The 288,358-nt window shown below is 44.8% G+C and overlaps 1 protein-coding gene and 1 pseudogene across 4 annotated transcripts; one reads left to right on the plus strand and one right to left on the minus strand.

The window, feature by feature from the left end:
• Nucleotides 1-22,518: 22,518 nt before the first annotated feature.
• asap1a (ArfGAP with SH3 domain, ankyrin repeat and PH domain 1a) lies at nt 22,519-194,543 on the plus strand. 3 transcript variants are annotated; one of them, XM_084327854.1, is made up of 30 exons: nt 22,519-22,699; nt 23,036-23,122; nt 24,598-24,724; nt 71,335-71,407; nt 114,506-114,651; nt 125,528-125,602; nt 126,018-126,067; nt 128,202-128,331; nt 131,672-131,757; nt 133,430-133,505; nt 135,637-135,723; nt 137,251-137,351; nt 139,005-139,074; nt 145,721-145,808; nt 151,279-151,327; nt 156,970-157,139; nt 169,921-170,054; nt 170,662-170,753; nt 172,047-172,224; nt 172,543-172,628; nt 172,849-172,964; nt 174,274-174,341; nt 177,242-177,349; nt 177,766-177,991; nt 181,793-181,951; nt 182,978-183,053; nt 184,309-184,373; nt 184,494-185,305; nt 187,211-187,333; nt 190,254-194,543. In XM_084327854.1, exons 2-30 carry the CDS (start codon nt 23,064-23,066, stop codon nt 190,326-190,328), a joined length of 3,705 nt encoding a protein of 1,234 aa, XP_084183980.1. In that variant the 5' UTR covers nt 22,519-22,699; nt 23,036-23,063; the 3' UTR covers nt 190,329-194,543. The 3 variants fall into 3 exon arrangements, with proteins under 3 accessions (XP_084183980.1, XP_084183982.1, XP_084183981.1); XM_084327856.1 differs by having other exon boundaries at nt 187,211-187,329; XM_084327855.1 differs by having other exon boundaries at nt 137,260-137,351.
• Nucleotides 194,544-205,954: 11,411 nt separating this feature from the next.
• Nucleotides 205,955-242,250, minus strand: LOC311239460 (dimethyladenosine transferase-like; annotated as a pseudogene). The gene is made up of 5 exons: nt 242,161-242,250; nt 239,608-239,700; nt 238,300-238,364; nt 237,527-237,588; nt 205,955-206,065 (listed from the first exon to the last, which is right to left on the minus strand). The product of its transcript is annotated as a dimethyladenosine transferase-like (transcript).
• Nucleotides 242,251-288,358: the final 46,108 nt, after the last annotated feature.

A 288,358-nucleotide genomic window follows, 5' to 3' on the forward strand; every position in this document is an offset into this window, starting at 1 on the left:
GATCTAACAATGTCTTGTGCCCCGTTGCCTGGACAGGTAGCGGGCCCCTCCCAACAACAGGCTCAAAGAACTGTGACTGAACCAAATAGGTACGTGGCTTTCTCCCCAGAACAGGCTCAAGGGAACCATGGCGGTGATGGCAGACAGCAAGGACATGCTCTGGGCCCGATGACCCCAGGGCCATCCGATCACAGGCGGGCGGCCCACCGGGTCCCACAACCCAGGGGACAAGGACAGGTTTGCTGGATCTGTGGACTGAAAGGTCATTTTCAAAGGTCATGTCTGCAGAGGCCACCGGCAGAATAAAAATATATACAACTGATTAGGGTAAAGATGGAATAGATTGAATAAAAAATATATGCTCCGGATTAGAATAAAAATAGAATAAAAAATAAATAGAGGGGTTAGGTGATTAGGTTATGAATGGAAGTTACTCAAATGGATGTGTGATTAACTGACAGATGCATGAACTAATCAGACTAACAAGAAAATCAAATCATGTTAAACAGTTAATATTAGGTATTCAATATTAGACAGTGTGATGATGTGACACTGCGGAAGCTAGTGGTCAGTAGATTATCCATGCTTGGTCAACATTCAGATTGGTCAAAGGGTGGACTGCATGATTAAGAAATTAAAAAGACCCATAGTTGTTCCTAGGTTTTTATGGTATTGATAGATGGATATTAACAGTTATGAGTAATAGATATAGGTGTTTATTTTTATTTCTGCAGAATTTCTCTTTTCTAGTGTGTTACGAGCAATTCCTGACTTAGGCCGGGAGCGTTCATTTTGTTTATTCATTTGATTTTTCCATTTTTGTTTCTTAGTTAATACGGGGGTGCATAAGCCCCTAGATAATAGGTTAATTTTGTTTCTAAGAGTGAGTTGAAAAGAAAAAAGAAATGCTCACAAGTTTGGTTTATTTTTTTCAATTATTGTTTTGGGCATGTTTTTTCTTTGTTTGTTTTTGTTTCTTTTCTATAAATTTTTTCTTAGGGTACCTGACAAGCTGGGAGTGATCTCGACACATCAGGACTGGGTAGTATATGTCTATATAATGGACTGAGAACAAAGTGAATGGACATGAGCTGATTCATGGATTTTTGTTCTCCGCCCATTAAAAATCCGGATCTAGGATCTGGGGGTGTGTCGTGATTGGTGAAAGTGTTGGGAAGCATGATTCTCTGTACATTGATAAGCTCAGTAGGTTTTGGTCGCTATTGGCCAAATAGTCTTTGTGTAGGGTGTGGACATGTGCAATTGATAATTGGCTTGTGGGGGACTCTGTTGGCTTGGTAAAGGCTGACAGAGCATGTGGAAGATGTGTGTTTAAGGCGGACTGTGATTTGTTGCCATATATGTAGGACTACTGGGAGAGAGGGTGTGTCAGTACTGGCTGTCCAAGCCCGGAGGCAGCTGTCCAGGGACGAAGGTAATGATGTTTGAATGTTATTCCACATCAAAGGGTGGTGGGTTATACTGTTTTGACAGCATAATATAAAGAGAGCCATGTGAATTTTTCTGAATTTTTGAATATTAACGATCTAGAAGCCATGAAATATATAGAAAAATGATTTGGAAAAGAAAGTTGTCAGAACTCAGACCAGTAAAGAGTGTCTGAGGGAGGAAAAATATGGATTCTCAATCAATTGTTGTGGTAAAAGTAACCTGCACTGTCCATCGAAGCGATATATATTCACTGCAGGATACAAATGGGAGATTGGGGAACCGACATGCATCCGAGTGTGGTACGAGGCAGACCAAGGATTCCATCAGTACTGGGGAACCATACACTGGCTAGTGTCTACCCAGAGGTCCATGGGGAATCACAACACTGCAGGGACAAAGAGATCCAGGAGAAGCCTACCTCTCAAGCGTTGAGAGGTCCGGCCAACGCAGTGACCGGGTCTTGAGGTTTCGGAGGGGAACGAGAGAGGCCAAATGACAGGAAACCTACCAAGAGACAGGCTGCTAGGCCTCATCAACAACTCCGGCTGTCAACAGACAGGCTGCAAGGCCTTAGCAATTGACCAGGGTGTCAACAAGCGAAAGGGTGGAGCTGCTATCGCCCCTATCTACGACCAGGCGGAGGGGGGGAGAAGCAAACCTCTTCCACTAATCCGAGGGTCAACGGGGGTTGAGCAGCCAGCGACGACCTCCTCACAGCTGTGACAGCGACAGAGCAATACAGCAGGGGGTCATACCCCTATAGAGTTCAGCACGAGGCACGAGGTCGCGACAGAAGACGGGGTGGGAGGATGTCTAATTCCACCTCCCAGAGTTGGTTGTAGCATTCAGCAGTCGTGAACTGCACCAGCTCTGAGAAATAAGGAGGAGGCCAGGTCAATCTAGAAAACATTGACCCCCCCCCTCCTCAATACTCCAAGTCAGAATTTGACATACCACAATGGAAACCAGTGGAAATTGATCCTGGTACGAAAAAGCGTGTCAAAGACTGCACACAATAATTAGAATGGACTGCAAATAAAGATGTTTGAGGTTATAATTATACATAAGAAATAGATGTAAAAAAGAATGTGGGGTTGATTTTTAGGATCCGAGTGTGGCAAACCGTATGTATTTTATATTTTATCCAAGTATGATTTAAAATGTCTTAATTCTTATCCAGGTAGTAGTAAGCAGAAGTTAAGATCTATGTTTGACATAATTAAGGATAGATAAACTATCCGAGTGTGGAAACTGTAGTAGCTTTTAATAGAACATAGATCCTAAATCTCATTGTCCCATAGAAAAGGTCATAAGATTAAGCTTTGATTAGGAAAACAGCTGCCTGAGTAAGTCAACGCAAGAATCCTCTCAACAGGTTGTGTCCCGGGCCACTTAAAATAGCCGGCTGTAAAAGCTAAAAGAAACTGTTTGAACAAACCAACCTTCTTCCCCTTCGGGAGTGATTGAACAATAGAAGTCACCTGGTTCCTAGGGTGGGACAGGAAGGATTTCAGATAAGTCCTAGCGAACACAATGAGGTGATAAGGTTAAAAGGGTCAAAGCGCCCATGAAGTGTTATCAGCTGTTTTACGGCCTGGGGGACACAAGGACATGCAACTGTTAACTTATGTGTGTTTACTGAGGTAGAATGTTTATCATCAATGTGAGACTATTAGGCTGGAGCTTGGTAAATCATGGAGGAACATATTATTAATGAATGCTAAAAGTATAAACTGTATAAAAGAAATTGATGTAAGTTAAATGAATGATTAGGCCTGTTAGCTTCACTGAAAGTCAGCAGACTTTGTGTTACAGACTTAAATCCCCTGCAAAATAAGACTAGTTTCACTTAAGGTGAAATTAGGCTTAAATGGTAACAGAATGTGTTCAAGTATGATATCTCTGTGTTTATGTAATCAATTAAAATTCAAATGTATATAGTAGGAGATCAATATCCCAAGTATTAAGTTGTTAGAAGGTGTTTGTTCTTGGACTGGAGAACAGAGGAAAGTTCAGTTGGCTGTGTAAAGCCAACCCCCAATTTCACATTTAAACTTAGCAGGCCTGGGATTGGAGGAAAATATTTTGATGATGTCACTTTGATGACGTCACTCAGGGACTCTAGGTTTTTGGATATAAGCTGGGGTGTGGTGACGAGGAAAAACTCTCTGAAAACCAAACCACCAAAGGGACCACACCCATCTCTTCACACAGGACGACGGCGGAAGCAGAGGAGCAGAACAAAGAACATCATTGTGGAGGGAGAATAGACCTTTAGCTTTGTTCATCAGCCAGAGAACAAAGCCCATCAACAATTTATCAAACTATCATTATTTAATCTGTATTCTTAGTAAGGACGAGCGGCATAGGGCTCCGGTACCTTGAATCTTTTCTTTAATTGTAATTTGTATACACTCTTAACTTTGATTAAATAGCTGCTGTTATACACCTTCTCCTCCATTTCTCCTGCTGTGCCGCTGGTCGTCATAACAAAGACCTCCAGTCTTTGTTAAAAGTACTTTCCAGGGCTTTTAAGGTTTTGAACACAACGTAGAGCAGATTAGATATTAGGTTCTGATTAAATCAGAACAATAAGCTCAGGAAAGTACAACACTAGCTAGCAGAGGAGGAAATGGGAGTCTGAGAGGCGGGGTGTTTAAAGACAATGATAGGCGTTTATTCAACATCCAAGAAGGCTAACATACAACTGTGTTTTACTAACTCCAACCGGGACTATTGCCGCTTTCCCACTGCATGCCATCACCTCCTAACGTTACCGGAGCTACCGGAGCTGATAATAACATAGATAGTTCCAACTCACCGAATTACGTAATCCACCACAGTTGCACTCAATATTTAAATAATGTTAGTCTAAATAAATGTAGACAGATACATAATAATTTTAAGCAGAACACAAATCTTTCCATTAAGAACTGACAATCAGGGAATTTAAACATGGTTGACATTGTTTTTTTGTGTTTATATTAAAGAAAGGAAAGTCTAGTGCTGGCTGAGCATATTGTTTGTTTGCACTAAGTTAATACTACAAATGTAGCCTATATTTTTCAGTCAGTTCGGTCTTTGTGTGCCAAACATTATTTAAGGCTGTAAACACTGTAACATTATAAACTTTTAAATTTTTTTTAATAAATGAGAAGCATGTTTAGATTTGAGTGTTAAATTTTTTTTTATAAAGATTTACGTATATCGAACCGAACTGAAAACCGTGACCCCAAAACCGTGATACGAACCGAACCGTCCATTTTGTGAACCGTCCCACCCCTACCGTTTATCATAAAAATTCAGTGCCCCCGAAATCCAAAAAAAGCCCCCGAAAATCAATTAAGGGGGGCAAAAAAAGCCAGTGAAATTTTTTTTTTATTTCTAACCCTGCTTGGCGGTCAGGTGGCGTAGCGGAGATTGCGCTCGTCACCAATGCAAGAGGCTGCGGTCTCGACTCCCGGAGTCAGCATTGCCTTGGCTTGGGCTGATCGCTATATTAACTCATTTGGCTGGGTTAGGGGGAGGGAAGCCGTGGGTGGGAAACTGGCGTTGTGGACAGCGACGCCTACAGGTCAGGTCTGGGCGCTTGCTCAGTGGAGACAGGACTTGATGAAGGCAGCGTGACCTCCCACGCGTTACGCTTCACCAATGAGAGCCCTCGCTGCCAGGTGAGAAGTGAGCCACTGGCTGTCGCCGCACGTGTCGGAGGAAGCGCGCGGATACTTCAGGGTTCCCTTGTACCGACCAGTAGGAGAACATGCGCACAACAACCAGGTAGGGGAGGGGGGGAATTGGCATAACGACTAGATTGGGATGGGGAGAAAACAGAGAAAAAATCGGAGAAAGAGAGGATAAAAAAAATAAAATGAAAAAAGCCTAGTAACAAACACAATATTTCTGACACTGGGAATACATTCCTCCCTGAGATCCATAGATGTCCCTAGACCTAGATACCAAGAACATGCAAATTGACCTTGTAGAAGTGGAGCAATCTTTCATTTACTTAGGTATGTATTTTTAGGCGAATTTTCTGAAAATATGGCTAGGGCTTAAGAGGTTAATAGATACCACAGTGTAGAAAGCAGGAATCCCAGGGTTTGCCGGATGCATAGAACACACAAGTATGATATGGCACCAGATTCAATCTTTTCGAGTGCCAGCCAGGGGTGATTGTAAACTTGGTGAAAGCAGACTTCCAATATATTAGAATGCGTTTTAGTACTACAGATTTGACAACAGCATGGCTAGAGACTAGAGATAGGCATTATGGCAGGGTGTACTAATTCCCCACTAGCATTCACAATGGTGATGGAAGTAATTATTAGAGCCTCAAAATGGGTGGTAGGTGGGAAGAGATGGCAGGGTTGGCTGTGCCTCCCACCAATTAGGGCTTACATTACCGTCAAAATTGCAAAAACAGCTTACATTTCCAACTTAGTCATAACAAATTCAAACAAACCCCAGGCCCTGTTCAAAGTCCTAAACTCCCTCACCAACCCCTGTGCCACCCCCTCTGTTGTACCTTCATTAGCTCTATGTGAAGGCTTCCAACACTTCTTCATCAGCAAAGTCTCTGCCCTTAGATCTCTCTCCCCCTTTCCCCCCTTGCCCCCCCCACCCCCCCTCCTCCCCCCCACCCATTCCCTGCTGTTTTTGACCAGTTTGCCCCGGTCTCCCTCTCCTTCCTTTCCGATGCCATTAAACACCTGCGACCAACAAATTGCCCCTCAGACGCACTCCCCTCGCGCATCCTAAAGGAAGTACCTGACCCTGTCCTCCTCACATTATTACCCCTACTAAACGCCTGCCTCAGCACTGGATGTGTCCCGGCTGCCTTCAAGCATGCTGTGGTCCAGCCCCGGATAAAGAAGCCCAACCTCGATCCCTCTGTCTTCGCCAATTTTAGACCCATCTCACAACTACCATTTTTATCAAATATCCTGGAGCGCATAGTCTACATACAGCTACAATCATTCCTTGAACACAACAACATCCATGATAAATTCCAATCTGGCTTTAAACCACGACACAGCACTGAAACGGCCCTCCTCCATGTCTTAAATGACCTGATTTCAGCTGCTGATGCAGGAAACTCATCCCTACTACTACTCCTTGACCTCTCAGCCGCCTTTGATACGGTAGATCACCACATCCTTTTAGCTCGCCTCGAGCATTACGTAGGCCTTAGTGGCCCCGTCTTAGACTGGTTCCGGTCCTACCTGAGTAATAGGACCTTCTCTGTCCAACTCGGTGACCTCACTTCCTCTGTGGCCCCCCTCACCTGCGGGGTGCTCCAAGGCTCGATATTGGGTCCCACTCTCTTCCTCCTATATATACTCCCCCTAGGCCATATCTTGGCAAAACACAATATCTCATTCCATTGCTTCGCCGATGACGTGCAGGTTTACCTCCCCTTAAAGCCCACCCAAGGGAAGACGTCAATAGAACCACTGCTTGACTGCCTGGCAGAAATCAAGTGCTGGAATTCCGAAAACTCCCTGACATTGAACGAAGGGAAAACCGAGGTCATTGTTTTTAATAGTGCCCCCCCGTCCCCCTCATTGACGCACTTGGTCCCCTGGGTCCAAACCTCTCCACCTCTGTCAGGAACCTCAGGGTCATCTTCGACAGCAATTTTAAATTCGACAAACAGGTCAGCGCCGTAGTTAAAAACAGTTTTTACCACCTTAGACTCCTGGCGAAGACAAAGGCATACCTCTCCCAAAGTAACCTAGAGACGGTGATACATGCCTTTGTCACCACTCGCCTCGACTACTGCAATGCTCTGTACACGGGCATCGACAAATCCCTCCTCCGCCGCCTACAACTGGTGCAGAACGCAGCCGCGCGCCTCCTCACCAAAACAAGAAAACACGAACACATCAGCCCAGTTTTGGCCTCGCTCCACTTGCTGCCTGTTAGCTTTAGGATCGATTTTAAATTAGCCCTAAATGTTTTTAAATCATTAAATGGCACGGCTCCTCCCTATCTGTCCGAGCTCTTGCACCGCCACACCCCCCACCGATCCCTCAGATCAGCTGACCAGCTGCTATTGGTGGTGCCCAGAACCAGGCTCAAGACCAGGGGAGACAGAGCTTTCTCCACCGCAGCGCCTAGATTGTGGAACAGCCTCCCCCTCAGCGTACGGACCGCCCAGACCGTGCAGGCTTTTAAATCACTCTTGAAAACCTACCTGTTCTCCTTGGCCTTCCCCCCTACTTAATCACCACTAGACCCCTGGCCCTTCTATCCTCTTTGTTTTACTGTGTCCTACCAGTTTTTATTGCTTTCATTGCTTTATTATGTTTTTAATCTTATATCTTGCACCATATTGTTTTGTTTTTGTTGCTTTCATTGCTTTACTATGTTTTTAATCTTATACCTTGCATCACATTATTTTGTTTTTATCAACTTGCTTGTGAAGCACTTTGGTGCCAGCTGCCGCTGCCTGGAAATGTGCTATATAAATAAAACTGACTTGACTTGACTTACATGGATGAGTCTGACATGACATCAGTGAACAGAACAGTGCCTTGTACAAAAAGGTTACTAGATAAGTACAATTATAATATCAAGTGGGCTAGGATAAAGATTAAGGGCTAGATCCACAAAGAATGGATTGCACGGTGCTAATTGCACCCTTACTTACAATTCATTATGAATTGAAAATGGGGGACCCTGATGTAAACAAGACGAAAGTCTTTCTCTGGTCTGCATCCCCTTAACAATTGTGTGTATTGAGCCGTACTGTATTGTACTCATTCTGCAATCTGTTAATAACATTTGCATTCAATCAATCACCTGCGCTGTGATTGATTGAATGAACATTTGGGAAGTGCCCTTGGGAAGTGGCTTTTTGTTCGGCTCCCACACCATCTCGGGGCAAAGGATAGATGCCATCGGACTATCAAGCCGTGGCACCCCCTCCTTTAACCCCTGGACCAAGCCCACCACCTGTGTGAAAGGCACGTAGGTGGGGGTGAGGCCGATGATGCGGGGGATTACCTGTCCCCGCGACACGTAGGCCTCCATTAAAGGGAAGAACGGGGAAGACAACGCTCGCCTCCCTCACAGGACGGCTTTGCCAGAGATGACCTATCATGTCATCGGGAACAGGTGCCGGCGGTTAGCACGGGCCGCTGCCGTCATGAGCTCGGGGAACAAAGCATGCAACTCCCTTTGCATACTTTCTTCTGCTTCGCTCGCATCCCTCGCGTAGGTGGGAGCCAACGTCCAGTGCGGATGATAGCAGGGCATCTCGTCTCGGAGGTGGTGACTGGAACCCAGTCTCGGAGTACGAGGCTCCCCGGGGAAACACAGCATTCTCTGCCACTCCCCGAGGCGAAGAGCTTGCGTCGCAAATCACCGCCCACCAGAGGGACCGTCAGACCAGCTGACTGCCCTCTGGCGGGGGGACCAGAGCCGGAACTCGGCCATCTCACAGGAGATGGGAGCTCGACGGCCCCTCTGCGACGCGCACTCTTCTCCGGGCGCCGCTGAGGCGCACCTGCCTGCCACAACCGTGGAGCCAGGAACGCCCCATGACGCACGGAGGAAGCCGCGACTGTGAAGCGCCGGTGGAGGTCTGAACGATAGTCGTCTAAACCCTCCGGTGGTGAAGACATTATATTTTTCTTTTCTCGAAAATTAGCGAGAGAGAGAAAATAAAAAACACAATGTCAGCACAGCTCCTTAACTAACACTAACTACTACAGCACTGATCTGAAGAGGTGCACTGCAGCACATACTTCCAGGTGGTGAAAGTAGGGAAGGAGCTAATAGTATGGCCATTACTTACTTACTTTACTTTACTTGGCCACTAGTATGGCCATGACCCCGCTTATATGTGAGCGGATGTGGGCGTGGTCAGGCAGGTGTAGGTGCGTGCATGTGGTTGAAAGTTTTCATGATAGCATATGATTAAAGGGACAGTTCCAATAGAGCAGAGCGTAAAGCCATATGAAATATAACTACCACATGCCTCCTCCGATACATGAGTCACCAGCTGCTTCATGAGTCTGTGGCTAAAGGACGCACTTGCTCATAATTAGACTATAGGAGGATGTAGGAGGAGGACATGGCAACCATGGGTTTTGTGGTGTCCTGTGGTGCCAGAGGACATGGGCGTGGGCGGGCACCTCTACACTTGTGAGAAGACTGTCAGGCTCCAGCACCAAGGACAGAGGTGATCCACATCAGAACCGGCCTCACCTGTTCAGTACGCCTGTACGTTAATGCCAAGCAAGCAGTGCAAAAATGCTTCCGCATTCGTCACCGCACGCTAGTGCGGTAAAGCGCCCTTCTTTTCAGACAAATGCTACCGTGCGTGCACCGGCGGCGGCGTGCTCGCTCAGGTGCGTGCGTGCGCCGGCGTGCTCGCGCGAGGTGCCCGCGCATGCGACACGAGCGGAGCTCAATATATATAAGTCACCGCCCCTTATTCAGTATCCAACAAATAGCTCAATTGGCAAGGACACATGGCTGTGGATCCTATGGCTTGTTTGCTGGCGAGTTCGAATCCCATCGAAAATATTTTTTAACGTGATTTTTTTTTAACGTGTATTCTTTCGCCGATTAAGGTTAGGCATTGTTTCGGAGTTGGTTAAGGTTAGAACGGTTAAGTTTAGGCGCTGTTAAGGAGCTGGTTAAGGTTAGAGTTTGTCAAAGAGAATGGCAATATAATTTCTATGGTTAAGGTAAGGTTAAGGTTAGGCATTGTTTCGGAGTTGGTTAAGGTTAGAACGGTTAAGTTTAGGCGTTGTTAAGGAGCTGGTTAAGGTTAGAGTTTGTCAAAGAGAATGGCAATAGACAGCCTATTTCCGCGAAAATGAAAGGCGCATTACTGCATGCCACTACGGTAAATTTTTGCACTGCTTGCTTGGCATAAAGCTACACGCGTTCAGTACCACAGCCAGCTCCACTCGGCTCTACCCTACACAGCGGTCACCGGCAATCAAAACACCTGAGTCACACCAGCTCAGGCTCACACACATCAGCCGCTGCTCATAAAACATACAGCAGGCTCCCCCAGATCTTCAGTAGGCTACAGGCCGCATGAGAAGATGGAGCGTTGACTGAAGAGAGGGAGACTAGATGACCTGGCCATCGAATTCACTGGAAGGGAAGGTGCCGCCTAAATATGATTTGAGAGAGGAGGAACTTTTTTTTTAATTTAGTTGGGTCAGTAGAAAAGAATGACATCAAACGTGTAGAGATTTATAATGAAAGCAAACTGTCTGAGTTCCCTACCTGAAACATGTCTGTTGAAACAACAGACTTTCATTTATGGAGCTGTATTTGGAGTAGATTGCTAGTAGTTCAACTAAATTCTCATTTCCATAGTGATTTTAGTAGTGAATTACTTTTCTGTTGCCATTTTGCAGTGTAGTGTGCAATTTAGCTGTGAATTGCCTATTCTGAACTGCTTAATGCCTATACTCAAACCACACTTGTCTACTGCCTACACTGGTCTGTACTCATAACTACCTACCTTATTGTACTCATAACTCCCTACCTCAATCAATTTATAGCCTATCCATATAACACTGTAGGATAGCAATGTACAATAACTCTGTATACAACATATATCCATATATATCTGCATATATACCCATACTGTACACTGTATATACTTTTACCTATTTCTGTATATATTCCATACCTACTCTTATTAGTTACACCGCTGGGTAGTATGGTTTAGTATTCATACTTGTATTTAATAATACTGTACATACATTAGCCTAGCATATTTACTACTTGTCATACTCCACATATTCACATGTTACACTGTATATTACTGTGCACTCTGGTTAGATAAGATAAGATAAGATGAGATATTCCTTTATTGATCCCTTTGGGGAAATTCAGGCATCATAGCAGCATGGGGGAGGGAGAGGGGAGGTACAGGTAGTAAGAACAAGCAGTGTAAACAATATAACAAATCAATATAATTAATTAACTAACTAACTGAAATATACTGTAGAGGAGCCAAAGCTATATATTTAGGTTATTGTATTATATGAATGTTTATATGTTTATTTTTATAACCTTACATTGAAACGGCATTAGGAATATTGATTGGATTTAGATAAAGTCATTGAACGGTCTTATTTGTAATCAAACATTCTAGAACATTTGTGATGTCACAGTATGATGTCATAACCAAACATTCTAGAACATTTGTGTATCAATAAGATCGCAGGGGGCAAGGAGGGTCCCGCGGAGGGGGGCTCGGACAGTAAGTAGCAGCAGTAGCTGCACTCCAATGGACAAAGTAGGGGATGACGGGTTCCAGTGGACTGCGGGAAAAGAAGAAGGAGAAGAAGAAGAGCCCATCAAAAGAGGGCAGTAATACGCCACGATGCGTCTACACTGCCGGAAATTCAATTAAGAAGAAGAAGAAGAGCTCATTGTGCATCTTGAAACAGTGCTGAGCAGTACTGAACAGATAGACTAAACAACATAGATTGAAGCCTGCATTTCTAGACCAGGGTGCCTTGCCTACCGTTTTGCTGTGGAAAGAGCAGGCAAGTTGATTTACGGCTTTCAGGTGTGGAGGAATTTTGTCATGTGTCGAGTCGGCTGTGGTTTTGGAGACTGGGAAAATACAGTTTTCTTACCTTGTAGTACTAGTAGTGACGTGAATATTTAGGAAAATAGCTTTAGGATCACTTCTGTAAAGAAAGACTTCGCTGTGGAAGAGAAATAAACCATTTGGATATCTTTGTTTTACACCGGAGCGGCTGTGGACATTATTTTTCTCTATCAATGAACATACTACTCACGAGTAAGCAACTTTAACCAGTAGAGTGGAACGTCGCCCTCATATGTATTCACACATAAGGTGCATAGGTGCCAACTAAATGTTGTACTGTACTTTGTAACAATAGGATTGTTCTATTTAAGTGCTGTTGCACGTAGGACTCTTTTAGAGGTGACACCGAGGGTTCACTTGTGGTGGAACCAAGCTTATGTTGTAACTATAACAACGGTGAATAAAGTACAAGTAAGCAAGTCTGCTTTAACCCTTCATTGTGTACAGTCGGGACACGGACAGAACATAATGAAACATGGTGACAGCTGGGTACAGATCGGGAAAGTAATTCGTGTGGTTTTCAATCAATCAATCAATCAATCAGGCTGTGTCCGGTGCTGCTGTGCCGCTGCATGTCGCTGCTCTGCAGAGGAGCTGTGGTCCTGCTGCCTCTGTTCACTTATCCTGCAGAGCCGCAGAGCAGCGCTCTCAGGGAGGAGCATCCAGCTGCAGAACGGCAGACCATCCCAATAGGGTCCAGCTGCATCCCCGGAGATTACCGCTCAAGGGCAACTTCCGCCAGCCACACTACATTTCTGCCGCTGACAGGACACGCGCTGATTGGCGGAAAGTACGGAAGTATCTCGAAGTACGTCTGACGTTTCTCTACGTTAGCGAACGTTAATTGAACGTCAAAAGCAAGTACGTCTGCGCTGACGTGCGGTTGTTGAGAGTGAATTGATTGAAGAGTTCCTTGTTCCGTTATCAACATGAGAGGGGGGGGGGGGGGGGCGAAGTTACCGAACGTAACTGTGTTGTAACCCAACCCCCTCCAATGTACAGTACATTTTGTCAATATTCCAATGTACAGTTTTGCTTGTACAGTTGTACAGTGTCCCCCACCCACCCACCCACCCCTCCTACCCGACCCCCCCCCCCCCCCCCCCAACCACCTCCAATGTACAGTCCCCCCCCCACCTACCCAACCTCCTCCAATGTACAGTTTCTACGTCAAATGTATATACTCTCTTTTCTGGACTCTTTTTGTATCACAAACAGTACTGTATTTGCAAATCTGGTATGTCATAAATGTATAGATGTAGCAGTACTGTCTATCTGTATGTCGTGTATGTCATATATGTTATGATGAATTGAAAATGGGGGACCCTGATGTAAACAAGACGAAAGTCTTTCTCTGGTCTGCATCCCCTTAACAATTGTATGTATTGAGCTGTATTGTACTGTACCCATTCTGCAATCTGTTAATAAAGTTTTCAATCAATCAATCAATCAGCTAGAGAAGTAAAGAGTTTTGCTGGCGAGCTGTGGCTAACACGTACTTCGGGGAGAAAACTCTTACTAGCTGTCGGCGATGGAAGGGCTAAATGCGCTGAGACCCCCTGGAATTCTACTTTTGGACTCCAACAACTTGGCGAAGGCATGGAAAAGTTGGAAGGAGGAGTTCACATTGTATACAGACCTTACCATGCCCGACGCCGAAGAGACAACAAAAGTCAAGCTGTTTAAATATCTCGTCGGAGAAAAGGGCAGAGAACTATGGACAACTCTGCCGAGTCCGTCGGCAAAGACAACGGTGACAACTATCATCAAGCAGTTTGACGAGTACTGCAATCCAAAGGTAAATGAAACAGTGGAAAGATACAGATTCTTTATCAGGAACCAAGGATTGGATGAAAACGTGGACAGCTATGTAACAGACTTGAGAATGCTTGCTAGTAGTTGCAGCTTTGGGGACATTAGAGATTCCCTGATCAGAGATCGAATTGTATGTGGTACACTACAAATAGCTCAGAACTGAGAGAGAGACTGCTCAGGGACGATAGGCTGACTCTGGAAACATGCCTGAAAATATGTAGAGCTTCTGAGCTGTCAAGGGCTAATAGCAGGACACTGCAACAAGGACAGGCAGTGGAAGAGGTACATGCGCTAAAACAGTCAGAAGAGTGGAAAAAAGACAGCGAGGTTGACTGCATGTTTTGTGGGAAAACACATGAGAGGAACAAGAAAAAATTCCCAGCTTTTGGAAAAAAGTGTAAAAAGTGTGGGAGAGAAAATCACTTTGCGGCTAAATGCAAATCAAAACAGGAGAGCAGCAAGAAAACTAGGAAAGTGCATGCAGTAGCAGAACAGCACAGTGATAGTGATTCTTACGAGGAAGACCTCTGCTGCATAACAGAAGTAAATAGAGAGGATGAAAATGTTAAAAGACAGCCACAGGCAGGGCCAACAGCTTTTTGCAGGGATGATGTTGGGGGAAACACTAGTTAACTTCCAAATAGACTGTGGGGCCACCTGTAATGTCATCCGTCCCCATACATTTGTTAAACCCTGACACACAGCTAGAACACACTGAGAAAGTACTGGTGATGTATAATAAGACTAGGGTGATTCCTCTGGGTACATGTAAGGTTAAGATCAGAAACCCCAGAAACAACAAGCGTTACAGGCTAGAGTTTCAAGTGGTAGACCAGAGTAGCAGAATCCCTTTACTGGGCAGGAAAGACAGTGAGGCTATGAAGTTGATAAAGGTACAGTATGAAAATATCCTAGCTATAGACAGCATAGTGAGGAAAGAGCAGAGTCCAGTGACAGGGGGAGAAAGTGACAGTCACATGACAAGGGACAGAATAAATGCTGAGTTTGGGGATGTGTTCACCGGAGATGGATGCATGGAGGGGGAGTATAAAATAGAGATAGATGACAGAGTGCCGCCAGTGAAACTGCCAAAGCGCAGAGTACCTGTAGCTATGATAATACTGATACAGGAGGAACTCAAGGATCTGGAGAGAAGAGGGATTATCACACCAGTGGAACGCAGCACTGACTGGATCAGCAGCATGATCTCATTAAGGAAGCCGAATGGGAAACTAAGGCTGTGCATAGACCCGAAACCTCTGAATCGGGCACTAAAGAGAAGTCACTATCCACTCCCAACTATAGATGACATCCTGCCGGAGATGTCAAAGGCAAAAGTATTCACAGTCTGCGACGTGAAGCACGGTTTCTGGCACGTCAAGCTAGAAGAGGAGTCAAGCTACCTGACCACATTCGCCACTCCATTTGGTCGCTACCGTTGGCTCCGGATGCCGATGGGAATAAGCCCAGCACCGGAAGTGTTCCAAAGAAAGCTCATGCAGGCCCTAGAGGGCCTACCAGGAGTCTACGTCATAGCAGATGATATGTTAATCACAGGGGAAGGAGCAACGCAGGAGGAGGCAGAAAAGGACCACGACAAGAAACTCTGAGGCTTTCTAACCAGATGCAGGGAGCGCAACATCAAGCTGAACGTGGACAAGTTCAAGCTTCGACAAAAAGAGGTGCCCTACATAGGTCATCTGCTCACGGCTAAGGGGCTGAGAATTGACCCGGAGAAAGTACGGGCGGTCAGAGAGATGCCGAAGCCAACAGATGTAAAAGGAGTACAAAGACTGGTTGGGATGGTCAACTACCTGGCGAAGTTCTTTGACCACCTGTCAGATGACTGCAAGATTCTTAGACAACTCACACGGAAGGAAAACATGTGGGAATGGGCAGATGTCCAAGAGGAAGCGTTTCAAAGGCTGAAAGACAAAATAGCCAAAGCACCAGTCCTACAGTATTACAACAGAGAAGAGGAGTTGACGCTACAATGTGATGCGTCCGACACAGGACTGGGGGCCGCCCTGACACAGAAAGGTAAACCTGTAGCATTTAGTAGTAGGGCGCTCACACCAACTGAAAAGGGCTATGCCCAAATAGAGAAAGAGTGTTTAGCCATAGTGTTTGGTATGGAAAAGTTCCATCAATATACATATGGTAGACCGGTGACCGTTCAAAGCGACCACAAGCCTCTAGAAAATATCCACTGCAAGCCACTGCTTAGTGCACCGAAGAGATTACAAAGGATGCTACTCAGACTGCAGCACTATGATATTAGTGTGACATATGTGCCAGGAAGGGATATGTTGCTTGCAGACACGTTGAGTAGAGCATACTTACCAGAGAGCACTAAGGGAGACAGTGAGACAGAGGTAGAGACGGTAAACATGGTTAGCTATTTACCCATCTCAGCAGAGAGGCTGAGCGCTATCAGAGCTGCAACAAAGGATGACCTAAAGTTACAGAGTGTGGCAAATAGAATACTGTCAGGGTGGCCCAAGAGGAAAAGAGACTTGCCAAGTGACATCAGGCACTACCACTCGTTCCAGGAGGAAATGAGTTTCCAGGACGGCATCGTTTTCAGAGGAGAAAGAGCCGTGATACCAGATGCACTCAGGGGTGACATCACGTACAGGATCCACTCCTCTCATCTGGGAGTAGAAGGATGTCTGAGGCGAGCGAGGGAGTGTGTATACTGGCATGGGATGAACGAGGAGATAAAGACCTTCATCGCTAAATATGGTATATGCAGGTCAGTGGACCCAAGGCAACAGAGGGAGACACTACACCCACATGACATGGCCAGCAGACCCTGGGCCAAGGTAGGGACAGACCTTTTCTCGTTCCACAACAAAGACTACCTGATCACTGTAGACTACTTCTCTAACTTTTGGGAGGTTGACTATCTGTCTGACTCTAAGAGCAACACAGTAATCAGAAAACTCAAGGCCCACTTTGCCAGGCAAGGGATACCTGATGTCGTTATTTCTGATAACGGGCCACAGTATGCATCACAAGAGTTTCGACACTTCAGTCAGAAGTGGGGTTTTGAACACAGGACATCTTCGCCGGGATACCCACCAGTGATGCCACTAACTTGTAATTTGATTACTTTTCCCCGAAAATAGTAATCTAACGCGTTAATCTTTACAAGCCAGTAATCTGATTGCAGTTACTTGTCCAAGTGGCTGTGCGTTACTATTTCGTTGCTATCTCATCATAATGCAGGCGGAATGCAGTATTTTCTTTCGTTTTCGACAGTCAAATATACGTTTGGAGAGCTTTTCCTAGTATTGGGCAGTGACGTCACAGCACGCAACCTCGCGTGTTGATCCATGCTGGTGGGCGCGGCTGTTATTGTTATTATCAGGCTGACCTAAACTGCGAGCTAGCAGGGAGACGCTCGCGCTGGTAACGCTTTCTTGCACTGGAAGTTCACTAGTCTACTTAACGTTTGTGTCAGCTAAGCCGGGTGAAAAAAACATTCACTTTGCGGAGGAAACAAAATACTGTCTACCGCATATGGAATATACAGCACAGCACGACCATCGACTTCTACAGGACTCGGAGCATCGGAGGTGCACCAGCCAAACAGTATGTTCCACCTTTGAGTTAAACATCTTTTGCATTGCACTATTCATGAACATGGAACACCATACTGCAGTATGTAGGTTGTCAGTACAGCTACATATCAGCCTACATGTGGTGTTATTGACCATTTATCTTTTGTGAAATCTATAGATCTATAGATTGATTGATTGATTGAAAAGTTTATTAACAGATTGCAGAATGGGTACAGTACAGCTCAATACATACAATTGTTAAGGGGATGCAGACCAGAGAAAGACTTTCGTCTTGTTTACATCAGGGTCCCCCATTTTCAATTTATCATAACGACACACACGACATAGAGATAGACAGTACTGCTACATCTATACATTTATGACATACCAGATTTGCAAATACAGTACTGTTTGTGATACAAAAAGTGTCCAGAAAAGAGTGTATCATCTTCATCAGTCTCCTCCCTCCCTCTGTCCATGCATTCATTTGGGGGCATTTGAGTGGCTCAGTGTTCTGGGGTGCATTTCAAAAGTGTCTCATGACCCCTCGTCACCAGGATTGGTAGGGTTACTCTATTTAAATGTATTCCGTTACAATTACAAATGACCTGTTGAAAAATACATTCAGTCCTGCAAATTTTGCATAAAACGCCTGTTGATTGCATACCCAAAGTAAATTGAAAGCTATTCTTGAACCATTTATAGCACATACCTGAGTCTGGCCTCTTTTGAAAGGAAACATTCTGAATTTTCTAATAGTTTGATTGATTGATTGAAAACTTTATTAACAGATTGCAGAATGGGTACAGTACAGAACAGCTCAATACATACAATTGTTAAGGGGATGCAGACCAGAGAAAGACTTTCGTCTTGTTTACATCAGGGTCCCCCATTTTCAATTCATCGTAACATATATGACATACATGACATACAGATAGACAGTACTGCTACATCTATACATTTATGACATACCAGATTTGCAATTACAGTACTGTTTGTGATACAAAAAGAGTCCAGAAAGATAGGCCTACATGCCCTATTAGTACATTTTACTCAAACTGAGTACATTTTACTCAATTTTTTTTGTCATTCTTATGTTGTGGCAGCAGCAGGGACGACGACTTCGTAACCTAGTTACTTTCAAAGTAACTAAGTTACTCTGATAATCAAGTAATCAGTAAAGTAACTAAGATTACTTTTTAAAGGAGTAATCAGTAATCAGATTACTTTTACAAGTAATCTGTGGCATCACTGATACCCACAGAGTAACGGGAAGGCGGAGTCAGCGGTAAAGACAGCCAAGGGCCTGATGCTGAAGGCTGCAGCGGCGAGAGAGGATCCGTACCTGGCTATGTTGGACCATCGTAACACGCCGAGCCAGGGCCTCAACACAAGTTCAGCACAGAGACTCCTAAGCAGGAGGACCAGAACCCTGCTTCCTACAAAAGACACTCTGCTGAAGCCAGAGGTAACGGACAATGACCAGGGACTGAAACACAACAGACAGAGACAGGAAAAATACTACAATCGCACAGCAAAGGACATGGACACTCTGAAAAGAGGAGACAGTGTGAGAGTACAGCCTGGTGACACACACAGGACTTGGAGAGCGGCAAAGGTGATCCAACCAGTGAGCCACAGATCATATGAGGTGGAGTTAGAGTCGGGAGGTGTTCTGAGAAGAAATCGTCGCCACCTCAGACGCAATCACACCACTACAGACACACCAACTACAATCACACCTGCATCAACAGTGACTGAGAAGGCCGCCCCGCCAGTCGACCCTGTAGGGAACCAAGGTGCGGCCACTACCAGGGCCCTATTCCCCGTACCTGGTTCAACTAAGTCGATCAAGAGTCCCATCATCCAGATTCAGTTAACCCGATGTTTGAAGCCGGGATTTTCCTGTTCCTGGAACGCTGATTCAGTCTCGTTAACTTGAACCAGACTTGAGACTCTGGATAAGTGCGCGCGGCCGCTTAATAATAATAATAATAATTTAGGACCTGCTCCGAGGTCACCATTTGGCACACATGCGAACCATGCATACAATGCGTATCTGCGATTAACCCATCCCGTCGTCCTTCCCCCCCAAGGGCAGCCGGGAGCAGACAGGCGCCACGTGAGCCGCGCCAGGGGACCAATCCAAGTGCTCCTGTCCGTCTTCGTCAAGGACGCCACAGCGTTAGCGATCTTGTTGTTGTGCATGTTTTTCCATTGGGTTTATCTTATCGGGGGGGGAAACCCTTGCGAGCACGGGGAGAACATGCAAACTCCACACAGAAAGGCCTGGGAGATACCCCACCTGGGTAACTGGCATCATGGAAACCTGGTCCCCAAGCGGGATTCGAACCCTGGACCTTCTTGCTGTGAGGCGACAGTGTTAACCACTACACCACCGTGCCGCTTCAGTTGAAAAGACGACCGGGGTTCGAATCCTAGTCTTTTCCTTCTTTTTGCAATGTAGGAATAATTCAATTTGGTGCACGTTGAGAGCTATATAAAGAATGACATCCTCAATGCATGTCGATTTATAATATTTTAACTTAAAACTAGGCTACTTTTGCGTATAATCATTAATATTATATTCCAAAAAAATTATATTGGAAACACGGGGTTTCGAACACCGGTCGCCCGGTTGCCAGGATTCAGCACTAGCCGCTGCGCCACTGTGCCAGATGGGATATACTCATTGTTTATGCATTAATGGACGAGAGACCCGTGTTTAGAATATTTTTCTTACCAAAAAATGAAGTTTTATCTCTTTATTCTCAAATGCATTAATGTGACGTCAACGGCTCATTCAATTTCTCAAATCCGTCAAACAGCGCATCTCATCAGACATTTTAATCCCAGTTACAATATCACACAAAAACCACAATCCCCGCATAGACACTTCAATTTTATGCTTGAATGAAACACAATCCGGCGCTCCGTTAAGCAAATCTACAGCCGAGAATATATGAAACTAATCAGAGCCAAACGGCCGATAGGTTTCATTCATTAAAAATATCCCAGCGGGATTCACATTTGCAATGCGCCGTTATTAAAATAACCACATGCAGCGTGTATCGCGACTCCGAGCGCCGTATATGACGTGCATTATTTTATTTAGGACAAAGTAAATCTATAGGCTCAATATGATTTATTATCAGCATTTAGTTCTATTATTATACATTTCAAAAGCTCCCTCTGGAAGAATGGAGCACAAAAACGTAATTCAGAATGGTATAATGCAGATCCTAGACTGTGAGAATCATTTCAGGAAACGAGCTGTCACTTCTTTGCGGGGGCGTGGCCATGGTTCATCCGGCTAACTGAACTTAACCCTGCTCCCGACCAGGCTCAAACTTTTTTATCTGTTGTCATGGTGATTTAGACAATCGCGCGTCGGGGAATGGGAAGGTCCGGCTTAAGTCAGGCTTGACCGAAAGTTATCCGGCTAACTCAGTTATCCAGGTACGGGGAACGGGGCCCAGGTCTGGTCGACAGGTTGTCAGGCCTCAATACCTGAAGGACTATACTTCGTGATTAGAGAATGGACTGGAAAGAGAGAGAAAAGAAAAAGAAAAAAAATAGTGAAATGGGTTATGTGTGCACAATCATGTTTTGATCTGTTGATTGTTGGAGGGGTACTAATGAGTCATTTACACAGTGTTGTTGTTGTTTGGATCTGGTGTAAGTAAGTAGAACACAGGTTAAGTAGCTGTAAGTTAAATATCTATATCCTGTATATATCTGTACTTGGAAAAAGAAAAAGAAAGATGTAACAATAGGATTGTTCTATTTAAGTGCTGTTGCACGTAGGACTCTTTTAGAGGTGACACCGAGGGTTCACTTGTGGTGGAACCAAGCTTATGTTGTAACTATAACAACGGTGAATAAAGTACAAGTAAGCAAGTCTGCTTTAACCCTTCATTGTGTACAGTCGGGACACGGACAGAACATAATGAAACATACTTGTGCTATGCAATGACAATACATTTGTATCTAATGTAATCTATGAACTACTGGGACTACAAACAATTGATTTTCTATAAAATATGTATATTATTGTTCATAGGACATTCAGGCCTGTGTGATTTTGCTGGCAAATGCTAAAAGGAGGCAGGCGTTTTCTCTGATGTGATAATGTAAATTCTGAGGTGTGAGTTTTGTCTTAACTCTCGATTCTATCTTGGAATTCTAGAAAGGAGCTATCAATGACCAGTGGCCATTGTGATATGACATCATCGTTAGAATGTACTGTATTTGCAACTGTATGTACTGTACTGTATTTGCAAATCTGGTATGTCATAAATATATAGATGTAGCAGTACTGTCTATCTGTATGTTGTGTGTGCCATGTTATGATGAATTGAAAATGGGGGACCCTGATGTAAACAAGACGAAAGTCTTTCTCAGGTCTGCATCCCCTTAACAATTGTATGTATTGAGCTGTACTGTACTGTACCCATTCTGCAATCTGTTAATAAACTTTTCAATCAATCAATCAATCAATCAATCATGTTCAGTTCTCAACATTGATCATAAATCATCCATAGATATGCTATAGGCCTATAATGATCATACACCGTGACCTCAAGGGGTGTTGGTTAATAGGACATGTTTTTTTTTTAAAACACTGAAACGTCCCTTTAATACAAAAATAAATAAATAAACATTTTAGGTCATCCATTGAAAGATGGGTCGGTCCTATTTTCAGCTACTCAATGCTCTCTATGCAAGTGTGTGAGTCAGTGCGTTCGTGTGTGTATGTATGTGTGCGTGTGTGTGTGTGTGTGTGTGTGTGTGTGTGTGTGTGTGTGAATGAGAGAGACAGTCACACACGACACACACACATCCGTATAACTTGGATAATGAGAATATTAGCGTGTGTGTTCATATGTTTTTAGATATTTCCTCTCCAAGTTGTCTGGGGATATGCTCAGTCCCGTGCCTTTAGCTGCCAGAGATCCTGTCCATTGTAAGCCCCCCCCCCCACTCACCAACCCAAATGGTTGACTCTCGTTTCCTGTCCGCCTTGCAACTAATCTTTCCTCTCAGAATCCAGATGAGGAGAACAGCTTTACGCGTCCAAACGTCTAGCGTCTACTTTATCATATAGTACACGTTGCAGTGCAGTATTGGAGATGCGCGCCCCCGGGATTTATAAAATGACATTACTATGATGTTCCCTGGAATTACTTTTACACGCTTATACAGATTGCTTGTTTCTAATTTCCTACTTTACAAAGTATCAGAGGGGGGTGAAACCGCCGCGGTCTTGGTAAGTTATCTAGGCGTGGCTTGCTTTTTTCAGAGAAGAAATTCCATGAGAAGTACAGTAAGATGCTGAGCTGTGTGTAGGTAGGCTGTAGCCTAACTTTGAGTGCCGAGGTACAGACGCATAGGCGATAGATCTACTGTCTTTAAACAAAAAAAAATTATAGTGAGCAGTACACACTTTTTTCTCCTTTCTTTTTCTGCACCAGCTAATAACAGTTATTTTAAAAGCGTAGGCCTACTATACGTGTTTATTTTAGGCATATTCTATTCTACACGTACCCGTCAGCAGAAGTGGCCTACATTCAAGATACCGTTATGTTTGGATTTTGTCGTGTAGGATACTTTGGTGAGGTGACAAAAAAGACATGAGGGCCTCATCCTCCCGTTTATCCAGCTTCTCTTCCCGAGACTCCCTATGGAACCGGTGAGTTGTCTCTGCACAGGAAAAGCACCCTCATCGTTCATGATGACCTATTTAGGCTATAGGCTCAATAGTTTCAGCGTTTACATGTAGGAGCCATTCCTGTGAAATGGGGTCACTTGTAAAAGTCAGAATGTGGTGCCAATTGGCCCATTTGCCAGCACAAGCGGTTTTTTATTACCAATTTGAGCACATGCGCTACAAATTATAACCTTTAGGCTGCGCTATTGCAACGCATGTTCTACAAGCCTGTCTTGAATAATGCAATTTATTACACATATCAATTTAATATATATTTGTCCTACTTTTGTATAAATTATTACAGGATAATGCTATCATTAAATGCTTGTTTGGGGGCATGTTTGTTTACATTTCACAATTCACCGACCAGTTGTAAAGTTTCTCTATGATGTAAGCCTTTCTCTTATTGTGGCGTCTCTGAGAGAAGAACCTAGCCCTGGAATAAGAGAAACAACCCGATTACATAATATAACATACAACAATAGAACATTGACTCTAACAAATTCTACTCAGAATTATCCAGAGTTCGTTTTATTGTATTTTATACAAGCCATCTTGTCAGTGACCATGCCTATGCCTATACAATTCTCATAATCAATGTACAATTCACTAAAGCCTTCAATACAGGCATAACAGTGTAGCTACAAATTATACGAAGAAAAGGCAGACACTCTGTCTGAGTTCGTTGAGCAGAATAATATTTTTGTGTGTATCAATTTGGATCTGTGATGATAAATGACATTGATTTGGTCATAACCAGTCATGGGTCTAATCGAATTAATTAAGCTCGTCCTCCTTGCCCCGATCAACGTCCCCAAAACGTAATATTCCCCCCACAAAGTAAAGAACGATAATAAATGGTATCAATTAAATACCTACAGACCCCCCGCCCCCCCCCCCAATATTTCCGTCACTCTTCAAGTCCGAGGCACGCATGCGCAAAGCCTCCTTGTTTATACTCGTCATCGGCGCGGGGAGGGAGGAGAGAACATGCGTGTGCGCGTTTAGTGTCAGCGCACAGCAGCAGGGGGAGGAAAAAAGGAAGAGAAAAGGAAAGGTAAAGAGGGAGAGAGTGAATGAAGCGAACGGCCACCGGACCATCCAGCGGTAATAACATAAACAGACTCGTCCTGTCTGGCTCGACCGGACTCAATCCAGACCATCATCGGACGCAATGAAGACAGTAGTCATCTCTGCGCAGCGTTTGGTCTGCAGGAGCTGCGGAGACAACTGATAGAAGGGTGGGATCTGAGCTCAGGACTAGAGAACCCCCCCCCCCCCCATTATAACCGACCGACATTACCGTTCGTTGTCACAGCTCGTCGTGTGTCACTGAACAAACGAGGCGGATTTCTTTAGTTTCTTTCGATTTCTAATTCACGGTACTCTTGATTGTTTCCCCCCAACCTCATCCATTCTTTTTGTCCCTCGGTCGGGGGGCGACTCCGTGGTTAAAGGATGCCAGACCAGATTTCGGTGTCCGAGTTCCTCTCGGAGACCACAGAGGACTACAACTCTCCCACGACCTCCAGCTTCACCACCCGGCTGCAGAACTGCAGGAACACGGTTAACGTTCTCGAAGAGGTAAGGCTATATGGGGGAAAAAAACTCTTGTCAATACAAGTAAAGAGCAGCGCCATCAAATACCTTTCAATAAAAAACGTGAAAGCGACAAAGTATTTGGAATTCAAATCAAAGCAACCACGTAGCTCATATTGACCTATCGCACGATGATGACAGAGCCCAAACGATATTGATTTCCACCGCAGCAGCATCTTTAGGCCCGTATAACGGTTTAGCCCGTATAACGGTTTAGCCCGCATAACGGTTTAGCCCGCATTCTCAGTGTGAGCAATAGGGGCCGCATTTACCGCGGATATGTGCCCATGGACTGGACGATTAGTTTCTCAGGCCATTGTTCTGGTGTGTGGAACTGGCTTTTGTACGTTATTACAGAACTACACAGCTACTGTACTGTCCCTGGATAGTGTCTCAATTCAACCAATAGTTTTGCTCTATCGCCTATACAGCATGAGGGCTATACAGCAATGGCCTACTCTACTGTACCATCCCCTCTCCTGACTGCAACAGACCTATAGCTATTTATACTGTAAATATGATCTGCATATACCCACATGGCTTCTGAGTTGATAGCCTACTAATTGACGTTCATGCATGTGTAGCCTACAGACTGCAGTACCAATCTTAAGGCTTCACTTGACTTGAAAACAACATTCAGTGTTTCTCATACCACAATACCCACCGGGTCCATCACAAATAGATTTCCCAAGCGGATACATTAATGTGGCACATGTAGGCCTCTCCGCTTGACTCTGTGTACCTTGACTGTCACTCACCACAAATAAGCTTAGAATCTGCGGGAAGCACTGCCTGAGGTGGTGCTGTTTTATATTGGATTACCGCCACAGTTTGCAAGTGCACTGTATTGCATATAGCAGTAATACTTATTACTCTTGGAATGGAAAAGGTTGTCAGTAATAAAATACATGTAATGCTCTCCATGTAAACCTAATGTGTGGTCAACATACACATGTGGTTGAAGTGTTATTGATACAATTGTATTAGCTTTGCACCATTTCTGTTATAACCCAATTGCACTTAATTGTAACAAAGTGAGATTGTGGCTTAGAACAAGAGTTTTGGCTAGGGTTATGATATGATAGGGATAAGTGATGAAGTAATAGTTGGTAGGACTGAATACTATTGAATAAATGTATGTTGGTTTAGGGTTTAGGCCTATTCCAATAGAAAAAAAACCCACTAACGGTATCACAAATACAGCAAAATATAGAAAGTGAGATAAAATGTGATTAATAAGAGCCTGGCAGATGCCCTTCACTCAAGCCCAGTAGCACTAGACGATGTATGATATAAAGAGAGGCAGATGAATGTAATCCCACAATAGAGGTTATGATAAACAGCATCCTTTTGTCACAAAATCCTTATTGTCCATTGAAAATGCATAGCAAGTTCACATGTTACACCAGAAACCATCAAACACCAGTGATGTTCTTTTACAGAGCCAGAGACATTTGTTCACAGCAAATCAGAGTGCTGTATTCAGGTCAGGTGACACAATATGGCTGCTAGATCCGGAACTGTTGCTGTCTGAAAGCGAGTTGCAGGGTAACTTTGGCTCAAAGTCATCTTTAAAGACTTTATTTTAATTAAATGTATTATTATTATTTCTTTTTTTGTACAAAATGTTAGTGTGACGTGAGTTTATGTCCTTTATGGCATATCCAAGAAGAGAAAAGCTGAAAATTGATTAAGGTAACATAGCGAAAATGTGGTTCATGTGTAACTTTGGCTCCCAATCATCTTTAACACTTCCGGTGCCGTTCATGTAGAACTACGTTTCTGTCGACTCGCCCGACGGTTGAGTGCCGGAAACCTAGATCTATGTTTTTCTCACAGTATTTCTTTTAAACGCTATTGCCATTCATAATTCAGTGGGGCACCTTGTGCATACTGCTCTGAGTGTGTCTGAGCCTGGCAGATGGTCTTATACCGCCTTCGCCCATTATTGCACCCCGTTAGAAACGGGTTCGTTTATTTTCTCTACTGAGCTGCGGAGTGGGGGCGGGTCCTAAACACTCCGGCAAAACACACGCTTGTAGGGATGGTTTGGACTACTGACCCCGCCCGCTCGTTGAAGTGCAATGCCCAACAACGTGGGAGACAGGATCGCTGTGGATAACTGGAATGTCGATGAGATAATTGGATTCTTTTTTTTGCATTACATCAGATACCAGGTAAGGACACTATATATGAAAGCTTGCATTGATCTGATATTTATTTCTACCACGATTGAAACTATCTGTGTTTTATGTGTGTGGCTGTTTTCCGTTGGGTTGCAGGAGGGGGGGGGGGAGCGCCGCGCTCCAGGGCACATTTCATGTATTCACGAGTAAGGATAATAATGATAATCTAGCGTTGATTTCAGGAAGATCCGATAATCAGGCGAAGAATGACAACGTGTTTATTGAATTACACAAAAACGCTGTTTTCGCGTCTTTTCCCTGGAATTACTCAGAAGCAACCAAACTATTCATATTCAAAACGGTCTAAAACTGAAATGTACGGATGAGAAAAGAATCTGTTTTTGCACGTTGACCAGAAGCAACTCACTGAGACTACGCCGTTATTAGACCCATAGCTATACTATAAAATATAGGTTTAGCTCTACAAACTACAACTACATTTACATGGGGTTAATGGACGGCAATGAAGGGGTCACTTCCCGGAAGGGGCGTGGCACTCAATGTGTTAAAGATGGATTGTTTGGATAAAATGTTAGCATAACGTGAGTTTATGTCCTTTAGGTTTAGGGCAGAGCCAAGAAGAGGAAAGATTAAACGTATTCAGGTAACATAGTGAAAACGTGGCATGACATCTGGTTAATTTGCAATCTCCATGGAGTTATCTGCTTCTGCAGATTTTTTTTTTTGATTTGAAATAAAACTAGTTTTAAATAAAGTTTGATTTAGTAAGTTACCTGTATTTTGTTAAGGTATTTGATATGATCTGGAATGCATAATAAAAAAAAAAGATTTGTGAAAATGACTAAAAACGGAGATATAGGTTTTTTGTAAATTAACTCTTTACATGAAAAAAGAGTAAATATTCTATTGTAGAGCAATTTTGACCTCAATTTGGATTGATTTGAGTTTTACTTTGTTTTTACTGTGTTTAGATTGATCAGATTAATTAATTAATAAAACAATCACAAAAGCGCACAGAATACATTATATATATAGAGGTTAATGAGTAACCTGGCAGATACATCATGTTATATAGAGGTTAATGAGTAACCTGGCAGATACATCATGTTATATAGAGGTTAATGAGTAACCTGGCAGATACATCATGTTATATAGAGGTTAATGAGTAACCTGGCAGATACATCATGTTATATAGAGGTTAATGAGTAACCTGGCAGATACATCATGTTATATAGAGGTTAATGAGTAACCTGGCAGATACATCATGTTATATAGAGGTTAATGAGTAACCTGGCAGATACATCATGTTATATAGAGGTTAATGAGTAACCTGGCAGATACATCATGTTATATAGAGGTTAATGAGTAGCTTGGCAGATACATCATGTTATATAGAGGTTAATGAGTAACCTGGCAGATACATCATGTTATATAGAGGTTAATGAAACATTCACACCCCTGGCTGACTTTCAGACCTTCTGTCAAAGTCAAAATCAGATTCGAAATGTGTGTAAAATGTTGTTGCTGTGACGGACAAAATAACACACACACACACACACACACACACACACACACACACACACACACACACACACACACACACACACACACACACAAAGTCGATGAACAGCATTCTCGCATAAACTCTCATCCAGGTGGGAGCAGGCGAAGGACCAACCGCCTTACGTGCATTAGTCCTACTCAGTGCCGTACACAACACCGGTGGGGGAGAGAGTGAGGGGTTAGCAGGGAGAGCAGCCTTGGTGGTGGGCGCCTCCTGGTTGTCCCTGTCAAAGCAGACAACTGAGTAACAACAGTAAAACAACAGTGAACAACGCTTACCATTCCAGTCATATCCTTTAATTTTAAATGAGGGCTTGCAATGAGATCCACATCAGCTTGGCTAATGAGGAGCTGGCAGCAGAAGCAGTGGAACGTGAAGGAAGACAGATGGGCCGTGGCTGCTGTGTGACCCAGTTGTCCGCCCACGATATTTATTCATGAACGCACTCCGGTAAATAGGCAAAATATAATTTCGGGTCTGTGTGTGTTCCTCTATAGGAGAACCAAGCTAGTTCATAAAGGAATGCATTGGGTTATGTCCTTTTCTCAATAACAAAAAAGTGTTTCAGTATATTTTCCAGTTGACATTTTATGAGTTTTTGTTCATGTGTTTTTCATTGGCTGATCCCACTTCCATTCAATTCAGTAGCGATAACTGCTTTGTGCTCTTGTGCTGTTTTGGTTTTGAGTCTATTATGGTTTTAGAATTGTATCAGTTTATCATTTTGGCTTCAATTTCCTGGTGTACCAACTATTGAATTGACTTGGTGTTTGGTGTTTTTATTTTATATGTAAATGTCTGCTATGATAATATTGCTATTCAATTTTCTACTTATATTTGGGATATTTTCTACTGATATCTGGGCTCTGTTGACCTTAATAGAGCCAGTAGTAGTAACCAGTTCCTTAAATTAATATGATAGTGTTGTTCTGTTTTTGTAGCTTTGTTTAGAAAAGTGTGTGGCTAAGATGATGATGGTGATTCACATGATTTAATGAAACAATGTAATACTAAAGCTGCCCCTCTTAATCGATTAAGCAGTTAATGTGATTTTAATTTAGATAGACTTTAGACTGAAAAATGATGAGCTCATCTCTGGTGGGCACTCAATGTAAAGACGTGCTTCTGCAGGACTGCATGTAGGAAACACAGTTTTACAGATTTGTCAATTAAATAGACTCATTGATTTGTCGACAAAGTGCTATGACTCATAGTCTAGTTGACTGAGAATAATTCTTTAGTCGAGGACAGCCACCATAAAAATAATTTTAATAACCACACTACAAAGGATTAACCCTTTCACTACGACACTACAGAAGGTTAACCTTTCACTACCGCACTACAGACGGTAAAGGTTAACCTTCTGTAGTGTGGTAGTGAAAGGGTTAAGCAGTATGTTTGAGTTCAATTTCACTAGTTTGATAGCCAGCTTCTTTTTTCTCAACCCCCCCCCCCCTTCTTAAATTACATATTGCGATTGTTTTTGCCTTTGGCTCTGAAGTGAAGCGTCATGGTAACAGTACTTTGAAGTTATGACACCATGGGCTCAAGCTGTCCCCCTTCCTCCGTCTCTTAAGCCAACGTCCTTCTTCCATAGACAACATAGTTAATTATGAATGGACATGCAGTGCATTTTTAATGCTGTAACTCGAGGAGGAAGACGTGAGTTGGCATGGATTACATCACATCACTGTTCCTTCCTTAGCTTCATGAACATACTCAGTAGCTCAGCAGTACTACTACTACTAAAAAAGAAACTCAGAAGTCTTACATAGACATTTATGGAAACATAAATCCCCCCCCCCCCCCCCCCCCCCCCCTATCCTCCATCCATCAAGAATTCCAAACTGAAGAGAGGGGAAACAGGTAGTCTTGTTTTAGAAGAAACTAGGCATTTCCCTTCATTGTAGTTCACACGGACAGAGGGTAACGTGTAAAGTCAAGAAATCTCGTCTCATCCTCTTAAGGAGTGGAGATTTGTGGTGCAGGGTAACTATATATAGAATCCCGTAGTGAGCTTGTGTACAGCGGAGTGTTTCTTCCCTGTCCCGACGGAGTTGTGGAGAAAGGATGGAGGGAAAGCAAGAGAGGATTAGCTTATTTCTCCAGGCGCTAGCAAGGGTCCTGCTTTCACCTGGCTCCGCTAGCTACTGCTGGGCAAGTGAGTCGAGGGAGCGCTGCAGCGCACCAGTGGGCGGAGAAGCCCTGTGGGGCATTCTGGACTTGTACCAACACCAGCGGCTCTGTCTGAGCAGATAACATCTCAAGATATCATCCCGAGTCCATTTAGTGTACTGGCCATTCAAATGTGATGCGAGTGCTTGCAACAAAACAGCTCAGAGAAAAAGCTCTGCTCGATTCTCAGATGGATCAGTAGTGTTTCTAGTTTGCTTTTGAATGAGGAATGTATTTGTAAGCTATCACGTTAGGAAAGGCAGATAGTCGAATGGGGAGCCCGTTCCTGAATTGTTCGAATTACATCCAAACCTTTAATAAAAAAATTTAAAAAAAAAGTTATTTAAAGAGTGTTGGTAAATATCACAAACCTGTGAGGTTTAGTCAGGTTAACCTTACTTTACAATAGGCTGGGAGTTGCCTTTAATGCAACCTTGAGTGAGGAGGAGTTATGGGTGGGGGAGAGTAAACACAGCTCTAATGGTGTAAAAGGGGGAGCCGTGATTTTAGTTAATGGCGTCCCTAGTGACCACGGCTGACTGCGCCACTCGCCTTCTGATACGATGACTCATACTCTTGTCTCAGTGTTTTTTTTTTTCCATCTCTTGTTCTTCCCTCCGTCCACTTGTCTCTCACTTCAGTCTTTCTCTGTGTCTTTAGGAGTGTTATGTTGCCTAGTTGCACGGAATGGGAGTGCGAGATGAAAATGGTGGGGGAAAAAAATTATCACGTCTGTGTGTGATTACATGAAAACCTGTTCACATGTGTATGTGTGTGCAACTGAATGTATATTTCAGGGTTGGCTTTTGGCATTTAATCTGATGGGTCATCCTCCCGTTATTGTAAACAAGATTGTTATTTATCTTAGTCGTCCCAAACAACACAGCCTGCTCCCAACACCTTGAGTCAGAGACAATGTGGAAATGAATCACGACCTCCTGGCATTATAGCAACTCCAATGAAGGCTATTTTTTTTAATTATTATGGTGGTAAAATATGATGGTCTCATATGAGGGAGAACACTGGATTTCCATCGGTCATTAGCATAACAACAGTACCACTGTCACTGGTAGGTGATAGAAGGTGGAGGAGGTGGAGATCTCTTTATGTACAGAGCCCTGATATTACTATCTCACAAACCTTCTGGTCCCAGGGATAGTGCAATCTGTTTGGTGCTGCTATCACAGATATTTAGCTCTGTTGTTCATTAATCCACCTCGCCGGCATCATGTTTCACTGTCAGGAAGAACACTCCCGGTCGCTCTTCCAGCTCTCAATGTTTACAATAACAAACGGATGGCGGGCGGAGAGGTATTATGGGTGCTGTTTCCGCACAAATCACATAATAACGAGTGCAGGCTTTAAAGGTTAGGTCTCGGAATTGGTATCAATGGTGAAGAAGTGGTATCGGTGCATCCTGAATTAAGTCTCCAAACTCGGAGAATCAAGGAAAGAGGGTGACATTTGAGGTCTATTATATTATAGGCATTGTACAACACTTTGTTCTGAACGAGCAATATAATTTGCTGAGAGGCATTTCCAGCCATAGTTATTTGTGGATGCCGCGTCATCACACTATTATGACTGCAGTGGCTAATGTGGTTTAACCCTTTCACTACCACACTACAGAAGGTTAACCTTTCACTACCACACTACAGACGGTTCACCTTCTGTATTGTCGCAGGGAAAGGGTTAACCCTTTGTTGTGTGGCAGTTAAAGGGTTAACTTAAAACACATTTTTATTCCAGGGGAATCTCTTAGTTACTGTATGTGTATATTGTACGTCTGGTCTGAGATAGTAGGGCTCTTATAGGTGCGGCACACAGTGATGTAAATACATTTTAGGAATGCCATGAAGAACCTTTTGGTAACTTCAGTGCAGAAACTGTGCCAGCTGCCCAGACAGGACGAGGTGAACCAACGTTTAGAGTCACACCCAGGCAGCACCTGTCAGCATCATGTCCTGTCATTCATACCAACACAGTGTGAGATGGTTGATCTTAGGTGCCGGTCCATGGTTTGAAGTGGTATTCTCTATTCTGAGATGCTCCATGATAGCGTTCCAGAAGGTGATAACTGGCCAAGCAAACCACAGTAGTGAAACGGTTTGGATTGATGGTTTTCCCCATAATTCCCCCATGTGAGGTAGCATATTAGTTTGATTGTCTGTCTGAGTCATTCATGGCCTATGTGTGTTGGCAAGATGTGATACAGGCAGAGCTCCTCCAACTAGTCAAGGAATCTTTAGAAAGTCATCGAATGTAATACATTCTCTAGTCATGGAATATCTACACATCACTTTATGAGAACAGATCTGGACTGATCCTCTGAGCTCCTCTCCAGTCAAGCTTTCACTGCTGCAGGCTTTAAATCCAAAAGATTGCCAAATCCTTTTGTCGCCTCTAGAGACCCTTCGTTCTCTCCTTCATGTGAAGTTAAATCTACTGTCTACTGAAGTATTGATAACATATTTTACAAATTCGATTTTTTTATTTGATGAATGTGGGCACTGATGTGTGAAAATGAACTAAATGGGTGTAGTGTAGTACATGTCAGGTCCTCTGTGATGTGTGTATAGTAGGGCTGCAACTAATGACTATTTTGGTAGTCGACTAATCTGTCGATTCTTTTTTCGATTAGTCGACTAATCGAAAAACAATTATATAATTTTTTATTTATTTTTTGCACTACCTATCTTTGTGAAAGTGGCTTCTCAGCTCTGGTCCAGCTGAAGACAGAGCAGAGGAACAGATTGGACATTGAGCATGACCTCAGAGTTGCTTTGAGACTCTTGTCAGGACCAAACAACATCCCCAGTTATCCCATTAGTTCCCCCAAACTTACTGTCGGTCTGTTATGTTAAGCTAAGAAGTCTTCAGCTGGCTGGACCAGAGCTGAGAAGCCACTTTCACAAAGATAGGTAGTGCAAAAAAATATTATAATAATTTTTTGTAATGACTAATCGACGCAACAATTCCTCGTCGACGATTTTTTATAATCGACATCGTCGATTATGTCGACTAATCGTTGCAGCCCTAGTGTATAGTAGTACATGCCAGGTCATCTGTGATGTGTGTAGTCCATGCCAGGTCATCTGTGATGTGTGTAGTACATGCCAGGTCATCTGTGATGTGTGTAGTATATGTCAGATCATCTGTGATGTGTGTAGTCCATGTCAGGTCCTCTCTGTGATGTGTGTAGTCCATGCCAGGTCATCTGTGATGTGTGTAGTCCATGCCAGGTCATCTGTGATGTGTGTAGTACATGTCAGATCATCTGTGATGTGTGTAGTCCATGTCAGGTCATCTGTGATGTGTGTAGTACATGTCAGGTCCTCTGTGATGTGTATAGTACATGCCAGGTCATCTGTGATGTGTGTAGTACATGTCAGGTCCTCTCTGTGATGTGTGTAGTACATGTCAGGTCCTCTGTGATGTGTGTAGTCCATGCCAGGTCATCTGTGATGTGTGTAGTACATGTCAGGTCATCTGTGATGTGTGTAGTACATGCCAGGTCATCTGTGATGTGTGTAGTCCATGCCAGGTCCTCTGTGATGTGTGTAGTCCATGCCAGGTCATCTGTGATGTGTGTAGTATATGCCAGGTCATCTGTGATGTGTGTAGTACATGCCAGGTCATCTGTGATGTGTGTAGTCCATGCCAGGTCATCTGTGATGTGTGTAGTACATGCCAGGTCCTCTGTGATGTGTGTAGTCCATGCCAGGTCATCTGTGATGTGTGTAGTCCATGCCAGGTCATCTGTGATGTGTGTAGTACATGCCAGGTCCTCTGTGATGTGTGTAGTCCATGCCAGGTCATCTGTGATGTGTGTAGTACATGCCAGGTCATCTGTGATGTGTGTAGTCCATGCCAGGTCATCTGTGATGTGTGTAGTCCATGCCAGGTCATCTGTGATGTGTGTAGTACATGTCAGGTCCTCTGTGATGTGTGAGCCAAAGTACCTGAAGTTGCTCACCCTCTTCTCTAGAGCCCCATTGATCCAGAGAGGGTTGTAGTTCCTCATCTGTTCCCTCTGAAAATCCAGTGTCAGCTCCTGGGTCTTGTTGATGTTCAGGGAGAGGTTGTGTTCTCCACCTTCTCTTGGTAGGTCTTCTCATCATTGGTTGAGAATAGATCAGGTCCACCACAGCTGTGTCATCCACAAACCTGACGATGGTGTTGGAGCCATGCTTGACCACACAGTCATGTGTGTATAAGGAAAGAGTGGGGGGAGGGGCCTCAGAACACAAACCTGGAGGCGTGAATATTTTCCCTAACTAGTTGCACTTCCGCGTTCGGTTTGCGCGATCTGATTGGCCACTGACGTTTCTGGTCATGTGACATCTGCGCCAATCGTGTGACGCCTGTTTCTATCACTGGTTAAGCTTAGGCACTCTTTCGAAGTTGGTTACGGTTAGTGTTTGTCTTAGAGAAGGGCGATAGAACACCAGCCCTGATTCCAAACTCTAACCTTAACCAACTTCGAAAGAGTCGCCTAAGCTTAACCAGTGATAGAACTAGGCGTTAGGTAGTTTGCAGGGTGTTAGAGGCGGAAATAGGCGCAGAAACAGGCGTCACGCGATTGGCGCAGATGTCACATGACCAGAAACGCCAGTGGCCAATCAGATCGCGCAAACCGAACGCGGAAGTGCAATTCCGTTAGGGAAAATATTCACGCAACCTGGAGGGCCCCCTTGTTGAGAGTGATGGGCGAGGAGGTGCAGTTACCCACTAGGGGTGTGGACATTTCTCGATTCTAAGATGCATTGTGATGCGGACGTGGACGATTCAGCATCGATGCAGTGACAGAACATAATCGATTATTACATTTCTTTTTAATAATTTTTAACTAAAATTCTTTTTTACTCTCCTGCTAGCTTCTATGTTCTGTTACAATGTAGTGCTTTGGGATTTGCTCCACAACTAGCACCCTACAAATCAAATATATTATTATTATTATTATTATTATTATTATTATTATTATTATTATTATTATTATTATTATTATTATTATTATTATTATTATTATTATTATTATTATTATTATTATTATTATTATTGTTGTATTATTAAAGCTAATGCTCTGGTCATGCATCCACTCAACTCATAGCAAATACAGCATCAGGCTATTTTTATTTTTTTTTAAACTTTGACCAGTCAGCTGGTTCTTTTTAGCGTTTATCGCTTTTTCATCGCACTCATACTTGGTCAAGTTCGACCGACAGAAGCAGGCTGAAAGGGTTCAGATGGGGGGGAAAGACACTCTGGGAAAGGCACGGCTGCCGTCCGGGATTCGAACACGCTCTGCCCCAGATCCGCGCGAGCGTGGTTGTCCACGGCGCTGAAATAGCACTCGCGGTACGTGGTGAGCTACTGGAGCTCCCCTGCATCAGGCTATTCTAAAAGTATTGATACTAATACTACTAAAAATAGTATTGAACAATTTTTAACAGCTGGGTATCGAGATATCTATATATATTTCTAGTATCTATCATGCAACACTAGTAAAGACATTTATTTTGACATTCTGATTTAAGAACTTTCTAAATAAAAGTTAATTTATCTGACTCTTGTATTCATTGATGAAAAAGTAGCCATGTGCAGTAATATAGATTATAAAATTGAGGATGTTAATATATTATTGAACTGCATCGAGATGCATCGTAGAATCGAATCGCGGACAGCTGAATCGTAATGGGATCGTGAGGCCAGTGAAGATTCACAGCTCTATACCCACCCTCACAACCTGAGGTCTTTCCTGTGAGGAAGTGGAGGACCCACTGACACACAGCGAGCAGTTCAGAATGTGTGGGGGACTATGGTGTTGAACACTGAGCTGTAGTCAATGAATAGCATCCTCCTCACATAGTAATCTCCTGCCTGTTGTCCAGATGGTAGAGGGTGGGGTCACTGAGGTCACTGGGGTGGTGTGTTGAACATAGGCATCATCCGTGTATCTTCTGGGTCAGTAGATAAACTGCAAAGCATCTATCAGGGTGCTGGGAAGTGAGGAGCAGATACAGTCTTTGACTAGCCTTTGAACACTTCATATCATAGCTTGTGACCGGAAGGTTGGCGGTTCGATGCCTTGGACTGGCAGGAAAACTCTGGGCAGAAAAGTGAATGAATGAATAACTATGGAGTGCTACAAAGTGGTAGTCGTGCAGGTCGGCAGGTTTTGTTTTCTTGGCCACAGGGAAAATAGAAAGACACCTTAAAGCAGGTGGGTACAACAGACTGGGAGATGTGGATAGGATTGGAGGGAGGGAGAGAGAGGACCTTGAGTATTTATCCATCCTTTGACGCCCGTTTTATCTCCCCCGGGAATTCACAGCCATCATAACAACAGCAGTTTACATCCCACCGCAAGCCGATACCGCCAGAGCTCTGGCAGACCTACAGGACTATTTGAACAAGCATCCAGACGCGGCTATGATCGTAGCCGGCGACTTCAATAAGGCTAATTTAAAAAAAGTTATGCCAAACCTTTACCAATACATTACATGCAATACTATGGGGGGAAATACGTTGGATCACTGCTACACCCCTTTCAAACAGGGCTATAAGGCAGTACCAGCTCCTCCGCTAGGTAAATCTGACCACGACGCCATCTTGCTTTTGCCCGGCTACAAACAACGAGCCAGAGAGGCTGTTGTGTCGCGAGAGGTTAAGCAGTGGTCCGAGAGCTCAGAGGCCACGCTACAAGACGCACTGGAGGACGTCGACTGGGGGATGCTCCGGTCGAGCTCCAGTAACGTCAGTGAATATTAAAGCATTACATCATGCGCAGGAGTGGGTTATGAGAATTAGACCATGCCTAAGGGGTGGTTGTTAGGCCCGAGGCGCAGCCGAGGGTTGTTAGACCCCCCTAGGCATGGTCTAATTCTCATAACCCACGACTGCACGTGGTGTAATGGCTTTTATACAATGGCCGATGTCATCCAACCTTATTGCTATACAATAAACACACATTAATTGAAGATTTATTGACAAAACCATCCGCAGAAAAAGTAGTTCCCAAAAAAATAAAAACAGAAGTTGCCTCCATGTCAGGGCTGTACAGTGCGACATATATATCGCACGTGCTACAGCAACAGCGGTCTGTGCGATGAATGGATTTACTTCAGTAGCACTGGTGCGATAGGCATTCGGTTCATATTGATACTCTTATTTTGAAAATCCTGTCACGGGTCTCATTTCCGCCTAAGCGCAGTTCCAGTCATGATATATCTGGGCTCCGGCAGCTAGCAACAGTCAGGTTCATATGATACTCTTATTTTGAAAAAACCCATAGCAACTCTGTGATGTCATATCCGCCCCAGACCGTGCTTCTGCTCTCAGCCGAGCGGAGCGGAGCTGCACAGCAGACTGCGGCTATTTTGTGATCCGAAATAAGTCTGTGGTGTTTTTTTTTCTCACAACGGGTCAAATGCATCTAACACGCTTTGCATCGTCGCCATTCCTTTATGCCCACATCGCCCGAAATGAACTACATTAGCATAAGCTAACAAGCTAATCCTGATCAGAGGCAGAGCCATAGAGAATTAGAGACAGTGTGGACTGGGGAAAGGGTGTGTGTGTGTGTGTGTCGAGAGGAGTGGAAGTTTGAAGACAGACTAGACTACAATATGATGCGGGGGTGGTGAGTTGAAACAGTGTGAATGAATGAAAACATTATTTAACAGATTGCAGAATGGGTACAATACAGTACGGCTCAATACACACAATTGTTAAGGGGATGCAGACCAGAGAAAGACTTTCGTCTTGTTTACATCAGGGTCCCCCATTGTGTGTGTGTGTGTCCCAACCAACCCCACTTCTATGTTTCAATAAATTATTTGCATTTAAAACTATTAACGCTGACTCATTCCTTCAGTCCACTCAAAATTATGCTAATATTCCTTATGTTGTTTATGATATTAATTGAAAATAGCATATGAGAGTATTATAGTAATAATAACACATGGCGATATACTAAAAAGCAATTTATAATTTTTGGCTGGTAAAAAATCTGCCTTTTTTAAATCTACCAGCCAAATGGCTGGTAAGTCAAAAAGTTAAGTTTGTTCCCTGACTGCAACTAAATAACACAAATACAATAGGCACATTTGTGACTGTTACAAATATAACACGTTTTATACTTGTGCTACAAGATTTTGGCCAGTGCTACAAAACTATCAACCTCTGTAGCACCAGTGCTATGTGCAAAAAAAGTTAACGTACAGCCCTGCGGAAGCAGCTCAGAAGTGCATCCAACTGTTCTCAGTAAGACATCCAACAAACTAACACATCCAACTGTCTCTCAACTAAGACATCCAACAAACTAACACATCCAACTGTCTTTCAACTAAGACATCCAACAAACTAACACATCCAACTGTCTTTCAACTAAGACATCCAACAAACTAACACATCCAACTGTCTCTCAACTAAGACATCCAACAAACTAACACATCCAACTGTCTTTCAACTAAGACATCCAACAAACTAACACATCCAACTGTCTTTCAACTAAGACATCCAACAAACTAACACATCCAACTGTCTCTCAACTAAGACATCCAACAAACTAACACATCCAACTGTCTTTCAACTAAGACATCCAACAAACTAACACATCCAATTTTTTTAACCTACTTTCTATAGAACTTCATTCTTAGATGCTTCTATAGAAAGGTAAAACAAAAAAAAGGTTTTCTTTGCCCTATAGGAGGGATTAAAAAAAAACATTTAACTACTTTCTATAGAAGCAGCTGGGAGGTGCGCTGTTTTAAGTGAGCGTGGATTATTGAATTGATTGATTGATTGATTGCTAATTTGATTACTGTCCGGCGCCGCCTTGTTTCCAACTGGTTAAGCTTGGCGACTCTTTCGAAGTCGCTCTCTTTCGAAGTTGGTTATGGTTAGAGTTTGGAATCAGGGCTGGTGGTCTATTTCCCTGCTCTAAAGACAAACTCTAACCTTAACACTTTGAGTGCCACGAGGTGCCAATGCCACCATCGGCGCCAATGTTACGCTTAATATCGCCTAATCTATGTTTTAAATTATGGCTATGTGTCTAATCTGCCCGTCGCTTATCAAAGAATCCTTTTCCAGTCAGTGCTGTCAAGGCAGATTGGTTTTTTATCGCTTCATTTCCGTTTGAGAGCATTTTGAAAAGCACCCGTTTTGAGGTAAAAAACAGTCCATTCTAGATCATTCTATGATAATCGTCTTTTACTGGAATATTCCAGAACGTTGATATTTGTCGGCTTATTTATGAATCGTTTTCAAATAAACGCTAGATGATCAATATTATACATACACGCACGCCCATTCGAGCCGCGCACGTTTAATCGCCGTGTTCATTTCCTCTTGGACTTTTACAGTGAAACCGAAAGAGCCCATTTCACAAAACAGCTTATATCTTCATCAAAATTAGTCTGATTATCCTAACACTGATAACATAGATTCCTTACCTGACATCAGATGGTATCCAACTGGTATATTCCAATTCCTGATCACCATTCGAAAAAATCGATAAGTGTATGGATCCAACGTGTGTACAGTGCAGTACATGATTCCGCGGGTCTCAGAGGCTCCAGAATGAACTGTGATAACCCCGGCTGCATCAGTGGACTGGAAAATGTGGAGTACAGGATTTTTCCCCCCATCCATTTTCATTGAGTCCATTCCAAAATCCCTTATGTCATCTGGGAGACGATAGGGGGCGCTTTTTTCCACATCTGATCGCCGGCGGCACTCGGGTATACTAGGGTAGGCTCGTGTGATGCAATATGATTTCAGATCGCTAAAAAAAAAGAAAAAAAGGAATTCCCTTCAACGAGATATTAATAATTCCGAGATATCTCGTGAGTGGCAGTGAAAGTGTTGACCAACTTCGTTTTACTTTGCAGTTGAAAAAAGGTAATAAATTACATTTGGATACTCAGCGTATCGCGATATATTTAGTATCGCGATACTATCGTATCGTGACGCAAGTATCGCGATAGTATCGTATCGTGAGGTCTCTGGCGATTCCCACCCCTAATAAACACCCTGCTTCTTTCTGTGGGAGAACGTCTCAGTGCTTTGTCTCCCACCTGGCTATTTATAAGAGTGCACTCTGCTGTTTGTGGCGTGGCACACTGGCCTGGCTGGCTGGCTGGGCTCAGCTGTGTCATGGTGGTCAGCAGGGCTGGTGGCTCAGGACCTTGTCTAGCCCTTTCACTGCCACACTACCAAACGGCTAACCCTTTCACTGCCACACTACCAAACGGTTAACCCTTTCACTGCGACAATACAGCATGTTGTTAACCCTTTCACTGCCACACGACAGCAGGTTAACCCTTTCACTGCAACAATACAGAAGGTTAACCCTTTCACTGCCACACTACAGAAGGTTAACCCTTTACTATTACACTACAGACGGTTAACCGCAGTGAAAGGGTTAACAATCTGTATTGTCGCAGTGAAAGGGTTAACCGTTTGGTAGTGTGATAGTAAAGGGTTAACCTTCTGTAGTGTGGTAGTGAAAGGGTTAAAGGAGACAGGCCACAGCCACGGTCTCCGTCATTCATGGCGAGCGCCTTGCCCACTACGCCACGTAGCCGCCGCAATAATAAGCATTACTAAACATGAGCACAGAGTGTTCATTATAATTTTTTGATTGAAAACAGCAAACATAGTTTGGTTATGTAGACCTGTTCGCTGTATACGTCAGACTCAGTGTGCGTGCGCATCACCGGGGCAGAAAGGAACGTAATCCTGGTCAGAACAACGGAGCAGACTACAATATGTTAGCGATCTAAACAATCAATATCCCAAAACTCAAAATTTTGCACACATTCATTGTCCAATTATCTAGCAGTCTCAGTCAATGAGTCAACTAGATATCCCCCTTGGAAGGGTGTGGGCGAAATGACTTTACTTAAACCATAGAAACAATTCAGACTTTATAAGAATGTTTGTTTATTTGGACCTTGATGTCCAGCATCCAATTCATCCTTTGTTACAATAATCACCAGGTGGTCAATTAAACAAGGGGTTAGCTTGTAGCTGATAGTTGGTAGTAGCTTACATCCAAGCATTAGTGGATAATGTTAGTAGAGGTCGATATGGTGTCGGTAATGTTCAACCAAGTCGCCTCTGTTGATAGTTCGTTGATAGTTAGGTTGCAATTTAGCAACCGGTTCTGGATATTGTAGCCAGACATTAGTTGGTCTGCATGTAGTTGGTCTATAGTCGGCATGTACATTCAATCAGACGTTAGTCAGTCTATATATTATTTACCTATACAAAAGGAAAGGAAAACAAACAGCATTAATTAATAACTAGATATATGAATTAAAGAGAAATGCGGATATTAACGGCGCATATAATGCTACGTACCGTTGGCCAGTCAAGAGTTCGCCCACAGGGCTTTTCACCTTACAGTCTAGACTGAGAGTGTCACTTAAATAGCGCGACGCGCCGGCGCAGAGACAGCTCACCTGCTCAGAGTCGCAATACGTACTCCAAGTGCGTCCACTAGGCGGCACCAGATAATAATTAACTCATGCAATAAATGTGTACAATAAATGTTACTCATGATAATAATGAAGGATAATAATGATAAATATATTGGGAAAAACGTCGGATAATTCTCCATTCATTTAGTTTGACATTTCTAGAGACTTTGATGTCATCAGGAGAGACTGAATCTTTGTGTTGATTACAACTCAATGATCTGAGTGACATTCTTCCATCTGTGTATGTAAAACAAGTAATGGATAAGAAAGACAGCATCTCAACATCACATAGAGCGGTACAGCTCCACAGTTCTGGGTACAGTAGCTGTGACCTTCGCTGACACCAAATGTAAGTACTTTAGTCTGATAGTCAGGCTGATACCTGATATCCTGCCTACCACCAGATATCGCTGAAAGTGAAATGTGTTAAAAGGTCAGCAACGTCTTACTAAAGTCCTCCCTCTCTCTCTCTCTCTCTCTCTCTCTCTCTCTCTCTCTCTCTATCTCTCTCTCTCTCTCTCTCTCTCTCTCTCTCTCTCTCTCTCTCTCTCTCTCTCTCTCTCTCTCTTTAAATTAGCTTACTGTCTTCTCCAGAGAGAGACAAGAAGATAGATACCAGTTTCCTCTCTCTGCGTTCAGTAGAAAGCTATCTGGCTGCACGTTAGCTTAGCTTAGCACAATGAATGGAAGCGGACAGTGCCGGTTAGTCTAGGCATTGCCCAACTAACACCTCTCCCGAAGGCTCACCGGCACTGTCCGCTTCCATTCATTGTGCTAAGCTAATTTCCCCAAATGTTGGCGTGTTCCTTTAACTGCTTGCCAGTGTGTGTGGAAGGCCATACCTTTGCACAGGAGTAAAAATGTGTGTGCCAGACAACACTGACTCCATGTGAAATTATATTATGGACTTATGAAACGGACTGGATTTGATAGGTTTCAGTGTGTGTGTAGCCTACTGTGTATGTTTGGATGAAAGCCAACACTCTTAGGTATTGTTTGTGTAGCGCTATGATTAAGTGTGTGACTGTGTGTGTGTGTGTACTGTGTTAAGAGTGTGTATGCATGCTTAGAAAATGTTCACTTAGTATCACTTTGTATGCTTGTCCTTGGCAAATGGGCTGTTGAGACACCATCTCCTAAAGAGAGAGATACTGCACATAGGGAATCAAAGCAGATGCCAACATGAAGAATTGGTTGCTGCTGTTGCATTATGTTTGATCATGAGCTGATGGGGAGGATTCCTTTTCTTCTCTCTCTCCTTCACTATCTCACCTTTATCCCATTCAAAACTAGGGGTAGGGGAAATAATCAATACAGCGATATATTGCAATATTTTGCCTGCCGATATTATAGTGATACACTGATGCCAAGTATCAATGTAAAAAAAATCATATTATTATGGCTTTTTTGCTGCAATAAAAATTATTGGACTGTGATGCAGCATACCGTGCGGCAAAGGGAACCGCTCCCGCCTACCTCCGGTCAATGGTCTCTAACTACACACCCTCAAGACCCCTACGCTCTGCGTCTTCTGGCCGCCTCAGATCTACTCCTATCCAAGCTCCCGGAGGGTCATCAAAGAGAAGCCGCCTATTCTCAGTCCTTGCCCCACAATGGTGGAATGAACTACCCATCCCAGTTAGGACAGCCGAATCCCGTCCAATCTTTCGCCGTCGACTAAAGACTCACTTCTTCAACCATTATCTGAAATGATAAAAAAAAAAAAAAAATCTAACCCCGACTAACCTTAATGTCATGCACTTGTCCTAATAAACTAACCTACACTGTAACACGCAACACTTTGATGAACATTGTTACTCAGCTGATAGAGTTATACCCTTCTTGCTGTCTTGTCGCACAGAACTTGTAAGTCGCTTTGGATAAAAGCGTCAGCTAAATGACTAAATGTAAATGTAAATGTAAATGTGATGAACAGACTGAAAACGATATATTACAGTATCGTGACTCTAATATCGTGAGAATATCGTATCGCAGAAATCAATCCTGTCTGCCTTCAGAATTTATTTACCATTTATTTCTGGCTTAAAACAATTTGATCTGACAAGCCATAGACAATGTGGCACTAAGTAGACGTGAAAGTAAAGATGTAAAAACAATATTCTATGAAAATCTGTCTATAAAAATGCAATGAAACAAGTCAAAATCAATCATGTTAATTAATTCATAGACATAATACTGTGTGAACTAATACCTTGTTGTAAAGGTTTATTATTATTACTGGCTAAGTCCCATCACACACTTGTACAGTATATATATCATTCCAATCTTAACTAAAGTGCCACAATAATGTTTAATATATAGTGCTGAATCGACACGCGTCTGACAGCAGCACAGCGCTGTCTGCTCTGACTGCAAGTTATCTAACCTACAAGCCGTAGCATAGACTCAATGATGGCAGCGTGGTTTCTGTTCAGGATCTTAAATGCCCTGCCGGCAACATGCAGACTGGAGCGGCTTCACAGGCAGGGATGGGGAGACGTGGGCAGGGAGGGGGAGACGTGGTCAGGGAGGGGGAGACGTGGTCAGGGAGGGGGAGACGTGGTCAGGGAGGGGGAGACGTGGTCAGGGATGGGGAGACGTGGTCAGGGATGGGGAGACGTGGTCAGGGATGGGGAGACGTGGTCAGGGATGGGGAGACGTGGGCAGGGATGGGGAGACGTGGGCAGGGATGGGGAGACATGGTCAGGGATGGGGAGATGGGGAGACGTGGTCATGGATGGGGAGACGTGGTCAGGGATGGGGAGACGTGGTCATGGATGGGGAGACGTGGTCAGGGAGGGGGAGACGTGGTCAGGGATGGGGAGACGTGGTCAGGGATGGGGAGACGTGGTCATGGATGGGGAGACGTGGTCAGGGATGGGGAGACGTGGTCATGGATGGGGAGACGTGGTCATGGATGGGGAGACGTGGTCAGGGATGGGGAGATGTGGTCAGTAGGGATGGGTACCGAATTCGGTACTTTTGAGGCACCGAACCGAAACACGTCGGTACTACCGAGTATCGAATGAAGTGAGAAACAAAAAAAAAAAAAAAAAAAATGTTTTTATTGATTTTTTTTTTTGCTTTTTTTTTTTTTTTTTTGCTTTTTTTTTTTCATGTCAACGTTCACACGCACAATATATGCTTACCTAGGATTTGACTTGATTCAACAACAAAGCAGTCGGAGCAATGACAAGCCGAAAACTGTCGAAATTGTAGTTATTTGAAGTTTGGATTTTTTTTTTACGACTGAGGTAGGTAAATTAAATTTCTTGAGACTAAAGTACCGAAAAAAGGTACCGTTGGGTACCGGTATCGATTCACAGGTACCGGTATCGGTTCAAATGTGAAAGGTACCCATCCCTAGTGGTCAGGGATGGGGAGACGTGGTCAGGGAGGGGGAGACGTGGTCAGGGATGGGGAGACGTGGTCAGGGAGGGGGAGACGTGGGCAGGGATGGGGAGACGTGGTCAGGGAGGGGGAGACGTGGTCAGGGATGGGGAGACGTGGTCAGGGATGGGGAGACGTGGTCAGGGAGGGGGAGACGTGGTCAGGGATGGGGAGACGTGGTCAGGGATGGGGAGACGTGGTCATGGATGGGGAGACGTGGTCAGGGATGGGGAGACGTGGTCATGGATGGGGAGACGTGGTCATGGATGGGGAGACGTGGTCAGGGATGGGGAGATGTGGTCAGTAGGGATGGGTACCGAATTCGGTACTTTTGAGGCACCGAACCGAAACACGTCGGTACTACCGAGTATCGAATGAAGTGAGAAAAAAAAAAAAAAAAAAAAAATGTTTTTATTGATTTTTTTTTTGCTTTTTTTTTTTTTTTTTTGCTTTTTTTTTTTCATGTCAACGTTCACACGCACAATATATGCTTACCTAGGATTTGACTTGATTCAACAACAAAGCAGTCGGAGCAATGACAAGCCGAAAACTATCGAAATTGTAGTTATTTGAAGTTTGGATTTTTTTTTTACGACTGAGGTAGGTAAATTAAATTTCTTGAGACTAAAGTACCGAAAAAAGGTACCGTTGGGTACCGGTATCGATTCACAGGTACCGGTATCGGTTCAAATGTGAAAGGTACCCATCCCTAGTGGTCAGGGATGGGGAGACGTGGTCAGGGAGGGGGAGACGTGGTCAGGGATGGGGAGACGTGGTCAGGGAGGGGGAGACGTGGGCAGGGATGGGGAGACGTGGTCAGGGATGGGGAGACGTGGTCAGGGATGGGGAGACGTGGTCAGGGATGGGGAGACGTGGTCAGGGAGGGGGAGACGTGGTCAGGGATGGGGAGACGTGGTCAGGGATGGGGAGACGTGGTCAGGGAGGGGGAGACGTGGTCAGGGATGGGGAGACATGGTCAGGGATGGGGAGACATGGTCAGGGATGGGGAGACGTGGTCAAGGATGGGGAGATGTGGTCAGGGATGGGGAGACGTGGTCAGGGAGGGGGAGACATGGTCAGGGATGGGGAGACGTGGTCAGGGAGGGGGAGACGTGGTCAGGGATGGGGAGACGTGGTCAGGGATGGGGAGATGTGGTCAGGGATGGGGAGACGTGGTCAGGAATGGGGAGAAGGGGAGACATGGTCAGGGATGGGGAGACGTGGTCAGGGATGGGGAGACGTGGTCAGGGATGGGGAGACGTGGTCAGGGATGGGGAGATGGGGAGACGTGGTCAGGGATGGGGAGACATGGTCAGGGATGGGGAGACGTGGTCAGGGATGGGGAGACGTGGTCAGGGATGGGGAGACGTGGGCAGGGTGACTTTGAGAGCATCCAAAGGGCTTCATGGGGATATGGGTGAATTCCTTGGTACAGATGAGATTAATAAATACAAAAGCTTAAAGGGGAACTATCTTATAAATGGCCTTTTTGAGTGTTTAGCATTGTTTCCTAGCTATGTGAACTTATATTAATATGATCTATGTCTCAAAATTCTCATATTGGCGCATTCTTCCAATTCTCCTCTCACAATATTCACCCTCACTGAACTGAGTCATTTGAAAATGTGCCCTATATGTGATGTCATAAAGACACCGCTGCATGTTAATGTTCAGGCGAACACGACGCTGCACAGTGGTTTAGGAGCCCAGCCTCAAAACAGCTCGAGATCTTGAGGTAGAAAAATGCTGTTTTTGAGGACTTGATTAGAAATACAAAACAATTAATAAATAAAAAATATATATTACAGAGGTGTTCCATAGACTCACAGGAATTGTGTAAAAGTGCCCAAATAGTGAAAGAAATAGTAAAATAGTTCCCCTTTAAAACTCATTTGGGTCTGGGGCGGCTACGTGGCGTAGTGGGCAAGGCACTCGCCACGAAATGCTGGAGACGCTGGGCTCGTCATTTCGAGCCCAGCGCTCCACATTTGCTTTCAGTTTAGCTGGTCGTCCGTACTAATACACATTGGCCGTATTAGGGGGTGGGAAACTGATGGGTGGGGATCGGGCGTTGTGGACAGCGACTCCTACAGGTCGGTTGGTGCGCCTGCGCAGTAGAATCAGGAAGTGTCGGGGGCAGCGTGAGCCTCCCACGCATTACTCCTCGCCACTGAGAGATCGAGCTGCGCAGGTGAAAAGATGCGACTGCTGTTACCTCAAGTACCGGAGGGGACTTGTGCTATGTATGACTTAGTCCACATTGCAGCCGGCTTGTGGGAGGCAAGAAACAGCGTCCGTGACAGGGGAGGGTTGAATTGGATGATACGAAATTGGGATGGGAGAAAATATAGAGAATGGGAGAAAAAGTGGATAAAAAAAAAAAAAACTCATTTGGGTCTAAAATCTCAAACATCCAAAACAAATCCCACTCATGCCGACATGACAGATTATTATTATTAAGGCTGTCACAGTTAACGCGGTATTAACGCGTTATCGCCCGATTCTATTAACGCCACCATTTTTTTTAACTCAAGATTAACTTTTTCAACAACATTTTTTTTTATTTTTTATTTTTTTATTATTAGACTTCACTGTATTATTGATACTCTCATTGATACTATGTTTGTTTCTGACTCAAAGTGTGTGTGTGTGTGTGTGTGTGTGTGTGTGTGTGTGTGTGTGTGTGTGTGTGTGTGTGTGTGTGTGTGTGTGTGTGAGAGAGAGAGATAGAGAGGGGGGGTGAGAGAGAAAGAGAGCTGGGAGAGTTCTCAGCCCTTGTGTGGGTTAATGTAACAAGTTCCTAACGTTTTCTTTCCCCTATTATTTCATGCACTTTATTCATTGTTTTAAATTATTATTTTCTTTTAAGTTATTTTGTGCATCACTCTGTTTTGAATTTGATGCAAATTTGCAATGCATGAGGGTCATCCTTTTGTGTTAAATGGCTGCATAAACCAAGCATTTGTTGACTCTCATGTTGATAAGAGTATTAAAACTTTCAGTTTATGGTAAAAAAAGAAAATGCGATTAAATTGCGATTAATCACGAGTTAACTATGGACAATCATGCGATTAATCGAGTTAAAAATTGTAATCGATTGACAGCACTAATTATTGAGATCAAAACCGCTTTTACAAATGGCTTTATATAGTATAGCGTTATTCAACAAATACTGACTGGACTATGCTAGACCATAGGGATAATATACAGTATAGTTACGTTTTTAAAATTCTAATAACATGGGTCCTCGTACACCTGAAAGGCTTTAATTGAGTGGTGATGTTGACAGTGCCGTGGTGTGTAGGGAGAGATGTGTGCCATAGGCACTAGGCAGATAGCCACACACACATTTCTTCATACAGTCTATGTGTCATAGTAGTATCTGACCACATACTGATGACCCGGTCTGGTTGCCATGGCAACAGAGGCAGCAGTCGGCATGGGAGTCACGTCTGGCCATGTTTACATCCCTGTTACTGTCCCTCCCCCATCTTTCTTTCTTTCTTTCTTTCTTTCTTTCTTTCTTTCTTTCTTTCTTTCTTTCTTTCTTTCTTTCTTTCTTTCTTTCTTTCTTTCTTTCTTTCTTTCTTTCTTTCTTTCTTTCTTTCTTTCTTTCTTTCTTTCTTTCTTTCTCCTTATTTTTTCTTTCAAGCTGCAACACTGAATTAATTATTCACACAACTATACACCCTTTATCCACACTATATACCCTTTATCCACACTGTACACCCTTTATCCACACACTATACACCCTTTATCCACACTATACACCCTTTATCCACACTGTACACCCTTTATCCACACACTGTACACCCTTTATCCACACACTATACACCCTTTATCCACACACTGTACACCCTTTATCCACACACTACACCCTTTATCCACACACTACACCCTTTATCCACACTATACACCCTTTATCCACACACTGTACACCCTTTATCCACACTATACACCCTTTATCCACACTATACACCCTTTATCCACACTGTACACCCTTTATCCACACACTATACACCCTTTATCCACACTGTACACCCTTTATCCACACACTATACACCCTTTATCCACACTATACACCCTTTATCCACACTGTACACCCTTTATCCACACTGTACACCCTTTATCCACACTGTACACCCTTTATCCACACTGTACACCCTTTATCCACACACTGTACACCCTTTATCCACACTATACACCCTTTATCCACACACTATACACCCTTTATCCACACTATACACCCTTTATCCACACTATACACCCTTTATCCACACTATACACCCTTTATCCACACTGTACACCCTTTATCCACACTGTACACCCTTTATCCACACTGTACACCCTTTATCCACACTGTACACCCTTTATCCACACTATACACCCTTTATCCACACTATACACCCTTTATCCACACTGTACACCCTTTATCCACACTGTACACCCTTTATCCACACTATACACCCTTTATCCACACTGTACACCCTTTATCCACACTGTACACCCTTTATCCACACTATACACCCTTTATCCACACTATACACCCTTTATCCACACTGTACACCCTTTATCCACACTGTACACCCTTTATCCACACTGTACACCCTTTATCCACACTGTACACCCTTTATCCACACTGTACACCCTTTATCCACACTGTACACCCTTTATCCACACTATACACCCTTTATCCACACTGTACACCCTTTATCCACACTGTACACCCTTTATCCACACTGTACACCCTTTATCCACACACTATACACCCTTTATCCACACTGTACACCCTTTATCCACACTGTACACCCTTTATCCACACTGTACACCCTTTATCCACACTATACACCCTTTATCCACACTGTACACCCTTTATCCACACTATACACCCTTTATCCACACTGTACACCCTTTATCCACACTATACACCCTTTATCCACACACTATACACCCTTTATCCACACTATACACCCTTTATCCACACTATACACCCTTTATCCACACACTGTACACCCTTTATCCACACTGTACACCCTTTATCCACACTGTACACCCTTTATCCACACTGTACACCCTTTATCCACACACTGTACACCCTTTATCCACACTGTACACCCTTTATCCACACTGTACACCCTTTATCCACACTATACACCCTTTATCCACACTATACACCCTTTATCCACACTATACACCCTTTATCCACACACTGTACACCCTTTATCCACACTATACACCCTTTATCCACACTATACACCCTTTATCCACACACTATACACCCTTTATCCACACTATACACCCTTTATCCACACTATACACCCTTTATCCACACTATACACCCTTTATCCACACTGTACAACACCCTTTATCCACACTGTACACCCTTTATCCACACTGTACACCCTTTATCCACACTGTACACCCTTTATCCACACTATACACCCTTTATCCACACTGTACACCCTTTATCCACACTGTACACCCTTTATCCACACTATACACCCTTTATCCACACTGTACAACACCCTTTATCCACATTGTACAACACCCTTTATCCACACTGTACACTAGGGGTGGGGGAAAAAATCGATACGTAGTAGTATCGCGATACTTTGCGTGGCGATACTGTATCGATACAGGGACGCCAAGTATAGATATTTAATTATTCATAATTCTATTTTATTTTTATTTTTTTTATATAAGGAAGTTGCATTGTTCTAGGGCTGGACGGTATGGTCTAAAATGTATATCACGGTATAATTTGAAGCATAGACGATAACGGTATATATCATTCACAGTATATTGATTTATCTTAAAATGTCTATATAAATGCTTCTGAAGGGGTAAAACACTGGTATGGCAGCTATTACTATACTCTTGTATTACTAGGACATATTTCACATAGTACAGAGATATTTTAAGAACATTTATTGTGCAAAACTGCAATAGAAAAATGCAAAACCTTTTCTCAAGTTACTTCCATCTCTGAAAAACACTTCATGAAATACAATCAAATCAAGCGGCACAAAGTGAAAATAAAAACTACAGCTACAAATAACTCAAACTACAACATAACTTAAAGGGGAACTATTTTACTATTTCTTTCACTACTTTTACACAATTCCTGTGAGTTTATGGAACACCTCTGTAATTATATATTTTTTTTAATTCATTGTTTTGTATTTCTAATCAAGTCTTCATAAACAGCATTTTTCTACCTTTTTCTTAAAGGACAACTCCACTTTTTTGGGAAATTAGCTTATTTAACATCTTCCCTGGAGTTAGACAAGAAGATGCATACCTTTTTTGTCTCTGTGCGTGCATTTTAGCTTTGGGAATAGACGCTCCGTTAGCATAGCTTAGCTTCATCACTGGAAGTGAGGCAGGACAGTAGCCTTACAGTGCCTTACAGTGTATTGCAAGGTCTGACATTGACCAAACTTGATATGCATGACCTTGGTGGGCTCTAGGTCAACTCCTGAAAAGGGGGTCAATGTCAGACCTTGCAATCAAAAGTTAGGGGGCGCACTGAAATTATGGCAAGGGTTATTAGCCCCCTAACTTTGATTGCAAAGTCTGACATTGACCCCCTTTTCAGGAGTTGACCTAGAGCCCACCAAGGTCATGCATATCAAGTTTGGTCAATGTCAGACCTTGCAATACACTGTAAGGCACTGTAAGGCTACTGTCCTGCCTCACTTCCAGTGATGAAGCTAAGCTATGCTAACGGAGCGTCTATTCCCAAAGCTAAAATGCACGCACAGAGACAAAAAAGGTATGCATCTTCTTGTCTAACTCCAGGGAAGATGTTAAATAAGCTAATTTCCAAAAAAAGTGGAGTCGTCCTTTAAGCTATTTTGAGCCTGGGCTCCAACCACAATGGTAAACCGCTGCGGGGCATGATGATTATCATGCAGCGGTGTCTTTCTGACATCACAAATCATCACATTTTCAGATGACTCAGTTCAGTGAGGGTGAATATTGTGAGGGGAGAATTGGAAGAATGCGCCAATATGAGAATTAGAGACATAGATCATATTAATATAAGTCCACATAGCTAGGAAACAATGCTAAACACTGAAAAAGGCCATTTATAAGATAGTTCCCCTTTAACTTTAGTGTACATGTTTGACAACGTAGAGAGCGTGATGTAATAGGTTTGAGTTTGAGGTTTGAGCTTCCTAAGATGCCGTAGGTGATGATGTCACACCAGGATTGTCAACACACAGAGTTGGAAATGGGAGCAGTCCCGATGGATAAAGCGATATAAAGAAACGAATAGCCAAATAAATGTGAAGTTATCTTTGAACCTCGGTTGTCAAGCCTCTTCAATATACCCCCCCCCCCCTTTCCTCACGAATGGAACTGGTGCCACAGAGTCACGTTAGAACGTTAGCTTGGCGGCTAACGTTAGCTAAAGCAAGTCTCCTCTCAGCCTCCTTAGCCAAATTGAAATGCCCAAACTGTTTACATCTGTCTGCTTGAGAAAATACCATATTCTGCAATACAAATTATTGAAGTGAGATGAACAGACTGAACTTTATTTTATTAGATAAAACATGTTGACAAAAAAGGTAATAAATTAAATTTGATAAAAAAATAAATAATAATAATTTTTTTTTCGCAATACACAACGTATCGCGATATATTTAGTATCGCGATACTATCGTATCGTGACGCAAGTATCGCGATTGTATCGTATCGTGAGGTCTCTGGCGATTCCCACCCCTACTGTACACCCTTTATCCACACTGTATACCCTTTATCCACACACTATACACTAGGGGTGCACCGATATATCGGTCGGGTATCGGTATCGGCCGATAAGTGCCTTGTTGACTGCTATCGGCCTATCGGCCGATAAGCTCAGATGTGCCGATAGCAGTCGCCGATAAATAACCATCAATTTTTGTAGCGTCAAAAGGCACAAAAAAAAAACGCCCGCCGTCCCCCACACACACACACAAGCTACTGCATCAAAGTTACTTTATGATTAACAAGGCATTCGTTTTGTGGCATTAGCGTTATATAGTTAGTGTTACACGGACAATAACATCAGCATATTATTATTACCCATAGCAGCAAGGCATTACTCGGAGTCCGTTCATTAGCTACCGGGAGATGCAAGACTAACGTTACTGGTGAAAATGTGATTTGCGTTGGAATATTCCTTTGCCAACTTGCTGTACTTTGCTTGCAGGTCTGCAGCCATTATTGCTGGATTATGAATAGCCCCAACTTTAGCCAAGGTAACGTTATGGCTAAACCTTTAACAATAGTTAACGCTAGCTTTCGGTTAGCTGTTCAATGCTATTAATAACACAACTCCCCGTCAACACCCTCTCTCGGGAAGATGGCATTTAAGAAAGTATCTGCTGTTAAAATGACACAAACATTCGTTTTGTGGCATTAACATTATATAGTTAGTGTTACACGTTCAATAACAAGCATATTATTTACCCGAAGATAGCAGTAAACAAGGCATTACTCCGTTAGTCCGTTCATAGCTGAGTTCCATTCCGTTGCTCATTCCGTACCAAACTACCCATTCTGCAATCTGTTAATAAAGTTTTCAACCAGACAAATGTATAGAAAGGCTTTGTTTTATTATAACATTTGTTGCAGTAAAATCATTATGTCTCATTTGGTCATGCTGTGGAGCGCTGGTCGGCGGGCCGGGCAGCTAACGTTGTGCTCTCGCAAACAGAACAATGGCGGCATGCCCGAAAGTAGAAAATGAATAAACGCTTGCCGATTGGTGGTAAGGACAGCAGGAGGTGGGTGCTAGCGGTGTGGCGTAATTGGCCGAATCGACTGTCAATCAAAATGGTTCCATTGCATTGGTTGAAAGCTCTGGTTGAGAGAATAGTATCCCGCTGCAGGCCGCCAGAATGGTTCCATTGCATTGGTTGAAAGCTCTGGTTGAGAAAATAGTATCCCTCTGCAGGCCGCCAGACGATACTGGGAGAGAGATAGTGATACCATAAACATATTTCTTGATGTTTCCTTTTTTTAAGTAAGTAAAGAGGCCTACAAATACAAACATACACATACAAATATACAGTAGTTTCATTAAAAAAAAATTTAAAATTAAAAAGAAATTAAAAAGAATTACAAATACTTATATACAAATATACAAATATCGGTATCGGTATCGGCCGATAGTGTTAGTTGAACAATCGGTATCGGTGGCCAATTTTCATATCGGTGCATCCCTACTATACACCCTCACCCACCGGAAATGCCCAAAACCCCCACCACCTCCTAATAGACAGTCTCCTCCCCACCGCATGTATATATTCCCTCCCCGCCGTATGTATATTTCTCTCCCACCCACCCACCCCCTCCTCCTGTACAGTCCCCTCCCCATCATATGTATATACTCTGTCAGGATCTAGGGGTAACAGTACTGTATATTTGAATACCGTTTATGTCACAAATGTATCAGTACTAAATACCTATATGTCCCTATGCCATAAATGTCATGTATGTTGTGTATGTCATAAATGTCTATATGAATTGAAAATGGGGACCCTGATGGAAACAAGACAAACGTCTTTCTCAGGTCTGCATCCCCTTAACAATTGTATGTATTGAGCCGTACTGTATTGTACCCATTCTGCAATCTGTTAAATAAAGTTTTCATTCATTCATTCACTCACCCTTTATCCACACACTGTACACCCTTTATCCACACTGTACACCCTTTATCCACACTGTTCTTACAGTTCAGTTCAGTCATGTAATCTCTGGTTCAGTTCAGTCATGTAATCTCTAGTTCAGTTCAGTCATGTAATCTCTAGTTCAGTCATGTAATCTTTAGTTCAGTTCAATCATGTAATCTCTAGTTCAGTTCAGTCATGTAATCTCTGGTTCAGTTCAGTCATGTAATCTTTAGTTCAATCATGTAATCTAGTTCAGTTCAATCATGTAATCTCTAGTTTAGTTCAGTCATGTAATCTTTAGTTCAGTTCAATCATGTAATCTCTAGTTCAGTTCAGTCATGTGATCTCTGGTTCAGTTCAATCATGTGATCTCAGGGACATCATTTGCAGTTGAAAAAAGGCAATAAATCACAATATTACAATATCGCGACTCATGGGGCCTTATGAAAACCCTGTTCTCTCTCTCTCTCTCTCTCTCTCTCTCTCTCTCTCTCTCTCTCTCTCTCTCTCTCTCACACACCTCTTGGCTCCACTATTTTGTAGGGCTGTCCCCGACGAAGGATTTGGATGGTCGACTAGGATTGGCCAAAATTTGCCGTTAGTCGATTATTGGTCGATTTAATTTTTTTTTTTTTTTTTTTTTTTATCATTCCATTTGGGCTGTGGGGGTGCTTAATGTCTGAAGGAGTCGACTGAAGGCTTCTTGTGCTCTGCAAAAGCATGCAATTGGTCCACTGATGGATACATCTTGATATTTGTCTAGTCTAGTGTGTTCATTAGATGGGTGAAATCCTCTTTCAGTGCCTCTGTGCCTGTTTTCGTAGGCAGTTAGCCTCTGGTATGTGTGCCATTAGCCTCTTTTCTTTTGGAAAAAATGATAAAAAAAAGAAAAGATATATATATATATATTTTTTTGTATTCGACTAAGAGGTTGGCAGTCGACTATGGCTCCTTTCGACCGATTAGTCGACTAATCGATTAATAGGGGTCAGCCCTACTATTTTGTCACTTTTCTGCCCAGAGACCAAAAAATAAAAAGGATTGTCACAGGAGTTTCTGTGGACTTCCAGGCACTTCCTCATCTGGTTCACAGAACAGAAATACTCTGAAGGAAATGAAGAGGCACGCAGCTTCACGCCTGCAGGCTGCGGGACCTCTTCTGTTTGGCCCACTTTGAGCCCGCTTGTGTCCCTGTGCCCCTGTTTCACTGGCACCCCGTGGAGAGGACGTGTCAGCGGGGCAGAGGAAACGCAGAGCCCTCTATGGCACGGGGGGTGGATCTGTGTTTTCTAGCAGGAATTGTGATATATAGGCTCAATTTATTTAGGATTAAAATCAGGGCTGCATGATTTGGTGAAAGAGTGCGATTATTGTGGAATTAAATAGCAAATCGCAGCCTTTTTTGCAGTTATATAATTGCACAGGCTGACATCACAATTGCGATTAGATTAATCACACAGCAGCACTAATTAAAATAGTGGCGCACTAGCAGGGTGAACAATTCAACAAACAATCAAATTAGAGTCCAGCTTTTTTTAGGCACTGATCTGGCACATCGTAATATTGTACATTTTTGCAATCGTTCGCTTAGATTACTTAAACTGTTTGACAAATGCCACAAGACTTGATTCAGTCCACAATAACTGAATGTATGCAATTTAAAATCTTTCAACTTCAAATCCATTTATTGTTTGACAGCATTATGCTTATAAATTGAAAAAACAACAACAACACAAACAATTAATTATGAATCAATTGACTGATCAATTTAACAAATTGGAATTGATTTTCACATAATGATGCACCCCAGGGTTAGAAATTAATTTTTTTTTGCCCCCCTTAGTTGATTTTCGGGGGCTTTTTTTTGTATTTCGGGGGCACTGAATTTTTATGATGAAAATTAACATAAGGATTATAAAACATTAAGGCGGCTAGGTGGTGTAGTGGTCTAAGGCACTCGCCACCAGTGTGGAGACGCTAGGATTCGCGTGTTCGAATCCAGCTCTCCACATTGTTTTTCAGTTTGGCTGGTCGTCCGCAGTAATACACATTGGCCGTATTACGGGGAGGGAAAAACTGAAGGGTGGGGATCGAACGTTGTGAACAAGCGACTCCTACAAGTCGGTTGGTGCGCCTGCGCAGTAGAATCAGGAAGTGTCGGGGGCAGCGTGAGCCTCCCACGCGTTACTCCTCGACACTGAGAGGTCGAGCTGCGCAGGTGAAAAGATGCGACTGCTGTTACCTCAAGTACCGGAGGGGACTTGTGCTATGTATGACTTAGTCCTCACTGCAGCCGGCTTGTGGGAGGCAAGAAACAGCGTTCGTGACAGGGGAGGGTTGAATTGGATGATACGAAATTGGGATGGGAGAAAATATAGAAAATGGGAGAAAAAGTGGATCAAAAAAAAAAGGATTATAAAACATTGTTGACACTTTTTTTTACAGTCTTCGTCCCTATGTTTGATAATGTAATGTTAATGTCTCCATATATAGGACTCTACGCTAACCTTTTTCCCAAGGAGCACATGTGCTCCTAAATAAAATGTTAATAAATAAAATCTAAATAAAAATTTAGGAGCACACAAAGAAATTTAGGAGCACAGTGAAAATTGTTCAAGTAACACAGAGTTTATTAACTATTTATCTCATGCATTATTATACTGTGCGTGTGCACACTATGAATTGAAAATGGGGGACCCTGATGTAAACAAGACGAAAGACTTTCTCTGGTCTGCATCCCCTTAACTTGTGTGTATTGAGCTGTACTGTATTGTACCCATTCTGCAATCTGTTAATAAAGTTTTCAATCAATCAAACGCAAAGGATATCGGTTGTCAAGCTGCTTTTGTATGTTGTAGTGTTGTTATGATACCAACATTTTGACTTTGATACAGATAGGAAAGGTAATGGAATATATTATTAGATGACAGAACATTGAAAATTCTTTATACAATTATTTAATTCATTATGAAATAGAAATTCCGTTTTTGGGTGGAACGTTTGTTGCAAGGAGGGAGGAGGGGACCGCTGCGTGTTACACACAACACGGAGAAATGTCCAAGCGTCTAGCTGCTTCGGTGCGTCGTTAACGTTAACGTCGGAAGAAATTCCCCACTAAGCCCTAAATTCAGAGCAGAGCAGTATCCTAATGACTTTTATGCTTCAGTCGATAAGGTGTTTTGCGAATTCTGTCAACAAAACACGTGCGAAGATCACTTCAAAAGCCATGTCAGCCGGATTCCTCTCCTTCTCCTCGTCTCTCTTTTGCTCAAAATAAAAATGAATGGGCTTCATGGCTGGCTGATTTTTTTGCGTTGTCTGATTCTGAATGTATAACTTGCCTAAGCCGGTACCGTGACTTTGTTTTCGGGCGCTACTGTGATTGGACGTTTATGCGCCTTGTGTAATGTGGGACTATTATAACAGCGGAGCTGTTTTGTAATCGTCACTCGTCTTGAGTAAATGCTTTTTCCGGGTGGCGCACACACACATATTATTAGGGGCAAATACAAGGGAAATGCTCGCACTGTAGATCATATATATAATTATATATATAATTAGTAAACTGTCGGGGGCATTTTCTGCCCCCCTTAACTGATTTTCGGGGGCATTTTGTCCATTTTCAAGGGCATTTTGCCCCGAGCCCCCGTTAATTTCGAACCCTGCTTGCAGGGGAGGAAACTAACTGTTTGGCTTACCAGCCAACTGGCAAGTATCTGATTTTTTTTACCAGACAAACTGATTTTTTACCAGCCAAAAAAAATCGCTAATTGTGATAATTACTTCTTTGTATGTCTTCGTCTAAATTGATTTTCAATCATAGTAATAATCACACCGTGTCTCTACTCTTTAAAATATTTATTAGCATAAAACATTAATAACAGTCTCTACTCTTCACAATATTAGCATAACACATATTAACATGAAAGAGGGATCTATTCTGGACTGGGTTGGGCTGAACTGGGCAGTGAAAGATGCTGGGTTGGACTGGGTTGGGCAGTGAAAGAAAAAAACCGAAGTATGTTGTGAAGTGTATAGATAGATAGATGTGAAATGTATAGATGTAGCAGTACTGTCTATCTGTATGTCGTGTATGTCATATGTTATGATGAATTGAAAATGGGGGACCCTGATGTAAACAAGACGAAAGTCTTTCTCTGGTCTGCATCCCCTTAACAATTGTGTGTATTGAGCCGTACTGTATTGTACCCATTCTGCAATCTGTTAATAAAGTTTTCAATCAGTCAATCAAGTTAACTTTGAACCTCGGTTGTCAAGCCACGTCAATGTTGTGTATGCATCCGAGTGTTCACTGTGCCTTTAAGACGGCACGGTGGCCTTACGACAGTGCTGTGAAGTACCGGCGTCAAGTGTTGTGGTAACGTCAGTTGGGTTGGTCTGCTGTTGTGCACTGGTTGAGCTAGCCCCTTTCGTGACTGCGATGTGCAAGCCAGGGGCTTTTGAGCATGAAATAAAATGTCTAACCTTACGTCGTAGTCCGGTGCGCAATAGACTAACATACACCTCTGTAATTTAAATGTGTCCTTGCCTTGGACTCGAGAGTTGTACTAGGGTTGGATGCAGTTCCCCGTTGCTCAGTCTGTCTGTTTTCCATCTTCTGTGTTTAACGTTATCTGTTTGCGAGTGCTTCCTTGACTGTTGGCCAGTACTGCAGGAACTTTTATTAAACATTATATATGTCCGCGGGTTGGCCAGTACTGCGGGAACTTTTATTAAACATTATATATGTCCGCGGGTTGGCCAGTACTGCGGGAACTTTTATTAAACATTATATATGTCCGCGGGTTGGCCAGTACTGCGGGAACTTTTATTAAACATTATATGTCCGCGGGTCTTGTGCAGTGCTCTCGTGGCACTGTCAACTCGCCAGACTGGCGAGTGGTCTTCATGAATCACTCGCCAAACGTAAAAAATACTCGCATTTGGCGAGTAAAGTGGCCTAATTTCCTCCCCTGCCTGCTTGCACCCCTATGGTTTGATTACCTTTACTCCTCTAATGGCACACTCTAAAGCTGGACATAGCCTACATTAAGTTGATGATTAAGCATTGAGCATAGCGATCTCTATGGCAACATAGAACAGAAGAAACCCTTCTTTCCAAAGGAGTCAGTTGTGTGTGTGTGTGTGTGTGTGTGTGTGTGTGTAATAGTGTGTGAGAGAGAGAGAGAGAGAGAGAGAGAGAGAGAGAGAGAGTCCGTTGGGTGTCAGTCCGTTGGGTTCAAGAACTTCAAGTGCATTTTTCCCTTTGCTACTCTCATCTTTTCATCCTTCACTCCAGACGAATATCCTTCTAAATAGACCACAGACACACACACAAGCCCATCCGTTGCTAGGCTGCATTCTCATTTAGCTCTCCTCCTCGGTGGAATGCCAAGTGTTCTGGCCTTTGACCTGAATTAGCTCATTCTATTCTAGCTTACATGCTAATCAGTGTGTCTGTCCGCTATTGATGGAAGTCCTCTCCCCGGCCCTCCTCCAGGACTGTGGGTCCAGGTGTTGTAGTCCTCTCCCCGGCCCTCCTCCAGGACTGTGGGTCCAGGTGTTGTAGTCCTCTCCCCGGCCCTCCTCCAGGACTGTGTGGGTCCAGGTGTTGTAGTCCTCTCCCCGGCCCTCCTCCAGGACTGTGTGGGTCCAGGTGTTGTAGTCCTCTCCCCGGCCCTCCTCCAGGACTGTGGGTCCAGGTGTTGTAGTCCTCTCCTCGGCCCTCGTCCAGGACTGTGTGGGTCCAGGTGTTGTAGTCCTCTCCCTGGCCCTCCTCCAGGACTGTGGGTCCAGGTGTTGTAGTCCTCTCCCTGGCCCTCCTCCAGGACTGTGGGTCCAGGTGTTGTAGTCCTCTCCCCGGCCCTCCTCCAGGACTGTGGGTCCAGGTGTTGTAGTCCTCTCCCCGGCCCTCCTCCAGGACTGTGGGTCCAGGTGTTGTAGTCCTCTCCCCGGCCCTCCTCCAGGACTGTGGGTCCAGGTGTTGTAGTCATCTGAAGATGACTGTGTGAAGGGTTGAGGACCACATGAGGACCACACCACAACTAGCCGTGGGGCATGCTGGCGTTAATCAACCCTCCTCCATTTCAGCACTCTGCCATGTTATTTGTTGTCAAGCTCTCGTTTTGATTCATCACTTTTGTGATTGGAGTGGAATATTATTCCTTTCAGTTTATGCTGATCTCTCCTCGGCATAGGCCTGTGGATCTTTAGACATTTAATCTAGAAGAAGATTTAATAATAATAATTCATTACATTTATATAGCGCTTTTCTAGACACTCAAAGCGCTCCCTACAATGTAGGGTGGAAATTGCCTCCTTCACCACCACCACAGTCTTGGGCTATACGAAGGCTCAATGGCTGCCATACACTGGCACCAGGCACACATCACACTACACAGTGGCTGAACGGCTCAGGAGACAGGGATTGATATCAGCCAATTAAGGAGAAGCCTGGCCTGCAGGCTTGATTAGGCTTTTCGAAGTTTAACGGAAACAAACTGGAATATCCTGGAATCTTTTTGCCATGTTTTTAAACACATTTTTTATTGCATTAGTTGCATTAATGTGAAGGTGGAAATCCAGCTGAATCTCTTATTTCTTTTATTGAAAAATTTAACAAAAATAATATGTGTGTGTGTGTGTGTTACAAACATAATGCTCTGAACCGACACGTCGATGTCAGACTTTAATTTCCATATTCATTTTGGTCATTGCTTACTGAATGAGCTCAGTCACATTCGTATACCTATTACACTTTCAAATCTTTGCCCAACTAATCTGAATCCAACCCTCGTAGGACCGAATGGTCGTCATATATACGGCCGGTTCAAACCCCGGTGAGACCTTGTCAACTTGAGAAGGAAAAGGAGCTTCTAAAGCTTCTTGTTTCTTAGCTCACAACATCGTCCATCTGGTAAGACTTGAGCTCCAAGAAAAGCACAGGCCGGCTCAAAAGAAAGAAGGAAGGGGGGCTGCTGTAGCTTTTGTTGCTATAGTTACGATGCGCGAATACCCCTCCGCCCCTCCGCCAAGCCTCATTCTGTGAAAGTAGCCCCATGGGATCAACAACACTACCCCGCTGAACACACACACACACACACACACACACACACACACACACACACACACACACACACACACACACACACACACACACACACACACACACACACACACAAATGCAGTCCTCGACATACATACGGCATGTGTTCACGCTTGGGCACATGCCAACCACTATGCGTCCCATGATTTTCATTTGTTCATAACATGACGATGTTGTCCTCCTCTGAGTCTGTGCCGCACTATACTAAGCATAATGGAGAGTTGTTGTTCAGGACCATTTGCCTTGAATGAGCGACGGCAGAAACTGTGCTCTCATGTCTACTTGATTATTAATGGCCATGGAAGTGGAATGCACTCGCTAATGAAGGGACAGGGTATTTTGCTCTGTGCAGAACACACACACCGCCAGCCACCCCCTGTCTAACATTTCTGTTTCCATGGAGTTTTTCATAGGCCACAATAGTTACATTTAGCAAATAATATATAAATAAATAATAAATTCTGTACAGGTGGAAAGTAGGGATGCTTAGTATAGAGCAGATACCGTGCTGAAACAGGGTGAAGGGGAGAAGGTGATCGGTGACCCCTCTCACCCTGCTCTTTAACCCCCTTCCCTCTGGTAGAAGACTCCAAAGTCTCAGGTGTAGGACATCTCGTTTTAAGAATAGCACATATCCCGAGGTTGTTCGTCAACTGAACTCAAGCCCTGATGCACAGGCACTTTGTACTATAAGGGCTAGCACCAGCTGACAGGCACTTTAAGGCAATATGCACTTTAAATGGAGCACTGAGCTCTTTTATGCACTGTAGCATTTTTTTTTAATGTTTTTTGAAATACTTCTACTTAAGGGATTGCATTGTATGTATTCTTGTATGTTTTTATATTGTATGTTTTTATACTGTATGTTTTTTCCACTGTTTTATGATGAAATGAGCATTGCGCCGAGACAAATCCCAATCAACCATGTGTTGAAATGGCAATAAAGTATTTATCTATCTATCTATCTATTTTATCAGGAGCACATCCCTCCTCCACTACTAAAACGGTGGGAAATACTCGTTCACTACATTCTCATTCATTATGCTTAATTTCCATCATCGGTTTTATGCACTCATTCATGAATATCCATAAATTGTATCACGAGTCATTCTTTTACACCACCGGTGTTGAGCAGTCCCCTCTTGGCCATAAACGTAATTACTGTAACACGTGTCACTTTTATGACCTGAGAGAACCCACCACAACCACAACCACACTCAAGAGGCTGTAAGCTAGAGGTGTTTTACGATCTCAATATGGCGTATAGAAATTTTAAACGGTATCGACGGTTGTCTTCTCGCTCTATTCCCTGGGTCTCAGTTTAACTGGTGGTATGGTGTGGCTACTTCTATTAGTGTATCTTTTTTCCCCTTCAACTTATAATTTTTATTCAGCACACAATGGACCTGTCTCAAACCCTGCCCTCTTTTCTTGATCCTCCAATCACAACTGTCGCTTACCGTAAGCGACAGTTGTGATTGGAGGATCAAGAAAAGAGGGCAGGGTTTGAGATAGGTCCATTAAGACAGTACAGACATACAAATACCTTGTATATAACACATTCTTAATTACCAGCCTGCCTGTTATGTCTCAGGGCTCAGGCCAGGGGAAGGGGGCGGGGCGTGGGGACCACGACATAAAAACAGAAAATAGTGGATGAAAACCACCAGTTCTGTATCGTTAGTGGCTTAGCTTGGCATCGCTACTGCACTATCTCGCGTACGTGCACGCGTACTGAATAAACCACAAATGTACCTCTAATACCAGTATTAGTCTGACCACACCCCTCATCAGCTTACCTTCATAAGCAGGTGTGTGGTCACCTGCTCTCCTCCTTCTCGCTTTCACCACAAGGAAGAGGTGCCTCGGTAGATCCCCACACTTGACACCATGATGGAAGAAATTGGATTAGGAACAGCTTGGGAAACAAGGATACGTTGACATCATATCTTTATTTTCTCTCTCACTATTTTCGAGAAAATACGGCGATATTGTCTTCGTACTGGAGTGTCTAGAAGATGATGATCATTCTACAAACCCTCCACCGGTTTTCGTATTGGGAGCACGCCGCTGCATGCTTCTCAACTGCAGTTCCTTGCTGTGTTTGTTGGGGTGAAACCTGTCAGGCCACAGCTGAACTGTCGGACATGCCGCTGTTGTGAGGAGCGGTGCGTTCCAGGTTGGGTGAGTAGTGTTTGCTGGCGGGCTCCACTTGTCTGTTAGTGCTATGGGGGCTACTTGACAAAGTTTATGGAAACCGGCCCCAGGCTAGGGTCCTTTGTTTAGCCGTCTAGGCGACAGAAGGCCTTGGTCTGGCGACCATTATAGTTTTAACTAGTGGGCCGCGACCATTGACACTGGTGATCCCTGTGTGTTCTGGACGAGTGGATTCTCTCTGTCACCGTGTTAAGACCCCATCTTTCATATCCAAATGAGAGTATTCCTTCACGAGGGGATATGTGCATGTAATGTGCGATAGCGGCAGATTCATGTTCAAAGTCAGCTATACAGGCCAGTTGGTACTGTGCTGATTCCGCCGGACGTGGTAATATCACCGTTGTGAAGCGGTGTTGACGTCTTGTTTTCTCTTTTCTCTTAAAAAGTGAGGAGGGTTCAGAACGGCGGCCTGTCTGGGTGAGTGTTATGTCATTGTTTACATGTTCATAGCTTACGGTTAGCCGGTCGGTGGCCTGGCGCGGGGTAGCTTGGCTTCTCGCGCGCCGCCGGGAGCTCGCTCCTGATCGCGTGCGTCGTAGATCGGCGTCTCGCGAGCGGAAGCAATAGCACCCGAACGGTTGGAGCAGCCGTTAGCTTGATGCTATTCTGTTGAACGTGCTTTGATTTTAACATGTTTTACACTCTTGACCACGACGTCATCCTTGACAGGGGATGTTCGTCGACCCTGCCTGAGCCTAGACGGGGATTGTGTCAACAAAGAGGACTGTAGCGACTGGTGGAGCGGCGACGCTGCCCGGATCGAACAACACAGGACGGCTGTGTTCTACGGTGTCTGGTGACTGCACTTCGCTGATCTGCGTTCCGGGCAGGTACGGGGTTGGCCAGACCTCATAACACGTCTTCTGGTTTTACCTTGCTAAATGTATTGTGAATAACGGTGTTTTTTCCCAAAACGTGTGTTGTTGCAGTGCATTTGGGATACGTTGCGGGTTGTGTGTGAGCTGTTTTTGTCACTGGCAGTTAGCTTCTCCGTGCAGATCGTGATGTATTGATCTGGTTGTTGTGTGAGAAACATCATGGTGTTTATGTGTACCGTGTACTAGGGGTGGACGGTATAAACGGTATACGGTATAAACGGTATGAATTTGCTCTACGGTATGGATTTTGCCTATACCGTGTAACCGGTAGTGCAGCTCTAAAATAGCAATGACGTCATGTAACCACAGCGCGACTATTTCACTGGCATTTGCCCCTAAAAATAGATAGAATTAGTCATAGATAATAGATATGTGCGAACTGGAAAAAGTTATTTAGGAGGCTTCGCGCAGTGGGCGTGCCAGCCCCTCCCGCACGCATGTAAACACGGGTCTACAGTGGGACGGGACGTCTCCCTGAGCTAACGTTAGCTTAGCTACCGTTACAAAATGACCCAGTCAACTATTCACTTTTAGTTTAATACATGATGAGGCATTGTCTAACCGAACGGTATCTAGTCGGCCAGCTACCGATAGCTCCTGACATCAACAAACGCTCCATCAAGTCTAGTAGAGAGTAGACGTGTATGATAGCTCCGTTAGCCGTTAGCTCACGTTAACGCAAGTTGGTTCACCGTTCAAAACGAAATGTCCCATTGAACTAAATAATTCACTGAGGCGTTGTATTAACGTTATATATCCGGCTAGCAGTAGCTACAGATAGCTCCTGATATCAATGTCTTATAACACTGATTCGATGCGTATTCGAGCTGAGGGCTTGTGAATGTGATTTAACGTTATACCAATACTAGGGCCCAGCTGCAGCGCCGGTGAATCCTGGCCGTAGCTCGAGGCTACTCGAGTATAGGTCCAGCTGCAGCTCCGGAGAATACTGGCCGTAGCTGGAGGCTACTAATGTACACACAGACAGTGGAGCTTGTTGCGTGGTGGCGATGTCTCGCAGATAATACAAGTACAAGTCTAATTATATAATATATATATTTTATATAAAAAAAAAAAAAAAATTATATAAAATTTAAAAATTTTTTTTAATCAAAAACGATGATACCGTGATATATACCGTTACCGTCTATGCTTCAAATTATACCGTGATATAAATTTTAGACCATACCGTCCACCCCTACCGTGTACTCACTACTAAGGCAACTAACCTATGAAGCTATGCTTGGTGACGAGTGAGTAAAAGAATGTTCTTTCTCAGACTGTAATGACAATGAACAGTGAGTTCACACATTAACAGGTTTTCCTGTTTTAACTGGCCGTATTGAGGGTAAAATAGGAGGATTGTGTTTCCCCCCCCGGTTCCCTGGGGACTTTATCACCTCCTATCAGACATGTTGTGCATTAATTGTGTCTTTTGTGTGGTAGGGATACGATGTAACTCTCAGCTTGATTGCTGAGGTTGTGCTAAATCTGCTGGAGAAACTTATTTCCTAAAGGGAAATTGGTTTGGTTGCTGTCATGTGTGCTTAGCAAGGCCTGTGGTCGATACTAATCAAGAATGATGTATTCTCTCATTGTGAAAAAAAAAAAAACGGCGTTCCTCTGTTGAGTGTTTTTGCCATTTTTTGTAGGTGATGATGGGTTGTGTGTGTCATGTGACCTACAACTGGGTTGTACTGGCCACAGAAGCACATGTGTATGTTGGACCGGGGTTCTTAGAGCCCTCTCTATTCTGTGTTTTTCCTTAGTAAAAATCAGATAGCAGGTTAGCTCGTGCGCTGTGTGGAGCTGTGAAACGCTTCATAGAGCTGACTATGACTGTGTCATATTCTCTTTTTGTCGTTACGTCGTATCATGGGTGTGGGGTCGTAAAGGGGTGAACTGGTAACCTTTCCTCTCCCCATTGTTCTGTCGGTCAGGGGTACACCCCCTGTCCTTCAAGGTTCCCGTCACGTGGCGGTTCGGCACGTTACGGGGGGGGGGGGGAGGGAGTTCCTGGTCCCACGGCCTGGTATATTGGGCGTGTGCACCGCAGGAATTCCCCCGCCATAGAGTACGTCACCGTGCGCGTCTCTGTTGGTAGGACTTCCGTGTGCTGTTCAGGTCCATGTGATGGATCTGTTTTCAGGGGGGGTGGTCAGGGCTCCTCCTCACCAAGCGCCTACTCAGGCCTTCTGTGAGTTCGGACTCCTTCTTCCATGTGAGGAAGCCTCCATCAGAGTACAGAGCCTTCCTCCTCAGATTGTCAAAGTGAGTGGACCCTCTAGAAGGGTCCTTTTCTATTGTATGTATATTCGATTCAATTCGTTTATTGAGTGTGTATGGGTTCGGTGCCTCTTCCCCGGAGGCCCTAAAACCAGTTTTTTACATGGCTCAAGGTGCAATATATTCTTTTCAATCTGTACAGCTCGCGTGGGAAGTCTCTCTGGGGATCCCCGTCTCTTTCCTATGGGAGGGTGGTGGGATGTAAAAATGTGAACATTTTTTACCCCGGCTGTGTAGACTGGGATACATACTGTTGATGCTTCCTTCTTTCTATTCCAGAAGTGTTGGAGTTAGGGAGTGTCACACCCCTCTTGTCGTTCCCCTGGGCGCCTTGGGGATTCAATGACGGGTCTAAATAGCCTGTTCATTGATGGGGGTGTGTCCCGACGCACGTATAGTGCTAGCTCGCTGTAAACAGGCGATTGACTGGCACGCCTTAGTTGCTTGTGGTTGAAACAGCGTTTTTATAAAGCAACTGGGATGGGGGTTTTTCCTCTTCCGGCGACCACATCCCATGACCTGGGTGGGTTGTCGACGGATTCTCGTTCATGTCTGGGGGATGATGACGGGATGGATCTGAACATATGTAGTGGGGTCTCACGCCCTTGGGGTGGGCCACCAGGCGCGGTTCGTCCGAACGTCTGGGTGGCGCCTTCTTTTCATGTTAAGATCAACACGCATATCTGCCCTTCTCCTGGAGTAGGCATGTCGGCGTGGTTAGGGCACGGGACTGGTTCTGGTCACGCTGGTCCAGATCAGTTGAACCCGTTGTCCGCCGGGGATGCAGATCTGCTGTTCTGGTACCCTGAGGGACTTGGGCTTTTTTCAGGGGGAAAAATGCCGGGTCGGTCTGGGTGTCACAGGGTTAAGCGCTATGGAGACCCTGGTTGGGTATGTTTTTACTCAGCACTGTCGTCATGGCTTACAGCCATGCCATTCTGTACGCGCTCGATCTCGTCGGATCTCGGCCGCTACACAGGTTGGTCCTGGTTAGTACTTGGTTGGGAGACCGCCGGGGAATACCAGGTACGGTGTGCTTAGGGGCTGGTTCTCCATTATTTTTCGCTCCTCTCTCACGCATGGCGAAGAGGGGCCTGTGGGGGTGGTTTTTTGACCTCCTCTGGTGACCCTGTGCTTCCCGTACCGCCAGGCCCGGTCCGAAGTGATGTTTGCGACCCGTAGGCCTGGGTTAACCCTTTTTGGAAACTGAAACGCTTGTACTGCGGTATAGCCGGTGTATACCCGCAGGTGTGTTTTGGAGTTTTTTCTTGAGGGGTTATAGGAACAACCACCGCATTGGGTAACACCGAGGTGGTTGATTCCCTGGTGTGTTGGAGCAGTGTCAACTCCCGGGTTCACCGTTTGAGGGTGCCCCTGCACGTTCATGACGTCTGCCAATCGTGTCAGCCTTCTCTGCCTCGACCCCTCTGGGTGGGGGTTGTTAAATGGAGGCTTGGTCATGCAACACCGCCAGCTTACGCTCCTTCCGCCGGGGCGGCTGTGTTCAGCTGTCCCCTCTGGCGCCTGTCTCGTCCGCAGTCTCCAGGCTAGGGTTAACAGCCTGTTGCCTGGTTTTTCCCCGGTGCGCTGCCTGCTTCCGTTGGTTAACCTTTTTGTGTGCTTACGGCCATGCTGACTGCCTGTTCTGCAGGGTCAGTGTGCCAGGCGGTGTGCTATTGGGGGGACGGGGCCCGCTCGGCTTACGGCCATACCGACCTGAACACGCCCGATCTCGTCCGATCTCGGAAGCTGGGCAGGTTCTGGCCTGGTTGGTTCCGCCTGGGAATACCAGGTGCAGTAACTGAGGGGCTTTTGTCCGAATACGCTGGCGATGTGGGGGGCGGGGCACTACGTGCCCACCTGGTGGGGTCTTGATGCTGGCATCATGGACTTCTCCGGGCCCCCATTCTAGGGAGTCCAGTCCTTTTGGTGGGTCTGGGTCTTCCTTCGTGCTCCGCTGCTACGGCCTTGCCACGGGGTTGGGTTTGCCCTTGACCCCGTGATTCTGGGGGCAGTAACGAGGTTGTTCCTCCGTTCGTTCCCGGGTGGCATGCGGGTTGTGCGTGTGTGTAGTCGTGGGGTCGAGCCACGGTCTGCTCACCCTGTGCGTTGAGTTGCTTGAGTGCCTCTTCGCACGGTCGGGTCCGTCGCCCTCCCGTGACGTCCCTAATAGGGGGGCTACCCTCCATTAGGGGGGGTCGGGGGGGCTCGGCCCTCCCTGTTCTGATGGTTTTGGGGGGCTGTCAGCGGGGTGTATTTGTCAGCCAAGTGGCTCCGCTTGGCCTCCCTTGTGCAGTAGCGATGCCAAGCTAAGCCACTAACGATACAGAACGTTAGGTTATGACTATAACCAAGTTCTGTTAGTTAGGGGCGATGCTTGGCATCGGACGACCGCTGCAGCCCTTGTCCTCACCTTGTGGTGAAAGCTTGGGAAGGAGGAGAGCAGGTGACCACACACCTGCTTATGAAGGTAAGCTGATGAGGGGTGTGGTCAGACTAATACTGGTATTAGAGGTACATTTGTGGTTTATTCAGTACGCGTGCACGTACGCGAGATAGTGCAGTAGCGATGCCAAGCATCGCCCCTAACTAACAGAACTTGGTTATAGTCATAACCTAACGTTAAGCTGGGTAGCATCATGGTTGAAACATAAAGACAGATTAAGAAAGAAATTGTATAATAATAATAATGATGATATAAGAATGAAGTTAGTAGTACAGTTTAGATGCAATCACAGTTGTGTATTGAAGGAATGAAAAACACATTTAGATTAGGTAAGTATTAATGAATTAGTGTATCGTTAAGGGTCCTTTTCGTTGTTTATGACTTTGAAATAAAACGTTTGTTTCTCTGAGCGAAACCAAGCTGTGAATACCTATGTATGTATGTATGTATGTATGTATGTATGTATGTATGTATGTATGTATGTATGTATGTATGTATGTATGTATGTATGTATGTATGTATGTATGTATGTATGATTGTGTATGTATGTATATATATATTAATATATAATTAGAGCTTCGTAGTAGGAATACATTCTAATCCATAAAGAATATAAAATCGTAAAATATAAAATTCATATAAAATCTGAAAACGTGTATCATTCATTACACACCCCTACTCGTAAGCTGTATTGCCTACTGTAATCAATCTTCCACTGCGGCCTCCACCCATGTCCTTGCTCTGTGCTGCAGTATGCTTAAAGAGCTGCCATTGATTTGGTGTCTGTTCCTCTTTTCGCTGCTCAAAGTCACCGCTACCTGTAGGAGCTCTTACCTACAGTGTGCATGTAGCGCCCGGTGCCGGAGGTCACCCTGCTTGGAGAGGAAAAGTGCCACAGTGGGCAGCTATAGCTACTGCTTGTAAAAGCACTTTGCAACAAGAAAGTGGTGTAATTGAAGCCGCGCGGGGGGAGTTGGTGCCTCGAACACAGAGTTTGTGAGGAACTTATTGAATTGTTCCCCTTGTTATGCATGATGCAGCATTAGTTTACTCAGCGGACCGTCCCAACAGTAACTCCATCTATATGTCCTCTCGTACTTAAAAAACTCAGACGCAGTGTTATTGAAAAGGCGTCGGATAATGTGCTTGTTTGGGCCACATGATGTCCACTCTTGACTTGACATTCAAGCGGTTCAATCTCTGAACGGTTTCTCTCCTCTCCATTGTTTGCAGGCTTTGGATCAGGACCGAACAGCCTTGCAGAAAGTCAAGAAGTCTGTGAAAGCCATCTACAACTCTGGTCAAGGTATGGATGTCAGGGGTCGACACTAAGGTCTCAAAAAGGGGGGGGGGAACAGGCGCTACGTGAAAGTGTGACTCGTCTCTGCCAACTCCCAAGAACCATCAGCGGCAGGGGTGTTGTAGCCCTTTAGAAGGTTTATTTTATTAAAGTAGCATCAGGGTGGGCTACCGGCTTAGACTTAAAGGAACATGCCAACATTTAGGGCGGCTACGTGGCGTAGTGGGCAAGGCGCTCGCCACGAATGCGGAGACGCTGGGCTCGCCTGTTCGAGCCCAGCGCTCCACATTGCTTTCAGTTTAGCTGGTCGTTCATACTAATACACATTGGCCGTATTAGGGGGTGGGAAACTGATGGGTGGGGATCGGGCGTTGTGGACAGCGACTCCTACAGGTCGGTTGGTGCGCCTGCGCAGTAGAATCAGGAAGTGTCGGGGGCAGCGTGAGCCTCTCACGCGTTACTCCTCGCCACTGAGAGATCGAGCTGCGCAGGTGAAAAGATGCGACTGCTGTTACCTCAAGTACCGGAGGGGACTTGTGCTATGTATGACTTAGTCCACACTGCAGCCGGCTTGTGGGAGGCAAGAAACAGCGTTCATGACAGGGGAGGGTTGAATTGGATGATACGAAATTGGGATGGGAGAAAATATAGAAAATGGGAGAAAAAGTGGATAAAAAAAAAGGAACATGCCAACATTTTGGGAAATTAGCTTACCGTCTTCTCCTGAGAGAGACAAGAAGATAGATACCAGTTTCCTCTCTGTGCGTTCAGTAGAAAGCTATCTGGCTGCACGTTAGCCTAGCTTAGCACAATGAATCGAAGTGGACAGTGCCGGTTAGCCTAGGCGTGCAGCCAGATAGCTTCATAGAGGCACAATTAGGCACACATTTTTACAGTCTGGAACACACTAATTTCTTTGTTTAACATCACAATTTACTCACTTCGGTTTTGAAGGGGAATATGACATATCAAATCCCAACATGACAGAGTGTGGTCTTGAGGGTTAATTATTGTCCGCAACTTGCAATCACTGGATGGAGTTAGTTGGCTCAGGAAAGTCCAAGGCTTCATATGTGGCCTGCTTAGGCTTCATATGTGGCCTGCTTAGGCTACAGTTGCCCCTACAGCAATTGCCAGTTATTTCCACAAACTCACAGTGTAGACATATCATTAAAGATACTTGTGATGATTAAGTGGTTAAACTTTAAGCCCACACTAGTTAGCTAATGTTAGTTTGAACGTGGATCCTCATAGTGGACTGATACTTGCTAAATCTACAAATGACAATGTACCTCCCAGGGCTTGACAGTGCAATTGTTTTTGTGTGTGAATCTGAAAAAAGAATGTAGGAGCACATGTGCAAGATGACAGTTAAATGATCTTTTTTCCCCCGCTGCAAAAGCAGAGGCTCTTGTTTACTTTTGCTGGACCATGGCAACAGTGGTCGGTGGCTAACAGCAGCAAACGCTTCAACGTTTGGTTGGGGGCGGTCAGGTGGCGTAGCGGAGATTGCGTTTGTCACCAACGCTGGAGACGTTGGGTTCGCGTGTTCGAATCCTGCTCCCGGTGTTGTCACCAGCTTGGCTGGCCGTTCACACTAATACAATTGGCAGTATTAGGGGGTGGGGAAAGCTGGGCGTTGTGGACAGCGACCCCTACAGTTCGGTCGGGGCGCCTGCTCAGCGAGGGTAGGATCTGGAGTGAGGTAGTGCGGCCTCCCACACGTTACACTCTCCCAGTGAGAATCTGCGCGGCCAGGCTGGCTGCCGGCTGGCTGCACATGCGTCGGAGGAAAGCATGTGACAGTCTCCGGCCTCTCGGACCAACAGTAGGGGAAAGTGCGCAACAACCAGGAAGGGGGTTGGGAATTGGCATAACGACTAACAGTGGGATGGGAGAAAAATTGGAAAAAGGAGGGGGAAAAAGATAATAAAAAAATAAAAAACGTTTGGTTGAGCTTCACAAAAAAGATGGAATACAGCTAAACGCAATACCTGCGGCAAGTAAGGAAGCACCTCCAATACGACAAAGCATTTGTTTCAACTCTCTATGCACCGTCCCTTAATGGTAGCAACGTTAGCTGCACTCGGGTTATAATATCTCCTGTGCTGGAAGTGGAGAGACACTCGGGTTATAATATCTCCTGTGCTGGACGAGGAGAGACACTCTGGTTATAATATCTCCTGTGCTGGACGAGGAGAGACACTCTGGTTATAATATCTCCTGTGCTGGACGAGGAGAGACACTCTGGTTATAATATCTCCTGTGCTGGACGAGGAGAGACACTCTGGTTATAATATCTCCTGTGCTGGACGAGGAGAGACACTCTGGTTATAATATCTCCTGTGCTGGACGAGGAGAGACACTCTGGTTATAATATCTCCTGTGCTGGACGAGGAGAGACACTCTGGTTATAATATCTCCTGTGCTGGACGAGGAGAGACACTCTGGTTATAATATCTCCTGTGCTGGACGAGGAGAGACACTCTGGTTATAATATCTCCTGTGCTGGACGAGGAGAGACACTCTGGTTATAATATCTCCTGTGCTGGACGAGGAGAGACACTCTGGTTATAATATCTCCTGTGCTGGACGAGGAGAGACACTCTGGTTATAATATCTCCTGTGCTGGACGTGGAGAGACGTCTGACTATGTGAGAGACACTCGGGTGTAACAATATACTGACAGCTGGCATTCGTCTTCTATATTAGAGGTACCCAACAAACGATAATCCTAGATACAAGTTCACAGAGCACCTTACCTCCAGTTAATCCCCAGACACTCCTATTATAGAAAACTTTCACTTTAGCAATGCTGATCTAACCTACCAGACACTGATCTAGCCAGCCTGTTGTGACTGGTGCACATGTCTACCCTTCCTTCATTCTTTCCCTCCTTCATTACTGCCCATCCACCTACTGTTGTTGACCTTACAGTAACTGTTAAATAAATCATCAGCCGATAAAGATAATTGTATATTCACTTAAAAGAACACGCCAACATTTTGGGAAATTAGCTTATCGTCTTAGCGGACAGTGATGGATGGCCTAGGCATTGTCCAACTAACACCTCTCCCGAAGGCTACCCGTCACTGTCCGCTTCCATTCATTGTGCTAAGCTAGGCTAACATGCAGCCAGATAGCTTTCTACTGAACGCACAGAGAGGAAACTGGTATCTATCTTCTTGTCTCTCTCTGGAGAACACGGAAAGCTAACTTCCAAAAATGTTGGCGTGTTCCTTTAACACTTTGAGCGCCACGCCGGGTTTTCCTTTTTACCGGCTGAATGCCACCATCGGCGCCAATGTTAACGTTAATATCGCCTAATCTATGTTTTAAATTATGGCTATGTGTCTAATCTGCCCATCGCATTATCAAAGACTATTTTCCAGTCAGTGCTGTCAAGGCAGATTGTTTTTTTATCGCGGCATTTCTGTTTCAGAGCATTTAGAAAAGCACCCGTTTTCAGATAAAAAAACAGCCCATTCTGGAGCATTCTATGAAAATCGCCTTTTACTGGAATATTCCACAACGATGATATTCGTCTGCCTTTTTATGAATCGTTTTCAAATAAACGCTAGATCAGGGGTGGGCAATTATTTTTCCCGGGGGGCCGAATGAGCAACTGAAAATATGTTGGGGGGCCGGGCCAAAATTCCAAACTCAATTATGCATAATATAAATTTTATTTCTATATAAAAAGCAGTACATGGCATTGGTTTGACCCCTGGTAAGAGTGTATGTTATTATTTGGTAATTAAAAGGTGAGGTTAGCTTTCAAAAATATAATTTATTCAAATAGAATTTATTTCCAAAATGATAAACAAAATGTGAAACATTAATAACAAAGGGCATTTTGAGTTTCATATACTATTGAAACAAGGATTTTCTTAGCTTTCTAAAGACATCACATCATCTTATAGCAAAAATAAACAAGACATGTCACTGAACTGTGTAAAGAAAAGTGTCCCAGTTTTGTAGCCTTTTTTACTTTACATGCCTATATTAAACATTTAATGTTTTCAGAACTGTGCAAAAAAAAGAAAAAAAAATATCAAGTGTCCCATTTCACTTGTTATATTTCCACATTTTAGTGTTCTTCAGTTCTTTTTTTTTCATTCAGTGTGAGAAATCCAGTCTCTGTTGAGCTTTAACAAGTCCATCAAAGTCAGGTTGCATGTCTGAGGTGGAGATGCGAAGCACAGCTGCCAGATGTTCATCAGTGAGAGAGGATCTGTACCTGGACTTGGTAAACGTCATGACTGAGAATGTCTGTTCACATATGTAGGTGGATCAAAAGAGAACCAACATCTTCTGAGCATGTCTCCTAAGCGTATACTGTGCGTGTGAACGTTGACATGAAAAAAAAAAAAAAAAAAAAAAAAATTAAAAAAAAATATATTTTTTTATTTTTTTTTATTATCATGTAATCTTTCGCGGGCCGGTCAGAATCATCCCGCGGGCCGGATCCGGCCCGCGGGCCGTACAATGCCCAGGTCTGCGCTAGATGATCAATATTATACGTGCACGCAAGCACATTTGAGCCGCGCACGGATAATCGCCCCGTTGATTTCCTCATGGACTTTTACAGTGAAACCGAAAGAAGACATTTCACAAAACAGCTTATAACTTCATCAAACTTACTCTGATTATCCTAACACTGATAACATAGAGTCCTTACCTGACATCAGATGGTATCCAACTGGTATATTCCAATTCCTGATCACCATTCGAAAAAATCGATACGTGTATGGATCCAACGCGATACAGTAGAACTCCATGATCAGCGGGGATCTGAGGTTCCAGAATGAACTGTGGTAACCCCGGCTGGATCAGTGGACTGGAAAATGTGGAGTACCGGATTTTTTTCCCCATTAATTTTCATTGAGTCCATTCCAAAATCACTTATGTCATCTGGGAGACGACAGGGGGCGCTTTTTTCCACAATGATCGCCGGCGCCGCTCGGCTATACTCGGGTGATGCAATATGATTTCCGATCGCTAAAAAAAAAAAAATCCGAGAAATCTCGTGAGTGGCTTTCAACCACCTATAAAAAACACGAGATATCTCGTGAGTGGCACGGAAAGAGTTAAGACTTAAATTAAGAAATTCTGTGTTTTTAGCAGTTATTCACCTCAAAAGAACTAAAAGCTAAGGTGTTGTTTTCATTGTTTGTTAGCTACTGGTCTAGCCTACCAGATGCTGATCTAACCTACCAGACACTGATCTAACCTACCAGATGCTGATCTAACCTACCAGATGCTGATCTAACCTACCAGATGCTGATCTAACCTACCTAACCTGTGGCTACTAGTGGCTCAAAAGATAATTTCCCACCCTGGTGGAAGGGGTTTTTGATCCAATGGGCGAGGAGGACAAATGTTCCGTCACTTCTGTGGTCTGCTGTAGTTTTTCATCGGTCCATTCCATCCTAACCCCACCTCAGCCCCTGTCCTCTGATCAGCCCATGCTCCTTTTAGTCACAGCGTGCACCACAACCATGTCTTTCCCCCCACTCAACTCTTCTCTCATATCTGGAGTGGCTGGCATGATGCCACACTAGGACCCCCCCCCCCCAGCATCTCAGGCTGTGGTCTCCAGGGATTCGCTGTGTCATATTTGAGAGATACACATCAAATCAAATCACATTTATTTGTAAAGCCTGCAATCACAAGTTAATGTCCCCATGGGCCGGACAAGTCTTCTTTAAACAGGTCAAGAAGAAACATCACAATAAATCAAGAACAAAAAACCCACCATGAAATCCAAAATAAATGTTAAATAAATAAATGCAACACTCCCAGATATACCCCAGCGAAGGTAAGGAAAAACTCACTAAAAACCTAGGAATAGGAAAAAAGCTAAATGTGGAGGAGAGAAACCTTAGAAGGGCCGTTCTTCATGACTTGGCTTCCTTTTGCAGTAAGAAAGAACACTGATCACACTGTGCTGTCGAAGGACATGTTGGGGGTGAGATGCCGAGGTGGCAGCCTACTAATGGGGGTTAAGGAGAATGACATGTTCAGGGGATGGTATCTTGTGGCTGAGGAGAATATAGTGTTTCCCACAAGTAATTTGTGGAAAGATGACCCAGGCAGGATACACAGTGGAGCATGTACATGCAAGATGAGACATTATTAAAGGTGGAATCTGTGATGCTATCAAACCTCTAGGCAAAAGAGCCCGCTTGTTATTGCTTTTAGTTTCCTGTTTTCTGTTTTGGTCTGACGTCTGGGTATTGTAACTTAGTATACTGTGAATTTCTTCAGACCTCTCTTGGTCTGAGGTGTGGCCAACAATTGCGATACCCCCTATACCAGGGGTCACCAACACAGTGCCCGCAGGCACCAGGTAGCCCCCAAGGACCACATGAGTCGCCCGCAGCAAGCCTTGCGTTTCTAATTAAATTTAGCCTCTTTCATTTCTCCATCACAGCAAATCCGCCCTCAATTAATATCGCTGCGGGGGGGCATAATCCCACGGGACAATGCATTGGGAATTTGTGTCCCACGACGAGATCTACTCATGAATATTATTGCACGGATCGGAATATGGGAGCGCGCGTGGAAGGCCGCGCAAAATCTGCGATATTCTTCCACGTTGCGCCCTGACCTTTTCCCGACGTTTTCGCTGATGGAAGTGCATTGTGAAGTCATGCCCCCCACCGAGATCTACCACCGGGAGAAATCTTGCGTCGATCCGCGCACGCGCGTGGAACCTCGCGCAAAATCACCCAAATGTTTCGACGTTGTGCATGTCGCAGCACTTTGCTGTCGTCTGCCGGCTCCGGGCTGCATTTTTCGCCGATCAACCAATACATTGTTGGAAAGTTCAATTTGAGGTTACACCCCAGATTACAATACACTGGTGCACAGCATGCAATGCCAGTCTTCCCACTAACAAAGAAACTAGATGTTGTCAGTAGCAACATGGCAGTGCCATGGCAAAGTTGAATACAATATTACAAAATCTTGTTCAATTCAAAAGTGTGTTCATGAAATCTAACAGATATAATTTTGTTAAAAAAGCAGCAGTTTTGGTCATTAGTTAAAAATGTGATAAGATTTATAAAAAAATATGTAAGTAGATTTTTCTAAAACATTACATAATTATAAACATTACATTGCACAATGGTGCAACATAGTTCATGATTTGTTAAAAGGGTTTGTCAGTGGCTTGTGAGAATGGGAAATATTTCCTACGAAATGTAGAAGTGATCATCTGAAAATGTAAACAATTGCTGAGATAAATAGCAATACAGTATTGAATATTGATATTATCTGTTTCCCACCTTGTTGATAATTATAGTGAGAAATCATTAACACATTGGGTACCAGCCATTAGACTGGGCCCGCTGTTGTCAGGCCAGCTATCACTGTGCGTCACGTTGTTTGTAGATCTTTTTTCCATCGATACATGCCTGTTTTATACCGTGTGAGTGTTATATCGGAATGATCTGGGATAATTCCTGTGAGGCTATTTATAAGGTGCAACGCTAATAACGTTAAATCCATTGGCGTTTCCTCCCTACACACGATACAGTTAAAAATCCAAATGCATATGATCGGTATTATGTTCCATCATGAATGCATGAAGGGGGGGCGGGGTCGTTTCTGATTAATTGATTGCCAATAACGGCATTCGTTATTACCACAACATACGCTGATCTGGGGGATGGCTATGAAATCCTTGCACGATCAAGCTTGACGTCAAATTTCTTACCTTTGGTCGGTTGGATTCCAAAAATAATTTTCCAATTATTTTATCGCCATCTGGTAGATCATATGTCCATTTGGCCCACGCCATAACCCTCTACAGCATAATGAATCCGGCGTCCCAAAAAGTATTCCATGCGATCGGGTGAAGCCCTTGCTTCAGGCTAACAGAAAAGTCCGCCCGGAGCGTTTTCAGTGTGACACCCGGTCTGCAACAGGGGTTACTACATTCTCAAGACAGCGCCACTACCAGGATCTGGCCGGTTCTGCACCTTCGGAGTCCCAATAAAAATACAGCTCCGTGACATTGAATAGGATATTAAAATCGGAAAAACGACCCAGACACGAGAATCCGGCACTCAACCGCTGGGCCACAGAAACGAGAATTCTCGTGAACGGCACCCAAAGTGTTAAGGTGATCAGTGTCTTCACAAAGATGAGTATCATTTATCATTGATAATAATATATCACTAAAGTCAAACTGAGCAAATTTGTTATTTCAGAAGAGCGTATCAAACTGGTAGCCATTCGTATGACTCAGTACCCATGAAGTAGCTCTCAGTTTCAAAAAGGTTGGTGACCCCTGCCCTATACCCACCGAAATCTAACCCACACATCAGACCCAAACATACAAAGCCCAATACCAACAGGGGCAGTGCACCATTTCTTCAAATCGTTCCTACACACACACACACACACACACACACACACACACACACACACACACACACACACACACACACACACACACACACACACACACACACACACACACACACACACACACACACACACACACACACACACACACACACACTCCAAGGTCTTCAGACTGGCTGGAGTTCTACTGTAGGCTCCCAGCCAGCAGGCAGAGTGGACGGACAGATTAGTGCATCAACTAATGCAACAACAGCAACACTGCTGCCCAAAGCAAATAACAACTCTGAGCTCTGACCAGCTCCGGCACACTTTTTTAGCCACGACCAGCAGCTCTGTAGTTCACTCTGTTGGTTAGTTGGTCAGTCCACTAAAGCTTCCCCACCCTCTCGCGACCACAGTTTCACCCTAGGAGGCTGCAATTTTGGCATGGATGTCAAGTTTATGCTAATTGGCAAAAGGGGGCGTGGCAGTGGGAGTGGCCTATCACAAAAAGGCGTATAACTTCCAAATGGATTCATCATGTAACATGGCCCAACTGTGTGGAAGCGATGGGGTAAAGGACACACACACACATAAAGATAGAGTTCGAGCTGCTGCGGTGAAAAGATGCGACAGGCTGCCTCCTCGTGTACCGGAGGGGACACGTGATGCAAGGCTTCTGTCCTCACTACAACCGACCTGTGGGAGGCATAGTCTAGCAACGTTCAAGACAGGGGAGGGAAGAATTGTATATACGAAATTGGGATGGGGAGAAAAATAGAAAAATGGGGAGAAAAAGTGGATAAAAAAAAAAAAGATAGACAGACATACAAACTGATACACAGACAGAGGCACGCACACACACACACACACACACACCATTTTGCTATGCCCCCTTTTTATAATGAACAGTTTGTGATAGAGACTTGCGGGAGGCGTCATTGGGGGTATAGGGGGTATAGGTTCGCCCCACCCCCTATACTTTAGCCACACCCCCTTCCATAACTCCTTAACCATTTACTGTAGACACTTGTGGGAGGCATTGTTATACTCAGCAGAGCGTTCCGTTGTAAAGATGCTCACAGTTCCCACTAGTGCATGTGACAAAATGATCTTCTCGCATAGAGGGTGTTACAGTAGCCTAGAGGAAAGTGGACTCATGACTAGAGATGTTCCGATACCATTTTTTCCTTTCCGATCCGATTCCGATACCTAAGCTTTGGGTATCGGCCGATACCGATATTTATCCGATACCAGTGCATACATAAAAAAAAAAAAAAACGATATTATATAAATTTTTTATAAATATAATTTTTTTTTTTTTTTTTTTAACAAATACTGTTTTATATATACTGTTTTTTAGTCATAACTAGAAAGTAATGGTATTTATTCAACAACAGGTGATTGTATAGATTTGTATTAGTATCATTAATCAATGAGTATGGGGCTTCAGCACTGCAGATATACCCTACTCCAATGATCCACACGGACATTATACGTTGCTGCACTCGCTACCCACTGGCTCTGCAGATATACCCTACTCAGTCTGTCTACAAGGCTCCGTTCAGTAGCAGTCGCATCTGTTGTGATTTTTGCACAATAAATATTCAACATTCTCTTTTGAGACTCCGCCTCAGACTCTTATCATTTGGCACTAAAAGCTAAACATTGTCACCGATATGGCTGTCCGCAACATGTCATTAATTGTGTACGCGACGTGCAATTGTGCAATGACGACGTTACAGTTAGCTAGCATGAGCTACCGGTATATGGGAAGACCATAGAAGACTGTAACGTTACTGGTGACATTGTGATTTAACTTGGAATACTCCTTTGCCAACTTGCTGTACTTTGCTTGCAGGTCTGCAGCCATTATTGCTGGATTATATGAATAGCCCCAACTTTAGCCAAGGTAATGTTAAAGCTAGCTTTCGGTTAGCTGTTCAATGCTAATAGTAATAACACCAGCCACCAAGCGAACCCATGAGCTCTCCGTCAACACCGCTCTGTCGGGACGATGACATTTAAGAAAGTATCTGCTGTTAAAATGACAAATGGCATTGACACTTTAATCGATTAAGCACACGTTTGTTTTATAATGCTTACTCAACAGACCACAGTGTTGTTGATAAATTACGTCATATGGTATCGGAGCGCAGCATTAGAGGGTACTCGCCGATACCGATACCAGCATTTTAGCCAGTATCGGCGGCTTTTCCGATACTCGTATCGGTATCGGAACAACTCTACTCATGACCCGGAAGGTTGCAGGTTCGAGACCCTGGGCTGGATAGGAAAACATCTGGGGAAGACTGTTCCTCGACCACAGCTCCAGAGGTGTGGCCAGCAGTGGTTGTACTGGGCCGCTCCCAGATGTCTGTGTGTGTCATTCAAATAATAGTATAAAGGAAAATGTTACTGTCCATCGCACATTGAAACCGTCTTTTGTGGGAAGGATAGCAAGCATAGGGACTAGCTGTTATGGTTTGTAACCGACCTCAAACGCAACGGCACAGACAGGAAGTTCAGAGTTAGCCAAATGCTAGGGCGTATTTATTTACAGAGTCAAAAGATGGAATAGGTACAGTAATCAAACAAACGGGGAGACTGCCTCCGGCAGAGTCATCAGCCGCTCTGCAGAATCCTCCTGGCGACAGTGGTGGGAATTTGGCATATGATGTTGTAGCGGCTCTGCAGATACTCCCAGCTCTTCCTCGAGGTGGGAAACGGAGAAAGAGATAGGTATCAGTGTTTTCCCCAACACACAATTAGCAGAGTCAGTGCAAACTAAAGATGTCTTCAGTGCTTCTTCTATAACACACAATCCGGCTGAGTCCAGTGCAAACAAAATTATATCTTCAGTGCTTCTTCAATAACACACAATCAGAATTATCCAGAGCAAACAAAATGATCTCTTCAGTGTTTCTTCAATAACACACAATCAGAACTTATCCAGAGCAAACAAAAGGATATCTTCTGTGTTTCTTCAATAACACACAATCCATATTATCCAGAGGGGTTTGATTCCACTCACCCAAGTGCAACGCGTAACGGGTAACAAGGCGCAGCTCCAAACAGTTCTCCACAGAAAGGTCCTGGAGAGAATATAGACCAGGAAACAGCAACGGGAAAAAAGCAGGCAAAGCAGTTGTATTCCAGAACAGTAGTACTCAAAACGACCCGGCATCGAATGACAGAAGGTCAGAGTATATGAAGCCTCTGGGGCGCTGATTAGAACACACATCAGGTGCGTGATGGTAATTGATACTTGACTTAGAAGTGTGCGTTCGGCAACGGACCAATCATCACAGAATCCTCACAGTACCTTAAAGGAATGGAGCGTGTGGCGGGGAACGGACCAATCATCACAGTACCTTAAGAAGCCTGTGGCGGGGAAAGAACCAATCCTCACAGTACCCCCCCCTCCACGGGAGCCACCCGGCGACCCACTCGGCCCCGGCCTGCCCGGACGGGACCGAAGGAAGCCGGCGATCAGGGGCACTGGAGAGAGGGACAAAGACAGAGGCCCAGAGAGGGGGACCGGAGACGGGGACAGAGGACCGGCGAGGGAGGCCGGAGACGGGGACTGGGGCCCGACAGCGGAGGCCGGGCACGGAGACAGGGGCCCGACAGCGGAGGCCGGGCACGGAGACAGGGGCCCGACAGCGGAGGCCGGGCACGGAGACAGGGGCCCGACGGCGGAGGCCTGGCACGGAGACAGGGGCCCGACGGCGGAGGCCTGGCACGGGGACAGAGGACCGGCGAGGGAGGCCGGAGACGGGGACTGGGACCCGGTGAGGGGGCTGGACGGCACCTGAAGACACTGGGCACGACAGGAGGGGCCCCACCCCCTGATGGTAATTGATACTTGACTTAGAAGTGTGCGTTCGGCAACGGACCAATCATCACAGAATCCTCACAGTACCTTAAAGGAATGGAGCGTGTGGCGGGGAACGGACCAATCATCACAGTACCTTAAGAAGCCTGTGGCGGGGAAAGAACCAATCCTCACACTAGCACAGTTCATATGAGGTCATGGTTTGACATGGTGTCGCAGAAAAGGATATCTGTTAGATTCAGAAACGTTCATTTGTCTGTTACCAAAATAGAATGGATGGCACTAACCCTGTCAGTTCTCCCTCTGACTCTCTCTTCCAAACATCGCTTAGCAGCCAGCAATATAGGCACACCCGAGGCATACACACACACACGCACGCACACACACACACACACACACACACACACACACACACACACACACACACACACACACACACACACACACACACACACACGCACACACACACACATATATTCCTTACACCCAGTGAATAGGTTACTTGATATGAACTTCCCAACCCCCCACCCCTCTACCACCCTGAGGACGACCTTCTAGGCGAGTCAATATATGGTTTAACCCCAAAAAAATTGATACAAAAGGTTTTTCAATGGATTCTGGTAGTATTGGGCGTGCTAAATAACATACTAAAAGTCGACCCCTCCGAAAGCCGTCATTTCCAAGATGGCGTCCCAGATGGCGCCGGGGCGATTAAAATGGCTATATCTCAAATTAAGAAAATGGTGCAAAGGATTTCTCAACTGATTCTGGTACCTCTGGGCATGTTCACTAACATACTAACAATCTAGGAAAATACACCTTCCAGAAAGGCTTCATTTTCAAGATGGCGTCCAAAATTGCGGCTGGCCAAGCTTAATTAAAATGGCTATATATATGTCAATATAAAAATTATATAAATGATTTTGTCATTTGATTCTGGTACCCCAAGTACCCCTAGACATACTTAGGAACATACTAAAGTTTTAGGGAAATACACCTTCCGAAGAGGCTTAATTTTCAAAATGGTGTCCAAAATGACGACTGGGAGCTTAGAATGCCTGTATCTCAAATGGGAAAACATTTCTAAAGGATTTATAAACTGATTCTGGCACCTCTATACATTAATAACGAGCAAAATATCTAGCTAAATATATCTGCTAGGAATGCATCATTTGCATCATCAAAATGGCTGCCTGTAGCTTATTTTGGCTAAAATTAAAATTGGTTATTATATTCAACCTAGAAAGCTGGCTTTGGTGTTGAACACAAAATAAATGACCCACTTATTGTGGTCTTTAGGCCTACTCATCATCATCTTCAGGATCCTCTGGGAGAAACTTGTTATGTGGATTGTCACATTCATGAAGTTGACATGGTCCACAGACAGTAGTACAAGGTAGTCCATATTTTCTGCATGAGCAGCGAAGTGTCTTGCAGGCAGTGGTACAGTTACAATGAATGACCTTCAAGAGACTGTCTGGAGCAGCATTCATTGTTGACATGAGTGGGACAAATCTATTGTCCTGCAGGTTCCAGCCCCAGTCTAGAGCATCTATACCATCATCTGTTCCCATCCAGACCATGACCTGGTAGTATGCTCTACGACAGTGGAATTTGGTAGCAGATTCAGTTGGTGGTAGACGTTCAGGCGTTACCGTTGATGAAGCTGAGACAACCTTCTTGCTGAAAATGTTATATCTCATTTTTGCAAGCGAATCTGTGCACTTTCCACCAAAAAAGACAGCCATTGCTTGGCACCCAAGGTCATCGATCACATCTGTTGTCTGGTTTGGTACAGTGAATGCATTGGCACAAGCCTGAAGGACAGGATCCCCTCTTACAAGTTTTTGGAATGCTGTCTTTTTGCCAACTCCGAAGATCCGGGAAGTTGTGTCACAGCCAGTCACAGCATGGATGAACAGCAACTGAGAACACACATCCTGTCCGAGTACTTCTTTCAAATGGTTTATTATGGCGTACACTTTAAAACTGCCATCAGCTTTCGACTTGTCTGATCTGAAATAAAGGCCCTTGCTATCTCTCTGTGCATAGTAAAGAAGTAAGACGAGGAGATCAGTATCTTCTCCAATCAGCGTTGTGGTGTGAAGAAGAGATGATCCCACTGCGGCCCTTACTATGTCTACATCAGCATCTCCAAGTGAATTGACCACAGTGCAATCCCGTTCTTTCTGTTCATCACTTATCATGTGGATCAGTTTCTGTTTATTCAGATCTCTTGACAGGAACTCCTCCTTCTTACCTGAGAACTCTGTCTCAGCAGTGAAGTTGACAATGGGATGAATATTGTTTCCTCTTCTTTGATGTGTGTTGTCTTGTCTTTAATGGATGGCCCATCCTCATAGCCATCAAACACAATGGTTGTAGCTGAGTCATAATGTTGGATGGTGAAGTCTGCATATGACTGTGCAATTTTACCATAGCTTTGTCCGTGCTTCCATTGTATTCGGTGAAGGAGTGAACTAGGGCTGGGCGATAAAACGATAACGATAACTATCGCGATAAATTATTTCCTCGAAATAAACATGAAACGTGGTCGAAAAGTTTCGATATATCGATTTTCCAGGCTTGGCTCCGTTCAGCCTCGGCTCAGCACACTCACTAACAACAACCAACGTTACGTGATGACGTGGTTACGCACAACAGCTAACAACCAATCAGTGAAGGAGATGGCCGAGAGCGAAGTAAACCCGGAAGGAGGTAGGACTCACTCAACAACAAGGCTTGCTAGGCTAATTAGCTTGCACGGCGATGTTTTATATATTTACGTGCCGAGTATGTGTGTGGCGTGAATTCTGAGGCCACGTTTATAGTAGTGGGGGTATACAGTGGACGTCGTTTCAATATATTGTGGCGGAAAATAGTATTTTAGTGTCATATTTAGCACATTGCCATGGAATACACCGCTTAGATCAGGGGTTCCCAAACTTTTCAGGCCAGGGCCCAGAAAATAAGGCGTCAGAGAGCCGCGGCCCAATGCACATTGTCGGCCTTTTTTTTTTATTTATTTTTTGCCAGACGACCGATTTTTTAAGCCAAATATCACTTCAATCCTATTAAGTTAGTTCAAGTTAGTTATTCATTTATATGTGCTATTTATGAAAGGGCTAACTTGTTGCAAAATAATAATGATAATAATAGCCTCATTAAAATACTATTGTTGCTTTGGTTGTTTTCAGCGTTTTATGTGCATAATCTGTTATTTAGTTTGAAATGTTCGTTGAAATAAGTAGATTTTTCGTTTTTGTTTATTTATTAAGTTAATATAAAACCATATAGTCACATTTTAGAATACAATATAATAGAATTTTAGAATACAACTAGAAACACTGTCCTGGCCTGCTTCTAAGTTCAGTGGCCTGACAAAAAAAAAAAAAAAAAAAAAAAAAATGTAAATAGTCTCGCGGCCCACCAGTGGCTGCTCGCGGCCCACCTTTGGGTCGCGACCCCGACTTTGGGAACCACTGGCTTAGATACTACAGGCTTGCTAGTAGGGCTGCAACGATTAGTCGACATAATCGACGACGTCGATTATAAAAAATCGTCGACGAGAAATTGTTGCGTCGATTAGTCATTAAAAAAAAAACTTTATTTAATTTTTTCTTTTTTTTTTTTTTTGTGCACTACCTATCTTTGTGAGAGTGGCTTCTCAGGGTTCCAGACAACATCATAACATGATGATCCCATAGCAAATTTTGGACATTGAAAACATTGTTCCCCTGCAGGAGATGATGATCAGACTAGACACACAATACATTACACACGCACTCCTCTCACTCACACACAGCGATCAGAGTAAGACACACACATACACACTCCTCTCACTCACACACAGCGATCAGAGTAAGACACACACACATACACACTCCTCTCACTCACACACAGCGATCAGAGTAAGACACACACACATTCACACTCCTCTCTCTCACACACAGCGATCAGAGTAAGACACACACACATTCACACTCCTCTCACTCACACACAGCGATCAGAGTAAGACACACACACATACACAAATTACACAGTACACACCTCTCACTCACACAGCGATCAGAGTAAGACACACACACAAATTACACAGTACACACACTCCTCTCACTCACACAGCGATCAGAGTAAGACACACACACATACACACACACACGGACTCCTCTCACACACAGCAAACAAAAGTTATTTAAAGTACACTTCCACTTTAATTTGTATTATTTAATTTATTTATCTTATGAGTGATTGCTGTATTGTTCTTCAAATACATTTTCATTTAAAGTGGCTTAAAGATCCAAATTCAAATGTTTCATGAGTCATTATTTTAATTTGCTATGGGATCATCATGTTATGATGTTGTTGTTTGGTCCTGACAAGAGTCTCAAAGTCTGGGGTGATGGTAGACAAGCAACTCTGAGGTCATGCTCAATGTCCAATCTGTTCCTCTGCTCTGTCTTCAGCTGGACCAGAGCTGAGAAGCCACTTTCACAAAGATAGGCAATAAAAAAAAAAAAAAAAAACACTATTTTTTTTTTTTTTTTTTGTTGTTTACATTGGTTTTCGATTAGTCGACTAATCGAAAAAATAATCTGCAGATTAGTCGACTACCAAATTAGTCATTAGTTGCAGCCCTACTTGCTAGGCTAATTAGCTTGCACGGCAATGTTTTATATATTTACGTGCCGAGTATGTGTGTGTTTTGAATTCTGAGGCCACGTTTATAGTAGTGTGGGGTATACAGTTCGTTTCAATATATTGTGGCGGAAAAGAGTATTTAATGTCATATTTATTGTCATGAGATACTCCGCTTGTCGGCTAACTGCTAACGTGCGCGGACTGATGACGACATCAACTCGACTTGAGACATTCGCAGCAGCATAAGAAGTTAATTAAACTTGACAGACATTATATCGACGATAATTATCGATATCGAATTATATGAAATTTTTTTATAATTTTATCGCGATAACGTTTTTGGTCATATCGCCCAGCCCTAGAGTGAACCACCATCAAGAACATAATGCTCCGTTTCTGGTACAGAATCTAGGATTGCATCACTTGCATGATCACAGATCGCGTGCGCTAGTTGTGGTTTATCAGCTTTGCGGAAGACGTTTCCGGCTTCAAAGAGGGCAGGAGGGAAAGGACTGAGTTCGTAACGCATAACCTCCTCCAATGACAGCTCTCCAGTTTGGGAGACAATAAGGAAACGTTGAAAAAGAAGTGCAGAATCAATGATTCGATCAGGAGCAACCTTGATAGACGATTTTTGTCCAAGGGTTATGGCTTTATCCTTTCTACTAAATGAAAATGTGAATGCCGGCTGTCCGATCATTTTGTCATAAGAGTCATAATCATGCACGTTCACTCCATCCTCAGCGACAACACCTGTAACAACATTCCTTAAAGAAGAGTCTGGAGAGAAAGGTGAACATATAGCACGTTTTGAAGTGATCTTCTCCAGGTCAGCAGCATCCCTTTTCATCCTTGCCTCTGTTGAATCCTTGTGCTGTTCTGATGTTGTGTATGTCTGGTTTGAGAACTCCTGCATTGCGGTGTTATACTCTGATGTTATGCCCTTTGACATTGTCCAAAGGGATCTCTGATTGTCGGTCATTCCACTTCCATGTGTCATCCCTCCTGTAGTCTTCAATGACCTCATCAATGTTGTTTCGATTACAAGATCTGAGCTGAGGCCTGCCCATGATTGGCTGCTGCGACGGATAACATGAAAACCCTTTTCAAATTGTCTGAAGACATCTGGGTGGTTGATGTGAAGCTGAATCATCTCTTGGACATAAAAGTGTGCCGATTTCAAGTAATTGTAATGCCCAGCCGCAGCGAATATTGGCATGCATTCAGAAACAGCGCGTAGGTGCAAAAGCCAGGAACCTGTGCGATCTGCTGTTATCAGTGACCTAGCAACTTCTAACATGTGTTGGTAATTTAGCCACAACTGACTAGTTTTGGATCTAGCACACAGTTCAATCTTCCTTTTTCCCAGCTCTTCATTTATTGTAATGAGGGTCTCTGATGTGAACACTGTTTCCAATGGCATTTCACCCTTAACTATTGAGGTATACATTGCTTCAGACTGTTCAACCATTGCTGCAAATTCATGACTATCATCTACCATTTCTGATATTATCATGCGGTTAAGACATTTGTCAACCAGAAGATGGCCACGGAATGCTCTCTGAACTGATTTGCCTGTCATCATATGGGCTACTGAGTTCTCCCCATAGACTACCCCTAGAATGTCCTTAAGTCCTGTACCGTCCATCAGTGTACCAATTGCTCCTAGCAAATTCATAAATGTGTGAAATCCTCCTAGGAGCAGGACAAAGGACTTGAGGTGACTGCACTGTGGTGAATCTAGGATTATCTGCTGCTTTCCAATATAGGGGTTGGTCAAATGTAACTACTGGGGCAAGGTGGTGTTTGGATGCCAGACCACAAATGAACTCCAGTGTTGACAGAATGCATGTTTTGTCTCCGGAGTACATGTCTATCATTGGTAAGTATCCCACTGAAGACTGCCCTGGATGTTCATCTCCCTTATGAATAATGTGCATCATCCCCTGCCAACCAGGTGCAGGCTGTTTGAAATTGAACGATAACTCCCAAAGCAGATCAACCATCTTGTTACATTCTGCGAGTCTTGGAAGTTCTTTAAATGTGGTGTCTCTGCAAAAGTGTTTGGCAAAGTGATAATCTATTATCACAACTTTTGACCTCTGCACAAGATTCAGTTCATTAATTCTGAACCTCGGAATCCTTTGGTCTGTCTTCTGTCCTGGTGTCAAGGCAGCTATCATGCCCATCCCATGAAATGTCCCTTTCCCATCAATTGTTAGAATATTATGATCTACATTGTCTGCAGCAAATAAGACGGTCGTGTTCAACACATCAATATCCTTACCAAGCATGTTTGGTGCAGTACAATTTGCAGCATTCATTTCAAACCTCTGCAGTTCAGAATAGGAAGAGCAGAATCCCATCTTCAGCATATCTACAATGAACCGAGACCGGTTTAAGTGGTGCATTTGCACTGCTAGGCCAATTTGCAAAGGGGCAAGGACAGCTCGTGGTCGGACTGCCTGTATGATTGCGTGGCCAATACTAGCAATTTTCTGCTCTGTCTCTTTACCGACAAACAAAGCTTTTAACACAATGTGGAGTGATTGTGGAATATAATCAAGGGCATTCTGTAGTTTTAGTGTCTCTGTAGTCGGGTACTCATTAACAGGTGGAACATTAGTCATTATGTCACTTTTTATGAGTTTTGCAGCTGTTTCAACTAAGTGTCTCTTCTCAGACTCTTCATCACTGTTTTGTTTTGTGTTGTTATAGTAGGATCTGAGTATGTCTGATGTTTTCTCTCTTATTGTAACAATACAATCCAAGCCATCTCCTTCTGCAATAAATATGCTATTTGCATATCGTTGCATCAGCAATGTTTTTAGGTATTGATTACTATATGGGATGGAATCGGCCTTAGACAAATACTCTTGCATTTTACACCTAAGTGCAGAAACGGTCAGCTGTCCATCATCATTCGTTTCAAAGTAAGCACACATTTTTGAGAAGGCTTGTTCTTGGTCCTCATTCTTTGGCCTTCCAGACTTTCTCCGCTTTGGATTACAATCAGGCTGAAATTCCATGGGAACATCACGGTCACACCGGAAATGTGTGCTCCAAGCATTATGATACACACAGTCTGCAGCATGTAGATCACTATTATAGTATTCAATTCTACCTTTGACTTTGAATGACCACTCATCATTTCGTTTATCACAGCTTTGCAATATAGACTTTGCAAAGTTGTCTGTTTTCACGTAACTGTAGTCGGCACGTCCTTCATGAACATTTGTGCCGCAGAAAAGGCAATCAGTTTGGCTATTGAATAGAGCTTCAGACTGCCTAGTACTAGTCCTTTTATTAGTGGTACTTGATTCACCGCTCTGTTTCCTCTGTAAATGTAAATCAATATCTCGGCTATGTATGTACATTTTGCGGCATTCTGAATGTACTTTCATGCCAGCAGTCACATGAACAGTGTCACCTCTTTTAACACTAGCTTTATTGATCCCATCAGCACCTTTCTGACGAATCTCAACAAAATCACTTCCATCTTCCAATTTACAAATGGGACAGATCTGGGCACTGAATTCACTCATCACTTTAGAAATCAGATAATGGTCAAAAAGAAGGATTCAACTATGCTAGCTTGAGAGCTGGAGAGTGCAAACACCTCTGGCAAAGACTAGGATGAAACTGGGGCTTAAATAACACTGCCAGGTAGGCCTGCCGCGATAAGCAATAAATCGATTAATTGCTGCGATAATTAAAATGGATGCAATGATTTTGACGGGCGCGATTAATTGCTATTTGCGCGTTTGTTTTAATGAGGCGGAACCAGTGCCGCTTGTCAGTCACTGTCCGTGTTGGGAGGCGGGCCGCTGACGTTACTAGAGTACAGCACGGGAGCTCCGTGGGGCAACGCCACAGCTTAACTACATTTCTCAATAGTGTTGCTCCTTTTAACCAAGTAGCATTATTTGTAGTGTAACGTTAGCTATTTTTAGACCCAAGTAGTTACTCGCTACTGCCCGGAGAAACTGGACTGCTAAATAAAGATGAAAGATAGAGCTTTGATTCTCATTCCATGCTAACAACATTAGCTAAATACCTAACAAACGAAATACAACGTATAGCATAGCTACAAGTACAACACAGAATAACGTTAATACAATTACATGCATCATTGTTTACAATGAACGGGTGGGGCTAGTCAAAGGACTGGACACGGGGACAAGTTAAACATGAATTAATTTATTATAACACTCCGGTAGTTTCGAGTCGTGCTGCAGTGCTTACGCACCACAGCTATTCTATTATATACTGCTTTGACGCTTCCTCCTCATCGTTGATTGCCTGTAGTAGCTGCATCTAACGTTAGTAGCTAACGTTAAAACTACCTAAAGTTAGTTGTTCACCAACAATCTCAACATTTGTTATTAGCTCAAAAACAACCGGACGAGACAAGTTGTCGGCTCATATGTTCTGCTTAGGATAATCACAACAATACTTCCGGTCCGGTCGGTGGGCTTCAAAATAAAAGTCTAAAACCGGAAAAGACGGAGCGGTGGGCTTCAAAATAAAAGTTTTGGGAAATAAATTTCTCAAAAAAGATTCTCTAACCGGTCGCAATAATATCGCTTATCGCGATATTTTCGGGGGCAATTAATCGCCCAGCAAAATGTGTTATCGTGGCAGGCCTACTGCCAGGCCAGACACGCCCAGGCATGCCCAAACACAGGACTAGGTCAGAAAAGAAAGAAAGAAACTGATTCAGAAAAAGAAGGCTTCAACTATGGTAGTTTGGGAGCTGGAGAGTGCAAACACCTCTAACTATAACAACTATAATGGTCAAAAAGAAGGCTTCAACTATGCTAGCTTGAGAGCTGAGAGTGCAAACACCTCTGTCAAAGACTAGAATGAAACTGGGGCTTAAATAACACTGCCAGGTCAGACACGCCCAGGCATGCCCAAACACAGGACTAGGTCAGAAAAGAAAGAAAGAAACTGATTCAGAAAAAGAAGGCTTCAACTATGGTAGTTTGGGAGCTGGAGAGTGCAAACACCTCTAACTATAACAACTATAATGGTCAAAAAGAAGGCTTCAACTATGCTAGCTTGAGAGCTGAGAGTGCAAACACCTCTGTCAAAGACTAGAATGAAACTGGGGCTTAAATAACACTGCCAGGTCAGACACGCCCAGGCATGCCCAAACACAGGACTAGGTCAGAAAAGAAAGAAAGAAACTGATTCAGAAAAAGAAGGCTTCAACGATGGTAGTTTGGGAGCTGGAGAGTGCAAACACCTCTAACTATAACAACTATAATGGTCAAAAAGAAGGCTTCAACTATGCTAGCTTGAGAGCTGGAGAGTGCAAACACCTTTTTTAGTAAGCTATTTGTATTTGTATAGTCATTTTAAGCTCCTGGGCGCCAGTTTGGACGCCATCTTGAAAATGATGCCTTTCCGGAAGGTGTATTTTCCTAGATTTTTAGTATGTTCACAAGCATGTCTAGAGGTACCAGAATCAAGTGAAAAATCATAGTTATATATTTTTTTCTATTGAGATATATAGCCATTTTAAGCTTGGTCTGCCGCCATTTTGGACGCCATCTTGAAAATTAAGCCTTTCTGGAAGGTGTATTTTCCTAGATTTTTAGTATGTTAGTGAACATGCCCAGAGGTACCAGAATCAGTTGAGAAATCCTTTGCACCATATTCTCAATTTGAGATATAGCCATTTTAATATCTCCACCACCATCTGGGACGCCATCTTGGAAATGGCGGCTTTCGGGGGGGGGGTCGATTTTGGTCGACTTTTAGTATGTTATTTAGCACGCCCAATACTATCGGAATCCATCGAAAAACCTTTTGTATAAATTTTTTTTGGGTTAAGTGCTTTTTTTTCATAGATTGACTCGCCTATTCATGTTTGTTCTGTGATCTGAGATAGCTGTGTTTCTCATGCCACCACAGTCCCGTTCAGCTCGCACTGTTTCCAAAGGTTTCCAAATTCAAGAGCAATATCTTTAGCCTCATACAGGGAGACCACATCACCCCTGTCCTTGCCTCCCTTCATTGGCTTCCAGTACGCTACAGGATAGATTTTTCCTATTTGTTTTTAAAGCCCTTAATGGTCAGCCCCCCTCCTACATCTCAGACCTCCTATCCCCCTATTCCAGCACCAGGTCCCTCAGGTCAGCCGATCAGAGGCTCCTGACAGTCCGGAGGTCTAACCTCAAGCTCAGGGGGGGCCGTGCATTTGCTGTTGCAGCCCCTGCACTGTGGAACAGCATCCCCACCTCCATTAGGCTTGCCCCCTCGATAGATGCCTTCAAATCTAGGCTCAAAACCCACTTCTACCTACTAGCCTTTCCCGTTCCCTGTTTTCCTGTGTGCTTGCCTGTGTGCCCTCTAGAGCTGCCGCGATAACCGCATTACCGCGGTATCGCTGTTGCATCACGCTCACCGCAGAGTTAGGCTGAATACCGCGTCACCGCTGTTTTTTATCATAATAATAAAGTTGGCTTGCGGCTTGCGGCTCTGCAGATATACCCTACTCGGTTCCAAGCAACCCTATTGGGTAGAAGTGGTACCAGAAAAGTCATGTGAAACATTGCAGACCACTGACTGGTCAGAAGAGAGACGCGTCACACTTTGTAGCCTCAGTCTGAACAAAAACAGAACGCCGGCGCCGCCATCTTTACTGCCTCGCTAAGGATGCATTTCGTTCAGGATTTGTTTGCGACAGAACCAAGCAATAAACAAAAAAGAATGGATTCACTGTGTATTCTGCCTTATTTATTGATGAAACAAAACCGACATCAACCCAATTTACCACCGAGCGGAGAGTTTAGTGTCACAACAAGATCGCTGATGTGTTAAGTTTGTTGTTGTTAATACTACCGTCAGCCGATATACACGAGAGGTAACGTTAAACCCGGGTTTGCTTGGTAGAATACACAATGAGAGGTAACGTTAGCTTTGGCAGAATAGACGCAACGAGAGTCTGGTTAATGTTGTTATTGATTGATTGATTGATTGATTGAAACTGTGTTAAACTCTGGCTTGCTGCAAGCCCTCGGACATCTATGCCCACGGAGCTTTCAGTGTACACAAGCGAGCGGCCCCGCCTGCATTCCCACACGGAGACAAACGGAGTAGTACCTGGCTGCAGTGGAAAAGGAACGAAGTACCAGGTGCCTAAAGCGGGTCGAGTCGAGTAGGTACTATGCAGTGGAAAAGCGCCATTAGACTAGAGGCAGGCTATAAGAGTAGACTACTAAAAAAAAAAAAAATGCATTCAAACTTTTTTTTTTTTTTGTGCGCACTGTGCGGTAATTACCGCGGCGGTAGGAAATATTTCGCAAATTCGTGCGGTAAGGAAAATATCAATACCGCGGCAGCTCTAGTGCCCTCCCATAAAACGGAGTTGTGATTGTTGTCTATATGTATCTATGTATTAGGGCTGGGCGATATAACGATAATGATAATTATCGCGATATATTTTTTAATAATCGATATCTAAAGAAATATATATATATTGATTATTATTATTTAAAAAAGATTTGTGACCTGCAACAGGGCAGTTTTAAAACCAGAGACAGTGGACAGATTTGTATTTATTGCCTGCAACTTAAAGTAATGGCTTTGCTTGTCCAAATGACAATACTGACCAAATTGAGATTTATCTTTTTTGCTTTCTAATTTAAAATACAGTTTGAAACTGTCTGTACACAGTAGGCTATGTGTGCTAGCAGAGCTAGACTCCAGTCACGAGTCACGGTGCACACCAAAAAACCGCCAAAAGATCGAAAAGAAACTAGCAGAGCCAGAACTGTTCAACTCCCCTGGAGCCACAGCCAGCAGAGAAGCCGGTTTACTTTCGCTTTCAAACCAGCTGCAGCCTGAGAACTGGAGTGTGAGGGGATGTAACACTAAAGATGGCGGCAACGACAAAGAATTGCTGCAAAATAAAAAATTAAAAAAATTGTTATATATATATATATATACTTATAACAACATCGATAATATCGAATAACGAGTGATATGATATTGTTATCGATATCGTTATCGCGATATCATTTTTGGCCATATCGCCCAGCCCTACTATGTATCTACCCTCTGTACAGCACTTTGGTTGACACGTGTCATGTTAAATGTGCTATATAAATAAATCTGATTGATTAATTGATTGATACAATAATTGCCTAAGTAAATTTTTCAAGATATTTGGAAAAAGAAAAAAAAAACATTTTCCATTTATTCATTTTTTTTGTTTTTTATTAATATTTAGAAAATCAGTTCCACAAGGCGTATCAACACGTTTGCAAAGATACAAAAACACAACAACCATTGCATAACAAAATAAGGTGACTTTTAAACAAAATGTGTCGCATTTTCTCCTCTTACAGTTGTTTTACTTGCCTATGGTCATGCAATCGCCGTCTGTGTATGTAACGTTAAAATGCACAAGTCACGCGAGTGAGTTAGGCAGATGGGGATTTTTTTTACGTAACAAGCGTTCTGATTGGCCGAGGACATAGGCACTAAGCCAGGGCAATGCAGCAGTGTGAGGAGATTACAGTTATTAATTTGGCAAAAAAATTACTTAGGCAATTATCGTATGAGGCTAACGATATGTTACAGCAGCTGTGTTGCCTCCCCACGTCATTCCTCCCAGAGGTTCAGTGAAGAGTGAGCTCATTTGATTTGACATTGTATCAGCAGTGGCGGTGTAGGGTGTGGAGCGGGCAATTACCTACAGTGTCTTGGCTCCGGCAGTAAAACTGAGTGGGCCGGGGGCCGGCGGGAGCGCTGGCACCTCTCTGGGTTTAACAGGGTTAACGTGGCACTGTGAAGCGCTGTGTGGAGCGCGTTACCGCAATGGTCCCACCTTATCAGCTGTCATGGCGGCTATGCTAATAGCTTCCATGCGAATGAAACAGCAGTGACCAGCTTGCTCCCTGCTATGAGGACATCGGTTTCTGGACATTTAGAGTCCAGTGCCTTTGGGCCCGCAACGTTTTCTCATCGTCAGAGCTTTTTTAAACACTTAGAACAATAGAACGTAAAGTTATCCTTCACCCATGTATATGCTGCTATTTAAAATTCATGTAAGACTTTTGATTCTTGTAGATATCAATAGTATTTTGACCATGGATGTGTGAGTGTTTGTAGTGCATGGATGTGTGTGTGTGCGTGTTTGTGTGTGTCTGTTGGCAGCGCATGGATGTGTGAATGTGTTTACAATCATGTGTGTATTTGTTTGTAGTGCATGGATGTGTGAGTGCATGTGTGTGTCTGTTTGCAGTGCATGGATGTGTGAGTGCATGTGTGTGTCTGTTTGCAGTGCATGGATGTGTGAGTGCATGTGTGTGTCTGTAGTGCATGGATGTGTGAGTGCATGTGTGTGTCTGTAGTCGTGCATGGATGTGTGAGTGCATGTGTGTGTCTGTAGTGCATGGATGTGTGAGTGCATGTGTGTGTCTGTAGTCGTGCATGGATGTGTGAGTGCATGTGTGTGTCTGTAGTCGTGCATGGATGTGTGAGTGCATGTGTGTGTCTGTAGTCGTGCATGGATGTGTGAGTGCATGTGTGTGTCTGTAGTCGTGCATGGATGTGTGAGTGCATGTGTGTGTCTGTTTGTAGTACATGGATGTGTGAGTGCATGTGTGTGTCTGTTTGCAGTGCATGGATGTGTGAGTGCATGTGTGTGTCTGTAGTGCATGGATGTGTGAGTGCATGTGTGTGTCTGTTTGCAGTGCATGGATGTGTGAGTGCATGTGTGTGTCTGTAGTGCATGGATGTGTGAGTGCATGTGTGTGTCTGTTTGCAGTGCATGGATGTGTGAGTGCATGTGTGTCTGTAGTGCATGGATGTGTGAGTGCATGTGTGTGTCTGTAGTGCATGGATGTGTGAGTGCATGTGTGTGTCTGTAGTGCATGGATGTGTGAGTGCATGTGTGTCTGTTTGTAGTGCATGGATGTGTGAGTGCATGTGTGTGTCTGTTTGCAGTGCATGGATGTGTGAGTGCATGTGTGTGTCTGTAGTGCATGGATGTGTGAGTGCATGTGTGTGTCTGTTTGTAGTGCATGGATGTGTGAGTGCATGTGTGTGTCTGTAGTGCATGGATGTGTGAGTGCATGTGTGTGTCTGTAGTGCATGGATGTGTGAGTGCATGTGTGTGTCTGTAGTGCATGGATGTGTGAGTGCATGTGTGTGTCTGTTTGCAGTGCATGGATGTGTGAGTGCATGTGTGTCTGTTTGTAGTGCATGGATGTGTGAGTGCATGTGTGTGTCTGTTTGCAGTGCATGGATGTGTGAGTGCATGTGTGTGTCTGTTTGCAGTGCATGGATGTGTGAGTGCATGTGTGTGTCTGTTTGCAGTGCATGGATGTGTGAGTGCATGTGTGTGTCTGTTTGCAGTGCATGGATGTGTGAGTGCATGTGTGTGTCTGTTTGTAGTACATGGATGTGTGAGTGCATGTGTGTGTCTGTTTGCAGTGCATGGATGTGCGAGTGCATGTGTGACTCGACGTGGCCAAACCCGACTTGTTGCGGCGCGATACAAGCATCAGAAATCGCGAAAATGTCTCGCACTTCAGATTTTTTTTTAACCTTTCACTACCACACTACAGAAGGTTAACCTTTCACTACCACACTACAGAAGGTTAACCTTTCACTACCACACTACAGAAGGTTAACCTTTCACTACCACACTACAGAAGGTTAACTCTTTCACTACCACACTACAGACGGTTAACCTTTCACTACCACACTACAGAAGGTTAACCCTTTCACTACCACACTACAGACGGTTAACCTTTCACTACCACACTATAGAAGGTTAACCCTTTCACTACCACACTACAGAAGGTTAACCTTTCACTACCACACTACAGAAGGTTAACCTTTCACTACCACACTACAGAAGGTTAACCTTTCACTACCACACTACAGAAGGTTAACCTTTCACTACCACACTACAGAAGGTTAACCTTTCACTACCACACTACAGAAGGTTAACCTTTCACTACCACACTACAGAAGGTTAACCTTTCACTACCACACTACAGAAGGTTAACCTTTCACTACCACACTACAGAAGGTTAACCTTTCACTACCACACTACAGAAGGTTATATATTCGTACTGGCATCGCGTCCCGCTCTTAAGCCATACCGAGATATACCTCATCTCATGTACCTAGTGTACTCCATCAACGAATAAAACCAATACACCCAGCACCTGCCAGGCCCCGCCCTACTGCCGTACTATATAGTACTAGGCGTGGCCACCACTCACTCTTCCTCTATTTTCGTTTCCATCATAGCGGATGCAGGACACCCTATGCAACTAGTTGATATGAAAAGTTTAGAGAAATTAGGTTGAGTGCTTACCGAAGATTTGCCTACCCCTGAAATCTTCGCGGCATGTTCTGGCGGCGCTCGTATGGGTTCTGCGACTCTGCAGCGGGATGCATTCGATGCATTTCAGCATCGAGTTCTGTAGTCTCCTTGTCTTGTTGACAGCAGACAGAGGGACAGCATGTGAGGTGTAGCTAGGCCTAACAAAATTAATAGTTGGTTTCAGGTTGGTTGTCAGTTTGGCCATGGGTAGGTAGGGAATTTATTTAATTGAATTTTTTTATTTTATTCTTTTAAAGGGATTTTTTTTTATATTCTCATTCTTGACATGCCAGGACTGCACTTTTTTACTATTTAATTAAACTTGATTGTAAAAAATATTATCTCAAATTCATACTATTACAGAAACAGTGCTTGCATGAAAATGAAACGTACTATAATGTTCTGCTGTTGTGTGTGTCACTGTTAGCTGGGGGTGTGTTTCCGCCCGGGAGAGATAGGGGGTGGCACCGGAAGTTAGTTTGTTGTCGTTGAATACACGTGTAAGCATGCATAGATATATAGAACAGGGGTTCCCAAACTTTTCAGGCCGGGGCCCAGAAAATAAGGCGTCAGAGAGCCGCGGCCCAATGCACATCGTCTGTTTTTTTTTTTTTTTTTTTTTGCCATGCGACCGATTTTTTAAGCCAAATATCACTTCAATCCTATTAAGTTAGTTCAAGTTAGTTATTCATTTATATGTGCTATTTATGAGAGGGCTAACTTGTTGCAAAATAATAATGATAATAATAATAGCCTCATTAAAATACTATTGTTGCTTCGGTTGTTTTCTGCGTTTTATGTGCATAATCTGTTATTTAGTTTGAAATGTTCGTTGAAATAAGTAGATTTTTCGTTTTTGTTTATTTATTAAGTTAATATAAAACCATATAGTCACATTTTAGAATACAATAGAATAGAATTTTAGAATACAACTAGAAACACTGTCCTGGCCTGCTTCTAAGTTCAGTGGCCTGACAAAAAAAATTAAAATAAAAAATAAAAAAATAAAAAATAAAGAAAATATTTTTTTTAATTTTTTTTTAATTTTTTTTTAATTTTTTTTAAATCATCTCGCGGCCCATCCGTGGCTGCTCGCGGCCCACCTTTGGGTCGCGACCCCGACTTTGGGAACCACTGATATAGAACACTAGATAGCTTAAGGCGGAGTCACCAGCGTTGCTGAACCGCCGCCATTTTGCTCCAGTCAGCCTTGAGTGAGGGTTATCGGTAGCTGAGCTGCCTGGAGCAAGATGGCCGCCCTACGACGACGTCGCTCTCCATTGGCCGGCAGCGCGGGCTATCTAGTGTTCTATATCTATGTAAAGCATGTAGCTGTGTGTGATGACGAGCGAGGTATTCACCTGTATGTAACCGATATCAATGGAATTAAACAACCCCAAAGAAGCATAAACCCCTCCTCATTCTTCATAACAATTAGTATGACAGAACGATACAGTACATACAGACAGACTCGTTCCATTTGAGTAAAATAGTTAACTCACCGTCACCAATTCTGAGCCTTGGTTTGTGCTCGCCTGGACAGAAAACCCCACTCGCCTGGTTTGGAGGCTCTTGATGATGGCATTCATCAACTCGTCTTTTTTATTTTGTTCAGTTCTCAGCGGAGGCAAATGTATACGTTGCTGTGCACAGCAAGTCGAAGGCAGACTGGCTTGTGGAGGGTACAGGTTCTGGCGCTGGAGCCTTGCACTTCAGTGCTAAGTACTTGAATTGAAATAAGCTTAACACGGCGCCGGCATGGGACCCAAGCTGGGTGGTGGTGGTTGACAATACATCGTTGGCAATGTCTGTCCATTTGTCCCCTCTATCCACTTTTCCAGCTGCTGATATAAAGCAACAAGTGCACTGTTTTACCTCTAGGAGCACGTCTTCAAATGTTTTTGCACCCAGTCTGACTATTTTAGGAGGCACACACCGCACAAACAAACAATGGTTACCGTGCACACATCAGGGGTGTACAGTGCGACATATATCTCGCACGTGCTACAGCAACAGCTGTCTGTGCGATGGATGGATTTACTTCAGTAGCACTGGTGCGATAGGGATTCGGTTCATATAGATACTCTTATTTTGAAAATCCTGTAGCGGGTCTCATTTCTGCCCACGCGCAGCTCCAGCTAGGCTCCGAAGGCTAGCAACGTTCAGGTGCATATGATACTCTTATTTTGAAAAAACTCTTGTGACAACTCGACGAGTCGTATCCGCCCTATCCGTGCTTCTGCTAGAAGAGCAGCGCGTTGGTCGGTTGGTGCACGTTAACACAGCAGTGCGCCTACACGTCCCGAAATAAGTCCGTGGTGTTTTTTCTTTCTCGCAACGGGTCAAATGCATCTACATGCTTTGCACCGTCGCCATTCCTTTATGCGCACATCGCCCGAAATTAACGTTTATGTACCATTACAATCACTACAACGTTAGCAAGCTAACAAGCTAATCCTGATCAGAGGGCGCAGAGCCAGCAGACACAGTGTGGAAAGGGAAATGGGGGGCACTCTCTCCCCTTCCCTGTGTGTGTGTGTGCGTGCGTGCGTTTGGAAAGACGATGAAGTCACTAGTCAAGACTCAGGACAGGAGTATATTATAGTAAACTGAGGATGGACAGATAATGATGATATTCAAATACAAGTTTCGAGAGGAGTGGAAGTTTGAAGACAGACTAGACTACAATATGATGCGGGGGTGGTGAGTTGAAACAGTGTGTGTGAATGAATGAAAACTTTATTTAACAGATTGCAGAATGGGTACAGTACGGCTCAATACACACAATTGTTAAGGGGATGCAGACCAGAGAAAGACGTTTGTCTTGTTTACATCAGGGTCCCCCATTGTGTGTGTGTGTGTGTGTCCCAACCGACCCCACTTCTATGTTTCAATAAATTATTTGCATTTAAAACTATTAACACTGACTCATTCCTTCAGTCCACTCAAAATTATGCTAATATTGTTTATGATATTAATTTAAAATAGCATATGAGAGTATCATAGTAATAATAACACATGGCGATATACTAAATGACAGCCAAACATGGCACTGCAACTAAATAACACAAATACAATAGGCACATTTGTGACTGTTACAAATATAACACGTTTTATACTTGTGCTACAAGATTTTGGCCTGTGCTACAAAACTATCAACCTCTGTAGCACCAGTGCTATGTGCAAAAAAAGTTAACGTACAGCCCTGGCACACATCCATGTTGACACTGTAGCTTGCGACCTTTTGCTGGAGTCTGGCGCTCTCTACTGGAACAAATGGCGCTCTACAAAATGCGTATTTTTTTCCGCCAATAGAAACTCTCATAAAATAAATTGGGTCGCACATAAATCTGCAGGGTCGGTCGGCAACCTGAAACCAACTATTAATTTTGTTAGGCCCTATCGAGCTACCTCGCACAAGGTAGGACTTGCGCCTCTAGGCATTATCGCTGGTGTTAGTAAATGCTGCTTGTTGTGAGTTGTATGTTTGCGCCAGGGGCAGGATGTTTGGGTAAACGTCCCTCTGAGGTAGACGTTTCCCAGGCTGTCCTGGAGCGCGCTGCTAATACTAAATGCTATAAATGCTGGGTCACTGTTCTACTGTTCCCCGCTGTGGGATGTCACTAGGCATGACAATGCTGGCGTTTGTGATGTGCTCGAGTTGTCCCGAGAGACAACCGAGTTGTGTATTGGCGCAAGCGGCGGGATATCTGGGTAAACGTTGTTGTTTTCCCCGTTATCCTGGAGCGCGCGGCTAGCGCTATTTGGGCTACTGTTACGGGAATGTCTGTCTATACTACAGTCTTCCCTCCTCTCAACCATTCATGCTGACGGTCAATCGGTGTCTACTGGGGGAGTGTTGCGGGGGGGCTTTGTTTACCTTCATGGGTAAATGGACTGAGGTCTAGGGCTGGTGTGCTGTTGTGAATATTATGAATGAATGCGGCACTGGTTCTCTCTGGTCCGCCTCCCCTTAACGTTGTGTGCATGGGCTTGCCTATTCTACAGTATATTCGTGGTGTTAGTTCATTTATTCATTAACCCCTTCATGGTGCACACCACAGTGGAGGTTGCTGGTTGCAACCACCACTGGTGCTCCGTGTTAGCATCAGTCCTTTGCTTTTGACATGTTGAAACAGTGCCCCGCCCGGCCGACGCCATTAGGTGGGTCGGCCCGGCGAGTGGCTGGTGGGCTGCTAAAGCCTGTACCGCCAAGCCTGGCAGCGATTAGTAACTGTGTTCGAATTGCTGTTTTTTCTATCAAAAAATGGTGTCTGGTGGCGGGGCCTTGAGGGCCAGCCGACGTCGACACATCGCGCGAGGTTGTTGACGTTATTAGCTTTGACCTAGCCGCAAGCTATAACGGCTCAGGGCTCCCCTCTCCGCAGAGGATCTTGGTCTTCTGCTGGAGCGCGGGCGGTATTGTCCTAGGCCCCACACCGCCTCACACCGCGCAGCCAGAAGAAGAGAGAGCACGGCCTCGTCAGCGGCGATGACGAGGCCCTCGACAGGCGGCTATGTTTTCCCCCGCCAGAGGTATCCTGGGCGTTGAATCGACAGGTGTCCACAAGGCCGACAGCCTTGGCGGCCGAGGGATCGGCCATGTTGGATGAGCTCGGCTTGGAATATACAAGCCGTCGCCGTCCTGCCGCGAGCAGCCCACTCTCCCATCACTCCCTCCCCCAACACCAGTGGAAAAGGGGCTCTGATTGTTTCCTTTGGCTGCGGGCCGCGTGCCTTCGTTGAAGCGCGTGCGGCCCCACTTTTCGCTTCTCATGGGGACAGGGGCTGACACCCAGTTGATGGCTGAGCCTGGGTCTGTCCGTGAGAATGTTGTGCTGTCAAGCGGCTCCCACACCATAAGCTGTGTTTGGTTGAGCCTGGTGTTACGTCTGTCAACTATAAGTGTTGTCAGCAGGGGGGCTCGAAACCTTTTTGAGGCACACAGTGCGGGCTTCCCCGACCTCACCTTCGCCAGGCCAGGTATCATGTTGGTGCCTCCCACTCCTGAAAGATTGGCAGTGGTCTCGCAGGCGCGCGTGATTTGGGTGGTAGTAATATCACTGCAGGGCTACGTGTGTAGGAACCCATGGGGGCCTCACACCTTGCATGTCCGGCTGCAGAACAACACCTCAGCATGTTCTGGAGGGGTGTTCAGTGGGGGAGCTTTTGTCACCTAGAACTGATGTCAGCTTCCCCCGTATCAAACCGGCCCTTTCTGTCGGGGTCCCCCCTTGGGTGCGATTGCCTCGTGGGTAGTGTCAGGGTCAGATGTCCCGACACGGAACGCTCTGCTCGCACGGGTCCAGGGTTGGCTACGCACAGCGGGTGGGACCGGGCCGCCTATCTACAGTTCCTAGCGGACCTGCGCCACATGGCGGCGGGTGCGTTGGGAGTGTCATCACATATGGCTACAGCAGTACCATATGTCGAGGTGGATGGAGAGAACGCTGAGGCGGGGACTTGTGTTTACACAACCCCACCCGTTTTCGGGTTTGGTACAGACCCTATTGTCAGGGTCACCAGCAGTGACAGCTCTGGTCAACGAGATCCAATCTCTGTGGACGAAGCAAGCCATCGTCGTGGCGTTTTCCTCCCGGTGTTCTCTGGTGCCTGAGAAATCGGGAGGGGGGGTATCAGACCCATGCTGGACCTGTCCAATGGGAAGGTTCAGCATTTTTTTGATCGTCTCCTACCTGTTGAACACTGTCAGGTGGGGGTCTGGTTCTCCTCCATAGACCTGTAGGATCAGGGCTGTACACTGCGACGAGATGATCGCGAATTGCCCCTTTAATTGGCCGTTGCGATTGGTAAATATTATCTGGGGGCGGGCTTGCGAGTAGTGCTTTCAAGCCTTGCATTCGCATTTCACTCTAAATTATCCAAGGCGTGTGATGACGCGATGTTCAAAACGAAACGTCCCATTAAACTAAATAGCTACAGATAGCTCCTGATATCAATGTCTTATAACACTGAGTCGATGCGTATTCGAGCTGAGGGCACGCTGAATATAGTCAATAGGGTCCAGCTGCAGCGCCGGAGAATCCTGGCCGTAGCTGGAGGCTACAGTATAGGGTCCAGCTGCAGCTCCGGAGAATCCTGGCCGTAGCTGGAGGCTACTCGAGTACACACAGACAGTGGAGCTGGTTGCATATAGCGAGCATTTTGACTTGTTGCGTGGTGGTGATGTCTCGCAGATAATACAACTACAAGTATGATTATATAATATATATATTTTATTAAAAAAAAATTATATAAAATATTTTTTTTCTTTTTTTTTTTAAATCAAAAACAATCGATATAAATAATGGTAAAATTGTTATTTAAAAATGTGCCCATAAAAAATATTTTTTGCCCCTAAATTTCTCATTTAGGGGCAAGTGTGCCCCTAGTGAAAAAGCTTAGCGTACAGCCCTGAGGATGCGTATTCGCATCCCCGATCTTCCATCCTAGGGCTTACTTACGCTTCCTTTGCAGGGTTAGCGTATGAGTACCAGAGGCTGCCGTTCAGCTTTTCTCTGGCTCCCGCATCTTCACCAAGTGCGTGGAGGCCGCACTGGGGCCTCTGCGTCGTCAGGGGTTACGAAATGTATTCTGCCCTGACAACGTTCTGGTCCTTGACGGTCAAGGTGGATCGTCGGGTCTCGTACCAGGCAGGTTCCTACCAGCCTGGGGTTTGCTGTAGACTGGAAGTAGAGTACTCCTCTTCCCAGTCAACGGTTGGAGTGCTATGGGCATCCCTCTCGGAGCGTGTTGTCGACACGCTCGGGAGGTTCCGTCCTAGGACGGTTACGGCGCTGTCCGTGATACGCCTGCTCGGTATGATGGCATCTGCTCATTCCGTGGTCCCTCTTGGCCTCCTCTTCACCCCAGGAGGGGGTTTACGGAGGTGGGTTTTCCAGTATGGAAATAGACCCGGTGAGAGGCAAGTGGAGCGGCTAAGGTTCCCGTGTCAGTACTGGGGGACCTCGCCCTGGGGGGTTCCTCACCAGGGGGGTCCCCATGGGCAGTAGGCTGTCACACGTCACCTTTTTACACCGACGCCTCCCTCGCTGGAGACGCGTCGGGCCAACGCAGTAGGAGGCAGCTGGCAAACCATGCTGCCCGGTCTGCGCTACGTTCAATGTGTTGGTATTGAAAGCGGTCCTTCTGGTCCTCAAACGGTGTTGATCAGGACGGACAATACGACGTCAGTGTCGTATATCGACAGACAGGGAGGAGTACGCTCCCCCCGTCTGCACCGGGCGGCTGGCTATGGGCGTCCTCCATCTGCGCGGCCTGAGGGCTCTCCACATCCCCGGCAGGGTGAATGTGGGTACAGGTGTAATGTCGCGGGGCGGTCCTCATCCTGACGGGTGGGGATTACGTCCGGACATAGCCAGGCAGGTCTGGGACCGATGCCGTGCCGCCTGGGATTCTTTCCCCATACATCTGTTAGGTCAGTTGTTGGGGCGGGTACGTTGAGGAGCGCATGTCCTTGATCCTGATTGCGCCGGACCGGGGCGCAGCTGTGTGGTTCCCGGTCCTGATCCAGCTACTGGTAGCTCCGCCATGGCCTATTCCTTGGTCAGCGAAGGCCCTCACTCAAGCACACGGGTCGCTGTTCAGCACTCGGTGTTGTGCCAACGTCTGATGGTTTGGCTGGTGAGAGGGTAAGTCTGGAGAGGATGGACCCTTCTGTGGTTGATACCATCCGGAATGCGCATGCTCCCTCCACTGTCGCGCTTACGCGGGCAGATGGCGTATGTTCCAAGAGTGGTGTAAGGCGGGGGGCAGGGACCGGTGTCCTGCCCCCTGGATACTGTCCTTGTTACCTCCAGTCTCTCCTTGATAGACTGTCGGCTTCAACGGTGAGGGTATATGCAGCAGCTATATCCTCTTATAATAAGGGATTTGAGGGTGATGTTTTGTTCAGCCACCCTCTTGTGAAGCGTTTCCTGCTTGGCGCCCGACTCGTTAAGCCGGTAAAACGTTCTTTGGCTCCGAGTTGGGATCTTCAATTGGTCCTCGGTCGGTTGTCCTTGGCCCCGTTTGAGCCTCTTGAGCAAGCGCCGTTGGAACAGCTGTCGTTCAAGACCGCGTTCTTGCTGGCCGTCACCTTCGCTGAACGCGTGGGTGTGCTTTGTGCTCTCGGTACGACCAGAGTGCCTGTCTTTCGTTCCGATTGCGGTGCCACTCTGCGGCCTAATCCTGCCTTCGTGCCGAAAAATATCCGGAGTTCCTTCCGCTCCAGGGATATTGTGGTTCAGGCGTTTCATCCACCTCCTCACGCTAGTGAGTTGGAGGCGGGCCTTCACCTGTCATGTCCGGTCCGTGCTTGGGGATTTACCTCAGCCGTACTCAGGGCCTCAGGGCCACCGATCAGCTTTTTGTCTGTTACGGTGGTTCTCGTGCCGGTAAGGCACTATCGAAACAGCGCCTGTCCCATTGGTTTTGCGAGGGCATTGCCCTCTGCTACACGTTGGCCGGGCTGGATCCCCCTGGGGGCGTCAGGGCGCACTCCACTCGTGGGGTGGCGGCCTCTGCCGCTCTGCTGGGTGGGGCCTCGGTGGAGGACATCTGTGCTGCAGCTTCATGGTCCTCCCCGGGTCCCTTCGTAAGGTTTTACCTCATGGACATGACCGGGGGTTCTGTCTCCCAGGCGGTTCTGAGGTCTGTGGCCTCTCCTGCTTCCCGTCCTTTGGTGGGGTAGCAGGGGTGTGTGGGTATGGGCCACAGTGTGTTGTGTCACGTGGTTCCGCCTGTGCTGTGTGTTCAAGGGGTTCTATTTCCCTCTTGTTCGCACTCGGTGGAGTTGACTGCGCCCCCTCTTCATTAGGAAGGATGGGGTGACGGGACTCCCCTTCCCCCTTGATGTGGGCTTACGGGTCCTCAGGGGGTGCATCTGTCGGGCCTCGCGTCCGCTCTACCCCATATCTCGGTATGGCTTAAGAGCGGGACGCGATGCAAGTACGCTATATAACGAGTTATATGAGTACTGGCTAAGCGTCCCGCTCTTAGCGTGCCCTGAGTTCCCTTGGGGAAACTTTTCTTTGGAAACGTTTTTTTCTGAGGAAGAGTGAGTGGTGGCCATGCCCAGTACTATGTAGCACGCCATTAAAGGGGCGGGGCCTGGCAGGTGGTGGGTGTATTTGATTTTCTTCGTTGATGGAGTACAATAGGTACATGAGATGAGGTATATCTCGGTATGGTTTAAGAGCGGGACGCTTAGCCAGTACTCATCGTTAACCTTTCACTACCACACTACAGAAGGTTAACCTTCCACTACCACACTACAGAAGGTTAACCTTTCACTACCACACTACATACGGTTAACACTTTCACTACCACACTACAGAAGGTTAACCTTTCACTACCACACTACAGAACCTTTCACTACCACACTACAGAAGGTTAACCTTTCACTACCACACTACAGAAGGTTAACCTTTCACTACCACACAAATTTTTTAATTACTATCATGACTATTTTCATTTATCCTCTGGGTAGGTTGTGTTGGAGGTTTGCAGTTTGCAAAGGCTAATCACTGACACTATTGTGATTTAAATAGCTATGTAACGTTACAGTACATAGGACTATAGATGGAAATGATAGCTTCTTGCTAAATCTGGTGCACCCATCTACAGTATTTGCAAATTATTGTCAGTAGGCCTACACTGTCCTTTATAAATGAAATAAACTAAAGCTGCATAAATTATGCATTACTATATTCCATCACAATAGAATATATATAGCTAGGCTACTGACATTGTGATCACTTGAAATGTGTATTTTTATTTTGTCACAATATATTTGAAAAATATTGTGTAAAATTGAACTGTATTTCTGAGTTGCTGCACTTAAAAACATTAAATGGACTGTTATATCTTATTAAATTGTGGACATTTATTCATTCCCACTTATTAGACACTATTTCTGATGGTAAAATGGGCGTAAAAGGCAAAATACAGAATTCTGAAATATTAAAATGGCAAAAAAACGGAATTTGGGAAAAAATTTAATGGAATTTGGAAAATAATAAAAATGGATTTCATATGGCTCTACGTATCTGTGTGTGTGTGTCTCGCTCTCTCTCCCTCTCTACATCTCTCTCCTGAACCTATTTAATTCAAAAGGAAGACATTGATGGACAGTAGCTATAGTATAAATTATAGCTCAGTTGTAGCTGTAACAGAATAATTGTATTAACTATTAATTAACTATTATTCAATAGCGTTTAAATTATAATGAATTAAATAATTGTATAAAGAATTTTCAATGTTCTGTCATCTAATAATATATTCCATTGCCTTTCCTATCTGTATCAAAGTTAAAATGTTGGTATCATAACAACACTACAACATACAAAAGCAGCTTGACAACCGATATCCTTTGCGTCTAGTAGGCATTGGCCAATTTGTGATTTTGGTGGTATGTGCTATTTGCACAGATGTTTAGCCCTTGAATGAATGAATGAATGAAAACTTTATTTAACAGATTGCAGAATGGGTACAATACAGTACGGCTCAATACACACAATTATTAAGGGGATGCAGACCAGAGAAAGACTTTCGTCTTGTTTACATCAGGGTCCCCCATTTTCAATTCATAGTGTGCACACGCACAGTATAATATGTTAATAAACTCTGTTTTACTTGAACAATTTTCACTGTGCTTCTAAATTTCTTTGTGTGCTCCTAAATTTTTATTTAGATTTTATTTATTAACATTTTATTTAGGAGCACATGTGCTCCTTGGGAAAAAGGTTAGCGTAGAGCCCTATATATGGAGACATTAACATTACGTTATCAAACATAGGGACGAAGACTGTAAAAGAAAGTGTCAACAATGTTTTATAATCTATGTTAATTTTCACCATAAAAATTCTGTGCCCCCGAAATACAAAAAAGCCCCCGAAAATCAATTAAGGGGAGCAAAAAAAGCCCTGGAAAATAATGTTAATTTCTAACCCTGATAACGACTCATTCAAAAAAGATACAATCACCTGGAATATGTTAGTTGTTTACACAATGTTGGATTATGTAATTGGTTTGTCATGACCCATTGTGAAACAAAATAAAAATCGCGGGGGGGGGGGGGGGGGGGGGGGGTCTGAGGGGAGTGGCCACTGGCTGAGTGCTCTCTGTCTCGGTGCCGGAGAGGAGAGAAGCACAGACAACATGAGAGAGGAGAGATGAGACGCACCTAAATCCATTGCAGGGTGAAAACATTAATATCTTTGGAACCGTGTGTGTTAAATTGTATCTGAATCGGGAGATGATCTTCTCTCGTCACAATTGAAATTGTATTTCTCCGTCGCGCAAAAGCTGGCTGGCAGTCTCATTGAATAATATAAGTCTGTAAACTTATACAGCAGGAGAAACCGGAGAAGGAAAAAAGACATGCTGACATGTACAACGAACTTTTCATTGTACATTTTGATCTATGTACATGTATGATGTTACCCCGAATATGTAAAGCCGCGGGCACCGACACGATTTACACTAGGGATGCCCCGATCAATCGGCCACCGATCGTTATCGGCCGATAATCAGTATAAATATGCGATCGGTGACCGGTGATAATGCTTTATTTTCGCCGATCGTCAAAACCGATCTCAATTGCTCGTCTCGCTGAGTTCTGTCTCAGACACCGGGAGCTGTGCGGCGTCTGCTCCTCCCTCCAGCCCCTCCCGCGCGCATGTAAACACGGGTCTAGTAGTCTAGTCTAGTGGAACGGGAGGACGGCGTCTCCCTTAGCTAACGTTAGCTACCGTTACAAAATGACCCAGTCAACCATTCACTTCCAGTCCAATACATGATGAGGCATTGTCTAACCGAACGGTATCTAGCCGGCCAGCTACCGATAGCTCCTGACATCAACAAACGCTCCAGCAAACTCTAGTAGAGATGTGGATGATACCTCAGCTAGCTCATGTTAGCTGACGCCAGCTCACTGTTCAAAACGAAATGTCCCACTGAACTAAATAGTTCACAGAGGCGCTGTATCAACTTTATATAGCCGGCCAGCAGTAGCCACAGATAGCTCCTGATATCAATGTTTTATAACACTCATTCGATGCGTATTCGAGCTGAGGGCATGTTGTTGAATATGATCAATAGGGTCCAGCTGCACCTCCGGAGAATCCTGGCCGTAGCTGCAGGCTACTCGAGTATAGGGTCTAGCTGCAGCTCCGGAGAATCCTGGCCGTAGCTGGAGGCTACTAGAGTACACACAGACAGTGGAGCTTGTTGCGTGGTGGCGATGTCTCGCAGATAATACAAGTACAAGTCTAATTATATAATATATATATTTTATAAAAAATAAATAAACAGATTTATATAAAATTATTTTTTATTTTTTTTTAATCAAAAACTATCGGTATCGGATCGGTATCGGCCGATATGGCTCACGACGATTGGTGATCGGTATCGGTGGCAAAAAACGTGATCGGGGCATCCCTAATTTACACCAATCATTGTTTAAGAAGCACTGTTGTTCAAAAATGTACGAATGCAGGCTTCAAATCGAGGGAGATTATGTCTGTTATTGGCCATAAATGTGAGTCTTCCCTGCAATCATATTGGACACCAAATTTTGAAGACAGACGAAATTATAGCCATGTTCTTGCAGGCTCATCTGCGCAAAAGTGCGTTGCAGAAGGTTCTGAGAATTCTGTTCCAGCTAAGAGGCAAAATAACGACACAGATACTTTTTTCTCAAACTGCACTATACCCGGGAATGTTACCATCAATGTAAATAAACCATAATCACCCTACAATATTTTCGAATACACTAGACACGTTGTCATTTGTCGGCCTATTTATGAATCGTTTTCAAATAAATGCTAGATTATCGATAGTATATGTGTACTTATGCACGCTATAGACCCGAGCTGAGAAATCGATTATCTTATTTCCTCATCAGCGATCACAGCCAAACAGCCACATCACACATAGGGCAAACGCTGAGATCTCCGTGAAAACAGGTCTGATTATCCTAAGACTGGTCAAATAGATTCCTTACCTGAGATCAGATGTTATCCAAAAAGATTATTCCAATTCCTGATCGCCATTCCAAACATCGATCACGCTTATTGATTACAGTGTTGGTACTGTAAATACATAATCATCGCTGTTCTGAGGGCCGACGATCACTTGGTCTCTTCAGATGCCTTGACGGGAAAATAAAATGAGGAAACTGGCCACCCCCCTTGTATCAGTCTGAGCTGATGGGGTGCAGTTACACAGGGAGAGACGATAGGGGGCAGTATCTTCCCAATTGAGCTCAGAGAGACTCTGCAGCACTAACCCGAGGCTCGATTGATGAAATATGAATTCAAATCGCCAATAAAAAAAAAAAGGGCAAACAAGCGACATTACGCGTCGTCGGCACTCAATGGGGGGGCTGATAAAACGAGATATGACGTCGCTGGCACTCAATGTGTTAACAATTGTGTGTATTGAGCTGTACTGTATTGTACCCATTCTGCAATCTGTTAATACAATTTTCGATCAATCAATCAAGCATGACTTCCATTGGATCTACGTTTTCTGTTTTGGGATCAACTTTTTCTGTTTTTGAATAAATCTCCATTATGCTTCAATTACTGTGTGTTTATTGTATAGCAATAAGGTTGGGTGAATTCGGTCATTGTATAAACGCATTACATCACTTGAAGTCGTGTGTTATACAAATTAGATCACGCCTATGGGGGTCTAACGACCCTCGGCTGCGCCTCGGGCCTAACAACCACCCATAGGTGTGATCTAATTTGTATAACACACTCCGTCGCGTGATGTAATGCTTAAATCCATCAGGTTCCTCAGGTCATCATCATCAACATCATCATTGTCACTACTTGGTGCTTTAAACATTAATATCTTCAGCGTCATATTATCTGCATTGCATCCTCCCTGTGAGTTCCTTTAGTTTCTGGTTGTGTAGGTTTCGTTGTAAACACTTTTGATCTATAAAATTATGTTTCAATCTTTTTTATTTAATTTAGATGGATCATTGAGGGCAAGCGTTCATTCACAATGATGTTGAGAAAATACATCACACAATATGAAACGTGCAACAACAAGAAGAGCAATCAAAACAATTTAACCAATTAAAAACAATTAAAACAATAAGATTAGAATAATAATGACATTTTAATAATTTGAAACAGCTGCAGACTGTGTCAGAGTTTTTGGTGATGTGAAAAGAATGTGTGTGTTTATTCGATTGGCATGCTTAATTGTAAGAACATAATTATGTGAACCAAAAACATTTAGTTCTTACAAAGTATCAAAATCCAATTAAATTGAACTGAGCCATCAAAATATGAAATATATCAGATTTTATGATGAATGGAATATTTGCCTGAATAATCTAAATCAGATTGAAATGTTAATGAATATCCCTCTGTGGGGCGGCTACGTGGCGTAGTGGGCAAGGCGCTCACCACAAATGCGGAGACGCTGGGCTCGCCTGTTCGAGCCCAGCGCTCCACATTGCTTTCAGTTTAGCTGGTCGTTCATACTAATACACATTGGCCGTATTAGGGGGTGGGAAACTGATGGGTGGGGATCGGGCGTTGTGGACAGCGACTCCTACAGGTCGGTTGGTGCGCCTGCGCAGTAGAATCAGGAAGTGTCGGGGGCAGCGTGAGCCTCTCACGCGTTACTCCTCGCCACTGAGAGATCGAGCTGCGCAGGTGAAAAGATGCGACTGCTGTTACCTCAAGTACCGGAGGGGACTTGTGCTATGTATGACTTAGTCCACATTGCAGCCGGCTTGTGGGAGGCAAGAAACAGCGTTCGTGACAGGGGAGGGTTGGATTGGATGATACGAAATTGGGATGGGAGAAAATATAGAAAATGGGAGAAAAAGTTGATAAAAAAAAAATTAATATCCCTCTGTGACCCTCCTCCCCTCTGTTGGCTGTAGACCACGTTCAGAATGAGGAGAACTACGGCCAGGCGCTGGACAGGTTTGGCAGCAACTTCATCAGCAGGGACAACCCTGACCTGGGGACGGCCTTCGTCAAGTTCTCCGGCCTGGTCAAAGAGCTGTCTGCACTGCTCAAGAACCTGGTAAGCATTCTGTTTTCTACTAAAGGCCCGTTCAGATGTGAACATCAAATTGTTCCAGTGTAGCTCATGGAAGCTATCGGAGCTAACGTGCACCTCTCCAAACATCGAACCTGCGTGTAGGGCGACACGGCATCAGCAGTCACTGTGATTGCCTGTGATTGGCCTGCTTGGATTTCTGTATTTACCTTGATGTGTGAAATGTGTGATCAGCAAAGATGGTCTGAAATGAGAAGATTCCACAAAATGAATACTGAGAAATAGCCCAGAACATTGGTTTGGACACCTCGAAATGCATGCAAAAATTGGAAAAGAAATTCGGATGAAATAATCTTCCTCTCCTCTATTTTTTTCTCTCCTGGTTGTCTCCCCATGTTAAACACCAGGACATGGATTTCAATTAATAATAATAATTTCTTAGATTTATATAGCGCCTTTCATGAGACCCAAGGCGCTTAACAGTGGGGGGGCAACTAAGGGGAAGGAGTTCAGAGGAACAATTAAGTAAAAAGAAAAGAAAGAAAGAAAGAAAGAAAGAAAGAAAGAAAGAAAGAAAGAAAGAAAGAAAGAAAGAAAGAAAGAAAGAAAGAAAGAAAGAAAGAAAGAAAGAAAGAAAGAAAGAAAAGAGGGAAATCAGGCAGAGTCATTAATACATTTGGTGAAGAGGTGAGATTTGAGTTGAGATTTGAGTCCAGGGATGCAGCATTTGCGGATGTTTGGATGGAGGGAGTTCCAGGGGGTGGGTGATGTTTGGAGGGAGGGAGTTCCAGGGGGTGGGTGATGTTTGGAGGGAGGGAGTTCCAGGGGGTGGGTGATGTTTGGAGGGAGGGAGTTCCAGGGGGTGGGTGATGTTTGGAGGGAGGGAGTTCCAGGGGGTGGGTGATGTTTGGAGGGAGGGAGTTCCAGGGGGTGGGTGATGTTTGGAGGGAGGGAGTTCCAGGGGGTGGGTGATGTTTGGAGGGAGGGAGTTCCAGAGGGTGGGTGCGGCAACAGAGAAGGAAAGATTTGCATCCTATACATTCTGTGAAAGGCCTCATTAGTTCCGTGTTGCTAATTACCATGACGACGGCCAGGTAATTATAACAAGCTCTGATCACTCCTCTAGTTGTCCCAGTGTTCTGACTGTCCAAATCTGCTTCGTGCGCACGTAGAGCTATGCATACTCACACCCCCGCGACCACCACCCAGAGAAAACACCACAGGCAATTGGCTACGGAACTCTTGGCCTTAAGCCATAAACCCTCCACAAGGATTCATATGGACTAATTATACAGTGGTTCCCAAAGTGGGGTCCATGAAACTCATAGAGCCTTTTAGGGGCGGGGGGGCATGTAGCTATACATTACAGTAGCATCACTTCATTGTCTGCCGAGCTAGCGTTGGATACCAAGCGAGCTAACATTGACTTTAAAGCCAGCACTAGCTAATGGTTAGGTAACGCTAACGCTAGCTGCAAGGTAGCTCATATATTGACGCTATCAATAGCCCCAGTCGAGTGCGGCGGCTCGCATTACATTCACCATACGAGAAATATTCAAAGTTTCAATCTGTTTGCGCATTTAGTATACATTCACAGTGTTCGACTTACGTAATGATTTGCTCCATTTTGGTCTGAAACGCAGACGAATAATCCTCACAAAGCGAATGTTATCCAATATCCAGGTGAACTTTCTTCATTCAAACGAGGCATTCAAAACAGCTGTTTGGCACCAGCCGTCCCCCATTCCTTTGCTTGCTCTAGTCACATAACGTTGAACGTCCGCCTTGCAAACATTGTAACTGGCTATATTGGACTGGCTTTGGTTTCAATTTTAAAATGCTTCCAAATTTCTGACATTTTGTCTAGCTGCTCCGAGTCATCAGGTGGACATAACCTGCCCGTGTTTACTTGCGGGAGCAACACGTTGTGAGGTCTGCTATTTTCGGCATACGTCACTGTCGTGCGACGGTGTAAATAAAAGGAAATGCATTTGTTTTGGCAAATTCTTCTGCTCTGTGTGACAATAAATAAATTAATGATGATATGTAATTTAAAACCAAAACTAAGGCCTCAGTATGAGTTTAAGACGTGAACATGGTCATGTTTGTTGGGTGAATTTTTTATTTTTATTTTTTTTACTCCTGATAAAAAAAATAAAAAGATTCCCAATCCTCTGAAAATCACGTGATCGGATCGGGACATCCCTAATAGGATGCAAATATTTCCTCCATGCTGGAAGAAACAACGGTTTCTATTTCCATGAACAGTTGATATGTGTTGACATATGAGAAATATATCACCAAATATGTAATCATTTGGTGTCTTATTAGTGGATCTTGTAAACAAATCACAGTGGAACAGTAATAACAGGCTTTGCTAGGGTGACCAAACGTCCTCTTTTGCCCGGACACGTCCTATTTTCACGCCCTGTCCGGGGCGTCCGGGGGGGGGGGGGTTTATAAATTCATGGAAATGTCCGGGGTTTCATTGTTTTTCAGTTTCAGTTTCACTGCCCTTTGCGAGCATCTAAAGGCTCGGGACTGCATTTTTCGCCGAACATATTAATTACCGAATTAAAGCGCTATTCGTTGTCGTTCGAATGCCATCTGAATCGTCAAAATCCGTGCCTCGGTTCTCGAGTTACATGCCGATATGTCAGGCGTGCGACTTTTTACATGGCGCGCCAGATTATCACCCCGGAGAAGCATGCAGCTGCAGAGCCGCAGAGCCAGCGGCGCTCTCAGGGCCACGCTCTGACGGCCGCGCTGTGAGGGCCGCTCAGCAGCGCCACCCACCCAATGGCTGAATTGCCAATGGCTGAATTGGAGTATTGCACTGTGCGGGCACAGCTGCGAGATCCGCGCGGGGCCAGACTCGAGGGAGTAAATTAACTATACTTTTGCTCACACAATATCTTGAATGAATGCGTTTATTTATTTCGAACATAAATTGAAAATGAATAATAATAAAAAACAAGTAATAAACAGATTAAAAAACAAACAAGCAGGAGTATAGAATGAAGTGTAAACGTATGTATTCCTACCCCCTTGATTGATTGATTTATTGATTGATTGAAAACTTTATTAACAGATTGCAGAATGGGTACAATACAGTACAGCTCAATACACACAATTGTTAAGGGGATGCAGACCAGAGAAATACTTTCGTCTTGTTTACATCAGGGTCCCCCATTTTCAATTCATCATAACATATGACATACATGACATACAGATAGACAGTATTCAGTATACCTTCACACTCTATTATCTTATGCAACTCATATTCACTCCACAAACTGAAATATACATACATTGTTGAATGAACAGCCTGTTTCTTGAAGTTAGACTCTCCTCTAAATTGTAACCCCCCTCTCTATAACAGAATTTTTGGATGTTACCCGGGAGTGAATTGTTTCGTGCTTTAAACATGATTTGTGCAGTCTTAAATTCAGCCAGGTCCTAGAGTTTCATGGCATGTGATTTAAAAAATAGTGTGTTTGTGTGTTCCAGATATCCTACCTTATTGATAATCAAATCAAAATCAAATGTATTTGTAAGGCCCGACAACACACGTTAATGTCCCTTCAGCCCCATGTCCCTTCAGGCTATGGATTTGCGGTGTTTTCCAGCTTATACAAAAAATATATATATTATTTTGGAATATTGCAACTATACTACACAAAAACGTGAGTACACTAGTTCAACTCATGTTCAGCCCTATGTTACTCATTAGCACTAAAAAAAATTGTTCTTTATTGTGTACGAAACTTCAGAATGTTATCTTTCAAAAGAGACCAGGCTTATATGCATGTGCTATAAGCATAAAGTATAAAGATAAGCTTTGCAAAAAAAGTATGCAGTCCTCAAGTTCAAGTAAAAAAAAATTGCCGGCTGACTTCCGGTATGAGAGCGGAAGGGTAGCACGCATGCGGTGAGGCTCCTGGTCAAAAGAGTGAAAAACGGAGAAATAAAGACCCGAAAAGTGACGAAAAGTGATTAAAAATGAAGATGCAAACGAGAAGGAAGGAGGAGAAAACAATTATGAAGGAAAGAGAAATGGAGGACTCACAGGAAGAGGAGAGTTCGATGGAGCAGAACCCCCGAGGCGAGACCGAGAAGGAGCAGGCGGAGGAAGGGGGAGTCTCGGCTGAGACGGACAAGGAAATGCCAGGATGGGCCGTGCTCATGCAGGCCGGGATATTGGCGACCATAAAATTTAACTCGGACACGATGCAGGCGACCATAAAACTGAACTCGGACACGATAAGAAATGATATTGGGAAGTTACGGGAGGAATTGAGGAAGGAACAGGAGGACTTCAGAGGTGAAATGAATACAGAACTCAAAAGGGTGGATGAGAAGATGGCGGAACAGGACAGAAACGTAACAGAGGTACAGACTAGAACGGCGCAAACGGAGGAATGGAACACAGAGATACACGAGGTGTTAACGTGTGCGATTAAAAAACAAGATCAGATGGAGACAAAGATATCGGACATGGAGGGGAGGTCACAGAGAAATAACATCAGAATATGGGGATTGAAAGAAGGAGTCGAAGGGGAATCGGTGACCCAATATGTGGAAAAGCTTATCAAGGAACAACTGGAGGAGACAGGACTGAAAAAAATGGAGATACAGAGGGCCCACAGGGCGTTGGCTCCGAGACCGAAACCGGACAGACCTCCGAGGGCGGTGATTATTAACTTTCTGAGATTTGAGATTAAGGAATTGATACTCAGAACCGCGTGGACCAAGAAGTTTGATCACGATTACTCGACAGCGGTAGCAATAACACGCAGGTCCTACGCGGGACTGAAGAGAATTCTGAAAGAAAAACGGAATGAAATTCCAATCACCCATGACCTCGCTAAGGATTCACTGGAAGGAAGGGACGGTGGCGTACGCGACGGCGCGGGAGGCGGCGGAGGAGATGAGGCGACGGGGGATGCAGATGGCGGAGGACGGAGAAGGAAGGGGACAGGAGGGCCAGACGCTGAGCCTGCAGCAGAGATTGGAGAAAGCACGCAGATGGACCAGAGTAGGAGATCGAAACCCGGGAGAGGAGGGAGGAGAGAGGAGAAGGCCGAGGTGAGACGTGACAGACCGAAGGCGGAGACGGACGAGGAGGCCAGAGACGGAGAAGGAGGGGAGAGGAGGCGGGAGGAGACGAACGGATGAGTACACGCACAAGAGATTGAAAAAACTATCCAAATAGAGACAAAATATAGAAACTGAAATAACATATACATAAACACACATTCCCAGGTAGAGGCAGGATATAGGAACGAACATAACGTATACATGGACACATAATACACATGCTGATGGAGGAAATAAATGGAAATATAATTAGGTATGATAGACGGAACACAGAACATATTGAAACAAATACATAGACACACGCTGCGAGTAACACAGTTGGAAGGGATTAAGGGGATAAATGGACATCACATAGAAAATAGAGGGGAGGAAAAGAAAGTAAGAAGGGGTACACAGAAGACACCACACACGGGTCTGGGAGGAAGGAGGGACATTGGAACATATGAGCCACATTGAGAGGGACCTAGGAAATGGGGGTCTTTGATCAGAATGAAGGACAGAGCGCTTTTGACCAGGAGCTCGACAGCAATAAAAACAGTAAGAAGGCTGGACAAATATGACGAGCGGTTGGGGGTAAAGGTTTCAAACCCCCAAGCCGTCAGGAGGAGGCCTCTCACTAGGAGAGCAATTACTCCTCACCCACCAGCAGGGGACAGGGGGGGACACAGGGACCCCCCGAACGCCTTGGGAGCACTTTATGTAAAGTTTATGTTTTTTATTTATGTTAATCATTATATGTATTCGGTGAAGAGAGCGGAGGCTACAACCGGAGGGGGGAATGAATGTGACATGGGGGGGACTGACAGACGAAAGAAGAAGAAAGATGACAATGGTTAAAGGTATAAAAATGATGTCGTTAAACGTTAATGGAATGAATAATGCGATAAAGAGGGGCAAAGTGATGTTGAAATGTAAAAAAAGTGAGATGGAAGTGATTTCTCTGCAGGAGACACATTTGGTAGCACAGGATCATGAGAAACTGAAGAGATTTGGATATGAAAATGCATACTATAGTTCCTTTAAACGGAACCTGAGGAGAGGAGTAATCACGTTAATCAAAAACACAGTCAAATTTGAATTGATCAAGGAAGTAAGAGACAAGGAGGGAAGGTTTGTTCTGGTGAAGGGAAAAATGGAGGGTCAAATGATTACGTTAGTGAATGTTTATGCACCCCCAGAGAGTGAGAGGGATTTATATGAGACCATTTTTGATATGATAGTGATGGAACTAGAAGGGATATTGATATGCGCGGGAGATTTTAATGTAGTACTGAATCACGACCTAGACACCACAAGTACTAGAAAAGGACGGGCACCAATCAGTAGATATATGAATATTCAGATGACGGAAATGGGAATTACAGATGTTTGGAGGGGGATGCACGCCATGGACAGGGAATACACACATTACTCACACCCGCACGTGACATATGCGAGAATAGACTACTTTTTGATGACGACGGGGGACAGTTACAGGGTACGGGAGAGCAGAATAGGAGTAGCGGACATATCGGATCACAGTGCCATATATCTGACAGTAGATCTAGAAGGGAGACGGAGGAACACGATCTGGAGACTAAATGTAGGAATATTAAATAACAAGGGGGTGGTGAGTCAGATCAAGGAGGAGATAGCCAGGTATAAGGAAGAAAATGACAACGGGGCGGTAGATCCGAACATTCTATGGGACACACTGAAGGTGGTGATAAGGGGGAAATTGATGGAGAAGACAGCAATGCTGAAGAAGGCCAGAATGGAGACATATCACAATCTGATAGGGAAGCTGAAGAAGCTAGAAGGGAGACACCAGATATCAAAAGAACAGGAAACGCTCGGAGAAATCAAAGAAGTAAAGGCCAGGATAAATAGGGAATTATTGACGGAAATAGAAAAGAAAGCGAGGTTCATGAAACAAACGTACTATGAAGGGGGACCAAAAACGACCAGACTGTTGGCTAGGAGAATTAGGACGCAACAGAAGTTGAACACGATACACACAATAAGGGATACAAAGACTAATGAAATATTGAGAGACCCAGCTGAAATAGAGAGGACATTTAGAGAATACTATGGGAAACTATACACACAGCCAAAAGCAGCGGGAGAAGAGGAAATAGAAGCATATCTGGAGAAGCTAGAGTTACCATCGATAGGGAAAGAACAGAATGAAGAATTAAATAAAATAATTACGGAACAAGAACTGGAAGAGGCAATTAGTAGAGCTAAAAACAACAAATCTCCGGGGAGCGACGGATTCCCATCGGAATTCTACAAGACATTTAGAACGGAATTAGCACCCATGTTAGGGGCGGCGTTCAGACACACGATGGAAGAGGGCAAAATGCCCCCCTCGTGGAAGGAAGCCATAATCACCACGATACCGAAGGAAGGGAAGGATAGAGAATTATGTAGTAGTTTCAGACCTGTGTCCATACTCAACGTGGATTACAAGATGTATACATCGATAATATCAAAGAGATTTGAGATGTTTATGCCAGACATTATAGATGAAGATCAAACTGGATTTATTAAAGGGAGACAGACACAGGACAACGTGAGAAAGACATTACACATAGTAGAGGAGATACAAAAACAAGGTGGTAGTGCGGTACTGATTAGCCTTCCTAGATGCAGAAAAAGCATTCGACAGTGTGAGCTGGACATTTTTATATAAAACATTGATGAGGTTCGGACTGAACGGGAGGGCGATGAAGATGATCAAGGCGCTATATCAAGAACCGACAGCGAGGGTTAAGGTGAATGGCAGCCTGACGGATAGAATCAGATTAGAGAGGGCTACCAGACAGGGATGTTGTCTCTCACCAACGCTCTTCGCCGTTTTCATAGAACCACTGGCACAACTGATCAGACAGACCGAGGACATTAAGGGAGTAAGGATAAAGGGAACGGAATATAAACTAGGCCTATTTGCGGACGACGTGATAGTATACATGAGGCAACCAGACAAGAGCTTCCCGGCACTGATGGATCTACTGAAGGAATATGGCCACTACTCAGGATACAAACTAAACGTGACAAAGACACAGACCTTAGCATGGAACTATACCCCAACGACGGAAATTAGGGAACAGTACGGGATAAGATGGGACATGGACTAGATTAAATACTTAGGGGTGAACATCACGAGAGGGGTGGGGAAACTGATTGAGGCGAACTATACACAGATAAATCAGAACATCAAGAGAGACTTGGAGAGATGGACAGTAATGCCCTTGGACTTCAATTCAAGAATAGAGGTCATTAAAATGAACATACTAGCAAGGTTACTGTACCTGTTCCAATCACTACCGATACAAATACCACAGAATCAATTCAGGGAGTGGGACAGACTGATATCGAGGTTCATATGGGCGGGGGTCAGATATAAAACACTACAATTACCAAAGGAAGAGGGAGGGATGGCAGTACCCAGCCTACAAGATTATTATTATGCAGCGCAACTGAGAGCAGTGACGTGCTGGTGTAACGACAAATATGAGGCAAGATGGAAAGACATTGAAAAAGAAGGGGAGGGATACAAGGTACAAGCTCTGGTGGGAGATAGGGAACTGTTCAAAGAAAAAGAGGGACTGTTAGATCCTATCACCAAATGCACCTTGACCATATGGAACAGAGTAGTAAAAACACACAAATTAGAGAAGCAGTCAGGGGTTCTGAGATGGATAGCACATGACAAGAGATTCAAACCAGGGAGGCTGGACCATGGATTCAGGAGGTGGGAGAGGGGGGGGGGGCAACAGCAATATGCAAAATGATAGAGAAGGGAGAAATGCAAACACTACAAAGATTAAAGGAGAACTTTGGACTAGAAAACAGGGACCACTTCAGATATCTACAGATTAGAGATTACTATAATAAAGAAATAAGAGGGGACAAGGAAGAAGAACAGAATGGAATAATTAGGATGATAGTAAGGGCATACGAAGGAGGGAAAGGAAGGGTAATATCAGCACTGTACCGGGCTATAATGACCAGCAAGGGACACACGACCGATTATATAAGGGAGAAATGGGAGAGAGAACTAGAGATAGGAATAACAGGGAAGGAATGGGGGAACATATGCGAGGTGCAACATTCAACAACAGGATCGAGGATATGGAAAGAGTTTGGATGGAAAAACATAATCAGATTCTTTATAACCCCAGAGCTGAAGGGAAAATATGCACCAACACAAAGAGCATGCTGGAGGATGTGTGGGAAGGAGGGGGCAAATCACACGCACATATTCTGGGGATGTCAGAAGCTGAAGGGGTATTGGGAGGAGATAGGGGAGGCAATGATCAGAATATTAGGATACGGGTTACCACAAACAGGACTGGTGCTTTACTTAGGAGACCTGACACACAAGGGAATACAAGGGGGGGACAAATATTTAATAAAGATAATGTTGATAGCGGCCAGAAAAGCAATAACAAGACTGTGGTACAAAGAAGACCCACCGACAATAGCACAATGGGTAGGAATAGTGGAGGAGATACAGGATATGGAGAGGATAACACACATGCTGAGGTTACAGGAAGAGAAATTTGGAGAAAGATGGGGAAAGTGGGAGGATTACAAGGGGAACGAAAACGACATCACAGAGGAAGAACCAAATGCATCACAAGAGGGCGAAGGGTAAAGGAGGAAAGAGGTTCAAGGAGGGTCTCTGAACCCATGTCACACACTTTTTACTTAGTTAGCATTTTCTGATTTTATTTTTAATTTTTTTGGGTATTACAATTGTATTATATTTTTTGTACTTTATTATTTATGTCTGTTTAACAATGTTGTATTATGGGTTCCATTTTTGTGTAAGTGTTGTTTGTCTATAAATGTTAATAAAAATTTAAGTAAAAAAAAAAAAAAAAAAATTGCCACTTTTCTGGGCGCATGTTATGTGGTTAAATTTGGGATATTGCAACCACTGCAGAAAAATGTGAGTACACAAGTTCACGTTCAACTCAAGTTCAGACCTATATGCTACTCTATTTCATTAGCACTAAAAGTGATTTTCCTTTTCTGCATTAGTAACTTCAGAATGTTATCTTTCAAAAGAGACCAGGCTTATGCATGTGCTATAAGCACAATGTATAAAGATAAGCTTTGCAAAAAAAGTATGCAGTCCTCAAGTTCAAGTATAACAAAAAAAATTCCGCTTTTCTGGGTGCATGTTTCCAAGCATATGTTAAAACAATAAAGTCATCTTTGAGTAAACTTTTAGTAGAGATTCAAGAGGTTTATTCATCACATACAGTACAGTACACAAGACATAGTGAAATGAAGGTGGCCATGCCCGCTTCGATTGTGCAAAGTATCATTAAGTATCTCGAGGCTGGGGCCAGCATGTCCTCTTTTTTGGAAATCAAAATATGGTCACCCTAGGCTTTGCAATGTTTTGAAAAGTGGTTACCAGAGGTTAGAGGCGATCATGTTGGAAGAGAGACAACCACCCAAACATTCCGTGCAAGGCCTCTACCGTTATATTTGGTGGAGGACCAAAATAAAGCTTTAACCTTATGTTTGAAAGATGTTGTAGAAAAACCAATAACGTGCTTGAGCTCATGCTATATGAGGTATGAGGTTTATTGCAGTCGTAGGAGCGAGGCTGATAGAGCACTTCCTCTTGGTTGTTATTGCTTAACTATCTGTGCTGATATGTGGCCTAATCTACAATAGCCTATTTGGGGGAACCCCTGTACTAATACTAATGTATTAATAATACTATATTTCTTAGATGTGCCAGTTTCTGTTCTAATCAGCCTATCTCTTTCTCCCCCTCCCCTCTCTCTCTCTCCAGCTTCAGAGCCTGAGTCACAATGTCATCTTCACCTTGGATTCTCTTCTAAAAGGAGACCTCAAAGGCGTCAAGGGGGTAAGATTTAAAGACTCTCTGTCATTCGGCCAAGTGCAACTCCAACTTCCTCGAACAGAATGGGTGGCCTGTAGCACCATTCACCGTTGACTGCAAGATCTACATTGTAAATCTCAGAAGCATTGAGCCTCCTTTCACTTGGCTGACCCTTTTTAAGGCACCATGATAAAGAACTGACCCCATTTTAGAGAGCGATGCTGGTGCTATTCTTGTGTGTCAAGAGAGCAAGCCTCAATGCAGACTGTAGCTATAGCTAGCATTTAAACCAGCACTAAGCTTTCTTCATTCATTTATTAATCTCCAAGCATCAATCTAGAATTCTGTGTCTTGGCCATTACTATATAATTTTTCTCATAATTTATTCTTTGGTGTTTGCTGTTGACAGAATCTTGACTGCCTTTTCTTGTGATTTCAGGATATAAAGAAACCTTTCGACAAAGCTTGGAAAGACTATGAAACCAAGTTGTGAGTGCATTTTGTTTAATATGCAACCCATCTACCTTTTGCTTTCCACCCAGTCAACTGTTTTGGTCCCTGACCAATCAGGTAAGACCTCAGGTTGAGCTGGTTCTGGTAAGACCTCAGACGAGTGTTTGCTTAACACTTCCAGTGTCACGCCTCTTACTCCTCATTGGCGCCTCATGCCACCCATTAACCCCATGTAAATGGTAACCTTGTTTGTAGAGCTATAACCATATTCTATATTATAGCTATGGATACAGTACTATAGTCATTTGACACTGGGTTTCTTCCGGTCAAGATGCAAAAAAGAAATCTTTTTTTCCATCCATACGTTCCCATGTTATACCGTGGTGAATATAAGTATGGTTTTAGAGCGGTCTATCGTAATCCATGAAATACTGAGTTATAGTCCTACACGTTGTAGACTCTAGCGTTCCTCGCCTGAACCCGCTATTGTTCTGGATTCAAATCCACATTATCGATATTATGTTCCATCATGAATGTTGATTATTCGAGCGTCAGTAACGGCATTCGCATTGAACACTAAAGACGGTTACCAGCCCGATTGCTATGAAAGCATTGCAGGATCAAGCTAGAATTGACGTCAAATCGCTCTTACCTTTGGCCGAAAGTAATCCAAAAAGAATATTCCAATTTCTTGATCGCCATCTGGTAGATCCAATCCCCATTTGCTCAACGTTATAAACTACCATAACATACGGGTCAAGCATAGTTGACAGGCTTCGATGTGACCGGCTGAACTGTGCACCTTCCCCAGAACAAACAATGAAATCTGAGACCTGGGGTCATTCCACATGCCAGGATACAATGTTAGAAATGTAGCTTGATACCGCCGCCTGGTAGGATGCGGCCGGTACTGCACCTTCGGATTCCCACTATGCATTTTTCAGCCAACACACAGCACCCTGAGATAGAATAGGTCAGTGGTCACCAACCTTTTTAAGCCCAAGATCACTTTTTTTTTTTTTTGTGAAGGCAAGATCTACTTATTGAAGCGTTGAGAGAAAAAGACAGCCAAGATTGTACTTTAAACTAAATTACTTTTATTTGCCTGTATTCTAATTACATGCAATGCTTTGGTCCAACATTAAAACGTCAAAGTAGAACTGTAATATGTACTTTCTCAGTCAGTGCTAAGTGCAGTCATCTTATGCAGCATCACTTTTCACATCAAAACAAAAGTAGAACTGTAATGTGGACTTTCTCATATTATTAACATTGACAAACATATTTACAATTAGCATTTTATAAAGTAGAACTGTAATGTGTACTTTCTCAGTCAGTGCTAAGTGCAGTCAGTGCTAAGTGCAGCATCACTTTTCACATCAAAACAAAAGTAGAACTGTAATGTGGACTTTCTCATTTTATTAACGTTGACAAACATATTTACAATTAGCATTTTATAAAGTAGAACTGTGATGTGTACTTTCTCAGTCAGTGCTAAGTGCAGTCAGTGCTAAGTGCAGCATCACTTTTCACATCAAAACAAAAGTAGAACTGTAATGTGGACTCTCAGGGAAAGATGTAAAAAAAAAAAAATTGTAATTAAAAAAAAATTCCCCCAGGGAAAGATCTACAGGGAAAGTCTCAAAGATCGACCAGTCGATCGCGATCGACGGGTTGGTGACCACTGGAATAGGGTATTAAAAATAAAAATAAAGGAAAAACGACCCAGAAACGAGAATCTTCGTTTATGGCACTGAACGGTTGGGGCACAGAAACGAGAATCTTCGTTTTTGGCAATTAATGTGTTAAAGGGCCACACCACTGATTCTTGCATGGGATATATGTAACATGACATGGGACGTTACATGGGATCCACGGGACATGAAACCTACAGTACCAACATGTTCTTTGTCTCGAGAGCTCTGCAAGAAAATCAGCGAAGTGGCCCTTTAAGCCAGGCAGGAGGGCGAGGTGTTGCCAACTTTTCAGATCAATCAAATACAGTAAACATCTTTGACCAGATTCCAGAGTGTTTTCTTTAATTTAATTTGTCTGTCAGAGTTGACCAAGAGGTCTTAGGTTTGAGTGGGGGCTGAACAACACTGTAAATAACAGACGTGATGGTCAGTAGTTCCTGGACTGACACTGTGTGTCTCGTCTTCATTCTCAGCACCAAGATCGAGAAGGAGAAGCGGGAGCACGCCAAGCAGCACGGCATGATTCGCACGGAGATCACCGGAGCCGAGATCGCAGAGGAGATGGAGAAGGAGAGGAGGCTCTTCCAGCTGCAGATGTGCGAGGTCAGCATCTCTCACAGTGTGTGTGTGTCTGTCTGTCTGTCTGTCTGTCTGTCTGTCTGTCTGTCTGTCTGTCTGTCTGTCTGTCTGTCTGTCTGTCTGTCTGTCTGTCTGTCTGTCTGTCTGTCTGTACTTTTGATAGTAGAAACACAATGCTTTGACCTCACACATTCACAAGTTGTATATCTACTCCTAAATGTCTTAGCAGTACGCTGTCACACAGATGTGAAGAGAACAGTCTCTACATCATTCTCTGTCATTGCTCATACCTGTGTTAGGGATGGGCATTTTAAAATCCAGATCGATTGATCGCATGCTATACTCGATTGATCGTGTATTACTCGAAAAGGGAAAAAAAACGTTAAAAAAAGATATATATATATATTAGAATATTATTATTATTATTATTTTTTTTTTTACTTATATTTGTTCATTCACGTATATATGTTTAAGGAAACCAACAAACAGTTATAATCAAGGGTCTCAAACTCAATTTACCTGGGGGCCGCTGGAGGTAGAGTCTGGGTGAGGCTGGGCCGCATCAAATATTCCACAAAAAAGGGTTTCAAGTATTCAAAAAAAAATACAACTGATCCAATCTTCTCAATCTTTAGCAATAACATTTCAGAACATGAACAGTTCTTCAGAACATGAATGGTTCTTCAGAACATAGGTTTCTCAGTGGTGTCAGTGGACTCATCCACAGCTATGGAAATGCACTGTGCATTTTATTTTTTTCAATCACAAAGCTGTTTAATCAAATCACCAGCCAGTATTTCAGTTATTCTGGTTGCTGTGCGATCTGAGGGGGATTTGCTTTTGTTTGCCTTCAAACATGGTCTCCATCACTCAGTCATACATTATTTTCAAATTGCCACCTTTCACAAGAGCTACCGTTTCTTGGCATATAGTCACATTGGTTTGGTGCTGGGACTCAGGATGAACGCATATTTTTCAGTCCATTCACCTTTGAATTGCAGTCGACTTTTCTTTTACTGACCATCTTTGAAAATGCCATATTTTTCTGCTGGCTGCCTGCTGGCGAAACTAGGCTAGTAGCTACATTTATCTCACGGAGATAAAACTGGGAGCGAGTTTACTGTAGATGCGCTGTCAACTCTGCTCTGACTGAAAGAGAGAGACGACTTGCATTCCGTGAAGACCCGCCCTACTCCCCTACTCTGCATCTGATTCGCAGACTGTGGGTGAGGGGGAAAAACGCTGACGGGATGCTGAATGTGATTGGACCAGACCCGTACACAGACAGACAGTGTGGCAGTGCAGCCGAACATGCAGAGCACTGCTCGCAGTCAGAGGAGATAGCGAGGATGCATTTGCCTTCCACTTTACTTGATATCACTCCGGAATCACGTTTCAACCAAGTCACTAACATAACGTTGCTGTCATGAGCCTGCGCTATGGTAGCCTACAAGTGATAAAATAAATAAAACTTCCAACTCTCGCGCAACGACTCGGCAAACAGTTGCGCGCGGGCCGCACTAACACTAAACTTTGATGTCAAGTAGGGGGCCGCAAAATATCATCCCTCGGGCCGCAATTGGCCCGCGGGCCGCGAGTTTGAGACCCCTGGTCTAGGGCTTCCTCACATCTAGGGGCGACAGTGGCTCAGGAGGTAAAGCGGTCATCTGGTAGTCGGAAGGTTCCTGGTTCGATTCCCGCTCCTCCCGGGCAGCATGTCGATGTGTCCTTGAGCAAGACACTTAACCCCTAATTGCTCCCGATGTGCAGGTTGGCACCTTGCATGGTTGCCTCCGCCGTCGGTGTGTGAATGTGTGAATGAATGGGTAAAATGTGAGGAACAAAATTGTAAAGCGCTTTGGATAAAAGCGCTATATAAAGATGCAGCCATTCACATCTGCATTTATTTGTGAAGACTTGCTGTTTAAACGGTCAGTTTAAAAACCAGTTTGGCTCCTTTTGATTGACAACAGCTGGCAGCCACTCACAGCCTGTGGATATCCACAACAGCCTGTGTGTAGCTCTACGCAGGGATGGTTTTACCTATGAGCATTTATTTTAATTTAATTAAAAAAAGATATATAACAAATTAAAAAGAATAAATTTTTAATTTAAATTTAAATTGCAATTTAATTTTTTAATTTGTTTGGACCTTGTGGTGTTCTTGTTTTGTTCTTGATTTGATGTGATGTTTCTTCTTGACTTGTTTGGGGAGGACGTGTACGGCCCATGGGGACATTGACGTGTGTTGTCGGGCCTTATAAATAAATTTGATTTGATTTGATTTGAGTCACACAGGCATAAATTGGAACTCACTCATTCACAAACATACGCATGTACACTAGGCATGTGCGTGTTTATTCTTATATTTGGGCATTTTAACTGACGTAGGTATTCGACTATAGCTGATAAAAAAAATCGATTCAGCCAACTGATTTAAAGTAAAAAAAAATTTATATGTTCACTAAATTTAACAAATTGTATTTTGTTTCGTTATTTATTTGATTAATGAAAACAGCCATTGTTTAGTGGAGGCAAGGATCACAGAAGGCCTTCAGTTGTTCTTGTGTTTTTGGAGTAGTAATGTTTAACCCATTAACCAGTTTTTAAAGAATGTTCGAAAATTGTAATGTTGATATGCCTCCAAATGCTCTCTCTCTCGCTCGCTCTCTCTCTCTCTCTCTCTCTCTCTCTCTCTCTCTCTCTCTCTCTCTCTCTCTCTCTCTGTCTCTCTCTCTGTGTCTCTCTCTGTGTCTCTCTCTGTGTCTCTCTCTCTCTCTCTCTCTCTCTCTCTCTCTCTCTCTCTCTCTCTCTCTGTGTGTGTCTCTCTCTCTCTCTCTCTCTCTCTCTCTCTCTCTCTCTCTCTCTCTCTCCTTGCTAGCACTAAACAGCTTAGTGAGAGCGATACATTTCTCCTGTCACCTCCTTCACACCCGGCCTCCAGCACCACTGGGTTGGCTATAAACCATGAACTACACAGCGTATCTCTCATGCATTCCTCTGTCTGTTTCCTCTGTCTCTCCTCTGTCTCCTCTTCTCTCTCTTTGCCCTCTCTCTTACTTTCTCCACACACACACACACACACACACACACACACACACACACACACACACACACACACACACACACACACACACACACACACACACACACACACACACACACATTTCTATGCTTGCCGCAGGTCAAAAACAGGAAGTAATGATTTATTCACTCCCTTGTATTGGAAAGTAGCTTGGGATTTTCCGTCTATGAAACATGTACATTAGATATGTTTGAGAGTTGAATCTCTTTTGTTTGCATCTTAGTGGTAGAGTCTTCATTGCTATTATTAACATTTATTAATGTTTAATCCACTAAACAGTACCTCATCAAAGTGAACGAGATCAAAACCAAGAAGGGGGTTGACCTGCTTCAGAACCTCATTAAATACTACCATGCACAGTGCAAGTAAGTGCTGGTACACACTCCAACCTTTACACCTTAAAGGGATGCTTTGCATTTTTGGACATTAAGTTGTATGAAATACTTACCAGTAGTGTAGTGGATGCAAAGCTATTAGGTTACTTACCAAGGTTGGAGTTACTGGAAAGCAAACGGGGTCACAGAACCAAAAGGTTTTAATCCACACCACAACATTCAGGCTAAAAGGTTACCCATTTCCAACACAAAACCATGGTCCTCCAGCATTTAAGATTCTGTTATCACTTGGCACTATTTTGTTTCTAGAAAAAAAGTCAGTGTATTACTACAGTTCACATGTAATGCGGCCTACCAGCTGGTCAAAATGCTGGAGGACCATGGTTTTGTTTTGGAGGTGGCTAACGCTTTGTCTGCATGTTGTGGTGTGAATTAAAACCTTTTTGGTTTGTGCCTGTCTTCCCGGTTCACCCAGAACCCGGTCAGAACTCTGACCACAGGACTTGGTGAGTAAGCTAATAGCTTTACTGGTAAGTATTTCATACAACCTAATGTCCAAAAATCCAAACTATCCCTTTAACACACAATATAAAAGAAAATGGTATCAGTACCTCAGATGAAGAACCATATTACTCTGTTTTAAAGGAACACGCCAACATTTTGGGAAATTAGCTTACCGTCTTCTGCATTGTGCTAAGCTAGGCTAACGTGCAGCCAGATAGCTTTCTACTGAACGCACAGAGAGGAAACTGGTATCTATCTTCTTGTCTCTCTCTGGAGAAGACGGTAAGCTAATTTCCCAAAATGTTTTCAGAGGAACAATGTTTTCAAACTTCATTTTTCAAGTTACACCAGAGACACACCGGGAAGAGTAGCCAGTTTCCCTTTGGTGTCCATGTAAACAGTTTGGATGGTTCACACCAGCCGTGGCACGGAGCTCCCCGGCCAGCTCACTATCTTCAGACATAGTTTCGGCGTCTAGTCTATTTTCTCTGCGAGCCGCGAGCGCCTCTATCTACATGTGATTGGAGCAAAGGAGCAGAATCTCTTGTTGGCTGGCGTGGAGAAATGTCTTCTGGAGTGAACAGCCAGCCTCCTGCTCGCTCCAGAGTTGACACTTCACAACGCTCCGGTGTCCTTGTGTTGTGTTCATTCATAGTTAAAGGAACACACCAACATTTTAGCTTACCGTCTTCTCCAGAGAGAGACAAGAAGATAGATACCAGTTTCCTCTCTGTGCGTTCAGTAGAAAGCTATCTGGCTGCACATTAGCCTAGCTTAGCACAATGAATGGAAGCGGACAGTGCCAGTTAGCCTAGGCATTGTCCAACTAACACCTCTCCCGAAGGCTAACCGGCCATGTCCGCTTCCATTCATTGTGCTAAGCTAGGCTAGTTTCCTCTCTGAATGCACAGAGAGGAAACTGGTGTCTATCTTCTTGTCTCTCTCTGGAGAAGACAGTAAGCTATTTTCCCAAAATGTTGGCATGTTCCTAAGGTTGAGTACTTTCTTGTGATATATCACATTAAAATTCTAAGTGATTTGGATTGACTTTACAACTGCAAATACATGGGCTGCCCAAACTATTTTAATGGTTTTAAGAGTTGTATGGTTCAGTGCAAGGGTTCTTGAAGTCAACTGTATTTTTTAAATGCTGAATTTCTTTTTCTTTATTGTCTTTTAATTCTTTTTTCATTTTCAGCTTTTTCCAGGATGGCTTAAAAACGGCAGACAAGTTGAAGCAATACATTGAGAAACTGGCAGCTGACTTGTACAATGTAAGCAAAGATTTTGTAATGTAAGATTTTTCCAAAACATTTTCATGTGTAATTTCCATCCCCACCAGTTGTAAATTGAATACTGACGGAAGCCAGGGCTGTGACTGTGATATATTCAAGCATTCTCCTATGCAGAGAGTTGGACGACGTTCAACTGTCAAACATCTCTGCTACAGGAAGTAAACTAACCAGTGCTACCATATGCTATCCTATTTATTTTCATATAATTATTATTTATATTGAATAAATAATAGTAATTATTGTTCCCCTTATATTTTTTTGTCTCTTTTATAAATAAGAACCGAAATGCGTTGAACACATTTTAATAATTTCATTTCACGGCATGTGTGGCGCCTTGTTTATTCACTGTGTCCACTGAAACGGCGATGAGCACAGCCAGAAAGATATGGGTTCCTTACGCATAAAAGATGGTCTGTTTTGACTTTTATGATAACTACATCACTGCATAACTCATAAATGTTCAGACACGCTTCATTTTGGGTTATGGGATACTCTGTATACACCCGATTCAACGTTATAGCATTTTCTTTCAAACTAATTTGGTCGCGGATGTCCGGATTTGGTACAGACTTTGGCTCTCTTTTTTTTTTGGTCCACTTTTTCTCCCATTTTTCTATATTTTCTCCCATCCCAATTTCGTATCATCCAATTCAACCCTCCCCTGTCACGAACGCTGTTTCTTGCCTCCCACAAGCCGGCTGCAATGTGGACTAAGTCATACATAGCACAAGTCCCCTCCGGTACTTGAGGTAACAGCAGTCGCATCTTTTCACCTGCGCAGCTCGATCTCTCAGTGTCGAGGAGTAACGCGTGGGAGGCTCACGCTGCCCCCGACACTTCCTGATTCTACTGCGCAGGCGCACCAACCGACTTGTAGGAGTCGCTTGTTCACAACGTTCGATCCCCACCCTTCAGTTTTCCCTCCCCGTAATACGGCCAATGTGTATTACTGCGGACGACCAGCTAAACTGAAAACAATGTGGAGAGCTGGATTCGAACACGCGAATACTAGCGTCTCCACACTGGTGGCGAGTGCCTTGCCCACTACACCACCTAGCCGCCCTTAGACTTTGGCTCTCTTTAGGCAGAGCTGTTTAGCAGGCTGTGGTGTACAGGCATAGTGACAGCTCTGCATAGGAGTGTGGTTTTAAAGATTGTGTGACTGATTGGCAGTCATGGCTATCAAAATCAATTGAGTGTCATAACTGTTCATAAAATATCAATATATCATGAAATAGCACAGCATTACAGTTTATTTATATATAGTCAGTCTGTCTGTACACTGTACACTGTCACTGCGTCCTGGCTCACAAAGCATGAGACTGAATGGAGAGCAGTGTCATCTTGAACTAGTAGGAAATGTGGAATTTCTAACCGCAGTAGCAAAAAAAAACTTGCAATGAAAAAGTATCATAATATGTTTAGGGCTGTCCCCGACTAAGGATTTGGATGGTCGACTAGGATTGGCCAAAATTTGCCGTTAGTCGACTATTGGTCAAAAAAAAAAAGTATAATATTTTTAAAGTTTTTTTTATTTTATTTTTTTCTGTGGGGGGTGCTTAATGTCTGAAGGAGTCGACTGAAGGCTTCTTGTCCTCTGCAAAAGCATGCAATTGGTCCACTGATGGATACATCTTGATATTTGTCTAGTCTAGTGTGTTCATTAGATGGGTGAAATCCTCTTTCAGTGCCTCTGTGCCTGTTTTCATAGGCAGTTAGCCTCTGGTATGCGTGCCATTAGCGTTAGCCACGCTTCTAGGCCTATTTTCTTTTGGAAAGAATGATAAAAAAATATATATATATATTAATTTTTTTTTTTTTTTTTTATAATTATATTCGACTAAGAGGTTGGCCAGTCGACTACGGCCCCTTTCGACCGATTAGTCGACTAATCGATTAATAGGGGTCAGCCCTATAATATATAGTATAATGTGTTTTTTGTTGTTGTTTATTATTATTATTTTTCTTTTATGACTGTAATCACAATTTTATTATTGGCTGAGGTGTATAGGCATAGTGACAGCTCTTTGATTTTAAAGATTGTGTGTCCGATCTTCACGTCCCCAATAGAGGTGTTCCTTTGCACATGTTTCTTCTTCTTAATGTGTAGATAAAACAGACGCAGGATGAGGAGAAGAAACAGCTGACGGCCCTGAGGGACCTCATCAAGTCTTCTCTGCAGCTGGACCAGAAGGAGGTAAAGACACATGACTAGGGAGCAGGGCTAAAAGAAGCACACTATTCCTTTACTTAATTGCACAACCTGTAATACAGTCAAACAGTGACCTCTAGGCAAAAGTGCTTCTGCTTGGTACTGCACTTTGTAGAATCTTCTTTTTGTTTTGGTCTGATGTGTGGGTTGGATTTAAGTGGGTATAATGGGAGGGGCTGCTATTGTTGACCACACCTCAGGCTCTGCCATGAGAGATCTAGAGAAATTCACATTATAATAAGCTATAATATGGTATATCTATATAGCTATAATATACTGTATATGAATTAGGGATGCACCGATCCGATATTGGTATCGATATCAGTAAAATAGCTGGATCGGGTATCGGTTAAAAATATATATATATATATCGGATTTATTTTTATTTTTATAATAAATAAAATAATAAATAACCATTCAGTACATTTATATCTATGTGTTAATTTGTTACATTTAGTTTCACTAAGTTAGGAAAGTAATGTTTTAAGTCAAGCCTGATGTTGCCTTGCACAAAAGAATGATTCCACACAGTGACAGTGAGGCATACAGTTTATTAATTGAATGAATGAAGTTTATTTTCTGTCTTTGTTTACAACAAATCAAAAACACACTTGTGATCCTTTACAATTCTTAAAAACAAAATATATTTGAATATAAAAAAGAAAAAACGTGGATAAATTATTTATTTATTTTGTAGTTTTTTGGAACCAATATTTGGACAATGGGTATCGGATCGGTATTGGTATTGGCCAATACCCAAACCCAAGTATCGGTATCGGTATCGGGACTGAAAAAGTCGGACCGGTGCATCCCTAATATGAATACACACGTGAAAAGAATACCCTCACAGAAGATATGCTTCGAGTTCCTCTCTGGCCTTTACGAGAACGGGTCTTGTGTTTAAGTTGTGTTCCTTCAAACCTTCCCCATGGTGCTTTGTGACTTACTGCCTCTCTCTCCCTCTCCGCCGCCCTCTCTGACTGAAGTCTAGGAGAGTAAGTCATGGACACACTTGATACGTTTAGACTACTTGGCTCTTAAGGTGATGATACATGGGCAATGGAGACGGGCAATGTTGCCTTCAGGAGAGTTTGGAATTGTTGTAAATGGGACAGAATCATTGTGGAGGACATGAGATGTCAAGAAAAAGTACTCATGGTCTTATTTGTTGGGAAAATTGCCCGTATTCATTGCATTAAAATATTGCCCGTTTATCATGACCTTTACTTATTAGTTGTAGGTTTCTATTGGTGAATTCTGCATGGCGTTTTGCGCATGCCTTTGGTAGAATCATTATCACAAATGTACGTTTGTGTGTGTGCATGCATGGTCCTTTTTGCCAGTGCATTATGGACATTTGAATAGATGCATGTGTGTTTGCACACATTTGTGGATGTGCACAAATGTATAGTACTGTGTGTATCCTTAGCCGGTACCTGTGTGTGTATGTGTGTGTGTGTGTGTGTGTGCGTGTGCGTGTGTGTGCGTGTGCGTGTGCGTGTGTGTGTGCAGGACTCTCAGAGCAAGCAGAGTGGCTACAGCATGCACCAGCTGCAGGGAAACAAGGAGTTTGGGAGTGAGAAGAAGGGGTACCTGATGAAGAAGAGCGATGGGTGGGTAAACAACAGAAGGAACTAGGAAGCGAGAATCATAGTTGTGTTTTATGATGCTGTGTGTGTTTAACGTGGACCAAAACAGGGGACACGTTTCAAAACACACACTGGACAGTTTTTCCAATGGGGGACGAAACCACTTACCCCAATTAGGATAAAAGCTGATTAATTTTTTATGATAAGGGTCAGGCATGTAGGGTTAAGCAAATTAATCTAAATCAATGCACTTCCCATAATCTAGGTTGAAGTCAATGTGTGTGTGTGTGTGGGGGGGGGGGGGGGGGGGGGGGACTGTAAATGCTAGACATGTTTACTCTGGAACTGTAAATGCTAGACATGTTTACTCTGGAATCCATCCTGTGTCCATTTATCTTTAATTCACTTCATCCTAACTTTGATTTTCCTAGAGTACACTAGCTCTCAGATCATATAACAGCTCAGAACAGCTGTTTATAAGTGGACCAGTACCTCCCTTGTACCCAGAGATGGACCCCCCTGTCTCTAGAGCCACATGTAGCGCTGCTGGCCTGGGATTAAACCCGGCCACAGGACCTCCCCTCGTGCCTCTCCCCTGCTCTGTCATCTTCTCTGCTTTCTCACTGTCTCTGTAGAGACAAAATGCAAACGGGAGTGAGCTGCCCACACCTTTTAAAACAAGGATACATAGCATTGTTGCATGGATTAAACGGGTTGTACACAAAGTGTAATGCCTGTAAACTGCCACTAGAGGCAGAGTGACTAACTGTGAGTGAATGAGTGACTCAGTGAGTTGGTGACATTGCAGGTCCATGAGGTGCTTCACATCTAAAAAGAAGAAAGAAGTGCGGCTGGGTAGCGCAGTGGACTAAGCACTCGCCTACCACCGCAGATACTCTGGGATCGAATCCAGCTGTCAGCGGTACCTCCGGCTTGGTCAGTCGTCCCTACTAACACAATTGGCAGTGTTAGCGGGTGGGAAGCCGGCGGGGTATGTGTCCTGGTCGTTGTAAACTGCGACTCTTGTCAGTCAGAGCGCCTGTTCAGCAGGGAGGGGATCTGGGGGAAATAGCTTGAACCTCCTCACGTGTTACGTTCCCCCAGTGAGAGTCCTCGCTGTCGGGTGAAAAGAAGTGGCTGGCTGACTCCACATGTATCGGAGGAGGCATGTGGTAGTTCTACACCCTCCCCAGGCCGACAGTGGGGCAATGCGCGCAACAACCAGGAAGGGTTGGGAGGGGTGAAAAAGCCCAAAAATAAATATAATAAAAAAATTTAAAGAATTTAAAAGAAGAAAGATATCTCCCAGCGCAACTTATTTAACCAGGACAGTTGACCAACAGCACACTTCTATTACAGAGTAAATTGGGATCAATCCTTTTTCAATTCAGTAATTTCAGGAGGTGAACTTTCCTCAAATACTAAAAAAAAAAACATTGGAAGGAAAATATTGTTTTATCCAACCTATTGACACGGAAATGAGAATGGATGTTTCCATTATCGGCACGTAAATGATCGTTTCTGTCTAAAGTTTGAATTGATGTGAGCGTACAAAATGAAAATAACCTAAGGATTCATAAATCACTCAGTATTACATAGTTCTGAGTTATATGCTTTTAACACGCCTATGTCTTCTGTACTGTATTTCAGAAGCTAATGTATTCTCTTGGCTTCTAGGCTGAGGAAGGTTTGGCAGCGAAGGAAGTGCTCGGTGAAGAACGGCACCCTCACCATCTCTCACGCCACAGTAAGTACCACGTTACCCACAATGCACTCCGTTAGCATCCCTCCCTCCTTTCCGCAGCAGTCAGAGACCCAGGCTGCATTCAGTCTGACATGAGCCCTCTCCCTGCATGACCTCACTGGTGAGCACTGCCTCGGTGACATTGCTGCAGGCAAACCCTCAGCCAGAAGGGATGTCTGTAGCCTCCATTGGAGGGTGTATAATGGAGGGATGTAGTCCTGTAGCCTCCATTGGAGGGTGTATAATGGAGGGATGGAGGGAATGAAAATCCGCACTCCACTGGCTTCATTCTGGTTGCCCGTTAAACGGTTACATAGTTATGCAAAACCTTGTTTCTCCAAACTAGTAACTGCAGGGTTCAGATTTGCTGGTTACCAGCTGTTTATATAATGTAAGTTATGCTAGCTCCATATTACAGTCACAGTCACAGTCACATGCACAGACATGAACTTGGGGCCCCCCCGGGTGATGGTATATCATATAATAAAAATGGTCTTACTCAAACGTGTTTCATAATACCTAAACATGAAATCCGGGCCACTGGTTTGTCAAAAACCCACCTGGTCCAACTTATCAAAACATCACCGGAGAGTCTGCCTCTTGAATCTTGAATCTTGTGTGGTAACATTGACTGTGTATTTCATAACTAATATGTGTGTATAAATTAGAAAACCAAAATGCAAGAAGCCTGGGCCCTCATTTATCAATTTTTCTTAGAAAGTATTCTATTTTAAACTGATGGGTGGGGATCGGGCGTTGTGGACAGCGACTCCTACAGGTCGGTTGGTGCGCCTGCGCAGTAGAATCAGGAAGTGTCGGGGGCAGCGTGAGCCTCCCACGCGTTACTCCTCGCCACTGAGAGATCGAGCTGCGCAGGTGAAAAGATGCGACTGCTGTTACCTCAAGTACCGGAGGGGACTTGTGCTATGTATGACTTAGTCCACATTGCAGCCGGCTTGTGGGAGGCAAGAAACAGCGTTCGTGACAGGGGAGGGTTGAATTGGATGATACGAAATTGGGATGGGAGAAAAATATAGAAAAATGGGAGAAAAAGTGGATAAAAAAAAAAGAAAGTATTCTATTTTTATACGTAAGCACAGAATTTAGAATGTGTGCATGCACAAAAAAAACGGGATTTATCAACCGTGCGTACACAGGTCCTACGCTCCTCCGTGTTGATAAATACCTCTTTGTTCTACCGTCAATGCTCGTGCATGATTATCCATATATGGTCATGAAAGTGATGAAACACCCCCCATGGGATGTGAAATAATGGACTGACCCGAGCGGAACTCTGAGAAACTTCACGGGAGATTGTTCACTGAGGCGCTGCCGAACCAAGAAGACACAACGCGTGTTATGGGATAAATAAAAGGCTGACTTGTGATGTCAGATATCAACGGCTCCCTAAGACCATTGCTGCAATTCTGCCTGGACAGCTCAAAATACTAATAAAGACCGTTCGTTGACCACTGTTTGGCGTTGGTGGTTTGATTGATTGATTGAAAAGTTTATTAACAGATTGCAGAATGGGTACAGTACAGTACAGCTCAATACATACAATTGTTAAGGGGATGCAGACCAGAGAAACATCAGGGTCCCCCATTTTCAATTCATCATGTGTGTGTCATTATAACCGTGCTGTAATATGAATGCCTTTATTAGTTGTGTTCGATTGGCTATAATATGATTTTTAGAGGCATCTATTTTGAATGAATGAATGAATGAAAACTTTATTTAACAGATTGCAGAATGGGTACAATACAGTACGGCTCAATACACACAATTGTTAACACTTTGATTGCCTAAGGCTAAATTCATGATATACCATCCGTTGCCATCTCTATTTGTCTATGGAGAAGTTCCCCTTCTTTGCAGGGCTATAACTTTTTTTTACTTTTTTTTTTTCGTGTTTATCGCTTTTCTGGTCAAGCATGACCGACAGAAACAGGTTGAAATGGGATGTAGAGCAGGGGAAGACATTCTGAGAAATGACGGCGGGTCCGGGAATCGAACTCGTGTCCCCCAGATCCGTGACGAGCACGGTTTTCCCCGACGCAGAAATAGCGCCGAGATATGCGGTGAGCTACGGGAGCTCCCCGGGCTATAACTTTTTTAATTCTATTGCTAGATTGCCATTATTAGGGCCCATTCAAGGTCCTATATGTATTGTTCATTGTGTAGCAACGTTAAACTTTTTCATTCACATATTCATAGTAAAATATGGTCTAAAGTATAAGTATGTTTTCATCTCTTTCTGCAGCTTTCTCCAGAACGTGATTTATAGCCCCAAATGCATTATATTGATGATGAAATACAGTTTGGTAGGAATCTGTGCGAGATCAAAAATTTCAATTGGACGTACTTCTAGAAGTTTCTACGTATCATCTGATGATGACCGGATGGGCGGGGGATCGTTTATAATTCCGTGGGCAGCGTTATATCATTCATCTAGTGTGGGTGATATGATCATCAGAGCAGTTTATATCGAACACGTTCAAAAATAACGCTGAATCTTACCGTATCTTCCTCGCGCCGTTGGACGATGAGCGTGGAACTGAAATATTCCTATTATGGGATGTAGAAATACGCGATCTATTTCCAGGTTGTATAATAGTATATACGTCCAAATCATGTTGTTTATCGAGTTATTGGCAACGGATCGCTATGTATTGTGTCGAGATCGAGTCCCGGGACCTATAGAGAGTGCCCGGAAGTAATATGGACGATCAGCACTTCATCCACATGACTTCCTGTTTGGCGCTTCTGCCGATCGGCCACCAGATGGCGCTCTTGAACCGCTAGAGGGTTGAGAGGAGGCCAGCACTGTGTCTCAGGGCTGCGGAGGAAAAATATGATTTCGATCACAGATTTTTTAAATATTGATATTAAAGACGAGTTAGGGCGTCCTCGGCAACTTTAGCATGGCTAGGAAAGACGCCTAAACACGTTTTCGGCACTTAAAGTGTTAAGGGGATGCAGACCAGAGAAAGACGTTTGTCTTGTTTACATCAGGGTCCCCCCCATGTTGTTGTCGGTATTAGCCTAATACCGACAACAAAATAGATGCCTCTAAAAATCATATACTATTAGGTAGCCTATATGAATTACATATAATAGCAGCCATAGCCTACATTATGCAACAGTAACTTGCGCATACCAGTGTATGCGACGGACCAGTGTATACCTTATATCATATCATATTCATATTCATATAATAGTTTACTCTATCAGCATACCAGCATGTAATACGTTCTGAGTGTGTATCTACCTCAACTCCTTATTATTTTGCGCATAGATTGCAGAAATACGGGACCGTTTTGATTTATATTAAAAGGCTTTGACATTGTAAAACTAAATACGTGGAATTCTGTAAGCATAATACAAGTCATATCACCCACACGATATATGCTCTGTGTCCAGAGCATGTATGCTTTTCATTCATTTAAGACACATTATTGCAAGGGTTTTGTAATACACATACACCCTGGTCTCATTGCAATGCGTTTTTTATTCTTTCTTATACAGTAGGAAGGGGGAAGAACACTATATCGTGGGTGTTCATATGACTTGTATTCTGCTTACAGCTTCGAAATTCCACTTGTTTCGTTTAACGTAAAGCCTTTTAAATATAATCAAAACGTTCCCGTGTTTCTGCGGTCTGTGCGCAAAATAATAACGAGCACAGTCAGTCAGTACACCCCGTATATTCCGATAACGCTATATAAACCATGCTGCATTCATTCTGAGAGAAAATACCTATTATTCCAAATGCTATTTATAGGGTTTTGACCATAATTACACTACTGTTGCTATTTTACAATGAACTATAATGAATTACGGTTCATACAGAACATGCCAGTGTTGAAACTAATGCACAGAAGCTTATTTCCTTGTTGTAATAATATATTCTACCAACGGGCGCCAGCTACGCATGGTCCGACCTGTGCTTAAATATACGCACAAAGTCAAGCACAAGTTCAAATTGATAAATCCCACACTTTGCTTAGAAATTATCGTACGCACGGGTTACGCACATATCTGTGAGTACGCCACGTTGATACATGAGGGCCCTGGTGTTGCTGAAGTGGAGTGTGACATGCTGGGAGAGGTTTCAGACAACCCCCACTCTAAACAAATGTACTCAACTGTTTGGAACAGAAGGAAAACAGCCACTCAATCCCCACTCGTGTGACTGAGTGCTGTATGTAAATGTAGGCACACTCAGCTGGGAGCAGAGTTCAGCAGCAGAGAGCCTAACAGATTACAGGCAGAGAAACACAGACCTAACTTGCTTTTGCTAAAGGTTCATGGAAACTAATTCATAAACAAGATCATATTAATTAAACTGACTTAGTAGATAAAAGGTATTTGAATATCATTTAGAATGTCAAACTGGTTATTTAAGTAATAATGCTATTTCACTCTGGTTGTAAAGCTTGCTAGAATCTAAACCTTAGAACTATAAATTCAGTCTGGGAAAAAAGCAGGCTTGTGATACTTTATATAGGAAATCTGGTATTAAAATATAGACAAACTCCACACTGAATACATATTGCTGCTGTCGGGACAAAACCTCATAACTCCATTTTTTTTTAATATTTTTTCTTTATATAAATCAACTCCGTAGATCATCCTCCATATGTGTGTGTGGGTTTTACAAAGTTTAAACAATGGGAAAGCATTAAACCGATCATCTGTCTAAACCTCCTAACTCTATTCACCCTCAAATCTGTGTTTGTTTTTTTCATCTGCTGAAAAGTTGGGTTTTTGGAGTTATGAGGTTTTGTCCCGACAGCAGCGAATTATGTAACTTCTTACATTTAAGGGACAAATTAGAAAAGGTTTTAGTGTTAAACTGTCCATTCATCAAAAAGCCACATGAAGACCCCCCCTCTGTTGATACTGGAAGAACACACGACAAGAAGAAGACAGGGGGGGCGGACCGCCCTCCCAGAAGACAAACCTGATTGGACCAAAACGTACTACTAGACTGCTATTATTGGTGGATATCAGGGTATATAACAGAGAACGCAGTGTTAGAGAGAGAGGCCAAACCCCCACCAGGGACTTCTGCGTCTCTCACTACACGCCCATCCAGAGACTACTGTGAGCTGTTTCATGTGAGTAAAATCATGGACCCATTATGAATGAATTAATGACTTTATTTGACAATATAAAAATAAACATGTGAATAATAAACAATGAATCCAAAATGTCAATGTGGGTAGAAGTGGTGGAGAGAATAAAAGCTAGCTTATAATGGTAGTGTCTGGTTAGGAGTGAGGGATAATGGAGGTACTATCCAAGGAGGGGTCCGGGAGGGGGGGGTTCGAGCTGGAGCATATGTGTGTAGGGTTTTAGAAAATAGGTATTAGGGGTATATTCTATACTAACATTTATATAATAGTAATTTCGCGGGATATACACTGTATACGGTTAAAATGTTATTATAGACTATTTTTGTTTTATCTTGTTTCTGTACTTGCATGTATTTTAACCACCTTGACTGAAAGTTTCATTATGCATTGTGTGTTGAGTACTGACTTTTAATAATTTTTGTTTTGCAATAATAAAAAAAAAAAAAAAAAAAAATAAACATGTGACAGAAGAGCACAGTCAGGATATACTGCCAAGGATGAAACACAAAAAAGCTCAGAGCTTATTTCCATTGTGGTCCTTGTAGGGGGGTGGGGGAGTGTGATGCTTAATACATGCATCATACAAAACGTGACATCACAACACATCACGTATACCATTTAACATTTATATACATACAGACTCATACAACATGCAAGGGTGCCTTAAGCTAAGTGTCTAGGTCAAGTATAGTCCCTTTTGAGCCATGTCTTCAGGCTGGACTTGAATCTAATTATATGATTGGTTAGAGTAAACATGTACAGATTCCTATCTGTTTGACCAGGTTTACTCATGTGAAATGCTCAGACTATTCTCTATTTCATTTGATAACCATGACTACTGTTTATGTGCATACTAGGTTTGATGTGCAAACCTTATTAAGCCTATGTACAAACATGTTTGATGTACTATGAAATAATCCTTGTATGTAAACAACAACCTTCTGAATTCACTCTGAGCCCCGAGGCAAAATAAACGCTTTGAGTTGAACTATAGTTCCTTTTGTCTGGCCTGCACAGTTTATTTATCCACTCAGTAGAGAAAGACCATTCTATCATTATGACCTTCTTCCTTCCAGATAGCAACCTCATTGTACTGTAAATAACCTTAGATATTGATATGAATATACGACACTGATCTTGATTTGAACGTGCAAATAGTTATTTTCACTCTCTGAGGAGGACATCATAGGTTTCCGCTTACGAACTTCTTACAGGGTTATTTACGAGGAAACTTACATTAGTGAATGAGGTCCAATGTTCTGTTAATACTAATAATACTAACGGATCAAACTAAAGATGAAGCATCGGCCATCCAACCATAAAGGTAGACTCTGTAATGCAGTCAAACAGCAACCTCGAGGCAACTTTCTTTAGTTCTGGTCCAATGTGTGCGTTGGAGTTGAGCATTACAGATTCTACCTTTAAATTCATATTATTTAGGCCAAGGGGTGATTTGGAAATTCAATTTCTACCTTCATCTGTTCATTCCAACTCTCTGTCTCCCTCAGTCCAACAGGCAGCCAGTACGACTCAACCTACTGACCTGCCAGGTGAAACCCAGCGGAGAAGACAAGAAATGCTTCGATCTCATCTCCCGTAAGTCCCAATGTGGATATTCCACAGCTCCTCTACAGCAGTGGGGCCTCCACATTGATACATAAGAGGCAGAATCAGAAAGGTCTTTATTGCTAAGTAGTTTTCACATACAAGGAATTTGCTTTGGTCGTTTTCGGTGCGACATTAACGGACAGACATTAACAGACAGATAATACAATAAAGAGGTGGCGTAAAATAAAATGAAATATGAAGTAAGTTAAGCACAATTGAATAGAATATAATTATCAAATAGAATATAGGCCAGGGCTGTACAACTGTAAATAAAGAGGTCAAATAAAATAAAAAGGGAGTAAGAACAGGCCAGGGCTGTACAACTGGGCAAGATGTATTGTGGTCCAGTATATACACTAATTAGAATGAAATAACAATACAGTGCGATGGGATAATTAGCAGGGCTGTGCAATTGGGCAGTTATGTGCAAAGCGAAGTTTGTTTTGATTGTTTATGCAAGTATAAAGTCCAGTAGGGGTGTGTTAACACTTTAATCGCCGATGACGTGTTTAGACGTCATTCCTAGCCATGCTCATTCTGCCGAAGACGCCTTAACTCGTCTTTGATATCAATAATTCTAAAATCTGTGATCGAAATCATATTTCTCCTCCGGAGACATGAGATGTACTGGTAAGCTCCACTCAACTGTCTAACGGTTCAAGAGCGCCATCCGGTGGCCGATCGGCAGATCGGCCAAGAGGGAGGGGCGCGCCAAACAGGAAGTGCTCATCCATAATCCGTCCGGGCACTCGCGATCGGTAGCCGGACCCCATCTCAACACACTGGATAATCAATTGCTCGCCATAACTCAATAAACAACGTTATTTGGACATATACAGTATTATACAACCTGGAAATGGTTCATCAGGATCAACATCCCATAATCGAAAACTGTCTACTCCACGCTCATCCCCCAACGGTGCGAGGAACATACGGTAAGATCCAGCGTTATTTTCTAACGTATTCCATATAAACTGCTCTGATGACCATATGACCCACACTAGACGAATGGTATAACGTTGCCCACGGAATTATAAACGCCCCCTCGCCCATCCGGTCAATATCAGATGATACGTAGTACCTTCTAGAACCACGTCCAGTTGAAATTTTTCATCTGGCAACGATCGCTACCAAACTGTATTTGATCATCAATATAATGCATTTGGAGCTATAAATCACGTTCTGGAGAAAGCTGCAGAAAACGATAAAAACATACTTATACTTTAGACCATATTTTAGTATGAATATGTGAATGAAAAAGTATATCGTTGCTACACCCTGAACAATGGATATAGTACATTGAATGGGCCATAATAATGGCAATTTAGCAATAGAATTTAAAAAGTTATAGCCCTGCAAAGAAGGGGAACTTCTCCATAGACAAATAGAGCTGGCTAGGGATGGTAAATTATGAATTTGAACCATGGCGATCAAAGTGTTAATGTAACACAGTGGGGGGTGTCAGTGAGGGTCCCGAGCCTTGTTGATGAGGCTCACTGCAGAGGGGAAGAAACGTTAGGTTATGGCTATAACCAAGTTCTGTTAGTTAGGGGCGACGCTTGGCATCACCTACTGCACTCCCTCGCGTATGTGCACGCGTACTGAATAACATTCCACAAATATACCTTTAATACCAGTATTAGTCTGACCACACCCCTCATCAGCTTACCTTCATAAGCAGGTGTGTGGTCACCTGCTCTCCTCCTTCCCAAGCTTTCACCACAAGGTGAGGTTAAGGGCTGCAGCGGCCGTCTGATGCCAAGCGTCGCCCCTAACTAACAGAACTTGGTTATAGCCATAACCTAACGTTCTGTTTCGTTAAGGGGCTCTGCTTGGCATCACCTACTGCACAAGGGAGGCCAAGCGGAGCCGCTGGCTGACAAATACACCCCGCTGACAGCCCCCCACAACCATCAGAACAGGGAGGGCCGAGCCCCCCCGACCCCCCCTAATGGAGGGCATTCCCCCTATTAGGGGCCTCACGGGAGGGCGACGGACCCGACCGTGCGAAGAGGCACTCAAGGAACCCAACGCACAGGGTGAGCAGACCGTGGCTTGACCCCACGACTACACCCACGCACAACCCGCATGCCACCCGGGAACGAACGTAGGAACAACCTCGTCACTGCCCCCAGAATCACGGGGTCAAGGGCAAACCCAACCCCGTGGCAAGGCCGTAGCAGCGGAGCGCGAAGGAAGACCCAGACCCACCAAAAGGACTGGACTCCCTGGAATGGGGGCCCGGAGAAATCCATGATGCCAGCATCAAGACCCCACCAGGGGGGCACCTAGTGACCCCGCCCCCACATCGCCAGCGTATTCGGACAAAAGGCCCCTCAGCCGAGCGGGCCCTGTCCTCCCCAACAGCACACCGCCTGGAACACAAGCCCTGCAACAGGCAGACAGCATGGTCATAACACACAAGAGTTAACCAACGGAAGCAGGCAGTGCACCGGGGAAAAAGACCAGGCAACAGGCTGTCAACCCAAGCCTGGAAACTGCGGACGAGGCAGGCGCCAGAAAGGACAGCTGAAACAGCCGCCCCGGCGGAAGGGGCGTATGCTGGCGTTGTCGCATAACCAAGCTTTCAAACAGCACGTCAGAAGTGGGATCCGTAGACCACTCGGCCCCTGACAGCTGCCCACAGAAAAAGCCCATACGATCGGCAGACGTCATGAACGTGCAGGGGCACCCTCAACCGGAGAACCGGGAGTTGACCTCGTAACACAACACAACTCACCCCCCAACGTAAACAGGGTAGATTCATATATACACAACCCCACCATATGATTTGTATGAAGAAACACACAGTTTGTTCGGCCAAACACAGTCCCCCTTATGTCGGGGAACTTTTTTTATTAAAACTAATAAAGTGTAAGGCACAATATCACAGAGGGGCCGGGAAGGGTGTAGGGGAGGGGACACAGAGGGGAAAAAGTCACTCCTAACGGCGTCTGCCACCTCGCGCCGCTCGAGTCTTGCCACCCCGGGGAGCCCCGGAGGGACGGTAGGTTACAGTCTGCTGGACACGACGTTCCCTACCGTCTCCTCCGGTCTGGGATGGGCCGGCGGTGGCCGAAGCGCCGTTTCGTCCCCTGGCCCTCTTGGCAGGGCCAGCAGCGGCGGCGGAGGCAGTGGTAGCGGCGACGGAGACAGCTCGACGTCGCGGAAGCCTTCTGCCCCCACCGGCAAGGACGGGAGGCGGAAAATGGGGTTGAAGGACGGATCTCTCCTCTGCCATTTCTCTGCATGTTGAGGTCATCAATTGCAGGGCCTTCCCGAACAGGCCAGCGTCGGAGAGGGCGGCCGTCAGAAGAGGAGCTCTCTTCTTCTCTGGCACACAGGCCTGCTCCAGCCAAAGGTGACGCTGGCCCAGGGTGGCCAGGGCGCGCACTTTCCCCATGGCTATGGCCAGCACCTGGGAAAGGTGCAGGACAGCTCCCGCAGCCTGGGTGATCTGATCGCATTTTACCTCGTTCAGATCCGTGCCGCCCGTCATTATCCCCGATACAAATCTAGCCAGGTGGGCGATGTTAGACGCCGCAGCCAGCGATTGTGTACCAGCGATGAATGACTGGTCACCCCAATAAGCCAATCGCCTAGCCGACTTCCCCTGGAGGACCGGCTTGCATAGGGGTTCCCACACCATATCCGGACAGAGGAGCGCGGCCATCGGATTGTCAAGCCGAGGCACGCCCTCCCCCATACCTTTGACTAACCCAGACACCCGCGTAACTGGTACGTAGGCGGGAGTTAGTCCCATGATGTTGGACACCGCCTGACCCCGACGAACATAGGCCCCCATCGATGGGAAAAATGGGTAGACAACGTCCACCCCTCTCACTGGGGGACGCTGCCAGGGATGGCCTATGAGGTCATCAGGGACAGGTGCAGGCAATGGCAGCGGCAGCGGCACACCGTTTGCGGTGGCGGCTACCGCCATGAGCTCGGGAAACAAGGCCCGCAGTTCCCCCTGCGAACCTTCCTCCACCGACCACGCATCCCTCGCATACAGCAGGCTGCGACTGGTCATGGAGCCACAATCCGATGCGGCCGACAGTAGGGCATCCTGCTGATGAGGCCAAGGTGGTTCCTCGACATCCTCGAACAAGGCGCCCCATGGAGCCATTTCTCCCCCCTCCGGGGTCTCCGGAGGAGGGATACTCTCCTCCACGGGACCATCATACAAGAATCCGTCCGCCTCCTCCATGAAGTCCTCAGTTTCCATCAGAAATCCAGAGTCGGACGCATCCTCGCTGGTCTCCAGCAATTCCCCAAACCCAGGCCGTTCGCGTCTGCACGCCACCATCTTGCGACGCGAGCGAGCAGACGCAAAAAGTTTTCGTCGCAAATCCTCCGGCTCCAAAACAATCCCCCGTTCATCAACAGGCGATTCCCCAGAACCAGAGGAACCAGAGTCGAGATCAGGCCATCGCCGGAGCGACGGCACCGAACCCTCGGCTCGTCGGTGAGGAAAACTATCGACCGGCAGTCTCCCGGGCTGGGCCGGCAACCACGAGAGTGGCAACAGCCCAGCACCGAAGCGCACGACGGAGGCGGGAATGGAGAACCGGTGGTGAAGAGTAGGTCTAGCGGGTCTTCCCCCCCGCGGAATACATTATGACCCAAACCTTTTCTTATACAACAAAGTGAGAGAAGAAAAGATTAAGCACAATGTAAACCAGTCACAACTCTTTTCAACTAACAAACACGTCAAGTGGGGTACTACCGAAGGCACTTCCTTGTGGTGAAAGCGAGAAGGAGGAGAGCAGGTGACCACACACCTGCTTATGAAGGTAAGCTGATGAGGGGTGTGGTCAGACTAATACTGGTATTAAAGGTATATTTGTGGAATGTTATTCAGTACGCGTGCACGTACGCGAGGGAGTGCAGTAGGTGATGCCAAGCAGAGCCCCTTAACGAAACAGAACTGTAACAAATGGACCCACAGATAGGATTATTTCTATACCATCAGTGGGGAGATAACAGAGGAGGAAGTGCCACCTATGATCAGAATAGTCATTCTTATACATTCTCGTATTGTGCAAAATTTTGAGTGAAGAAAAAATTTGTGAAATTAAGCTCATCCCCATTTTACTGGGGACCCCCTTGGAACCCTCCCGAGGACAACTAGGGGACCCTAGACCCCACTTGGAGAAACACTGCTCTGTAGCTTTAGGTTAGAGGACTGAACCACTGCTCTGTAGCTTTAGGTTAGAGGACTGAACCACTGCTCTGTAGCTTTAGGTTAGAGGACTGAACCACTGCTCTGTAGCTTTAGGTTAGAGGACTGAACCACTGCTCTGTAGCTTTAGGTTAGAGGACTGAACCACTGCTCTGTAGCTTTAGGTTAGAGGACTGCATGAAGGCTGCACGTATATAAGAAGCCATACTGACGTACATTGTGTCTGGAATACTGAGAAAGTGAGTTGAAGTGTGTCATGTTTCTCTCATACAGATAACCGCACCTACCACTTCCAGGCTGAGGATGAGCAGGAGTTTGTCATGTAAGATACTTTATGCAACAGTTTGTTCGGATCAAAGCAATCTGATTGGCCGAGAGCCATGTGATATTATTTGTTAAAGACCAGGGCCCTCATTTATCAACGTTGCGTACGCACAGATATGTGCTTAACCCGTGCGTACGACCATTTCTAAGCAAAGTGTGGGATTTATCAATTTGAACGTGAACTTGACTTTGTGCTTATATTTACGCACAGCTCGGAGCATGCGTAGCTGACGCCCGTGGTAGAAGATCGTTACTGCAGACGGACGGCATTATGCGCTCCTCAGTTCATGCAGTTTCAACGCGGAAATAAGCTTTCGTGCATTACTCCCGACACTGGCGCGTGTTCTGTATGAACCGTAATTCATTATAGTTCATTGTGAAATAGTGACAGTAGTGTAATTATAACGGGCTCATGCGCGAACAAGAGGTTGGCTTGCTTGTTTGGCACGGGGGGCAGACGCAGAACACCCACCTCCAAACGCCATTAAATATTGTTTCAAATAAAAAGTGACATACTATTATTTTGTGTCATGTTTCCAAATAAGATTGGCCACAACGAAATGCTTTCTACTTCAATTTGTTGGTTAGAATAGATGTAAATATGATGATGGGATTCAAATTCGCGTTTTTATTGATCACATAGGCAGGCTATTCATAGGCTACCTGGCACGGTCCATCGTGATATTGTAGATGGATCGAGTAATAGACTGTTATTACTGTACCACCCATTGTGACAACAGCCTTGTGAGCTCCCGCACACAGACATGAGGGAATTCAAGTTCATGTTTGTATTGATCACATAGGCAGGCTACACATGGCGTATAGGCTACATCATACATGGCAGTGAGATTCATTGTTCTTGTATATGCTCTCGTATTATTGTTTATATAGGCTACCCAATACTGACATCAAAATAGATTGTATGCCTCTAGAAATCATATGCAGCAGGTAGAAAATTGACGGAAAATCCGTTGCGATTTGGAATAAAATGTAGGAGAACTTTAATCCCTGGGTATTAATCGAACAACACGGGAAAAGGCAGTCATATTCCAGCACGGTCTTTATTAGTGTTTGCGCTGCCCAGGCAGCAATGGTTAATAGATATCATATCCGACATCACCGTACGTGTACACGTCTGTCAGCCTGTCACATATTTCTCCATAACACGCTTCCCTCGGCTTAGTCCACTTTTCCACATTTCATGGGGGTGTTCCATTACCGTATATGGTTAATCAGGGCGGTTCTGGTATGCAAATACTTAAAACAGTGCACAAGCTCCAGCTTAGGAGCAAGGTGATATTTATCAAGACAGGTGTGCGTAGGACCTGTGTACGCACGTGTGATAAATCTCGTTTTTCTTGTGCGTGCACACATTCTAAATTCTGTGCTTACGAACGGAAGTAGAATACTTTCTAAGAAAAGTTGATAAATGAGGGCCCTGGGGAGTCACATGATAGTTTATTTTTTTTTAAATCTTTTTCCCCCTCCATTTTCCTCCAATTTTCTCCCATCCCAATGTTAGTCGTTATGCCAATTCCCAATCCCCTTCCTGGTCGCTGCGCACTTACCCCCCACAGTCGGTCTGGGAGAGTGGAGGCTACCACGTGCTTCCTCCGACACACGTCCAGCCAATCAACCGCTTCTTTTCACCTGGCAGCGCGGATTCTCATTGAGAGGGCGTAGCGTGGGAAGGATCACACTATCCCACTCAAGTCCTATCCGCGCTTAGCAGGCGCCCCGACCGAACTGTAGGAGTCGCTGTTTACAACGACCCGGACCCACCCCGCCAGCTTCTCCCACCCTCTGATACAGCCAATTGTATTAGTGTGAACGGCCAGCCAAGCTGGTGACAACCCCGGAGCTGTGAGCTGGATTCGAACAGGCGAATCTAGCCGCTCCGGGGTTTGGTGACGAACGCAATCTCCGTTATGCCACCTGACCGCCCTGTCACATGATAGTTTTAAGACAAGGTGGAGTTGGTTCCACTTAGTAAATTGATGATGACATTTGATGGGAGCGGAGTTCAACATATTTAAATGACATCTGTTTTTTTACATTTGAGAAAAACTAGAAAAAAGGAATGGGTACAAGACTGTGTACCTAATGCAAAACTACATCTTTCCAGGAAAGGGTTAATTGCATTTGACGACCAGTCTTGAGCGAACACTGTGGAGCTGAGAGGACGAGGTTATGAAACCAAAATTGTCAAAACAACAGACTGAATACAGTATTGGAATTATATACCCATGATTACCTGACTTGTTTATTTTTAAACACTAATTTTCATGTTTTCAACATTTGACTGATGGTTAAAAAAAAATTTAATTAAAAGATGGTGGAGAATGCCAAGAACGAGAATGAGAAGTAAATAATCTTTACTTATGGGTACGGTAGTAGTAAGTTACCATGGAAATTAGTAGATTACGATATAAACATGTTGTTAAAGATTACCGTAAATTAATAAAACACTTACTATACCCCTGTCAAAGATTATGAACCTACATAATATGGTTTGGCTGTAATGCTTATAGTTCTGATCTTCAATGGGTGGCTACAATGGGGTAGAATCACAGGTTGAACCTCACTCCCCAGGTCTAACATCCCAGGTTGAACCTCACTCCCCAGGTCTAACATCCCAGGTTGAACCTCACTCCACAGGTCTTTAACATCCCAGGTTGAACCTCACTCCACAGGTCTATAACATCCCAGGTTGAACCTCACTCCACAGGTCTATAACATCCCAGGTTGAACCTCACTCCACAGGTCTATAACATCCCAGGTTGAACCTCACTCCACAGGTCTATAACATCCCAGGTTGAACCTCACTCCACAGGTCTATAACATCCCAGGTTGAACCTCACTCCACAGGTCTATAACATCCCAGGTTGAACCTCACTCCACAGGTCTATAACATCCCAGGTTGAACCTCACTCCACAGGGCCCTCATTTATCAACAATGCGTAGAAAGTGGTGTATTTTCGTTCTTAACACATCCTGCGCCAAAAACGTCGTACAACGTGATTCAAGTTCATGCTAATTCTGCCATTCCACGGCGTACAACGTTATTGAGATCATATTTCATTTTTTCCCCATGTTATTCATATTTCCCTCACGGAGCCTGGTCTGATGCAGTCTGAGCCCGCATAACTCTGCAACGCTTCAATACTGCCCCCTGGTGGATGATCGGCGAGTTGCCAAACCGGAAATGGCCGAGTCGATCTCGGTGCGTCTCCGAAATGCGTCCGGCCACTCGCATATTGTTGCGGGACTGTAGACACACGTCCGTGTGTAGCGATTGCTGCCATAACGCAATAATCGATACGATTTGGCCGTGTATTATGATTATACAAACCGGAAATGGATTTAGGCGATCGCCGTCAAATACGGTAAGAGGACGCTGACGTTACTTTCAGCCTGTTTGTTTATTATTATCCATGCAAACTGCTCCGATCAATATATCACCCATACTACATAAAGCATTTAACGACGTTCACGGAATTATAACCGACCCACCCCCCCCCCCCCCCCCCCCCTCCGTTCATCCGCGCATGTTCAGTCATAACGTTTAGGATCATGTACAGTTGAAATTTTTAATATAGCGTGGATCGGCAACATGCGTTAATCTATAATCTATTATGCGTTTATGCCTATATCTCACGTTCTAGGAATTACTGCAGAAAACGATAAAAACATTTATATTCTAGACGGTATTTTCGTATGACTGTATGAATGAAAAAGTAAAACGTTCCTACATCCTGAACGATAGATAATCGATGTTGAATGGGCCATAGTAATGTCAATTTAGCAATACAATTTAAAAAGTTATAGCCCTGCAAAGAAGGTGAACATCTCCATAGACTTACAGTGCTGGCAGAGAATGGTATAAGATGCTCAAATTGCGTGGCAGGGAATGTGTTAAGCACAGAATTTAGAATGTGTGTACGCACAGAAAAATCGGGATTTATCACACGTGCGTACACAGGTTCTACGCACACTCCGTGTTGATAAATACCATTTGTTCTACGCTCCACGCTTGTGCACGATTTTAAGTATTTGCATATAGCACCGCCCGTAATTAACCATATACGGTAATGGAACACCCCCATGAAATGTGGAAAAGTGGACTAAGCCGAGCGAAGCGTGTTATGGGAGAAACACTAATAAAGACCGTGCTGGAATATGACTGCCTTTTCCCGTTTCGTTCAATTAATACCCAGGGATTAAACTTCTCCTCAATTTTATTCCAAATCGCGATGGATTTTCCGTAAAATTTCTACCTGCATATGATTTGTAGAGGCATACAATCTATTTTGATGTCGGTATTAGGTAGAGCATATACAAGAACAATGAATCTCACTGCCATGTATGATGTAGCCTACGCCATGTGTAGCCTGCCTATATGTGATCAATACAAACTTGAACTTGAATTCCATCATCATATTTATATGTTGTGTCTGTCCACTATGTTTGTTACTTTGTTATTTACCCCCCTATCTATGTAAAGCGACCTTGGGTCTCTTGAAAGGCGCTATATAAAATGAAGCTATTATTATTATTATTATTATTATTATTATTATTATTATTATTATTATTATTATTATTATTATTATTATTATTATTATTATTATTATTATTATCACGTCTGTGCGGGAGCTCACAAATAGACTGTTAGTCTCAGTGAAGTTTCAACGGAGGTCATCTATTCTAACCAACAAATTGAAGTATAAAGCATTTCGTTGTGACCAATCTTATTTGGAAACATGACACACAAAATAATAGTATTGATAAATGAGGGCCCAGGTCTATAACATCCCAGGTGCACCAGCTTTGTTTACACTGGAATTACATCCTCAGATTGGTTCAGATTGGTTTATTCATGTTGCTTAGCAACTGTACGGCAGCTTGTGCCTGCAACCACCCATGATGTTATTCTTTTTTGATCAACTTTTTCTCCCCATTTTCAATTTTTCTCCCATCCCAATTTCGTATTGTCCAATTCTACCCTCCCAGAAGCTGGCTGTAATGTGGACGAAGCCTTACATCACGTGTCCCCCCCCGGTACTCGAGGAAGCAGCCGTCGCATCTTTTCACCTGCACAGCACGTTCTCTCAGCGGCGAGGGTCTGCGTGGGAGGGACACGCCGCCCCTGTCGCTTCCTGATTCTGCTGCGCAGGCGCACCAACCGACCTGTAGGAGTCGCTGTCCACAACGTCCGATCCCTACCCATCAGCTTCCCACCCCCTAATACTGCCAATTGTATTAGTATGAACGACCAGCCAAGCTGATAGCAATGCGGAGAGCTGGGCTTGAACCCAGCATCTCCTGCATTGGTGGTGAGCGCCTTGCCCACTACACCACCTAGCCGCCCCCATGATGTTATTCAACGTTAACACACACATTCCTCTTGTGTTCTATTGCTTGATCAAAATATTAATATTCTGATATTATTCAGGGTACTCTAATATTCTGCCATATCTAAGGCTGAGACAATATGCCATTTGGAAGAATCGATAAATCGGGACAAAATTATCGATAAATATAGTTTTTTTTATTATTATTTTGCATGTAAAAAAGAAAAAAATATATAATTTAACGTTAGTTTGTGTGTGTGTGTGTGTGTGTGTGTGTGTGTGTGTGCAGCTGGACCTCAGTGCTGAGCAACAGCAAGGAGGAGGCTCTAAACATGGCTTTCCAAGGAGACAGTCAGAGTACGGGAGGAGAGGACACTCTGGAGGACCTGACCAAGACCATTATAGACGACGTGCTGCGCATGCCAGGCAACGAGCTCTGCTGCGACTGTGCTGCTGCTGGTGAGTGTTAACCTGGGCCCCGTTCCCCGTACCTGGTTCAACTAAGTCGATCAAGATGTCATTATCCAGATTCAGTTAACCCGATGTTTGAAGCCGGGATTTTCCTGTTCCTCGAAGGTGGATTCAGTCTCGTTAACTCAAGCCAGACTTGAGACCCAGGATAAGTGCGCGCGGCCGCTCCAGTTGAAAAGCCAGCACGTATCGATAGCAGAGATCCTGATTCTCTAGCGGCATTGATTGATTAATTGATTTAAAACTTTATTAACATATTGCAGTACGGCTCAATCGCCTCGCCGACAAGTTAAATGCGTTATCTATAGGCTAATTTTAAGTCCCTCATTACCTCAATCAATCAGATTATATTTCTTTAAACTTGCCTGCTGGATTGAATAATCAAATGAGATCTTGCTAGCGAAAATAATTAGTTAAACTGTTATACAAAATAACGATACGGCTCTCTTCCCATTGATTGATGTATGGTCGATCTTTTACTTATCTCCACTGTGGTGTAACGGGTTCTTCTTTTGACTTTCACGCAGACGACCGGGGTTCGAAACCTAGTCTTTCCCTTCTTTTTGCGATGTAGGAATAATTCAATTTGGTGCACGTTGAGAGCTATATAAAGAATGACATCCTCAATGCATGTAGATTTATAATATTTTAACTTAAAACTAGGCTACTTTGGCGTATAATCATTAATATTATATTCCAAAAAATTATATTGGAAACACGGGGTTTCGAACACCGGTCGCTGGGTTGCCAGGATTGAGCACTACCGCTGCGCCACTGTGCCAGATGGGATAAATTCATTGTTTATACATTAATGAACGAGACAAGATCCACAATCCACGCATAGACACTTCAATTTTATGCTTGAATGAAACACAATCCAGGCGCTCCATTAAACATCCACAGCGGAGAATATGAAAGGAATCAGAGCCAAACGAGCGATAGGTTTCAATCATTAAAAATATCCCCGCGGGATTCACATTTGCAATGCTGCGCGTTGTTAAAATAACCACATAATGTGTACATCGCACCGAGCGAGCGCCACGGTATATATAACGTGCATTATTTAGGACAAAGTGAATTTAGTATCAGCATTTTGGGTCTATTTTACATTTCAAAAGCCCCCTCTGGAAGAATGGAGCACAAAAACGTAATTCAGAATGGTATAAAGCAGATCCTAGACTGTGGGAATAATTTCAGGAAACGCGCTGTCACTTTCTTTGCGGGGGCGTGGCTGTGCTTCATCCGGCTAACTTGAACTTAAACCCTGCTTTCGACCAGGCTCAAACTTTTGGATCTGTTGTCATGGTGATTTGGACAATCCAGGTACGGGGAACCGGAAAGTCCGGCTTAAGTCAGACTTAACCGAAAGTTATCCCGGCTAACTCAGTTATCCAGGTACGGGGAACGGGGCCCTGATATAGTGAGTGTTAACCTGCTATAGTGTCTGTGCTGCTGGTGAGTGTGTTAACCTGATAGTGTCTGTGCTGCTGGTGAGTGTGTTAACCTGATATAGTGTCTGCTGGTGGTGAGTGTGTTAACCTGATATAGTGTCTGTGCTGCTGGTGAGTGTGTTAACCTGCTATAGTGTCTGTGCTGCTGGTGAGTGTGTTAACCTGCTATAGTGTCTGTGCTGCTGGTGAGTGTGTTAACCTGATAGTGTCTGTGCTGCTGGTGGTGAGTGTGTTAACCTGATAGTGTCTGTGCTGCTGGTGGTGAGTGTGTTAACCTGCTATAGTGTCTGTGCTGCTGGTGGTGAGTGTGTTAACCTGATAGTGTCTGTGCTGCTGGTGGTGAGTGTGTTAACCTGATAGTGTCTGTGCTGCTGGTGGTGAGTGTGTTAACCTGCTATAGTGTCTGTGCTGCTGGTGGTGAGTGTGTTAACCTGATATAGTGTCTGTGCTGCTGGTGGTGAGTGTGTTAACCTGCTATAGTGTCTGTGCTGCTGCTGGTGAGTGTGTTAACCTGCTATAGTGTCTGTGCTGCTGGTGGTGAGTGTGTTAACCTGATAGTGTCTGTGCTGCTGGTGGTGAGTGTGTTAACCTGCTATAGTGTCTGTGCTGCTGGTGGTGAGTGTGTTAACCTGATAGTGTCTGTGCTGCTGGTGGTGAGTGTGTTAACCTGCTATAGTGTCTGTGCTGCTGGTGGTGAGTGTGTTAACCTGCTATAGTGTCTGTGCTGCTGGTGGTGAGTGTGTTAACCTGATAGTGTCTGTGCTGCTGGTGGTGAGTGTGTTAACCTGCTATAGTGTCTGTGCTGCTGGTGGTGGTGAGTGTGTTAACCTGCTATAGTGTCTGTGCTGCTGGTGGTGAGTGTGTTAACCTGCTATAGTGTCTGTGCTGCTGGTGGTGAGTGTGTTAACCTGCTATAGTGTCTGTGCTGCTGGTGCGTGTGTTAACCTGCTATAGTGTCTGTGCTGCTGCTGGTGAGTGTGTTAACCTGATAGTGTCTGTGCTGCTGCTGGTGGTGAGTGTGTTAACCTGCTATAGTGTCTGTGCTGCTGGTGGTGAGTGTGTTAACCTGCTATAGTGTCTGTGCTGCTGCTGGTGGTGAGTGTGTTAACCTGCTATAGTGTCTGTGCTGCTGGTGGTGAGTGTGTTAACCTGATAGTGTCTGTGCTGCTGGTGGTGAGTGTGTTAACCTGCTATAGTGTCTGTGCTGCTGGTGGTGAGTGTGTTAACCTGCTATAGTGTCTGTGCTGCTGGTGGTGAGTGTGTTAACCTGATATAGTGTCTGTGCTGCTGGTGGTGAGTGTGTTAACCTGCTATAGTGTCTGTGCTGCTGCTGGTGGTGAGTGTGTTAACCTGCTATAGTGTCTGTGCTGCTGCTGGTGGTGAGTGTGTTAACCTGATATAGTGTCTGTGCTGCTGCTGCTGGTGAGTGTGTTAACCTGCTATAGTGTCTGTGCTGCTGGTGGTGAGTGTGTTAACCTGATATAGTGTCTGTGCTGCTGGTGGTGAGTGTGTTAACCTGATATAGTGTCTGTGCTGCTGGTGGTGAGTGTGTTAACCTGCTATAGTGTCTGTGCTGCTGGTGGTGAGTGTGTTAACCTGCTATAGTGTCTGTGCTGCTGCTGGTGAGTGTGTTAACCTGCTATAGTGTCTGTGCTGCTGGTGGTGAGTGTGTTAACCTGCTATAGTGTCTGTGCTGCTGCTGCTGCTGGTGAGTGTGTTAACCTGCTATAGTGTCTGTGCTGCTGCTGCTGCTGGTGAGTGTGTTAACCTGCTATAGTGTCTGTGCTGCTGCTGGTGAGTGTGTTAACCTGCTATAGTGTCTGTGCTGCTGCTGCTGGTGGTGAGTGTGTTAACCTGATATAGTGTCTGTGCTGCTGGTGGTGAGTGTGTTAACCTGATATAGTGTCTGTGCTGCTGGTGAGTGTGTTAACCTGCTATAGTGTCTGTGCTGCTGCTGGTGAGTGTGTTAACCTGCTATAGTGTCTGTGCTGCTGGTGAGTGTGTTAACCTGCTATAGTGTCTGTGCTGCTGGTGAGTGTGTTAACCTGCTATAGTGTCTGTGCTGCTGCTGGTGAGTGTGTTAACCTGCTATAGTGTCTGTGCTGCTGGTGAGTGTGTTAACCTGATATAGTGTCTGTGCTGCTGGTGGTGAGTGTGTTAACCTGCTATAGTGTCTGTGCTGCTGCTGCTGGTGAGTGTGTTAACCTGCTATAGTGTCTGTGCTGCTGGTGGTGAGTGTGTTAACCTGCTATAGTGTCTGTGCTGCTGCTGGTGAGTGTGTTAACCTGCTATAGTGTCTGTGCTGCTGCTGGTGGTGAGTGTGTTAACCTGCTATAGTGTCTGTGCTGCTGGTGGTGAGTGTGTTAACCTGCTATAGTGTCTGTGCTGCTGGTGAGTGTGTTAACCTGCTATAGTGTCTGTGCTGCTGGTGGTGAGTGTGTTAACCTGCTATAGTGTCTGTGCTGCTGGTGGTGAGTGTGTTAACCTGCTATAGTGTCTGTGCTGCTGCTGGTGAGTGTGTTAACCTGCTATAGTGTCTGTGCTGCTGCTGGTGGTGAGTGTGTTAACCTGATATAGTGTCTGTGCTGCTGGTGGTGAGTGTGTTAACCTGATATAATGTCTGTGCTGCTGGTGGTGAGTGTGTTAACCTGCTATAGTGTCTGTGCTGCTGCTGGTGAGTGTGTTAACCTGCTATAGTGTCTGTGCTGCTGGTGGTGAGTGTGTTAACCTGCTATAGTGTCTGTGCTGCTGCTGCTGGTGAGTGTGTTAACCTGCTATAGTGTCTGTGCTGCTGCTGGTGAGTGTGTTAACCTGATATAGTGTCTGTGCTGCTGGTGGTGAGTGTGTTAACCTGATATAGTGTCTGTGCTGCTGCTGGTGAGTGTGTTAACCTGCTATAGTGTCTGTGCTGCTGGTGGTGAGTGTGTTAACCTGCTATAGTGTCTGTGCTGCTGGTGGTGAGTGTGTTAACCTGCTATAGTGTCTGTGCTGCTGGTGGTGAGTGTGTTAACCTGATAGTGTCTGTGCTGCTGCTGGTGGTGAGTGTGTTAACCTGCTATAGTGTCTGTGCTGCTGGTGGTGAGTGTGTTAACCTGCTATAGTGTCTGTGCTGCTGGTGGTGAGTGTGTTAACCTGATATAGTGTCTGTGCTGCTGCTGCTGGTGAGTGTGTTAACCTGCTATAGTGTCTGTGCTGCTGGTGGTGAGCGTGTTAACCTGCTATAGTGTCTGTGCTGCTGGTGAGTGTGTTAACCTGCTATAGTGTCTGTGCTGCTGGTGGTGAGTGTGTTAACCTGATATAGTGTCTGTGCTGCTGCTGGTGGTGAGTGTGTTAACCTGATATACTGTCTGTGCTGCTGGTGGTGGTGAGTGTGTTAACCTGATATAGTGTCTGTGCTGCTGCTGGTGAGTGTGTTAACCTGATATAGTGTCTGTGCTGCTGGTGAGTGTGTTAACCTGATATAGTGTCTGTGCTGGTGGTGAGTGTGTTAACCTGATATAGTGTCTGTGCTGGTGGTGAGTGTGTTAACCTGATATAGTGTCTGTGCTGCTGCTGGTGAGTGTGTTAACCTGATATAGTGTCTGTGCTGCTGGTGGTGAGTGTGTTAACCTGCTATAGTGTCTGTGCTGCTGCTGCTGGTGGTGAGTGTGTTAACCTGCTATAGTGTCTGTGCTGCTGCTGCTGGTGGTGAGTGTGTTAACCTGCTATAGTGTCTGTGCTGCTGCTGCTGGTGGTGAGTGTGTTAACCTGCTATAGTGTCTGTGCTGCTGGTGGTGAGTGTGTTAACCTGCTATAGTGTCTGTGCTGCTGCTGGTGAGTGTGTTAACCTGCTATAGTGTCTGTGCTGCTGCTGGTGAGTGTGTTAACCTGCTATAGTGTCTGTGCTGCTGGTGGTGAGTGTGTTAACCTGCTATAGTGTCTGTGCTGCTGGTGGTGAGTGTGTTAACCTGCTATAGTGTCTGTGCTGCTGGTGGTGAGTGTGTTAACCTGCTATAGTGTCTGTGATGCTGCTGCTGGTGGTGAGTGTGTTAACCTGCTATAGTGTCTGTGCTGCTGCTGGTGGTGAGTGTGTTAACCTGCTATAGTGTCTGTGCTGCTGGTGAGTGTGTTAACCTGATAGTGTCTGTGCTGCTGGTGGTGAGTGTGTTAACCTGCTATAGTGTCTGTGCTGCTGGTGGTGAGTGTGTTAACCTGATATAGTGTCTGTGCTGCTGCTGGTGAGTGTGTTAACCTGATATAGTGTCTGTGCTGCTGCTGGTGAGTGTGTTAACCTGCTATAGTGTCTGTGCTGCTGCTGGTGAGTGTGTTAACCTGCTATAGTATCTGTGATGCTGCTGCTGGTGGTGAGTGTGTTAACCTGCTATAGTGTCTGTGCTGCTGCTGGTGAGTGTGTTAACCTGCTATAGTGTCTGTGCTGCTGCTGCTGGTGAGTGTGTTAACCTGCTATAGTGTCTGTGCTGCTGCTGCTGGTGAGTGTGTTAACCTGATATAGTGTCTGTGCTGCTGGTGGTGAGTGTGTTAACCTGCTATAGTGTCTGTGCTGCTGCTGGTGGTGAGTGTGATATGAAGCTAGCTGTCTGAGTGTGTTAACCCTTTCACTGTGACACGACAAAGTGTTAACCCTTGCACAACCACACTACAGAAGGTTAACCCTTTCACTGCCACACTACAGAAGGTTAACCCTTTCACTGCCACACGACAAAGTGTTAACCCTTTCACAACCACACCACATAAGGTTAACCCTTTCACTACCACACTACAGAAGGTTAACCCTTTCACTGCCACACGACAAACCCTTTCACAACCACACTACAGAAGGTTAACCATTTCACTGCCACACGACAACGTGTTAACCCTTTCACAACCACACTACAGAAGGTTAACTCTTTCACTACCACACTACAGATGGTTAACCGTCTGTAGTGTGGTAGTGAAAGGGTTAACCTGATATGTGTGTCTGTGTGTGTGTTCAAGCTATGTAGTAGTACTAGGCAACCAATTTTGGATATGCAGGCTTAGGTGTCTTCTGGGGCTAATGTGTCTACTAGTGTCGGGGAAAACTACTCCTAATAAAGGTAGGTAGTTGACCAAACTAGTAATAGACCTGTCTCAAACCCTGCCCTCTTTTCTTGATCCTCCAATCACAACTGTCGCTTACCTCGGACAAACCAAGTTTGTCCGAGGTAAGCGACAGTTGTGATTGGAGGATCAAGAAAAGGGGCAGGGTTTGAGACAGGTCCATTACACCGACACCGTGAAAGTGAATACTGAGCACATGGTTATTTGAAAGTGAATACATGGCTATTTGATCCATGGTCATACACTGTGTCAGGATGGTTAGAGAGACATGTCGGGTGACGGTACGATCCCCACGTGTCGGTAACACGCCCTGTATCCCTTGAGCAAGACACAGAGGGTCTTCCCTGGTGAAATGTGTGTGCTGTATTGTTTCTCAGAGGGATATGCCAAAAATAAATTCCTAATTACACCGTGTGTAGTGTGGTGATTGGAGACTCTAAATCTAAAGTCCAAAGTCCCAAAATGGTAAAAACAGCTTTCAGGGATTTTGTTCTCAGCTCTCTCACGTCACTCTTTTAGCTCAATCGAGGGATACTCAATAGAGGCATGGGATGTTTGTGCAGTTCTTTATTGTCGGCCAATGGTTATGGCTGCCTATAACCAATGTCTGTGGAGTGGTAGAGTAGGTAAAACATTCATATACTTCTTATATGAACACATAGGAACTGTTGTTTTGCGCAGCCATTGTTTCTTCCAACGGGGAGGACAAATGATCCTTCTAAGCGTTCTGTGAAAGGCCTCTGTTTGTTTTCATTCCCTATTCGTTTTTATATCGTTCTTAGCTCTGTAGTGCAGTTCAGTTCATCACTCTGCACTGTATCATTCTTAGCTCTGTAGTGCAGTTATCACTCTGAACTGTATCATTCTTAGCTCTGTAGTGCAGTTATCACTCTGAACTGTATCATTCTTAGCTCTGTAGTGCAGTTCATCACTCTGAACTGTATCATTCTTAGCTCTTTAGTGCAGTTATCACTCTGAACTGTATCATTCTTAGCTCTTTAGTGCAGTTATCACTCTGAACTGTATCATTCTTAGCTCTGTAGTGCAGTTCATCACTCTGAACTGTATCATTCTTAGCTCTGTAGTGCAGTTCATCACTCTGAACTGTATCATTCTTAGCTCTGTAGTGCAGTTCATCACTCTGAACTGTATCATTCTTAGCTCTGTAGTGCAGTTCATCACTCTGAACTGTATCATTCTTAGCTCTGTAGTGCAGTTCATCACTCTGAACTGTATCATTCTTAGCTCTGTAGTGCAGTTATCACTCTGAGCTGTGGATGCTTTTTTTTGGTACTTTACTTCCTGTGTGGAAGTCATCCTCTCTTTTCATTTCCGGTAGTTAGGCTCCTCCTACTGTACGGTGTGCTATGGTGGTATCCAGGCAGATCCTATGTGGGTACTTGTGTATTCTGTGAATGCAGCAGAAAATGACGCAGTTCTACCTCCCCTCTACTCTCTCTCTCGCTCTCTCTCTCTCATGTCAGTCTTGTGTAGCTTGAGAATGTGACCAGATTATTAACATGAATGTTGATTAAATGATGATTATTTTTCAACATTTTCTGTTGAATTGTTCATCCAGTTGACATGAACTCATGTGGACCTTGTGCCCTCTTGTGTACATAAATAACAACTACATTACAGAAATTAAACATGTACCATTAGGACACAGGAGGGGTATTTGCTCTTAGTCGTTTCTTTTCCTCCCTTACTCATTGTGAAAATTCCCATGGTCAGATTTACACAACAAAGGAAATTAGTTATCAGCTCACACTCCCATGTTGTTTCTTATATGATCTGTTCTGAAAGAGAAAACCTAACAGCAACGCATACTGAGGATTCAGTCTTGCGAAACAAAGAATCTCTCTATCCTCCTCTTCATTGGATCGTTTTCTTTTACGACTAGATAGCGCTGCTTCGCTGCGATGAATACTACTCTCACAGAGCCTGTATATTGTGCTTCATGCTGCGCTTGAGGCGTGATACGTGTATCAGTAATTCCATTACCCCCTCCTTGCCTAGGCCTAACAAAAATAATGGTTGGTTTCAGGTTGCCGACCGACCCTGCCGATTTAGGTGCGACCCAATATATTTTATGAGTTTTAAAAAAAAATTATATATTAAAAAAAAAAAAAATCCTTTTTTTAGAATAAAGTTTCATAGAAATCTTAGTCAAACATTTAGTATTATGGATATTAAACATGCTGGCAGAGTACATGCATCCATGTTGTTGTGAACATTTTAACCCTTTCACTGCCACACGACAGCCGGTTAACCCTTTCACTGTGACAATACAGAAGGTTAGCCCTTTACTATCACACAACCGACGGCGATGCTCCATCATTAGCATCATTAGCTCCGCATCCGCGGAGCTAATGATGCTAATGATGGAGCATCGCCGTCGGTTGTGTGATAGTAAAGGGCTAACCTTCTGTCGTGTGGCAGTGAAAGGGTTAATTAAATAAAGAAATTCCCTATCCATAGTCGCCGTGGGAAAGAATAAAATAAAAAAAAAAAATAAATAAATTCCCTACCTACCCATGGCCAAACTGACAACCAACCTGAAACCAACTATTATTTTTGTTAGGCATCACCCCCTCCTCGCCTACATCTCTTTCCGCCGTCTCTGACCCACAGGACTCCGTCTGGCCGTGAGGACTGACCCCTGCTGCTCTTTCAGGCAGAAGTGCACATGACCACATCCTGCACTAAATCTGAGCGCAGACTTTTTTGCGGACACTTTAACTCTGTCAATGTCAAATGCTGTCACCCAGGAGACAAGTATTCTTCCTGGGGTCAACATGTAAAGACAACAGTACACAGATCTAGGGACGCACCGATCCAATTTTTTCAGTCCCGATACCGATACTTGGGCTTTGGGTATCGGCCGATACCGGCGAGTACCGATCCGATACCCATTGTTCAATAATAAACTGTATCCCTCACTGTGTGGAATAGACTGGGATCATTCTTTTGCGCAAGGCAACATCAGGCTTGACTTAAAACATTACTTTCCTAACTTAGTGAAACAAAAGGTAACAAATTAACACATAGATATAAATGTACTGAATTGTTATTCCTTATTTTATTTATTATTATATAATGTTATATAAAAATTATAATAATAATCCGATATATATATATTTCTTTTACCGATACCCGATCCAGCTATTTTAGTCATATCGGGGCCGATATCCGATATCAACATCGGATCAGTGCATCCCTAGATCTGCTCGGCACCAGTGTAATGCTTGGTGCAGATACACGTTCAATGTTTCAAATCAAAGACAATCGGTTGCTGCACTCGATATATTTATCCACATATTCCTTTTTAAATGTGCAGAGGGGAATGTGCATAATACAGTTACAGCCATGAGGACTGTCTACCATTCTACGGCGGCGCCGATGGGATACAACAAGAGCTGCCAAGGTGTTAAAATGCTATAGGTTTGAGCTCTCCTCCCTCCCTTTGGAATGCAGCTTCCATGTGAGACATAAGTTGTCAAGCGCTTTGGATCAAATCAATACCGTATATAAATGCAGTCAATTGACCATTTACCATACTGGACTGTCATAGATTAGGTGAGGATATAACTGTGTTACTAATAATAATAATAATAATAATAATAATAATAATAATAATAATAATAATAATAATAATAATAATAATAATAATAATAATAGATCAAATTTATATAGCGCCTTTCATAGAACCCAAGGTCGCTTCACAATCAGGACAAAAAAAAATAGGGCAAGGAAAATAGGGGGGGGGGGGGGGGGGAGGGGGGGATGAGGGCAGGTAAGGAATAATGAACCTAATCTAATCTAAACTAACTGATGGGGAAAAGCCTTGGTGAAGAGTTGTGTTTTTAGAGCGGATTTGAAGGTGTCCAGGGTTGGCGCGTTGCAGATTTCGGGGGGGAGAGAGTTCCAGAGGGTAGGGGACGCCACGCTGAAGGCTCTGTCCCCAAAAGTCCGTAACCTGGTGCGAGGGATGGAGAGGAGACCTAGATCAGAGGATCGTAGGTTCCGGGATGGAGTGTACTGGTGGAGGAGATCAGACAGGTATCAGGGGGCGAGGGCATGGAGGGGACTTGTAGGTGAGGAGCAGGAGTTTGAAGGTGATGCGGAACTTGACTGGAAGCCAGTGGAGGTGGATGACGGTGGGGGTGATGTGCTGCCAGGGCTTGGTGTGAGTGAGAACCCTGGCAGCTGAGTTCTGAACATACTGGAGCCTGTCCAGGGCTTTGCTGGGTACCCCGAACAGGACTCCATTACAGTAGTCCAACCGGGAGGTGATGAATGAGTGGATCAGGGTCTCAGCCACAGAGTCTGAGAGTGAGGGTCGGAGACGGGAGATGTTTTTGAGGTGGTAGAAGGCAGACTTGGTGACGGATTTGATGTGGGAGTGAAATGAAAGTGTGGAGTCAAGGGTGATGCCCAGGTTACGGACTTCGAGAGACGGGGAGATGGAACAGCCGTCAACGTGGAGGAGGAGATCGCCAACCTTCCCGAGCAGTGCCTTGGGGGCCACAACCATGAGCTCTGTCTTTTTGCTGTTGAGTTTCAGTAATTTGGTTGACATCCAGGTTTTTATGGCGTGGAGGCAGTTGACTACAGACTGTGGGGGGAGCTGGGAGGATGGTGAGGTGCTGATATAGAGCTGAGTATCATCAGCATAACAATGAAAGTTGAGTCCGTAGTGACGTATAATCTGACCGAGGGGGAGCATGTAGATGGTGAATAGTAGGGGACCCAGCACAGAGCCCTGGGGGACACCGTGGTTGACTGGGGCCGGGGGGGAGGATGAGCCGCTGACGCTGACAAACTGAGATCTATTTGTGAGATATGAATGAAACCATGACAGAGCTGTACCGGTGATGCCTAGGTTGTCAGAGAGGCATTTGAGGAGGACTGAGTGGGATATTGTATTGAACGCCGCGGAGAGGTCGAGAAGGATGAGGAGGCTGATGTGTCCGGAGTCTGCAGCAAGGAGGAGGTCATTAGTGATCTTGATGAGGGCGGTCTCTGTGCTGTGATGTGCTCGGTAGGCTGACTGAAGGGGTTCGTAGAGCTCATGGTTGGACAGATGTTGATGAAGCTGGGCGGCGACTGCCCTTTCTAAGGTTTTACTTAGGAAAGGAAGGTTTGCAGATCGGCCGGTAGTTGTCCAGCACCTCAGGGTCCAAACCAGGCTTCTTTAGGATGGGAGTGATGGAGGCGGTTTTGAAACAGGAGGGAACTATTCCAGATGACAGAGAGGAGTTGATGATGTCGGTTATGATGGGGCAGAGGGTAGGAAGGCAGGCCTTGACCAGCACCGTAGGCATGGGGTCGAGGGAGCAGGTGGAAGCTTTGGCTCTGGTAACCAGCTTCATGACCAGCGGAACATCCACTGGGGAGAAGGAGGAGAGAGAGCACTGGGGATGGAGGGATGTAGCTGGGAGCATGTAGTCCGGCGTCAGGGGTGAGTGAGGAGGGGAGGGGGCGGGCACCGTGAGTTGTTGGTGGATGGAAGTCACTTTAGCCTGGAAAAAGTCAAGGAACTTAGAGCAGAGGTCAGGAGCATCAGCAGTGTGGGAGGCAGTGAGAGGGCGGAGGAGACGATTTATAGTTGAGAAAAGCGATCTGGGGTGATTTTGCTGTGAGGTGATGAGGGTGGAGTAGTACGCGGTCCTGGTCTTGGAGAGAGCCTCTCTGTAGGACCTCACGTGGTCGACGAAGGCCAGACGGTGGACGGTGAGGCCAGATCGCTTGGAGAGTCGCTCCAGTCGTCGACCAGCTCTTTTCATTGAGCGGAGGTCAGAGGTAAACCATGGGGCAGGGCGAGGAAAGGACACATTCCGGCTTCTGAGGGGCGCCAGCGAGTCCAGGCTGAGGGAGAGGGCGGCATTGTAACAGGCCGCTAAGGTGTCCGGGGAGGTATCGGAGGGAACCGGGGCCATGTGGGTAGTGATGAGGTCAGATAGGGCTGATGCACACACTGACTTGGTGTCCCTGAATGTGAGGGTGCGCGTTGGGCGCTGCTTGGGCAGGGGGATAGGGACAGTGAAAAGAATGGCATGGTGGTCAGATACCGCAAGGTCTAGACACTGCAGGTGGGAGGGGGGGTTACCGGTGGAGCAGACCAGATCCAGAGTGTGACCTTTGGAGTGGGTGGAATAAAGAACTAAGAATAAAGTATTTTGCATTGCATTGTTAATAAGGTATTTTCTTCAACTCCTGTGCCCTCCACCACCCAGACCCCAAGTGGCTGTCCACCAACCTGGGCATCCTGACATGCATCGAGTGCTCTGGGATCCACCGAGAGATGGGAGTCCACGTGTCCCGGATTCAGTCTCTTGAGCTGGACAAGTTGGGGACCTCTGAACTTTTGGTACAGTGAAACTCTAACCCCATTTTTTTTCTTTTGGCTAAGACCATATACTTTTATCAAAAGCATGTGAATTGTGTAGAGCTGACTTGAATACTTCAAATGCTTTTTTTATTTTAATTAAATTAATTAATTTTATTTTTACCACTCCAAAAATGTGCCCACATCAGCATAAGAAATAGTGTATAGAAATAATAATTTGACATTCACTTTGAAAGTCAGTTCTTCTCAGAGAAGGACATGATCAGAACTATCAGAAAACGAGCACATAAGTCTCATCAACCGCCGCATTGACAATCTGCACGTGGGAACAATAACACTTTGAATTAGAATTAGAATTAATAATAATAACTTAGTTTTGTATAGCGCCTTTCATGAAACCCAAGGTCGCTTTACATAGGGCCATAACAACAATAACACACATGGTAGAGACAGACACACAACATTAAATGTAGGAAGTTAGGGGTCAAAGGCCATGTTAAAGAGGTGAGTTTTAAGCAGTACAGAGTTGTGTCTTGTGATTGAAATGTCAATCTTATGATCTTGTCTTATGATGGAATGTATTTATTATAAAATAAACCCCTCCCTCCTTGTCTCTTCTCTCTCTCAGCTGGCAAAGAATATTGGCAACAATAGTTTCAACGACATCATGGAGGGGAACCTGCCCCCCCCTTCGCCAAAGCCCACGCCGTCCAGCGACATGTGAGTATGTGAATGAAGAGCTTAGTTCCACTGTGTGACAGTCGTCACACACCAGTGTCCAAGCCCAGTCTCCTCAGGCCTAACAAAAATAATGGTTGGTTTCAGGTTGCCGACCGACCCTGCCGATTTAGGTGCGACCCAATATATTTTATGAGTTTTAAAAAAAAATTATATATTAAAAAAAAAAAAAAAAAAAAAAAAAAAATTTTTTTTTTTTTTTTTTTAGAATAAAGTTTCATAGAAATCTTAGTCAAACATTTAGTATTATGGATATTAAACATGCTGGCAGAGTACATGCATCCATGTTGTTGTGAACATTTTAACCCTTTCACTGCCACACGACAGCCGGTTAACCCTTTCACTGTGACAATACAGAAGGTTAGCCCTTTACTATCACACAACCGACGGCGATGCTCCATCATTAGCATCATTAGCTCCGCATCCGCGGAGCTAATGATGCTAATGATGGAGCATCGCCGTCGGTTGTGTGATAGTAAAGGGCTAACCTTCTGTCGTGTGGCAGTGAAAGGGTTAATTAAATAAAGAAATTCCCTATCCATAGTCGCCGTGGGAAAGAATAAAATAAAAGAAATAAATAAAAAAAATACCTACCTACCCATGGCCAAACTGACAACCAACCTGAAACCAACTATTATTTTTGTTAGGCCTTAGAGCAGTCGTCTGGTAGTCTGACGGTTCCCGGTTCGATTCCCACTTCTCCCCGGCAGCGTGTCGATGTGTCATTGAGCAAGACACTTAACCCCTAATTGCTCCCGATGTGCAGGTTGGCACCTTGCATGGTTGCCTCCGCCATCGGTGTGTGAGTGAATGGGTGAATGTGAGGAACAAAATTGTAAAGCGCTATATATATATATAAATGCACCATTTTATATGATGCTGCTTGCCATGTGGAAAGAATAACACAAATAGCGTATTTCCCGCTTAAGTATATTATTTGAGTTAAAACAGTGATGTGATGAAGGTCCTAGCAACCGTAATATCACTGTTCTCTCTTATATAAGTGTTCATCCCTCATGGATTCTACACATAATAAGCAGCACCTCTACTCCTGGTTGTTTGAGCACAAACCGTATACCTATTACTGGTTGCTTAAGTATCAAGTGCTTGTTGTTGTTGAGCAAAAATAAAGCCTAGGACGTTTAAATCAGATATTCATCAAAATAAATGTAACACTTGAACACATGGAAAAGTCATTGAATTAGTGCAAATGGTTGGGAACACTGAATGCATGCAGAAGTGCCAGTGAGACCAACAGTGTGTGTTCTCTGCCAGGACGGTGAGGAGGGACTACATTAATGCTAAGTACATGGACCACAAGTTCGCCCGTCAGACAGGCGCCTCCGCCGCGGCAGAGCTGTCCGAGGCCATCCGCTCCCGAGACCTGCTGTCACTCATCCAGCTGTACGCTGAGGGGGCGGAGCTGCTGGAACCTCTGCCTGAGGCAGGGAAGGTGGGTGTGGCCCTGACGGACCTCTCTAATTGGCAGAGATAATAAAACAATAAAGTTTTGTATTTTAAGATTTTTGAGTAAAGGCTCAAACGTGCCATGCCGTTGATTGTTGAGACTCAGCACAGCGAGATGCTTCAACCTATTGCCATCTTCAGTAGCTTTACATTCTCCATCCAACCATAACTAACCATTTCTGAAGAATCACATTAAACATAGTATCTCAATCTTGTTATATCTCTTTCAATCTAACAGTTGTATGCCCTTATTCAACAACACAATCATATTGCTTGCAATAATATGCATTTTATTGCTATGCAGGAGCCTGGAGAAACAGCACTGCACTACTCTGTGAGGACTGCAGACCAGAGCTCTCTACATCTAGTGGACTTCCTGGTTCAAAACAGGTACATCAATCTCCTCCATCACACACCAGGGTTAAATAAATGTGAACTACCGTTATATACTGAACTACTTGAGCTTGTTCAAATATGAGGTGTGTGACTAATAGATGAGATGCATGTCAAAACGGACAAGGCTGAGTGAGCTGAAGTGCAGCATTCAATAAACTGCTGCACAGTGTTATTCACTGCGGTTCTCTCGCTCTCTCTCTCTGTCTCCCTCTAGTGGTAACCTAGACCGCCAGACAGAGGGTGGGAACACAGCTCTCCACTACTGCTGCCTCTATGAGAAACAGGAGTGTCTCAAGTTACTGCTGAGGGGCAAGCCTGCCATTGACATTGGTACGGATTGGGCAGTGGGGCAGATGGATTGTCACTATTTTATAAAGGGACTCTCCTAAAATCCAGGCATCTCATGTATAGACCCCCCCATCTCTACCTCAGCCTCTAACCTTAACCCCATTAGACCTCGCGCCCCCAACTTAACCGTCCATTGGATGCTGTGCATGACGCAATACATGAGATGCCTGGTTTTTAGTGAATCCCATTTCATAAAAGTGTCACTTCCTACTTGATGTAAATGTAAGTTGCTTTTGGAGACAGGTATCGGCTGGATACGCTTTGATACCTCCTTCAGTGTTCCGTTTTGATGGCTTTGATACATTATAACGTTACAATGTAACTCACTGACTAGCTTACGTTGGTTAGCTTGATGCACTTCTACTTTAGGTATTGGACTATTGGATATAAACAAAGATGACATAATAACTACTGCACTGCTACATAATAATATACTGTACGAATTCTGAACTGTCTGAATATACCTGCATATATTCCTGTTTACATACCTGTATCTACTATATCTAATCTATATCTGTAATATACCTACTCTTACTAGTTATACCACTGGCTAGTATGGCTTACTACCATAGTGTATTTATATACCTGTATCACTGTACATAATAATACTGTAACACTGTATATACATCAGATTAGCATTATTACTCAGTAGTACTCATTATATATATTCCAGTTTAATCACTTGTACATTGTATATTGTTATTGCGTTTTAGTGTTACTTTTGCACTGGTTAGATGCCAACTTATTTTCATTATACTGTACTTGTGCTGTATGATGACAATACATTTGAATCTAATATAAACTATGCCAATGGGATGAATATGGAATAGTGGCTGCCTCTGAAATGGGCGGGGCTTTCAAATGGGTGCTATTGGGGTGCACTTTGAGATAGCTGGACATGTTTCAAACAAAGATTATCTCTGGATGAACTACAAGCCAGAAAATAATTAAAGATCTGAATACCTTCACTTGAAGAATAGTCCCATATTTACCTCTACTACATGAGAAAGAATGAGCCATATTCTGTCAAGGTGGGAAGATGATGGTAAGATGAAACCCACATCACAGACTCATCTCCAAGTTACCTGCAAACTAGAAAGACATGGGCTACAATATGTCAAAAGCAATCAAAAAACTAAAAATGTAAATATTATTAGGGTTATTGCCAAGCAATTGAACGATTACAGGTTTGTCCAAAAGTCTGTTGCATTTCATTCATTGACAAGTGCACTTTCATTGCATATATAGGTGCATTTCATTCTAAGGCCTCTTATGTCCTGTGTCTTTTCAGCCAATCAGAATGGAGAGACTGCACTGGATATCGCCAGGAGGTTGAGGAACTCTCAGTGTGAGGAACCGGTAAGTAAACGTAATTTCCCCTTACTTTTCTCATTAGATAAAAAAAAATCTGTATCCTGATTGCACATATTCTTGGTCTACTGACTCATTTGACCTTTAGTATGTCCATCATGAATATGTTCTAATCTGAGATGCTGTTATGCTAGTGCATCACCATTACAAATGAAGGGCTTTATCCACATTTCTCTGTTAGCTAGCGTGGCACGTTTGGAATCTCTCTTACCATTTTCAAATTCTGCATTTACATGTGAGCAAAGGTACCAGGCTATCATGTTCTAAAAACTCCACCCAGTCCATGAGTGGCAGCTGGAGCGTTGCCCGTGTCGTTGTCCACACATAGAATAAACTGAAGGCAACTTCCAGGTCCTCTCAGGCGCCCTCACACCAGGGTTTCCGTTGTCCGGTAATTACCGGTTTATGACCGGCAAAATCTGTTGAAGTCCGACATATTTAATCTCTCCGGTCATAATGTCCGGTGAAAATAAATCCCTCTAAGCACAATTTGATTATTTGAATTGTATTAAAATAGGCTCAAATTAAATAGCCTATGCGATGAACGAAACAATCATTACATTTGTTTCATCGTTGCTTCACCAAGCAGGTCTGTCTAATAATGACAACGATCTGTCAGCGCGAGCTTGCTGCTAGATTTACGAGAAGCAGGCAGCTGCAGACCCACAGAACCCACCAGCCGTGCCGGCACAGTGTAGTACTCTAATTCAGCCATTGGCAATTCAGCTGTTGGGTGGGGGGCGCTGCTGAGCGGTCCCCCGACCGGACCACGTATATCCTTTCCGCAACGGAATTCGGTTTCCGGGTTCCTCTGATTGGCCGCGATCCCCACGTGACCCGCCCCCCTATCCACCACTCTGCTCTGCCACTGCCGCGTGCGGCCGAGCGAGCGGCCGCGGACTCGCTCGCTTCCTCAATTTATACGCATGGAAGTATTGACTGAATGAATGAAAACTTTATTTAACAGATTGCAGAATGGGTACAATACAGTACGGCTCAATACACACAATTGTTAAGGGGATGCAGACCTGAGAAAGACGTTTGTCTTGTTTACATCAGGGTCCCCCATTTTCAATTCATATAGACGACTACGCCGTAACAAATCATTAAAAAAAGATACCGTTAACTGGAATATGTTGTGCCTTTACACATATGTTGGATTATGTAATTGGTTTGTCATGACAAACAAATAAAAAAATCGCGATTTACCCGCTGGCTACAACAACACTTGTAGTCCGGCTGTTTGGTCCGGACTATCGGACCAGAAGTCGATAGTCCGGTTTTTCGGGTTTGTGTGAATGCGCAGTCGAACTCGGTCCGCGGACCAAACATGCGAACTCTGTCCTCCAAAAAACATAGGTCTCGGTTCGCCTTCATCGGACCAAACGTAGTCAGTCAGGCATCTTGGGTAGAAGGAACACTGCAGCTTATTATTATTATTAATACCGCGCGCAGCACACTGCATCTATCTATCTATCTGTGCATCTTGGGTAGAAGGAAGAAGAAAAAAACACGGCTTATTATTACCATGGTGCACGGCATTACAAGCACACTGTGTAAACATGTCTCGTGGACAGACTTGGGTGATCCGCTGATCTGGAGTCAGACATGGCTCGCAGTCCACACACACAGACACACACACACGCGCGCGCACACACGGGCTCGCAGCCACACACACACATTTCCACTCTATCAATGCCACGCCTCTGCTACTATCACTGCTACGCAGTTTGTGTATTTCCGCATTTCACTTCCTGAAGGGGAGGGATTTCCACTCTCCATTGTGTCCAATAGACGAACGCCCTTTTCGACCGTGTGACATTGTTCAGAAAGTTCGGTGCGCCTGACAAATTGCTATGTGAACGCAGACGAACCAAATGAAGAATGCAACAATGTTGCAACTTCACCACCAGAACCGCACAGAGTCCACCAAAACTATATGTGAAAGCGACCTCAGACCGACAAAAAAAAATTCTAACGGAAACCTTGCCTCACACGCGAACATTCCCACCCTAACTTCAGTCTCCCGGATTTGGAAACTTGCTTCAATTTATCCTGTGTGTGTGGACAACAGCTTAGTGTCCGTGCACATGTTCATGGATCTTTGGGATCGTGGTCATAGACATCTTTACTCCCACTGAAATCGAAAAAAATATCGCGATCTCGACTCATTTCTAAATTATGATGATTTTCTTTTTACTTTGAAAAAGACTTCAATATTTTTTTTTTTACTTTACTTTTTTAAATGATGATGAAAAATAAGAATCGTGTGAGAGAATCGTGATCTCAATTCGTAGAGAGAAAAATCATGATTCACATTTTAGCAAGAATCGTGCAGCCCTACTGAAAACCCATAGTGTGCCCAGCCTCATGTTTTCTAGTATGACTTCATTCTGTCTGTCTCTATTGTCTCCAGCTCGTGGAGCCTCATGTTCTCTAGTATGACTTCATTCTGTCTGTCTCTATTGTCTCCAGCTCGTGGAGCCTCATGTTCTCTAGTATGACTTCATTCTGTCTGTCTCTATTGTCTCCAGCTCGTGGAGCCTCATGTTCTCTAGTATGACTTCATTCTGTCTGTCTCTATTGTCTCCAGCTCGTGGAGCCTCATGTTCTCTAGTATGACTTCATTCTGTCTGTCTCTATTGTCTCCAGCTCGTGGAGCCTCATGTTCTCTAGTATGACTTCATTCTGTCTGTCTCTATTGTCTCCAGCTCGTGGAGCCTCATGTTCTCTAGTATGACTTCATTCTGTCTGTCTCTATTGTCTCCAGCTCGTGGAGCCTCATGTTCTCTAGTATGACTTCATTCTGTCTGTCTCTATTGTCTCCAGCTCGTGGAGCCTCATGTTCTCTAGTATGACTTCATTCTGTCTGTCTCTATTGTCTCCAGCTCGTGGAGGCGGCAGCAGGGAAGTTCAACCCTCATGTCCACGTCGAGTACGAGTGGAACCTTCGCCTGGAGGAGATTGACGAGAGCGATGATGACCTGGACGACAAGGTACCCAAACCCATCCCCCTTGTTACTTTTCCTTCTGCTCATACTTCTAGTCATTTATCTGTATTCAAAGTATTAACTCCTACTTTGACCCGAGTAGTTTTTTGGTCCTAAGAGTAGTTAATACAATGAGATATTTTCTTTAAACAGTATATGAGTCATTCTGGATTCATCTCTGGACTTATAACTGATACCAGGTTTGTTGATATGATAAAAAAGAAGAAAAAAAAGGACCACCTTCAAACCTATGACTTACAATGCCTCACCAAAATAAGACCTTGCAAAAAGGAGTACTCTGTCATTTTATGAGGGGACACGTTTGCAACTCTTTTACTTGAGTAGTTTTCCAGACAAGTACTAATATATACTGTATTTCAGCCCTCGTTCCACCTCTAAAATTCCTGTTCTCTCTTCTGCAGCCGAGCCCAGTGAAGAAGGAGCGCTCCCCGCGGCCTCAGAGCTTCTGCCACTCGTCCAGCATCTCGTCCCAGGACAAGCTGACTCTCCCAGGCTATGCCCCGCACAGAGACAAGCAGCGACTGTCTTATGGGGCCTTCGCAAACCCCAGCATCTACGGCACCTCCACCGACACGCCGCCCTCACCCGGGCCCGACACCACGCTGCCTGGCCGGGGCCAAGGGAAAGGTACAGTTGGGACCTGTAGATTTGTGACAGTTGTTGGGAGGTTGAGTTTCTAGAACAAAGCACCAGTACTCAGCACTCAGTACTTCCTACAGTGTAGCAGGCTACTAGCGTCTCAATACTTCCTACAGTGTAGCAGGCTACTAGCATCTCACAGTACTTCCTACACAATGTAGCAGGCTACTAGCATCTCACAGTACTTCCTACAGTGTAGCAGGCTACTAGCATCTCACAGTACTTCCTACACAATGTAGCAGGCTACTAGCATCTCACAGTACTTCCTAACAATGTAGCAGGCTACTAGCATCTCACAGTACTTCCTACAGTGTAGCAGGCTACTAGCATCTCACAGTACTTCCTACAGTGTAGCAGGCTACTAGCATCTCACAGTACTTCCTACAGTGTAGCAGGCTACTAGCATCTCACAGTACTTCCTACAGTGTAGCAGGCTACTAGCATCTCACAGTACTTCCTACAGTGTAGCAGGCTACTAGCATCTCACAGTACTTCCTACACAATGTAGCAGGCTACTAGCATCTCACAGTACTTCCTACACAATGTAGCAGGCTACTAGCATCTCACAGTACTTCCTAACAATGTAGCAGGCTACTAGCATCTCACAGTACTTCCTAACAATGTAGCAGGCTACTAGCATCTCACAGTACTTCCTAACAATGTAGCAGGCTACTAGCAGGCTACAAATGTCCTAACCTAGTTGTACAGTAAATGACCAAGTAAGGCTTTGTCAATATTCCAATGTACAGTGTAAAATGTGTGTGTGCCCCCTTCCCAACCCCCCCCCCCCCACCTCCAATGTACAGCCCTCACCCAACCCACCCAACCCCACCCCACCCAACCAACCTCCTCCAATGTACAGTTTCTATGCCAAATGTATATACACTCCTTTTCTGGACACTTTTGTATCACAAACAGTACTGTATTTGCAAATCTGATATGTCATAAATGTATAGATGTAGCAGTACTGTCTATCTGTATGTCATGTATGTCATATATGTTATGATGAATTGAAAATGGGGGACCCTGATGTAAACAAGTCGAAAGTCTTTCTCTGGTCTGCATCCCCTTAACAATTGTATGTATTGAGCTGTACTGTACTGTACCCATTCTGCAATCTGTTAATAAACTTTTCAATCAATCAATCAATCTCACAGTACTTCCTACAGTGTAGCAGGCTACTAGCATCTCACAGTACTTCCTACAGTGTAGCAGGCTACTAGCATCTCACAGTACTTCCTACAGTGTAGCAGGCTACTAGCATCTCACAGTACTTCCTACAGTGTAGTAGGCTACTAGCATCTCTCAGTACTTCCTACAGTGTAGCAGGCTACTAGCATCTCACAGTACTTCCTACAGTGTAGCAGGCTACTAGCATCTCACAGTACTTCCTACAGTGTAGCAGGCTACTAGCATCTCTCAGTACTTCCTACAATGTAGCAGGCTACTAGCATCTCTCAGTAATTCCTACAGTGTAGCAGGCTACTAGCATCTCACAGTACTTCCTACAGTGTAGCAGGCTACTAGCATCTCTCAGTACTTCCTACAATGTAGCAGGCTACTAGCATCTCACAGTACTTCCTACAGTGTAGCAGGCTACTAGCATCTCACAGTACTTCCTACAGTGTAGCAGGCTACTAGCATCTCACAGTACTTCCTACAGTGTAGCAGGCTACTAGCATCTCACAGTACTTCCTACAGTGTAGCAGGCTACTAGCATCTCACAGTACTTCCTACAGTGTAGCAGGCTACTAGCATCTCTCAGTAATTCCTACAGTGTAGCAGGCTACTAGCATCTCACAGTACTTCCTACAGTGTAGCAGGCTACTAGCATCTCACAGTACTTCCTACAGTGTAGCAGGCTACTAGCATCTCACAGTACTTCCTACAATGTAGCAGGCTACTAGCATCTCTCAGTAATTCCTACAGTGTAGCAGGCTACTAGCATCTCACAGTACTTCCTACAGTGTAGCAGGCTACTAGCATCTCACAGTACTTCCTAACAATGTAGCAGGCTACTAGCAGCTCACAGTACTTCCTACAGTGTAGCAGGCTACTAGCATCTCACAGTACTTCCTACAGTGTAGCAGGCTACTAGCATCTCACAGTACTTCCTACAGTGTAGCAGGCTACTAGCATCTCACAGTACTTCCTACAGTGTAGCAGGCTACTAGCATCTCTTTTTTTATCCTCTTTTTCTCCGCCTGATTTTCTGTGCTTTTTCCTCCCATCCCAATTTAGTCGTTATGCCAATTCCCCCCTCCCCTACCTGGTCGTTGTGCGCATGTGCCCCCTACTGGTCGGTCTAGGGAGCCATGCGGTCTACCACATGCTTCCTCTGACACATGCAGAGACAGCCAGCGGCTCTCTTTTCACCTGACAGCGCGGACTCTCATTGGTGAAGTGTAACGCGTGGGAGGTCACGCTGCCTTCACCACTTCCTGTCTTTTGCTGTGCAGGCGCCCTGACCTGTAGGAGTCGCACTCCACAACGCCAGATTACCACCCATCAACTTCCCTCCCACTAACTCAGCCAAACGAGTTAGTATGCCGGCTGGCCCAAGCCGGAGGCAATGCTGACAGGCTACTAGCATCTCTCAGTACTTCCTACAGTGTAGCAGGCTACTAGCGTCTCAGTACTTCCTACAGTGTAGCAGGCTACTAGCATCTCACAGTACTTCCTACACAGTGTAGCAGGCTACTAGCATATCTCAGTACTTCCTACAGTGTAGCAGGCTACTAGCATCTCACAGTACTACTACTTCCTAGTTCCTACAGTGTAGCACTGCAGGCTACTAGCATATCTCAGTACTTCCTACAGTGTAGCAGGCTACTAGCATCTCACAGTACTTCCTACACAGTGTAGCAGGCTACTAGCATCTCACAGTACTTCCTACACAGTGTAGCAGGCTACTAGCATCTCACAGTACTTCCTACAGTGTAGCAGGCTACTAGCATCTCACAATACTTCCTACATAGTGTAGCAGGCTACTAGCATCTTGTTGTGCAATCATCTACTGGAGTCTTGCGTGTTGCCAGATTGGTCTGCATACATGAGTGGGAAGGGCGTGTTCTCAGTGCCTCAGGGCTGGGATAGGGGAAGGTAGGCCTACTGTGTAGGTAAGACTTACCGCCAGGAATGTTACGCCTTCGGGCTACACAAAGTAGACAGGAGTTTGACACAGTTTATGAATGTCTTTATTCCATATTTCACAACAGTTTCTTTGCGGTTTCAGTGTTTTCAGTGCTTGTAATCATACAGGTATTGATAATTATTTGTACAATGACAGTTGATCATATTGAGATTATTTGTTTATGTATATTGATGGTTGATTTGTGTTGTCTTGTCATCTTGACAGCTCACTCGTCAATAGCGTTATTTTGTTCCTAGATGTACAGTATACCTTTTTATAAACACCTCTTGATTGTTAGCCAATGTAAAATCTTTGTTCCTATGCTGTATCATAAAATAAATTAAATCTCTTTTCTGTATCCCAGTGCTTTTTAATTAAGTCTAATAGAACAGATGAAATATAGCAGAAAGTTAATGTTCCTGAGGATTTGTTACTTAGTCAAGGGGTTTTGTAGTGAATGAGGCCTGTTTGTAATCAAATTAAAAGATTGTTTTCTGTGTCCTACCATCCACTATTTTGACTAGAAAGTCTTGCTCGACCGATCAGCATCTCATATTTTTATTAGAAAGTCTTGCTTGACCAATCACCATCCACTATTTTGACTAGAAAGTATTGCTCGACCAATCACCTCACGTCTCTGGCTCACCTCTCTCCAGGTCCCTCCGTTGGCCCGCCCACCTCCCTCCCTCTGAGCTCCCAGTCTAGCAGTGGAGGAAGCTCCACCCTCAAGAAGAGACCCCCGCCACCGCCCCCAGGGCACAAGCGCACCCTCTCTGATCCGCCGAGCCCCGTCCTGCAAGCTTCTCAGAGCAAAGGTTTGAATATTTCACCGGGTTCAACGGTTGAAAATGACAGTGATGGAGACAGTATAAAAACTCTTGTCTTTACCTAAGTAACAGTAGAAGTACCTGCTAGAATACACGCTGGTATAAGTTACAGTATAAGTAGAAGAAGTACAAATAGAACTCTATTTTGTACATTAGATTTTCCCAGATATATCATTGCTATGGGCTGTAGTATGTCAGTGCTTGGGAGCACTTTTAAAGTGTTTGGTGGTACAGTTATACTGCCTCTGATTACTTCCTCTTCAAAGTTGGTACGCTTGAACGTTCATTTTGTCCTGTGTGCAAAACGAGTAACTGTAGGGTTCAGATAAATGTAGAGGTGTTAAAATGACATTTCCTTTGAAACGTAGTGGAGTGGAGGTAAGGTCCCTAACATGGAAATACAATTACCTCAAAACTGTACATCCAGTTACTAGGTTACTGTACCTTTCTCCCCACCTGAGAATAGAGCTACATGATTCTTGACCAAAACTTCTAAAAGCATCTTTGATGGTACTTTTATTTTTTTGTAGTATTGGTTGTATCCAAACTAATCTCAATATGGCACTCAGTGCTCAAATCTTGTAGAATTGTGTGTAGCCTTACACCAACCTCTGGAGAGCGGGGGAGGGTAAGCGATCATTTCCTCATGGTCACCGTTTCGACCAAGAGTTAAATTAAGAGGCAAAGAAAGCTGATGTTTCTCTTGCCATCTGTAGTTCAGCTTTGCTGCTCGTTGGATTCACTTCCTCCTTCGAGTGGTAAAATGGCTACAAGAGAGAGTGGAGTTCTCCATGCCTAGCTGTACTGTGTGCTGTTGTTGTATGTTGTTTGTTAACATTGTATTGGGGTGTATAGGTCAACGGAATTAGATATTACACAGCACCACTATGTCATTGTCCAGACTATATCACTTTTTGAATGTGTTGAATAGCTGTGACAACAAAAATAAAGTAATAATGTGACGCATAGTCACAGACGGCAACTGACCTTTGACCTCTGTGGTTTTTGACACAGGAATTGATGCCACTCTACCGTCAGCAAATCGAACCTCGCCTGCTAATAAGTTTGAAGGGATCCAGCAGCAGCAAAGGTACACAGACTTCATCTATTTATCTATCTATCTATCTATCTCTTTCTGTCTATCTGTGTCTGTGCTGTCTATCTATCAAGTTTCAAGTTGTTTTATTTGTCACATAAGTACATTTACATTACAGTGAAATGCTTGGTTTTGTATAAGCCCCCTAAGAGTGTGCTTCTTACAGTAAAAATAGAATAAAGACCAAACACTATACTGTACAAAATGCAAAAATGAGGTAGAGATGTAGTGCAAATCTAGTAATAAATAGATCAAATATGCTAATAAAAAAAAAAAGTGTCTAAAGTGAATGTTTAAAGTGAGTGTGTGCATGTGGATGTGTGTGCAATGAATGTAGAATGGATGGGTTAGTGTTACATAGAGGGGCGAATTCACAAAGGGATTGCGCGCCTTTTTCTGACGCTAATCCGGCGCAAATTGCTCTGAAACACAGTTTGCTATTCACAGAAGAGGCGCAACGGGTGAAATGAGGTGGTAACTGCGTTCCATCAGCATTGCGTCCGGTGCAATTAGCGCGTATTTAAATGAGGTAATATGGGCGGAACATGTTCCCCTTTCTATGCAAATGAGCCTTGTCCAAAATCACTCCCAATTCACAACAGCCGGCACAAATTGCACCGAGTAGTTAACGCGACGCACCTACCATCTTCAGAGATATTGTAGTAACTCAGCGACGTGGACAAATGTGGGTGATTTTGTGCGAGCTCCCACGCGCACGCCCGTGTGCGAATCGACGCAAGATTTCTCCCGGTGGTAGATCTCGGCAGGGGGTATGACTTCCCAATGCACTTCCATCAGCGAAAAGGTCGGGGAAAGGTTGGGGCGTGACGTGGAAAAACCTTGCCGATTTTGTGCGAGCCTGTATTCCGATACGCGCAATAATATTCACGGGGGTAGATGTCCTCGTCACGCATTGTCACGTGGGATCACAATGCATTGTCACATGGGATTATCCCCCCCCCCCCCAGCGATATGAACTCATTAGGCGCCAATACCAAGTATACTCTTGTTTCGCCACCAACGCTTTAATGCTTTACTGATTTCAAATGCATTACATCAGGCAGAATAATCACTATTGAGCATCAATCACTTGTCAACAAAGTAAAGTAGAAGTCTCTGCATTCATATACTGTACTGTATCTGCATTCATATACTGTATATTACTCATTATTAATGTAGTTGTTTCGTTTTAAGTTCATCATAAAGATCTAAAGGTTCAAGGTTCTGTTTGATCTTCTGTCTCTTGCAGCACTACCACTAGTAACACAAAGTCTACACTCGGTCCAAGGGTTCTCCCCAAACTACCTCAAAAAGGTAAGGCTTTTTACTTTTTTATTTTACAGTGATCCAAGTAAAAGAGTAAGGGCAGAAGAAAGATTGATTGATTATTGTTCTTCATACAAACCATGTCTTCTCTTTGTTCCCCCTTCAAAGTGGCACTACGGAAGGTTGACACTATCCACCTCCCTTCTGTGGACAAGCCCAGTCATCCTCCGGAGGTCCTTCAGAAGCCCACGTCCTCCCAAGCAGACTCTTCCCAGAAGTCTCCGCAGTTCCCTGACACCTCCCCAAAGCCCCTGCAGTTCCCTGACACCTCCCCAAAGACCCTGCAGTTCCCAGACACCTCCCCAAAGCCCCTGCAGTTCCCCGACACCTCCCCAAAGCCCCTGCAGTTCCCTGACACCTCCCCAAAGCCCCTGCAGTTCTCCGACACCTCCCCAAAGCCCCTGCAGTTCTCCGACACCTCCCCAAAGCCCCTGCAGTTCCCCGACACCTCCCCAAAGCCCCTGCAGTTCCCTGACACCTCCCTGAAGCCCCTGCAGTTCCCTGACACCTCCCCGAAGCCCCTCGCCTCCACAGGGGATCCTGCCCAAAGGGTACCCCTCCCCGAAAAGCCACAACTGAGTGAACTGCCTCCAAAACCCCAGATCTCTGACCTGCCCCCGAAGCCCCAGCTTTCGGACCTGCCTCCGAAACCACAATTGTCGGACCTCCCCCCAAGACCGCAGCTCAAAGACCTCCCGAGGCCCAAGCCACACCTGGGCGACATACCAGCTAAACCCTCTGTGAGCGAGAAGCCTGTCCCCGCGGCCGAGACGGCGGTGGCCCCCAGGATGACCGCGGCGGACAGCCAGTCTTCCCTCCAGCAAGGGGAGCTGTCCCCAAGGCAGACCAGCGAGGCCACCAACGGCACCCCGCCCGGGGCCATGGAGGTGCCGGTCCCTTTGCCTCGCAAAATCAACACTGTGAGATGAAGCTCTGTTTTAATTAGAAAGTTCAACACTGTGAGATGAAGCTCTGTTTTAATTAGAAAGTTCAACACTGTGAGATGAAGCCCTGTTTTAATTAGAAAGTTCAACACTGTGAGATTAAGCTCTGTTTTAATTAGAAAGTTCAACACTGTGAGATTAAGCTCCGTTTTGAATAGAAAAGTCTACACTGTGAGATTAATCTTAATTTTAAATAGAAAAATCAAGACTGAGATTACTGAAATGCGGCATGGTGGTGTAGTGGTTAACACTGTCGCCTCACAGCAAGAAGGTCCAGGGTTCGAATCCCGCTTGGGGACCAGGTTTCCATGATGCCAGTTACCCAGGTGGGGTATCTCCCAGGCCTTTCTGTGTGGAGTTTGCATGTTCTCCCCGTGCTCGCAAGGGTTTCCCCCCCGATAAGATAAACCCAATGGAAAAACATGCACAACAATAGATCGCTAACGCTGTGGCGTCCTTGACGAAGACGGACAGGAGCACTTGGATTGGTCCTCTGGCGCGGCTCACGTTGACGCCTGTCTGCTCTCGGCTGCCCTTGGGGGGGAAGGACGACGGGATGGGTTAATCGCAGATACGAATTGCATGCATGCATCGCATGTGTGCCAATTGATGACCTCGGAGCAGGTCCTAAATTATTATTATATAAAAATCAAGACTGAGATTAAGATTAATATTTTTTTTTTTTATCCACTTTTTCTCCCATTTTCTATATTTTCTCCCATCCCAATTTCGTATCATCCAATTCAACCCTCCCCTGTCACGGACGCTGTTTCTTGCCTCCCACAAGCCGGCTGCAATGTGGACTAAGTCATACATAGCACAAGTCCCCTCCGGTACTTGAGGTAACAGCAGTCGCATCTTTTCACCTGCGCAGCTCGATCTCTCAGTGGCGAGGAGTAACGCGTGGGAGGCTCACGCTGCCCCCGACACTTCCTGATTCTACTGCGCAGGCGCACCAACCGACCTGTAGGAGTCGCTGTCCACAACGCCCGATCCCCACCCTTCAGTTTCCCTCCCCGTAATACGGCCAATGTGTATTACTGTGGACGACCAGCTAAACTGAAAGCAAATGTGGAGCGCTGGGCTCGAACTGACGAGCCCAGCGTCTCCAGCATTTCGTGGCGAGTGCCTTGCCCACTACGCCACGTAGCCGCCCAGATTAAGATTAATTTTAAATAGAAGAATCAACACTGAGCTTCATTTTAAATAGAAAAATCTACTCTGTGAGATTAAGCTCCGTTTTAAATAGAAAAATCGACAATAGAAAAATCAACACAGATTAAGCTTAATTTTAAATAGAAAAATCAATACTGAGATTAATCTTTGTTTTAAATAGGAAAAGCAACACTGGGATTAAGATTCATTTGAATTTATAGAAACCTCAATATGAGGGATACTGCGACATTTTCTGTCTGTTAATTCACTGTTACTTCACTGAGCACTTGCCCGTTAGTGGGGGAAGCTGGGGAGCAGGGAATGCTAAACAGTACTAAATAAAGTGACTAGTGTCAAGTGAGTAGAAATGGCAAATTGAGCTTCAAAGTGACACAATATAGAATATAATAGAATAGAAATACTTTATTCATCTCGAGGGAAATTTGGCAAAATAAAAAATATCCCTTTAATTATGTTTGATGATGAAGAGAAAACTGGTCCAAGCTAAATATTGATGTCTCTATACACTCAAGACTCAGATAGGCTATGCAAGATTGACGTTTTGGCTCTCTTTCTAAATTGAAGAGGGTGTCCACTGTCCCATAGGAGTAACAAATCAAATTCTGAAAATGCAGATCCCCTGAAATCTGAATGAAGCCACCTAGAAGCGAGGGCATTATTTATCATGGAATCTTCATAAACACACTCTGATTCCCATTGTTGAAGGGGAAAAGTAAGACCAGACGGGTGAAGACCATCTACGACTGCCAAGCGGATAACGATGATGAGCTGACGTTCGCGGAAGGAGAGGTCATTATAGTCACAGGAGAAGAGGACCAGGAGTGGTGGGTATGTGGCCTTCATTACCTATAGTCCCTACTGCTGCTATGACCTTCATTACCTATAGTTCCCACTGCTGCTATGACCTTCATTACCTATAGTCCCTACTGCTGCTGTGACCTTCATTACCTATAGTTCCTACTGCTGCTATGACCTTCATTACCCATAGTTCCTACTGCTGCTGTGACCTTCATTACCTATAGTTCCTACTGCTGCTATGACCTTCATTACCTATAGTCCCTACTGCTGCTGTGGCCTTCATTACCTATAGTTCCTACTGCTGCTGTGGCCTTCATTACCTATAGTTCCTACTGCTGCTGTGGCCTTCATTACCTATAGTTCCCACTGCTGCTATGACCTTCATTACCTATAGTTCCTACTGCTGCTATGACCTTTGTAACTGAGGGGTACAATTCCCTGACTGTATTGATAAGTATGGTATCATTAAACCACTACCGCTTTATGTACTTTAATTACTGGCCATACAGTACATGATATATAAATATGATGAACACTTCCCACAATAAATCGGTTCCACACAAAGTTATAATTAAGTATTTATTGCAGCAAAAGGTACATAATATACTTCTCTATTATACTTTGAATGCACTTGTAAGGCAAAGGAATGTGCGTAGGCAAATCAATAATGAATGTCCATTCTCTGGTTACGCAGGAGGTAATTATACGACCTGAATCTTAGGGAATTATATCTATGGTGCACTGGTAATATATAGCGGGAGATACTGAAGGGTCCCCCCGGTTGTAAGCCAGCAGGGGTAGAGGATCTGTCGGTAGTAGAGAGTCTGGTCAACGATGACTAAGGAGACTCCAAGTACAGGAGACGGTGCAATAGTCTCTTGATCCACAGACGAATACAGCTGTTCTCCGTAGACTGTAGCTCCACAGTGAAGAAAGCTAGCCTGCCTCAGGCTCTCTGAGGCGCAGACTCGACGTGGCTCCTCACAGGGTAAATCCCACACACGTGTAGGCGTCGGCGATTCTCCGCTCCATAAATCACAGGACCAAAACAAATATAATCCAGCCGTAAATGGCTATGCAGTCGTCGGGTAGATTAATCCAGTGTACATGTCCACACGATCCTCGTCTAGGTCTCCTCGGGTGAAAGCGCCATGAAAGCAGCCCAGCCTGGATAAGCACTCTAGCTGGTACGAGGAAGCGTTGGTGATGCTGGTCACTGTAGAACTTTAGCCGCACGATACACTATACACAAATAGACTATTACTGACTTAATAGAAATATGTCGCACTCGACGGTATAGCGCCAAACTCTGACACTTCAGTTATTAATTCGCACGCGGTCTCAATGCTCTCTTTGGGGCCAAACAGGCCATACTTCACCGCACGGAGTATCGTGGGTGAGGCTTCAACTTTAGTTCCTAAGTGCTTCTGTATTCACCTGCGCCATATTTATATGCACGGCGAACAATCTAGTGCCAACCTCATTTCTGTCTCGTATTCTTGGGCAAGGCCGGGCATGTACAGACATGTCTTGATGGTGGCTTTGAACCTGACTCTGGAGGCATGGCCCTGGCGCCTGTGGACCGCTGTCCAATAGGAGAATGAAATATTATGGTCTGTACTAGGCTAAAGGGATATTCCGTGTATATGTACAAGGAATATACAAGGGATATCAAAACGATATACAAATACTATGCAATATATATCAATCAATAAATATATATATTCGGTTTAATCTGATCCTTTGTAACAACCTTCATTACCTATAGTCCCTACTGCTGCTGTGGCCTTCATTACCTATAGTTCCTACTGCTGCTGTGGCCTTCATTACCTATAGTTCCTACTGCTGCTGTGGCCTTCATTACCTATAGTTCCTACTGATGCTATGACCTTCATTACCTATAGTTCCTACTGATGCTATGACCTTCATTACCTATAGTTCCTACTGCTGCTGTGGCCTTCATTACCTATAGTTCCTACTGATGCTGTGACCTTCATTACCTATAGTCCCTACTGATGCTGTGACCTTCATTACCTATAGTTCCTACTGATGCTGTGACCTTCATTACCTATAGTTCCTACTGATGCTATGACCTTCATTACCTATAGTTCCTACTGCTGCTATGACCTTCATTACCTATAGTTCCTACTGATGCTGTGACCTTCATTACCTATAGTTCCTACTGCTGCTATGACCTTCATTACCTATAGTTCCTACTGATGCTATGACCTTCATTACCTATAGTTCCTACTGCTGCTATGACCTTCATTACCTATAGTTCCTACTGCTGCTATGACCTAGCTAACAGGGATTTTGAAGCGTATAAAATTATGAACAATGGTGGACACCAGTCCATAGATCAGATTTACACAGTGGCCATTTTGCTCTCATCTTTCCACCCTGTTAAGATGTAGCAAAGTTGAGACCAATCACCATCCTAGGAGGGACTACTGGCAAAGAGGTCCCTCCCTGTCTCTACTACTGGCGTGGTGCAATGAAGGTGCACATTATCCTTACAAAGGGCAACCTTTCCTTACAAAGATGGCAATAATCATCTACCAACATGCTAACTACAGAGCTAGCTAGAGCTACAACTAGCTTCCTCTTTGACGCTCTCCTACTACGTTGATCTGATTGGTTGAAGTTAGGCCGTGACAGACGGTGATACAGATGGTTCGTCCAATCACCTGACAAGTATTGCCTGCACTTTACCAAACAGTTTCTCATGACGTCTTCTGAGATGGTTCTGTGCAAACAAACCATCTGATGCATCAGGTTAAGTCCCCAGGTTAAAAGTGAAACCTTTTCACAACCCCTGGGAGTTTTGGTTTTACAGTTTTAAGGAACCGAAAGAGTTCTCAAAACAGTATGCAGGACTTCAGTCAGTCTCATCATTAATGACTATGGAAATCCAGGTACCGTAAATAACCTTTGTGTTTCTGTCTTTCAGATCGGGCACATAGAAGGGCAGCCGGAGAGGAAAGGAGTTTTCCCCATGTCTTTTGTGCACATTCTCTCTGACTGACAGCCAGAGAGACGGATGTGAGGCTCCCACTAGCACAAGCCCCGCCAATCCCTGGCCTCACACCGGACTGTGGGCGGAGTCAATGTAAATATCTGCTGTTGCAAACCAGAAACCAAGAAGAAAAGGAAAAAAACTAAAGAAAATTAAACATGAAAAACACAGAAGAATTACAACCCAGCCTCATTTTAATGAAGTACTCATTGTAATTGTAAATAAAACTGTATTATTCTGCCTACCAGTATTACCGTAGCAACCCAGCATGCAAAAGAAACTGGGTTTGCAGTAGCTATCTTCAGAATGAAGCACTTAAAAAAAGAAATATCGATGTATGCTGTAACTGTACGTATGTGTATAGCTAAACAAAATCTATGTATGTCCATGTAAGTGTATCTTTGTACATATATATGCACACATACACGTGTATATTTATGTACTTATGTACATATACAAGTGTGCATATGTACATTGACCCTGCTTGCGTAGAGGGGTAGGGCTATCTTGTTCGTGTTTCAACAGTATTACCATTTTAGCTGGACTGTCATTGTCTTATCATCTCTCAAACTCCTAGAGGTATTGCTGTAATAGTTATGAGGGGGTCTTTGAAAGGGATTTAATTCAGTGTATCATTCATACGTAAAGTATCATTTGTTATTTTCATGCTGGACCTTATTTTTCTATCTGGTGTCACGCTGATCGATTCCAAGCAACGTCTTGTCATTTGGACCACTGGTGAAACAGGTTGTTTTAAGGTTGCAACAATCCATTGGGGCAACAGTCAAAGAAGGTCCTCAAAGTCCTAAAAAGAAAAGTTCCGTAAAAACACATTTCAGTAAAACACTATAGGAGGTAAACCTTTCCTTGCACTGAGCTTTTTGCTAGCTTTGGTCGCTGCTTCAGAACGTGGCTTCTGTTTTGTACGTCGCTTCAGAACGTGGCTCGTTTTGTAATTATTTCTATCTCTGTACTCGAGTTTCAAGTAATGGATACACTAAAATGTTAATTAACACTATAGTGTGAGCCTTTCACTTGATTTATAAAGGCATAGTTAACTAACCCCCTGCAGCCGTGAGAGCCGCAGCCAACTCCAGCACCTGAAAGCACAACTCACTCGATGGAGGTCCAAGTCATTGACACTGGCAATTTCGATTGGAATTTGATCTGTATGAAGCCAGACGATAGAAAAACAGGGTTTAGGTCATAAATAACCAGAGTATAAATAACCAGAGTATAAATAACCAGAATTTCCCCCTTGTTTCTCCTCCAGCGGCGCATGTTCGCCTCTGTGGTAAAAAACAAACGTATATGAGCATCTCAACAAAACATTATGGAAAGTATTTATTCATGGCATAAATATGAGGATGTTTCTATTTTATTCTGCTTGCTCTGTAATGTCATGTATTTCCAGACATTTAACAATGATCTATAATTCTAATGAGGGTATGGAAGATATTTCCAGTTTTATGAGCTAAGCAGTGTGTGGTTCCTTTACAGTCCCTGCCTTGTTGTTGGTGATGATGGAGGACCACAGTTAAAATAAACTTTGCTACAGTATTCACCTTTTATTATATGGTTGTGTAGTATTATACAGTATGATCAAAACTCTAGGCTAAAATTACCCCCTACAACAAATCAACTTAAATTCTAGATTAATGTGTAGAAATCTCTGTTTAATAAAATGTCCATTCCAAGCATCCATGCATGATCATAAGATACGCATAATGTCAATACTGCATTCTCATAAGAAGTTTGATCAATATACCCGTACTATAATCAATCTGAGTATTGTGATCTAATGTGTATTTTTTGGGTGAGGGGGCGGGGCATGCCCCCCCCCCCCCCCACCAAACTCATCACAGGCTGGGTGCTGTATATTTGCCCTATAATAAAAATTTATTGTGAATATTCCTCATCGTCCAAAAGCTTAGGGCTAGGCTGCATAACACTGGCTTGCCCAGAATGGCATTAAAAATCTGAATTGTCATTTTAGATTATAGTGTGATATTTTTCTTCACCTTGCCCACATTTTGGCCAAGTATTTGCCCTTCAGTTAACTATAAAATACTTACAATACTATCGTTAGCGTTCTTGTAGCCTTCAACTGTCGAACATTTGCTTCAAGATTCTATTAGCCTGCAGCTAGTGGTAACCATTGGCTCCAATGGCAATTGATAATCATGCTAACAAGCCATTGTATGTTTAGTTGGGAGGACAAATGTAGGAACCTTGTTCCATACAGTGACAGATGGTAAAGAAAAATAACCAACTAAAATTCTAAATGAGTCAGAGCTGTACATTAGTCTACTGTATAAAGCCATACTCTTATTGCTATTGTCATATGACATTGGCTCGTATAATACTTGTAAACATTAAACAGTCACACAGTGGCTTTCAACTCATTTCCAGTAGTTTCACCATCCCGCTGTGACTTGAGATTGAATGCAAAAGATCGAAAAATGTTGAACCTGAAAGTCATTTGAACCCTTTCACTACCACACTATAGAAGGTTAACCAGGGTTAACCTGTAGTGTGGTGGTGAAAGGATTAACCCTTTGTCGTGTGGCAGTACCTTCTGTATTGTCGCAGTGAAGGGGTTAACCCGTTGGTAGTGGTAGTGAAAGGGTTAACCAGTGATATTTCCTATTACCCCCCCCCCCCCCCCACACGCACTCATGTGAACCAATGAGATTGAAACAGGAAGGACACCAGGACCTATCGATACAGTCCCCAGGAATTGAGGCCATCTCTTGAAGCCTCAGGTTCCTTAAAAGGACTTGATTCCGTTTACTGTGGAATGTTGTTACATTACTGTTTTTTTTTATCCTTTGCCTTTGAACCGGAGGGGCCAGTTGTGACTGAGGAGGTGTGTGAACATGACTCAGAATGAACTTCATGCTAATCCTCCGTGTTAACTTGTTTTATTTTTTATCTTGTGTTGTCAGACAATGTATGGTTGGTGAATGCCGTATTATACTTGTTGATGGATGGACTGTCAAGTCCAGGGCTTTAGTGAGTATTTATGAAAGGGAGGCACCTATGCTGGTTTCAGTATTGAATCGTTGTTAAAAAGGTTTCAAAAGACTGGACTGGGCCTTGGAACATCTACAAGAAGATACCACTGGCTCTTGTCTGGCGTTCACCCTTTACGGTTGCAAAAGTCAGATGGTTTTGTCGCTCTGCGCATCACATTGTAGGACAGGCGGATCATATGGATAGCCGATGAGCTTTGTATTAGCATGTCTAATGATTTCACACTCCCCTGTTGCCTTTGATGCATCATTTATGAGGTGACCAGGAGAGGTTATTGCCAAGGAATCAAGTCTAAAAATTCCTGAATTGGACCAAAACGAAAAGCACAAAACAGATCATTGAGGCTGATTGTAACAGAAACAGGCATGTTTTTTTCTTGGCAATAGAATGTGTCCTCTGAACATAAAATCTGTATTTTAAAAGGAGGAAATCCTACTACCTGTGGCATCTATAGTCATTTTGATGTCGAAGTAATGATAATACAACGGCTTTGTTGATAAAAAAAAAAAGATTTAAGATGGAGAAAAGGAACAACTTCAAAAGTAGACTTGAATTATGGCACATTTGGAACCCAACAGAGGAGAGGTGTCTCTCCATCAATGTTAAGAAAAGATATATATATATATACACACACACACACACACACATGTTCAACGTTAACATCCGTGCTATAAAACACATGAGAAGCTGTCCTTTATATTGTAACATCTCTGGCTTGTGTGCAGGTCCCCCTGCCTTTCACATTGCAGAATCTAGTTCATCAACACAGACCCTATATAGATTTATACATTTTCACATTTCATTTGGAGGTTAAAAAAATTCAAATAAAAAAGTGCAATCCTAGATTAGTGACTATTTATTTAACCTAGAATTTTATTAAGAGGCCGCATCGGGGGAGGAAGCGAACACATTCCGATGTCGTCAATGGAAACGCATTCCAATGTCGTCAATGGGAACATTCTGATCTCTATGTTGTCACTCTCAAGATGCTGGATGTGTATTGATTAAAAGGTGCTGCCAAAAACGTGCTGTAGAACCCTTTTTTTTTTTTTTTTTTTTTTTTTTATATATACATGATTTTATTGTGAAATATTAACTGGATAGAAATGTCAGTTAGTCCCTGGACATTTTCTTTTCTCCCATACTTGTGCCGTACTTTTGGTTTACCGGTGAGATGGCTGCACTGTTTGATACCGTGTGTGTTGGGTAGGAACTACACTTCATTTGCTCATCGAATAATAAAGATTTGATGGTGAAATATGGACTCTTTCCTCGTCATCTTGGTTATGATTATTAATACGCTTTATTACATCATTTTTCTACCTTCTGAGATGTTGATGGTATGATTATTTTCTGAATAATAACGGTATATATAGATACTGATAATTATATAAAACAATGAAAATCGAATTATTCAGTGACTGAATATTTACGTTCATGTTAGGGACTCTGTCCACAATTAATCTTATATTTGAATTGTATGTTTTTTGTTTAATGCCCTGTTTTATGTTGAAACTTGTTGTGTGCCGTGTTGGTCAGGACTCCCTGGAAGAAGAGATCTTGTATCACAATGGGACATTCCTGGATAAATAAAGGATAAATAAATCTGGCACCTATAAACCTTCAAGGATTGTTAAAGGAACAGGCCAACTTTTTGGGAAATTACAGTGGCTACTGCCACTGCTGGCTCACTGTTCTCGGTCACATTTGCATTAGACGGCTCACTAGGTCCAACACGTCGAAAATGTGATGCAATACTAACGTTACTGGTGGTTTTCTTCATTTTTAGCCTAGTAGCTAATCAGACTGGCATCTACAAGCTGCATGCACAATCACAGTCCATTTCTCCCGCTGTTCATACCCGACTGTGCACTGTGCAGCTCGCGTGAGTGACGTCATCGCGTCATCACACGCTTTGGATTAATTTAGGAGTGAAATGCGAATGAGAGGGTTGAATATTTGTCTCCACTCGCACAGGTTATATACTGTAGAGGCAATTTGCGATAACCTCATCGCACTGTACAGCCCTGTAACTGTAAGTGTAGGAGGATATATATATGACTGAGAGAGTACGTATAAAATTGTCAGGGGACCTTATTCGGAATCAATAAAACAAATAAAAAGGAAAGTAAATTCAAACAATCCCAGATTCACATTTCGAGAATCTACAGTTTTGGAATAGCCTTCAAGTGTAAGACACATTGTTATGAGCATCAAGATTAATTTAGGCATTGTGTAACGTTGTCAACCAGACCAATCTTATGCATTTATACAAACCACAGAGATTTTGTAGTTTCGGGCCGTGAAGTCAGGATAGCTAGGTTAGCCATTTTCAGCTAGCGTTAGCCCCGTCAGTACGCGGCCAGCCAGGATGAATTAATGAAAACTTTATTTAACAGATTGCAGAATGGGTACAATACAGTACGGCTCAATACACACAATTGTTAAGGGGATGCAGACCAGAGAAAGACGTTTGTCTTGTTTACATCAGGGTCCCCCATTTTCATAATTGACATTTAAGACATACACAACATACATGCCATTTATGGCATAGGGACATATAGGTATTTAGTACTGATACATTTGTGACATATACGGTATTCAAATATACAGTACTGTTACTCATAGATCCTGACAGAGTATATACATATGATGGGGAGGGGACTGTACTGTACATTAGGAGGGGGTGGGTGGGAGAGAAATATACATATACGGCGGGAAGAGAATATATACATGCGGTGGGGAGGAGACTGTCTATTAGGAGGGGGTGGGCGTGGGGGGTTTGGACATTTACGGTGGCCTGTTTCGAATTGCAGCCTCCCGTAGGTGCTCTTTAAGAGTGTTTTTGAAAGTGGGTAGTGATTCACATTCCTTTACAGCTTTGGGTAGGGCGTTCCACATTGATGTGGCATAATTGCTAAACGTGTTTAGTCCCTTGTTTGAGCCGAATCTGGGTTTAACATGATTTGTGGAGCTCCCTCTGGTGTTGTGATCGTGGTATTCACTGACCTTTGGGAAGTATTTTGACATGTACATGGGTACCTCGGTCGTGTAGTGTATCTTGTAGACCAGGCCCATTGCAAGTTGCTGTACTCTGTCGTCTACTCTAAGCCATCCTAGGTTGTCAAAGTGGGCAGGGGTGAGTGGGTTCTAGGAGTCAGGTCAAGCAGTAGTCTGACTAGTTTGTTTTGAGATGTTTGTAATTTGGTTTTTAGTGCCTTTGAGGTGCTTTGGTACCATGAGGTGCAAGCATAGTCGTAGTACCCTTGAATGAGTGCTCCTGCCAGAGTCTTCAGGGTATTCTTGTTTACCAGTGTAAGATCCTGATCAAACTGGCCAGTATCACGTCTTCGTCTGTTTGGCCCTCCATCCAATTCCTCTGCGTTGTGTCATTTTAATGGTCCTGACGTCTCCGATACTGGTAGATAAGATCCTTATCTCCCCCGTTAGTGCAATCCATAAACCATACTAATTCTCCACCTCCGTAAGAATTCGACACTTCGACACCGTGAAATACCTTGTGAGGAAAAGCGTTGTTTTATTGCTATAAACAGAACCTCATAATCAGATGTTATCAGATGTTATCAAATTGTATCGTCCTTGAAGAGTCTATTCTAATGATCTTTCGGTGTGTTCTATTGTCCCTTTGCTGTTATGTTCAATAGTGGTCAGGCCTGGTCGTTAGCCTGAACCCTCCTCGTGTTAGCCGAAGCTACTGTAATGATGATGTGGCATTCTCCCTTCCCCCCCCCCTCCGTGGTGGAGGAGGAAGAGTCTCTCCTGGTTCCTTCCCTCTTAGTCTCAGTCAGATTTTAGTCTGCCCTACCCGGAACCACTGTCAGCTTTATAGGATCTTCGTCATAACTATGATAGCCCACCCCTTTCTGGTTGTCATGTGCCGCGTTGTCATGACAACTGCTAACCTTTCACACATTAAAATGCAGTTTCTACTGTTTCATTCAAATAAACCGCTCTCCCTCGCTCTGGGAGACACTCGGTATCAGTGTTATGTCTCAGAGGAATTAAAAACAAACCCCCTCGCTGGCAGTGTGCTGTGACACCGCTTCTTCTCCACCGTCAATATCATCCCGTGATGATAATGATATTACCCTCTTAAAGCAATTTATAAACCAAATATACATTGAAAAAACCACCATTTTCTCTCAATCCCCCCTTGATTCTTATCACCCCTTCAGAATCATAAATCATTATTTGGTTTTTTAATTAATTATGCCAAAAATAGACTGTGGTTGAAGCAAACCAACCTCATCTCTCGTGCACAAAAACAGCCTGATGTCTGTTTGCGCCCCCCTTCGTGCACAAAGGGAACCGAAACCGACCACCAAAACCAACAACATCCAACGACTCATAACAATTGGAGCTCCTCTGTCTGCTCCCAATAATTCTATCCTGTTGTTTTACTGTTTTCCCTCTTATCAACCTTCTATATATATATATATACATATCCTTCTATACATATATCTTCTATATGAATCCTCCATTTATATCTCATACTCCTAATCAATGAACACAGGACTTCTCGCTGTTGTCTCGTCTCTCGTTCTCCTGATTGACTCTGAAAGGAAGTCCCTGTTTGTCCATGATTCACCGCCCGTGCTCTGTTGTTTCAAAACGCTCTCTAAACAGCGTCTCCGCAGGGAAACCCCCTCCGATGTCCGCCTCGTTCTCCCTTGGGCAAACACCGCCTGCGACCGCTGGTCTCCGCCCCGTCGGTCATCTCCGCCCTGTCGGCCGTCTCCGCCCCGTTGGCCGTCTCCGCCCCGTCGATCATCTTGGTTGAGGCTCATCTCCACCGCCGTCGGCCCTCTCCAGACTCTGAAAGCAGAAACACCACGCCGGCAGTTTTTCTGTACACTCGACCCTGTGTTTTCTATTAGTCTACCGTGGCTTTGGGCCTGCAGCTCGTTCTCTATATATTTTTCCTCTGCAAGCCCCTGCCATGGCCACGCCCTTTCAGACTGTTGGACGGTGTGAGTGTCCTACAGCCCATGGCACTATTTGTTCTCTATTAGTCCCCCACCTTCTCAACACCCATATCTAATCCTACAGGGCTGTTCCCTGTTTTGTTGTCTTCCGGCGTGACACCAGCAGCTAAACGATACCCACTCGGCGCTCTACGTTTGTCCCACGGGTGACCCCCAGCGCGCGCCAGTTCTTTCTGGTGACGTGTCCCCTCAAGACTCTGCCTATTTATTAGGTGTGAGAAGGCCCCACTGGAGATCGAACTCCCTCTTATTTCATAATTAAACTTATTTAATTAAACCGCATCTCATCTCTCTGTGCAATTCTTATTTAACCCATTCAATAATTAAACTATTTAATTAACCTGTATATCGATATTATTATTATGATAATAACATACAACCGAGCATCGCTCTAACATACAACAGAGCAGGTTGGTTCCCTGCCCCTAACTCACATACATACTCGTACTATCATCTAACATACAACAGAGCTGTCCGTCGCTCTATACCCTACGGGGCTGTCTACCGTCGCCCTGGAGCTGTCACCGTCGCTCTATACCCTACGGGGCTGTCTACCGTCGCCCTGGAGCTGTCACCGTCGCTCTATACCCTACGGGGCTGTCCACCGTCGCCCTGGAGCTGTCACCGTCGCTCTATACCCTACGGGGCTGTCTACCGTCGCCCTGGAGCTGTCACCGTCGCTCTATACCCTACGGGGCTGTCTACCGTCGCCCTGGAGCTGTCACCGTCGCTCTATACCACACTTTGAGTTCCTTTACAAAGTTCTCATATACACCACCGTGTATACACACAAGCAGTTGGTAATTTTGAAAAAATTAAACTCCTTAATTAACTTAAACTCTAAATATTTATGGGTAATGGAAACTCCCCAGCACTACCCCCCCCCCTCCGCAATTAAACTCCTTAATTGAATTAAACTCTAAATATTCCCCTATGGGTAATGGAAACCCCCCAGCACTACCCCCCCCCCTCCGCCACTAGGTGGCGACCTACTCCTCCTCCATTTGCCTGTATTATCCCACTGCCCCCCTAGACGGCGGCCAAAACTCAGTCTAGAGGATTGTAGGTGACGTGTCACTTCCTGATTCTAAACCCCTCGTGGCTCTGCGGCCATTTTGTCTGCTCAATTTTTTCCTTCTTTTTTTCCCACCGTCCCTTTAATGTCTCAAACATTCTCTCGCTACCGACCACACCCGTAACGTTTGTTCACTGCTCCCTTCACGTCACAGTCCCGCTTCCCGCTTTCTGCGTTTTGAACAGTAATCAAACTAAATACGATGTTGCCCCTTTAACTGAATGAACATCTCCCCTTTGCCTCCCTTCCCATCTCCTATACAGTGGCTTCTGTGCTCTGTAGATAAGACTCTCGATTTTCAAAACAAAAACCGGTGCCGCTCTGCTGTTATTCAAACACACTATTACAGCTGGCATTCTCTCTGTCGAACTAGAAATGTTTACGTTTACGGATGCACATCTGTTCGTTTTTATTTGGCTTAAAAGATCAAAACAACCGTGTGCACAGTGAACTCACATTTTTGATCGGAGCGCTGTTTCCCCTACAGCGCTGGTTCGCCTCCTGACCGCTCGACTCGCCGCTCTCTCCCAGGGCTGGCCGGCCTTGCTCGATCATGATTCTCCCACACATGATGACTGTTGTCCACTGTCGTCCCATTATTGAAAAAGTCTTTTTCCGTTGTTCTTATCTCTCGGCAACCAACTGCTCCCGTTGTTTTAATCTCTTGCAAATCCGGCTGTCATCGGCACCAACTGTAAGATCCTGATCAAACTGGCCAGTATCACGTCTTCGTCTGTTTGGCCCTCCATCCAATTCCTCTGCGTTGTGTCATTTTAATGGTCCTGACGTCTCCGATACTGGTAGATAAGATCCTTATCTCCCCCGTTAGTGCAATCCATAAACCATACTAATTCTCCACCTCCGTAAGAATTCGACACTTCGACACCGTGAAATACCTTGTGAGGAAAAGCGTTGTTTTATTGCTATAAACAGAACCTCATAATCAGATGTTATCAGATGTTATCAAATTGTATCGTCCTTGAAGAGTCTATTCTAATGATCTTTCGGTGTGTTCTATTGTCCCTTTGCTGTTATGTCCAATAGTGGTCAGGCCTGGTCGTTAGCCTGAACCCTCCTCGTGTTAGCCGAAGCTACTGTAATGATGATGTGGCATTCTCCCTTCCCCCCCCCCCTCTGTGGTGGAGGAGGAAGAGTCTCTCCTGGTTCCTTCCCTCTTAGTCTCAGTCAGATTTTAGTCTGCCCTACCCGGAACCACTGTCAGCTTTATAGGATCTTCGTCATAACTATGATAGCCCACCCCTTTCTGGTTGTCATGTGCCGCGTTGTCATGACAACTGCTAACCTTTCACACATTAAAATGCAGTTTCTACTGTTTCATTCAAATAAACCGCTCTCCCTCGCTCTGGGAGACACTCGGTATCAGTGTTATGTCTCAGAGGAATTAAAAACAAACCCCCTCGCTGGCAGTGTGCTGTGACACCGCTTCTTCTCCACCATCAATATCATCCCGTGATGATAATGATATTACCCTCTTAAAGCAGTTTATAAACCAAATATACATTGAAAAAACCACCATTTTCTCTCACCAGAGAGGAGATCCGGTACAAGAATCGAGTTTGTTGGTTGACTTTTTTTTATTACATTGGATGCCATTTTGTCACAGGAAAGATTAGCCTCTAGGATGGAACCCAGGTAGGTAATTTCATCTTTCCTTGTGACAATATTGTCACCCACTGTAACTGAGAAGCCGTCGGTCTTGCTGAGTTTGTTATTTGAACCGAAGAGAATGGACTCTGTTTTGCCCATGTGTAATGATTTGTTTGTTGTCGGCGAGCCATATGCAGATTTTGCCTAGTTCCGAGCTGAGGGCTTTTTCAACCTGTAACTTGTTCTTGTCAGAGACCAGCAGGGCTGAGTCGTCCGCAAACAGGAACAAGTTGCAGTCACAAGCTGACGACATGTCATTTGCATAAATTAGGAACAGTAGCGGTCCTAGTATGCTTCCTTGTGGAACACCACAGCTCACTGTGAGGGGGGGGGGGATAGGGTACCGTTTACCTCCACCATCTGTTCTCTCCCCTCCAGGTAGGATTGCATCCAGCTCACTGATAGACTATCAAAACCAATTGCTTTTAGCTTGTCAATCAGAATGGTGTGATTGACAGTGTCGAAGGTCCAGCATGACCATGCCGCAGTATTTGCCCGCGTCCACCTCTTGTTTGATGTGGTCGTTCAAATAGAGACGGCATGTGTCAGTGGAGTGGGCTGTTCTGAAACCAGATTGGAATTCGTAGATTAGATTTTTTTCCGCAAGGTACTTTTCGACCTGTTCGTATACTATTTTTTCCATGACTTTCGAGATGGATGTAAGGATAGAAACAGGGCGGTAGTTGCCTGGGTCTAATTTGCTGCCCTTTTTGTGCAGGGGTGTTACTCCCGCAAGTTTGAAGTCCTTGGGGACGTGTCCCTGTTTTATGGAGAGGTTTATTATGTGTGTGATGACTGGGGTGATGGCGGCTGCTGAGTCTCTGAGGAATTTGGAGGGGATGTTGTCATGGCCAGTGGCCTTGTTCGGTTGGAGGGCGCTCAGTTTTTTGAGTACCTCATCTGTAGTTACCATTTCCAGTTTGAAGTCGTCTTTGTGGACGCCTAGGTTCTTGTAGTATGCTACTATGTGTTCTACCCCATAATGCCCTGAGTGGGAGGGTAGTTTGTTTACCAGTGTTGTGGCTATGTTTGTGAAGAAAGTGTTTAAGTAATTGGCTACATCCAGCTTGTCTGTGATGAGCGTGTTGTCCGTCTTTATGTTTATGTTTGAGAACCTGGTTTTAAGTTTTTTACTGCAGCCTAGTTGATTATTATTATTATTACTTATTGAGTCATTTCCAAAGTTCACGTGGTTTATTTTTGTTTTCCTCAGTTTTGTCATTGATGAATTCTTTTTTAGCAGTTTTGATCATGGAGTTTACATAATTTCTTAGTCTGTTTCTTTCTAGTTTGAGTTCAGTCACATGGTCTTGGAGTTCACTGCTCGTGCTTTTGGTAAGCTTTGACTGACTTTTACGAAACTCAGAGCATTTTTTGTCTCTGGCTTTCATAGCGGTCAGTATAATAATGATAATAAATAATAAATAAATATGATAATTTCCGATATTACATTTTAATGCCAATATCGGCCGGTAATATCGGTAGGCCGATAATATCGGACACCCCTGCTCATCACCCTGGTCTGCAGGAGTCTATCCGGTGGCTGGAGGGCGACGTGGTGCTGCTGGAGATGACTGGGGTGGAGGACTACGACGTGGACTCCTACGCCACCCAGCTGGATCAGATCCTGGATCAGAAGATAGACTCATTAAATATCCTCATCCTCAGATTAGAGATCCTCCAAGGTGTGAAGAGACATTAAGCTAGGGCTGGGTGAATGTATATATATATATTAGTGGTGGGACTCTATTAAACATTTTAATCAAATTAATTTGAGACTTTATAGTTAATTAATCGAAATTAATCACATTTGAATCGCATATCAATATTTGATGCGAAAAGCAAACATTTTCAATTCAAATGAATTTTGGTATACGAGTGAATCAATGAATATACATTATACATACGTTTAAGCAGCAAAATCCGGTATTAGCTACTACACAGACCAACAGATCAATGCAATTTTAACAAAGTGCAGCAATTTTAGGAATAATATATATATAGCGCAAAGGACCTTTTGTAAACTCAAGCACTTTCGGGGTACTCCAAGTACAATCCAGAACAGTTGACCACTTGATCTCAATTTCTCTTATTTAATTTTTTTTATGAACAAACCTGTGAGGATTCTGTGAGGATTGGCCCATTCCCCGCCACACGCTTCTTCAAGGTACTGTGTTGATTGGTGCATTCCCCGCCACACGCTTCAGGAGCGATTACCAATTCCATCACGCACCTGTCGTAGTTTGTGATTAGCGCTCCAGAGGCTTCATATACTCAGACCTTCTTTCAATCATTGTCGGGTCGTTTTGATTACTACTGCTACTGCCTGTCTTCCCCCCGTTGTTGTGCCTCGTCTACTTTCCCTCCAGGACATCTTTGGATCGCCGCTGGTGAATATCTTGATCATCCGTTTGGAGCTGCGCCTCGTTGCCCGCTTTACGCGTTTGCGCTTTGGTGAGTTTTGGAAACAAACCTTTTTGGATTATCTGTTTTTGTGTGTTTGGATAACACTGAAGAAGTACCGTTTTTGTTTTGTACTGGACTCAGCTAAATTGTGTGTTTGGATAACACTGAAGAAGTACCGTTTTGTTTTGTACTGGACTCAGCTAAATTGTGTGTTTGGAGAACACTGAAGAAGTACCGTTTTGTTTTGTACTGGACTCAGCTAACTTGTGTGTAGTTTACACCGAAGATCAAGTCACTTATTTCATACTGGACTCAGCTAAGGGAGGACTGAACTGCACTGCCTCTGTGTACTGTTGGACTGTTGTTTATCTCTCTCTCTCTCTTCGTTTCCACTCCGAGTTGGATCTGGAAGTATCTGCAGAGCCGCAGCGGCGCCTACGCCGATTCCCCACCTCTAACACCGGGAGGATCTGCAGAGCCGCAGACAACTCTGCCGAAGGCATTCTCCTTTTTTGTTGATTCAGATTTGTTATTTGGCTCTTTTTGATTCTGTAATAAATACGCCCTAGTGTTTGGCTAACTCTGAACTACCTGTCTGTGCCGTGCTGTTGAGGTCGGTTTCAAACCCTAACAAAACCAGACTAAGAAAAAAAGTTATTTGCGATTTATTATACTGTATACTTATAGCACATGCATGAGTCTGGTCTCCTTTGAAAGGTAACATTCTTACACAATAAAGAAAAATCATCATGCGATTAAATGCATACATTTTTTAATGCTATAAAGTCCCAGCCCTAGTATATATATAACAGTAGGGCTGGGTGAATGTTCCCCCTCCCTCCTGCCCTGTTCTACTTTATTTATTGACTTTTATATTCACTTGTACTTTATTTGAATGGAACGCCTGTCGACTGGGCTTCCGAGGAGGGCCTCGTCGATCGTACCGCTTTAAGGTTTTTACCGTACGACACCAGTGTTTTGCATGTGCGTACGCCTACATCCTCCAGCACACACCCGGTCCAGCTGTACAGCGTAGCCCCGTCTCTCTCTTTAGTCGATTATCTCCATCTCCCTGGGGGGGGGTCTTTTTGGAAGAAGCTCTGAATCAACTTGTGCTCCGTTTCCTTCCACGTCCCGAAGGCCGCTTCCTACCTGTAGTCTGCTTCTGTTGTGCAATGATGTTGTGTGGCAAACCCCTCATGAACCTTTTACTTACTGTAAAGAAGTCATTTTTCCACCCCATGTAACACTTTGTTATATAAATGAAATGACCCATTCTGCATTCTGTTATAAAAATTTTCATTCAATGAATCACCATGCAGATTGATTGATTGAATGAAAATTTCATTAACAGATTGCAGAATGGGTACAATACAGTACGGCTCAATACACACAATTGTTAAGGGGATGCAGACCAGATAAAGACTTTCGTCTTGTTTACATCAGGGTCCCCATTTTCAATTCATAATGAATTGTAAGTAAAGGTGCAACTTGCTCCGTGCAATCCATTCTTTGAGGGAATTAAACCGGGATTTTTTTTCTCCCATTTTCTATTTTTCTCCCATCCCAATTTCGTATTGTCCAATTCTACCCTCCCCTGTCTCGAACGCTGTTAGGCCATGCCTCCCACAAGCCGGCTGCAATGTGGACGAAGCCTTACATCACGTGTCCCCTCCGGTACTCGAGGAAGCAGCCGTCGCATCTTTTCACCTGCACAGCGCAATCTCTCAGCGGCGGGGGTCTGCGTTACTTCGTGATTCTGCTGCGCAGGCGCACCAACCGACCTGTAGGAGTCGCTGTCCACAACGTCCGATCCCCATCCATCAGCTTTCCCACCCCTAACACTGCCAATTGTGTTAGTATGAACGACCAGCCAAGCTGATAGCAATGCGGAGAGCTGTCCTCGAACCCAGCGTCTCCTGCATTGGTGGCGAGCGCCTTGCCCACTACACCACATAGCCGCCCAGCCGGGAACATTCTGACCTTCTGATGACTGCTCTACTTCCCAAGCCACTGCCCCCCCCCCCCTCCCCTCCTAGTGTGAGGTACCGGGTTCTCAGACATTGTTAAATGAAATTCAAGGACTTTCAAGCACTTTTCCAAGCATTATTTTTCATTTTAAATGGGCATTTAAAAGGATGCAATTCACTTCACTTTTTCACTTTTTTGGAAAGAAATCTGATCCAATATTTATGGCTTAAAAGTTTGTTACACTTTAGATTAAAAAAAATGCTATTTCTTGATTCAGAACAATTGTATCGTGGATGAACAGAAATTTCAATGCGAATGGTTGATTTGAATTCCAAGGATTCTTTAAGCACATTGTTAAAAAATTGGCTGTTTTCAAGGAATTCCAGGCCTTGACTTTTTTTTTGTAAAAAAACCAAGCACTTCAAGGACCTTGTGCGAACCCTGTGTACTTAGTTATGATTAGGCTTTTTCACTTAGACCATGAAGTCATCGATGTCCATGGTTCTGGCTCTCTTCTCAGAGAACTCTGCCCCTTGAAGAATGCCCTCAATTTTCTTAGTGATGCTGAAGTCTGCTGGGATTTCCTGCCAGGCACGAAACAAAACATTAGGTTATGACTATACGCTCAGCATCACTAGTCTGCACTATCTCGCATATGTGCACGCGCACTGAATAAAGACCACAAATGTACCTTTAATCCCAATATTCGTCTGACCACACCCCTATCAGCTTACCCATATAAGCAGGGGTGGGGCCACCCACTCGCCTCCTTCCCAAGCTTTCGCCACAAGGCGAGGTCAAAGGCTGCAGCGGCGTCGGATGCCGAGCGTCGCTATACTAACAGAACTTGGTTATAGTCATAACCTAACGTTCTGTTTCGTATTAGCTCTCGCTCGGCATCACTAGTCTGCACAAGGGAGGCCGAGCGAGAGCCAACGGCCGACAAATACACCCCGCTGACAGCCCCCCACAACCATCAGAACAGGGAGGGCCGAGCCCCCCCGACCCACCCTAATGGAGGGCACCCCCCCTATTAGGGGCTTCACGGGAGGGCGACGGACCCGACCGTGCGAAGAGGCACTCAAGCAACTCAACGCACAGGGTGAGCAGACCGTGGCTTGACCCCACGACTACACACACGCACAACCCGCATGCCACCCGGGAACGAACGGAGGAACAACCTCGTTACTGCCCCCAGAATCACGGGGTCAAGGGCAAACCCAACCCCGTGGCAAGGCCGTAGCAGCGGAGCGCGAAGGAAGACCCAGACCCACCGGGCCCCCTGGAATGGGGGCCCGGAGAAGTCCATGATGCCAGTGTAACCTACTGTAATTCAACACTATCAGTTCTTTCTGCAGTGGTACAACTATCAACTATAGGTTCAAGGAGACTGGCTCTAAGAAAAAATACACAGGCACCGTGATCTACGTTTTACCTTTTATATAACTTAAAAGGGTTCACCAGGTTCAGTACATATTACAACATCATAGCTTCCATGCAATGGTCCACATTTATAGAAAATAATAAATGAAATAAAAAGGGTACCCAATAAAGTCTGTTTTGAGTGCACTCAATTAAACAAAAAGGGAACGTCACCAGCCGACCGTTGGGTGATGGTGAGTGGAGAAGGTCAATGAAGAAGACCACTTCAGTTGATGCAGATCCGTGTTCACTGAAGGGGGTAACAAAAACCAATCTGCACAGAATTGTACAGGCCATCAATAGATTAGCATCATATACTGTAATTATATACCATTAGGCTATACAATTATTTACTGGAACTCACATTATGGCAGGTTTCACATGCATAGCACAGCCTTGCACCATAGCAGTCAACACTAACAATGTATGGCTCAATAACCACAATAACAACCACATTGTAACTCAGAAACAACAATATGCAGCTTGAGTTAGCTAGCGAGTTGACTTGCTAACTCACCAGGATTCTTCCATTTGTTTATCAGTCTTTCAATTGGCAATGGTTTCTCCTCCAATTCGGTCTTCAAGTCAGCTAGTCTTTTCTTCTCTCTTTCTTGTCCAGTTCCAGCACTGTTATGTCAGTGAACAGAATCACTGTGTTAACATTCTCCTTTCATCCAATATCCTGACTGGTTTTTGATTACACACTGTAGCTCCATATTAGCAATGAGTAGGAAATGCTAGCTAGCATGAACACGGTATGACTCACCGGAATCCTCTCTTTATCCTCTATCTTTCATCTTCTGTCCAAGTAGTTCTTCTGTCCAAGTAGTTCTGTTCAAGTATACCGTTTTGTCACTTTTCTAATATTCTCCAACTGCTCCAATAGTCTGTCTCTAGCTTGCAGCCAGGAACAGTTTTCAACACGCTGCTCACAAGCAGGCTGTACCACGTAAATCTCAGGGGAGCGTCAACAAATTACACTCTTCCAGGGAGCGTCAACAAATTACACTCTTCCAGGGAGCGTCACCCAATTCACAGTCCATAATGAATGTTTCAGCTAGACAAGAAAATAGCATGGGCTACATACTCCCCCCCTAGAACGCTTGAGTCCCTTCATGCGCTTACCACCTCTCAGGTTCTGGGAGGAGGCCTTCCAAACTCTTGCAGAATGCAACAATTGCCAGAATCAGGGGTCTCCCAAGACTCTCATAGTGTAGTCTATCAGGCTGTTGCCGTGATCTACTTGACCTTCTGACCTCAGCTTGTGGCTCTAGGTTGCCCGACTGTTCAGCTTGAGACACAGGATCGATGGCTGCTGCCACATCTTCTACGGCTGAGTGGTCTGATCTTTCATTCCGTTCATGTTGATCTTCGTCCACAGGCTCAGCATTGGTAAGAGGTTCCATTGCATGTTCCTGACAGTCACCTTGGAGTGAATCACGTTGGTCACTGCAGACACTGTCAACATCAGCTTCTAGGGTCCCAGCAGTAGGAGTCTGATCTATGCCTGTTTCTTGTCTGGAGGGTCTCCCCTTGGCTCCCATCTCCAGAGTTTCGATGAGAGGTTCCATCACAGTGACTTCGGGCCTGTAGACAACTGTATATTCCTCTTCGTCGCAGCTGCTACAGACATCATCCTCTTCATGGCTCAGCGTGTTGCCTCCTGTATCCATCACCGGCTGCTCCCGGGATCTCAACTTCATCCTCTTAGTGGACCTTTTTTGTTCGGTTTCCTTCTCCTCTGTGATGGGTAGGAACCCACACGGTAAGAGGAGGTCTCTGTGGAGGGTGCGTACAGGCCCAATCCCCTTTTCTGGCTTCACAACGTACACTGGTCCATCTCCCATCCTCTTCTCCACTACATAAATCTCTCTCTCCCATCTGTCCGCCAGCTTGTGCTTTCCTCTGATGTTTACGTTCCGTACCAAGACTCTGTCACCTGCCCTTAGTTCTGCAGCTCTGACCTTGGAGTTGAACCTTGTCTTGTTCTTTTCCCCCATCTCCCGTGCACTCTCTGCAGCTAGAGCATAGCTTTCCCGAAGCTTCTCTCGAAGGGCCTTTACATACTCAGAGTGAGTCCTGGCAGGATTCCCTTGTGGCTGGAGTCCCAGGACAAGGTCAATGGGAAGAGTCGGTTGCCTGCCGAACATCAGTTCATAACGAGAGTATCCAGTAGTGTTGTTCCTCGTGCAATTGTATGCATGAACGAGTGGTTTTACAAAGTCTCTCCAGTGGTACTTATCTTTGTCCTCCAGTGTTCCAAGCATGCCAAGCAGGGTTCTGTTAAATCTTTCAACTGGGTTCCCGCGGGGGTGGTACGGGGTAGTCCTCACTTTTTTTGCTCCCATCAGGGAACACAGCTCTTTGATGGTGTGACTTTCAAAATCCCTCCCCTGATCACTGTGAAGGCGAGCAGGGAACCCGTAGGGAACAATGAAGTTCTCCCAGAGTGCCTTGGCTATGGTCTTTGCTTTTTGATCCCTTGTGGGAACATCCACAGCAAATTTAGTGAAATGGTCTGTAATCACTAATACATTTCGTGTATCTCTGCTGTCGGGTTCAATGGACAAATAGTCCATACAAACCAACTCAAGGGGGTAACTTGTACTGATGTTCATCATGGGAGCAGCCCTCTCGGGATTTGCTTTCCTTCTGAAGCACCTCTCGCATGTGTGACACTTCACATCAATCACTTGAGCCATCTTTGGCCAGTAGAATCGGGTGCGGGCCAAGTTAAGGGCGCGCTCAAACCCAAGGTGGCCAACTTCATCATGCACCCCTTCTAGTGCTTTGGCTCTGTATTTCTCAGGTAAGACTAACTGGTAGCCCTCTGTTCCTCTGTCCACATATCTCCTGAACAGAACTCCCTCCTTGAGTTCAAGTCGGTTCCATTCTCTGAGGAAGCACCTCACCTCCGGTAGCTCTAACTTAGCCTCTCTGTACGAGGGTTTAGCTTCTCTCTCTATGAGTTCAATGATGCGCCTTATGGGTGGGTCTGCCCTCTGAGACTTATACCAGTCCGCTTGAGACATCCCTGGAACTGTTCCTTGGGCGAGGCAGGTGTAACTTGGGGGAATGGCAGAGGGGGCCACCGCTAGGGATTCTGCTAAAACGATGGTTTCCTGGAAGTATTCACAGGGCTCCATCCGCACTGCGTGTCTTTGGCAAAGGGCAGTGAAGGTGTCCTTTGAAAGCACTTTGTGATCTCCATCCAGAACACGTTGACGGAGCTCGCGGATCCTTTCTCTTTCCTCGAGAAAAGCATGGTCTTCTGGTGAGGGTTCCTGAGGGCGCCTTGACAACCCATCTGCATCTTGGTTTGTATTACCAGGCCGATACTTTATCTCAAATCGGTATGTTGACAGGGCTGCTAGCCAGCGGTGGCCTGCCGCATCGAGTTTTGCAGAGGTCAACACATAAGTGAGAGGGTTATTATCTGTAAGAACTGTGAATTCTGCTCCATAAAGATAATCATGGAACTTCTCACACACAGCCCACTTCAGTGCTAAGTATTCAAGCTTGTGTGTTGGATAGTTTCGTTCGCTCTTGGACAGCCCTCGACTGGCGTAGACTATGGCCCTTAGTTTCCCTTCTTGCTCTTGGTAAAGGGCTGCACCAAGGCCCTCTCCGCAGGCATCCGTGTGGAGAATGTAAGGGAGGTTGGGGTTGGCAAAAGCCAAGACAGGTGCTGATGTTAACTTGTCAATGAGCATTCTGAAAGCGGTTTCACAGTCCTGTGTCCACTCACTTCCAAAAAACTCTGACTGGGGCTCACTGACATCTGAGGTTTCGGCCTACTATAGTCCTTCCCTCTTTTCCTTGGAGCCACGTAGCCAGCTGTGAGGGCATTCAATGGCTTTGCTATCTTTGAGTAGCCTTGCACGAAACGGCGGTAGTACCCCGCAAATCCCAAAAAGCACTTAAGCTCTTTGCGATTGGTGGGCCTTGGCCAGTCTTTTAAGGCTGAGGTCTTTTCGGGATCAGTATGGACACCGCTAGCGTCTACAATGTGGCCCAGGTATCTTACGGAGGACTGAAAAAAGTGACATTTGTCAGGGGACAACTTCAGCCCGTAGTCCTTGAGTCTGTTCAAAACCTTCATCAGTCTGGTTTCATGCTCCTCCAAGGTATCTGAGAAAACTATCAGGTCATCCAGAAAAACCAAGACTTCATTCAGGTGCAAGTCTCCAACGCACTTCTCCATCAATCGCTGAAATGTTGAGGGTGCATTAGTAATGCCCTGTGGCATGCGGTTAAATTCCCAAAAACCCAGCGGGCATGTGAACGCGGTCTTGTGTTTGTCTTCTTCAGCCATTTCCACCTGATAGTAACCTGACTTAAGGTCCATCACAGAGAACCATCTAGCTCCACTAAGAGCCGAAAAGGTTTCCTCGATGTTGGGGAGGGCATAGGCATCTTTAACAGTGTGCAGGTTCAGTTTTCGATAGTCCACGCATAGTCGGATCTTTCCGTTTTTTTTTTCACAACAACTATAGGGGAAGCAAATGGACTCTCCGATTCTCTGATGATCCCAGCCTCCAGCAACTCCCTAATATGTTGCTTCACAGCTTCCCTATCACATGGATGAATTGGTCGGGACCTCTCCTTGAAGGGGGTTTCATCTTTTAGTCTTATTCTGTGTTTGACAGCAGAGGTACACCCATGGGTTAAGTCGTCAACTGCGAACACTTCAGGTAGGGCATTCAACTTGTCCATGATGCGTTTCTTCCAATCGGCTGGAATGGGAGAGTCTGCTAGGCTGCATGTTACTTTGTCACTCAGGGGGGTTTCTGTGTCAAACGTCTGAAGACCACACAAGATGGGGGTGTCATCGGATTTCATAGGTATCACACACTGAGCTGCCGTCATTTCTGCTATCACACGGTTTGGGTGTAGTGTGACGTCGTGTGCACTCATATTGCAGAGAAGAACAGGAACTTTGCTGAAGGACTGATAAGGAACATCCAGTAGTGTTGGTACTACGAAGATGCCACCGGGCAGAGCGGAGTTCATTGGAGCCTCTACTGCACATGAGGTTTGATCTGAGGATGCGCCCATCCTAACGCCTCCTAGCACACGCACTTTCTGTCCAGCTGGAACGATGACCGGGTGACGCCCAATCAACTTCACCGGTCTTGTTCCTACTTTTTCATTGTGAGTCTGAGCAATGTGCTGAAATAGCATGACACACTCAGCACTTAGTTCACACCCCTGTAGGAATTTCTGCCCTTCTCGGGTAACTCCTTTTTCGTACAATCTATTAAGTACATTTGTCCCTATCAACAGAGGGATCTCACGGCTTAGGTCACAGTCGGGTACAATGAGAACTAGGGAAGACACATTTTCTTCTATGCCAGTAACACTCTTAGGGAGAGTTAAAAAGACCTGGGTGTAGCCTATGTAAGGGACTAGCTGACCCCCTGCGCCTGTAATCTCAAGTAGTGCATTAATGGGTTCAACAGGGAATGATGAGAGGTGTTCTGAGTAATAGGTCTCTGAGACTGTACTAACCTGTGATCCAGTATCTAGAAGACATTTACATGGGAGGCCTTCAACAAGCACAGTCAAGGTGCAACATGGCCCCACAAGACCACTGGGTAAGGGTCTATAGTTACAGGGTGGGCCATTCTGAGCATAGTTTGTGGCCCTAACTACATTAACTTCTAAGTCTTGCATGGGACTAGATAAAGGGGGGTTCATGGCTCCTGATTGCCCCACAACAGGGGCCACTACATGTTTAAAGGGAACTCGGGCTGGCCCTGGTGCTGCATGTTCCACCGCTCACGCCTTTCTCTGAGTTCAAAGTTCTTTTGCCGTACAGCGGCAGGGTTTGGCTCGTTTGAACATTGGGCAGCAATGTGGCCGTCTTCTCCACATCTAAAACAGAACCATGCTCGGGGCATGTCAGAGGTGTTCCTGTTCATCTTGCGGCTTGTCGCATTAGAGGCCATACAGTTCCCCCTAACCGCATTCTCGCCACCGGGGTTGTTTACATTCTGGGGTCCAACTGCTCTTAAAGCAAGCTGCTTCTTTAGCTCCGCCACTTCCTGAGCGAGCCTTTGGGTCTCCGTGAGATGTTTTTTCACTTCCTTCTCGCTTGCAACAGGTTCTGTCTCTTCCAGCTCTTCACATTGGGGCAGGCCATAGACTGTATGCATATGTGACATAGCTTTATTGCTCCCAAGGTGTTTCTTCATCCTGTTGAATTTTGTTTGTCGTCTATCCTCCTGTTTCCTCAATAGCAGTAGTAGCTCAGGGAAGGATGGGGGATTGGCTTTCTTTTCCTCAAGCTGGAGCTCAATGAGCATGGCCTGGTCCCAGCAACCCCTACAAAACTGCCTGAGAAGTTGCTTCTGGGAATTTTCAGCAGACACCCCTCCTCCAGTAACAGCTGGTGTGTCACTATCAGTCATCTGAAGTTTAGAAAGATAAGTTTGGAGCATCTGGATTTGACTGGTCTTGCTTAGACCTGCTACTGCTGCAGCAAACTTTTGTTCATCAACGTTTTCTTGTTCTTGTTTCCTGAACTGTCTCGTTTTGTATGGTGGTGATGTACCATGTGGCATCATCAGAAATGAATGGTTCAGTGAAGAACGCTGGATCCATACGAGCTATTACTCTTTCATCTTTATATTGGACCAGAGCCCTGCCTTTAGGTTTACCTGGTTCATTAGGGACTCGTACACATTTCACTACTTCTCCATGTGTCTTAAAGACATTAGCAATGTCAATTTCTAAATACTTATCATCGATATTGGAGACAAAAAGGCAGCCCTGCTCATGCATTTTATAATGGTTACAATATTCCATTTTGTATTACCAGTCTCCTGGCTAATGTTGTGGAAAATGTGTATATAGGGGGGACTAGTTTAATATAGGTCAACTAGAAGTGCTGAAAGACACTAGGGCGACAGTCCGGCTGATGTTCTTAAAACAACTTTAAGTACATGACAGATAGGGACAGATAGACATTTCAGTACATCACATCTTGTTCTTTTAATCGTGTAACATCTTGTTCTCTCTTTCACACACACACATATACACACACACATCTCACTCACTCACATACACACACACTCATTTTAATCTTGACTCCAGACTCCAGCTTTATCTCTCTTCGATGTTAAATCTATGTGTCATCTTAATGTTTTATCTCTCTTCGATGTTAAATCTATGTGTCACCTTAATGTCTTTATCTCTCTTCGATGTTAAATCTATGTGTCATCTTAATGTACGTCATGTCATATCTGATATAATATGTCACGTCATCATATCTGTCATGTGGGGGCAGGGCTGGGAAGGTATTATCTGACAAGCACAGGGGTTGGGAGGGGAGAGTGTTTTTGTTCAGCTGTGGTGACCGTCTGCTAGATCCATAGCTCTGCTGTTAAACTTTCTTTCATTAAATAAATTGCCTGTTGAAATTGGAAATATCGTCTCCTGCTGTGTTAACAACTACTCAGCCACAACATTTGGTGACCCTTGACCTGTAGATCGCCCTGCCGGGCCCTTCATACGGCCAGCTCCTGACCTCTCCCGTAGACATTCTGGCGGTGTCGACAAGATAACAAGGTGAGCGTTGTGCTTTTTATTATAATATCCGTTAGAGACTCTGCGGGAGGAAAAAGTTGAGCTGGCTGTGTGACAGGTTTGGACGGACGACTAGAAACGAACACGAGTGGTGAGGTGTTGACATAGGGCGAATCCTCTTTTAACAGGCTATAAATGCGCATTTTGCTAATCAATTTTAATTGCATGTTTTCGACCTTTTGGTTAAACTTTCTCTGACCCTTTACAAACACTCTCGCCCATTCCCCACTTCCCTTGTACAACCAGGTTAACTGTGTCCTGGCTGTAGCATTAAACCAGGTTAACTGTGTCCTGGCTGTAGTAGCATTGTACAACCAGGTTAACTGTGTCCTGGCTGTAGCATTAAACCAGGTTAACTGTGTCCTGGCTGTAGTAGCATTGTACAACCAGGTTAACTGTGTCCTGGCTGTAGCATTAAACCAGGTTAACTGTGTCCTGGCTGTAGTAGCATTGTACAACCAGGTTAACTGTGTCCTGGCTGTAGCATTAAACCAGGTTAACTGTGTCCTGGCTGTTGTACAACCAGGTTAACTGTGTCCTGGCTGTAGCATTCTAGAACCAGGTTAACTGTGTCCTGGCTGTGGTACAACCAGGTTAACTGTGTCCTGGTTGTTTTGTAGGTTCCGGCCCTCTCATACAAGCATATACTAGTACACGCCACACACACACATACTCTCTCACACACACACACACACACTCATTCTCACATTCACACACACACACATACACCAACACACACACACACATAACTCTCTCAGAGACACATACACACTCATTCTCATCTAGGAGAAACAGCCCTCCGGAGAAAGATGTGAGTTCACTGTGCACACATGGTTGTTTTGATCTTTTTAAGCCAAATAAAAACGAACGAAGATAGAAGATAGTGCATCCGTAAATAAGTAGCTACAGAGAAGCCAGCTGTGATAATATGAGCAGAGATTGAAAAACAAACGGGCCGGTGAAGGAAGGCAGTGTTCTAAGGGGTTAATTCCATTTTTATTGGTCTGTAATATAAGGGTGGTTTTCCTCGCAAGAGGCGGGAAGAAGGGACTGTGAGTCGGGAGAATCTACATACGTTTTTCAGACCTACCGTCATCTTGGCATTTAATCTATTTTTGACCTGTTCAGTACTCAAGTTTCAAGTTTCAAGTTTCTTTAATAGTTGTCATACAGAAGTACAGAATACTTTTGTACAAAATGCTTCTTACTGTTGCGCTCCAGAGACTGTGCAAGACAAGATAAGTATGAAATAAGAAATAAAAACATAGTAAAATTAGAAGTAAAAAAAAGAGGTCACAGTGTTCAGTTTAGACATATGTACAATGTTCGATGCAGAATAGACGTAGTTACCATACAATATACAATACTGTGCAGTGTACTAATATACAATACTATATAGTGCAAGGCAGAAATGGAGAAATGGGACGAGGTGCAATTTAGGTACAATTCACAGTAGGTGTACGAGTTGTAGTGCAAATCCTTTATCAATAAATATAAAGTGTAAGTGTGTTTGTGTGATCTAAAGTGTGGAGAGTGGGTGCTGCAGTGTGTTGTTTGTTTGAGTGAGTGTGTGCGTGTGGGTGTGTGTGCTGTGTGCATTTGATGGTTGTTGCATAGTGATTATTGTTCGTTTAGCGATTATTGTTCGTTTAGCAGCCTGATGGCCTGGGGATAGAAGCTTCTTCTGAGTCTTTCTGTGCTCGCCTTAAGACTCCGGTATCGCTTGCCTGACCGCAGCAGTTCAAAGAGGCAGTTGTTCGGGTGGCTCGAGTCCTTAATAATTCTCTTAGCCTTCCCCTTGCACCGCTTGTTGTAAATGTTCTGGAGGGTGGGAAGCCCCCCTCCAATTGTGCGTTCGGCTGAACGTGTCACTCTTTGTAGTCTGCTATGGTCTTGTGCAGTGCTATTCCCAAACCAGGAGGTGATGTTGCCGGTCAGGATGCTCTCTATTGTACATGAGTAGAAGTTCCTAAGGATCTTCTGACTGACTTGGAACTTCCTTAGGCGCCTGAGGAAGTAGAGGCGTTGTCGTGCCTTCTTCACAACACTGTCAATGTGTGTGGTCCATGTCAAGTCCTCGGATATGTGGGCTCCGAGGTACTTGAAACTGTTCACTCTCTCAACCGGTGCCCCGTCGATGCTGAGGGGGCTGTAGTCCTTGACCCCCGACCTCCTGAAGTCCACAATCATCTCTTTTGTTTTGCTGACGTTCAGGGAGAGGCAGTTCTCCTGACACCACTGTGACAGGTTCTCTACCTCTTCCAGGTAGGCCCTTTCGTTGTTGGCAGAGATCAGGCCCACCACTACTGTGTCATCAGCAAATTTGATGATGGTGTTGTTGTTCCGCTGTGCTACGCAGTCATGTGTGTACAGGGAGTAGAGGATGGGGCTCAGAACACAGCCCTGGGGGGCCCCTATGTTGAGCGTGATGGATGAGGAGGTGCAGTTGCCGGCTCTTACCACCTGGGGTCTGCCCGTCAGGAAGTCCAAGACCCACTGGCACAGGTCATAGTTCAAGCCCAGGTCCCTGAGCTTGGCTATGAGTTTGGAGGGGACTATGGTATTGAATGCTGAGCTGTAGTCGATGAACAGCATTCTCACATAGTTCCCCTGCCTCTTGTCCAGGTGTGATGCTGCTGTGTGCAGCACATGGGCTATGGCGTCCTCCGTGGACCTGTTGGGGCGATATGCAAATTGCAGAGGGTCCAGGTTGATGGGGAGGGAGGAACAGATGTAGCCCTTCACTAGCTTCTCAAAGCACTTCATGGCTATGGAGGTGAGGGCTACAGGGCGGTAGTCGTTGAGGCAAGCGGGCGTAGATTTTTTGGGTACAGGGATGATGGTGGACTTCTTCAGACAGGTGGGGATGACAGCCTGTTCCAAGGACAGGTTGAAGATGTCAGTGAATACCGGGGCCAGTTGGTCGGCACAGACTTTTAGGACGCGGCCGGGGATGCCGTCCGGTCCTGCTGCCTTCCTGATATTCACTTTTTTAAAGATCCGTCTCACCTCTGATCTACTTGCATGTTAGTAGATCATCTATTGTCATGTGACCTGCAGACATCATTATGACCTGTTTGGCCGACGAGACTCTAGTTTGTTTTGTTGTTAGGCCTTGAAAAAGGAGGGCAGCGTTTGTTTGTTTGAGAGAGTAGCTATATTTACCTTGTATAAATACTTTGAAGGACCCAGAAAGGACTGGACTGTTTTCTCCTTTCCTTTATATACTCGACCGGCCGGTTGTAACCACACACACACACACACACACACACACACACACACACACACACACACACACACACACACACACACACACACACACACACACACACACACACACACACACACACACACACACACACACATTCCTGTGTCCCGGTAGTCAGCGGGTTGTGAGGCAGGCAGGTGGAGTTAACACCTGTTTATAAGAAACCTGCTGATTACATACATACACACATACAATACACACATACAATACACACACACGTCTGTGCAAAGACACACAGACACAGACACACACACACACACAGACATACACACACACTCACCACACACAGACACACACACACACACACACAGACACACACACACCGACACACACACACACACACAGTCAGCACAGACACACACAGACGCACACACACACAGTCACACACAGACACACACACCGACACACACACACACACACACAGTCACACACAGACACACACACCGACACACACACACACACACACAGACACATACACACACACACACACACAGTCACACACACACACACACAGTCACACACAGACACAAACAGACGCACACACACACAGTCACACACAGACACACACACCGACACACACACACACACACAGACACACATACACACACACACACACACAGTCACACACACACACACACAGTCACACACAGACACAAGCAGACGCACACACACACAGTCACACACAGACACACACACCGACACACACACACACACACACACAGACACACATACACACACACACACACACACACACACACACAATAAGCACACACACACACTAAACAACGCAATAAACACACAAGACATATACAAAGTTAGTAAACACGAACAACTACACACTTGGCATAACGGTTTGTTTTCACTAGTGCCTCACCTGTCCTAAATTCAATCAAGATGCATACAGCAGAAGACATACTGATAGACCGGAACCCGCTCCTAAAAAACCTAATTCTCAAGGTAGGTGTCCGTTGGCAGAGGCGTACAAAGGCCGGGGACACAAAATGGCCTTCCGGAGGTACTTTTGATCTCGGCCTATGCGAAGAGATGAATGTAATGATTCGTAACCACAAGCCAGGCGACAACAGCAAAAAGAGGTTGAGAAAGAGGACAGAAGAGTTGGGGGTAATGAAGCTCTACGCCCAGAAGGGGAGAGCATACAGGCAGGAAGCTTTAGCGCTAAATCAGAGAGAGACGGATATAGGGAAACCAACATCCCCACCTTATGTCACGCAATTGCCGGTGGGCACTGTGACAATAAGAGGAGAATATGAGGAGGCGGAATTAGGGACCCCCGCTAGGTCAGAGACCCCCGCTAGATCAGAGACCTCCCTTAGGCGAGATACCCCCCCCAAACTGACCCCGCAGGATCTCTATCCGAAAGTCCTGGCGGCATATAACGAGACAGCACGTCGGAAGTTGTATAATGCAGAGGAAGAGGAGGTAGAGAACCTGGGCAGGCAGAGGGAGGGAGTCGGGAGGAAGATAGAGGAAGAGGCCCGTCAAAATGTGGCACAGCAGACATCAGAGAAACACGGAGCGTGTGGCCACACTAAACTGTTGACTGAGGAGGAAGATGAGAACGACACGAAACCAGGACAGGAGAAAGGAAACATTACAGGAACCCTGACTTTCGCCCCTACATTCCTGGGAAGTGTGACAAGCACAGGCCAGTTTCCCCTGCTAATAAAGGGGAACGATATCTTTCACATGCCATGGTCACCTCTAGACATCGATGGCTTAATAGCAAGACTACCGGACCTTTCAGAAGGAGCCTCCAGGTGGATCACGCAGTTTGAGGAAAATACGTCACCTTTTCTGCTAGCAGTGGGTGACGTCAAAGCCCTGTTGACGCGTTTGCTAGGAGTTGGTGCCTGCCGGGACATCATGGGTGATACATCGATGCGAGTGGCATGCGACACGCAGGCCCATGATGGAGACATATTCAACACGCATAGAGCGGCGTTGTGGTACAAACTCAGGAATCAATATCCATCACGTATTAATCCGGCAAAACTGGCAGGCAACCCCATAATGGAGACGGAAGGGCCTGGCGCCTATGTGAACAAAGTACTGAAGGAGTGGAGAGGTGAGCTAGGACACAACCCAGAAATTGACCCGTTGCAGAGAGCGATGTTTAGAGAAAGTGTGATGAGAGGGCTTCCAGAGGTGGTTAAGAATAGACGTGGTGGGGTTAATGGACATGACTTATCCTTTGTTCTGTGCACATGTGACACATAGTGTGGAGAAGCAAAGGGCTCAGGAGCAGAAAGTCAGGGATCAGGATAGAAATGACGCAAGGAAGTTAACTCAGCAACAACTGCAGCCCCAAAGGAGGCTGCAGGCAGTAATGGTGTCATCTGCTACCTCTCCACCCATGCAGGACCAGGGACCCCCGCCTGCACCTCAGGTAGTGAGAAGCTATGGCTATAGTTCACAGAACCAGGCGCCCAGGCGGCAGGCAGGGAATGGGCAATCAGGCCCACGGATTACACAGGGACCGGGGAACGAACAACAGTTTTCCCGTTTCCACTGTTGGAACTGCGGCATGCAGGGACACAGGGAAATGAGATGTGGGCAACCATACCGTCCCGGCTCGGAGTATGGAAGACCCGTGCGCCAGGGGGAGTCACAAGGGCCCTACAACCAGGGGGAGACAGGAGGGCCCCGAAATCAGGGGGGTAATCACTAGGGGTGCCCAGAGAATGCGACGGGGGGAAATCAAATGATTGTGGTTTCCAAGGGAGCTGCGCAAGAACCTATTCTGCAGGTCCTAGTGGAGGGCAAATTAACAGAGATGATGGCAGACACTGGAGCAGGTTTTTCCTGCATAAAGCAAAAATACGCCGCTCACTTACCCCAGTCTGGACAGTATGTTCGGACGGTCGGATTCTCGGGAAAAACACAATTAATACCCACGTCAGATCCAATCTCTATGACGTTTAACAACAAGACCATAACAATACCTGTATTAATTTCGGACAGCACCCAGCGCAATCTCTTGGGACGAGATGCAATGTGTAAACTAGGCTGTAAAATCCTATGTACGCCTGAGGGGATTCAAATTGAACAAGACGTGTACCAAATGATGTTACAAGGGACAGGGGAGAAAGAGGCCACTGTGTTCTGGCTGGGCAACATAGATGCAGAGCTGCAAAGGGTCTGTGACCCCTGGGAGCCATTTCTGAAGGTCCAACTGCCTCAGTCTAGACAAACAAACATGGAGGCACATTGCACACTACAGTATTTGACGAATAGTGACATAGTTAGGAACAAGGCATGGTTGCAGGGACAGCCCGAGCAGGTGCAGATTAACTCATCTACGGTAATTGTAGGGAGACAGGGCGCGGCGTTGAGGGTTAACACAAGTAAGTATCTACGGGAACAACATAGACTAAGAGACGCCGCCCCACACATCACTCTGAGAATAAATCCTGGTTACGAATCCGAACATCTAGGTTCAATGATACAGGAATCCGAGACTCAAAGGTGGGTCTCCACGGAATCTCCGCTAATTTGGAACAGCGCAGATGGGAGTTTCATAAAAATAATGATTTCCTTTTCGGTTTTGGCAAAACCGCAAGTAATCAGATTACCAGGAGACCCTTGCGTTATTCCAGAGGCGGATGCTTTGCTGGAACAGGACATGTTGGCGCGCACCCCAGAACAGTTGTGGTCAAAACACGACACAGATGTGGGTCTAATATTGTCGGCACAGCCAGTGAAGGTCAGGTTAAAGAAGGGTTGTAGACCACCCTTTATCAGACAATATACAATGAAGCCAGAGTCGGAGGAAGCTATATCACATCAGATTGAGGGACTGTTAAAGGCAGGAGTGCTCGTCCCTTTCGAATCCAGATGTAATACACCTATCCACCCAGTGCTAAAGGCGGACAGGGCTAGGTACAGACTGGTACACGATTTGAGGGCGGTGAACGACGTGGTGTCTGGACCAGAGGCGGAAGTCGCTAATCCACACACCCTCCTGACAAACATCCCGAGTAGCTCGCAGTACTATACGGTCATTGATCTCACGCAGGCATTCTTCAGTGTTCCATTGGAAAAAGAGTCTCAGTATCTGTTTGCTTTTACCCACAGGGGGAAACAATACTCTTACACCCGGTTGCCACAAGGGTTCGCGCACTCGCCACATTACTTCTCGAAGGCGCTCAAGGAAGACCTGCAAGGAGTGTGCGACACACTACTCAGCACGGTCTTACTGTATGCAGATGACATTCTAATCTGCTCGGATACACGTCAGCAGTGCCATGAGGACTCCATCAAAGTTTTGAGTGGATTGGCCATGGGAGGCCACAAGGCATCCCGTTCAAAACTGCAGTACTGCCAGCCAAAAGTTGAGTACTTGTCTCGCGTCATTCAAAAGGGCATAAAAAACATCTCACCCACGCAGCTCGAAGCTGTATCCAAGGCACCTAGGCCGTTGACGGTCCGACAGATGATGAAGTTTTTAGGGATGACTGGGTACAGCTCTGAGTGGGTGGAGGACTATACGATAGCGACAGCGCCGTTGAGGATGATGATAAAAGAGGCGGGTACAGACAAGCTTCGCGCTCCCTTGACATGGACCGAGGAGGGGGAGGACGCGTTCATAAACATTAAGCGTCTGTTGTTACAGGCCCCTGCCCTGGCGCTGCCGGATTATGAGAAGTGTTTCCACCTATTCGTCTCACATAGAGCGCAGCATGCGACAGCTGTCCTGACTCAAACACAGGGGGGGAGTGGGAAAAAACAACCGATAGCATATTACTCTAGAGCTCTTTCGCCGGTAGAGCAGGGTCTGCCACCTTGTTATCAGGCCCTGGCCGCAGCACATTTGATGTATGAGAAAGCAACGGCCGTGACAATGGGATATGACATTTGCATTTGGACACATCACAAATTGGCAAACTTGATTGAAAGAGGCAAATTTGTTCTGACCAGCCAACGGCAACAGGCTTACATGAGGCTCCTGCAGTACTCGGACGTTACGATAAAAACATGCCACGGCAGTAACCCGGCGGATCTGGTACCACTCCCGAGCGAGGGTCAACCGCATGAGTGCGAGGTGGAGGTACAGGCTTTCGTGAAACTCCGTCCTGATTTGGGAGTCGACCCGCTCGCGATAGCAGAACTCTCACTTTTTGTGGATGGGTCCTGCTATCGGGAGGGGGAAAATTTAAGGTCAGGATACGCCGTCGTACAGTGCAAACCTAACGGAGAAACACTAACAAGAAAGGCCGAACAATGCATGCAACCATGTTCGGCCCAGCTTGCAGAACTAATAGCACTAACAGAAGCATGCATAATAGCTAAAGATCGCACGGTTAACATCTTTACAGACTCTGCTTATGCGCATGGCGTATGCCACCTATTCGCGGCCATTTGGAAGGCAAGAGGCTTTAAGAAATCGGACGGCTCACCGATCCTTCACCACAAGCAGGTTGTGGCGCTTATTCAGGCTGTAAAGTTGCCCAAAAGCATTGCTATCGTAAAGTGCCAGGCACACAGAAAAGACCTGTCCTTTGTGACGACGGGAAACAACGCGGCGGACGAGGCCGCGAAGGCGGCGGCTGCGGTGCCGTCCACGGCTGTTCTGATGTTTGCGGCCGAACTGACGACTGAGGTAACTGAGGATAATTTGAGTGATCTTCAGGACTCAGCCACGCAGGCCGAGAAACAGTTGTGGACGGAGAGGGGGGCTGTAAGGGGGGCAGATGGTCTGTGGAGGAGTCATAACGGTTTGATAGTCGCCTCCATCGATCTTCTGTCCTTGGTGATACCTGAGGCTCATGGTGTTGATCACTGTGCAAGAGCAGAGACCCTGAGACGAATCACGAAAATGGGATTTTGGTCCCCAAAGCTTCAGGCACAAATTGACGTTACACTAGCCAGGTGTTTAACATGCTTACAGGGCAATGTGCGCAAAGGAGTACCGACAGTGGCGGCTTACACACCCCTCCCTGAGGGACCATTCAGACACCTGATTATGGACTACACAGATATGATAACGCCAGTGCAGGGCAAACGATACCTCCTGGTAGTAGAGGACTGCTTTAGTCGCTGGATTGAGGCCATTCCATCTAAACACAAGAACGCGGACACAGTGATCAAGTTCCTGTGTCGCGAGGTCGTTCCGAGATTTGGAATTCCCACGATATTACAAAGCGATAATGGCCGCGAGTTCATCGACAAGGTGGTTAAAGGGCTGATGCAGAAATTAGGTATAAGACAGCGCCTTTCCTGTGTCTATAGTCCCGGGTCGCAGGGAAAGGTGGAAAGGGCCAATCTGGTAATTAAAAACAAACTGTTGAAAATCTGTATGCAAACTAAGCTTAACTGGATTGATGCTTTGCCACTTGCTCTGATGGCTATTAGAAGCAGCGTAAACCGCCAAACACAGCTAACACCGCATGAAATGCTTACAGGCCGCAGCATGCCAGCACCGCCATTTAGACACCTGGCTAGGGGCCCGGCATTAGATATTTTTGAGCAAGATCTGAAAAAATATCTTCAGCAAGTGACTAAAATACATGAAGCTGTGTTTCGACAGGAGCAGAGAAAGGAGAAAAGGGGGGTGAAGGAGGCGGAGAAGGAAGCCACCAAACCGAGGCTGATCCCTGGGGACCTGGTCTTCGTAAAGGTCCACAAGAGAAAGTGGTCATCACCCCGGAGAGAGGGCCCGTACGAGGTGATCCGATCAACTGGAACGGCAGTCCAAGTCAAAGGATCAGCGACCTGGTTCCACTTCAATCACTGCATAAAGGCCAGCGGCGATCTCTTGGGGGATACAATCGATCGCAGTTATGCAGAACCCGACATGGAGGGCCCGAGACGGCAACTGGAAGGTGCAGTGCCTGCTGATGCTCCCGCAGATGTTGGCAGCAGTGTGCGGACGGTCGGCCGGGGGCAACGACGTCATTGAGAACCGTCACGGTCGACCCGTCCTTGAGGATGATGGGTTTGAGTGGGTAGGAGTCCCACGGGGTCCTGCTCAGGCTCAAGTACCGGCAGGCTTTCATGACCAGGCTCAGAATCAGGCGCCCCCTCTGCCCTCCATCGAGGAAGGGGGGGAGAAGATAAGACTACAACCAAAAGGGGTGTTTCCCGGAGGACCGCAAGGGCTTTTTTTAAAATTTTGACCATTCCCCCGTTACAGGCGGGGATACTTACCACTATACTAACGAGGATCGGGTTGTGAAATGTGCGGTGTCAATGTTGGTGTCAGCAATACGCCCTCAGCAGTATCACAATATGTGTGTAATCATCATCCATTGGAGTGCAGAGCGTAACAGAATGAGATTGAGTTTAGAGGTGGGACGGTGGACGGTGACGCTAAAAGAGGCAACGAAGTTCTGCTCGCTACCATCTGCCTCTAAATACTACTTAAGATCCGTTTCATGTTGGGCCGCTGAATGCACGGTGCGCATAGACCGTCCTGAGAGGCATATAGTGCGTGCATATGCCAACGCTACATTGACGGAGGTAGTAGACGTGGACGGGAGAGCTGACGTCTCCATTTGCGCAACTGCGGTGGGGGTAGAAAGGAGGGTTGAGCCTGTCCCGAACCAAGCACAGGGGACAGGGGTGAGGGGAAAAAGGGAGGTCAAGGACACTGAGTCGGAAGAGGTGGGGGGACAGGATATGTTCCAGAGGACAGCCGGAACGTTGAGGGACTCAGTGGGCTCACTCTGGGCCAGGTTGAGGGGTTTGCTTCTTCCCGGGGAACAAGATGGGGGCGACTATGACTATGACTATGACGAGGAAGACCCGGAGGCTGACCCTATGTATAGGGCGGCTTTAGGGAATGAGTGGTTTAAGTGGGTCCAGTACACGAGCGCGCAGAATCAGATAGAGGATTGTTATGTCTGCTCCAAGGCACGTCCGGATAGGCTGCTGGTGAAGGGCACGAAGTTCAGTTGGGCTCAGTGTGACAGGGACGCAGAGGCATGGGAGGGGCCCCATAATAGTCGCCCTTGGTGCGAGGCAGAGTGTTTGGGGTTTCTCGGCTCTAGTCGTTTTAAGGCGGCAGGAAACGTCACGGATTTCAAGGATGTCACTATGCGGGAACGTTGTAGGAAATTGGATGTACGTGTGCAGGGGGTAGCGACGGGGTTGCCAATACCCAGAGGTGTCAAACTATGGCTGACCAAGGATTTTGAGTGCTTGCAAAAGGAGGGGACCCGGGACGTAGGGGAGGTGGCAGAGGGGCGGTGCACTACTATTTGGAGCATCACGACTAACTGCACGAAAGAAGGAAAGTGTGGACACGGGGTCGTGTTAAAGGGAGTGGATACCAACCCACGGCCTGTAGCTTGCCCTTTTCATGTCCAGGATATAGCACTGGCGGACCAATACTGGCTCTGCGGCGGTAGGAGGTTGAGGAATACACTTCCTTTAGATTGGTCAGGTAGATGTGCCCGGGTTCAGGCGATCATGCCAATGGTGGTCCTACCATTATCAGTGACGGAAGGACCTTCTGAGTCTCCTATCTCTCGAACGAAGCGTAGCTACAAGGCAGACCCAAGGGTGTATCTGGACAGCATAGGACAGCCAAGGGGCATTCCAGCCGAGTTCATGGCTAAGAATGAGATTGCGGCAGGGTTTGAGTCTATTCTGCCATGGATATCGGTCAATAAGAACACCGGGTGGATCAACTATTTGTTTTACAATCAGCAGCGGTATCTCAACTACACCGAGGAGGCGTTGGATGCAATGGGGGACCAGATGCACGCGACCAGTACGGTGGCGTGGCAGAATAGACAGGCTCTGAACTGGTTAATGGCGGAGAAGGGTGGAGTCTGTTCCATGTTTGGACAGTACTGCTGCACATTCATTCCGACGAATGTGGGGCCAGGGGGAAAGTTCTCCGAGGCCATGGCTAAGCTGAAGGATTTGAGGGAGGAGTTGAGGGGGAATTCTGGCCGGAATGAAGAATGGTGGGGGAGTGGGGTGTTTGAAAGATTGGGACAGTGGGGAAGCATAATGATGCAGACGGGGATATCCATTGGGGTGGCAGGGTTGATATTGGTTCTCCTTTTCTGTTGTGGTATGCCTCTCTTGGGTAGGCTGGTAACTTCACACGTAACGAGCCGAATGCTGATGGTGGGGCAGAAAGAGATTGAGCCACCAATCGGGCCATGCCCTCAGCTCTATGCTGCCTTAAAGGGAGACGAGGGGATAGAGGATTAGGGGTATGGTGAGGAAGGGACATTTTCTTTTTGTTTTGTTCAGTTTTGTTTGTTTTATTCCTTTGACTAGGCGTATGGTGAGGAAGGGACATTTTCTTTTTGTTTGGTTCAGTTTTGTTTGTTTTATTCCTTTGACTAGGCGTATGGTGAGGAAGGGACATTTTCTTTTTGTTTGGTTCAGTTTTGTTTGTTTTATTCCTTTTTACTTCAAAAAAAAAAAAAAAAAAAAAAAGGGAAAGAGAAAACAACATGTAAGGTTTTTTTTGAAGACATTTTGTATTGGTTCTTTCCTTTAAGAGTGACAGGGGATGGTCTGAGTGGATGGTTTATTTTTTATTATTTTGGTTTATTTTGCTCATGGTCCTGGTCAAACCGGAATGGGAAGGGGCATCGGTATGGAATGGTACGGAGTGTCGGTTCTGAGCCTGAGGAAGCATTGAGAAGAAGTGTTCTGGGGATCGGTTCTGGGGACTGAAGGGACAAAGGGGGGGGCGGCTGACGCAGTGGGCAAGATGGGCACCTCCCGTTCTGGCATGTCGTGACATGTTTGTATAGGACTGGAGGTGTGAAGATGGGGGGGACACGTTGTGAGGTCGGGACCAGCGCCTCCTGTCCCGGCATGGGGACATGTTTCTACGGGGACTGGAGGTGTGGCGTGGTGGTTGCTGTATTGGCAAAATGTGACTTTTGGCAATACGGTGAAGAGACTATGGCGTGGGCATGGAAGGGGGGCTGAGCGATGGACACTAGGACTCAATGTTATGGAAGAGACAATGTCATTTTTTTTGGGGAGGGATGTTCTATGTTTAGTTCTGACGGTCAACTTCTCCTTTTCCTGATGAGAGTCGCGGTTTCCGGCCGGAACTGTGGCTCATTTGGTAAGCGGTGGAGGTTGGGGGGATTTGTCTGTCAGGTTAGGATTATAAATTGGGGTATTTTTTTTGATGTTTTATTATTACTCTTGTTTTGAGCGGTTTTGTGTTTATTGTGAGAACGGTAGTCAGCCTTTGTTGGTCCGTTAGGGGTCCAGTGAATGAAGTAAGCGTTCTTGTTTAGTTAGACATTTAAAATGTATTATATGGCTAGGTTTCTTGTTTAGATTAGGCATTTAAACTTTTATTATATAAATATGGTTTCTCGTTTAGTTAGACGTTCACATTTTCTTGGTTATATGATTTGGGTGGGACTAGGGATAGCCCCAAATGGGGGAATGTTGTGGAAAATGTGTATATAGGGGGGACTAGTTTAATATAGGTCAACTAGAAGTGCTGAAAGACACTAGGGCGACAGTCCGGCTGATGTTCTTAAAACAACTTTAAGTACATGACAGATAGGGACAGATAGACATTTCAGTACATCACATCTTGTTCTTTTAATCTTGTAACATCTTGTTCTCTCTTTCACACACACATATACACACACACATCTCACTCACTCACATACACACACACTCATTTTAATCTTGACTCCAGACTCCAGCTTTATCTCTCTTCGATGTTAAATCTATGTGTCATCTTAATGTTTTATCTCTCTTCGATGTTAAATCTATGTGTCATCTTAATGTCTTTATCTCTCTTTGATGTTAAATCTATGTGTCATCTTAATGTACGTCATGTCATATCTGATATAATATGTCACGTCATCATATCTGTCATGTGGGGGCAGGGCTGGGAAGGTATTATCTGACAAGCACAGGGGTTGGGAGGGGAGAGTGTTTTTGTTCAGCTGTGGTGACCGTCTGCTAGATCCATAGCTCTGCTGTTAAACTTTCTTTCATTAAATAAATTGCCTGTTGAAATTGGAAATATCGTCTCCTGCTGTGTTAACAACTACTCAGCCACAACACTAGCTCGCCACTAGCTCTACTGTAATTCAACACTATCAGTTCTTTCTGCAGTGGTACAACTATCAACTATAGGTTCAAGGAGACTGGCTCTAAGAAAAAATACACAGGCACCGTGATCTACGTTTTACCTTTTATATAACTTAAAAGGGTTCACCAGGTTCAGTACATATTACAACATCATAGCTTCCATGCAATGGTCCACATTTATAGAAAATAATAAATGAAATAAAAAGGGTACCCAATAAAGTCTGTTTTGAGTGCACTCAATTAAACAAAAAGGGAACGTCACCAGCCGACCGTTGGGTGATGGTGAGTGGAGAAGGTCAATGAAGAAGACCACTTCAGTTGATGCAGATCCGTGTTCACTGAAGGGGGTAACAAAAACCAATCTGCACAGAATTGTACAGGCCATCAATAGATTAGCATCATATACTGTAATTATATACCATTAGGCTATACAATTATTTACTGGAACTCACATTATGGCAGGTTTCACATGCATAGCACAGCCTTGCACCATAGCAGTCAACACTAACAATGTATGGCTCAATAACCACAATAACAACCACATTGTAACTCCGAAACAACAATATGCAGCTTGAGTTAGCTAGCGAGTTGACTTGCTAACTCACCAGGATTCTTCCATTTGTTTATCAGTCTTTCAATTGGCAATGGTTTCTCCTCCAATTCGGTCTTCAAGTCAGCTAGTCTTTTCTTCTCTCTTTCTTGTCCAGTTCCAGCACTGTTATGACAGTGAACAGAATCACTGTGTTAACATTCTCCTTTCATCCAATATCCTGACTGGTTTTTGATTACACACTGTAGCTCCATATTAGCAATGAGTAGGAAATGCTAGCTAGCATGAACACGGTATGACTCACCGGAATCCTCTCTTTATCCTCTATCTTTCATCTTCTGTCCAAGTAGTTCTTCTGTCCAAGTAGTTCTATTCAAGTATACCGTTTTGTCACTTTTCTAATATTCTCCAACTGCTCCAATAGTCTGTCTCTAGCTTGCAGCCAGGAACAGTTTTCAACACGCTGCTCACAAGCAGGCTGTACCACGTAAATCTCAGGGGAGCGTCAACAAATTACACTCTTCCAGGGAGCGTCAACAAATTACACTCTTCCAGGGAGCGTCACCCAATTCACAGTCCATAATGAATGTTTCAGCTAGACAAGAAAATAGGCATGCCACCCGTGAACGAACAACCTCGTTACTGCCCCCAGAATCACGGGGTCAAGGGCAAACCCAACCCCGTGGCAAGGCCGTAGCAGCGGAGCGCAAAGGAAGACCCAGACCCACCAAAAGGACTGGACTCCCGGAATGGGGGCCCGGAGAACTCCATGATGCCAGCATCAAGACCCCACCAGGTGGGCACGTAGTGCCCCGCCCCCCACATCGCCAGCGTATTCGGACAAAGGCCCCTCAGCCGAGCGGGCCCCGTCCCCCCAATAGTACACCGCCTGGCACACTGACCCTGCAACAGGCAGTCAGCATGGCCGTAAGCACACAAAAAGGTTAACCAACAGAAGCAGGCAGCGCACCGGGGAAAAACCAGGCAACAGGCTATTAACCCTAGCCTGGAGACTGCGGACGAGACAGGCGCCAGAGGGGACAGCTGAACACAGCCGCACCGGCGGAAGGAGCGTAAGCTGGCGGTGTTGCATGACCAAGCCTCCATTTAAAAACCCCCACCCAGAGGGGTCGAGGCAGAGAAGGCTGACACGATTGGCAGACGTCATGAACGTGCAGGGGCACCCTCAAACGGTGAACCCGGGAGTTGACACTGCTCCAACACACCAGGGAATCAACCACCTTGGTGTTACCCAATGCGGTGGTTGTTCCTATAACCCCTCAAGAAAAAACTCCAAAACACACCTGCGGGTATACACCGGCTATACCGCAGTACAAGTGTTTCAGTTTTCAAAAAAGGGTTAACCCAGGCCTACGGGTCGACGAAACATTACTTCGGACCGGGCCTGGCGGTACGGGAAGCACAGGGTCACCAGAGAAGGTCAAAGACCACCCCCACAGGCCCGTCTTTGCCATGCGTGAGAGAGGAGCGAAAAAGAATGGAGAACCAGCCCCTAAGCACACCGTACTTGGTATTCCCAGGCGGTCTCCCAACCAAGTACTAACCAGGACCAACCTGTGTAGCGGCCGAGATCCGACGAGATCGAGCGTGTACAGGATGGCATGGCCGTAAGCCATTACGACAGTGCTGAGTAAAAACGTACCCAACCAGGGTCTCCATAGCGCTTAACCCTGTGACACCCGGACCGACCTGGCATTTTTCCCCCTGAAAAAAGCCCAAGTCCCTCAGGGTACCAGAACAGCAGATCTGCATCCCCGGCGGACAACGGGTTCAACTGATCCGGACCAGCGTGACCAGAACCAGTCCCGTGCCCTAACCACGCCGACATGCCTACTCCAGGAGAAAGGGCAGATATGCGTGTCAATCTTAACATGAAAAGAAGGCGCCACCCAGACGTTCGGGCGAACCACGCCTGGTGGCCCACCCCAAGGGTGTGAGACCCTTCTACATATGTTCAGATCCATTCCGTCATCATCCCCCAGACATGAACGAGAATCCGTCGATAACCAACCCAGGTCGTGGGATGTGGTCGTCGGAAGAGGAAAAACCCCCATCTCAGTTGCTTTATAAAAACGCTGTTTTAAACTCAAGCAACCAAGGCGTGCCAGTCAGTCGCCTGGTTACAGCGAGCTAGCACTATACGTGCGTCGGGACACACCCCCATCAATGAACAGGCTATTTAAACCTGTCATTGAATCCCCAAGGCGCCCAGGGGAACGACAAGAGGGGTGTGACACTTCCTAACTCCAACACTTTTTGAATAGAAAAGAAGGAAGCACCAACAGTATGTATCCCAGTCTACACAGCCGGGGGTAAAAAATTTTCACATTTTTACATCCCACCACCCTCCCATAGGAAGGAGACAGGGATCCCCAGAGAGACTTCCCACACGAGCTGTACAGATTGAAAAGAATATATTGCACCTTGAGCCATGTAAAAAATTGGTTTTAGGGCTCTCCGGGGAAGAGGCACTGAACCCATACACACTCAATAATCGAATTGAATCGAATACATACACAATAGAATAGGACACCTTCTAGAGCAGTGGTTTCCAACCTTTTTCCCCCCAGGGACCCCCAAACATCTCTGATGAAATTCGCGGACCCCCTCCTAATAAGATACCATAAAATACTTTTTTTTTTTTCATTTTAATAACAAACTGCTTATACACAGGCATATGCATCACAATTAGACCCACTATGCTTCTTTGACTTGTGCCTTCAATCAACAAATCTCATCTTACACCATATGCATTTCAAAATGTTTGGCCAATATTCAAATGCTGTATTCATCCTCTCAAATCAGGCCCTAATGGTGAACGGTTTGCATTTATGGAACAAATCAATGCAACAAATTAAACTAAATATAAGACAGGAAATTCCAATCAGTAGCAGAGAGAATCTGTCCTAGCTGGGTTTAATACCTTTTTTTTGTCATTTTAATAACAAACTGCTTATACACAGGCATATGCATCACAATTAGACCCACTACTATGCTTCTTTAACTTGTGCCTTCAATCAACAAATCTCATCTTGCACCATATGCATTTCAAAATGGTGAATGGTTTGCATTTATGTTGAATGAAGTAAGAATCCACTGCAGTAAAAATATCCTCACCTCGAGTGGTGGTAGTAAGGTTGACTGACATGAGAATGTCCTGCTTCAGATCCTCATTTTCGATATATTGCACATAAACGATGAGCACAGCCTCGTCTGCGACAGTTGTAGTTTCATCAAGTTGTATGGCAAATGGACCCTTTCTAAGCTTTTCTGACAGCTGCTGCTCGCAATCACTTGACATCTTATCAATTCGGTCTTTCACTACATTGTTCGAGAGTGGTACTGATTTTAGTTTATCCGCCACCTGTGGGCCGCACAGTTTCTAAACCATTTTGATGCAGGCTGGTTTGATGAGCTGCTCGCCAATATTGTGTGGTTTCTTTGCTTTTGCAATTAAAAGCGAACACTCAAAGGAGGCTTCGGTAGCCTTCTGTAAATCACTGCCACCCCTGCTCCACGCTACTCTAACATCAACAGGCTTGTTCGCCTTGAGAGACTGTTCTTTCCTCCGAAAAAAGTCCGGATCCTTCCCAACGGTTTCTGGGTGCTTAGACGCCTGATGTCTCTTCAGCTTGCTGGGCTTCAGGCTCGAGTTTGCCAACTTTTCTCCACAAATCACACACTCAGGTCGTTTGTCTGGTCCCTCAGTGAAGCCCATGGTGATGTAATTTTCGCGATTGCTGTAGGTCCTAACTTTTTTTGCAGATGAGCTGCCGTCATCTCCTTTTCGCTTGTCACACATTTTCGCCTCTGGCGGCTGACTGCAGACGAGCCGAGAAAGTTAACTAGCGTGCTAGGCTAGCTACAGAAAGTGATACAGTCAACTGATTCGCGTTTTAGCGGCTACCCGGTAGCCTACTGTTAACGTTCAAAAATCATGTCTAGATGTTTATTTATTTATCTTTATTTTTTATTGTAGTGGAGAGACTATTTATGCTTCTGATGATAAAAATATGCTAATTAAATATTTCTCTAAAAAAAAAAAAAAAAAAAAAAAGACCTCAAATCATCTGTGGTCTGGCGGACCCCCTGCGCCCCCTGGAGGACCCCCAGGGGGTCCGCGGACCCCAGGTTGGGAATCACTGTTCTAGAGGGTCCACCCCCCCCCCCCGTAACGTGCCGAACCGCAACGTGACAGGAACCTTGAAGGACAGGGGGTGTACCCCTGACCGACAGAAACAAGGGGGAGAGGAAAGGTTACCAGTTCACCCCTTTACGACCCCACACCCATGATACGATGTAATGACAAAAAGAGAATATGACAGTCATAGTCAGCTCTATGAAGCGTTTGACAGCTCCACACAGCGCATGAGCCAACCTGCTATCTGATTTTTACTAAGGAAAAAACACAGAATAGAGAGGGCTCTCTAAGAGCCCCGGTCCAACATACACATGTGCTTCTGTGGCCAGTCCAACCCAGTTGTAGGTCACATGACACACACAACCCATCATCACCTACAAAAAATGGCAAAAACACTCTACAGAGGAACGCCGTTTTTCATAATGAGAGAATACATAATTCTCGATTAGTATCGGCCACAGGCCTTGCTAAGCACACACGACAGCGACCAAACAATCTTTTCTTTTAGGAAAATAAAGTTTCTCCAGCAGTTTTAGCACAACCTCAGCAATCAAGCTAAGGGTTACATCGCATCCCTACCACACAAAAGACACAATGTAGTGCACAACATGTCTGATAGGAGGATGAAAAAGTCCCCAGGGAACCGGGGGGAAACACAATCCTCTTATTTTACCCTTAATACGGCCAGTTAAAACAGGAAAACCTGTTAATATGTGAACACACTGTTCATTGTCATCACAGGCTGAGAAAAGAACATTCTTTTACTCACTTGTCACTAAGCATAGCTTCATAGGTTAGTTACCTTAGTTGTGAGTACACGGTACATATAAACACACATGATGTTTCTCACACAACAACCAGATCATTTTCACATCTGTAACAACAACCCGATTTGCACGGAGAAGCTAACTGCCAGTGACAAAAACAGTTCACACATAACTCGCGTCGTATCCTAAATGCATTGCAGCAACACACGTTTTGGGAAAACATCGTTATTCACAAAACATTTAGAAAAGTAAAACCAGAAGACGTGTTATAAGGTCTGGTCAAACCTTGTCCTACCCGGAACGTAGATCAGCGAAGTGCAGACTCAAGACCCCGTAGACAACACAGCCGATCCTGTGTTGCTCGAACTGGGCAGCGTCGTCGCTCCAACCAGTCGCTACAGTCCTCTTTGTTGACGCAATCCCTGTCCAGGCTCAGGGCAGGGTCGACGAACATCCCCTGTCAAAGATGACGTCGTAGTCAAGAGTGTAAAACATGTTATAATCAAAGCACGTTCAACAGAGTAGCATTAAGCTAACGGTCGCCCCAACCGTCGGTCGCTACCGCCCCTGCTCGCGAGACGCCGAGCGAACGGCGCACGCGACCAGAGGGAAGCGCGCGGCGGCGCGCGAGGAGCCGGAGCTACCCCGCGCTGGCCTTGTCCGATAGCAGCAAGCTAACGTTTCCTAGTGATCACAACCGGCTAGCGCCGCAGCTAACAGCTGACTGGCTAACAGTAGGCCCACCTCTGTAGGCCACGCAGTGATCCCAGCAGGCTAACGCCGCAGCTAACAGCTGACTGGCTAACCGTAAGCTAAGCAGCTATCACCTGAACTTTGTACACAATGACATAACACTCACCCAGACAGGCCGCCGTTCTGAAACCCTCCTCACTTTTTAAGAGAAAAAAGAAACAAGATGTCAACACAGCTTTACAACGGTGATTTTACCAACACCCGACGGAATCAGCACAATACCAAACTGGCTTGTGTAGCTGACTTGAACATACTCTCATTTGGATATGAAAGAAGGGGCTTAACACGGGACAGAGAGATATCCACTCGTCCAGAAAACACAGGGATCACCAGTGTTAATGGTCGCGGCCCACTAGTTAAACTAAAATGGCTTCAGACCAAGGTCTTCTGTCGTCTAGGAGACTGAACAAAGGACCCTAGCCTGGGGCCGGTTTTCATAAACATTGTCAAGTAGCCCCCATAGCACTAACAGACAAGTGAAGCCTGCCAGCAAACATAACTCACCAGAACCAGGAACCCACCGCGTCTCACAACAGCGGCGCGTGGAGGATTTTTAGAATGATCATCATCTTCCAGACACTCCAGTACGAAGACAATATCGCCGTATTTTCTCGAAAATAGTGAGAGAGAAAATAAAGATATGATGTCAACGTATCCTTGTTTCCCAAAGCTGCTCCTAATTCTTTCTTCCAGCATGGTGTCAAGTGTGGGGATCTACCGAGGCACTTCTTCCTTGTGGTGAAAGCGAGAAGGATGTTATGGTTTGACACCGACCCCAAACGCAACGACACAAGAGAGTAGGATTCAGAGTTGCCAAAAACAAGGGCTTGTTTATTAAGACTAAATAAACAGCACAGACTGGGAAGAGTTCAAACAAAGACTGGAATACAAGCAAGGATGAATGTTGCTGCTCTGCAGCTTCTCCCGGGATGGTAGTCAGGGGAAGCAGACGCTGACGTCAGAGCCGCTCTGCAGACTTCTCTCGGCAGAATCTCCGAGGTGGTTGCGGGACCGAGAGAGAGAGAGGGAGCGAGTTAACTCAGGGTGCAGGTGGAACAGAGCAGGTGAACAGGAGAGGTGACTTGTACCCGAAAACAGAGTTATCCAAGTGACAGAATCTTCGGTGTAAATACACACTGTGAGTAACGTTCCAAACACAATCCCAAGTGATAGATATCTTCGGTGCAAAATAAACACTGTGAGCGAAGTCCCAAAATACAAATCCAATGTGATAATATCTTCGGTGTGTAAACACACAGTGGGAGATGTTAGGCCAAAATATTATCCCAATGAAACAATCCAAAAAAGGCTAAACGCTGGGTGAGTGACTGTCTGATAAAAAGCTGGAAATCTTCAGTGTTATAAAAACACACGAAAAACGGAATTGGATCAAAGACAGTCATAAAAAACTCACCCAGGCGTTGTGCGTAAAGAGCGTTGGAACAGAATGGAGCGAGCGCGTCGCCTCGGGGAAAGGGTGTCCAAGAGGAATGCTTCTTGAATATCCTGGAGGCAAAGCACAGGGAAACAACAGCAGGCAGCAGGAACGGCGAATGCAACAGAAATATCAAAACGATCCAACAAAACTTGAATGGGGAAACGGGGTATAAATAATACGGGAATGTTTAATTGACAAGCAGTGACAGCTGAGGGATGTGATTGATAAGCGTGTGGACGGGGGAGGACCAATCAACGACGTCTCTGGGAAGAAGCGTGTGAATAGGGGAATGAAATGATTAACAGAAAACAAATGGAAAAGAGCGAGTAGGCTTAAAGGAACAGAGCGAGTAAGTGAGCAAAGGACAAAAACCTCACAAAGGAGGCGAGTGGGTGGCCCCACCCCTGCTTATATGGGTAAGCTGATAGGGGTGTGGTCAGACGAATATTGGGATTAAAGGTACATTTGTGGTCTTTATTCAGTGCGCGTGCACATATGCGAGATAGTGCAGACTAGTGATGTCGAGCGAGAGCTAATACGAAACAGAACCACCATTAACATCAAGCTTTAGTTTGCTTACTTAAGATTACATTAGCTTTTAGTTTTTAGCTATGCGACTTACTGTGAAGCACTTTGGTTGACAAGTGTCATGTCTAAATGTGCTATACAAATACATTCGATTGATTGATTGATGTGTACTGGATGATGTAAAACGTAGTGCTCCATGTGTAATGTAACTAGTAATGTAACTTGTTTACTGACCACACTGTGTAACTAGTAATGCAACTAGTAATGTAACTTGTTTACTGACCACACTGTGTAACTAGTAATGTAACTAGTGTTTACTGACCACACTGTGTAACTAGTAATGTAACTTGTTTACTGACCACACTGTGTAACTAGTAATGTAACTTGTTTACTGACCACACTGTGTAACTAGTAATGTAACTAGTGTTTACTGACCACACTGTGTAACTAGTAATGTAACTTGTTTACTGACCACACTGTGTAACTAGTAATGTAACTTGTTTACTGACCACACTGAACAGAACAGTGGATCCTGTAGTTATTTTCCAGCAGCTTCTCCACAGCTGTAGACCTGGAGAACCAGAGCATTAGAACCAGGAGAACCAGCAGAACCAGAGCATTAGAACCAGGAGAACCAGAGCATTATTTAGAACCAGGAGAACCAGAGCATGAGAACCAGAGCATTAGAACCAGGAGAACCAGAGCAGCATTAGAACCTTTTTCAGCATCAGTGTCGTCTGCAAAATAATTGATCATTTGATTATTGATTTGCATGCCAACAGTTAGATTTAAATGTATTGTAATCATGCAGCACAAGTACAGTACAATGAAAACCTCTTTAAGCCCTAGCCATATTTTCAGAAAATTCGCCTAAGAATACATACCTAAATGGAAGATTGCTCCACTTCTACAAGGTCCATTTGCATGTTCTTGGTATCTATCTAGGGACATCTATGGATATCAGGGAATGCATTCCCAGTGTCAGAAATATTGTGTCTATTACTAGGCTTGCTTAAATTGTGATGAAACAGAATATGAATTATGATTTTTCTTTGCATATTTGACAGTGAATAACACCATGCTACGAATTACCAGACATGAAAAACTGCCTGTATTTATGCCTTTATACTATTACCATACCCATACCTGTACCCCCCCCCCCCCCCCCCCCCCAAGGGGATCAATAAAGGACTGTCCAAAGATGTAATTTTCTGGAGAGAAGGGATTTAAAGAGCCAACAGATTCTCTCTGGGGTAACGTTATACTCATGACTGGTACTTACTTAAAAGCTGCGTTGAGCGTCTTGTTCTTCCTCACGAAGGCGACTCGGACCAGGCCGTCCCACTCCTGGTGGAGGAAACCAGAACATTAACCGTAACATCCCACTCCTGGTGGAGGAAACCAGAACATTAACCGCCAACAGTTAACGACCGGCTCTCGTTACATTCCATGTGGACAACCTCGCCTCCAAGTTGCAACAGAAAATTGGCTTCTATACAGAAACAGAACCAGCTTTCCTTTGATTAGCAGGAAGAGAGTTTCAAAGCAGTTTTCTTATCAGTCGACTCTGGTGATGTAATTTATAGGCATGCTGTGGCCTCAACCCCTAAATCCTTGGACTCTGTCTATAACTCTGCCCTCAGATTCATCACTAATGATAGATACGACACTCATCACTGTGTCCTTTATGAGAAGGTTGGTTGGTCCTCGCTGATGGAGAGGCGCAACAAACATTGGTATTTGTTCATTCTTAACTCATTGAGCGCCAAAAACGAGATATCTCGTTTTTGAAATCCAAGCATTGAGAGCCAAAAACTAGATATCTATTTTCTCATACTAGACACTCGCGCGGGCCTTGTGAGTGTAGCTTGGACCTGCAATGATGATTGAATCCCGCCAGGTGGCAGTATTGCCTACCTTATGAACATGCATGGGTCAGCTTAGTGTGGGCCGCCCCACAGCACCCAAAGCACTAGGGAGTAGGGACTCTAGTAGGAAGCGAGCAGCAGTGAGTAGGACAGCCAACTAACGTTCGACAATGGTGATCGCCTAGAGCGAACTATTGGATATTATGAAGAATAAGACAAAACGGATTATATGGATGATGATTATGGACGATAAAGTGCGATTCCACCAGACTATGTTGGACCCAGTACTTCTGGTAAATCATAAAAATACTATAGTCAAACTGGCCGATGAGGAAACCTATTCGGCTCCGTCTATAGTCTGGCCCGAGCAGACTATAGACGAAGAAGACAACAGATGATGGACATGTACTACACAAGACTTCAGGCTATGGACCCAAGGTGTTTTTTCAGTTGAAGTTCAAGTTCAACTCAAGTTCAGACCTATGTTACTCTATTTCATTAGCACTAAAAGTGATCAGAAACTTCAGAATGTTATCTTTCAAAAGAGACCAGGCCCATGCATGTGCTATAAGTATAAAGTATAGTATTTTGGTTTGCTAAAAAAGTATGCATAAATGGAAATGAAACACCTATGACTCTTTGTATGTGACCACCATCACTCGTTCCCCGCTGGGGGAGGCGGAGCCTCACCTGGAAGTTGACTGGAGGGGGCGGGGCCTCACCTGGAAGTTGACTGGAGGGGGCGGGTTCTTGGGCTCGATCCTGACGACACTCGACTCCACTTTAGGAGGCGGCCGGAAGTTATTCCTCCCCACCTGAGAGGAGAGAGCAGAGAGGCGTTTAGAGAGAGGAAGGGTTGAGTCAGAGGAAGGTTGAGTCAGAAGAAGGGTGAAGTCAGAGGAAGGATTGAGTGAGAGGAAGGGTTGAGTCAGAGGTAGGGCTGAGCCCAAACGTTCGAACCTTCGTTCGTTATGTTGGCATTCAAATTCTAAGAAGGTGGGGCTGTGGGAGGGGGACGCAGACTCTGGACTCCCTGGAGGAAGAGCAGTCGTCCTGTGTCACTATTACATCCCTATTACATCACCATTACATCACCTGCTATCAGAAGAATAGACAGTGATGTCTACGAGTGATGAAGAGGATGAAATGAAACTGAACATTTCATTGCCCCGGAATAAAAAAAAGTGTTTACTTTTATTTTTACTTCTTAAAGGGGAACTCCACTTTTTTTGGAAATTAGCTTATTTAACATCTTCCCTGGAGTTAGACAAGAAGATGCATACCTTTTTTGTCTCTGTGCGTGCATTTTAGCTTTGGGAATAGACTCTCCGTTAGCATAGCTTAGCTTCATCACTGGAAGTGAGGCAGGACAGTAGCCTTACAGTGCCTTACAGTGTATTGCAAGGTCTGACATTGACCAAACTTGATATGCATGACCTTGGTGGGCTCTAGGTCAACTCCTGAAAAGGGGGTCAATGTCAGACCTTGCAATCAAAAGTTAGGGGGCGCACTGAAATTATGGCAAGGGTTATTAGCCCCCTAACTTTGATTGCAAAGTCTGACATTGACCCCCTTTTCAGGAGTTGACCTAGAGCCCACCAAGGTCATGCATATCAAGTTTGGTCAATGTCAGACCTTGCAATACACTGTAAGGCACTGTAAGGCTACTGTCCTGCCTCACTTCCAGTGATGAAGCTAAGCTATGCTAACGGAGCGTCTATTCCCAAAGCTAAAATGCACGCACAGAGACAAAAAAGGTATGCATCTTCTTGTCTAACTCCAGGGAAGATGTTAAATAAGCTAATTTCCAAAAAAAGTGGAGTTCCCCTTTAAGTACATTTAAAAGTAGAAACTTTTTTACTTTTACTCAAGTGTGTTTTTAGCCAGATACTCCAGATCGAATGGATACCTGAAAATGTATTTTGTGTTTACTGCAGAGTGGAGGGACTGAGAGACCCATGGTTAGGGTTGGGTACCGTTCACATTTGAACCGATACCGGTACCTGTGAATCGATACCGGTACCCAACGATACCTTTTTTCTGTACTTTAGTCTAAAAGAATTTAATCTACCTACCTCACTTGTAAAAAAAATTATAATAATCCAAACTTCCAAATAATTTATTATCATTATTATTTATTTAGAACAATTTGTTAATATATATATATATATAATATTGCAGCGAGCGTTGTCTGCATCTAGCTTTGTAAAGTGTAACAACACTTGCGACTGTTTTCGGCTTGGCATTGCCCCGACTGCTTTCTTGGTGAATCAAGTCAAATCCTAGGTAAGCGTATATTGTGTGTGTGAACGTTGACGTGAACGTTGACGTGAACGTGCGGCACACTGTAAAAAAAAAGAAAAAAAATTAGATGATGTCAACTTTTCGTTTACCGCGAAACGTTGACGTCATCTGACTTTTTTTCTTTTTTTTACAGTACCAAAATGTGGCACCGGCGGATCTCACGTGAATCGGTACTCCCGACGTGATTCGGTCGGTACCCTTAAAAGTACCGGATTCGGACCCATCCCTACCCACGGTACATGTTTGACACCAGCATCTAAATGGAGAGGGTGTTTCTTACCGGAAGAACGGCCTGTGTAGAAACAGCTTGAAGACAAACGGTGATGAAATCTGGATGATAAAAAGGTTTTGCAGAGTTGGAAAATATGTATTTTATATATCTTACTCCTTTGACCTCATTATACCGGTATAGGGCCTAAAGTTACATTATACTATTCCTCCTTAAAAAAAACACACACATAGGTTTGAACCATTTTACAAAATATCTTAATCTTAAACTAAATAAACCCCACCCCCCCTGGCGCTGGTGTTTACCTGGTAACCAGGGCGCTATTCCCCGTACCTGGTTCAACTAAGTCGATCAAAAGTCCCACTAGCCAGATTCAATTAACGCGATGATTGAAACCAGGCTATCCCTGTTCCTCGAAGGCTGATTCACTCTCGTTAATTCGAACCAGACTTGACTACTCAGGATAATTGCGCGCGGCCGCCTCACCTGAAAAGGCATCAGACGTCGACCGCAGAAATCCTGATTTTCTAACGGCATTGATTGATTGAAAACTTTATTAACAGATTGCAGAATGGTTACAATACAGTACGGCTCAATAGCCTCGCCGACAAGTTAAATAGGCTAATTTTAAGTCCCTCATTACCCCAATCAATCAGATTATATTTCTTCAAATCGAATGAGATCTTGCTAGCGAAAATAATTAGTTCAACTCTTTCAGAATAAGTAGAGCGCTGGTGTTTACCTGGTAGGGCAGATTGGCCACACAGATGTTGAAGAAGGGCAGGTCTGCTTTCAGCACATCCCCCACTAATATCTGAAGCTTGGCCTGCATTGGTCTGTCAGGAGACAAACAAACAAACAAACCCTTAAATCAACCAGGCAAGTTGAGTGAACACATTATGATTTACAGCGAGAGGACCGGGGAGTAGTGTGTCTCTCTCGCACGCACGCACGCACGCACGCACGCACGCACACACACACACACACACACACACACACACACACACACACACACACACACACACACACACACACACACACACACACACACACACACACACACACACACTGCTTACAGCTGCTAAAAAGCTGATAGCTTCACGATGGATTCAACCGGAAAAAATTTGCCGGAAGGTATGGATTCTTACCTATCTCGATGTGATTTTTCTAGAGATATATACAGCAAGAATTTTAGGTATCAGTGAAACTAACATTGCAATTTGGTTAGAAGTGGTGGAGAGAATAAAAGCTAGCATATGAATTGTAGTTCCTGGTTAGAAACTAATGAAAATGGATGGATTATCCAAGTGGGGGTCCGGGGGGGGAGAACGAGCAAGAGCATATGTATGTATTGGATTGGATTGCAAGTATTAGGTATATATATCCCGTAAACTACATTTATATTGATTTGAAATGTATAATCCTGTGATTTACTTAGGATATTTACTGTTAATGCTTGTGTGTCTAAATTTATGTTATGTTTAAAAAAAAACAAGTTGAAGTGGATGGTGGCATTCAATGGGGTAAATCAATGTTAATCAAAGGCACTGAAAGTGTAGTGAGTTTAACTCGCAGTACCGCTTACTGCCACAGTCACTTCACAACACACGTCCATCGTGACTGTGGATATTACTCACGGACCTCCGTTACAATGGCTGACCAACGTGTCTGGAAAATAGGGGTGGAATGGATTCCCCCCCCCCCCCCCCCGCTATTAATATATTATATTCTCCAACATTGTTTAAGTCTGCTGTTTGGGGCCATTACCGATTTAGTTTTGTCTGTCATGGAGGTGGATTAAAAAGTGACTGTGTGTGAGAGTTGCGCACCACGATGCGTATGTGATAGGGCTGAACGATTAATCGATTTTAAATCGAAATTTGAAATGATGCAATTAGCTAATCGCAAAGAAGAAAATTGAATCGCAAAACCTTTTTTTTCTACATTTATTTAACCAGTAAGTCCCATTGAGATACAAGATCTCCTTTGCAAGTTGTTGTTATTGTTGTAGGAACGGTTTGGGAGAGGGAGGTAAGGGGTTTTAGATTGTGTGTTGTGAAGTTTAGACTTCAGAGAGGGAGAGTATACAGAAAAAAAGGTACCGTTGGGTATCAGTATCGATTCCCAGGTAAAAAGAAACATTTTCAGGCTCTGTGTCCTGAACAGACCCACTGCATAGGCCAGATGCAAGCCGCATTTTACAATAAACCTCTGTGGGGCTGCTTAAAAAAAATACAAAATTATAATCGCAAATTGAATCGGCTAGCTACGGTAACATTTCATTGATGTCTGATAATGATTTCACTGGCTGTATTGGAGCTGGCGGGCTACCGTAGTTAAATGTGCGTTGTACTTGTAGCGTCACAAACCGTGCTAACGTTATGGCAAGATGTGTGTAGGCCTATGTAATGTTAATGCCTACGTTTTTTTTTATTTATTTTTTTTACAATATGTTTATTGGTTTTTAGACCTACAGGCATACAGACATCATGGAAACGGCTCAGACACAGCTTTACAAGTTAAATAAATATATAGCAAGAGTGAAAACATTTTTTGTGACCAAATTATTTTTATTTTCAATTTTCAGACATGAAACAACACAACTCACAACACAATAATAACAATAATACATAAAAGACATCCAAGAACATAAACTAACACAACACTGATTAGACAATAAGGTTGTCACCAAATAAAAGTATAATAAAATAAAATATATACTATAAAATTGCTTACCGAATCCCCTCCACCCCCAGGCCCGGCAACCGCAGGCCCCATCCCGGGGGACCCCCAGCCCGGCCCCCCAGCAAGCCAAAGCACCAAGCCTCTTTAGCGCCCCGACCCGCAGAGACCCCGAACCGCGGCCACCCCCAGCCAGAGCCCACGATCACCAGCCCCAGGTCAGAAGAGGATCAGAAAATATACATAGAATTAACATTGAATGAAAAATAATAAATAAAACAAAAATACAAAAAAAACACCATAACCATCAACACACATGAATATTCGCTCGTTCCCCCCCTCGCCCCAGGACCCCAACGTAAGACAACAATATAACACCTTATTCAGTGCTCATCTTCCAGAATCATATGCGTTCTTTTAGCTTTTCCACCACTGCCCACCATACCATCATTAACGTTAGGTTATGACTATAACCAAGTTCTGTTAATTAGGGGTGACGCTTGGCATCACTACTGCACTTCCTCGCGTACGTGCACGCGCACTGAATAAATTCCACAAATGTACCTTTAATACCAGTATTAGTCTGACCACACCCCTCATCAGCTTACCTTCATAAGCAGGTGTGTGGTCACCTGCTCTCCTCCTTCCCAAGCTTTCACCACAAGGTGAGGTCAAGGGCTGCAGCGGCCGTCTGATGCCAAGCGTCACCCCTAATTAACAGAACTTGGTTATAGTCATAACCTAACGTTCTGTTTCATTAGGGGCTCTGCTTGGCATCACTACTGCACAAGGGGAGGCCAAGCGGAGCCGCTGGCTGACAAATACACCCCGCTGACAGCCCCCCAAAACCATCAGAACAGGGAGGGCCGAGCCCCCCCGACCCCCCCTAATGGAGGGTATCCCCCCTATTAGGGGCTTCACGGGAAGGCGACGGACCCGACCGTGCGAAGAGGCACTCAAGCAACTCAACGCACAGGGTGAGCAGACCGTGGCTTGACCCCACGACTACACACACGCACAACCCGCATGCCACCCGGGAACGAACGGAGGAACAACCTCGTTACTGCCCCCAGAATCACGGGGTCAAGGGCAAACCCAACCCCGTGGCAAGGCCGTAGCAGCGGAGCGCGAAGGAAGACCCAGACCCACCAAAAGGACTGGACTCCCTGGAATGGGGGCCCGGAGAAGTCCATGATGCCAGCATCAAGACCCCACCAGGTGGGCACGTGGTGCCCCGCCCCCCACATCGCCAGCGTATTCGGACAAAGGCCCCTCAGTTACTGCACCTGGTATTCCCAGGCGGTATCCCAACCAAGTACTAACCAGGCCAGAACCTGCTTAGCTTCCGAGATCGGACGAGATCGGGCGTGTTCAGGTCGGTATGGCCGTAAGCCGAGCGGGCCCTGTCCCCCCAATAGTACACCGCCTGGCACACTGACCCTGCAGAACAGGCAGACAGCATGGCCGTAAGCACACAAAAAAGGTTAACCAACGGAAGCAGGCAGCGCACCGGGGAAAAAACCAGGCAACAGGCTGTTAACCCTAGCCTGGAGACTGCGGACGAGACAGGCGCCAGAGGGGACAGCTGAACACAGCTGCCCCGGCAGAAGGGGCGTATGCTGGCGTTGTTGCATGACCAAGCCTCCATTCAAAAAAACCCCACCCAGAGGGGTTGAGGCAGAGAAGGCTGACACGATTGGCAGACGTCATGAACGTGCAGGGGCACCCTCAACCGGGTAACCCGGGAGTTGACACTGCTCCAACACACCAGGGAATCAACCACCTTGGTGTTACCCAAAGCGGTGGTTGTTCCTATAACCCCTCAAGAAAAAACTCCAAAACACACCTGCGGGTATACACCGGCTATACCGCAGTACAAGTGTCTCAGTTTTCAAAAAAGGGTTAACCCAGGCCTACGGGTCGACGAACATTACCTCGGACCGGGCCTGGCGATACGGGAAGCACAGGGTCACCAGAGGAGGTCAAAGACCACCCCCAACAGGCCCCTCTTCGCCATGCGTGAGAGAGGAGCGAAAAATAATGGAGAACCAGCCCCTAAGCACACCGTACTTGGTATTCCCAGGCGGTCTCCCAACCAAGTACTAACCAGGACCAACCTGTGTAGCGGCCGAGATCCGACGAGATCGAGCGTGTACAGGTTGGCATGGCCGTAAGCCATTACGACAGTGCTGAGTAAAAACGTACCCAACCAGGGTCTCCATAGCGCTTAACCCTGTGACACCCGGACCGACCTGGCATTTTTCCCCCTGAAAAAAGCCCAAGTCCCTCAGGGTACCAGAACAGCAGATCTGCATCCCCGGCGGACAACGGGTTCAACTGATCCGGTCCAGCGTGACCAGAACCAGTCCCGTGCCCTAACCACGCCGACATGCCAACTCCAGGAGAAAGGGCAGATATGCGTGTCGATCTCAACATGAAAAAGAAGGCGCCACCCAGACGTTCGGCCGAACCGCGCCTGGTGGCCCACCCCAAGGGCGTGAGACCCCTCTACATATGTTCAGATCCATTCCGTCATCAACCCCCAGACATGAACGAGAATTCGTCGAAAAACCAACCCAGGTCGAGGGATTTGGTCGTCGGAAGAGGAAAAACCCCCATCTCAGTTGCTTTATAAAAACGCTGTTTCAACCACAAGCAACCAAGGCGTGCCAGTCAGTCGCCTGTTTACAGCGAGCTAGCACTATACGTGCGTCGGGACACACCCCCATCAATGAACAGGCTATTTTGACCTGTCATTGAATCCCCAAGGCGCCCAGGGGAACGACAAGAGGGGTGTGACACTCCCCAACTCCAAAACTTTTTGAATAGAAAAGAAGGAAGCATCAACAGTATGTATCCCAGTCTACACAGCCGGGGTAAAAAATTTTCACATTTTTACATCCCACCACCCTCCCATAGGAAGGAGACAGGGATCCCCAGAGAGACTTCCCACGCGAGCTGTACAGATTGAAAAGAATATATTGCACCTTGAGCCATGTAAAAAATTGGTTCTAGGGCTCTCCGGGGAAGAGGCACTGAACCCATACACACTCAATAATCGAAATGAATCGAATACATATACAATAGAATAGGACCCTTCTAGAGGGTCCACTCACTTTGACAATCTGAGGAGGAAGGCTCTGTACTCCGATGGAGGCTCCCTCACATGGAAGAAGGAGTCCGAACTCACAGAAGGCCCGAATAGGCGCTTGGTGAGGAGGAGCCCTGACCACCCCCCTGAAACAGATCCATCACATGGACCTGAACAGCACACGGAAGTCCTACCAACAGAGACGCGCACGGTGACGTACTCTATGGCGGGGGAATTCCTGCGGTGCACACGCCCAATATACCAGGCCGTGGGACCAGGAACTCCCTTCCCCCCCCCGTAACGTGCCGAACCGCCACGTGACGGGAACCTTGAAGGACAGGGGTGTACCCCTGACCGACAGAAACAAGGGGGAGAGGAAAGGTTACCAGTTCACCCCTTTACGACCCCACACCCATGATACGATGTAATGACAAAAAGAGAATATGACACAGTCATAGTCAGCTCTATGAAGCGTTTGACAGCTCCACACAGCGCATGAGCTAACCTGCTATCTGATTTTTACTAAGGAAAAACACAGAATAGAGAGGGCTCTAAGAGCCCCGGTCCAACATACACATGTGCTTCTGTGGCCAGTCCAACCCAGTTGTAGGTCACATGACACACACAACCCATCATCACCTACAAAAAATGGCAAAAACACTCAACAGAGGAACGCCGTTTTTCACAATGAGAGAATACATCATTCTCGATTAGTATCGGCCACAGGCCTTGCTAAGCACACACGACAGCGACCAAACCATTTTTTCTTTTAGGAAAATAAAGTTCCTCCAGCAGTTTTAGCACAACCTCAGCAATCAAGCTAAGAGTTACATCGCATCCCTACCACACAAAAGACACAAATAGTGCACAAACATGTCTGATAGGAGGATGAAAAAGTCCCCAGGGAACCGGTGGGAAACACAATCCTCTTATTTTACCCTCAATACGGCCAGTTAAAACAGGAAAACCTGTTAATATGTGAACACACTGTTCATTGTCATCACAGGCTGAGAAAAGAACATTCTTTTACTCACTTGTCACCAAGCATAGCTTCATAGGTCAGTTACCTTAGTTGTGAGTACACCATGATGTTTCTCACACAACAACCAGATCATTACATCCCGATTTGCACGGAGAAGCTAACTGCCAGTGACAAAAACAGCTCACACATAACCCGCGCCGTATCCCAAATGCATTGCAGCAACACACGTTTTGGGAAAAACATCGTTATTCACAATACATTTAGAAAAGTAAAACCAGAAAACGTGTTATAAGGTCTGGTCAAACCTGTTCCTACCCGGAACGTAGATCAGCGAAGTGCAGTCACAGACACCGTAGGAACACAGCCGCTCCTGTGTTGTTCGAACTGGGCAGCGTCGCCGCTCCAACCCGCACTACAGTCCTTTGTTGATGCAACCTTGCCGTCCTGGCTCAGGGCAGGGTCGACGAAAACATCCCCTGTCAAGGATGACGTCGTAGTCAAGAGTGTAAAACATGTTAAAATCAAAGCACGTTCAACAGAATAGCATCAAGCTAACGGCCGCTCCAACCGTTCGGGTGCTACTGCTCCTGCCCGCGAGACGCCGAGCTAACGACGCACGCGACCAGAAGCGAGCTCACGGCGGCGCGCGAGAAGCTAAGCTACCCCGCGCCAGGCCATGGCCTATAGCAGCAAGCTAACGTTACCTAGCGATCACGACATGCTAGCACCGCAGCTAACAGCTGACTGGCTAACAGTAGGCCCAACCTGAGCAGGCCATGCAGCGATCCCAGCAGGCTAATGCAGCAGTTAACAGCTGACTGGCTAACCGTAAGCTAAGCAGCTATCAACTGAACCTGTAACAATGACATAACACTCACCCAGACAGGCCGCCGTTCTGAACCTCTCCTTACTTTTTAAGAGAAAACAAGATGTCAACACCGCTTCACAACGGTGATCTTACCAACACCCGACGGAATCAGCACAATACCAACTGGCCTGTGTAGCTGACTTTGAACATGGATCTGCCGCTATCGCACATCCATGCACATATCCCCTCGTGAAGGAATACTCTCATTTGGATATGAAAGATGGGGCCTTAACACGGTGACAGAGAGAATCCACTCGTCCAAAACACACAGGGATCACCAGTGTTAATGGTCGCGGCCCACTAGTTAAAACTATAATGGTCTTCAGACCAAGGCCTTCTGTCGCCTAGGTGGCTGAACAAAGGACCCTAGCCTGGGGCCGGTTTCCATAAACATTGTCAAGTAGCCCCCATAGCACTAACAGACAAGTGGAGCCTGCCAGCAAACACTACTCACCCAACCTGGAACGCACCGCTTCTCACAACAGCGGCATGTCCGACAGTTCAGCTGTGGCCTGACAGGTTTCACCCCAACAAACACAGCAAGGAACTGCAGTTGAGAAGCATGCAGCGGCGTGCTCCCAATACGAAAACCGGTGGAGGATTTTTAGAATGATCAACATCTTCCAGACACTCCAGTACGAAGACAATATCGCCGTATTTTCTCGAAAATAGTGAGAGAGAAAATAAAGATATGATGTCAACGTATCTCCTTCCTTGTAAACAAACTTTTTCTCCACTAACAACACGTCAAGTGGGGTACTACCGAGGCACTTTCTTGTGGTGAAAGCGAGAAGGAGGAGAGCAGGTGACCACACACCTGCTTATGAAGGTAAGCTGATGAGGGGTGTGGTCAGACTAATACTGGTATTAAAGGTACATTTGTGGAATTTATTCAGTGCGCGTGCACGTACGCGAGGAAGTGCAGTAGTGATGCCAAGCAGAGCCCCTAATGAAACAGAACACCTATGATACGTGCAGTGGAAATCTCCAAATAAATAACATCAAGATAGGTGAGAATCCATATGTCGTATATTCCTATATGAATATCTATTAATTACAGCACAGTGAGGTTGCTAACTAGAGGAAGGGGAAGATCACAGTGTGATAGAAACATGGTCCTCATCTGGGCTCCCAAAAATAGCCAGTAGAGAATAAGTGTGTACAGCCAAACAACCAGAAGCTATGGTCCAATATTCATTTAATTGCAGCGTGGGCCGAGAGTGGAATAATGCATTGGTTACATACAGGAAACTTCAAGCATAATACATGATTGTACAAAAGGATTTGATGAGGTAAATCACAATAGCCCTCACACGTTGGCTCTTTACATCAAAGACAGTATTGTACATAAATATTAGTCATGTTATGTTAATGAACTAAGACCATAGTACTCCTTGTCACCACATGATAAAACCTGGGTCTAAGATAGGCATCTTACTCTAGTTATCACAAACAGTGATTATTCCATATACAGTTTTACTCACATAGGGACAAAGTAGAAACCATGGTCGGTGGTGGGCGATGGAGGCGCAGACTCAGACCCCCTGGGGACGGGACGGTGTCCTGAGCTGGCCTCTCTACTAACTGCACTCCTCCAATACTTATAGTTTATCTGACTTCCCTACTCTTAACCTAGTTCCACCAATCACAAGTATCTTAAAAACAGGCAGTCCTCATTTGGTGTCTTCTGGTCGTGTGGGTGCCTGTAGCAGCCAGGGGTAGCCCCCTCCTTTTTGGACAGAGGGGGTGGTTTGACTGTGGCCCCCTCCTTTTGGGTGTGTGGTTTTGTTTCACAGTTCCCCAACTGTCTTCAGGACTCCTTGTATGTGTCACAAACAGTTTTAGCATGAGGCTTTTATGACCTGCCCCGGTGTCTCCAACTGTTTTCTTCTAATTGCCGTTGAGTTAGTCGTTTTAACATGGGGGGTTGGCCTGAAGGCTCCCCAGAATGTCACACAACCCTGCTGCCTGCTACTGCTTGTTCCATCACTCTGAGAGTCCATGTGATGAACTATTTACCATAGATATTTTCAGTTTTCAGGGTTAATCTAACATTTTGATTATGAAATTATGAAATTATGAAGTCAAGGTTACCACAATTCCTCCCTTTGACATTTTACTAATGTCATATTACAAGTATCTTGACTTAATTTCTATACATACTAGCCATACAATTTAACATAATAACAAAAATCATAAAAATTTGAATTTTTCTCAATTTTTCTTCTCAATTTTTTCCATTCTTCTTTGGTACATCTCATCAATTTTGGCCTTCTTGTCTTCTTCTTTTCTTTCCCACATTTCCCCTGACTATGGCCCCCTCCCGGGGAATCCAAATGACCCATTCATCCAGAACCCCAATTAACCTACTCTGCCCTCATGATCCAGTGTTTACCACCTACTATCATTGGGCTTTGTTCCTCTGGGCACGTTGAATATGCTAAAAACAATTAAAACAATTTAATCTAAACATTACACATTTAAAGTATAATCAATCACAATTTTTTTTTAAATTACAGTATCCGTTTACATGATCTGGGGGAGACAAGATCCATTAGTATCACAATATTTTCATTTTACATTCATTCTCTGAAATAATCTCTTCTTTCTGCTAATTTTTCTTTAAGATAGTACAATCACATCTGCATAATCAATCAATTGCTTCCCACCTATCCTCCCCCCTTTTATGACACTTACATTTTATATAATGGTCATAATCTTATCACCTCTTGTTTTCACAGCTCAGTTTGGCAGAGGAAAGCAGAATTTCAACGAAAATTTTCTTTCAGTCATACTCCTCACTCTGGCCATAACCCCACTTATGTGAATGCATCTTTATCTGACCCTGCGTTGTGTAATTTATCTGCCCTTTGCTTGCGCGTCCTACCAAATCAATGTGCACAAGACAAAGCCCATCAGTACCTATTCAGTCTTGTCCCTGTCCCCTACAGTCCAACCACAACTCCACAACTCCCCAGAGAACCTTGTTCACACATTTTCCGCTCAGCCTACAGACTGGCTCCGCCCCCCCAGGCCAGGTCACATCCCAGGTCCAGTCATCTCTCATCTCATGACAACCCGTCGTCAGACGACTCCTATAGCGTGGAAGTTCCTCCAAACCACATCTGTTCAGTTTTTACAACCTGGCCCCACCCGCATGGGGTTTGTATAGGCGGGGGTCTCCGTGTACAAGAATTCTCTCACCACAATTTGTAATTGACCACCATTGGACTGCAGAGTAACAGGGAAAAATGAAATCCTACGTTACCGCTCTAATGTAATGTATTCATGTCTCTCCCACCGTTGACCTGCCTTTCCCCTCCTTTTACTGAGCTGGTGAAGAAACAAGCACAGAGCAAATCTTTTTACACAATATGTCAACATACTTAATAAGGGAAGCCATTAATTCCATATGCAAATCGTGGTGGCACTACTTAACTGTCATCGATCTGATCCAATGCATCCCAGCCTCCATCTGTTCCAATGCATCCCAGCCTTCAACAGTCCTCTCCCGCCAAACCATGTAACACAGTTAAAAACAAAAACCAAAGAATTAACCAAATATTTAAATATAACACATCCCCCTACTACATATCATGCAACTCCTACATGTGAGATCACCATTCATACCTAAAACAGTAAATCAATGAAATCAACACGCTCCAGACGTCATATCAAAAGTTTATCAGAAAGAAAATAAAAACCAGGTTTTCCAAAACCATCCATCTACCCTCTATCATCAATTCTCACACACACCCTCAAACGGAACAGCATCCTGTCCCTGCGACTCGACACCTCTCAAGTCAGCACAATCACCCCTACCGGTTCCATTCAAACACCTTTCAATCCACACAACTATAGATCAAAACACTTAGAAAATAAATCTACAAATGTACATTCACGCTCACTCATACATACAAAAATCAAACTTAACTGAAAGCAGTGTATCTGTACCAAACCCACCACTGCTTCCAAAATAAAACTTTAAACCTTGACACTCAACCAAATAATATGACCTAAAGTAAACGCTTTCATCCAATTTCTCAGTGTCACAACACATTCAATCCTGAACATTAGAGTTCTTAGAAAAAAAATAAAAGCAAAAACCAATCAAACATCACAATTCAACATCATCCACACCTCCTGAGCACCCCACAGTGGCTGTCACCTTAAACAAAACAAACTCTTTCATTCAAATGATATGAACTGAAATCAAAAAATGACACCGCTCACTCCAACAGCATCTCAATCAACCACCGTTCAACTCCATCGAAATCCCCACAAAGAAAAAACATTCACTCCTGCATCAAAACCCCTTTTATACAACATAATCTCTCAACCACACAAAATAACCAACACTCTCCATCATTCTCAGCCACTCATGTCCTTTCCACCACACATCCTTCATTTTATAAACATATACTTTCAACACACTCGTTAATCACTTCACATCTTTGACAAACAAAGGTTAGTTTGCTTCTCCCTCTCCTACTTCTACCTCAGTCTACACTCTTTTCAGGCTAATATCATCTATACTCAACCTCTGCACTCAAAAGGTCTAGCAGAACCCCTTTTTCAACCTGAAGTCACCCCAGCCTGCTAGAACCGTGATAACTCCAGGTTATTCATCCAATCAAATAGTCCGCCCCAATCAAATGTAAATAACCTCATCTGATCTGGCTTCTATTCAACCTCTCCTCCTACCCTCTCTTCTTAAATTAGCCGCTTTCTGTCTCAACATCTCCCCTGTTGTAAAAGTAACTGTCATCACTTTACAACTGTCTTCTGCAATCTTCACCTCTGACCTCTCTCCTGTTGTCTCTAATCTCACCCCCTTCTTGACCCCCCTTGGGCCGTTAAAATTGCTTAGTAAAGATAGCCTGGGTCACTCTTTATGAGTTCCCATGACCTAACCTAAATTCCTTTACCCCATGACCCCCCTGCAACTCAACAGAAGTTAGTCATTACACACACAAATCATTTATAATAACTGCTAAAACACAATCTTACATCAAAACAGCTACTAAACAAATCCCCTGTCACTATTATCCCACTGTGACCCAAGGATTTTGCAATCAATCCTAATAAATCATCAGCCTATGTAAATCAATGGCCTTAAAGATATAACATTCTAACAGTATTTCAACATAGCAATGCAACAAAATACATATACCAACAAGCCTACACCTAAAGACTTGCAGCAACATTAATCCAACAGTGTAACTTAAATCTGACATCTTAACATCAATGTATCCTATACAAGCATTTTTTTTTATCAAGCTACATTTTAAACTCCAGTCAAACACAACATCATTATTCTAAGCTTACAATTGTACATGTCACACAGATTAAAACAATTACTTTTTTAACACAACATCATTTAAGTAATAAAATTACAACCTAAGCATCACTTATTTCCAATAAAACAACATTCCCAGAAGTGGTCTCAAACGGTTTCACCCCAGGTCTGCCCCTGAAGGACACCCTGTACCCACATGTTTTTTGCAGTGCACACAGTATTTCCCTTCTTAAACAATAGTCACTGATAAGGTTAGTTTTGTGAAATTTTAACCTATCACCGGCAACGTTCATCAACTCATCATACATGTAAGCATCACTCATTTCAGAAAAACATTATAGTGGTTAGTTCTCAATACTTCCTCATACCATACACATGTGACAAACCGATCCTACTGTATTTTATTTTGTAGAAAATTTTTCCCATTTCAGCCTATTATTACTCCCAAACTACCGTTTATCTGTATATCATGTATGCAATAAAAGTTATGATGTATTTAAAACGGGTGACTCCGTCTCTGGGCTGCATCCCCTTAACAATTTTATGTTTCCCACTGTACTATTTTTAATCAATCAACTACTCAATCCCCCCTGGTTAAAAATATACCCCTGTGCATCAAAGACAATAATACAATCTACCCAGTATAGCTGGTTTTATGAATCCCAGCTTAATTCTGGGCATGTATATTAAATCATCTACACTCTGACAACGTCTGCAACCTATTCTCAACTTCCCCCCTTAAACCAACCACTTACTCATAGTAACAACAACCATAAACAGAACCACTTCCAGATCTACAACACAAAGCAAAAATATTAACACTTACCACCGTCCCCTGAGCGAAAACGAACGAAAAACGATCCGCACATGCGCAGTAGCAACCGATGCGACTGTCACCATAACGTTGCTACGACAACCAAAATCTGCCACGACATCCTAAACATGCCACGACACCCTAAACATGCCACGACATTCCTAAAAATGCCACGACATCCTACCGCGTCCTCTACTACTCCCCAAACATTATTTCTCATATCCTAATCATCCCATATGTCGCCCGCAATCTCACAAAACAGCCGCATGCAAGCTAATAGCCTAGACAGCCTCAATGCGAGGTTCCATGCATTCCCGGAAGCCCCAAGCTATGCCACGTTCGAGATCCGCACACTCATTCAATCCGCTCAGTACCAATCCAACCCTAAACAATTTACACATGTCTAAATACCCACTTTAAAAGAACAAACTATTGTAAAAGAATTTAAAAACATTCTCATATATCAACGCCGTTACACAGATCAACACTAATCATTTCTCCTACCCTTCTCTCCGCCCGGCTCCACGCGCCGTGAACGTTACACACTCCCCATCCAACACCACGACGTCATCATCATGCGACTTCTTTCATTCACGATACTCTTGTACACAATTGTTACCGCATCATATTTAACCACTAAAACGACCCCAATCACCTCAACGAACGCCTCGACTCGCTTCCTAACAACAATTGCTCTCACAGCGTTTCGTAAATTTTTTCACATCGTCGCTCTAACATCTCTAGAATACCACATCTCCTCCACAGAGCTAAGCTAGCTAGCCCCATCTTCCAATATGATTCACAGACTAGTATTGATCTGATCCACGTCACAACATAACAACCTTCGTCAAGCTTGCTACTAATCACATACATTTCACACAAATACACAAATACATAAATACAAACAAACCGACCCCCCGTACGAGACATCGATTACATGGCGCAACGCTATCAACCTTGGATTCTTGACTTTCCATCTAAAAACTGATCACTGAACATCCTCTAGTGTCCTTTTCCTAAATACCCCATATTTTCCTAATCTCCCGCGTCATACACAGTTCCTCCGAGCGGCGAGCCCAGTCATATACTTAATAATACCAATTTTCGACCCACTAACAGGGTATAGAATTCCCACTATCACACACTCATCACACCTTTTCTCTAACCCTACACTACATTCTTTTCTTTATGTCTGGCTACCCCGCCTTAACCACTTAGCCACCTCACAGTCTCCCTTCCCGCATATCTGTGACTATTCCACTTTCTACCACCCGACGCCATCTCCTTCAAATATTTTACCTAAACTAAACCCTTGCTTTCACCAGACAGACATACAGATTCGTATACTTTCCCTCACTTAGGCCTGCTCTTGCACATAGCCTCCTAACTCGACATCTTGTCAATCATCTTCCTCAGCGCCTCCTAACATCAGCCCTAGCTTGTCCCTACAATATGACTAATAACTCTTCGTCGGCTGCCGCTCTTATATAATCAACAAAAAACTCGCAAGTTTCATCCTCCTGTTTACCCTGGCACTGCACAAATACACTGGTCGTATTTCCTGCAATAAAACCCCAAGCAAGCAGGTCGACAGCGGCCTCCTGTTTCTAATAACAACACAACCATCAAAAAGCTCATGATTGCCCCTTCACTGAACAACAAGCGCGCCGCCGTTAATTTTGGACATCCTAAATCTAACATCACCACCAGTCCTGTAAGCAAATAATACACATATCCACCCTGGGTCCTACTGTGGCTATACACGACCATTCCTAACATTCCTATATACCCTACGTTCCCTCATCCTCCAGAGAGCCACCAACCACTGTGTACTGCAAATCCCCAACTCCCCGGCTCTTTTTCTGCATGCTCATTATGTGAACAAATCAGAACGGGTCTTAAACACGGCACCAATTGTCGTATATTCCTATATGAATATCTATTAATTACAGCACAGTGAGGTTGCTAACTAGAGGAAGGGGAAGATCACAGTGTGATAGAAACATGGTCCTCATCTGGGCTCCCAAAAATAGCCAGTAGAGAATAAGTGTGTACAGACAAACAACCAGAAGCTATGGTCCAATATTCATTTAATTGCAGCGTGGGCCGAGAGTGGAATAATGCATTGGTTACATACAGGAAACTTCAAGCATAATACATGATTGTACAAAAGGATTTGATGAGGTAAATCACAATAGCCCTCACACGTTGGCTCTTTACATCAAAGACAGTATTGTACATAAATATTAGTCATGTTATGTTAATGAACTAAGACCATAGTACTCCTTGTCACCACATGATAAAACCTGGGTCTAAGATAGGCATCTTACTCTAGTTATCACAAACAGTGATTATTCCATATACAGTTTTACTCACATAGGGACAAAGTAGAAACCATGGTCGGTGGTGGGCGATGGAGGCGCAGACTCAGACCCCCTGGGGACGGGACGGTGTCCTGAGCTGGCCTCTCTACTAACTGCACTCCTCCAATACTTATAGTTTATCTGACTTCCCTACTCTTAACCTAGTTCCACCAATCACAAGTATCTTAAAAACAGGCAGTCCTCATTTGGTGTCTTCTGGTCGTGTGGGTGCCTGTAGCAGCCAGGGGTAGCCCCCTCCTTTTTGGACAGAGGGGGTGGTTTGACTGTGGCCCCCTCCTTTTGGGTGTGTGGTTTTGTTTCACAGTTCCCCAACTGTCTTCAGGACTCCTTGTATGTGTCACAAACAGTTTTAGCATGAGGCTTTTATGACCTGCCCCGGTGTCTCCAACTGTTTTCTTCTAATTGCCGTTGAGTTAGTCGTTTTAACATGGGGGGTTGGCCTGAAGGCTCCCCAGAATGTCACACAACCCTGCTGCCTGCTACTGCTTGTTCCATCACTCTGAGAGTCCATGTGATGAACTATTTACCATAGATATTTTCAGTTTTCAGGGTTAATCTAACATTTTGATTATGAAATTATGAAATTATGAAGTCAAGGTTACCACACATACCTTCGGACATAATTTATCTGGTTGTATCCAGCGTGAGGCAATCAGCTTTTTGGCAGCCGTCAGACCAGCCAAAATGAGTCTCTTCACTTGTGCAGAGGTCGGCAGTTGAGAAACATCATTCAACAATAAAACTGAAGGCAAGGCCAGTATAGTTAGAGAGAAAATCTCTGACAGCTGAGTGGTGACATTTTCCCAAAAGCTCTCAACAGGTGAGCATTCCCAATACATATGCATGTATGTTCCAATGGCACCGGCTGGACACAAGGTACATCGAGAGTCAGGCCTGAGACCCATCAAGTTCAATCGCCTGGGGGTCAAATAAGTCCTATGAACAAAATTTTGATGAATCTGTTGGTGATCTGGGTTGCGTGATGATAGCCTAATATTCTCCCATACCACATCCCAGTCAAAGTCTATATCCAACTCAGGGATATCCTTTCTCCAAATCGTATCTAAAGGTAGGTTTTTGTATGAGGAATTAAGTAGGTGCCGATAAAAGTCAGAGACGAAGCCTCTCGATGTCTCTCTGTCATAGAAGAATTTGTGAAACCGATGACGTTCTAGTGGAGCGTCCCATGGAACTCTGTGAGCCTTTAGTGCTGCCCTCATTTGTAAATAAAAGAAAAAGGTGTTACCTGGGAGATCAAATTCGTTGGATAGGTCCTGAAAGGACCGGATACCGGAGTCATTGAACATATCCCCCAATAAATGGATACCTTTCCCCTCCCATCTGGGGAATCTAATGGGTCGTTGTCCAATGAGGAGCAAATTGTTATTGAATAGCGGGGAGTCAGTGATGTACCTGAACGCATTCAATGAACGATCGTTCATGAACGTGTTCGTATTTTGGGCGAACTTGAACTGAACGTACTGTATATCCGCTAAATGAAATGTAATTGAGAAGGCGTTCATTCTCAGCCCTGTGTAACGGAGTTCAAAAGTGCGTTCATTCTCAGCACTCTATTATAACGGCGTTCAAAGATGTGCCATATTTCATATGCATTTCAGCCGAAAACTCAGTTAAAACACACTGTAAACAGGTTTAAAAATAATGCGTAAAACCACCCGATCTGGCAACGCGCCTGTCACCCCCTGCTACGTCATCAGACTCCTCCTCACAACAAGCAGTGGAACAGCAGAATCTGCGCACAGAAGCCGAGAGTTGCAGCAGCACTCGCTCTATTTGACAAACTCCTACTTTCAGCCCGGAAATGCATTCTGATAAACTGGATTAAGGATAAGCCTCCATTTTTACAAATGTGGTATAGAGAGATCTTCGGTGTGCTACCCCATGGAAGACACTGTGCAATGCATAGAGGCAACAACGCTTCCTTTCAGGAGGTGTGGGCCCAACTATTAGACTTTTCCTGCTGAAATGTATCGGATCCTTCTAAAGGCCCAGTGCCCCATTGTATGGACAGACCTAGGATAGGAAAAAATTAATATATGTATGTCTACATGTGAATGGGCTCGAGGCAAGTGCAATACTGTACAGTGCCTGTCTTGGTCTGCTTTCCTTTTTGCTTGTTTTTCTTTTTGTTTTGTTTTTGCTTGCTTATGGTGTGGATGATGGCATAGAGATGAACTGGAGGACCCCCCCCCCCCCTTGTCCCAATGTGTGTTTTTGTAATGTAAGTAAAGTAACTGTACGTGAAAAATCTATAATAAAAAAATAAAAATAAAAAAAGAACTAAAAATAACAAGATTAGTTCATTTTTGAAACCATGAACTTTAGTTCAACATTTTGAATTATGAACTATGAACTGAACTAGTTCATTTAAAAAAATTTGAACTGTGAACTGAACTAGTTCATGTAGAAAGTGAACTTTCCCGAACTTCCGGTATGAGAGCAGACGGGTAACACACGTGCGAAAGAGCTCCTGGTCAAATGAGTGAAAAAACGGATAAAAAAAGACCCGAAAAGTAATTAAAAAGGAAAATGCTCACGAGAAGTAAGGAAGAGACAACGATTGTGAAGGAAATAGAAATGGAGAACATACGAGAAGGAGAGAATCCAAAGAAACAGAATCCCCGGAGCGAAGCCGAGAAAAGCCAGGCGAAAGAAGGGGGAGGTACCGCTGGGGCAGACACGGTAATGCCAGGATGGGCCGTGAACATGCAGGCCGGGATACTGGAGAACATAACAGCGGCGATAAAACTGAACACGGACACGATAAGGAATGATATTGGGAAGCTACGGGAGGAATTGAGGAAGGAACAGGAGGACTTCAGAGGTGAAATGAATACAGAAATCAAAAGGGTGGAGGAGAAGATGGCGGAACAGAACAGAAACGTGACCGAGTTACAGACTAGGACGGCTCACGCGGAGGAATGGAACACGGAGATACACGAGGTATTAACATGTGTGATTCAGAAACAAGAACAGATGGAGACAAAGATGTCGGACATGGAGGGGAGGTCACGGAGAAATAACATCAGAATATGGGGACTGAAAGAAGGAGTCGAAGGGGAATCGGTGACCCTATATGTGGAAAAACTTATCAAAGAACAAATGAAGGAAACGGGACTGGAAAAAATGGAGATACAGAGGGCCCACAGGGCGTTGGCTCCGAGACCACAACCGGACAGACCTCCGAGGGCGGTGATTATTAACTTTCTGAGATTCGAGGTTAAGGAATTGGTACTCAGAACCGCGTGGACCAAGAAGATTGAAATCAAAGGGAAAAGACTATCATTTGATCACGACTACTCGACAGCGGTAGCGATAACACGCAGGTCCTACGCGGGACTGAAGAAAACCCTGAAAGAAAACGGAATGAGATTCCAGTCACCCATGACCTCGCTAAGGATTCACTGGGAGGAAGGAGCGGCGATGTACGCGACGGCACGAGAAGCGGAGCGAGAGATGAGACGGCGAGGGATGAGGATGTCGGAGGACGGAGAAGGAAGGAGGCGGGAGGAACAGACGCGGAGCCTGCAGCAGAGATTGGAGGGAGCACGCAGGTGGATCAGAGTGGGAGACCGAAACAGGAGGGAGGAGAGAGGAGGAGGCGGAGGTGAAACGTGACGGAGCGAGGACGGAGACGGATGAGGAGGCCAGACGGAGAGGAGGCGGGAGGAGGCGAACGGATGAGTACACACACAAGAGATTGAAAAAACTATTCAAATAGAGACAAAGTATAGAAACTGAAATAACATATGCTTAAGCACACATTCCCAGGTAGAGGCAGGATATAGAAATGAACGTAACGTATACATGGACACATAATACACAAGCTGAAGGAGGAAATAAATGGAAATATAACTAGGTTTGATAGGCGAGACACAGACCATACTGAAACAGATACATAGAAACACGCTGTGAGTAACACAGTTGGGAGGGATTAAGGGGATAAATGGACATCACATAGAAAATAGAGGAGAGGAAAAGAAAATAATAAGGGGTACACGGTAGACACCGCACACGGATATGGGAGGAAGGAGGGACAATGAAACATATGAGTCACATTGAGAGGGAACAAGAAAAGAGGGTATTTGATCAAAAGGAAGGACAGAGCACTTTTGACCAAACCCCCAAGCCGTCAGGAGGGGGCCCCTCGCTAGGAGGGCAATTACCCCTCACCCACCAGCAGGGGACAGGGGGGGGCACAGGGACCCCCCGAACGCCTTGGGAGCACTTTATGTAAAGTTTATGTTTTTTATTTATGTTAATCATTATATGTATTCGGTGAAGAGAGCGGAGGCTCCAACCGGAGGGGGGAATGAGTGTGACATGGGGGGGACTGACAGACGAAAGAAGAAGAAAGATGACAAGGGTTAAAGGTATAAAAATGATGTCGTTAAACGTTAATGGAATGAATAATGCGATAAAAAGGGGCAAAGTGATGTTGAAATGTAAAAAAAGTGAGATGGAAGTGATTTTTCTGCAGGAAACACATTTGGTAGCACAGGGTCATGAGAAACTGAAGAGATTTGGATATGAAAATGCATACTATAGTTCCTTTGAACAAAACCTGAGGAGAGGAGTAATCACGTTAATCAAAAACACAGTCAAATTTGAATTGATCAAGGAAGTAAGAGACAAGGAGGGAAGGTTTGTTTTGGTGAAGGGGAAAATGGAGGGCCAAATGGTTACGTTAGTAAATGTTTATGCACCCCCAGAGAGTGAGAGGGATTTATATGAGACCATTTTTGACATGATAGTGATGGAACTAGAAGGGATATTGATATGTACGGGAGATTTTAACGTAGTACTGAATCACGACCTAGACACCACGAGTACTAGAAAAGGACGGGCGCCCATCAGTAGATATATGAATATTCAGATGACGGAAATGGGAATTACAGACGTTTGGAGGGAGATGCACGCCATGGACAGGGAATACACACATTACTCACACCCACACGTGACGTATGCGAGAATAGACTACTTTTTGATGACGACGGGGGACAGTTACAGGGCACGGGAGAGCAGTATAGGAGTGGCGGACATATCGGATCACAGTGCCATATATCTGACAGTAGATCTAGAAGGGAGACAGAGGAACACGATTTGGAGACTAAATGTAGGAATATTAAATAACAAAGGGGTGGTGAGTCAGATCAAGGAGGAGATATATATTAAGATATAAGGAAGAAAATGACAACGGGGCGGTAGACCCGAACATTCTATGGGACACACTGAAGGTAGTGATAAGGGGGAAATTGATGGAAAAAACAGCAATGCTGAAGAAGGCCAGAACGGAGACATATCACAATCTGATAGGGAAGCTAAAGAAGCTAGAGGGGAGACACCAGATATCAAAAGAACAGGAAACGCTCGGAGAAATCAAAGAAGTAAAGGCCAGGATAAATAGGGAATTATTGACGGAAATAGAAAAGAAAGCGAGGTTCATGAAACAAACGTACTATGAAGGGGGACCAAAAGCGACCAGCCTGTTGGCTAGGAGAATTAGAACGCAACAGAAGTTGAACACGATACACACAATAAGGGATACAAAGACTAATGAAATATTGAGGGACCCAGCTGAAATAGAGAGGACATTTAGAGAATACTATGAGAAATTATACACACAGCCAAAAGCAGCGGGAGAAGAGGAAATAGAAACATATCTGGAGAAGCTAGAGTTACCATCGATAGGGAAAGAACAGAATGAAGAGTTAAATAAAATAATTACGGAACAAGAACTGGAAGATGCAATTAGTAGAGCTAAAAACAACAAGTCTCCGGGGAGCAACGGATTCCCATCGGAATTCTACAAGACATTTAGAACTGAATTAGCACCCATGTTAGGGGCGGCATTCAGACACACGATGGAAGAGGGGAAAATGCCCCCCTCGTGGAAGGAAGCCATAATCACCACGATACCGAAGGAAGGGAAGGATAGGGAATTATGTAGTAGTTTCAGACCTGTGTCCATACTCAACGTAGATTACAAGATGTATACATCGATAATATCAAAAAGATTTGAGAGGTTTATGCCAGACATTATAGATGAAGATCAAACTGGATTTATTAAAGGGAGACAGACACAGGACAACGTGAGAAAGACATTACACATAGTAGAGGAGATACAAAAACAAGGGGGTAGCGCGGTACTGATTAGCCTAGATGCAGAAAAAGCGTTCGACAGTGTGAGCTGGACATTTTTATATAAAACATTGATGAGGTTCGGACTGAACGGGAGGGCGATGAAGATGATCAAGGCGCTATATCAAGAGCCGACAGCGAGGGTTAAGGTGAATGGCAGCTTGACGGATAGAATCAGATTAGAGAGGGCTACCAGACAGGGATGTTGTCTCTCACCGACGCTCTTCGCCGTTTTCATAGAACCATTGGCACAACTGATCAGGCAGACCGAGGACATCAAGGGAGTAAGGATAAAGGGAACGGAATATAAACTAGGCTTATTTGCAGACGACGTGATAGTATACATGAGGCAACCAGAAAAGAGCTTCCCGGCACTGATGGATCTACTGAAGGAATATGGTCACTACTCAGGATACAAACTAAACGTGACAAAGACACAGACCTTAGCATGGAACTACTGTCCAACGACGGAAATTAGAGAACAGTACGGGATAAGATGGGACATGGACAAGATTAAATACTTAGGGGTGAACATCACGAGAGGGGTGGAGAAACTGTTTGAGGCGAATTATACACAGATAAATCAGAACATCAAGAGAGACTTGGAGAGATGGACAGTAATGCCCTTGGACTTCAATTCAAGAATAGAGGTCATTAAAATTAACATACTATCAAGGTTACTGTACCTATTCCAGTCACTACCGATACAAATACCACAGAATCAATTCAGGGAGTGGGACAGACTGATATCGAGGTTCATATGGGCGGGGAGAAGACCACGGGTCAGATATAAAACACTACAACTACCAAAGGAAGAGGGAGGGATGGCAGTACCCAGCCTACAAGATTATTACTATGCAGCACAACTGAGAGCAGTGACGTGCTGGTGTAACGACAGATATGAGGCAAGATGGAAAGACATTGAAAAAGAAGGGGAGGGATACAAGGTACAAGCTCTGGTGGGGGATAGGGAACTATTTAAAGAAAAAGAGGGACTATTAGATCCAATCACCAAATACACCTTGACCATATGGAACAGAGTAGTAAAAACACACAAATTGGAGAAGCAGTCAGGGGTCCTGAGATGGGTAGCACATGACAAGAGATTCAAACCAGGGAGGTTAGACCATGGATTCAGAAGGTGGGAGAGGGGGGGGGCAACAGCAATATGCAAAATGATAGAGAAGGGAGAAATGCAGACACTACAAAAATTAAAGGAGAAATTTGGACTAGAAAACAGGGACCACTTCAGATATCTACAGGTTAGAGACTACTACAACAAAGAAATAAGGGGGGCCAAAGACGAGGAACAGAATGGAATAATAAAGATGATAGTATGGGCATACGAAGGGGGGCAAGGAAGAGTAATATCAGCAATATACCGGGCTATAATGACCAGCAAGGGACACACGACCGATTACATAAGGGAGAAATGGGAGAGAGAGCTAGAGATAGAAATAACAGGGAAGGAATGGGGGAACATATGCGAGGTACAACATTCAACAACAGGATCGAGAATATGGAAAGAATTTGGATGGAAAAACATAATCAGATTCTTTATAACCCCAGAGCAGAAGGGAAAATATGCACCAACACAAAAAGCATGCTGGAGGATGTGTGGGAAGGAGGGGGCAAATCACACGCACATATTCTGGGGATGTCAGAAGCTGAAGGGGTATTGGGAGGAGATAGGAGAAGCAATGATTAGAATATTAGGATACGGGATACCACAAACAGGACTGGTGCTTTACTTAGGAGACCTGACACACGAGGGAATACAAGGGGGGGACAAATATTTAATAAAGATAATGTTGATAGCGGCCAGAAAAGCAATAACGAGACTGTGGTATAAGGAAGACCCACCGACAATAGCAAAATGGGTAGGAATAGTGGAAGAAATACAGGATATGGAAAGGATAACACACATGCTGAGGTTACAGGAAGAGAAATTTGGGGAAAGATGGGGAAAGTGGGAGGATTATAAAAGGAACGAGAACGACATCACAGAGGAAGAACCAAATGCAACACAAGAGAGCGAAGGGTAAAGGAGGAAAGATGTTCAAGCAGGGTCTATGAACCCATGTCACACACCTGTACTTTAGTTAATATTATCTATTTTGTTTTTGGGATATTACAAGTGCTGAATGCTTTTATACCTTATTATTTATGTCTGTTTAACGGTGTGATATTAAATATTCAGGGATGATGTGGTTTGTGTATGGGTGAAACAAAAGGCAAAGTGAAAGTTAATAAACAAGAGAAAAAAAAAGAAAGGACGAAGGAGAAGGGAAGAGAGAAACTCAAGGAGGGTCTCTGGACCCAGATCACACATACAAACCTTAGTCAGCATTTATTGTCTTTGAGTAGGAATTACCTGTTTATGCCTGTTTAAGGGAGATACACAATCAGCCTTTGTATCAAATACCTAGAAAACAACAGTAGGGGAACCAGACAACTAACCATGTGATACCCATGTAAATATTTATGTGCACTGTTTTTTCTTTCTGTTTTTATTGTGATACTAGTCTCTTCATTTTTTATTATTTATTTTTTGTAAGTGCTGTCTGTCTAAATAAATATTAATAAAAAATTTAAGTTTAAAAAAAAAGAAAAAAAGAAAGTGAACTTTCCCAACACGTACGGGTGCCACTTATGACGGTTAGTGCATGCTTTCTGGGTGTCACGCCAAATCTGGATCACATGTGTGATCAAAGGTCCAAATCGTAATTTGCATTGTTTAATTGAGATATTGGTATACACGATATCTTGAAGTCTGTGTGGGGACACCATCTCCTCCTCTAATGGGCGCCAGGAAACAGCCGCTTGAGCGTCAAACCAAGTGATAAGAGGTCTTAGAGAGTAAGCATGGAAATAATACTTGCTAAATGCTAAACCCCGTCGAGCTTACTCCTCTGTGCAGTGGATCTCTTTAAGCGTGGGGGTTTGTTATTCCAGACGAATTTATATGCAGCAGAATGCAGTTTTTGCCAGTAACCAACAGGAGGGGACAACGGGAGCATGGAACTGATAAAATTAATTCTAGGTAAGACATTCATCTTAATTATCGAGGCACGGGCCTGTAAAGCTTGCTCTGCGTGTGTTTAGACATCATTCAAACTTCTGGAAAAAACAAATGGTATAAAAAATAAAACGTATTCAGGTATAATGTGGTCCGGTTGCTGAGCTCCGAAATATCAGCCAGCCATGTGTTGTGGAGCGAAACCGGAAGTCCAGCAAGAGTGACATTTAAGGGGTCGACTCCCGCCCAATGACAGCATCATGTTGGCTAAAATAGACTAAAACATCATCTGCAGTGACATACAGCACCGACAGAACAAGACAGTAGTGACCTACAGGGAGGCTATGACAAGACAGTAGTGACCTACAGGGAGGCTATGACAAGACAGTAGTGACCTACAGGGAGGCTATGACAAGACAGTAGTGATCTACAGGGAGGCTATGACAAGACAGTAGTGACCAGTGGAGGTTATTCCATGACAACACGTGAAACACAAATTCACTCATAATTCATAATTATTATTAATTTACATATATATATATTTTTTTATTATTATTATTATTATTATTATTATTATTATTATTATTATTATTATTATTATTATTATTATTATTATTATTATTATTATTATTATTATTATTATTATTATTATTATTATTATTATTCGAAATTTTTTCCTCTGTAAATTCCAGTGAATTTATTTTTTCTTCAAAAATGGCCAAAAGTGACAGCTCTGAGCTCACTGATCAGGCCTGCAGTCAGTAATGGCTAGCTGTCAATCACTCAGGTGCAACTTTCCCTGCACGGGCTGACCTTATGAATATAATAGCCAATCGAAATAGGCTATTAACGTCATCTAAGCCCGGTCCGTGCAATATTGCTCTTGCCATTCACGAACGGGGATTGAATGATTGACAGCCTTGAAATCCAATCAGAGAATGGTGCCAGCTCTGCGGCTCTGCAGTTGCATACTGTTGATTGCTACGCGGAACTGCGGGGCGGCGCCAGTTAAGCAAGTGTAGTAGTTTCGATTCAGTGCATTGACTAGGCTCGTGGTTCGGTAATAACAAGATATAAGAAGTGTATTCTCAGGAGTTGGAGAGATCAGCACGAGATACTGTACATTACTGACAGTGTTGGATTTGGATTTATATGGAGTCTGGACATCAAGCCCTGCCGGTGTTGCCGACAAAAGCTCCTCAAAGGGTTAACGCGACGGCTCGAGGCTCGTTCCAACCTGATGCGCAATCAACCAACAACCAACCAAACAACAAGTGAGTCTAATGTACTGTTCTGTAGTTACTGAAACTGATTGAATATGGCAAGTCAAGATTCAAGAGGTTTATTATGGTCTGATATGAGTGAGTGGCGTGATATATCTCTCTCTTTCTTTCTTTCTCTCTCTCTTTTTCTCTCTCCCTGTCTCTCTCGCTCTCTCTCTCTCCCTGTCTATCTCGCTCTCTCTCTTTCTCTCTCTCTCACTGCCTCTCTCTCTCTCTCTCTCTCTTTCTCGCTGTGTCCCCAAAATGAATGGAAGTGAATGAGGAGCCTGACACCTGGGAGGAATGGGGGTGTTGCAGCGTTGGGGATGTTTAAAAAATATAATTTAATATATAATATAATATAATAATTTTGTGCTTCACCAAGAAATTTGACAAGACAGTAGTGACCTACAGGGAAGCTATGAGTAACAAGACAGTAGTGACCTACAGGGAAGCTATGAGTAACAAGACAGTAGTGACCTACAGGGAAGCTATGAGTAACAAGACAGTAGTGACCTACAGGGAAGCTATGAATAACAAGACAGTAGTGACCTACAGGGAAGCTATGAGTAACAAGACAGTAGTGACCTACAGGGAAGCTATGAGTAACAAGACAGTAGTGACCTACAGCAGTGGCGGCGCCAGAGAATTGGCATTGGGGGAGCTCTGGGGGGGCTGGATTGTTTATAGCAGGTGCTAATGAATTTTAATGCAACAAACAATAACAAACAAAATAACGGCTAATATAGGCTACATCATTGAAAATGCACGTTACTAAATGTTTAGCGTTATACACCAATGCAAGCACCCAATAACCCAATAAAGCTTGACATGTGTGTGTGTGTGTGTGTGTGTGTGTGTGTGTGTGTGTGTGTGTGTGTGTGTGTGTGTGTGTGTGTGTGTGTGTGTGTGTGTGTGTGTGTGTGTGTGTGTTGTCCGGTAATTACCGGTTTTTAACGGGCAAAATCTGTTGAAGTCCGACATATTAAATCTCTCCGGTCATAATGTCCGGTGAAAATAATTCCCTCTAAGCACAATTTGATTATTTGAATTGTATTGAAATAGGCTAAAATTAAATAGCCTATGCGATGAACGAAACAATCATTACATTTGTTTCATTGTTGCTTCACCAAGCAGGTCTAATAATGACAACGATGTTGTCAGCGGGAGGCGGGAGCTTCTGGATTTGCGAGAAGCATGCAGCTGCAGAGCCACAGAACCCACCAGCTGTGCCGGCACAGTGCAATACTCCAATTCAGCCATTGGCAATTCATCTGTTGGGTGGGGGGCGCTGGGCGCTCCCCAGACTGGACCTGAAAACACAGCTGGTCTGCGGCTCTGCAGCTGCATGTTCTCGCAAATAAGTCGTTGGGAGGTGGAGATACTCATCACGCAAACCCACGATAATGTTGCCGTCTCTCTCTGCCAAATTTCTCAGTTCTTCGCTTGATATAATTAATACAAATGTCCAATATAACGGAATTCGTAATGTATTTTATATATAAATAAAATAAAAAACATAACTGGGAGGGGGGCTTAGAGGGGGCTAAGCCTTTTTCAGAGGGAGCTTAAGCCCCTGCTAGCCCCTCCCCCCCGCCGCCACTGACCTACAGGGAGGCTATATGAGTAACACGACAGTAGTGACCTACAGGGAAGCTATATGAGTAACAAGACAGTAGTGACCTACAGGGAGGCTATATGAGTAGTGTGGAAACCCACCAAGTACAGTGGCGGCCAACGCAGGTCCAATATGAGATAAATATGGGTCCCAGATCTTATAGAAAGTGTCCAACTTGGAGTGCAACATGCATGTGATGTATTCACAAGGAATACAGTCCATGATAATATTATGCCAGGATCTCTTCGATGGAATATCATCCTTGATCCAGAATAAAATAATATTCTTCCTGGCAGCAAATGTTAGCAAATTGAACAATCTCTTATGTTTGACATTAACAATATGAACATCTGGGAGACCGAGTAGAAGACGCATGGGATCCAATTCTACAGGAACACCAAAAACACCAGACAGTTCCCCCACAATATCAGACCAATAGCTCTGAAGCTTCACACAGGACCAAAAACAGTGAATGTAATTTCCAATCTCTGTCTTGCATTTAAAGCAAAGTGGGGACGCGCTGGTATCCATTTAACTTTTGAGAGCAGGAGTTATATGTATGCGGTGTAATATTCTAAATTGAATAGATTTAGTACTAATGCCTATGTTTTTTAAGTTGTAATGAAGATTGATTTATATGAAAACGATTTATAATTAAAAAAAATATGTTGCAAATTCCGCGGCATTCCGTGATAATTCAGAATTCCGCATTTACCGGGCGGTCAGGTGGCGTAGCGGAGATTGCGCTCGTCACCAATGCAAGAGGCTGCGGTCTCGACTCCTGGACTCAGCATTGCCTTGGCTTGGGCTGATCGCTATACTAACTCGTTTGGCTTGGTTAGGGGGAGGGCAAGTCATGGGTGGGAAACTGGCGTTGTGGACAGCGACGCCTACAGGTCAGGTCTGGGCGCTTGCTCAGCGGAGGCTAGGGATGGGAATTGATAGGATTTTATCGATACGATTCCATTATCGATTCTGCTTATCGATTCGATTCTTTATCGATTCCCTTATCGATACCTGATCAATTTATAATTTAAATAAATAAATTGGAAATGCAACAGAACTACATTTAGTGATTTAGCTGACGCTTTTATCCAAAGCGACTTACAAGTTCTGTACGACAAGCCATCAGGAAGGGCACAACTCTATCAGCTGAGCAACAATGTTCATCAAAGTGTTGAGTGCTACAGTGTAGGTTAGTTTATTAGGACAAGTGCATGACAGTACGGTTAGTTAGGGTTAGATATATTTTTTTTTATTCAGATAATGGTTGAAGAAGTGCGTCTTTAGTCGACGGCGAAAGATTGGACGTGATTCGGCTGTCCTAACTGGGGTGGGTAGTTCATTCCACCATTGTGGGGCAAGGACTGAGAATAGGCGACTTCTCTTTGATGACCCTCCCGGAGCTTGGATAGGAGTAGGTCTGAGGCGGCCAGAAGATGCAGAGCGTCGGGGTCTAAGCTGGTTAGAATAACAACATGCAACTTGACATTTCTGATTGTCATTTATTGTTGAGCCCCCATGTCAGAAAAATACAAAAACTGTAAAAAATAAAACATTAACTATAGCCTACACTTAAATAAAATAATGTATTTGAGATTCTCTTAAAATGTATTTATTTTTTTATTATTATTATTATTATTATTATTATTATTATTACGAATTTAATCTATTGAATAACAGGTTGTTATTCCTCTGACTTCTGTCTCTCACACACACACACACACACACACACACACACACACACACACACACACTGGCTTACAGAGACTAGTAAACAAGCACTCACGTCTCTCATTATATGTGAACTAAAGAGTACAAGGTTTACACAACAGCCCCCACCTGCTGTTTTATTGTATTTGTACCTGTACTATCCGCTGTCAGCTGTTTATCTCTCTTTGTGAGCTTTATTAAATAGCGTTAGCTCACGTTAGCTCCGCGGCTAATTTTAGCTCACCCTGATCTAAATCAATGACTAGATTCTAAAGCATTCAAGTAGTTTTCACTGCACATAGAAGTAGCCAAACAGCGGGAGCATTTCGGGAGCATATTACCAAAACCCAGGCAATTTCGAGCCCTTAAGGAATCAAATAGAGTCTGCCATGGCTACATGCTAACGTAACGTTATTGCGCAACTGTAGGCAGCGATAAGGGAATCGAAAGTCACAGGAGCCACACGGTTCCAGGCATCGGCCAATTAGGAACCGGTTCCCAACGGGAACCGGTTTTCGATTCCCATCCCTAGCGGAGGCAGGACTTGATGAAGGCAGCGTGACCTCCCACGCGTTACACTTCACCAATGAGAGTCCTCGCTGCCAGGTGAAAAAAGAGTCACTGGCTGTCGTCGCGCGTGTCGGAGGAAGCGTGTGTAACCCAGGTTTCAGATTCATACCTATTTAATTTATAAGAACGTAAATAGTTAATGCCATTGAATAAGAACATAAATAGTTAAAGCTGTTATGTAGGAACATATGTAGTATCATTGGGTACCAAGTCCCTTTGAATTACAGCATTGCCCTTTAATAATTGCGTCAAGACGTGAGTGAGGTAGACATCACGACAGCCACGTTTTGCTTTACATCACGAGTCTCGTGCTGAGCAGATGCAGACACTCATTCCAGGAGACCGACACGCAGCTGAACGTTTCTGCTGCCGAAATATGAGATAACATGATAAAACCAGTTATCAAACAGTTATAAAAGATTCCCCCAGTTGCAAAACCGAAGAAGCGTTGCAGTAAAGTAACTGTAGCCTGCGGTTTTGCAGGCCAGGTTTTTCTAGCACTCCGTTCCACCCTGGGAGCAGTTCCAGGAGTCCATCCATCACCACGTGTGCCCACGAGGGGAGGAGGCGGTGTGCCGGACGATACAAGATGGCGAGCCAACCCATTGAACCTCTGATATAGCTCAAGGCTAATGCCAGCCTGATTCGAATACCCCTGTTGTGTGAGGTTCGCCTTTCCCTTGACCTTTAATTCCCTGTCTCCTCACCTCACTAGCCCCCACCCTCGCGTTCGTTTACTCTCGTTTGCTCTTCAGCAGCCACACCCTTGGACTACCTGTCATTATGTGTTTGATTGGTCTGGTGCCGAACACACACTTCTAGTTCGAGTATCAATTACCATCACGCACCTGATGTGTATTCTAATTAGCACCCCTGTGGGCTTTAAGTACCTCGCTCTTCCCCTCAGTCCTGGTCGGGTCGTTCCGTATCATATCTCTATCACCAAGACCCCTACGGGAGGTTCTCTGTCTGTAGGCTCCTACGGGAGTTTCTGTTTCTGTCTTTATGCTGTTTTCATCTCCGGCGTGAGATGCGCTCAAGCCTTCGCCTCCTGTCGCCGTTTGCCTGGAGGGAGACACTGTACTGCGCTCTCTAAACCTCTACGGGAGGTATTCCAGTGTTCCACTCCAGACCTCCGAGCCAGACGCGCTCTTCACTCCAGACGCGCATCCAGACGCGCATCCAGACCTCCGAGCCAGACGCGCTCTTCACTCCAGACGCGCATCCAGACGCGCATCCAGACCTCCGAGCCAGACGCGCTCTTCACTCCAGACGCGCATCCAGACGCGCATCCAGACCTCCGAGCCAGACGCGCTCTTCACTCCAGACGCGCTCTTCACTCCAGACGCGCATCCAGACGCGCATCCAGACCTCCGAGCCAGATGCGCTCTCCGTACCGGCGCGTACTCCAAGCAGACGCGCACCACTCAGACCTCCGCGCCAGATGCGCTCTCCGTACCGGCGCGTACTCCAAGCAGACGAGCACCACTCAGACCTCCGCGCCAGATGCGCTCTCCGTACCGGCGCGTACTCCAAGCAGACGCGCACCACTCAGACCTCCGCGCCAGATGCGCTCTCCGTACCGGCGCGTACTCCAAGCAGACGCGCACCACTCAGACCTCCGCGCCAGATGCGCTCTCCTCCAGATGTCTAGCCTGCGCGCGCCTACTCCATCCCTGTAAGCAGCTCCAGCCCTCGCCCTGTCCAAGGCCTTGACTCTGTTTCTCTCTGTCCCTGTCCAGTTCCTCCTAGTCCTCCTAGTCATCCCTGTCCTGTCCTCCTAGTCCTCCCTGTCCCCAGCCCGCCTCCGCGGGCCTCTGTCCCTGTTTCCCCTCTCTAGTCCTCCTAGTCCTCCCTGTCCAGTCCTTCTAGTCCTCCTAGTCCTCCCTGTCCAGTCCGTCCAGTCCGTCTAGTCCTCCTAGTCCTCCCTGTCCAGTCCTTCCAGTCCTTCTAGTCCTCCTAGTCCTCCCTGTCCAGTCCGTCCAGTCCGTCTAGTCCTCCTAGTCCTCCCTGTCCAGTCCTTCCAGTCCTCTTAGTCATCCTAGTCCTCCCTGTCCAGTCCTCCTAGTCCTCCCTGTCCCCAGCCCGCCTCCGCGGGCCTCTGTCCCTGTTTCCCCTCTCTAGTCCTCCTAGTCCTCCCTGTCCAGTCCTTCTAGTCCTCCTAGTCCTCCCTGTCCAGTCCGTCCAGTCCGTCTAGTCCTCCTAGTCCTCCCTGTCCAGTCCTTCCAGTCCTCCTAGTCATCCTAGTCCTCCCTGTCCAGTCCTCCTAGTCCTTCCCTGTCCAGTCCTCCTAGTCCTCCCTGTTCCTGCCCTTGTCCCTTGCCCTGGCCCTGTTCCCTTAGCCTTCCCCTTAGCCAGCTCGCCTCTTAAAGGCACTGTGCCTATTTTCCCATTTCTTGTTTTCCAGTATTTTGTGTTCTCCCTTAAAGGGACAGTGCCGTTTTCTGTTGTATACAATAAATGCCCAGTTCTTGGCTTACTCTCATACCTGTCTTGTGTTGTGCGATTGGGGTCGGTTACAAACCATAACATGTTGCCAACTCCTGTTACCTCAACAGTCCGGTAGGATTGAACTGATTGAACTTGAATCATAAGAACTTCCACGGTTTGAACTGACCTATATCCTTTTCTGATACACGAACTGATTGAACGAGAACACAAGGACATTCCAAGGGCTTCAACCCCGTTCACCTTTTGTTACTTTGATATTGTATTTTTGTATTTGATTTGATTTAAGTTGATATATGGGTACACTATTTTCCTATATGAAGGGAGAGTTAAAGGGTAATTACACCCAGTAAGCTACTTGAACCCCTGATAAGCTACTTGAACCATTGATATTCTCCTATATGAAGGGAGACTTAAAGGGTAATTACACCCAGTAAGTTATTTGATCTACTGATGTTCTCTTGTAAAGAGGACGAGTTAAAGGGTCAATGTACCCAATAAGATACTTGAATCCCATTGATGGCATTGATCATAGTTGAATCACTGATGGTTCTCCTGTAAAGAAAGAAGGTTTAAAGGGTAATTTCACCTAATGAGGTATTTGCATTCCCATAACCTAGAATATTCCATTTGGTATTTGCGTTCCCTGCACATTTAAAGGTTTAGATTAATATGTTTAAACACTTACCCATTGAAATGATAAACTGAAATAGAGTTTACTGGTGATAAAAGGATACATCCGATATCCAATCTTGAATCTAGCTTTTAGCTAGAGATAACCTCAGAGACGTCTGAACCAAACCTAATGTGTTGATCTAATCAATCTAGGACTTGATATCAAAGTAACCCTCCCGAAAGGAGAGGTTACAGAAAGAACCTAAAAGGGATACTTCCACTACTACCTTGCACTATACGTCTGTATGTATTATGTATGTCTAGCTAGCGCGCATTAGAAATAAACCGGTTATTGTTATAACTCTGTCTCTGGTCCACTATTCTTATATTGTGTATATTACTCCTCTCCTCGTTTCGTACCTAGAACTGTGCCCGTGGCGAACAGCTGTTACAAGTAGGTGACACAAGTGCTACATACATTTGGCGAGCCAGCCAGGAGGAGTATATCACAATTAAGAGGACCAGTCTTTAAGTCAGAAACGTAAATAGCGTGTAGCGATGGACGTAGTTCAAACTAGCAGCGTGAAAATCCCTAATTCGGTCATAGTCAGTGGTATAACCGATATTACCAGGAGGCCAGAACCACGTGTTATTATAGAATACGAAAGTGGCGAAGCCGTGCAAGCACTTTCCAATTACAGACTAAACATGACCAACGCTAGTTACCTCATTAGAGACTTAGCCAGCGTTTATGGACCTGTAGTCAGCAAGACGGCTACACAGGCTTATCTCTCAGACCTAAAAGAGATAGCGGAACTGAGTGGCGAAGACCTCACGGAAGTCCTCAGGAGAGAACTCTCCACCATCGGTGACGGCCTCACCCTGAACGATCCTGAACCCCAAACTGACGAAGAAACAGGTAAGGAATTATTCGACGAAGAAGCAGGTGGGGAATTATTCAAAATGGCAGACCAACATGTTCCAGAAGCTGCAACACAAGCTAGCCCCTCACCCAGAACAATCCCAGGGCAGCAAGTCCGACAAGAACACAGCCGGTCTCCTTCGCCAGCGCGCTCTCAAGAGAATGCACAACCTGCTCTGAGACTCTGCGATGTCAACCCACCTGAGGTGCAAAAGATGATTGTGGAGCACGTAGTGCGAAGCGAAGACTCAGCCATGCACAGCCAAGCATCACTGAGACTCAGACTCTTCTCTGGGCGAAGACCTTGGCCCGACAGAGAAGTAGACTACGAGACATGGCGTTCCAATGTGGGGCTTCTTCTCAAAGACACAAAATTGTCTGATCTACACAAGTCCCGGAAACTCCTAGATAGCCTCATGGCACCCGCCATTGACATCATAAGACACCTGACACCTGAATGTCCCCCAGGAATGTACCTGGAGATCCTCGACTCCGCCTTCGGAACCGTTGAAGATGGAGATGACCTTTTTGGAAAGTTCCTCCATACAATGCAAAACAATGGAGAGAAACCTTCAGCTTACCTTCCACGACTACAGGTGATGCTGAACACCACCTACAGAAGAGGAGGAGTAGCTGCAACCGACCTTGATCAGCAACTTCTAAGACAATTCATCAGAGGCTGCTGGGACAACACCATGATAACCGAGCTGCAGCTAGAACAGAGGAAGAGAAACCCACCTACCTTTGCAGAGTTCCTCCTGTTACTCCACACAGCAGAAGACAAGCGCTCTTCCAAAGAATGCCGCATGAGACAGTACCTCAACGTTTCAAAGCCAAGGGTATCAAGTAACTACCAAGGCATCTGGAACCAATGCGAAGAGGAATGCACTTCACAGCCAATTCCGGACACCAGCTCCGAAGTCCAAAGTTTAAAGGCTCTAGTTGCAGACCTACAGACACAGCTCACAAGAATACCGAATGACAACAAGAGAAGACAAGTGAGGCCAGCTCCCAAGCAAGAAGCCCTGGCATCAGTTAAACCGAAGCCAACGACTGACAGAGGTACTCCCAAGTCCCAAAAGTCAGAGACTCCAAACCCAAAGAACTACACAAGCAATAGACCAAGACCCTGGTATTGCTTCAGATGTGGAGAAGATGGACACATAAGACCCCACTGTGAGAGTGAACCAAACCCCTCTCTGGTGGTCTCGAAAAAGAAATTACTAGAGGAGAAACAGCATGCATGGGACGCTGAAAACAAAGCCTCCAAGCCTGATTTAAACTAAAGACAGTTTCTGCTGAGGGACAGGCGGGAACTGAGTCACGAGAGAGACATCCCAGACGGAAGTGGCGAGCCTCCAATATGTGCTCGGCCTCCCATACCAAAGAAGTAGCCCTACAAAAAGGACTGGTTGGAGCCAAATGCACTGCACAAGTAACCATAGAAGGTAAAGAGTGCAGCTGCTTACTCGATACAGGCTCCCAAGTGACAACGATCCCGAATTCCTTCTATCAAGAGAACATGTCTCATCTACCCATCCACTCCTTATACAACCTGCTTGAAGTGGAAGGAGCCAACGGTCAGGAAATTCCCTACCTCGGCTACGTCGAGACTACAATCAAGTTTCCCAAGAGCATGTTCGGAGTAGACATCGAAGCGCCCACCCTAGCGCTGATTGTGCCTGATATGCTCTCCTCTCTGTCATCAGCGCTGATAGGCACAAACGCCCTAGATATCCTGTACAAGCAGTACGCAGACACCACATCTCAGAACTACCAATCCCTGCCATACAGCTACAAGGTAGTCTTGAAAACCCTTGGAGCCAGACATAAACAGTCTGCGGATTCCAGCATGGGCGAAGTGAAACTACTGTACATAGCAAAGACCCTGAAACTATCGCTCCAGGTCAGACCAAAATCCTAGAGGGATTAGTGAGTTGCAGAGCAACCAATGCAGGAAGATGGGTGATGATAGAGTCCCCAAGGTCAACGGCCTTGCCAGGTGGAATACTGGTATCAGATGGCTTAGCAGAGCTACCACGAAAACTGCCACATTGTATACCAGTCATCCTCAAGAACGAGTCCGACCGCGATATCACCCTGTCTCCGAAGGTTGTGATAGCTGAGATACATGCAGTCATGAGTGTCCAGTCCCTCAAGACACTTGACGCAAAACTATTGACAGATCCTAACCAAAAATCAAAGCTCAAGTTTGACTTTGGAGACTCTCCAGTACCCCAAGAGTGGAAAGAGAGGATAACTGAACGGCTGAACTCCATGCAAGAAGTTTTCGCACACCACAATCTCGACTTCGGATGCACTGACAAGATAAAGCATCACATAAATCTCAATGACAAGACGCCATTCAAACATCGGGCGAGACCTATACACCCTCAAGATATAGAAGCTGTGCGCAACCACATTCAACAGCTCCTCGACACTGAAGTCATCCGAGAATCTGAATCACCCTTCTCGTCGCCAATTGTAGTCGTCAGGAAGAAGAACGGCGATGTCAGACTATGCATAGATTACAGGAAACTGAACCTCCAAACAGTAAAGGACTCATACACCCTGCCCAACCTGGAGGATTCCTTTTCAGCACTGACTGGATCCAAATGGTTTTCAGTGCTAGATCTCAAATCTGGTTTTTACCAGATCGAAATGGAAGAAAAGGACAAGCACAAGACAGCATTTGTCTGCCCGCTGGGATTCTTTGAGTTCAATAGGATGCCTCAAGGAATAACAAATGCCCCAAGCACGTTCCAGAGGCTTATGGAGCGGTGCGTGGGAGAACTGAACTTGAAGCAAGCCCTCGTTTTCCTGGACGATCTGATCGTTTTCTCTTCAACGCTAGAGGAACACGAGGAGAGACTCATGCGAGTCCTGAGCCATCTGAAAGAGTATGGGCTAAAACTATCACCCGAAAAGTGCAAATTCTTCCAGACCTCCGTAAGGTATCTAGGCCACATAGTGTCTGAGAAAGGAGTCGAAACGGACCCAGAAAAGACAACCGCACTCAAAACCTGGCCAAAGCCAACCAAACTGAAAGAACTGAGAGCATTTCTAGGATTCTGCGGTTACTACCGTAGATTCGTCAAAGACTTTTCAGAGATAGTGAAACCCCTCAACGCACTTACTGCCGGATACCCTCCAACGAAGAAGCACGGAAAAGCTACAGTGAACACTGAGAAGTATTACGACCCTAAAGATCCCTTCAATGACAGATGGACCCCCGCTTGCCTGACAGCTTTCGACGCTATCATAGAAGGCTGACAACTGCCCCTGTTCTCGGTTTCGCCGACCCCAAACAGTCCTATATATTGCACACAGATGCAAGCACACTAGGTCTCGGCGCCGCCCTCTACCAGGAGCAGCAAGGACAGAAGCGTATCATCGCTTATGCAAGCCGCGGATTGTCAAGATGTGAAACCAGGTACCCTGCCCATAAATTGGATTTCCTTGCCTTAAAATGGTCGGTAACTGAGAAATTCCAGGATTACCTTTACGGAAGACTATTTCTCGCTGTCACTGATAGCAACCCACTGACATATGTCCTTACCACTGCTAAGCTTGATGCCGCAAGCTACAGATGGTTATCCGATCTATCAACATTCGATTTCCAGCTGCAATACAGAGCTGGAAAACAGAATCAAGATGCTGATGGGCTGTCCAGACGACCACACAGCAGACCAGCTGATGACCCAATATCGAGAAAAGAGATGGAAAGAATACAACAGTTTGCGAAAAGACACCTCCCTGAACCAGAGCACGCAAACATGAGTGAAGACATCATTAGAGCCATCTGCGAAAGACACTTAGTTTGCGAAGTGACAACGGCTCTAAGGAGACACCATCCAGCATTGCATCGGTGGTATCACTTGCCCTCCACCCAAGTGCAATCCCAGACAGCTTCCAAGGAGAAGATCAGCTGGGTGGCCTACCCGTCGTTCCGCTGATAACTCCAGCCGAAATGAGAGAAAAGCAAAGAGCCGACACCTGTATCCGCCAAGTACTACAGCTTGTGGAGTCAGGGGAGAAACCTCCACCGACACTCAGAAAGGAAATCCCCGAACTTTACCTTTTACTAAGAGAGTGGAACCGGTTAGAAGTATTGGAAGGAGTCCTGTACCGGAAGAGACAAGAAGGCGCACAGACCCATCATCAACTTGTGCTGCCTGAAGACCTGAGACCTATGGTCTTAAAGAGCCTTCACGATGACATGGGCCACATGGGCGTGGACCGAACCCTAGACCTTGTCCGAAAGCGATTCTATTGGCCCAAAATGTCAGTTGAAGTAGAGACAAAGATCAGGACCTGCAACCGATGTGTACGGCGTAAAGTTCCACAAGAGAAAGCTGCCCCGTTGGTGAACATCACAGCCACACGACCACTCGAGTTGCTGTGCATGGACTTTCTCAGCTTGGAACCAGACTCCAGTAACACAAAAGACATCTTGGTCATTACGGACCACTTTACGAAATACGCAATAGCGATCCCTACCGCAAATCAAAAAGCGCGGACAGTCGCTAAATGCCTATGGGACCACTTCATTGTCCACTATGGTATCCCAGAGAAACTCCACAGCGACCAAGGTGCGGATTTCCAGTCCCGCACAATTAGAGAGCTGTGTGAGCTAGCCGGCATCAAAAAGATACAAACTACCCCATACCATCCAAGGGGAAACCCAGTTGAACGCTTCAACAGGACCCTGCTTAATATGCTGGGCACCCTGGGGAATCAGAAGAAAAGCCATTGGCGAGACTACGTCAAACCTCTAGTACACGCCTACAACTGTACTAAGAACGACACTACTGGATTCACCCCGTATGAGCTGATGTTCGGGCGACAGCCAAGGTTGCCTGTGGACATAGCCTTCAACTTACCTGTCAACTACCAGCCAGGCTCACACTCACAGTATGTCCGCAGTCTGAGATCCCACCTTGAAGCAAGTTACAGAGTAGCTACAGAAAACGCAAAGAAGACGGCGGACCGTAACAAAGCAAGATTCGACAAACGAGTTGTTGAGTCTACCCTGCAGGAAGGTGACAGGGTTCTCGTCAGAAACGTCCGCATCAGAGGCAAGCACAAGCTAGCAGACCGGTGGGAAGCAGATATCTACATTGTAGTGAAACAAACTGGAAATGTCCCAGTCTATGTAGTGAGACCTGAAACCAGAGATGGTCCACTACGAACGCTCCACCGAGACCTACTGCTACCTTGCGGATTCCTTCCTACTACCCCTGAGGAAGATGGACCTACTGTAAAAGACAAACCTAAGCGACCAAGAACTCGACAGAGCCCAAGAGAAGAAAGCTCGAATGAATCAGAAGAAGACCCAGATGATGACTATCTTGATCTCACTTATCACTATGACCATGGAGGTCTAGTGGTGGAAACACAACCCTTTCCAGTGCCCACTGTCGAGCAAGACCCCTCAGACGCAGTCATTCTTCCTGAGGGAGCTCCAGGGACAACTGATGACCCGACGACACTGAACAAGACTATCCCATCCGTAGTGAGACCTACTGAAGGCAGTTTACCTGACCTAGATACAGCGGATCGGGAGAAACACTTACCTGACATGGGTCAGGAAGAGAACAACCTACCTGAAAAGACCTTACCAGTTATGAGTTCAGAGGAGAACAATACTAACATGAATGAACCAGGAACCGAACCAGATGGACAGGAGAATGTCCAAGACAATGTGGAAAGAGAAGAGGAAAGAGATGTCAGAGATGGACAGGAGAATGTCCAAGACAATGTGGAAAGAGAAGAGGAAAGAGATGTCAGAGATGAACTCCCAAGAAGGTCGACAGGACATAGAGAACCTCCAAAAGTCCTGACTTATCCCCGACTAGGAAACCCACTAGTAACGATAATCCAGTCACTATTCCAGAGTCTAAGCTCAGTAATCGCAGACTCTTTAGATGACTCCGACTCCCCAGAACCCCATAGGATTGTGATAATGTAGTCCTGGGATAATATGCACAGGGACGTGCATTAGGATAGAAGGGGAGGATTTAACCCAGGTTTCAGATTCATACCTATTTAAGTTATAAGAACGTAAATAGTTAATGCCATTGAATAAGAACATAAATAGTTAAAGCTATTATGTAGGAACATATGTAGTATCATTGGGTACCAAGTCCCTTTGAATTACAGCATTGCCTTTTAATAATTGCGTCAAGACGTGAGTGAGGTAGACATCACGACAGCCACGTTTTGCTTTACGTCACGAGTCTCGCGCTGAGCAGATGCAGACACTCATTCCAGGAGACCGACACGCAGCTGAACGTTGCTGCTGCCGAAATATGAGATAACATGATAAAACCAGTTATCAAACAGTTATAAAAGATTACCCCAGTTGCAAAACCGAAGAAGCGTTGCAGTAAAGTAACTGTAGCCTGCGGTTTTGCAGGCCAGGTTTTTCTTCAAGGGCTTCCAAGGGCTTCAACCCTGTTCACCCTTTTTTTTTTTTTTTTTTTTCTCCATTTTCCTCCGATTTTCTCCCATCCCAATGTTAGTCGTATGCCAATTCCCAGTCCCTTCCTGGTCGCTGCGCACTTACCCCCCACAGTCAGATCATCTGGGAGAGTGGAGGCTACCACGTGCTTCCTCCGACACACGTCCAGCCAATCACCGCTTCTTTTCACCTGGTAGCGCGGATTCTCATCGAGAGGGCGTAGCGTGTGGGAGGACCACACTATCCCCCTCAAGTCCTATCCGCGCTTAGCAGGCGCCCCGACCGAACTGTAGGAGTCGCTGTTTACAACGACCCGGACCCACCCCGCCAGCTTCTCCCACCCTCCAATACAGCCAATTGTATTGGTGCAGACGGCCAGCCAAGCTGGTGACAACCCCGGAGCCTGTTCACCCTTTTTAACAGATTAACAGTCAACGCGGTTTCATTGCTGGGTTAAGTACTTCTATTCTATTCACATAATATGCTTACTTCATATATCTACTCCATTCACATATATGCTTACCACTTGTATCTATTGCTATTGTTGGAGCCAAAAAGCCTTTCTGTTTATTTCATGTTATTTGTACTCACGGTGCAGAGGTGTGGCATTTTCAGTCACCATGGCAACCACCACAGGGGTTGGTTACCCATTTATACTGATCAGTGGGTGACGAGCGGCAGGTGTGCAAGGGGATAGCCAAACAGTTTTTGACCGTGTTCGTGTTGATGTGCCGTATAGGTCGGCGTTCAGTGTTATTAGTAAAAAGAGTTTTTGTATATATTTTTTGGTTGATAATGGTCAATAAAAGGATTGGCATATCGAAAATGATACGAGCTCTCTGGACATTGAATTCTTCAAGCACGCGTCTAACTCAAGCCAGCCCACTTGCCCCTCGCAGTAGGCTTATAGGTAATGGTTCTACATTAGTCAAAAACTAAGGCTCTTCGTTTGAAATGGACAATTGCCTTTGTTACTTATTGGAAGACGAGGATAATCGCGCTCGGCGCTCAAGATTCATTCAAACAGCTGATCAGCGAGACAGCGCGCTCTGCGCTCAAGATTCAACAGCTGATCAGCGGGACAGTGTTTTGATTTTTGAGGCCGCTGAAAGACATTAGTGACAACTGTTTGGTTCACCGTTTCGCTTGGAATTGCGCGGAACGTGGACAATCTGGACCAAGCTGCCCAGCACCGTCGGGGAGCGGACGGACCGGGAGGAGCTGCCCAGCACCGTCGGGGAGCGGACGGACCGGGAGGAGCTGCCCAGCACCGTCTGGGAGCGTACGGACCAGGAGGAGCTGCCCAGCGCCGTCAAGGAGCGGACGGCACCAGCTGAGCTGCCCCAGCACCATTTGGGCGAGCGGACGGACCAGGGAGCTGTCCACGGTACCACCGTCAAGGAGCGGACGGCATCAGCTGCCCCAGCACCATTTGGGCGAGCGGACCCACATTAGATGATTGGTATAACGCTGCCCACGGAATTATAAACGCCCCCTCGCCCATCCGGTCAACATCAGATGTCTAGTTGGAATTTTTTATATCGCGCTGATTGCCATCAAACTGTATTTCATCATCAATATAATGCATTTGGGGCTATATATCACGTTCTGGAGAAAGCTGCAGAAAGAGATGAAAACATACTTATACATTAGACCATACTTTACTATGAATATGTGAATGAAAAAGTTTAACGTTGCTACACAATGAACAATACATATAGGACTTTGAATGGGCCCTAATAATGGCAATGTAGCAATCGAATTTAAAAAGTTATAGCCCTGCAAAGAAGGGGACTTTCTCCATAGACAAATAGCGCTGGCAATCTATGGTATATCATGAATTTAACCTTAGGCAGCCAAAGTGTTAACTGTGGGTTTTGTTTATTGTGATTTAACCAAAGGTACCATTTCATACTGAATCTGTTGGTCTTATATTGCTGATATGAATTCTGATAAAGGTGTTCAGAATCCAACAGAGACCAGCGTTATGGTTGAACAGCCCGCCACGGCTGAAACTCATTGTAAAGAACCTTCATTGGTTGAAAAGTCACAACCCACACCCACAGTGGCTAAAACACAGTCCGAGGTGGACACAGGTCAAATCACACACAATGTTGATACCGATCAGCAGGTCACAAAACGCAAGAGCAAATTAACACCAAAAGCCCTATTGGATAAAATTGACACATTACATAAATGACATAAATCTAAATTTAACAAGGCTTCTAACTTGCAAAAAACGATTTTGGGGTTAATGCACAGTGGATGCAAACAGGAGGTGCAATGCGCATTTATGCAATATCTCCACATATGCAAGGAAGCAGCAGCAAACCAGGAGGCTCTGTTGCCAATAGTACCTCCTGAGGAAAGGGGAAAACATGACATTTGGTTCAAAGCCAAAATGATCAATGTCAATGACTTTATTGATCACATGAATGCATGGACAAAAATGACAAAACCTGTGGAAAGTGTTAATGAGGATGAGGAGGATGTGCAAAATCTAATTAATCCAAATGACAGCATTTCTAATGTGGAAAGTGTTAATAAGGATGAGGAGGACGTGCAACATCTAATTAATCCAAGTAAAGTAAAAAATCTGCTCACAAAGGTCACACAAGGTCTGGTACCAGCAGGTCCAGCAGGTCCAGCAGATCTTCTACCTCAGCAGCTCGCTTACAGGCCGAGGCAGATCGAGCTTCACTTGTGATTCGAGCTGCAGCGTTAAAGGATAAACACGCTCTGGAGGAGCAGGAACAAATGCTAAAAAAGGATAAACACGCTCTGGAAGAGCAGGAACAGATCCTGAAAAAGAAAAAGGAAACGATGGAGCTTGATGCACAACTGGCAGCTACCAACGCAAGAATAGCAGTATTTCAATTCCCCAGTCACCAAGCTCTTTCACTCACACAGTCCGATGGAATGGACTCCTACTACAGGAAAGGAACAAGGTTAAAGGAACCCTCAGTCACTCTCAATCCTCATGCAAAAATGTCTATGCAACCACCAGAACTGCAGCAACCATCTGCACAGCAATCATATGTGCAACAACCATCACTATGGAAACCACAAGCTATGCAACAGCAACAAGCACCCATTCAACAACCACCACCCTGGCAAATACCACAAGCTATGCAACAGCAACAAGCACTCATTCAACAACCACCACCCTGGCAAATACAACAACCTATGCACTTGATGCAGCCAACACCCATTCAACCGCCCCCATTTTGGCAAAGACAACAATCTATGCTGTTCATTCAAACACAACCGCCATCTTTACAAAGACAACATGTGTCTTGGGATGGAGAACAGGACAATACAACTCACATGGACCCTCCTGTGCAGCTAACGACCCCAACTGTAATTTCACCTCAAAGTAATGAAACCTCAGTTGTATGCAACCTATTAAAAAGACAAAATGAGATAACAGCAATGCTAGTGGAGCAGCAAACCACTCACTTACTGCCACCAAGAGAGATTCCATATTTTGATGGGGATCCTCTGCAGTACAGAACCTTTGTCAGAGCCTTTGTTCATTGTGTGGAGAAGAACACGACAAACAGAGGATTGTTTGTACTTCTTGGAGAAGTACACCAGGGGTCAGCCTAAAGAGCTTGTACGTAGCTGTCAACACATGGCTCCAGACAGAGGCTATGATATGGCAAAGTACCTACTTGAACAACACTTTGGAGATGAATATAAAATCACAGCAGCTTACCTGGAGAAGATGCTCAACTGGCCGCTAGTGAAGGCTGAAGACATCAAATCTCTTCAAGCCTATGCTCTTTTCCTTCGGGAGTGCTGTAATGCTATGGAGAATGTCCAGTACATGAGGGAACTCGATATGCCAGCGAACATGAAAGTATTGATTTCAAAGCTTCCATACAAGCTCAGAGAGAATTGGAGAGTCTCTGTATGTTCGATAATGGAAAAACACCATCGCAGACCACAATTCATGGATATTGTCACATTCATTGAGCGCCAGGTAAAGATTGTCTCAGACCCAGTCTTCGGAGACATTCAAAATACACCACCAAATACAGGAAGTAGACCTATGAACATGAACAGAATGAAATCACAAATTAAACCCAAATTCAAAGGAGACAGTTTTGCAACCACAGTTACTACCATCGAAACCCCTGCAAAGCAAAGAAATGAATCTGCTCACAACACCAACACTTGTGTATGTTGCTCTAAAAATCACACTCTGGATCAATGTCCTCGGATGGAGGAGAAGACACACAGGGACAAGATTACTTTTATAAGGCAAAAAGGAATCTGTTTTGGCTGCCTTTGCATTGGACATCTTAGCAGGAATTGCGAGAAGCGCTTGACTTGCAAGGTGTGCAGCCAAAACCATCCCAGTGTTCTTCATATTAATCAGAAGGAGAGAGCAAGCAACACAAACCAGCCAAAGAAACCTTCGGTGAGTAACGCACAGATCTCTTTGCAAACATGTGGACAAACAGGGGCCGGAAGCAGCAATGGGACTCTGTCAATCTTGCCTGTACAGGTGAAGTCCAGCAAGGGAGACAAAATCATCACAACATATGCGTTTTTAGGTCCAGGCAGCACTGACACATTTTGTTCAGAATCCCTAATGAGAAGGCTGAACCTTACAGGAAGGAAAACACAAATCAGCTTACATACCATGGGCCCAAAGGCATCTGTGTCCAGCTACATACTGACAGACTTGGAGATCTCCAGCCTCACTGGGAAACAGTTCTATGACCTGCCCAAGGTATACACCCAGAAGAGGATGCCCGTAACCACGAGTAACATCATTAGCCAAGAGGAGTTGGCTAAGTGGCCATACTTAGATGGGGTTGCCCTTCCTCGGATTCAAGCTGATGTGGAGTTATTGATAGGTACCAATGCCTCCAAATTGCTTGAACCTTGGGAAGTTGTGAATAGTCATGGCAATGGGCCATATGCCATTAAGACCCTATTGGGGTGGGTCGTTAATGGTCCCCTATCAGGCTACAGTGAGCAGCGGAGTGAGAATGTCAACCCAGCTGCTATTGTTAATAGGATCTCTATAACAAATCTGGAGGAGTTGCTGAACAATCAGTACAACCATGATTTTAATGAAAGGTCATCAGAAGACAAAGAGGAAATGTCGAGGGATGATATGAAGTTCATGGAAATCATGACTGATTCATGCAAACTGCAAGACGGACATTACACCTTGGAGCTTCCCTTTAAAAGGAAAGAAGTGTCTCTGCCAAACAATCAGTTTGTTGCTAGGCAACGCATCCTTGGACTGAAAAGGAAGTTTGGGAGAGATGAGAAGTTCCACCGAGAATACACCAACTTTCTCGACGACGTAATCAGTAAAGGATATGCTGAACGTGTTCCTGAACATCAAGTGGAACGGTGTGATGGGAAAGTATGGTACATTCCACACCATGGAGTGTACCATCCCAGGAAGGGCAATCTGCGTGTCGTATTTGACTGTGGAGCAGAGTATAGAGGAAAATCTCTCAATAAGGAGCTTCTACAAGGCCCTTACCTCACCAGCACCTTGTTAGGAGTCCTCACACGTTTCCGGCAAGAACCTGTAGCCTTAATGACTGATGTTAAAGCGATGTTCCATCAAGTCAATGTGGCACAGAAAGACAGAGACTTTCTTCGGTTCTTGTGGTGGCCTGACGGCGACGTATCCCAAGAACTGGTAGAATATAGGATGACTGTGCATCTCTTTGGGGCAGTGTCTTCTCCTAGCTGTGCTTGGCATGCCCTCCGAAAGACAGCAGAAGATAACCACAACAGTTTCCCTGCTGAGGTACTTGACACGGTCAACAGAAACTTCTACATGGATGACTGTCTTAAGAGCTTGCCATCAGAAGAGGAGGCTGTTAAAATGGTCAAGGATTTGACAGATGTTTGTCAAAAAGGAGGCTTCCATTTGACAAAATGGATTAGCAATAACCGTGGAGTGCTGCTATCCATTCCAGAGGAAGACCGATCCAAGAATTTGCTTGACTTGGATCTCGACAGAGACCAACTGCCAGTGGAGAGGGCCCTT

This window comes from Notolepis coatsorum, assembly GCF_963971535.1.
Source record: "Notolepis coatsorum genome assembly, chromosome: 13".
Classification (NCBI taxonomy): Eukaryota; Metazoa; Chordata; class Actinopteri; order Aulopiformes; family Paralepididae; genus Notolepis; species Notolepis coatsorum.

Excerpts from the sequence above, each read along its gene's own strand:
- asap1a (XM_084327854.1), top strand. The coding sequence starts at position 23,064 with ATGAGGGCCTCATCCTCCCGTTTATCCAGCTTCTCTTCCCGAGACTCC. Across the intron at positions 128,332-131,671 it reads TCCAGCTGCAGATGTGCGAG|TACCTCATCAAAGTGAACGA; the intron begins GTCAGCATCTCT and ends TCCACTAAACAG. Across the intron at positions 151,328-156,969 it reads GATGAGCAGGAGTTTGTCAT|CTGGACCTCAGTGCTGAGCA; the intron begins GTAAGATACTTT and ends GTGTGTGTGCAG.